Source organism: Plecotus auritus (assembly GCF_963455305.1).
Source record: "Plecotus auritus genome assembly, chromosome: 5".
NCBI classification, from domain to species: domain Eukaryota; kingdom Metazoa; phylum Chordata; class Mammalia; order Chiroptera; family Vespertilionidae; genus Plecotus; species Plecotus auritus.
In genome coordinates, this window is record NC_137776.1 from 180,879,243 (window position 1) to 181,146,625 (window position 267,383).

The following is a 267,383-nucleotide window of genomic DNA, read 5'->3' on the forward strand; positions in this document are numbered from 1 at the left end:
CTAAAAAAGTAAATGAAAAAAATATCCTTGGTTGAAGATTAACAAAAATAAGAAATTCCAGGGAGCATTTGAGATCTTGTTCTCCAACATATGTCATCAGTTTGGCTCAAATAAACAAACTCTTTTTTAAAAAAAGAAAAGAAATCCCATATCACCCATTCATTCTTACTGACCCAGCTTAAACTTCATCTTCTCTGATTGCCGCCAGTAGATGTATTTGTTCTGTTTTCTCTAGTCCTATAAAACTTTCTCTATATCCATTACAGTTTTTGACATGGACTATGTAATGTCATTCAGGACACAGGCATGTCTTTTTTTTAAAAAATATTTTATTGATTTTTACAAAGAGGAAGGGAGAGGGATAGAGAGTTAGAAATGTAGATGAGAGAGAAACATCGATCAGCTGCCTCCTGCATACTCCCCACTGGGGATGTGCCCGCAACCAAGGTACATGCCCTTGATCGGAATCGAACCTGGGACCCTTCAGTCCACAGGCCGACGCTCTATTCACTGAGCCAAACCGGTTAGGGCACACAGGCATGTCTTAATCAGCTTTGAATTTCGTATGTATGCCCCATGTAAAAAAATCTAGACACTATCGCAGCCCACAAGTCCTACAAGACCTGAGCCTCCACCAGTCTCTGAGCTCATCTCCCATCATTTATCCCATTTTACAGCCTGACCTGACTTCTCCTGATACAGGTCCTGCCTTAGGGCTTCGGCTTTCTTCTTTTTTCTGTCTAGAATGTTCTTCCCCTGATGGTCACAATGTCTTTCCCCGCTTCCTTAAGGTCTCTGCCCAAATGCCAACTTATTAGAGAGGCCTTCCCTTGTTATCTGCATTTTGTTCAAGAATCTGTAATAATAAAAGCGTAATATGCTAATTAGACCGGACAGTTAAACAACCTTCTGGACATCATTTCGGACATCCTTCTGGACAACCTTCGCAATGAAGCTGCGGCGTTGGGGGCTGAGGCAGAGGGGTGATCAGGCAGGCAGGCGAGCAGTTAGGGGCAATCAAGCAGAGTGGTTAGGGGCAAACAGGCAGGCAGGCAGGTGAGCAGTTAGGAGCCAGCAGTCCTGGATTGCGAGAGGGTGCAGGCCGGGCAGAGGGACCCGCCCCATGCATGAATTTCGTGCACTGGGCCTCTAGTTTATCATAATCATTGCTGTCTGGCATGTATTAGACAATAAATACTGAATGACTGGATGAGTAAATATGGTTCTATGTAATAGCAGATTTTCCTCTAAATATGTCCATTCCAGCCCTACCCGGTTTGGCTCAGTGGGTAGAGCATTGGCCTGCGGACTGAAGGGTCCCGGGTTCGATTCCGGTCAAGGGCATGTACCTTGGTTGCGGGCACATCCCCAGTGGGAGGTGTGCAGGAGGCAGCTGATCGATGTTTCTCTCTCATCGATGTTTCTAACTCTCTATCCCTCTCCCTTCCTCTCTGTAAAAAATCAATAAAATATATTTTTTAAATAAATAAATAAATATGTCCATTCCATTATTTCTTTTGTCAACATTATGAATTGTAGCACCAGTTCTATTAAAGAAAACATGTGATGTACAAAGTTACTTGGGTAAAATTAAACCTTATGAACCCCAGTTACTCAATGAGAGATGGCTCATGTTCCACCCACACTGACATTTGTCATCACTTTTTAAAAAAAATATACATTTTACTGATTTTTTACAGAGAGGAAGGGAGAGGGATAGAGAGTTAGAAACATCGATGAGAGAGAAACATTGATCAGCTGCCTCCTGCACACCCCCTACTGGGGATGTGCCTGCAACCAAGGTACATGCCCTTGACCGGAATCGAACCTGGGACCCTTCAGTCCGCAGGCTGATACTCTACTCACTGAGCCAAACCCGTTAGGGCTTGTCATCACTTCTTTAAAAAACAATGTTTTTATTGATTTCATTTTAGAGAGAGAGAAAGGGAGAGGGATAGAGAGATAGAGACATCCATGAGAAAGAAACATGGATCTGCTGCCTCCTGCAGGCCCCCTACTTTTGGAAAAAAGTCTAATTATATCCCTGCTTCACATCACACTCCAGATGAATTCAGATAGGTCACAACTTGTGATGTTAAAAAGGAAGATATACTGATATTAGAAGAAAACACAGGTGATTATTTACATCATCTTGGGATGAAGGAGTTCTAAGAATCACCAACAGAAAAAAGAATTCTAAAAAACAGAAAGAAAGAAAACAAAAGATCAAGGGTCTTGACTACATTAAAGAGAAAAAAAAACAACAACACCTAAGTGAGTCTCTCCAAAAATTAAAATATCACTTAAAAGACAATGAGAAACAAATAACAATCTAGGGGAAAATATTCTGCAATATAGAAGAGAGAAGGCTTATATGCTTAACATGTAAAATACACTTATAAACTGACAAAGAGCAGCATTTCCATAACAAATTGGGTAAGTTGACACAAGTGGGCAATTTACAAGAGAATAAATACCATCAGTGGAGAATCATAGAAAAAACTGTTTTATCTCCCGAGTAACCAACTCCAAGATTAAATTTTCCACCTACCAAGCGGGAAGTTTCCAGAATAAAGCTGGGTTCAGTGAAATATCACAAACACTGCAGGAGAGGGCCTGAACTATTGGGCAACATCTTCAAAAGCCCTATCACTTCACATAGTTTTTCACTCAACAATTGTAGCTGATTGTATCCTAAGAAATGTGTTCTAGGAAAATAACCACCTATGTGTGCCAAGATTTAGCTGCTAGGCTGGTCATCACAATGTTGCTTAGGTCCAAAGAGTAGGAAAACCTTAAATTGCCATTGTCGAGGTTTAGTATGAATAAATGATAACACATTTACCCAACGGAAAACAGTGCAGCAATGAAAAATGTCATGGGAGGATATCTAATAGCATGAAAAGATGTTGAAGGAAATTTGTTAATGTGAAAACTTAGACTAAAAAACCAGCTTTGTGCTATAATCCCCATTAAAAAAAAAAAATGAGAGCTGGCCGGTTTGGCTCAGTGGATAGAGCGTCGGCCTGTGGACTCAAGGGTCCCAGGTTCGATTCCAGTCAAGGGCACATGCCTGGGCTGTGGGCTCGATCCCCAGTGCAGGGGCGTGCAGGAGGCAGCCGATCAGTGATTCTCTCTCATCATTGATGTTTCTATCTCTCTCTCTCCCTCTCCCTTCCTCTCTGAAATCAATAAAAATACATTAAAAAAAAAATTAAGTGGAGGGAGAGAGAGAGAGAGAGAGAGATTTGTTGTTCCACCTCTTTATCCATTGATTGGTTGATTCTTGTGTGTTCCCTGACTGGGGATTAAATCCACAACCTTGGTGTGTGGAGATGATGCTCTGAGCTACTCAGCCAGGGCCAATCCCCATGTTCTAAATGTACACAAATACATGTTATATGACACACAGCCTATATTATGTAGGCCATGTAGTTGGATTATATTAGTAGTTACTATCTCTTGATGGTAGGATACCTGTATAACCTTGTTTGCTTTATTTTGATTTTCTAAATTATAATTAAAAATGCTATTATTATAACTTTTTAATTGCTAGAGCACAGTGTGGGGCAATGAAAAAGGAACTGAGTAACCTTCAGGATCTGATACCCAATTAAGACAATGGTTGTCTTATTCCTAGTGGCTCCTCTGTGCTGAGAGTGCGGAAGGAAATCAACCAGGAGCTGGCCAGAGATGATCTCCTGGGGTTCCGGGAGACTCCGAGAAAAGTGCTGGTTGTGTTCTGAGCTCACCTGGCAATCAGGCTCTGGGTAGCAACCCTTCTGTTTCACATTAAGACCAAAAGTGGTGCCAGGGGGTCAGAAAGACTCAGTTTCAAATCCTGAACTCTTCTGTCCTTTTTAAAAATATATATGTTTTTATTGATTTCAGAGAGGAAGCGAGAGGGAGAGGGAGAGAGAGAAACATCCATGGTGAGAGAGAATCATTGATTGGCTGCCTCCTGCACACCCCTGCACACCCCACACTAGGGATCGAGCCCGCAGCCTGGGCATGTGCCCTGACCTGGAATTGAACCACAACCTCCTGATTCACAGGTCGATGCTCAACCACTGAACCATGCTGGCCAGCTGGCTGGGCAATTGGGGGCCAGATTCTTTGAGTATGGATTCGTCATTTGGTTTGATTCTCCCAACTGTGAAATAAAGACATAGCCCTGTTCTGAAAAGGCTGATGTGAGGGTTCAAAAAGATGATGCTTAGCGAATGCCTCTCATACGGCTAATGCTCAATAAATGGGAGCTGTTATAGTTATCCAACAGGGCGCACAGATAACTAAACACTACCGTGTTTTAACTGCTTTGGAAACTTCTGGTTTCCAGAGGGAGCCTGGCCTCAGGGTGCAGGACATCCAGAGCCTGTCAATTCCCGAGTGGGGCAGCGGGGGGCCTTTTGCCTTGCCTCCACCTTGCCTGGACCAGTTCCGGAAAGGAGCAGAGTTACACAGTTGCCTAGTAACCCCTCTGGGAATCCGGGAAGTTAACATTTTGGAAGCTTTGGAGGAAAGGAAAGGAGGAGTGTGGTATTTTGGGTTTTCAGCTGACTTATGCCAAGTGGGTCTGTATGCAGGTCTAAATACCGGAACGCAGGTAATTTTTAAAATGTAGCCCTGGCCGCCAGGTAGCTCAGTTGGTCAGAGTCTTCCTGATATGTCAAAGTTGTGGCTTTAATCCCAGGTCAGGGCACAGGCATGAATCAACCAATGAATGCATCCTCTCTCTCTCTCTCTTTCCTTTCCACTCTCTTCATATCAGTCAATCAATCAATCAATAAAAATTTTTTAAGTGCAACATATTCATAAGATTCAAAATGTATAGCAGGGCAAAGAATGAGACATCTAAAAAAAGAAAAGAAAAGAAAAGAAAAGAAAAGAAAAGAAAAGAATGAACCATCTCCCTGTATCCCTGTCCTCTCCTTTCTCATCACCCAGCCCCCTCCGCAGAGATGGCAGAGTTATCACCTTCATGGGAGTCCTTCTGTTAAGCCCTTGAGTTCTAGATATACAGGGAAGTAAGTGAAGGTGTGTTTTTTTTCTATCCCCCTCTTATACAAATGGTTAACGTGCTAACTACTTGGTTTAGGACTTTATTTTTCGCTTCCCCACAGCTCCGGTTTCCTACTTGTGTTGTTTGTTGCAGAGCATTCCAGAAGCCTAAAGAAGTGAGGTTGTTCCCGATCTTTTGCTGTTATGATGTTGCAGTGAATTGCCTTGTACAGGTATCATCTCACAGTGGAGCAATGAATCTGCAGGATAAATTCCTAGAAGGGGAATTTCTGGGTCAAAGGAACGTGTTTTTCTACTTTTGATATATATTATTATAGCTACACTAGAGGTGCGGTGCACGAAATTCATGCACGGGTAAGGTCCCTAGGCCTGGCCAGCGATCAGGGCCAATCAGGGCCTTCTGTCTGCCAGCCGGGGCCTTCCTTTGTTCCGTGCCACCCCCTGGTGGTCAGCACATGTCATAGCGAGTGATCAAACTCTCCTGGTCAGACTCCTGAGGGGACACTTTGCATATTAGGCTTTTTTTTTTTTAAATATATTTTATTGATATTTTACAGAGAGGAAGGGAGAGGGATAGAGAGCCAGAAACATCGATGAGAGAGAAACATCGATCAGCTGCCTCCTGCACACTCCCCACTGGGGATGTGCCCGTAACCAAGGTACATGCCCTTGACCGGAATTGAACCCGGGACCCTTCAGTCCGCAGGCCGACGCTCTATCCACTGAGCCAAACCGGTTTCGGCTGCATATTAGGCTTTTATAGATAGAGAAGATAGATTGCCCCCAACAAGATGATATCCCTATAAAGATGCAAGAGGCAGTATCCATTTAAACTGTAGGGACCTCGCCTCACACCCTTTCCCAGGTAGTGTTTCCAAATTTCTGGACCTGATGGGTAAAAAAAAAAAGAAGAAGAAGAAGAAGGAGAAGAAGGAGGAGGAGGAGGAGGAGGAGGAGGAGGAGGAGGAGAAGAAGAAGAAGGAAGAGGAGGAGGAGGAGGAGGAGGAGGAGGAGGAGGAGGAGGAGGAGAAGAAGGAGAAGGAGAAGGAGAAGGAGAAGGAGAAGGAGAAGGAGAAGGAGAAGGAGAAGGAGAAGGAGAAGGAGAAGAAGAAGAAGAAAGAAGAAGAAGAAGAAGAAGAAGAAGAAGAAGAAGAAGAAGAAGAAGAAGAAGAAGAAGGGTATTTCGAGGTACCTCTGATTTGTATGTTTTTTGAAGCTCCTCTGGGCTCATTTAGCTCCTTTGTTTCTAGGAACTAAGCCGCCTGGTGCAGCGTCCTGTCAGAACACTCTGCTCGGCCTGGGGTTTGGGTGTGTTGCTTTGCTTCCAGGGTGTGGGTTGCTGATACTCCCAGAACGCTCTTCCTGCACACATCCTGTGCCTCCTCTCTTTTTTTGTTAATCCTCACCCGAGGATATTTTCATTGATTTTTTTTTTTTTTTTTTTTTTTTTTTAGAGAGAGTGGGAGGGATGGGGTGGTGGGGGAGAGAGAGGGGGGGGGAGAGGCATCGATTGATGTAAGAGAAACACATCAATTGGTTGCCTCCCACACATGCCCGATTGGGGCGCGGGATCAAACCTGCAACCAAGATAAGTGCCCTCGACCAGGAATCAAACCCATGACCCTTCAGTGTGAGGGCCTGTGCTCTAACCACTGAGCACAGCAGCCAGGCTCCTGTTCCTTCTCACTGGCCATCCAGTCACCTACTCATTCTGTGGTTTGGGGTTTGGCTAACGCCCAGTTTCATTAAGAGAATTTTCATTTTTGTTTTCCATACTGTTTTTGGGTAATTTCTGGGGTGAAAACAGGGAAAAGATGACCCTTTTGTCCTCAAATTGAAAATTCCAAAACAACGAGGCAGGCATTATCACCCATTTTACAGATGTGAACCCTGCGACTTCGGCTGGTCATCCCTGTGTGAAAGTGATCCCGTAGTCCTGGTTCCAGCTATAACTCAGTTATTTCCCTCATGACCTGAGGCAAATCACTTCTCTCAGGTCTCAGCTTGCCCACCTGAAAAACGAAGACACTGTGACTTTCAAAATGTCTTAGGAGGAGCCCAAAGTTCCTCTGAAGCTGACAAAGGGAGAGATGGAGGGGAGCAAGAGGTCATGGTGGAGGTCTTCCACCAGAGACCTCAGCTTTTTACCGGTATTGACATCATTGACTTATGCCTGAGATGTATTTATTTATTTATTTTAATTGATTTTTTTTTGGGGGGGGGGAGAGAGAGGAAGGGAGAGAGATAGATAGAAACATCGATGCATCAACATTGATGGGGGCTGCCTCCTGCATGCCCTGCTGGGGATCAAGCTAGAAACCCAGGCATGTGCCCTGACCGGGAATTGAACCCGGGACCTCTTGATATCTTGATCCATGGGTCAACACTCAACCCCTGAGCTACATTGCCCTGGCTGAGATTTACTTTGTTAAGAGGGTAGCTAATGGGAAGAAAAGAAAAGGGAAAATCACTGTATTATCTGAGATGTTGCAAACTCATGGCCCATAGGCTGAGCGTGGCCTGACCTGCCCGACCAGCATGGTTCAATGGCTGAACGTGGACCTATGAACCAGGAGGTTCGATTCCCAGTCAGGCACATGCCCAAGACCATCGATGATTCTCTCTCCAGCATCGATGTTTCTATTTCTCGCTCCCTCTCCCTTCCTCTCTGAAATTTAAAAAAAAAGTTTTAAGAAAGTGGGCCCTAGCCAGTTTGGCTCAGTGGATAGAGCACTGGCCTGTGGACTGAAGGTTCGATTCCGGTCAAGGGCACAGGGTTGCAGGTTCGATCCCCAGTGTGGGGTGTGCAGGAGGCAGCCGATCAATGATTCTCTCTCATCATTGATTTTTCTATCTCTCTCTCTCCATCTCTGAAATCAATAAAGATATATTTTAAAAAGTAGCCTGATCACATATTTCATTTAATTCACAAAGTATGTTTTTTCTTTTTTTTTTTTTAAATTTATTGATTGATTTGAAAGAGACTCATCGATTTATTGTTCCACTTATTTATGCATTCATTGGTTGATTCTTGTATGTGCCTTGACCAGGGATTGATTGATGTTTCTATCTCTCCCTCTCCTCTCCCTTCCTCCTTGAAATCAATAAAAATATATTTAAAAGCCCTAACTGGTTTGGCTCAGTGGATAGAGCGTCGGCCTGTGGACTCAAGGGTCCCAGGTTCGATTCCGGCCAAGGGCATGTACCTTGGTTGCAGGCACCTACCCAGTGGGGAGTGTGCAGGAGGCAGCTGATCGATGTTTCTCTCTCATCGATGTTTCTAACTCTCTATCCTTCTCCCTTCCTCTCTGTTAAAAATCAATAAAATATATTTAAAAATATATATATATTTAAAAAACAAACAAACAAACATCAATGATGAGAATCATTGATTGGCTGCCTCCTGCTTGCCCCCTACTGGGGATCGAGCCAGCAACCCAGGCATGTGCCCTTGACTGGAATCAAACCTGGGACCCTTCATTCCACAGGTTGATGCTCTATCCACTGAGCCAAACCAGTTAGGGCCTAAAATTTATTGATTTTAGAGTGTGAGAGTGAGCTCGAGAGCAACATCAATTTGTTGTTCCATTTACGTGTGCATTCATTAGTTGATTCTTGTACTGGGACCTAACCCGCGACCTTGATATATGGGGATGACATTCTAACCAACTGAGCTACCTTGCCAGGGCCAGCATAGGCCAGTTTTGCCGGGTTTTGTACTGTATACTAAGGAAACCACACTGCCTGTCCTATTTTGTGTTTTGTGTCTTTTACTCAACATTAAGTTTGCAGGCTGCATTCCCATCATGGCAAGTAGCTGTAGTTCATTCGTCTCATTGTCCTATTGTATCTTTTTTTTATTTTATTTTATTGATTTTTTACAGAGAGGAAGAGAGAGGGATAGAGAGTTAGAAACATCGATGAGAGAGAAACATCGATCAGCTGCCTCCTGCACACCTCCTACTGGGGATGTGCCTGCAACCAAGATACATGCCCTTGACCGGAATCAAACCTGGGACCTTTCAGTCCGCAAGCCGGCGCTCTATCCACTGAGCCAAACCGGTCAGGGCTGTCCTATTGTATCAATATTCATTGGACCACTGATGGACATTAGTATTTTTTCCAGATTCTGGCTTTTATGAATCTCGCCGATATGCATGTATATGCACGTTCTAGCACACACTAATCACACACACCAGGTGGGGCAACAGTCGGTTTACAGTTGTGAGTCCGGGACACAGTTTATTCTTGTGTTATTTTCCAAACGTATTATTTTTTCCTTAGGAGCAACTGTAAACCGACTCTTGCCCCACCCTGTATTGGTGCTCAGAGGTATGCATTTCTGTTGGGGGTATGGCCCGGCACGGAACTGCTGGGTGACAGAGTCAGTCAGCATCCAGGTCCGCCCAGGTGGGGCTGACAGATTCCCAGAGTCACTGTACCCACTTACCTCCACTAACTACTGGGAATTCCACTCCCGTTCCACACGCCTTCCTTACACCGAGCTATTACCCGACGGGGCCCAAAAGGCAATTGGGGTTTGGGTTTGTGACTCCAACGCCTTCCACAGCTTCTTTGAACTCCTAACCCTTCTCTCCTTTTCTGAAAAGCATGGAGAATGAATGGCTGTTCGCCAGGGTACCTGCTTTTCCCCTCTTTGTAATTCTTGGTTGGGAATCCTTAATTCAATATTCACTTATTCCTCCAGCCTGAGACCTGGAGGTTGGGCATGAGGTAGCCAGATATGGAGGGGGTGGGAGTAAGGGGGAAGGATTTAGAGAACATTCCAGGCTGAGGTGAGGCAAGGTCACATTTAAGTTTTCTGGAGGCCAAAGGGAGAAAGAAGAGGAGAAGTTGTCAGCACTGCCTACTGGGGATTTCAGAAAGGATGGGGGGGGGGGGGGTGCGGGTGTCTCAAGTCCAGACCCGGAGGGTCCTAGAGCGCACAGACGGCTTCCCAGAGGAAATACGGCCCCCGCCCCCTCCGTGCCCCGGAGGGCCCCGGAGAAGTGCTGGGAGGACTCAAAGAAGTTGATCTTGATTGGAGGGTGGGTGAAAGGGATGAGGCTGGGGGAGGGGAATGAGGTGTGTGTCCTACTGTCATGTAAATAGCTCCTGCAGGCAGGGCGGCTCCGGGGCCGATTTAAACCTCCCGCACCTGGGGCGGTCCCAGTGCTCAGCGCGCCTTCGAGCCCGGCCACTTCCCAGCGACCAGATCCTCCGACTTGCCTCACACGCAGCATGGCCCCCAAACGCCCGTCCTCGCTCCCACCTCAGACGAAGAAACCGAAACTGGCTGCAGCCCCCAAGCCGGAGAAGAAGCCGACCCCTCCGGACGTGCCGAAGGGAGGTAGGTCCCTGCACTACGCTTAGTGGGGATGGAAGGGGTTTGCAAAGTGATTTTTGACTTCTGAGTGATTTTTTTATTCCCCCTGCCTGGTCTCTTTCGGTAGTTTTGAGATGTGATCCCAGATTCCCCTTGGAGGGGTTTTTTTAAGCAGAGGGTTGAGGGGGTTAGGTTTCTGGGAAGGAAAAAACCGAAGGGGGAAGCCGGGGAGACCGGGAGCACGTGCGAGCTCGTCCCTGCCCCCACGCTAGCACCTACTCCCAGCTCGTCTCCCAGCCCCCAGGCGTCTGGGACCCCCTGTCTTGGTATCTACCACCGCCTGCCAACCTGAGCCTGGGGGAGACCCGTGTGACCCTTTCCTTTCTTCCACCCTCCGCAGCCGTGGGATCCCTAAGTCCCGGTGTCCCCACCTCCAAAACCTCGCCTATCCCTCCACCTCGCTTTCCTGCTCTGCCGCCGCCTGCCCACAATTCTGGTTTCCTTCTCCTCCTCCCTTCCAGCCGCGCAAAGCCAATCACGTGACCCCCAGGCTTAAAACCCTTCCTCTTCCTTGCCTTCCCATTGCCCCGAGGTATAGACTGAGATTTCCTGGGCCCTGCCCCTCGGGTCCCACCCCCCAGCCCCCCCCACCCCGGACCTCTCCAGGTTCTTGCCCCCCTCCAGCACCGTTTACCTCTGTTCACCTCTTGGGGCTCTGTTCCCTCACCTGGGACCCTGACACCCACTTGTTCTCTGCATGATCACTTACCTCTCCTTACCTGTGCGAGTCTCCTTGTCCAGCTCTCTGCCGAAAAGTCACTTCTTACACGCACACATTCTCCGTTGAGCTGCGGCTGCTGGGCTAGGAGTTCCCCTTTGCCCTGGCAGCTCCTGGGGTCACCCCAGCGTAGCCCTTACATCAGTACTTTGTAATTGGGGTTTCATGTCTTCCCCCTCCCCCCCATGAACCCTTAACTTGGAGGTGTGGCTGCTGCGTTTTGCAGACACACACAGCTTGGAGCCCCGCACAAAGTGGATTGTTCTGGTGATTAGGCCTCCCTGCTAGAGCCGGGATGTGGTGGGGCCTTCATGGGGGATGGGTTTGGATAGGTGGAAGGCAGGATGGCATTGTCCTAGGAAAATGTGACCGCAGGCTCAGTGGGGAAGGGGCGAGGGGTCTGTGAATCTTCCTAATTTGCAGACTTGGCTGAGGTGGAAGGAGCAAGAGTCCACACCCACGTGTTCCTAGGGATGTGCTGGGGGGCATGACAAGCTTGACTTTCCCTGGGCGAGGTCCCGTAGGATGCAAAGACCTCGCACCCAGCTGATGGCCCAGTGTGGCAAAGCTGAAGGCCCGGGTTTGAAACCTGGCTGTGGCCTTGTTGGGCAAGTGACATAACGTGTTTCTTTTCTCTTGTGTAAAATGGGCTCAACATTTACCCATTTCTTCGGCTTGTTGTGAGGTGGCTTAAATAGAAGTAAACCACTTAGGACCCTGATGGGCACATAAACTGGGCTCTTGATGGGTAAACTCCTTCCCCCACTCTTGTGAGCAGCAAAGTGTAGACAAGGGTTCCTGGTCTCCTTCCGCTTAGCTTCTGGGAGAATTCACAGGACCACGAGGTGTGCACCACAGTCCTGCGGTTCATCCAAACCCAGATGACAGCTCATGCCATTCCCTGGGCCCTGATCTGCCAGGCACTGTGCTGCGAAGCACTTCTCTACCCATCAGCCCTCACAACAGCAGCAGCGGTGGGTAGTAACCCCATTTTGGAGAACAGAAAAAGGAGGCTCAGAAACGGGTGTGTGTGTGTTGGAGGCCATCCTAGCTAAGATTTCCTCTTCATCCTGGGACACTGCTGCACTGTTGGGAACACCAACATCTCTGTTCCAATACTTAAGCCATGGGCTTCTCCTTCAAAGAACCTGGGAAGGAGAGGAGAGAGAGGAATTCTGAGTGAGGCCAAGGCGCGTGCTGGAGCTGGGAAGAGACCACAGTGAATAATGGCGCAGTGGATCAATGATCTCTTGGTGTGTCCAATGCCACTCCCTTCTTTACTGAAACTTTTGCCCTTTTGCTTTCTCTTCCACTTGATCTTGCATTCATTTAAAAACATATGTTTCCCCTTTTTATTGAATTTTGGGTGACCCTGGTTAACAAAATTATACGGTTCAGCTTTGCAAGGATCTGGAGTGCGGTGATGAGAAAGGTCAGGAGGAGGAGCAGGGAGCTCCTAAGGGCTGGGGTTGTTGAAGGCTCCGTGGAGCCTCTGCAGATGCCTGGGAAACAGGTAGATCAGCCACTGCGGGGATGCTGTGGGTCACTGGCACCTACCTTTGACCATGCTTTGTGTAGCTGCAACCCTCAGCACAGTGTTTTTCAGAATGTTTCATCCCATTTGTAGGTCATGAAATTATTTTAGTGGAGCGTATCCTAAAGAAAAGAAAATAGAAGATTAAGGGTCACATCACACTTAGTAAGGGTAAAGCATTGTTCTGTGTGCATTTGTGCACCGGGTTCTAGATGTCACATGTGCCTGGACTGCAGGTCATGCCCCAAATGGAAAGACTCTGCTGTCATAGAGCAGGCGCTTGCTGTCCACTAGCCTGAACTAGAATCTTGGCTCTGCCGCGTGCATAAAAAAATTGAGTTTATGTGTGCAATAAGGATATTGATACCGACCTTGTGTGTCATGAGGATTGAATGAGAAAATGTACGTGCGTATCACAAGCCCGTGGTCCATGCTCCATGCTCCATGCTTCAGCAATGCGCTAGAGCCTGGTATTTCTTTCCAACTCAGTAACATCACAATGGTGGCAGGAAATTGGCCATAGTGAGAGTATGTATACACCACCCAAATCAGCAAATCAGGGGTTTTGGTGGTGTTGTTTTTTCTTCTCCTCTGGGATCTGGTTGTCGAACATTTAATAATACTTCTTCCTTTACACCTGTGCAATTGGGATAGAAATGGATTGTGTTGGACTCCATTGAGATTCAGGTTTGGAGGGGAAGGATTAGATGAATTTCTGGGTTTTTGGGGAAGTCCCCAGAAGATATTTGTATTCTGTACCCATGGACTGGATGCCAATTACTTAACATTTATTGATCACTCACCACGGACTAAAGAAAGACACTGTGCTTGCTGGAAGGCAAATGATCAATCTCAAATTCTGATTACAAATGCCCAGGGAAGCTTTTTAAGGTCCATGTCTAGGGGCCCTGGAGGAAGGAGTAGAGCGAGGTGCATTTGCATTACCTAGAAAGCATTATTTTAACAGGAATGCCTTGGCCCTACTTAATGGTTCAAGACCTGGCCTCCAAAGCAGGCTTTTGTTGGCCCTATCATCTCGGACAGGGCGAAATGAATTTAACACCTTTCTACCCCATTGGTCAATTGTGTGGCCTTAATGAAGTGCACACTCCACTTGGCCAGGATGGGCCCTAGGTAGGGTTTCTTGCAATCATCAGGCACAGAGTTGGACCAAAAAGGATCCACTTCACTGCCTTCAGAGGACTTCCACTTCACTTCGGCCCTGTTTAAATGGTACCATTGACCCACGTCCCATTTGTCAGCCTTCTTTGCATTTTATCACTTTATAACAAACAGGTTGAGGAGGGAAGTGACTTGCCCAAGGGCACACAGCCTGCTGGCCAGAGCTTGCACTAAAAGCCAGGAAAAGGCCCTGTGAGTGAACTGGACAGCTTGGGGCTTTGCAAAGCCCTAGTGAGTAAGAACAGCAGTTTCCCCATCTGGAAGATAGGATGGAGGTGCTGCCTCCTCTCCCCCACGGAGGGATGCCCTAGCATTGTCCCAGGGCGCAGAACCTGGGGTGGATGTATTTCTGGGTCCCAATGCTACTACGAGGCCTGCACTTTTGGGGGGCTGCGAACTCCCCTCCGCGCTGCGGAGAAGGGAATCCGCTTCACCACCACGTGATGCGCTCATCCCGGGGGCCTGCGCGCGGCGCGGCAAGGCCCCGCCTCTGACCGCTGCGCGCCGTAGCGCGCAAATGTCCCGGGTCGGGCTGGAGAAGGGGAAAGCGGGGGAGGGGAGCACGGCGCGGGGGGCCGGCCCCGTACGTCGCCGCGTTCCTTCCTCCCGCCTCTTCGTCAGGCCCTGTGTCTCCTCGCCGAGGCTCCGCCCCCTCGTCCCGGCGCCCCAGCCAATGGCTGGGCGGCGCGAGCCACTCCGGCTGGGGGTGGGGCTTGCGCGCGGGCCTGGCGCGCCTGCGCTTTGCCGCCCGCCCCTCGCCGAGAGGAGGAGGTGGAGGAGGAGGCGACTCGGGGAGAACGAGCAGCGAGCTGGATCGCGGAGCGTGAGTGAAGGAGCCCAGCCGCTTGCCCGCCCGCCGCCGCCTCCCCTCCGTAAGCAGTAGCCCGGGCCGGGGCCCGGCACGCTGCCCCAGCCTCTCCCTCGTCGTCAGGCCGCGAGGGCAGCGCGCGCAAGGCAGGGGGAGGGAGAACGAGCGGCGCGGGAGGAGGCGGCCGGACCGAGCGAGCGCCCGCGCGCGTGTGGCGTGAGGGGAAGCCGCTGCCCGCCCCTTTCGCCTTCCCTTCTCTCCCCCTCCCCGCTCCCCCCCCAACCGCGGAGCAGCACCATGTCGGCGCCGGCGGCCAAAGTCAGTAAAAAGGAGCTCAACTCCAACCACGACGGGGCCGACGAGACCTCAGGTGAGGAGCAGGCGAGGCGGGGGCCGGCCCGCGCCGCCATCTTCGCCGCCCGCCCGGCCCGCAGGCCGCCGGTGGGGCCCGGGGGGCGCTGGGCGGACGGGCCGGCGCGCGCCTCGGCGCCCTTTTTTGTGCGCGCGGGGCCGGGGCCGGGGTGGCGCCGCGGCGGCGGCGGACGGCGCTGCGAGGCGGGGGCGCTGCGGCCTGTTCGGCGCGGGCGGAGGAGACCCCCCCCTTCCTCTCCCCCCTCCCTCGCTCTCCTCCCCCTCCCTCCCTCCCGAGAAGCCTCTCTTTATTGTGCTCCGCCATGATGCCTCGCTCCCATCAGCCGCCACCGCCGCCACATGGTGCGGCCGGACGCGGCCCCGCGCCCGGGCCTCCGCGCGGCTCCCTCTTTGCGGCCGGCCCGCCGGCGGCGGCCCCGTACCCCCACCCGGAGGCCAGCCCCCGCGCGACCCCCTGCCTCGAGCCGGGTCGGGTTGGGGGCGCGGGGAAACACGCGGCCAGCCGCCCACTGGGCCCCGGCCGCCTCGGAGGATGCTCCTGTCGCCCCGGGCACTCCCCACGTGGGGTGGCCACCCAGTCGCGGCCGCGCGCTGAGCAATCTGGCGCGGCGGGCAGGGTGTTGGAGGGTTTTTACAATGGCTCTTAGAAAGTCTCTGCCTCCTCCGTGAAGGGTTTCTCGGCAGGGGGCTGCAAAACCAGGGATGGTTACCGGAAATGAACCGCGCGCGTTCAGGACCCTTCACGCCCACTTAGTTTATAGGTTTTGCAGTCTTTGCCGGACAAAAGGGCACCTTTTCCATGGCACACCTCCTTTTCTTCTTCCTTCCGTGGCTCATAGTTTTCTGACTTCATGCTTGACTCCCTGTAAGTGTTGGGCCATCTTGAGATCAGCCCGCCTGAAATTGGGTTGGAGGGGTGAGAAAGGTCAGATACGAATCTTGGGGTTCATATTCTAAAGAGGAAAAGTCGAGTGTTTACAATGGTCCATGTCTAGGGGACCCTTCCCTGCCTTTGTAAGGTTGTCTGTTTCAGTTGTAGGTACTGAGCGATATTTTCAGCTTTCTATAGAGTGATTCTACCATTGGATGCGTGGTGTCCTGATTTTTGTTAATGTCATGGGTTGCTTTCCACAGTTTACTTAGCAGCTGGTATTAGTATATTGCAGGTATATAACGTCATAAATAATAAACACTTAAGAATTCCTGAATAAGGTTTATTCCTTGTCTTTCTTAATAGAAACTTTAACAATTAGTCTCTTTTTGTAATGTAACTCCTAAAAAGTGCTACAAGCATTTTGAATATCTAACAGATAGCAAGATTTGTGAATTGTCTTTGAATTTGTCAGCTACCTGCATGAACACGTGGAGGGCATGCCTTGCAGGCAGTTTTGTGTGTGTGTATTTTGGTTGTTTTTTTTTTTTAACAAACAGCTTTATTGATATAACTCACAGTGTTCACATCAGAAAAGCTAGATAAATGCTTCTTCTAATTAGTATTGAGTTTTATGCATCTTTTTCTTGCAGAAAAAGAACAGCAAGAAGCGATTGAACATATTGATGAAGTACAAAATGAAATAGACAGGTAAGGTTTTTCTTAATTTCTAGACGTTTTCTGAAATACATCTTACGGTATGGTGATCTTTGAAACTGGTCAGATCTCTATCCCCTGGCTAAGTGGAGATGGTTATGATAGTGGAAACATGAAGTCAGTGTTATTTTTCTGTGAAATATTGTAGGCCACAAAAAACTTTCGATGAAAGTACATTGACTTTGTAAAGATCGGATCTCCTTTCAAAGGCTACAAGTTGTCTGAATTGCAGTGCATGGACTTCTGACAGTTTAGCATTATGGCATCAGTGTTGCTCTGACTTGGTTAGCAGTCATCCCCCTTACCCCCCCTTGATTTGCCTGAGGGACACAGAATTGAAGTTAGCCTGGTAGTAAGTGAAGTAAATGTACATTGTCACCAAAATGCTGGGTTTGGGCACCTAGTTAAACAACTGCCTATTATTGAGTGCCTAACCCAGATCAAATTGCCAACTTAGTTTTGACTTTATTTTAATATGGGTACAAAAATCTAGATGATTCAGTTTATTATAAATGTGTACTTTGCCCTTTCTAAAGCTAACAAGAGTATATATTCTGTAGTCTTAGCAATTTTTGTATTTGTCATATACCATCATTGTCAACATGTATTTTCGTTTGCTTCAGACTTAATGAACAAGCCAGTGAGGAGATTTTGAAAGTAGAACAGAAATACAACAAACTCCGCCAACCATTTTTTCAAAAGAGGTCAGAATTGATCGCCAAAATCCCAAATTTTTGGGTAACAACATTTGTCAACCATCCACAAGGTAGGTTATCAGCAGAGCATTACTAAAGAGTGTAGAATGCCCACTTGTTAAGGAGTAGAGGAACCTTGGTTTGAGGACTTGGTCCAATATGTTGGTTACACGATGTTGGTTACACGTAGAAGTTGAAAACACTGAGAGGGGAGGGTTATAATTAATGTTTGTTTTTTTTAAAATATATTTCTTTATTGATTTCAGAGGAAGGGATAGGGATAGAGAGATAGAAACATCAGTGATGAGAATCATTGATCGGCTGCCTCCTTGCACGCCCCCCATTGGGGATCGAGCCCACAACCCGGGCATGTGCCCTTGGCTGGAATAGAACCTGGGACCCTTTAGTCCGCAGGCTGACACTCTATCCACTGAGCCAAACCGGCTAGGGCATTATAATGTTTTCTGTCTATTTAGAAGAGTCTGTATTCTAACTCAGGATTTGCCTTTAATTACTTGATAAAATGATGGTGCTAGCTCTGACACACTGAGCCATTTGGTTTTCAGTTAATGGATTTATGAAACCAAGATGCTCACTAAGTTAGGAAAAATTTTAAAGTGCATTAACAAGCACTTGAGTTACTTAGTGTTTGTTTAATACTCATTTGGCTTATAATTTGCTGGTCTAGTGTCTGCACTGCTTGGGGAAGAGGATGAAGAGGCGCTGCATTATTTGACAAGAGTTGAAGTGACAGAATTTGAAGATATTAAATCAGGTTACAGAATAGATTTTGTGAGTATCAGTAACTCTTGTTTGCCACTATGGATATTAACTTGGGCTTTGTTTAGAAGAGCTGATTGTATTGATTTCTAATCCTCTATTACAGTATTTTGATGAAAATCCTTACTTCGAAAATAAAGTTCTCTCCAAAGAGTTTCATCTGAATGAGAGTGGTGATCCATCTTCAAAGTCCACTGAAATCAAATGGAAATCTGGAAAGGTATTTTGAGAAATTGTTTGGAAAATATATTGTATATTTTGGTTTAGTTGAATCATTTAACAATATTTCGTGCTTTGGTAATGTGTTATGCAAATCCTTAAAATACAAGAAAAATTCCAATCTTGCCGGGGTGGTTCAGTTTGTTGAACATTGGCCTGTGCACCGAAAGGTTGCCAGTTGGATTCTCCGTCAGGGTGTATACCTGGGTTGCAGGTTCAACACCCCCAGCAGGCATGTCTGGGAGGTAACCGGTCACTGTTTCTCACACGGATAGAGATGCACTCTTTCTCTCCCCTTCTCTCCTCTTCTCTCTTTCAGCATGTCCTAGGATGAGGATTAAAAAACAAACTACAGTGTGTTAAAGTCAAATACAATAGTCTGGAGCTTTCATAACTTGTGCAGTGCAAATTTTTATTGAAATGGACTAGTTTTCGTTTGTTTCTTAATTTATGATCGAGCTCTTCCATGGCATGCCACTTCCCAAAATCCATTTATTTCCATATTTAATTAGTAAATATCTTTTAAATGACACTATGTTGGACTGTTAAAGTGGAACTAATTTTATGAAAAAGCCAAAAATTAGATGATGGTACCTTTTCAGGAAAACCTTGTCATACAGATTTGACAAAGTCTTTCTAGATCTAGAATTCTAGGACCTTTTCTCTTTATATTTTGTAATTTCTCATATACAAGAATGATAGTTTGATAATATATTGATGTAAATTTTTTGTTCTCCTGTGGGTTAAAATCTTGCTGTTTGAATTATGGGGAACTTGGTTTTTGTAGAGAGCCTGCATCAAAAGTTCTTCCATCTTTATTTAGGATTTGACGAAACGTTCAAGTCAAACACAGAATAAAGCCAGCAGGAAGAGACAGCATGAGGAACCAGAAAGCTTCTTTACCTGGTTTACTGACCATTCTGATGCAGGTGCAGATGAGTTAGGAGAAGTCATCAAAGATGACATTTGGCCAAATCCTTTACAGTACTACTTGGTGAGTTGAGTGGTCTATTATTCAAGGTTGCACTTGTCTTATTTGTTTGAAAATGAGTTCTTAACATAACTCCTGGTTTTTTAAGGTTCCTGACATGGATGATGAAGAAGGGGAAGGAGAAGAAGATGATGATGATGATGAAGAAGAGGAAGGGTTGGAAGATATTGATGAAGAAGGGGATGAGGATGAAGGTGAAGAAGATGAAGATGATGATGAGGGGGAAGAAGGAGAGGTAAGTCCAGAAAGATAATCTTTAAACCATGTTATTTTAGAGGTTATATATGTTGTAAAATGGAACTGACTCAACTAATTATGGGAGGATTTGTAGAAGAGATAAGCTATTTTGTTGTACAAGATAGGAAGGAATTTTGATGAGATTGTATCAGTGATTTTTAACTAGTTCTGCTTTTGTGGTTAGTTTTTTATGACTACACAATCCTGTCCTTCCCTAACCAGTACTTTAATAAAGTGGTATGGATAGTGCAGTGGTCGTATTTGGAGAAATCTCCCAAATAACAAATGTACATGTTTTAGATTCACTATAAAATTCTTAGACTGTGTTTGGTTTGGATTATTTGGTCTGAAAGATGTCTAGTGATTTGGTTAGTGCTGAAAAATTAATTTATCTGGAATAAAATCACTGGGTCATTCAGCTAAGATTTGAGCATAGGTTGTGATATATAGGTCCACAAAATTGGATTCTTCATAGTGTGTCATGTTCTGTGGAGTTCATCATGGTTCCTATGAATGTTGGGAAATGACTTTAGAATTAACCCTAAAGATTAATTGCCTGCTTTTTTTCCTTACAGGAAGATGAAGGAGAAGATGACTAATGAACACTGATGGATTCCAACCTTTTTTAATTTTCTCCAGTCCCTGGGAGCAAGTTGCAGTCTTTTTTTTCCTTTTTCTTTTTTTCCCCCCCTCTTGTGCTCAGTCGCCCTGTTTTTGAGGTCTCTTTTTCTCTCCTTTACACCATGGTTCTCACCTTCTTTGGGGGGGATGTACCTTGAGCAGAATACAGTGGGAAAAGAATCTTTGCCCCTTTCTGTTCCAAATTCATTTTTATCCCTTCCTGTCTCAAGAAAAACTTAATGGAATCAACACCACCGTGCTCTGTGGGAAAAAAGAAAAACCACCTGCTCCCTTGCTCTGCTGGGAGCTGGAGGTTGCTAGGCCCCTGTGTAGTAGTGCATAGAATTCTAGCTTTTTTCCTCCTTTCTCTGTATATTGGGCTCAGAGATTACACTGTGTCTCTATGTGAATATGGACAGTTAGCATTTACCAACATGTATCTGTCTACTTTCTCTTGTTTAAAAAAAGAAAAAAAAAACTTTAAAAAAAGGGGGGGTTATAGAAGGTGAGCAAAGGGTGGGTTTGAGATGTTTGGGTGGGTTAAGTGGGCATTTTGACAACATGGCTTCTCCTTTGGCATGTTTAATTGTGATGTTTAACGGACATCCTTGCAGTCTAAGATGACACTTTTAAAATAAAATTCTCTCCTAATGATGACTTGAGCCCTGCCACTCGATGGGAGAATCAGCAGAACCTGTAGGATCTTATTTGGAATTGACATTTCTCTATTGTAATTTTGTTCCTGTTTATTTTTAAATTTTCTTTTTGTTTCACTGGAAAGAAAAGATGATGCTCAGTTTTAAACATTAAAAGTGTACAAGTTGCTTTGTTACAATAAAACTAAATGTGTACACAAAGGATTTGATGCTTTTCTCTCAGAACAGATTTCAAGTTTGACTTGTATAACATATTGTCAAACTTTGTCAACTAAACTCCGTATTTTTTGATACGCACTTTGCAGGATGATCTCAGGGCTATGTGGACTGAGTAAAGGGGTTTGAATCAGTATGTTAATGTCTCCATAGCTGGAAAACATCATGAGTACAGTTTGCTGTCAGTGTCTAAAAATTCCAAATCATTTGGAATTCCAGATTGCTCAAACTTAGTTCTGAGTATGTTGTACCTTTAATTTTGTATATCAAATTGGCATTTTAAAAATGGGTCTATATATACCTGGATATAATAACAGTGCCTGCCACCACCACCAGACAGACCTGGTGCTCTAATGCCGAGTTACACACAGGGCTATTGCTGGCATGTCTTCATTGGCACTATAAAGGTGGCCCAGAAGACAGGCTTGCAGAGTAAGAAGTCCGTATTGGTGGTTAAGAAACTCAGGTTAGGAGTACTTTTGTCTCTTTAGTACCAGCTATTTAGTAGCTTACGTTCTCAAATGAGACCAGTCTGTGTGAATCTGGGTGAGATGATGGACTCTGCTCTGCTAGATGCCATTGTGCATAGAACATTTTGAGAAGCTACCTAATGCCTAAGCTTTTTAATGCTGTAAAATATAGTAGCTGAAATTAAATGCCAGTTAATTTTTTCAGAGACGAATTAATGAACAGCCTGGTCAAATTCAAAGCTATTTGATGTATAAAACTTTATAAGTGGAACTATTCCATCAATAGGCGAAGTGTAATAAAACCTATCTAGATGGATAGTATGTAATTTCTGCACAGGTCTCTGTTTAGTGAATACATCACTGTATACTGGTCAGGAATCTTGCTCCAATAAAGGAACATAAAGATTTTTTGACTGGGGTCATTCTCCTTGTTTTGTAGAGAAATGTTTCTTGCATTTGGATTTAGATAAGCAAGTTTTTGCCTTATTTGTGTTCATAGTGACAGGAAGTGGGGAAAATGTTAAATAGTTAAGCAGTAAGTATAGCACAGGTAACAGCTACATAAAAAGGTATGTATAGGACACATGGGCAAAGGACTGTTAATTTGGAATATAGCAAGTTCCTGGCGGGTGGAGTCACTTTAATGAATATAATACACATCACGGAAGCCTGTGGTTTTTTATAAAGTTACACCTTACCAAACTGGTTTTTATGTACTGGTGAGATTGTGGTATGGATAGGTTATAGGTCACATGAAATTGCATTTTATAGTATTTTATGAATTAAATAAAAGAGTCACTAAAGGTCACTTCTATCCTATTGAGATTCCCCTATGCCCGCAAATCTTGCAGCGTGTTAGGCTGTGAGAAAAAGTGGCATTAGGCTATTGGAATGGCTGCAGAGTAGCTAGCGTGTTTTGTGCCTAATTGCAAAGGGAGTTCTTGGGTTGGCCCTTACGTAAGTATATGTTGGAAAGTGCTAGATGAATGGCTCAAAGCTGCTTTGGTAAAAGGACATTTCAAAAGAGCAAATAGCTGTTTAGTTTCTCCCCAAATTGCTATGCTCAGTTTAGGAGGGGAACTTAACTAATGAATTGGGGCATAGAAGATAGTAGCTCATAATGTGTCTTTACATTAATTTGAAAACCTTGAGTATTCTATTTTAGAATAGCCCTCTAGTTGAGGTTAACATTGGTTTCTCCAATGATGCCCTGGTTTCTAAAAGGTTATTGCCTGACCTTCGTAAACAGGCCTCACTATCTCACTCAACTCTGGCTCTAAAATGTAGAGTTTAATTGGTCCACAGAGTACCTGGATGTCATGTTGAGCTGACAAATTTGCTTTACCTGGGTTAGCTGTTTGGCTGTAAGAGGTATGACCTTTTGGGCATTTAGAGAATTCCTGGACAATTGTGTTTCTGAATTAATCTGGCAGTCTCATCCTGCTTTACGGCACAAGTGGCTTCATGGTTTCTCTTGGTCCAAGAAACATTTGATTTTTCTGTCTTCCTTGTTACATTGTTCTATGATTATTTTTGGCTATCACAAGAATGGAATGGTGTTGTAAAGGGTGAAGGAAGACTCAGGATTTCCTGAAGACTGAGACAGGATCTTCAGGAGTAGTCCACAATTGTTTAAAGAGGACATCTTGCCTAGCCGGTGTTGCTCCTCGACCAGTGAACCAGGAGGTCCTGTTTAGATTCCCAGTTTTGGGCTCGATCCCCGGTGATGGGTGTGCAGGAGGCAATCAATCCATGATTCTTTCCTCATTGATGTTTCTCCCTCTTCCTCTCAGAAATCAATAAAAATACTTTTTTTTTTTTTTTAAAAAAGGAGCACATCCTTTAAAAACAAAGAGGTCATCTTATTTTGAAAAGTCTATCCTGCATCCCAGCAGTGGCCATTTCCTTTTGAATATCTGCCTGTGCTTATTGGCTTACAAGTTTACTTTTTTAACAGGTCTGAAGGGAAAGACTGAAATTTTGTGATTAGAACAAGAACAGAGAGGACTTTTCAAAGGAGGTTGTGTGCTGGCTTGATTAGCTGGTGACATTGTGTACTCAGATACTACCTGAGGGAGGCAAGTCTAAGTGATGTAGATGGATTGATGTTTGTCACACTGAGAATAGAGTATAGAAAGGGAAACATGCTTCCTTATGTACCCTGCTAGGAATTTAGGTTCCTTTCAGGTTGCTAGTTACATAGGTAACTATATGATGGATGTTGAATGTAAACTTCAATTTTGCTAAGAATGAATGTTTCATGAATTCCCATCACTGTCAGACATACAGTACAGCTAGCTGTCTGGTCAGACTCCCATCAGATTTCCCTGTAGGTTTGCCCAGCCTGGGGTTCATTAAAAAAGATGGATGGATTCTCCTATCCCTTAGTGACAAGTGAGGCAGTGGAATAGTTCAAAGAAAATTTGGAAAATAAATGCCAGTCCTTTGACATAGTTGAGCTTTCTGGCTGCAGGAGTGAATGAGTGGTCCTCAGGCTGGGAGCTAAACCACCCTCCTGAAATGAGTTGCTAGTTCAATTCATGGTTTTCCCACTAGCCTACAATCCGCAGTCAGAAGCTGAGAGTCCTGACTTCCAAATTATGGTTAATTACATTAACCTCAGGGCAGCTTCATAACAGCCCCCACTTAAAAGAGCCTATTATGGGTTAACGTCTCCCTCAATATCAGTAAGTGTCCCGACCTGCCTCTGATTATGAAAAGTAGGCTTGTCCCCCACTCAACCAAGTTGCCTTTGCAGTTGGTGATGCTTCTCGATTGATGTCCCATTGCAGGGCAATAACGCAGGATTGTCCATGGCTTGCCAATTTCACTTTTTCAGTATTTGACACGTGTGATATGGCTCCTTTGGCACAAGGTGCAGGTGAGGACAGGATCCCAGGAAGTGGCTAGACAGCCGCAGGCTAGGCAATAAGGAACCTGGATTCCCTCAGGCCAGCCACCGCCAGGGCGGCCAGTGCGGGCCGGTGAGTTACCTTCCCGAGATAGTGGCTAGTCCACAGGGTGTCTTCTCTTTGGATGGGCTTCTCAGGACAAAGGGGGGTGGGGGGGGCAATGGCTCTGGCTGAACCAGAAAGCTCCAGGTGGGCCAAGTAGTGGAGTCACGAGAGACGTTTTGATTCATTCCCCTGAGATTTGCTTGGGCATCACTTGGGTGAGACTTCACTCTGTTCAGTCTTAAAGTAACTTAGACGCGCCAAGATCTGGGGGCGACAGGTTTGGGATTAGCCCTTTTGACACCGACGACCTCTGAGAGGAAGACGTTGAGGGGCGGGGCCAGGCCGTGGCGGGGTTCTCGGGAAGAGGAGGCTGACCCGCCCGCAGTGGACCGGCCACACCGGCAGCGCCCGCGGTCAGCAGGCGGCGCTGACTGCGCTCGGACCCGCCCCTCTGAGCACGCGGCGGAGCGACCCGAGAACTCCAGCCCGGGAGATGCCCCTTCCTGCCCTCCTAGCCCGGGACGGGGGTCAGTGTCCCCGAGAGGGAACTGCGGCCTCGGAAGAGAAAGCCCACGGAACCTCGGAGCCTGGGAAGGCGCCGTGGCCTCGGGTTCGGGAGTGGAGCCCCGTGAGCCGACCTGGCGCGGCCGAGTGGCGGCGCTGAGTCGAGGTCCCGGAGGCCCGCGGACCTCGGGAGGGGGCGCCCGATCCCGCCGCTCCGGCGCCGCTTCCCGGGAAGTTTCAAGTTTTGAAAGTCTCGGCGGAGGGGCCGGGGCTTCCGGAGCCGGACCGGTGAGAAGAGAGAGGCCGCGTGGCCGGAGCGCGCCATGGAGGAGGAGGCGCTGCGGCAGGTGAACGGCTCCGGGAGAGGCCGGGGTGCGGGCGCCGGCTGAGGGGGGCGGGGGAAGCCTCCGGCGGTGTCCCCAGCTCCGCCCCGCGTCTCTTTGCTGCCCCCACCCCTTCCCCTTCGCAGGGCATAACTGCGCACGGGGGTAAATCGTTCATGCCCCCTGGAAACGTCCCCAAGTCACCCCCAGTGGACTCAGAACCTCCAGCCAGGCCAGCCTATGAGCAGATCTCAATCCTCGGTCAGAGCCCCGAGGGTGGGCCCCCAAGTGTCCTAAGATCGGTTCTTCCAGGTGGGACGCTAAGGCCCCTGGGAGTCAAAAGGGAGGTCCGTGCGGGCTCACTGGGGAGCGGCCCTGGGGGAAGAAGAATTCGTGCGCTCTGGGCAAGGGGCCCGGGAGGGGCTAGTCCCGGCGCCCTTGGGGTGGGGGGACCCTCCCAGAGCACAAGGCTTGTGCGGAGTGTGGTCTCCAGGCAGAGGGGCCCAGCCCTGTGCCTGGGCGGGAACCTTCGAGTGTATAGGGGTCCAGCCCTAAGGGGGAGGCGGCCGGGCTCCTGCCATAGCTGGCGCTAGGTGCGGTGGGCACAGGAGCCAGGCTGTGTGCACATCTGCTTTGGGGAGGATGAGGTGGTGTTCCCGTGGAGAGCCAACGGGGAGGTGTGTGTGCACGGGGCAGGCGTCCAGCCCAGAGCAGACAGGAGTCTGGGCCCCGCTCAAGAGGGGGTGGCCTCCACCCCGATGCTGAGGCAACCTCAGGGCTGCGTCTCCCCCTCCCACCTCCTTCCTGCGGAGCTCCCTCCGCCTGTTCCAGCCGCGACTTGTACACATTTTCCTATTTCCTGTGAACCTCCGCCCAGCGTGGAGCTGGGTGACTCAGGACCCCGGTGGCCGGGCCCCCAGCTCCATGGGAGCTTTGTTTGCTCAAGCCCTTGGCTCTGGCCTTGGCCTGGAGCCGGCAAAGGATTTCCTGAGCCCCACCCCTGCCCTCTGCCTGGCTGGTCCGCTAGGCCCCCGAGGCCTGGCCTGGGGGTGGGGTCCCTGAGGCTGGGGTGGCCACCCTTCCACTGGGCTCAGGAGATGGCCAGCGGAGAGGTAAGGTGGAGGCCCTGGAGGATCCCCTGGGAGGGGGTCATGGGTGACCCTGGGCTGAGGTCGGCTTTGGCACCGCTGGTTTGAAATGGCCTCTGGGAAGGTTTGCCTCTTCCTTGCTCCATCCTGGGGTGAAGCTGTGAGAAAAAGCCTTCTGCTTCCTCCCAGGAGCTTGGCCGGAGGAGGGTCCCCGGAGACCTTCCTAGCCCTTCTGCGTGCCTCTGCTTTGCCAGCTGAGGCCTCAAGGGAACAGTCCTGGCCCCCACTCAGGCCTCCCTCTGCCCTCTCACCTTGAGTAAATCCCTAGCCTCTTTTCTGGCCCAAATCTTAGCCTGAACCCCAGCTTTAGAGCAGCAGCCTGTGGAGTGTGGCTGGCAGAGAGGGGCTGGGCTGGGGCCCAGAGGTGGTGGTGTCTCCTTTGGTGTGACCTTGGGCAGGTTACTGACCCTCTCTGTGCCTCCGTTTTTTCACCTACACGATGGGGACATAACTGCACCTACCTCAGGGGTTGCCGTCAGGACTGACAAATGAACGTACGCAAAGCTCTTACAGACCCTGGCGCCCGAAGCACCACGTACACAGGAACAGTTTCCCCCTCACCCTCCTCACCGATGCAGAGGACAGGAGCGGGGGCCGCACAAATAGCCGTGGGGTTTCCACCTGGCTTAGGGCTGCTCTGCAGTCAGGGATGCTGCCCACACCCTGTGTGTGGGTCCTGGGTGCCATCCATGCCTCCCTCCCCCACTGTGTGTGGTGAGCTGAGGCTGGCGGCAGCGGGCACTCAGTGGCCTGCTCCTCTGCCATCCCACAGCCTGGGCTGGGCCAGCGGCCCCCAGAGGACGAGAAAGAGGCGATCCGCCGGGCCATCCAGAAGGAGCTAAAAATCAAGGAGGGTGTGGAGAACCTGCGGCGGGTGGCCACAGACCGCCGCCACCTGGGCCACGTGCAGCAGCTACTCCGGACCTCCAACCGCCGCCTGGAGCAGCTGCACGGGGAGCTCCAGGAGCTGCATGCCCGCATCCTGCTGCCAGGCCCCCCAGCTGGTGAGTGAAGCGTCTGCGCAGCCCCCTGGGGACAGCAGGTGCCAGCTCACTTACCCAGCTCCTCTGTCCTGACCACTCACAGACCTGCCTCAGGTCGCCCCTGCCCAGGAGGGGAGGGAGGAGAGAGCTTGGCTGTGGGTGAGGAGTTTATGGGCCCTACATGCGGTGCACACAGAACCTGTGGCCCCGGGCCCCCGGCCTCCGGCAGAGCAGCCAAGGGCCCGGCACCTGGAGGCTCTACAGAGGCAGCTGCAGGTGGAGCTGAAGGTGAAGCAGGGGGCTGAGAACATGACCCACACCTATGCCAGCGGCACACCCAAGGTAAGGCTCCTGGGCTCTGATGGGGAGAGATTTGGCTCTTGGACTATCAGGGTCAGTGCTGTTCCAGCCTCTATTCTGAAAGGGAAATGCTACCCAGCCATTATGCAATAAGGGAGACACAGCCCTAACCCTCAGTCTGATGGAGAAGGCATAGTCCCAAATCCCAGCCTGGTGGGGAAGGCATGGCTCGAACCCCTGGTCTAACAGAGAAGGCATAACACTGAAGTTCCCAGTCTAATAGGGAAGGCCCAAGCCCAGTCCCAGCCCCCAGCGTGATGTGGGAGCTCAGTCCCGATATGCTGGAGGAGGCTTGACCTCAGCCCTTATCTGGTCTGATGCGGGAGGCTCTGCCCCGGACCTCATCTAACGAGGGAGGCTTGGTTCTTTATCTGGCCTGCTGTGGGAGGCTTGGCTTCCATCCTGGTGAATGGGGGAGGCTTAGCTCCAGTCCCTGGGCTGACCAGGGAGGCTCTGGGCTAGCACATGTCACGACCCCACAGGGGAGGAAGCTCTTGGCAGCCGCTCAGCAGATGCTGCGGGACAGCCAGCTGAAGGTGGCCCTGCTGCGAATGAAGATCAGCAGCCTGGAGGCCAGTGGGTCCCCGGAGCCAGGTGAGGCCTTGAGAAGCGGGGATGGGCAGGGCAGAGCAGGGCCTGGGCCTGAGGGCTAACCCCCTCCTCCCAGGTCCTGAACTGCTGGCGGAGGAGCTGAGGCACCGGCTGCGCATTGAGGCTGCCGTGGCCGAGGGTGCCAAGAACGTGGTGAAGCTGCTGGGTAGCCGGCGAATGCAAGACCGCAAGGCGCTGGCCGAGGTCAGGCCGCCGCCCCCTCCTGTTGCCACTCCTCTCTGAGGGTCTCCTTGTTCCCATCCCCCCTCTGCAGCGATGGGAGGCATCATGGACTGGCCACGTGGGGGGCTCATTCTGTGTAGACCTCAGAGGGGGTGTCTACAGGTGGCCTGAGCCAGAGCCCCCACCCCCCTTACCCCATGGGCCGGTGTCCCCTCTGCAGGCTCAGGCCCAGCTCCAGGAGTCCTCCCAGAAACTGGACCTCCTGCGGCTGGCCTTGGAGCAGCTGCTGGAGGGACTGCCTCCTGCCCACCCTCTGCGTGGCAGAGTGGCCCGGGAGCTGCGGACTGCTGTGTCTGGGAACCCTCAGCCTTCGGGGATGCTTGTGAAGCCCATCGCCATGACAGGTAACAGGAGCCCCTCCCACTTCAGAGCTCTCTTTCCCTTCCAGAAAGGACTGAAATACAGCGGGGAAGAACCTAGCAGAAGGGTTCCGATCCTGGCTCCACCACCCCCTAGCTGCGAGGCCTTGGACAATTGCCATCCTTTCTCCAAACCGCAGTTTATCCATCTGTAAAATGGGGACGATAACAGCACCTACTTCACGGGGCTGCTGGGAAAATTCAGTGCGTTGTGTGTTGCCTGTGAAGTGCTAAGCGCTCTGTGGGCACAGTTAGCACTCTATCGGTGAGGCTCTTATTTAAATGAGTAACCATAGTAATGGTGAAAGCGCCAGTGTTAGGGAGCTCTCAGCCTCGGAGGCCTGGGTACCCAGTGCTGGGCAGCTTGGGCTATTACAAAGTTCTTCCTTATCCCAAGTTGCCTCTGTCTCCTTATAGTGGCAGCTGAATTGCAGTCGGTAAGTAAGCTCAGATGCAGACTTCGGTAGCCCTGAGCTTCCCACCTGGGAGATAGGACCAACTAGAGAGCCCAGCGCCTTTCTGCTCAGAGCTGGTTCGAGCGTACACAGGCCACATCCCGTTGTGAGCAGAGCTGAGAAGGGGCGGTACAGCGGCTGGGTGGCTCCCTCACCTGGCCTCAGAGAATCAGGAGTGGTTCCTGGAGGAGATGGTGGTGTCCGAGCTCAGCCTTCCGGGGCTTATGAGATTTGGCCAAATGGATGAGTTGGGGAAGGCAGGGGAAATGACTTGTTGAAAGGCCTAGAAGTGGGCTACTCGGGGCCACTCTAAGTCCTGTGTCCTGGCTAAACACCGTAGTTCCTACCCAGGCCACTGCCCTCTTTTAAGGTCCTTTGGAGTGTAACCCCCAGGCCTGGACTCCCTAAATGGTGCTCTTTGGCCCAGTTTATTTCCTCAAAAACTACTCGAGCCCTACTGCTTCCTCTTTGAGGGACAAAAGTTTAGTGACCCTAAAAACGAATCCACTTGGTTGGCAAAACACTCTTTGTGGCCCTCGTGGGAGGTGGGACAGAGATGAGACTCCTTTCCTCTGTACAGATGGGGAAACTGAGGCCCAGGGAGGCGGGGGGATAGGACAGGCAGCCAGGCTTTCTGCTCCCCAAGCTCTCGTCTCTGCCACGCTGAACCCCAGGCCCTGAGCCCTGGGTAGCACGCCATCGTGCACTGTGGCTCCATGTGGCTTGGCTGAGGTCTGAGGGTCACTCCTCTGCCTGTGGGTCCCTGCTGTCCCCAACACATGGACAGCGCTCAGGAGGGAGAGCTAGCTGGTCTGCCCGGAGGGTGGCAGATGGCTGCCAAGGCCTAATGTGGGCAGGCTCTGGGTTCAGCCATCTCAGTGGTCGGCAAACTGCGGCTCGCGAGCCACATGCGGCTCTTTGGCCCCTTGAGTGTGGCTCTTCCACAAAATACCACGTGCGGGCGCGCACGTACAGCGCGATTGAAACTTCGTGGCCCATGCGCAGAAGTTGGTTTTCGGCTCTCAAAAGAAATTTCAATCGTTGTACTGTGGATATTTGGCTCTGTTGACTAATGAGTTTGCCGACCACTGAGCCATCGCTATGAGAAGGTAGTGTTCCTGGGGTCCAGGGGCCCACTGGGGGCGGCAGTGGGAGGATGGCACCTGACCATGCACCTACCCCCCTACCCCCCACAGGGACACTGCAGGTCCACCTCCTGGGCTGTGAGCAGCTGCTGACAGCTGTGCCCGGCCGGTCCCCAGTGACCGCGCTGGCCAGGAGCCCCTCCCAGGGCTGGCTTCGGGGCAGAGCCAGGCAGCAGCGTGGCACAGGCGAGCTGGCCAGTGAGTAAGGGGCTTCAGGGAGCTATGGGGGGGCAGCCAAGGACCCCCACTCCTGGCCTTCCCTGAGCCCTGGTTCTGGCCCTGCAGGTGAGGTGCTGGCCGTGCTAAAGGTGGACAATCGCATCGTGGGCCAGACGGGCTGGGGACCGGTAGCCCAGCAATCCTGGGACCAGACCTTTGTCATCCCCCTGGAGCGGGTGAGGCCGGCCCTTGAGAGGCCAGGGGTGACTTTGGGCCACCGGGTGGAAGGCCAGCCCCATCTTCAACGCGGCCTTTCCGATACAGGCCCGAGAGCTGGAGATCGGGGTGCGCTGGCGGGACTGGCGACAGCTGTGCGCCGTGGCCTTCCTGCGGCTGGAGGACTTCCTGGACAATGCTTGTCACCAGCTCACGCTCAGCCTGGTGCCCCAGGGGCTGCTCTTTGCCCAGGTGCCCCCTGACCCCTGCCTTCTGATCACGTGGGTTCCTGGCCCCCTCGGAGGAGTGGACATTGAGGCCCAGTGGGAGGAGGTCTCCAAGAATAGGTTCCCAGGCCGTCTCCGAGGCCCACACGGAGTCCCGAGGCCTGTGTCCTTGTCCTGACTGCCCTGCTTCATGGGTGACTCTAGACAAGTGCCTCTCTTCTCTGGCCTCAGTTTCCCCACTGCTACCAATGAGGACGCTGATTCCGTCTCCCTGAGCCCTTCTGGCTCTTGCATCGTTGCCACTGGGGGCTCAGGCTGGGATCCTGGAGGCTGGGGAGGTGCCCATGGCAGGTGGGGAGGGAGGGGACTGAGCTTCAGGTAACCTTCTGTGACCCCGCAGGTGACCTTCTGTGACCCTGTCATTGAGAGGAGGCCCCGGCTGCAGAGGCAGAAACGCATTTTCTCTAAACGCAGGGGTATGGACAGGAGAGGGCTGTGCCTGTGGGGAGGAGGGCAGAGGCGTCAGGGGGCCCCGGGACTGAACCTCCCTTTTGCCCCAGGTCAGGACTTCCTGAGGGCTTCCCAGATGAACCTCAGCATGGCAGCCTGGGGGCGCTTGGTCATGAACCTGCTGCCCCCCTGCAGCTCCCCAAGCACGATCAGCCCTCCCAAAGGGTGCCCCCGGACACCTGCCACAGCTCGGGGGGCCACCAGCCCTGCCTCGCCCAGGTGAGAAGTCACCTCCCCCCGCAGACTCCGGGCTTCTCTGCAGCGCCTGCCTCTCCAGGTGCTGTCAGTGTCTCTGTCTGTCCCTGTTGCGCTTATGCTCTCTCCCTCTCCTTCCCCCCTCCCCCCCCCCCCTCTCTCTCTCTCTCTCTCTCTCTCTCTCTCTCTCTCTCTCTCTCTCTCTCGGCATGGCTGTGTGTCCATCCCCCAGCTGTGCTGTCTGCCTGTGCCCCACCATGTGTCTGCTCCCTCCCCACAATAGTTTCCCACCCAAGAAGACCCCCTTGGGAGAAGAGATGAGGCCCCCACCCAAACCCCCACGCCTCTACCTGCCCCGGGAGCCAACCTCCGAGGAGACACCGGTGAGGGGGGCTGGTAGCCCTGGGGGTGCTGGGCTGGGGGTGGCGGAGCTGGAGGGAGGGAGGGAGGAAGGAAGCCCTGCTCTGCCCTGAGCCCCTCTGCCCTCACAGCGCACCAAACGCCCCCACATGGAGCCCAGGACTCGACTGGGGTCACCTCCACCAGCCTCGGCGACCAGGTACCCCGTCAGGTTCACCTTCTTGTTTGAGACATTACCCACACACCTGAGTGCCTGCGTGTCCACTCAGTCATCACCCGCGGCTCCTGGGCGCGTTCACAGCTGGCTCTCAGGTTCTCACTCTGAACCAACATTATTGAGCCCCAGCTGTATGCCAGCCGCCAGGCAGCTGCGGTCCCGAGCCCCCGGCCCGCCAGCCCCATAGGTGGGGCCAGGCCAGGATTGGGCATGAAGGGTTGGTGGCGGCCCAGCCCTTGGCCAAGGGGACTTCCCGTGCCCTCTCTCTTACAGGAAACCCCCACGGCTTCAGGACTTCCGCTGCTTGGCTGTGCTGGGTCGGGGACACTTCGGGAAGGTGGGTGCCGCGGAGGGTGGGAGCCCTCAGTGCATTAGCTAGGAAGACGCTGTGATCCTGATCCCGGTACTGCCCACCTGGAGCCCAGCCTTTCTCTGGTCCCCAGGTTCTCCTGGTGCAGTTCAAGGGGACGGGGAAATACTACGCCATCAAAGCGCTGAAGAAGCAGGAGGTGCTGAGCCGGGACGAGATTGAAAGGTGTGTGGTGATGCCACGGGGCACCTGGCCCTGCAGCGGGCTCCAGATGGCTGGCCTGGGCTATTGGCACCAGAAGGCAGCCGAATGCTCCTGGGGCTTTGAAGTGGTGACTCTGGGGCCAGCCAGGCCTGGGTTCTTTTTTTTAGCACCTGTAGTTAATGATGGGCCCTTGGTCAGGTCCTCTCTTACCTCTGCACCTCTGTTTCCTCATCTGTAAAATGGGACAGTGGTGGTTGTGCAGGTTAAATGACCCATGTGAGCCCCTGGTACATAGAAACCAGCTCTACGTAGCTGCCTGGCACTTGGACTGGTGTCCTGTGGGTGGCAGGGCACAGCCAGTGGAGGTTTTCCTTCCCTCTGAAACCCACGCCCTCCCCTGCAGCCTGTACTGCGAGAAGCGGATCCTGGAGGCCGTGGGCCGCACGGGGCATCCCTTCCTGCTGTCCCTCCTTGCCTGCTTCCAGACCTCCAGCCACGCCTGCTTTGTGACCGAGTTTGCGCCGGGCGGTGACCTCATGATGCAGATCCATGAGGACGTTTTCCCTGAGCCCCAGGCCCGGTGGGTTTCCATTCCTCTTGTCTGCCTCTTCCCACAAGGCGACCCGGGTTCCCTATACCGGGCCTCCCTCACCCTGCTTCCTCCGGGCACCCATCAGCAGAGGAGCAGGGAGTCAGGGAGGCCTTGGTTCAAATCCTGGTTATCAGCTCTCACAGCATTTGTGACCTTGAGCCTCAGTTTATGTAGCTGGGAATCGGGTTAGAAATAACTGTCAGAGGCTTGCTCCACAGATGAGCATGACATTTACGAACTGCCGGTGAATAGTGACTGGCAGCTGAAGTTATTTCCTGTCCACCAGAGTGCGCCCTGAAGTCTGGGCTCATAATATCAGCTCTGCCATTAGCTGTGTGACCCTGGGCACATCACTCACCGGGGGTCTCAGATGCTCATTTGAAAAATAGGCATGCAGGCTGCCGGGAGGAGGCGGGAGAGGGAGATCTGAGACCCCTGGAAGAGCAGGCTGTGAGCTGGCAGCAACCTTGGGACAACCTTGGGCTGCTGTCTGGAAGAGCCCCACCCCCGCTTGAGGCTTGTCCCAGCCTCTTGCCCTCATCTAAGGGTCCCCAGGCCATGGCCATCCTGTGCCTCCCTGCCCCCTGCCCTCTCCCCACAGTCCTGGGCCTAAGCTTCCCCGAAACCCCCTCCAGGTTCTATCTGGCCTGTGTGGTCCTGGGACTGCAGTTCTTGCACGAGAAGAAAATCATTTACAGGTAACTTGTCCCTGAGATGCTGGGGGAGTGGCGAGGGAGCGGATGCTGTCTTTCTCCTGGGCGCCGTTCCAGGGCCCCTTTGCTCTGCCCCCCCCCTCTCCCCAGGGACCTTAAGTTGGATAATCTTCTGCTGGATGCCCAGGGTTTCCTGAAGATCGCAGACTTTGGACTATGTAAGGAAGGTGGGTGTCTCCTGTCCAGGATCCTGGGTCCTCCAGCCTTCTCACCCAGTCCAGGCCAGCAGTGGCCTCTCCCGGGAAATCTCCCCACCCCCATCCTCATTCCAGGGACCAAGTGGACACATTGGGCTTCCTGCCCAACCCTACAAGCTCTGACTTCCCTTGGCCCAGGGGAGAGCCTGTGCTCCAGAGCTGGGAGAGGGCACTGGGTTCTGCGTCCTTCGTGGCCTTGGCATGTGAGCTTGGCTGAGCCTCGCCTCCTCCGTCCGATGTCGTAAAATCCATTCCCACCTCCCAGAGTAGGGGGCAGGGCTTGGCACGGATTAGGTACAGGGGGGCATAAGGGTTGGCTGTTGGTTCTTACAACCACAAGAGGTTACTGTGGACCAGACACACTGAACCGGCACTGGTGTGGATGTTGATTTGCAGGGATTGGCTTTGGGGATCGGACCAGCACCTTCTGTGGCACCCCAGAGTTCCTGGCCCCCGAGGTGCTGACCCAGGAGGCCTACACACGGGCCGTGGACTGGTGGGGGCTGGGTGTGCTGCTGTATGAGATGCTGGTGGGTGAGGTGAGTGCCGAGCCTGGGCTGCCAGGGCCTCTAGGTCGGGGAGGGCTGGGAGAGGCCCGTGCACCCCACTGAGCCCCCGTCCCCGCAGTGCCCATTCCCAGGGGACACCGAGGAGGAGGTGTTTGACTGCATCGTCAATGCGGAAGCCCCGTATCCCCGCTTTCTGTCGGTGCAAGGACTTGAGCTCATTCAGAAGGTAACCACCCATCCTTGGGGTCCTGGGCCAGCTCCCTCGGGAGGCTTGGGGGGCAGTGCCCTTGGTGAGCACCTGCTCTTGCCCAGCTCCTCCAGAAGTGCCCGGAGAAGCGCCTGGGGGCAGGCGAGCAGGACGCTGAGGAGATCAAGACACAGCCTTTCTTCAGGGTGAGTGGCCAGGGCGCAGTGGGAGGTGAGGAGGGACCGCATGGGAGGTGAGGAGGGACCGCCATTGCCGTCACCTCAGGCACCTCTTTGTCCCCAGACCACTGACTGGCAGGCTCTGCTGGCCCGCGCTGTCCAGCCCCCCTTTGCACCCACCCTCTGCGGGCCCACAGATCTGCGCTACTTCGAGGGCGAGTTCACGGGATTGCCACCTGCCCTGACCCCGCCAGACCCCCGCGGCCCCCTCACTGCCCGCCAGCAGGCCGCCTTCCGGGACTTCGATTTCGTGTCAGAGCGATTCCTGGAGCCCTGAGGGCCTTCCCCATGTCCCTGTCTCCTGTCCCCCAGACTCTCAGAGCCTCACTTGCCCACCCGTCTGCCCAGCTATGCGCCCTGCCCTGGAGGCCCAGGCCTTGCCTGGTATTTATCAGCCCTTTGGACTCCAGGTGGTGGCTTGGCTCAGTCTCTGGCCTGGGGCTCCCCTCCCCCTCCCCTCCCCTCTCCCATCTCTCAGCCAGACGTGGACAGACAGGGTGGCACAGTGAGGAGTAATTTGGTTTGGTTTTTAATACTTGACTTGCTCTATGGATTATTAAATGTATAAAACTGTGCACTGGAGGGATTCTGGCTTGGAGGGTGGGTGGAGGTTTCGGATGTCCCGGGCACTGGAGCCCTAGCCCCGCACAGGTCCTCTTCCTCCCCTCCTTCCTTTGGAGGTCAGTCTGCTCTGAGGTTGGGAGGTGTGGGCAGGAGTGAGCAGCCCCAGGCCCTCGGGGTCCGCCCTTCGTTTTCAGGCACAAGATGGTGGCTCTGCCTCCTGCAACCCTAAACAGCCTGGCTGCTGCCCTCACCCTCTTCCTCCTCCTCCTCGGCCCAGAGGGTCTCCCAGGGGCCCGAGGGCCATCCGCAGAAGAAGTGGGCCAGGTTGCGGGTCAGGCCCCGGTCAAAGGGGTTGCCGGGGCGCTGGCGGAGGTAGGCAATGCGGTGCGAGGAGAGGAACTCCCAGGTGGTGGTGTTGCTGGCCACCAGGTAGATGTGCGAGGCCAGGAGCAGGCCGGCCACCATCGAGAAGAGGGAGAGCAGCAGGAAGGTGACGAACAGGAGCCCGCTGGACCGCAGCCACAGCCCCCAGGGCTGGAAGAAGCGGAGGCCGGACCTGTGGGGCAGCAGAGGGATGGGGGCCCAGAGCTGGGAGAAGGCAGGGGCGCCCCAGGGAGCCCAAGAGGGCAGGCCAATTGGTAAAGGGTCCGGGGCCCCTAAAGAAGGGGTCCGGCTGTGCACACCTTGTGGGCACAGGCGGCCCGTCCTCCCTCCTCCCACACACACACAGGGCAGCGGCGGGACCCACCATGCCAGGTACAGGCCCCACAGAAGCACCACAAGCTGCAGCGCCAGGTAGGCCACGAAGAGCGGGTGGTTCCGTTCCCCCACACAGTTCTCCATCCAGGGGCAGTGGTGGTCATAGCGGCGGACGCAGCGGCGGCACTCACTGCAGTGTCGGGCCCGCAGGGGTTGCTGGGCAGAGAGTCGGGCTCAACACCGGCTCCCCTCCAGATCAACAAGGAGGGCGGGGATGAGGGTGGGAGGCTGGGCCTGAACTGGGAGGCCTGGGGGGCGAGGCCAAGGCGCTGGGGCAGGAGGCGATCGGTCTCAACTTTACCCCTGACCCTTAGGAAGTCCCTGAGCCACTCACCAGCACCATGCAGTATCTGCAGCGCCGAAGGGCGATGGCCTGAGGAACCATGGCTGTCTGCTCCTCCTTGGCCTCCTCCTGAAAATGCGGGCCAGGGCATAAGATGGGGTCCCCTTGGGAGGCAGATGGCTGGCGAACACATTTCGGAGGCCATCCGTGTGTAATGCAGGTGATAGAGTGGGGCAGAGTGCCCTGGACCTAGTGAGGCTGTGTGACCTTTGCCAGTTGCTTTCCCTCTCTGGGCCTTGGCGATCTCCTCATTGTAGATGGGTTTCTAGGGCTGGCAAGAGGGTTCACTGCGATGCCCCAGAAAAGCCCTCCACGCAGAACCTGGCATGAGACTGTTTGGGGGCCTTGGGTCCCCTGTTGGTGGGAGGAGGGGTTCAGGTCCCCAGGGGCCCCCTGGTTACCTGGGGCTGGATGTTCACGTAGCCTGGGTCCATGAGTGACACGGCCAGATAGAGCAGCAGGGAGCCCAGTACGAGGAGCAGGAAGGTGAGGGGCAGGAAAAGCTCCCCCTGTTCTTCCCATTGTCGCAGTGCTGCGGAGGCCAGAGGAGAGTGAGGCCGGGCTGGGGGACAGGAGGGTGTGTGGGGGAAGGGGCATGGGGCAGGTACAGGTGGAGGTGGGGAGTGTGTCCCTGGCTGAGCAAAGGCCCGGAGATGGGGTTTGATGGGTGGTCAGGTGTGTCTCCTGCATAGGTACAGAAATTCAGGACCAGCAAAAAAAAAAAAAAAAAAAAAAAAAAGCAGTTCATCTCTACTCTCTGGAGGGTAACAGGGAACCATGGAAGGTTATAGGGCAGATCTGTTTCTGGAAACCTTCCCAGTGGGGAGAAGGTGATCAGAGGGGAAGCCGTGAGGCAGAGGGCTGTCCCGAAGGGAGAGGAAGGTGGCTGGACAAGAGCGGAGAGGAGGAGATGGACAGATAGAGGGTTAGGGAGAGAAGGGGCCAGACTTGACTGGATGTGGGGGAGAGGAAGGAGGGGTCCCTGCCTCTGGCTCCACCATGGGAGACCAGCCAGGTCTGAGATGCTCAGGAGACAGACAGGAAGGCGGGACTGGCAGGCTCAGATGCTGCAAAGGGCCAGGATGGCAGCCCAGGCCAGGAAGGGTCCAGACCAAAGAGGTGACTGAGGATTTGGGGGAGGCCGGGGCTAAGATGCGAGGGGTGTGAGATAGCCAGACAGCAGAGTGAACAACTCTGGTTGTAAAAGGGAGCGGAGAAAGGAGGGTTTCTTTCTGATGGGGAGACTGAGCAGGTTTTTAGGCTAAAGGGCGAAGACTGGCCCAGCTGGCGTGGCTCAGTGGTTGAGCATCGACCTATGAACTAGGAGGTCACGTTTCAATTCCTGATCAGGGCACATGCCCGGGTTGTGGACGCCATCAGTATGGGGTGTGCAGGGGGCGGCCGATCAACGATTCTCTGTCATCATTGATGTTTCTCTTTCTCCTCCCTTCCTCTTGGAAATCAATAAAAATATATTTTAAAAAATAAGGGCAAAGACTGTGGAGGAGACTTGAGAAGGTCTTAGGAGGAAAGTGAGAACGCCCCGCCCAGGGGCTGAGGCTGAAGCAACGGGTGGGGGGGGGGGGGAGGGAGGGTGAGAACTTGTGCTGGAGGCGGCCTGTGGGGACCTAAAGGGAGGGGTGGAAGTGGGGGTAGTCTGTGGGGTAACTGAGAGCTACCAGGGCAAGAGGCAAGGGTGGGGACATGGAGGAGGGGTCACTCCCCTGTGAGGTGCTCTCTTGCCTGAGGATGGGGAGCCTGAACTTGGGCAGCGAGTGGCCACGGGGCTGAGAGGGATGCCAGACCCTGATCTAGTTGGTCCTCAGAATCATACGGAGGGAAGGTTGGGAGTCAATTCCCGGGAAGGATCGGTGGATCCTGAGATCAGGGGAGAAGGGGGCTGGTGTTGGTCATCGGATCAGGTGGCCATCGCATGGGTCCTGGGATGGACAGGGCATCTGGCAGGGACCAGGAAGACGCTGGGATAAATTAGGGATTGACGGGGTGTTAGGCGGAAACTCTTGGAATGAGGGAAGGGGAAGGGGCCTCGGAAGCCGGCGGAGACGGGTGGTATCCCAGGGTCTCTGGGGCTTCGGCGGGGGACCCAGTAAGACCCAAATGTTTGAGGAACCACGGGGGAGCGGGTGGGTCCGGGTGGCGCGGGTCCGGCTCACCGGTATCGTGCAGGAAGAGCACCAGCGTGATTCCCCAGGTCAGCACCGTGTGCCCGGTCCGCACCAGGACGCCCGGGCTGAGGAGCGCCCAGGGCGCCATAACCTCGGCCCCCGGCCCCACCCGGAAGAAGAGCCCAGAGGGGCGGGCCCTCCGAGGGAGAGGGGGCCCAGATGCCCGGCGATTGGCGAATCCTGGAAGTGGGCGGGGTCAGATTGGGGCAGGGAGGCTGCCTATTGGGTGGCAGCTGCGGCCGAGTAGGTCCTCGAGCCAACAGGTGCCTGAAGAGGCTGAGGGCGGGGCCGGCGCGCGCGCAGCCGGTAACTCGGCCACCCCAGTCCCTACCCGGCAGGTACGTTTTCGGAATCTGGAGCAGTCCCAAGTGTCGATCCCTTCCCAACCCCACAGCCTCGCGCATGCGTGCCGCTCCCTGGGAGCTTCCAAGATCCAGGTGTGTTGAGTCCAGGTTGCAGAATTGTGCCCGGTTCAAAGACGTGATGACTGAGGTTTCAATAGAGGCAGCGCTCGCCAAAGGCTCAGTGGTGACATTCTTACCTCCTTGCTATTCATTATCAGGGATTGCAAAGGGGCCTACAGCAAAGTGGAGTTCCGTGGTGCAAGGTTCAGGCTATGAGAGGCCCAACTTGGGTCAGAGTCAGGAATACCAGCACTGCCCCTACCTATCTGTGTGAGCGTGGGCAAGTTACTGAACCACTTTGAGCTGTTTTTTGTCTGTATAATAGAGATGATAATAGTATCCCCTCCTAAAGTGGGGAGGATTAACTAATGGAAATACAGCGTCCAGCACTGTACTAAGACAACAGCTACACCCTGCCAGTCTGGCTTGCCTGACCTGAGGCTTCATCATTCACTGCCCATACTCCTTCAGCTGTGTCCCCAGGGCCTTCCTTATTCAGCTCTGCCTTTCCACCCACACCTCCCACTAATACCAATGTCCACCTTCTTTCTCCATTAGATTGGCCCCCTCCCAACTTCTACAGCAAGCCTCTTAATTTTTTTTATTTGAGAACGAGGAAGGGAGAGAAATACAGATTTGTTGTTCCACTTATTTATGCATTCATTGGTTGATTCTTGTACGTGCCCTGATGGGGATCGTACCCATAATCTTGCAGTATTGGGAGGATGCTCTAACCAAGTGACCAAGTGAGCTATCCGGCCAGGGCCCAGGGATCCTTTTCTTTCTTTCTAAGAAAAAATATTTTATTGATTTTTTTACAGAGAGGAAGAGAGAGGGATAAAGCGTTAGAAACATCGATGAGAGAGAAACATCGATGAGCTGCCTCTTGCACACCCCCTACTGGAGATGTGCCCGTAACGAAGGTACATGCCCTCGACCAGAATCAAACCTGGGACCCTTGAGTCCGCAGGCCGATGCTCTATCCACTGAGCCAAACCAGTCAGGGCTACTGACATCTGTTATTTTGGTCAGCTCAACATTCCTTTTTCTGTTGGGGAACTAACTCTTGCCCATCTCATGTGATTCTGAAGGAACTGTGTCCCTCACTCCAGAGGGTAGTGGGAAGTCATTGTGGGCATGTGACTCTAGAAAGCCAAGCACTTCCCTATCTGATTGTCTCCAGTGATTGGGCCTAGTTGGTGGGCATCTGACTTGGCCGGGCCAATTATAATCATTCCATGAGAGTAAGGCAAAGCTGCTGAGAAAGAGGCTTTCTTTTGGATCTCAAGCAGGACTAGAGTGTAAGGCAGGGGTGGGCAAACTTTTTGACTCGAGGGCCACAATGGGTTCTTAAACTGGACTGGAGGGCCGGAACAAAAGCATGGATGGAGTGTTTGTGTGAACTAATATAAATTCAAAGTAAAGGAGCGGAGGGGAGAGCAAGAGAACCCTCTGCTCTTTCGGCTCTGCAGGCCGGATAGAACAGCCGAACGGGCCGGATCTGGCCCGCGGGCCATAGTTTGCCCATGGCTGGTATAAGGGCAACTGACAGCTGTCTTTACACTCTGTGGAGAGAGACTATGGCAGGAGAGGGTGAGGCCATCTTATAAAGAGACATAGATAAGCAGGATCAAAAGGGTGTATGAAACACAGTCTTAACATTGTCTGGGCCCCTAGATCCAGCTTTGCCTGAAGCTGATATTAGCTCTAATTTCCCCAGTTTCATTAGTCAATGAATTCCCGTCCCCCACCCGCCAACCTCTGACTAATCTGGGCTGGTGTTTGAATTGGGCGTCTGTTACTTGCAACTCAGTCTTGATAACTGCAGTGGGGTGTGACTTAGCAGAGTGAGGAATTCTAGCACGTTATCCACTTAAATAACCCTGAAGCTTCCATGACTCAGTGATATACTGATGTCAAAGATCAGTATCAAGTGGTAAGGACAGATTTTAATCAGTAATATCCTCTTGTCCTAGGGAAGGGGTTCCAGCGTGAACTCATTGCCACTTCAATTTGTACAGAGGTGACCGGGCATTTTAAACCGACAAGAACAGACACTGGGGGTATGGTAGTACAGGGAAAGGGCGCCATATACACTGAGTGGCCAGATTATTATGATCTCTGAACGCATCATAATCTGGCCACTCAGTGTATATCCTATATAATAAAAGGCTAATATGCAAATTGTCCCCTTGACCAGGAGTTCGACCAGCAGGCAGGCCGGCCAACCGCCCATGTCCCCGCCCCCTGGCCAGGCTGGCCGGACCCCACCCATGCACGAATTCATGCACTGGGCCTCTAATACACACACACACACACACACACACACACACATATATATATGGATATATGGAGTGGCCAGATTATTATGCGTTCAGAGATCATAATAATCTGGCCACTCAGTGTATATGGTGACAGAAGACTATTTGATTGCGGTGGTGGGCACACAATTAAAAAAAAGGACAGACACTACCACTACATTTGATCTTAGCCAAAAGGCCAGAAGCGATTGGTGACGGGGCATTTAAAGAGAGGGAAGTGGTGGGGGCTTGGACAGACCCAGGGACGTGAACCATTACAAAGGGGTGGTTAGTAAACGCTCATTATGCCCGCTGTGTCTGCTGGCTGGCAGGAACTGGAGTTCGGCTTCCATCCTCCCACAGAAGCTGGAGACAGAGGCCCCTCCTCCCCGAGGATTAATTTCAAAGGAATGGCGTTCAGGTTCTGGAGAAAGACACTCCTCAGTTGCAGAAGATACGAATTCCTTTCGAAGGGACAGAGGAAGGAGTCACAAATATAAGCCCTTTTTGGTCAATACTCTAAGACAGCCTGGTGTGTGGGGTCGATGGTGTTTGAACAGCCTTGCGCTTTCTCAGGCTGGAGCTTTAAGGTGGGCTCGGGTCATCCTAGGAATGCAACCTGGAGCTCTTAGGAGTATTTATTGCTTGGTTTAACTCCTTAATGTAGGAGGAGGGAGGTCGACGATGTCACCAGCTTGAGAGTCTGTAGTGGTTTTTATAGGTCAGGGTTGAGGCCTAGTTGGGAAGAGGGCTGAGGAGCCTGGCTAAAATTTGGTCAAGGAGAGAATCTTTTTCTCTGGACACTGGGCGCACACCCGCCGGGCACATGTGGGAATGGCTCCCCTCGATCTGTTCTTTGTGCAATGGCTCTCCCCCATTGGGTGCAACCTGAGGCGTACCCCAGGGGCAGGGAGGGCACTGTGATAGTCACCCCGGGACAAGTGTAACCAGGACCATCCTAGGCAAAGCCAGAGTGTGGTCACCTCGTGATTTGGCCCCAGTGACTTCTGCTCGCCCCTCGTTCCTTCACTCCGCTGCAGCCCCACAGGCTGCCCGTGGTCCTCCCGGCAAGGCCCTTCCCGTGACCGGGCCCTCTGTCTCGATGCTCTTTCCTCGGGCCCTGCACAGCCCGGCCGGGCTGCCTCGTCTTTTCCCTGGATTCACCTCCCGTGTTTCCTCTCCTCCGAGAAGCTTCCCTGATGCACTAGGAACACCATGCTGTCTCGGGCCCCCACAGGGGCTCTTCCTGCTCCCCGAAGCACTGTGGCCCAGCTAACTTGTCTTCCCGACCCCCTGCACACTCCCACCAGCCCACAGGAGGTGCCTCTGGGCTCCCTTCTCTCTGTCCATCACACACTGGGTCACAACTTCGGACCTAACGTTTGTCTCTACCATCAGACCGAGCCACCTTGGGCAGGGCCATGCTGGTTGCCAGCTGTACCCGAGAACGTGGCCCCTCTCCTGACCCCACCCCTTCCACACAAAAAAAAGACACTCTGCTCTTCTCCACTTTTCACAAAAATGTATTTCTGTGACACCCCAAAGTACAGACATTTACCCCGGACCCCGGTGGTAAAGCAATGCAGTGTGAGCTCTGCCCAGGGGCTGGCTCAGGCCACCTGGGCATGGAAGGGAGGGCCAGCTGCGGGCGTCCCGTGTCCCGTCCGCGGAGCTGGGAATGCAGGGCAGCTGCCCCTTCCCGGGGCTGGGAGGGAAAGGCTCCAGGAGAAGGCGGCCAGGTGCCTCTCCCGGGGCTGCTCCTTGCAGAAGTGCTAGGAGAACCCAGAACAGGCGCCTCCAGGGAGGGAGGAGGGAAGAAAGCCACGCCCCCAGGGCTGCCCGCAGAGTCAGCCCTGCTCCAGGCCCATCTGTCCCACGAGAGAAGCAATTCGGAGTTACGTTGAGGGAGCACAAGAGATTCTGATACATTTGGGGCTCACACTTCTCTGAAACGCAGCCCCAAGTTTTCCAAGGTAAAGCCGCAGGGCAGCACAGGAGCGTCTCCACGGGGGCTGTGCCGAGTGCTGGTCCGGAGGCCTCTGCCTGCCGCTGTGTGGGGAGCGCCTGCCTGAGAGGATGGGGTCCTGTGCGCTGTGGGCAGGCAGGGGCGAATGAGGCAGGCTCAGTTCTGCTGGTGGGGTGCCTGGGCACCTTGAGTGCTGTGGGCAGATGAAGGGCCAGAGAGGGAGCGAGCCCCTGGTCCCAGAAAGTGCTGGCTCCCAGGCCTGGGGGCAGGTTCTGGGTATGTTTGGCAGAATGGGCAGTGGACCAGCCCTGGACTGGGGCCTTCAACTGCCTGGGACCTGGTGGAGACAAGCAGCCTCCGTAGCAGCTTGGCCTCAGGCAGGCCTGGCCAGAGAGCAGCAGGGCCGCTGGGAGCCCCGCTCCTCGAGGGGCCTCCGGGGCTGGGGCTGCCTGGGCCTAGGCCCAGGCCCAGCTTACTTCTTTGCCCCGGACTGCCCACAGCTGGGAGCACCAAGGCATTCAGGAGACTCCGTGGGGTTGGTTTTAATCCCTAACCTCCATCAGCTGCCCTCAGGAACCCGGACGGGGTTCTCAGGCTCTGGTGGGTGGGCCAGGCGCCGGGGTGGGTTGTTAAAAGCCTGCTGCCCCTCCTAATAGGGAGCGAGGCCAGGGTCTGAGATTACTGGGGAAGGACCGGACACTCGCAACGTGAGAGGCGTTTCGTTGGGGGGAGGGGGAGTGTGGCAGCGATGGAGGCTGAGTTAGGGCTTGAGAATGGCCAAGGAAGCTACAAGGACTCAGGGAGTATTTCTTTTGTTTTTGTACAGAAATCATATACACAAAACTTCACACTTCCTAACAACAAAAAATAATATATATATATAATATATATATCTCACTACTGTTAGGGAAAAGCGTCAGTTGTGCAAAAGTCCTCGTGTCCCTTCATCCAGGGGGATGCTCCCGGTGGGTCTGCCGGCTGGGCTGAGAGCTGCCTGCCGGCCTGTGTCCAGAGCAGTGGCGGCCGGGGGACAAGGCCTCTATCTGGACGTGTCCATGTTCTCCTCCTTAAAGTTACTGCAGTGCTCGATCACCTTTCTGGAGACAACGGGAGAGCATTGGGAGGCGGGCTTGGGTCAGTGGGCCACGTCCCTCCCCGCTGATCAGGCCGCTGAATTTGTCAGCAAATGTTAACAATGGTGCTGACTGAGGTGGTGTGTGGCTGGCAGAGTGGCCGGCCTGTGCAGAGCACCCAGGAAACGGTACCTGTGGCCATCAGTACGCTGTCTTCCCTGCCTTCCTCCCCATGCCCTGCCCCCCTCTCGGCCTCAGGGGCTCCCCTGAATCAGCTCAAACCTGACCTCCAAACCCCCGGTCCTTTCTTCAGCCTGCCTTTCTTCTTCACTTTTCCCTGCACACTCAGGCCTTTTCTTCCCCCAAGTCTACTAACGGCCCCCAGACTGCACACCAGACTCCCAGGGCCCACATCCTGCCGCACCTGGGAACAGCCATTCGTGCTCAGACCTCGAGTCCTTCACCCACTGCAGTCTGGCCCTTGGGATCTGCTGCCCCACCACTCTCAGGTGCCACCCTGGACCCGATGGCCTTCCCATGCGACACTCAGCCTCTGGTGTTGGCTGGGGGTTGGGTGGGTGGTGGTGCTGTTCAGGGCAGCCTCCAGGTGCTAAGGAGCGTCCGGAGCGTTTTAGGAAGTAAGGGATGCCCGGCGTGGACAGGAGCTGGGACGAGGCGGAGTGACTTCTCCTAAGCGCCCTTTCTGTGTCAGTCACAGCTGCTGTCACACAGCAGCTCAGATACATGCCTCAGGTCTTACCGAGATGTCCAGTGACGGGGGTAGGTTATGGGCCAGTCTTACCCAGTGCTTCTCAGACCTCCTGGGACCCCGTTGACAGCGAATGTCCCCAGGCCCACCTCCCACACCCACCGGGAGAGAACATCGAGGTTGGGGCCTGTACATTGCAAACAGTCTTTCCAGATGATTCTTTAGGGAGATTAAATGTGGGAACCACTTATTTTACTACTCTTAAACTCAGATAAATCTGTCAATTAATGTTTAAGCTGTGCCTTTTGCCAAAAAGAACTGCAGAAACAGCCAACACTCCCCAGCCCAGTCTTGTCTTGCGAGACTTGGAGCTCCAGGCCCCTCTCCTGACCCTGTACTCCGCACCGTGTTAGGAACTGGGGTAAACCTAAGCACGCCCCCTCCTAGAATGGATCCTAGAGGAAGCAAGGTCGTGATGCTGACACATGCAGCATCCACGAGGCTCTTGCATACGGGTCACTGTGAGGTCAGAACCAGTGACGTCTTAGACTCTGCAGTGAAAACCCCACAGCAGGGAAGGGCCTGACGCTCTGCAGGGACCTCGCACTCAGACACACATTCGCACTCTGCCCTGCCTCATCTCTAGCATGTACGTTACCACACTGCTTCCTCCCTTCTGTTGGAATGTTTTTAGCCAGAAATAATGAAAGACTCTGATTTGACTTGTTGCTGGCCACACTGTGGCTGAAATGACACTCAGGGAGGCCCCAGCTGGACATCAATATGCTGTCCACCTCCACACTCAACTCACCTCCTGACCGCCTGCAGGGTCCCTCAGCCCCCCAAATCAAGGCTCCAGCAGAAACCCAGCCTGTCTCTTACCGGGCCATCTCCTTGGTTTCCTGCCGCGCCGTGGCCATCTTTATCATGTCCTTCAGAAGGGGCATCCCACCTTCTTTGATCAGCAGGGGGCAGTACTTATCCGCTGTGGGTAGGTAGGGGCAGACAGCAGGGGATCAGGGTGGGTCTTTGCTCAGCTTTGTGGCCCAGAAACCCCTCCCTGGCTGTGAGGCCTGCCCTCTCAGAGGGGTGGGACGAAGGCGCAGGCCGGGCGAGGGCCCTGCTCTAATCTGGGAAAAGCCATGTCTGCCCAGCCCGAGTCGACCTGGGGGGAGCAAGGGGTGAATCCTTGGAAAAGCTCCTCCCAACTCTGGTACACAGCAGCATCCCCCCCTCTCCCCGCTCCCTGCCCCAGCTCACTCTGGAAAATATCCCCTAAACTGGTGGCTTCTGTTCCCTGGGAAGTTTTATAAAAATAGATTCCTAAGCTTTGCCCTTGGGTATTCTGATTCAACTGATCCAGGAACCTGTATTTGTTTATAACAGAAGACCACCAGGTGACTCCGGTGGTCAGCAGGCTGGAACACCAGGCCTTTCCATTGGTGGGGGGGGGGTTCTGGTTCACTCCAACCAAGAGCATTCTAGTGCCTGGATCCAGGGATTACATTCCAATGGGCCTGGAGCAGCTCTATGTGGCAGGAGCTATCTTTATTGTCTCCATTTTACAGGGGAAAGAACTGGGGTTCAGAGAGATGAAGTAATTCACCCACAGTCACTCCAGAGCTGTCCGAGGGAGTCCCAGTTCAGGGCTCTTTCCTCTGGTACCTGTCTCTTTGAGGTAAGGTGCTACTTTTTAGTAAGACTAACCTCAACTGATAATAAAAGAGGCTACTGTTTATTTTGGTATGTTCTAAGCGCTTTAACATGTCTTTTTCCACAGCAAGTGCTATTATTCATCCCATCTTAAAGATGAGACAGTTAAGGCACAGAGAGGTCGAGAAACCTGCTTAGAGTAACACAGCAAGTGGAAGAGCCAGTTTTCAAACCCAGGTTGTCTGCCCCGCCCCCAGCCGGAATGCCTATCCGTGCCGCAGGTTAACCGGACAGCAGTGTGCAGGCCCCGGGCTCGGCACTTTGTTGGTTCTGTTCTCAGATCCATCTTATGAGGTAGGTGACATCATTATCCCCATTTCACAGCGGAGGTTAAAGAACCCACATCAGGTCACATAACCAGTAAGGGAGGGAACTCGGGGTCACACCTGGTCTGCCATCACAGTCTTAGAGCGGCACCCTCCTTCTCATGTCCCCCAAAGTCGCCGAGCCGAGGAGAGCTCAGGCTCTTCTACGGGAGGGAGGCTGGGGCTCTTTGAGGAAGCACGTTAGAGCTGTTTTAAGGTTTTTTCTGGTTTTCTCGGATTCTTTGTTTGGGTGGGTCTCACGCTGCCTTACTGAGGGCATGGAGATGTTTGACCATTCATATGGAAGCAGGAGACATTAAGAGAGCTGTCTGGGAACTCTGGGGGGCCATCCCAGGCTGTTCTGGTGATAGGGCCGGGCCAGCCACTATGCTGTGCACCCTACAAATTCCGGAGAGCGAGGGCTGTGCTCCGAGGCACAGACACTGATGTTAGCTCTCCATTAGTGCTCCGGAGGGCAAGGCTGGGCTATAAGCCTCCGGAGGGCAAGGCTGGGCTATAAGCCTCCGGAGGGCAAGGCTGGGCTATAAGCCTCCTTAGGGCAAGGCTGGGCTATAAGCCTCCTTAGGGCAAGGCTGGGCTATAAGCCTCCGGAGGGCAAGGCTGGGCTATAAGCCTCCTGAGGGCAAGGCTGGGCTATAAGCTTCCGGAGGGCAAGGCTGCCCTCAGCCGGGGGGTCCCTGGGTCTGACCAAGGCCAGTGGGTACTCACGGTAGACAGACACAAGGTTGTACAGGGCCCAGGTGGCCCAATGCTGGCTGACGGGGGAAATGCCCTGGGGAAGGAGGCGAAGAATTGGCTCAAACGACCTGTAGGAAGACAAATCAAGGTCACTCTGGTGCTGGGGCTGGGGGAGTGCATCTTGAAATTTCTCTTCCCTGAGGGGTCCTGTAGACAAACTGTGAGCAGGCCAGCAGGGCGCAGCGGACGCGGGCATCTGGCCCTCAACCCACTTCAGGCTCCGCGAGGCCTCTCCCTGGTGCGAGAGGTCAAGGGCCCGGACACCTAAGGGAGGGAGGGACACAGACGAGGTGGTGCAGAAATGGGGGCCTCAGCAAGGAGTGGCCCAGCCTGGGGCGGGGAGGGAGAGGGGGTGTGCCCTGGGAGGCTGAAGGTGTGACCGCACTTCTGACAACGACCTTCCCTGGGCCATCAGCACGCATGTCCAAAAGCCCCCAAAATGTATTTGCAAACCCCCTGGGGCAGTGATCCCACTTCCTCTCTCCCAGGAACACCACAGCATGAGCCCCTTCCTCCCAATGTGGGCTTTCAACTTCAGTGCCAATCAGATAGGCCACCGCCCGCCACCACCCCTCCCCCCCCCAAAGTGACCCAGTCATCCCCCACCAAGGAAAAGGAAGGAAGGAGGGAAGGAAGGAAGGAGGGAGGGAGGGAGGGAGCGAGGGGAGGGAGGGAGGGACCCAGTCATAACACGATAAGGGAGACCCTGACCTGTGGCTGGAAACTGAGCCACAGACAGTGCGCCTTGAGCCAGCTGCACTGAAAGGAGTGAAATCTGCATGGAACGGCTGCGGGAAGGGAGACTGGGACACAGCTGCAGAGCTGGGCACGTGCCTTTCTGCTCTCTGCTGCTGGGGACTCTGCCCCAGTAAGGAAGACCCGACAGAGGACTAGAAGAAAGGCCAGAGGCTCCGACCAGGTGCAGGGAAAGAGCGTCCTGTCCCAGCACGGGGCACCCTCCTCCCCTCCGCACCTGTAATTGATATTTCTCCGGGAGTTGATGTCCCAGCTCTGGATGGCTGCCCACATGCGCTCCTCCACCTCCTCCCGCTGGGGTTCGCAGATGCCCCAGGCCTCGGGCCCATCAAACATGATGTGGGACAGGACGCCGCAGGCATTGTAGGAAACCTCAATCCCATCGGCCTTGCTCTCCAGCAGATTGCTGCCAAGAAGGGAGAGAAATGGAGTCCAATTCCCCCCGAGTCCCTCTTCAGATACCAGCTGCTGGACGCCAACTTACAAACCACATGCCAGAGGCACTAATTCTTTTGTCACTTATTGTCCATACCCAGAGGACTTCTAAAAGGGATCTGAGGGCGCTAATGTAAGACATAGCCACGAGAGGACCATTTTTGGAGGCTGAAAGAATAAGAAACCATACTATAGAGCAGTGGTTCTCAACATTCCTAATGCCGCGACCCTTTAATTCAGGTCCCCATGTTGTGGTGACCCCCAACCATAAAATTATTTTCGTTGCTACTTCATAACTGTCATTTTGCCACTGTTATGAATCGTAATGTAAATATCTGTGTTTTCCGACCGTCTTAGGCTCTACAGCAGCGGCTCTCAACCTGTGGGTCGTGACCGCTAGCAGGGTTGCCTAAGACCGTTGGAAAACACAGATATTTACATTACGATTCATAACAGTGGCAAAATGACAGTTATGAAGTAGCAACGAAAATAATTTTATGGTTGGGGGTCACCACACCATGGGGAACTGAATTAAAGGGTCGCGGCATTAGGAAGGTTGAGAACCCCTGCTCTAGAGGGAAGGTAATACTTATAACACCTCGGCTAAGAGCAACTGCTGCTACTAAGCACAGACTAGAACTCAGCACCTGGCAGCCAAGGCAGAAAGGCAAAGGAGAGAAGTACCCACCTGAAGACACTGATGAACTGGGAAGTCATTAGCTGGGGCCGCAGCTCCCTCACCTCGGCCACGTTGCCCAAGAGCCCCAGCATGTTCCGATGTAGTTCCTGCTTCTCGGGGAATTCCTGGCCAAATGAGAGCCATCGGGGCCACATCGATTACTACTTAATTAGTTTGGTATTCTTAACCTAGACCAGTGGTCGGCAGACTCATTAGTCAACAGAGCCGGCTCACAAGCCGCATGTGGCTCGCGAGCCGCGGTTTGCCGACCACTGACCTAGACGCTTTATGAGCGTCTGCCTGGCCACTCCGACTAGACAAAGAGGGGGTGCAGTATGCTGCCCTCCTACCTTCTCGTGCTCCCAGGGCAGTGCTGGGCGCACACTATGAGGGGTTAACATGGTGGGGGCTCCTTGCCACCAAAATCGAAGGCTGAGTGGAGATGGGACCTAAAATTGTGAATGGGACAAACTTGGTTCCGTTTACCAAAGCTCAAAATACGAGTTTAGTTCTGGCCAGTGTTGCTCAATGGTTAGAGTGTTGGCCTGCGCACCGAAGGGTCTCCGATTCGATTCCCAGTCAAGGGCACGTACCTGGGTTGCAGTTTACTCCCCACCCCTTGTCGGGGCACGGGCAGGAGGCAACCAGTTGACGTGTCTCTCTCACATTGATGCTTTTCTCTCTCCCCCTTCCTTCCACTCTCTCTGAAAAAACAATGGGAAAAAATTATCCTCATGTGGATTAACAAAAAGTAACAATTAAAAAGATACTAGTTTAATGGAATCCCCTTAGAAACTAGAGTAAGAAAACAAAGGATGTGTTTCAGGATGAACAGACCATTCTACTGGACAGAATTCTGTCCAGCTGATGTCCCGATGGACCCCGGCCAGACGGCCTGAGGCGGCGCGGTGAAGGGCGGGCGGTTCCCATGGAGGGGGGGCTGGAAGGGGGGGCCCAGCCAGGCTGCTGGGTCAGGGAAGGCCTCTGGAGCTTCTGTTGGCAGCACACCCTGGGCCGGTGGGCCTGTGAGTGGCCCCTGCTGGCCCCCGGTGGGGACCCCAGAGGGCAGGGTGTGACGGCTTTGGTGGGCGGGGAGCCTGGGGACCAGAGTGGCGCGTGGAGGGTCCGGAGGCTGCGGCGGAGACCCTACCTTCAGGCAGTCCAGGAAGAGCCTCATGCCGTTGAAGTTGAGAAACATCTCGCAGTTGTCGGGCGTCTCGTCCGTGATGTTCCAGAGCGCGCTCCAGGAGAACTCCATGACCTGGTCACACTGCGGGCGGGCGGGCGGCAGGGGTGCTCAGCACAGCTCGCCCGTCGGGCAGCTCCTGGCACCCAGGGAGGGCTCCCCTGATAAAACATGCGCACCCCCGGGGCAAACCAGTCCCATGAGGGGCTCCAGGGAGACTCCACTTACTATCTTGTCTAGCAGCTTCTTCTGAATGAGCTTCAGCATGGTCTGTGGGCAGAGAGGAGAACTTGCAGGGGCCAGGCCTCAAGAGCACCCATGTCCCCGGTCACCCCCAGGAATGACAGCCATTCTATTCCTGGCTAATACAGCCTGACAGGACCAAACCTGCCCCTCTGTTGGCAGGCTGTTGGAAGAAGTGCAACCCGCAGACTCGGTACTTGGCATCGGGAGGCTTGGGTGCTAGTCCTGGCTCAACCCTGACTCCCTGAGTGGCTTTGGGCACGGCCCCCTTCTCTGGGGAATTCAGCCTCCCGGGTGAGAGTATGAAGGGGACTGGATGTTCCTTCCCCATTCTCTCCTTCCTCTCATCAGCAAATAGTTATTCTCTCCCTGCTGTGCCCTGGGCCTTATGCTGGAAAGTGCTGGGACGTAGCGATGGAAGGAGCGAGCACGGCGGTTTTCCCCACGGAGCTCACTTGCAGTCGGGAAGGCACATCCAGGCACCTGGTCTGAGGGGGCAGGAGTGACTTGTACAGTGTGACCGATGGGGGAAGGGAGGGGCTAAGGGGGATGACAGAATGTTCTAGGTGGAGGACATCTATGGGAATCGTAAACAACACGCTCTGGTAGGAAATCCTTCCTTTGCCAGCCGTGGGCAAACTACGGCCCGCGGGCCGCATCCGGCTGTTCTAGCCGGTTCTCTTGCTCTCCCCTCCGCTCCTTTACTTTGAATTTATATTAGTTCACACACACACTCCATCCATGCTTTTGTTCCGGCCCTCCGGTCCAGTTTAAGAACCCATTGTGGCCCTCGAGTCAAAAAGTTTGCCCACCCCTGGTCTAGCCTGACTCCTTCGTGCGGCAGTGGGGCTCCGTATGGAGGAGGGAGGGGGTGGGGAGCCCGCCTGCACGCACCACGACGAAGCCCATCTTGCCCACGGCCTCCTTGTGGTCGTTGTCCACCTGGCAGACCAGGGCGTTGCACAGGTGCACAGCGATGCGCTGGATCGACTCGTCCTGCCGAGTGGGGTTGAGGATGCTGAGCAGGAGCTCGTTGACCCGGCGGTACTGGAACTCCAGCTCCTCAGGGATGCTGAAGTTGCAGAGGGTCAGGCAGCAGTTCCGCTGGACCTGGGCCGGGCAGAGACAAGGGGGGCACAGTCAGGGGCAGACTCTCGAGCTGACCTGGAAGGCTCTCTAGAGGTGAGGGATCGTCCGGAGTTGTGGTGGTCCAGGAAGGCTTTCTGGAAGAGGAGACTACAAGGCTTCCTTAAAACACGTTTAAAAATTGTAAAATACAATATTCATAGAGAAGCCTGTATACAAGAACAAACGTAGTTTTACAAATGATCATAAAGCAGACAAGCATTTCAGCAACAATGTAGCCACCTCCTGGGTCAAGAAATAGAACATTGCCAGCACCCAGAAGCCTCCGTATGTCCCTTTCAGATCATAAGCTCCTCTCCCCACTAGAGATGCCCACAACCCCTGCTTTATTTGAAAGATTTCCTAGCATCTTGCTTCTTTTAGTTCAGCCATAGGTTTGCAAGATCAAGCATGTTGTTTTAAGTAGCTGAAATGCATTCCTTTTTCATTGCAGCATAGTATTCCAATTTACTGATCCACTCTACTGCTGGTGGACTTCAATGTTTTGACTACTTCAAACAGTATCTTGTACATGCATCCGGGTGTCCATGCACATGGGCCCCACTAGGGCACACACGTGTGGGGTGATGCTTCTGGGTCACAAGGTGTGTGTGTCAACTTTACCGGGTCACACCAGACTGCTTTCCAAGTGGCTGTACCAGTTCACACTCCCGCCAGCAGCGCAGGAGAGCTCTAGAGGCTCCACATCCTCATTTCTCTTCGCGTTGTCTGCAGGCTTTATCTTTAGTGTTCTCAGCGCATTCTCCTTGTAATTTAATTTCCTTAATCTTCTCTCATTAGATACTGGAAGTTCACCATACTTTATTATGTAAATGAAAAGACATCACCCGTGGTTAACTCTTGGCCTCCCCCCCCACAATATACATATATTTTTTAATTTGAGAAAAAATGTATTTTAAGTTATAAAAGCATTATTTACTGAAAAAAGTTCAAATAATGCTATCTGAGCAGAAAGTTAGTCCCCCACTTCACCTCCCAGAGCAATCACTGCTAAAAGCTGGGTGCACAGGCCTTCCTCTTTCTGCCATGTGGGAGCCCGGGGGCCTCTGGGGGACAGGACTGTAAAACGACACCTTTGTCTGGCAGGCTGTGGTCCAAGGCCATTTTTGCTGGCTCTACGCGGGGTCTCTGGACCAAGAGGGAGCACACAGTTCTTAAAATTGAAGGTGTTTAGCCCAGCCGGTGGCTCAGTGGTTGAGCATCGACCTATGAACCAGGAGGTCACAGTTTGATTCCCAGTCAGGGCACATGCCCAGGTTGCAGGCTTGATCCCCAGTGTGGGGCGTGCAGGAGGCAGCTGATCAATGATTCTCTCTCATCACGGATGTTTCTATCTCTCTCTCACCCTTCCTCTCTGAAATCAATAAAAATATATTAAGAAAAAAAGTTTGGTGTACATTCTTCTAGATTTTTTTTCTACTGTATAGATACAAATATATACCTGGGGGAGCAGAGAGGCAAGAAAAGACATTATACATATTGGCCCCAAACTTCTCCTCACTCACCCATCTGCAGGGGGCACCTTCCATGTTGGGATATGCAGAGTTATCCTACTATCCCACTGGGGGGATGGGTCGTGCGCCACTTCTCCAGACCCCTATCACTAAAACATTTTACTTCCACTGACCTCTGCTTAACCAAAAAGTGTGGATGTAGGCTCTGGCCGGGTAGCTCAGTTGGTTAGAGCATCATCCCGATATACCAAGGTTGTGGGTTTGATTCCTGGTCAGGGCACATACAAGAAGCAACCAATGAGTGCATAAATAGGTGGAAAAACAAATTGATGTTTCTCTCTCAAAAAAAAAAAAAAAAAAAAATGGTGGCTGTATGCATATCCTTCCCTCCAAGATTTCTAACTGTGGGCCACCGAGGCCGACAGGTAAGTGCACGTCTAGTTCTGGCAGGTCCGCCAGTCGCCCTCTACAGAGCTGTTCCACTCATAGCTCACCCGTGGAGAGTGCGAGTGCTCGTCCCCTCCCCGTTGTCAATGCCGGGTGTCAACAACGTTGAGATGAATGTGATATCTTGTTATTTTAATTTCCATTTCTTTGATAGAGTTTATTAATTCGTTTGAGAGTCTTCAAGTAGCATTATTTTTCATTAAAAAAAGATGCGCCTTTTGCTTGATTGTAAAATTGGCCTCCATGTGGAAACAACAGTTGCCCTGGAGTTGGCAGGCTGTGGGAAAGCGGGCCTTCCCATCCCTGCAGGGGCCGAATCCCCCCCACAGCCTTTCTGGAGGGCGATTCGAGAACACACACCCGATGCTTTCAAAACGCACATCCCACTGCCCCACAATTCTACTTTAGACACGCAGCACACGGGCAATCAGTTACGCACAGTCAGCAGAGCCTCACTGAAGAGCAATAAAACAGCAACCTAAATGTTCCGCCACGGAGGCTGAGCCCACAACCGCAGCCCAGGCACTCAGGGGCGCCCCCTCTGGTCCCTCGGGGGATGGGGCAGGCCACTGCCTCTGAGCAGTCAGCCAGCACCAGAGCGGCCTCTCCCCGCTGAGGACGCTGACACTAGGCCGACACCAACGAGTGAAACGCACCGTTAGAACCAGCTGTCTGGGGAGGAGAGCTGGGGTTGTGAACAATTTTTACTTTCTAGTCACTACACTTCCTTTTTACTTGAATTTGTTTTCTGAGCATTCAGTGTCTTGCTTTTGTAATCAGAAAACAAACATTATTTTAAAAACTTTGTTGCAAAACGTTTGTTGGTAGGGGAGAGGTCCACATCCACGAGACTGCTGAAACAGAAATCACGTTACAGCAGCGTTATGCAGAGGGAGCCCGTCACCCAATAAAGACCCACAGGCTGAAACCCAGAGCGGCCGCGGCAGTGCTAACGGGCTAGCTCTGGGCGGTGGGTTTTCCTTTATGTCCATAGTTATAATTTCCTATAATAAAAATCTTTATTACTTTTATAAGGAAAGCAGTTACTGAACAAACAGCCCCCAGCAGAAAGTTACTGGGCAGAGGGCAGAGGAGTCAGTATGAGCAGAGGCCCAGGGGCAGGAGAGCAGGGTCCTGGGTGGAGGGTGGCAGTGGCGTGGAGAGGGTTAGTGGGCCTTGGATGCCAGGTCCCAGATTCTGGGGGTGATGCTGTAGGGAAGGGGTGTGGGGACAAGGGCAGTGCAGAGCCAGGCGAGAAAGGGTGGGAGCAAGCAGAGCATCGAGGGACCTCCGAGCAGGCTGGGAGCTGGGCCACAGGGGGAGCAGGAGAGGGGGCTGGGTCAGAGCATGCAGGACCGCGGCAGGGGGCTCACCGTCACCTCCTGGTAGGATTCCATGCCATTGAGCACCACCTGGATGACCTGGCGGCGCAGCTTGACGCTCTGCTCGGAGCGGTACTCGGAATTCGTCAGGTAGAAGAGGGCGGCGCTGCCTGTCACCTGAATATTCTTGTCATACTTGTGGCACTTGAGGGCTGTGATGACCAGCTATATGAAGACAGGGTATGGGGCCCAGGTTGGCAAGTCCTGTGAAAGTTGTGCAGGGACAGGCCTAGGGCTCTTCGAGGGGGCCCGCACAGGTCCAAGGTTGGGGAGCAGAAGGCAGGGCAGGGCCACGGTCCTGGGACAAGGCGAGTGCTGGGGCAAGTGAGGCACTGCAGGGTGGGCTGGGGGTAGGACTGCTGGTGTCCTGGGGATCAGGTGATGTAGAGGAGGGACAGGGGCCCTGGGCCCACGGCTGAGGCCAGGACCCTCCAGGTGGGGACGGTGGGAGCCCAAGGCCCCACTGCTTCTGGGGCGGGGCTGACCTTCAGAGCCCGCAGGAGCTGGTTGCAACGCTCGATGCGCGCGATGTCAAAAAGCAAGTTGATGGCCCGTGAGGTGATCTCGGGCCTATGCTCCGTGTAGGCCTCGATGGCATTCAGCACCTGCTCCTCATTCTTGTCACCACTCACCTGGGGAGGAACACGCTCAGACCGCCGGGAAGAGGCCACCTGGGGGAGCCTCAGATCTTGGCTCTGCCTCTAGCCCAGGTCAGACACGGTGGGGCCCCCAGCCCACCCCTCCCTTCTTCCAGGGCTCCCTGCCCCTCCCTCCCCCACTCCCCACCTTGTAGGCCGGAATGTGCGTGAGGCGGCACAGGGAGGTCTCGAAGAGCCCGAGGAACTGCAGCGGCCTCTTCAGAGCCCGGAAAGGCATGATGCTGCTCTTGGAAGGCTCGGTGCTGGGGAAGGGGTGCCGGGGTCAGGGGCCTGGGGCCTGGGGCCGCCCCAGGTTCAGCAGGAAGGTGGGCCGCTCCCTGGGGGGCTTGGGGATTTACTAGGGACCCTCTTCTAGCCTCCAGCTCAGCTTTTTTCTTTTTTAGGGCAGGGGACATAGACCCTACCTCTTGATGGAAGGGCAGCAAGGTCATACTGCAGAGCATGTGGGATGGGAGGGATGGTTGTAGTCATCTTTGGAAAAGACTATCTGCCATTCTAGTGAGGACATGTCACCTTTAGGTTCCACCAACCATCATGAAGGGACCTGCCCAACAAGCAAACCCGCTAAAGTGCGGCTGGGGACAGATAGGGCCTGTGGCCAATGACAGCTGGGTGCGTTTGAATCAGATCTCTCAACCCACCAACCCAGGAACCAGCCTATCTGCTGCGGCACCTACCACATGGCCGATACCGCCAGCCTCGCCTTAACACCGCGGCACTGTCCCTGGCCAGTCTGAGCGTCACCATTTCCCAGTCACTCCTGGCGCTTGCACCTTCTAGCCTCCGCACATGCTGTTCCCTCTGCTAGGACGCCCTGCCTCTGAACTCGGAATGAACTTTCAAGACAGCTTGGATGCCATTCCTCCTCGTCCCTCTCTCCTGGTCCTCGGGGGAAGCCCGTGCCGCCCTTACCAGTCCTGATAATGGCTTGTCACACAGACTGGAGAGGGCAGGGCCTCATTCACTTCTTTATCTCCAGCACCCAGAACAGCCCTTGGCAGAGGGCGTTGGGGAAATGCTTGTTGAGTGGTACCCGCGGCAACCGTGGCGGTGGGCCCCACCTGGTCTGCCCTGCTTCCTCATCCATCTTGGAGATGCTGCAGTTCTCCAGGATCATGTGTCCAGAGATGTCCAGGGACATGAGGTTCCCCAGCTTCTGCACAAAGAGGCTCAGCACCTTGCGAGTCAGCTTGAACTTGTAGTAGCTGGAGAGGCGGTCTCGGGAGATGTCCAAGTGTCTGGAGATGGGGGGGGGAGGGGCACAGATCAGGAGCTGGACACAGGTTGGGGCTGTCTCGTAGACCCTGCTGCTTCAGCCCATGGCAGGGGAGGGCCCATCCCTACCACACTGCTGCAGGGCATTCTGGGAAAAATACTACTGGGACCCAGGTGGCCTGAACAGCCCTGATCCAGCTGCCACCTGGGGTTAAAGGAATGGGACGTCTCTTCCATGCCCACCTTCTGCCTAGCCAGGGCTCATGACCCCTGTGGGACTGACATGAACCTCCCCCACCCCCACCCCAGAGAGCTGTGGGTGGGCTGCTCACCGCAGCTTATGCAGCTGGACGATGACACGAATGTGGTCGTCCGACAGGTCCATGTTGTAGAGCACAAGGGACACCAGGCTATCTTTCCACTGGGTCAGGAAGGCCGCGTCGCTGGTCTGAATGCCTGAGAGGTCCAAGGCAGCCAGCGCACTGAGCGGCCGCAGCAGGGACTCCACGGGGACCCCATCAATCATGCGGCCCAAGTTGAGGAAGCGAAGGCGGCTAAAGCCCTCGAAGGTGAAGTCCTTAACCAGCACCTGGCAGGTGGGGTTGACGAGGCACTCGTCCTCACAGCCCCCTGGGTTCTCCTCCTCGTAGAAGATGTTGGCACAGCCGAAGAGGCTCAAGGACACCAGGGTGTGGCTAAAGCTCCGCAGTGTCTGCAGGCTCTTGGCCGACAGCTTCTCGCAGTTGGTCAGGTACAGCTCCACCAGGTCCTGGGGGAGGGACGGCTCCGTCATCACCCTGCCAGCCGCTGCCCTAGGCCTGGCCCTGGGCTAAGGGGGGCCGTGGAGGGGTCTGCACAATGGGGAAGAGCGCTGGACGGGCCTTGGGGTTCTTGTCCTGCAGGTGATCGGCCCCGCCCCGCCGCACTGTCTGTCTCGGGCGCCTCCCATGCCCATCTCGTGCCCGACCAGGCAGGTCTTACCTGCTTGCGAATGGCTTCCAGGTCCTGGTCTTGCACCAGGTCCTCGCGGAGGTGGATGCGGGTGAGGCGGGTGCTACGAGGATCTGAGAAGAGGCTGAAGAAGCTCTCGTGTGGCTCAAAGTTGCAGGCAGCATTGACCAGCTCCACGTACCTGGGAGGGAGAAAGCCTGGCTCAGGGGAGGGGCACCCTCCCCCGACAAGGCCCAGCATAAGCCCCCTCCTCCCTGAAGCCTTCTCTGACCACCCCAGCAGCAAACTCTGTCTCCTCCTCCTCCTCCTCCTCTTCTTCATAGTATCTGGTTGGGTCCTGACTACCCTACAGGTGAGATTAAGCCCCGACCCCTTCCAGGAACCAGGAGTCCAAAGGCAGACTTCCTGGTGAGGAAGCGGCCTCTTATCAATAGCAAATCCCAAGCTCTCCCCCCAAAACCATAGGCACTTCTCTAACAAACATACTGTCCACACACCTGTTCTCTAAGCCAGCCCCTCCCAGGGCCCTTCCCCACAGGAGTTCAGTCTAGGGGTATGGAGTTCCCAGGTGGGTACAGGCAAGCACTTAGTAAACCCTGCGAGATACCAGCTTATGCAAGAATCCTGGTCTTGGTGGGAAAGGCTGTGTAGTCAAACACTCTGGAATGTAAATCCTGCTTGGCTACTCACTACCCAGACAACTTCATGCAAGTAACTGAACTTCTCCCGGCTTCGGTTTCTTCATCTGTAAAACGGCCTTAACTCTGGTCTACAAAGTGATCAACCCAGAGCTGCCTGGCGCACATTAAGTGCTCAGAACATTGCTACAAGTGGGGTTCTGTCCTCAGCTCACACATAGGTTCCCACTTTATATGCACTGTCTGGTCTAGCAAGTTCCCTTCTGGGCATCTCGACATCCCAGGGGTCACTGAACACAGGTCATGCTCCTAGGAGCCTCTACTAGCGGGGAGTCCTCTGGAGGGGCCACGTAAAGCTTTTCTGAACGATTCGAGCCCTGGTCATGGATCCATTTGGGCACTCGTGTGTGAACCTGTATGTCCACACACAGTCACATATTCACAGGCTCCGGTGCGCGCGCACACACACAGGGCAGCAAACAACTTCATTTATGTGCAGGCTTCTATACCCTCTCCTAGGTGTAATGCAAATCTGCAGTTTCACACTCAAACATTCCCTGTGCTACAGAAGCCCATGTGTACACTGACCCATTCCTTCACGTGCACACACCTTCATAACACACACACATATAACCAACACACACACACATAACTGTACAGTTAGAGATACACCAGTATTCTACACCCATGTGCGTGCACACACACCCTCACACACACATATCCATGGTCACACTACCACATGGTGCACACATGCTTGTCCTAATCTCTCCACACATGCTCATCCGAAGACTTGTGCCCCTGCCCCAGCTCCAGGCCTGCTCACTCATTGACGAGCCGGTCACAGATCTCGCTGGGCAGGAAGATGTCTGGATGTAGCCTCAGAGACTCCTTGTCCAGCAGGTAGCCCAAGGTGCCATCCAGGTTGCGCAGGCAGAAGTCGGTGCAGAGGGCCATCAGGGACTCGGGAGTGTCCGACGCCATGCTGGGGGCAGGAAGGTGGGCCGCTCCAGGACAGGGGCCTCCAGGGACAACAGTCACTCCTCAACACTCACAGGGTCATTGGCAGAGCCACAGCCTAGAGAATGGGAAAGAAGCTAAGTGAGCCGAGGGCCAGAACCACCAGCTGTCCTATGTCTACTCTCTGAGTAGGGAAACTGAGGCTCCAGATGCCACACTCAAACTGGCAGCTTAGCAGACCAGGCCCTGGGATTCCTGACTTCCTCTTTGCCCCTCTCTGCTGATTTGTATGATCTGACCTGCAAAGAGCAGGGGGCCTTCTCCAAGTGTTTATATGCCTTCACAAATGTCTGTGGACAGGCGTGTGCGTTGGGAACCCAATGCTTGGGTGGGGATAATAGGGGCTTTCTTTGTTGTTAATCCTCACCAGAGGATATTTTTTCCATTGCTTTTCAGAGATAGTGGAAGGGAGGGAGGGAGTGGGGGAGAGAGAGAAACATCAATTCTTAGCTCCGCCCATTTATGCATTCATTGGTTGATTCTTGTAAGTGCCCTGAGCAGGGATTGAACCAGCATCCTTGGCACATGGGGATGATGCTCCAACCAACTGAGCTACCCGGCCAGGGCCCCTGCTGTGTAATCTAACTTGTATATAGCTGTCACTGTTTGAACACTTAGTGTGTGCCAGGGCTTTATAGACATGTTACCACTGAATCTCATTCTATATGATTAAGAATCAGGCTCCTCCTAATTGAAATGAAAATATACGTCCACATAAAAAGCTGTACGTTAAAATTCATAGTAGTATTATTCATCATAGCCCCAAATGGAAACACAATGTCCATCCACTGATGAGTGGACAGACAAAGATGGTCTAGCCATACAATGGACTATAATTCAGCCGTAAAAGGGATGAAGTACAGACACATACAACACTGGGCCTTGAAAACATTATACTAAGGAAAGAAACCAGTCACAAGAGGCACCATGCACACGTATGATTCTGTGATTCCATTTATGTAAAACGTCTAGCCAGAACAGGGAAACCTACAGAAACGGGAGTAGGTTAGTGGTTGCCTAGGGTCGGGAGGTTGGGGGAAATGTGCAGTGACTGTGAATGGGTTTGTGGTTTTCTTTTTTGGGGTGATGAAAATGTTCTAAAATTGATTGTGGTGAAGATTGCACAATTCTGTGAATCTTCTAAAAACCACTGACTTATCTACTTGAAATAGGTGAATTGTACGATACAGAAATATGGCTCCAGAAAACAGTTATGTAAAAAATGAAGTCTCGGCCCTAACCGGTTTGGCTCAGTGGATAGAGCATCGGCCTGCGGACTGAAGGGTCCCAGGTTCGATTCCGGTCAAGGGCATGTACCTTGGTTGTGGGCACATCCCCAGTAGGGGGCGTGCAGGAGGCAGCTGATTGATGTTTCTCTCTCGTCGATGTTAACTCTCTATCCCTCTCCCTTCCTCTCTGTAAAAAATCAATAAAATATATTTTTAAAGAAATGAAGTCTCCTACTATCTTCATGACACTGAGGTAGGTAAAGGTTTCTTAAACAGGACTCAGAAGGGGAAAATGGTAAGCCGGACTGCACTGAAGAAGCTTCTGTTCGTACATACACAATCGTTAATATGAGGCGGACCTTAGACCTACATGTAAGATTTCTAGAAGAAAACACAGGAGCGTATCTTATGGCTTTAGGGTAGCTCCGTTGGTTAGAGCGTTGTCCCGATACACCAAGGCTGCGGGCTTGATCTCAGGTCAGAGCACGTACAAGAAGCAACCAATGAGGCATAAGTAAGAGGAACAACAAAATCAAGGTTTCTCTCTCTCAAATCAATCAATCAATTTTTTCCTTAGAAAAGGGAGAGGGTTCTAGCTGGTGTTGCTCAGTGGATAGAGCGTCGGCCTATGGACCAAAGGGTCCTGGGTTTGATTCCAGTCAAGGGCACATGCCCAGGTTGTGGGTTCGGTCCCCACTGGGGGGCATGCAGGAGGCAGCCGATCAATGATTCTCTCTCATCATTGATGTTTCTATCTCTCTCTCCCTCTCCCTTCCTCTCTGAAATCAATAAAAATATTTTTTTAAAAAGGAAGAGCAAGGGCAAGCCATGGAGTAGAAGGAATTTCCAATAATATATACACAGTTGGTAGAACAGGGGGATAAAACCCCCACTTCACAGGGCTCCTGGAGTAAACGAGACGCCGGGAAAATGCTTAGTCTCAGGTTTCACACGACTACATGTATCACAGAAGGTGGTTATGATGTCACTTACAGATGAGAGAACGCAAGCTCACGTCCTTTACTTATTCACTCGGTAACCATCTAGCGAGCACCGTGCATCCAATGGCGAACGAAACCACACGAGGGCTTTATCCTGGTGAAGCACAGTAGCTCCGAAGGGGGCCAGCCAGCCACCCAGGAGGCACCCCAACCCGCCCCACATAACTGGAACCAGTGTTCCGCAGGGGAGGGAGGTACCTGGGGCTCTCTGTGTCTATGCCAGGGACCTGCCTTGGAAGTGACATTGCAGCTGCAACCCAAAAGATGAGTCACAGCTAACTCTGGTGGCGGGCAGAGAAGGGAAGGGCGTTCCAGAAAGCAAGCAAAGCCGTACACAGGCTGAAGAGACAGACGGCGTGGGGCGCTGGCACCACAGCCCAACTCCACGGGCCTGACACACAGGAGGGTGTCAGCATCTGCCTGCAGGAGGGCCAGGGTTTGCAGGCTGGACGCTGGGAGGCTAGGCACGCTCTCGTATCCTCCCCGCCCACCTGCCCAGGACAGTGCTAGGCCCCCAGTGGCCACAGAGGAACCTCGTGGCTGTAACGGAGCTCTGACTCTTCGGCAGGGCCGTGCCCAGTCACCCAGGGAGCTGCCCTGCCCTAACGCTGCCCCTCAGGAGGAAGAAGCACCGCCTTGTCAGCCGCCAAAGCCACCAAAAGACAAACCAGGCAAAGGGCACCATTTGCTAACTGCCTTTGGCAGCGCCGACCATGCCCCTTGGGGCTGGCTGGGCTGGAGGAGGAAGGAGCCGTCCTCAAGTTGGCACCGAGGCCGAGAGCCTGGGCGCTGGAGTGCCCGGCCACTTGTGTGGCATCCAGCTGCAGGCCTGGCACCCACCAGAGGCCGCTACCTCGCCCCGCCCCGGCTCCTCATTCCTCAGCACCGGCCACCAGGGGTTCGGGCCCTGGGGTGACAGAGCAGCACCTGGTGAGAACTCTCCATCCCTGCTCTTGCAGGTTCTCTAAAACTGGATCCATCATGAGCCTATGACATCCTACGGGGGGAGGGAGGGGGCACAGCAGGGAGAGGAGAGAGCAGCAGCAGCCGCCACCTCCACACACTGGTGACTTGCAGACGTGGCGCTGTGCTTATTTCATACGGTCTCCTATTTAACCAACAAACAGCATTCCTTAGGACGCTGTACTCGTGGCTAATTCATCACTTGTGTAACAATTTGTCTAATGACCCCTCCCCTGGCCCCACGCTCCTGGATCCACAGGGTCCGGCCCGTGCCTGGCACGAACAGAATAAAGGTTTGCTTTTGCCAGAGTTACCATTTTTTTTTTTTTTTAGTTACCATTTTCTGATGAAGACACTGAGGCTTGCTTGAAGTGACTGGCAAGAATGGGACGCAACCCTCAACCAAGCCTGTGCTTCTCACCAAGCCATTCAGTCTTCCATCCACCAAGCAGAGGGAAGAGAAAGTGAGGTTCAGAGGAGGGAGCATGGGACCCCGCCAGCGCTGACACCCAGCCGACAGGGACTGGGGGGCCAGAAGCTCTGAGCCTTGGAGCAGCGCCCACCTGTGAAATATTCACCCAGGAGCGGAGGGGGGACCCCCAACAAATGCCCTATTTAGAGGCTGGAAGCTTTCCAGGAGGGAAGGGATCACAGGGAAGATTTGGGGGTAGGAGGCTGCTGTGAGGGAGTCAGGGCAAGTGTCAGGGGGCTCTGGGGAGCAGGTGAGCATCAGAGGGCTGACCTGCAGAGTCTAAGTCTGTAGGGTGGGTCATGTTAGGAAGATATGGAAATGCAGTGAAGGAGGAGTGTCATCCCCGCTCGCTGGTGCTCCCTGGAGGCAGAGGGGCCTTGGGGGTTACCTGGGTTCTAATGAGGTAACCCCCATCACACCCATACTGACCACCATATTCCAAGAACTCTGCGGATTCAACAGCCACACGAGGCAGCTGAGGCTGAAGTCATTTGCCATGGACTATGCAGATGTACATACCAATATGTATACACACACTCATTAGTTCAAGACTCAGTGGTTTGAGCTTGCCATGCATCTTCTCATTGGAGCCATACATAACTTGAGGGACGTATAATAATTTTTTTTTCTAAATGAAAAAACTATGGTTCAAAGAAGTACAATGACTTTTGCCTACGGTCCCCCAGTCAGTGCCTGGCTCTCTCCACCATCATGCTATGGGCACGAACGGGTTCTCCAACCCGCAGCTCTCCCTTATGTGGCGTGAGCCTTCACTGCCTCCTTACAACTCTGGGAATCCTTGGGCATTGAGTACAGATGGTCGGACATCGCTGGGAACCATCCCGTGGACATATACTGTTTGTTTGCCAAGGACTGGAAGCTTCCTGAGGCAGGGACCCTGTGTGATCCTTGAGATCTCCATGACAACAGTGAGGGTGTGGTTGGTTGTGGGGGAGGAGACACAGTTCCATAAGGTGCCCAGGCAATATTACACCCTCAATATTCATCAGGGTCCTTACCTGTCGGTGTGTTGCAAATGTACCTACCTCATGGGGTTGGTGAGGACATGGCATGAAATGATGGGAAGAAGGTGGCAACTGCCTGGCTGCTGTGGCTCAGTGGTTGAGCGTCGACCCATGAACCAAGAGGTCCCTGGTTCGATTCCCGGACAAGGCACATGCCCGGGTTGTGAACATGAGCCCCAGTAGGAGGGGTGCAGGAGGCACCCAATCGATGTTTCTCTCTCTCTCCCTCTCCCTTCCTCTCTATCTAAAAGCAATAAAAACACTATGTGTAATAATAAAAGACTTCAATCTAAAAAAAAAAAAAGCAATAAAAACATATTTTAAAAAAATGTTTTTTAAAGTAGGTAGTAACCCATAATATGGAGCAATTTCCAAAGAATGATGTTTGGAGAGACCTTTCTGCTCATTTTTGAAGCTGGGAAATCTGCTCATTTCTGAAGCTTCGTGATCCCAAAATAGATGACCGAGGGGGAGACTCTGAACTTGCATTTCAGGAATCGAGACCAGCTCAGTTACTGAAGCTGCAGAATCTTGGTGACGCTAACAAGAATGGCCCTTTACCTTTGTAGAGGGCTTTAAAGTGCAACAAATTCTTTCAGAACCTCGTTTCATTTCATCCTCCCGGTAGCCGTCAGAATTAGCGTACAGACAGGAAAACTGAGGTCCAGACAGGATGTAACTGCCCAAGCTCACACAGCAAGCCAGAAGCACAGCAGGGGCTTGAACCCTGACCTAGATCGCTAGTCCGACGATCCAGCTCCAACATGCTGGCTTTCAGCATCTATGTGCTCTGACTTTTCATTTTCAAGTCCTCTCCCCCAAATGCCCCACTCCACCTATCAGACTCAGGTCTACACTTGGGGGGTGGGAAGGAGATGAACCTGCAAAATCTCAGCCTCTGCTGGGAACCTCTGGGATGGACAATCTCCATCATCAGGTCAGCCACACATGCTTTGACCATACATCTAAGGCCAACGTATACTGCCCTCACCAACCTGTCTTCATATTTATTTCAACACCGTATTTTGCCTGTTTTATGTAGCAGAATGGGGTTTTGCTAAGCTCTTTTTAAAAAGTCCCCATCACCTCCCACTGTCATCAAAAAGCCAGGACCAAGCCCTGGCTGGTTTGGCTCAGTGGATGGCGCTGTCAGCCTGCGGACTGAAGAGTCCCAAGTTTGATTCAAGTCAAGAGCACATGTCCGGGTTGGGGGCTCAATCCCCAGTGTGGGGCGTGCAAGAGGCAGTCAATCAATGATTCTCTCTCATCATTGATGTTTTTATCTCTCACTCCCTCTCCCTTCCTCTCTGAAATCAATATATATATACACACACATATGTGTGTGTGTGTGTGTGTGTGTGTATATACACACACACACACACACACATATATAATTTTAAAAAGCCAGGACCAAGCTACCATCTTCCCTGTACAGATGAGGAAACAGCGGTGAAAAAGGTCCCCTGCCCAAGTTCTCACAACCAGGAAGCAATGGCATGACCTGATTTAACCACAGTGCTCTATGGCTGCCCTTTTTGTATTTATCCCATCAATGATCATTACAGAGATGGAAGAAGGGTACTTACAACTCAAGGCCAGAGCACAATGGCCATTTGTCGTCTAAAACAAATCTGTATTTTCTCCAAGCACCAGACATTTCAAGTTAGCACAGTTCTGAAATGGTGCCCCATTAGACACCCCATGACCTGGCATCACACAGACAGTCCCTGATATCCTCCCCAACGCTAGCTGGCCCCCACTCTTCTCTGAGTTCATCAGCCACCCCTCTCCTCCTCCTTTCTCCTCCAGCCCTATTGTCCTCATCCGGTAGGACCTTTGTACTTGCTATTGAGTGCTCTACCTTCAGAGAGCTGTATGGCTCCCTTCAGGTCTCTGGCCAGATATCGACTAATTAGACACGGTCTCTGACCACCTTCTAGAAAAAGGTGCCTGTGCGCTCTGGCTCTTTCCATGGCTCTTTCTTCTTTTTCTCCAGGGCCACCTTACACATGATGCGTATTCTTTGCTGAATAAAGCAATGAACCAAAACAGAGAAGGCCCCTCTCTCCTAGCTACCACCTCCTACTCTAAAGGAAGCCTGTCTTCAATGCTCATTCAAACTCGTTTGAGCCCTGAAGAGAAAAATCAGATGGGGTGATTTTTTCCCAAGGAAGCATCAGGCATCCCTCTCCACTAGAAAACCAAACGTGCTGGCAGGCACCGGCAAAGACTGGAGATCCTGGACACCGTGGGCCAAAGAGCAGCCAAGTCAAATTCCACCCACAGAGCTACCGTGGCCAGCACAGTTTCAGTTTCAACTCACCTACCCGGCTCCTCGCTCCTCAGGTTTGCAACCCCACCCCATCGCTTTCCCATCCTGCTGGGTTGTTGGGTTTCCCTGCGCCTTGTCATCCATTTTAGGAGCTGATCCAAAATCCAAACCGTCGCTGAGCTTTGAAGCACGGCTTTGGGGGAACTTAAGCTCATCCAACAGGTAGGAGGGGCAGTCCTACATGATCCCCCATTTTGTAGGGGCATTCAACAGGGAGTCATTTTCTCTCCGGAGGAAGGGAGCCCAGTTTTAAGGGCACATTTCTCAGACCTGGCAGCAGGGGTAGAGGAGGAAGAAGCCCTCCCACCATTGGCTGAGATGGACCTGTGCAAGTGGTTGCAGCTGCGATGCTGAAGCGACGCTGGAGGGAAGGAGGCAGGAGGGGAAGGGGTAGGACGCAGAAACATCCCCGGGCTCTGCGATCGACCGGGATGCTTCCTCGCCCGGCCGCGGAGGAGCGGAGGATGCGGCCCGGGCCGGCAGGGGATGTCGTCAGGCTAAGGGACGGGGTCTGAGGGAGACGGGGGTCGACAAGGCGGAACTTGGGTTCCCGGGGGCGGGAGTCCCCGGCGGGAGGGGGTCGCTCCCGGGGGACCCCGTGGCCGTTACCTTGCCCTTAGGGCTGCAGGCCGCCGGGTGCTGGCTCCGGGGCCCGGCCCCTCCCCCGATCCGGCTCCTACGGCTGGGAGCCTGCAGCCGCCGCCGCCTCCGCTGTCAACAAACCCCAGGCGCGTCACTTCCGGGGCCGCCCCTTAGCAACAGCGGACCTGTGTCCGCGAAGGGTCCCGCGGCGAACGCGGGCGGCGGCGGCAGAAGGTTCCGGGGGTTCCCCTCCGGGATCCCGGACCCGTGTGCCGGGGCAGGAGGGAACAGATGAGCGTCCCCACCCCGGTGATGAGCACGTGCCTCAGGGGCAGTCTGGGGGGCCCGCTCAGGTGATCCGGGTTCGGTCCCGCGCTGTCCTGCGGCTCAGCCAGCAGAGCCCAGGCAGTGGTTCAGGGCGGGACTGACTCCTCCTTCCCCGTCTGCGCCGGCGTCCCTAGGAGCGCCAGCCCCTACCTACACGCAGCGCCCTATTGAGCATCTCTGGTTCCACAGGTAGCACACCCACTTGTCCAAACGCTGTCATCATCTTCCTCCCAAACGCCCTGCTACCTCCCCAGCTAGTTAATGGGCCACCAGGGAACTCGGCTGTCACGTGGGAAGTCGGGAGTTTTCCTCAGCTCCTGGTCCAGTCGCCAAGTCCTAAGGGTCTCTCAAACCCAGTCCCTTCTCTCCTAACCCAGCAGTGCCGGACTTTGTCCACCATCATTTCTTCTCTGGGTTCCTGCAACAGGCTCTTCAGGAAACTCCCTGCCCCTTCTGCTCGGTCTCTCCCCAGTCCCAGAATGACTTTTCCAAAATTTAAATCTGATCAGGGTGCTCCCTTGCTTACAACCCTTTTTGTAGATGACAAGGACATCTGTCCCCTGTCTCCCTCCAGCCTCTTGTTCCCTCCTCTTATTTGCCCCCTTCCATTCTTTAATCCAGAGAGTTTAAAGCATTATTATTATTATTTTAAATTAACCCCTTCTCTCGCATAGGTGCAAACAATATCTCCCCAACTAAACACTTTTCTTGCTCCCATCTATGGCCAGCATACTCCTCCACCTTCTGGTCTCAGTTTAGATGCTGCTTGCTCAAGGAATCCTATCTCTTTAAAATATATCTATAATAATAAAAGCATAATGTGCTAATTAGACCAGACAGCCAAACAACGTTCCCGACGTCCTTCCAGATGACGAGGGCTGAGCCCCTTGCACGAATTTCGTGCATTGGGCCTCTAGTGTGTGTGTGTGTGTGTGTGTGTGTGTGTGTGTGTGTATATATATATATATATATATTTTTTTTTAATTGATTTCAGAGAGGGAGAGGGAGAGAGAGAAAAACATCAATGATGAGAGAGAATCATTGATTGGCTGCCTCCTGCACACCTCCCACTGGGGATGTGCCCGCAACCAAGGTACGTGCCCTTGACCGGAATCGAACCTGGGACCTTTCAGTCCGCAGGCCGACGCTCTATCTACTGAGCCAAACCGGTTTTGGCAATAAAATATTTTTAAAAAAGTTAAACATAGAGTTAGTTACCATAGGACCTAGAAATTCTACTAAGTGTATACCCAGGAGAAAATGTTCATAGCAGCATTATTCATAGTACTCAAGAAGGGAAGTAACCCTAATGTTCGTCAACTGCTGAATGGACACTAATATGGAAATAAATAAACTTTGATCCATATCTCATGCCATTTACAAAAATTAAGACAAAATGACTTGTAAACTTTAAAACATGGATCATAGACCTAAATGTAGCACCTAAAATTATAAAGCCTGTAGGAGGAAGCACAGGAGGAAAATCTTTGTGATGCTGGTTATGCAAAAGTTTGTTGGATATGACATAAAGGAACTGCAGACTTTAGTATGAAAATTAAGAACTTCTACTCAAACATTGGTAAGTGACTATAAAGGCAAGCCACAGACTAGGAAAAAACATCTACAATTCACCTATCTTAATTAAAAAGACTTGTACCACCTCATACCCACTAGGGTGGCTATGACCATAAAAACAGAAAACAACAAAACAGAAAATAACAAGTGTTGGTGAGATGTGGAAAATTGGAACCGTGTGCACTGTTGATGAAAATGCGAATGGCTGTAGCCATCATGGAAAACAGTATATGGCAGTTCCTCTAAAAATTAAAAATAGAATGACCGCCGAGGCCGGTTTGGCTCAGTGGATAGAGCGTCGGCCTTCGGACTGAAGGGTCCCAGGTTCGATTCCGGTCAAGGGCATGTACCTTGGTTGCGGGCACGTCCCCGGTGGGGGGTGTGCAGGAGGCAGCTGATCGATGTTTCTAACTCTCTATTCCTCTCCCTTCCTCTCTGTAAAAAATCAATAAAATATATTAAAAAAGAAAAAAAAAAGGCATTAAAAATAGAATGACCAGTGGCCCAGCAATTCACCTTCTGGGCTCCTACCCAAAAGCATTGGAAACAGGGTCTCTAAGAGGTATTTGCACTCACGTGCAGAACAACATGGTTCACAATAGCCAGAAAGTGGAAGCAACCTATGTCCATTGATGGATGAATGGATAAATACAACATGAAATACTATTCAGCCTTAGGAAGGAAGCTAAGACTTGGAAACAGCCCAAGTGCCCATGGAAAGATGAGTGAATAGCCCTAACTGGTTTGGCTCAGTGGCTAGAGCGTCAGCCTGCGGACTCGAGGGTCCCAGGTTCGATTCCAATCAAGGGCATGTACCTTGGTTACGGGCACATCCCAGGTGGGAGGTGTGCAGGAGGCAGCTGATCAATGTTTCTCTCTCATCGATGTTTCTAACTCTCTATCCCTCTTCCTTCCTCTCTGTAAAAAATAAATAAAATATATTAAAAAAAAAAGATGAGTGAATAAAAAAGCTCTGGTACATTTACACAATGGAATACTATGCAGCTGTAAAAAAGGAAGGATTTCTTAACCTTTGTGACAGCATGGATGGACCGACCTGGAGAGTATTATACTGAGTGAAATAATCCAGTCAGAGAAAGACAAGTATCACATGATCTCATTTATAAGTGGAATCTAATACATAATAAACTGAGGAATAGGTTCAGAGGCATGGAATAGACTGACATATCTCAGAGAGGAGGCGAGAAGAGATTAACCAAAGAACGTGTATACATACTAGAGGCACAGTGCATGATTCGTGCCCTGGCAGGGAGGGGGACCCTCAGCCTGGCCTGCACCCTCTCGCAGTCCAGGGGATGTCTGACTGCTGGCTTAGGCTCAATCCCCGGGGATTGGGCCTAAGCCGGCAGTCAGACATCCCTCTTGCAGTCTGGGGCTCTTGCAGTCCAGGACCCCTTGCTCCTTACTTCCCACCTGCAGCGGAGGCAGGAGAGGCTCCTGCCACTGCCACTGCACTCGCCAGCCGTGAGCCTGGCTTCTGGCTGAGCAGTGCTCCCTCTGTGGGAACACACTGACCACCAGGGAGCAGCTCCTGCATCGAGCATCTGCCCCCTGGTGGTCAGTGTGCATCATAGTGACCAGTTGTTCCACTATTCAGTCAATTTGCATATTAGGGTTTTATTATATAGGACTAGAGGCCCTGTGCACGAAATTCATGCACCTGTCGGGCCCAGCACCCCAATATTCATGTATTTACGTATATGTGTGTATGTATGCATTTTTTTTTATTATTAATCCTCACCTGAGGACATTTTTCATTTAATTTTAGAGTAGAAGGGAAGGTGAGAGGCAGAGAGAGAAACATGGATGTGAGAAAGACACATCAATTGGTTGCCTCCTGCACATGCCCCTACTGGATCTGGTAGAAACAGTGCTGCCGACAGGGCTGACTGCTGGCATTGAGTGTATGGCCAATTTCTGTTTCTGCTTCCACTTCTGGTAGAGGTCCTCTTTGTAGGAGCTGCAGATGTAGCAACCACTTTCTGTCTTGATCTTCTTCTTGTCCTCCTGTCCTGACTGTCCCACAGACTGCTTCTTCGGTCCCACTTGAGCAGCTGCTGGTCCCTGGTCAGGTTCTGGTCCTCGTCCCCCATCAGGTCCAGAACTGCCAGCCACCTGCTGCTCAAAGACGCCCCTATCCCCACCAATGCTCAAGCCCCATTCACTGTCTAAGTCCTTGGGCCAATAGGGGACATAGAAATCCTGGTCCAGCGGCCAGGCCTCCTCCTCCCGCTTCTTGGCTCCTCACTCAGGTCCTGGCTGCTGCCGTTTCCAGCCCAAGACTTCTGTGAAGACTCTCTTCCCTGCCTCCTCCTCGTCCTCCTCTCTCCCAGGCTGCTCTGCCTGCCATGCTGGGCACCTTGGGGCTGGGCCAGCCAGGCCCTCCTGCCGCCCCTGCTGGCCCTGCTGGAAGCTGGCGATGGCCTTGCAGTCCTTCTGCCGCTTGGCCCGTGTCACCTGGCTGCTCAGGTCCCGGCTGGAGGTGTTGATCTCAAAGATGGTCACCCGCGAGCAGTACTGCTTGATGCTGTCCACCTGCATCAGATGCTGCAGCTCCTCCTCCTCGAAGCTCGAGCTGAAGAGGGGGAGCAGGCCCAGCCCCTCCAGGTCCAGCTCCTTGGCCCGCTTAATGGACTCGGGCCAGGACGCGGGCCGCGAGCACACAGACTGCTGCTGGGTGTTGTTGGTCACGCGGCCCACGCCCTGCAGCTCCAGCCACATCTCCAGGGTGTCCCGCAGGCTGCAGTCCTCGTCGTCCACCACGCTCTGTGGCACCCGCCCAGCACGCCATCCACGCCAACCGCACCTGAGGGCTCCTTGTGGGGGCAGGCGAGGGTGAGGGCCCGGCCCAGGAACCGGTGCAGGTCCAGCAGGCAGGGGACCTCATCCGGGGCCACCAAGGAGGAGGCTGTGCCACTGTGGCCAGCCCGGGCCACACGACCCACGCAGTGCAGGAAGGGCTTGCCCTTGGCCGGGAAGCTGAAGTTGATGATGTTGTCCAGCAACGGGATGTCTAGGCCCTGGGCCGCCAGGTCAGTCACGGTGAGGGTGGAGCACTTGCCGTGGGTGAACTTGGCCAGGTTGATCCTGGGGGTTGTCTGGTCCAGAGCGCTGTAGATGTGGGCGCAGCTCACCTGCTGGAGTGGCCTCCGCCCTTCGAGACCAGGAGATGGGGTGGGGGGGCAGACGCTCAAGGATGGGGAGGGGGACAGTCAGGGGGAGGGGGAGGGGGAGGGGAGGGGATGGGCCGCCGGCGGTTGGGGGGGGGGCTCTGACTGGGGCCCAATGGGGCCGGTTGGCCACCGCAGTGTGCCTCATAGTGTAGTTCCGCTATTCGGTGGATTTGCATATTAGCTTTTTATTATATAGGAGGATATGCATAATCAGTGGACACAGACAATAGTGTGGTGAAGGACTGGGATGGGGCAGGGACTGGGAGGAGGGGAGTAAAGGGGGGAAAATCTCTAATACTGTCAACAATTAAATTACATTTAAAAAAAGATATTATATGAGCTCTTGCTGGTTTGGCTCAGTGGATAGAGCATCAGCCTGTGGACTAAAGGGTCCTGGATTCGATTCCGGTCAAGGGCCCATGCCCGGGTTGCATGCTTGATCCCCAGTGGGGGGTTTGCAGGAGGCAGCCGATCAATGATTCTCTCTCATCACTGATGTTTCTATCTCTCTCTCCCTCTCCCTTCCTCTCTGAAATCAATAAAATTTTTTTTTAAAAAAGCTACTATATGGCCCTAACCAGTTTGGCGCAGTGGATAGAGCATCAGCCTGAAGACTGAAGGGTCCCAGGTTCGATTATGGTCAAGGGCATGTACCTTGGTTGCAGGCACATCCCCAGTAGGGGGTGTGCAGGAGGCTACTGATCGATGTTTCTCTTTCATCGATGTTTCTAACTCTCTATCCCTCTCCCTTTCTCTCTGTAAAAAATCAATAAAATATATTTTTTAAAAAATAAAAAAAATTAAAAAATAAAAAGCTACTATATGATTCCACTTACATAAGGTACCTAGAGTAGTCAAATTCATAGAGACAGAAAGTAGAATGATGGTTGCCAGAGGCTGGGGAAGGGAGAATGGGGAGTTGTTGTTTAGTGTATTTAGAGGTTCAATTTTGCTGGATGAAAAGAATTCTGGAGTCCTGGCCAGTGTTACTCAGTGCCTAGAGCATTGGCCTTCACACTGAAGGGTCTCGGGTTGAATTCCCAGTCAAGGGCACGTGCTGTGGTTGCAGGTTCGATCCCTAGCCCTGGTCAGAACAAGTTCGGGAGGCAACCAATGGATGTGTTTTCTCTTACATTGATGCTTTTCTCTCTCTCCCTCTCTCACCTCTCCCCCCTCCCTTCCACTCTCTAAACATCAATGGAAAAAGTATCCTCTGATGACAGCCGTGGGCAAACTACGGCCCGCAGGCCAGATCCGACCCGTTCGGCTGTTCTATCCGGCCCGCGGAGCCGAAAGAGCGGAGGGTTCTCTTGCTCTCCCCTCCGCTCCTTTACTTTGAATTTATATTAGTTCACACAAACACTCCATCCATGCTTTTGTTCCGGCCCTCCGGTCCAGTTTAAGAACCCATGGTGGCCCTTGAGTCAAAAAGTTTGCCCACCCCTGCTCCGATGAGGATTACCAGTAACAGCAACAACAACAAAAGAGCTCTGGAGATTACAGTACAGTGTAAATATACTCAACACTGCTGAACTGTACACTTAAAAGGACTAAGACGGTAACTTTACCAAAATTAAAAATAAAGATAAAAAAGGCGTGTATCTAGAAAATATAAAAAATTCTCAAAAGTATATTTCAGTGAGAAAACAAGCAATTCAATTAAGATAGGGAAATAGTTTTGAACAGGTAACTTCCCCGAAGAAGATATATAGATGGCAAACACATGAAAACACACTCAACGTCAATGGTCTTTGGGGAAATGCATATTAGAACAATGATAAGATACCACTACTAGGATGTCTAAAATTAAAAAGACTGACCGTACTAAGTGTTGATGAAGATATGTTACAACAGAAACTCTCATACACTCTGTTATGGGTCTAAAGTGATAGAAGCATTTTAGAAAATGGTTCAGATATTTTTCAAAAATTTTGAATACATCCAGCCATTCCACTCCAAGAGAAATGAAAGCATGTGTCCATGTAAAGACTTGTGCACAAATATTCATAGCGGCTTTATTGTAATAGCCCCAAACTGGAAACAATCCAAGTGTGCAAAGGATAAACTATGGTCCCTCCAGACGATGGGATCTGCACAGCAATAAAAAGGAATGATGCGTTACAACACGCACTGATCTCAAAATAATTATGCTGAGTGAGAGGAGACAGATAAAAGCAAGTACACAGTGTGCGTTTCCCTTTATGTACAATTAATTATTTATTTTAAAATTCCATTGTATCCAGGTTGGTAAGATTTCATATTTATTTATTTTTAATATATATATATTTATTGATTTCAGAGAGGAAGGGAGAGGGGGAGAGAGTTAGAAACATCAGTGATGAGAATCATTGATTGGCTGCCTCCTGCACGCCCTCTACTGGGGATCGAGCCCGCAACCTGGGCACGTGCCCTTGACCTGAATCGAACGGGGGATCCTCAGGATGATGCTCTACCCACTGAGCAAAACCGGCTAGGGCTCTATGGTTCTTTTATAGTACATTTTATGTTCATGAAATCCAAAAGTCACAGAAGCACGGAATTGTAGTCCTGTTTTCCATCCAATATTTCTTTTTTTTTTAAACTTTTATTTTTTTTAAAAATATATTTTTTATTGATATTTTACAGAGAGGAAGGGAGAGGGATAGAGAGCTAGAAACATCGATCAGCTGCCTCCTGCACACCTCCCACTGGGGATGTGCCCGCAACCAAGGTACATGCCCTTGACCGGAATCGAACCCGGGACCCTTCAGTCCGCAGGCCGACGCTCTATCCACTGAGCCAAACCGGTTTCGGCCATCCAATATTTCTTGAACCATCTGCTCCGTGCGATCGATTACTGCTATAGGGGTCGAAGATTTGGCAGTGAAAATACCCGTGTAGTTTAGCGGGGAGAGTACATTCCTGAAACAATGACACAACAGCTAATTGCGGCTGAGGAACGTGTAAGGAAGGAGGCGGTGACAGGTATATTTCGTAGATGAAACGGAGGCCCAGGGAAGCGCCGGGAAGAACCTTAGGGCACACGGTCCGCGCCCTCAAACTTGGACTCGGGATCCGCGGGCTAGACAGGGGTGGGGCGTGGCCTAGGGAAAGGGGGCGTGGCCACTGGGAAAGGGGGCGGCACGTGAGTGGGGGGCGGAGCGGCACGGAGCACGCACGCGGGCGGGTGCGTTTCCGGTCGGAGGCCTATGCTGAGCGCCCCGCGTCCCGGGGGGCGGCGGAGGCGGCTGGGGGGATCCGGAAGTCAACACCATGTCGAGTCTGCACAAGAGCCGGTAAGGAACCGCGGGGCCCACCCGGCCAGGCCACTCCTGGCCAGGCCGCCACTCCTGCCTCGGGGAGGGCGCGTGGATGCGGCCAGGCACCCGCAGTCTCGGGCAGAGGGGCTCGGGCGCCCACTTCCCAGCCTCATTGCCTGTGGGCCTGAGAGGGCACGGAGTGGAGACACTTCTCCTCTACCCCCGGGGTGTCACCGCTTCTCTCTCTCTCTCTCTCTCTCTCTCTCTCTCTTTCTCTCGCCCTGGGTTCCCTCTTCCCCTGGTGCCTTCCTCATTCAGGGCCTCAATGCCCAGTTCCTCAGGCCTCCCCCCCGCCCCCCTTTTTCCTTGTTACCCTTGTTAACCCTCAGTACCCTCCTCTCCAAATACTTCCCATCCCCCGTGCTCATTTCTTACTAGAAATGCTAGGAAACCTGAATTTTCCCGTCTGCCCCCTCTCCCAGGCCAAATCCTGCAGCATTGGCTAAATCTTGCTCAGTCTTCAGTTTTCCTCCAGGATTTGTTGTTTTAAACCTTTTGCCCTTGCCTGCAGGCAGGCCCAGAGGCCTTCTCATGATTATATTTTTGAGCCTGGAGAGCTGCCTGCAGGTTACACAGGTCCGCTGTCTATGGATCAAATTACTCCTGGTTCCTGGGGTTCATTGAGTTCAGAGAGTGGAGCTGTGGGCTGGACCCGGCCGGCAGGAAGTGCCCAATAAATGCCAGCTCACTACATATTAGAACGTGTCTGACTTCATGATGCTTGTTTGAGAACCTCTGGACAGGAATATCTCCAAGTTTCTGAGCTTAGAGGAAGACGTGACCTGTAGTTCTGTAGCTCCCCAAAGCTGACTTTGATTCGGACCTTCATGAGCTTTGCCATCTGAAGGGGAGGGAGGAGCAGGTTGGAGATGGGTGGTCTGAGGGAGCCGTGGGCTTCGGGGGTGGTCACTAAGCCTGTCATCTTCGGTTTGGGTGTATCTCATCTGCCTCCCCCTCCCGCCTTCCAGGATTGCGGATTTCCAGGATGTCCTGAAGGAGCCCACCATCGCCTTGGAAAAGCTTCGGGAACTCAGTTTTAGTGGTAAGAGGCAATGCTCCATTTTCAGAGTTTTCCTAGAGCAGCATTGTGGCGAGGATGGAGGGGAGGGTGCCCCAGGCCATACCTGCTCGGTTCTGGGGGCCAGCCTGCCTCTTGGGGCTTCTCCAGATCCTGTGGAGCTGACCAACCAGGGACTCCCCTGAGCCACAGTTAGTGGCCACAGTTAGCTTGCCTGTGGGCCTTAGGGTGCTTAATTGGTGTCTGAAGGATGCTTTATTACCTCCTTGGAGTAACTGGAGAGGACAGAAGATGGCAGGAAGAGAGTGGGGAGGAGACTTCTCGAGCTGAGGCCCGTCTTCCCTCATTCCAGCAAGCTTCCTGTGTTGCAGAATTTGGTTAGCTGCAGAGTAGTTCCTGGTTCTCTCCCTGGCTGGGGATCAAAGCCTACAGAGGCGATAGTGACCTTTGGTTAACGGTGAGAAAATTTCCAGCCTTGAGACAACTGGCTGATGGAGCTGTTCCTCAGCAGTGTTTGACTTTGCCCTTGCTGGCTTGGTTAACCTTCATCTTTTAAAACCCCCAGGGTGTTCTGTGTAGCTTCTTGTCACTGCTCAGCCTTTGTACTTTTGTCAGCGAGGCATTCTTAAGAATCTGCTGCCCCTCGCAGGTTCTGAGAGGGGGGCATTAGCTCCTGTTCCAGGTAGGCAGGGACATCGGAGCAGCAGCTGCACTAGCAAGGTTTCTGACAGTGCTGCAGGAGAAGGTTGCCTTCCTGTCGGGAGTGGTAATTAGGCCCTGCAGCTCTTGAGGGGCCTGAGAACTGCGCTGGGCTGAGGAATCTGCCAGGCCTCGGTGGGGGCAGTCCGCGGTAGTGGTGAAAGTTTGACCTCAGGAGTCAGACTGACCTGTGTCTTGAGTCCTCGATGGCTTTCCTTATCTGTAAGGTGAGGACAGTGATGCTGATCTTCCCTACTTACTAGGGCTATAATGAGGATGAAGTGCAGTCAGGTCGTAAAGCACAAAGACTTAGCATTTGTAGCTTAGCAGGGGTGGGCAAACTTTTTGACTCGAGGGCCACAGTGGGTTCTTAAACTGGACCGGAGGGCCGGAACAAAAGCATGGATGGAGTGTTTGTGTGAACTAATATAAATTCAAAGTAAAGGAGCGGAGGGGAGAGCAAGAGAACCGGATAGAACAGCCGGATCCGGCCCGCGGGGCCGTAGTTTGCCCACGGCTGGTTTACAGTCTCCTGTGTGCTGTGCCCTTTGCTAGGTGCTGGAAATGTAAGTCAGATGTGGTTCTTGTCCTGCTGGGGCTTACCCATAGTAAGAGTTAAAACGTTAAATAAGTACACAAATTACGGTCTGCAATCCGAGCTGTGAGGGATGCTGGGAAGTCACGGAGCCATTATTTATAATGGGCGATCTGCCTGATTGGGAAGAGATGGTGGTTGGTACAGGTTGCTCCGAGGAAGAAATATGCAGGATGAGGAGGTGTAATCCTCAAAAGAATATTCCAGAAAGAGGGAGCTCTGGGCTGGGGACAGGGGTCAGGGGTCATGGAGAGAAAGTACACACAGGATTAGCATCTAGTCTAGTAACTTTTGTGGCAGAAAATGATTGTTGAAGAAGCACTTCTTGCTCACTCTACTCCCTGCCGACTGGCTCCGAGGTGGAGGGCTGGGGGTCCGGGGGCTCTGGCCTAGGGTGTGACCTTTGCCTGCTGTGTCCACAGGCATCCCCTGTGAGAGCGGACTTCGGTGCCTCTGCTGGAAGGTGGGTGTGCCTGGGGTGGGCTTCTGCTCCGCTGAGCGTCCCTGGCTTCCTGCATGGGCTGCCCCCACCCCAGCCCCTTCTTTCTGTTCTGTGCCTTTCCTTGCTTTGTCTGGGGAAGCTTTCTGGGAAGTCCTGGGTTTTCGGTTCCTCTTGGCGTCCCCTGCAGGATCCCTTTGGGGATGGAACGCTTTGTAAGGCCAGTGAAGCCCTGTGGGTCCTGGGTCAGACAGAGCAGTGGCAGCGATGCATATTGGGACGAAAAAGGCTGTGCTTTGTCCCAAACGATTAAGTGCTGTGGCTGTGGAAGCCCAGTCTCCTGGTTTCCAGCCCCTTTGAGCACAAGGTCTTACTATCATTTGGAAGAGTCTGAGTGAGGAGAAGAAGAGGAAAGGCCTGGTTTGGGATAAAGGAGGAGGGAGGCAGTGGGGAGGAAGGGGAGGCTCCCCCAGCCCGTGCCCACACTCCTGGGCTTCAGCCCATCATGTCTTCTCCGGGCATTATCAGAGGTTTCGCTTGAGGCCTGTCAGCCTCTACCTACTGTCCAGGGTTGGGCTGGGGAGTCACCAGAGCTTTGCTCCTCTCGCTCTGTGCAGATTCTCTTAAACTACCTCCCGTTGGAGAGAGCCTCATGGACTGCCATCCTGGCCAAGCAGAGGTAGGTGAGACCCGGAGAAAGGAGGATGGCGGGAGGGTCTTTGTATCAGACAGAACAGGTGGTGCCGAGCCTGACCTGCCTCCTGTTCCGGGCTCCCTGGGCAAGGCCTTTGGGAATTGCCCCTCCCTGTTCTTCTCTCCTGCAGGGAGCTATATTCCCAGTTCCTGAGGGAAATGATTATCCAACCCGGCATTGCCAAGGCTAACATGGGTGTGTCCAGAGAGGATGTGACCTTTGAGGACCATGTGAGTAGGGGTCAGCAGCGGGGACTGGGGCTACAGGGTGGAGAGGGGTGTGGGCTTTGAGTGGGCAAAGTCCCCCCACCCCAGAGGATGGTGCAGCTGGTCTCGGTCGCCTCTGGCCCTTCCAGGACCTCCTTTCTTCATTTGGCTGCTCTGCCCCTGAAGGCCGTTGTCTCTCCACTTCCCCAGGCCCAGGCAGGAATCTAAGTGATAGCGGGGGCTCAGGGAGTGCTGTGAGCAGCATTGAGCCCGGTCTCTGCCTGCATTGTCTCCTTTCCTCCTCACCCTGTTCCTTGACGTAGGTTCTGTGATTTGGTAGTTGAAGAAAGCCAGAGCGGGTGGGAGTGAGGTGGACTGCCTTTCTGTGGCCTGGACGAAGCCCCTTCATTCTCCAGTACTGAGCTTCACCTGTGTGCCTCGCAGTGTGAGACGTGGAGGTGGATCACATCCAGGCCCATCCTCCAAGGGTTGCAGTTAGTGACTCAGAGCATTGATTTGATGAGTTAGACTTCATCCATCCATTCATTCAGTCGACAAGCATTTGGTGAGAACCCGTCCTGGGCAGCATTCTAGAGCCAGAGCAGGAGACAGAAGGAATGGAGTCCTCCAGGCAGCCGTGTTCTCAGAGCAGGCAGCAAGGCTTGGCTGATAGCTGTGGAGTTGAACGGGGAGCCACAGCTGGGCCTGTGATGGGATGGGTGGTGTGAGGCCACTGCTCAGGCCTCAAAAGGTAATACCTCTGGAGCTCTCGCTAGGCCTAGGATAGCAGCTTATTTTCTCCCCACAGCCACTCAACCCCAACCCCGACAGCCGGTGGAACACATACTTCAAGGATAACGAGGTGCTGTTGCAGATAGACAAAGATGTCCGGTAAGCGGGGGCTGGGGCTGGGAGTGGGTCCATGGGACTCCTGGGTGGTCCCAGTTCTGTCCTTTCCTTTCTAGCCCGGCCTACAGGGTCCAGTGGGGGTGTGAGGAGCTGTGGGTGGTGGTCTGGGCAGTCAATGATGTGGGGCCTGAGAATGGGCCGGCAAGTGCTGTGCATGTGTGTGTGGGTCACTGTGCTTGCCGGCGCCCAGCTTTCTCTTCTCCCTGCCTTGGTCTCAGTTGTCCTGGGCATGTATGGGTTCACCTGATCATTCCTGCAACAGATGGATATTGAGCCCCTGCTATATGGCAATCCTAGTGCCGAGCTCAGGATTGAGCACTGAATAGACCAGGGGTGGGCAAACTTTTTGACTCGAGGGCCACAATGGGTTCTTAAACTGGACCGGAGGGCCGGAACAAAAGCATGGATGGAGTGTTTGTGTGAACTAATATAAATTCAAAGTAAAGGAGCGGAGAGGAGAGCAAGAGAACCCTCCGCTCTTTCGGCTCCGCGGGCCGGATAGAACAGCGAACAGGCCGGATCCGGCCCGCGGGCCGTAGTTTGCCCACAGCTGGAATAGACAGACATGTCCCTCTCCCAAAGGAGCCTAGAACCTTGGGGGCAGGGGAGATGGGAAGACAGGTGTTCAACAAATTCGTGTAATTAGCGTTTATGGTAAATGCTCTGAAGGAAGAGTTCAGGTGTTTCAAGGTGTTCAGGACGCCTTGCCTGAGGGAGCAGTGTTCCGGCTGAGCTCTGGGGAGTCAGGTGCCTGGGGAAGAGGGAGGGAAAGGCCGTGGTGGGTGGGATCTGCCTGTGCGAGGCCCCAAGAGCCCATGGAGCTGGGCTGTTTAAAAGAGTGTGTGGTTGAAGCCACATGGAGGGAGACAGGGGTTGGACCTTGGACTTGCTTTTCCTCTCACTTTGTCTGGGACCTTTATTTCCCATGTCAGCTGTATAATATTCTACTGCACAAAGTGCAGTGTAACCATCCTAAACCACACTACAGGTAACACTCTTGTACATATTAGCTGTTTTTGATATGGAAAGATGTTTGTGATTTAAGGGATGAGTTGGGTCATAAGATTAATAAGAACACTTTAAAAAGTATATATATAGACGAGAAACCAAGATGGTGGCATAGGTAAACACCTGAACTGCTGCCTCGCACAACAGTTTCAAAACTACAACTAAAAGACAGAATGGACATCATCCAGGACCACAGGAATGCTGGCTGAGTGGAAATTGTACAACTAGAAGGAAAGAGAAAAGCACACTGAGACTCACAGGAGCTGCGGAAGGCAGAGGTACGGAGGCATGTGCGCGGAGAGGGCTGGCAACTGAGTACGCGGCTGGCTTTCTCAATCGGGAGGGAGACAAAAGCTCCCAACTGCTCTGAACTCCAGTTCCGGGCGAGACTGTGGGGACCCAGACTCATACGGGGAGAAACTGGACTGTCTGGCAGCAGGTGAAACTCGAGGGCGGCTTTCTCTCAGAGGTGCTTGCAGCAATTACCCCGAGACACTGAGACCCAGGGGCCTCTTAAGGCAGGACTTACGGGAAGCCATTGCTATTTGCTCCGCCCTGAGATTCCGCCCCATCCAAGCTGAGCGCAGAGGCTTTTGCATATGAATGGCCTGGTCCTTTGAATTCTAAACTTACCTAACAAACTGCAGCTGAGTCAGTGAGACCCAGAACATCCAAAAGAAGGCCCAAGGCCCCACAGCAGCTTGCATTGCTTCATAGCTGGGCCTCATCTGGGCACCTCCAAAACCCAAACCAAGAAGAGGAATCTGCAGATCTCTCTGTAGCTCCTGCTGGGTGGCCTCAGGCAGAGGCTAAACTAGCACCTCCTTGGAGATCCAAGAGCCAGTGTACCCAGGGACCACCCAGAGTGGGACCACCCAGATTACAACTCCTCAGATCCATAAGGGACACACTCAGGGGCAGACTCAGTACACACCAAAGCCCCACTGAAGCAAGTCTTGTCTCATAAGGGTGTCTCCAGCACAGAAGTTCTCCCAGCATAGACACAGCTGATCCTCACAGCCAATTGGCCTGGAGGTCAATTCCTCCCCAGTGATACCAACAACAATCAAGGCTTAACTGCAACAAGACTGTGCACACAGCCCACAAAGGGGTGCACCAAGAGTGTCCACCTCAGGTAAGTGGGGAGGCTGAGCTACTGGGTCCTATAGGACACCTAGCACACAAAGCCACTTTATCAACTCAGGGAAGCAGCCAAAATGTGGAGACAAAGAAACAGGTCACAAATGAGAGAAATGGAGGAAAGCAAACGACTGGATATAGAGTTCAAAACCACGGTTATAAAGTTTTGCAAGAATTTTCTAGAAAAGGTCGATAAATTTAGTGAGACCCTTGAGGATATGAAAAAGGACCAACTAGAAATTAAGCATAAGTCAAATAAAAAATAATATACAGAGATCCAGCAGCAGACTAGAGGATCGCAAGAATCAAGTCAAAGATTTGAAATACAAAGAAGCAAAAAACACCCAACCGGAAAAGCAAAAAGAAAAAAGAATCCAAAAATATGAAGATAGTGTAAGGAGCCTCTGGGACAACTTCAAGCATACCAACATCCGAATTATGGGGGTGCCAGAAAAAGAGAGAGAGCAAGATACTAAAAACCTATTTGAAGAAATAATGACCGAAAACTTCCCCCACCTGGTGAAAGAAATAGACTTAAAAGTCCAGGAAGTGCACAGAACCCCAAACAAAAGGAATCCAAAGAGGACCACACCAAGACACATCATAATTAAAATGCCAAGAGCAAAAGACAAAGAGAGAATATTAAAAGCAGCAAGAGGAAAACAGTTAGTTACCTACAAGGGAGCACCCATACGATTGTCAACTGATTTCTCAACAGAAACTATGCAGGCCAGATGGTAGTGGCAAGAAATTCTCAAAGTGATGAACAGCAAGAACCTACAACCAAGATTATTCTACCCAGCAAAGCTATCATTCAGAATTGAAGGTCAGATAAAGAGCTTCACAGATAAGAAAAAGCTAAAGGAGTTTATCATCGCCAAACCAATATTATATGAAATGCTGAAAGGTATTCTTTAAGAAGAGGAAGAAGAAGAAAAAGGTGAAGATAAAAATTATGAACAACGAATACATATCTATCAACAAGTGAATCTAAAAATCAATTGAATAAAAAATCTGACGAAGAGAATAAACTGGTGAATATAATAGAATCGGGCATAGAAAGGGAGTGGACTGACAATTGGGGGGAAAGGGGTGTGGGGGGTGCAGGAAGAGACTGGACAAAAATTGTACACCTATGGATGAGGAGAGTGTGGGGGGGGGTAAGGGCAGAGGGTGGGGTGGGAACCAGGTGGAGGAAAGCTATGGGGGGGAAAAAGGAACAATTGTAATAATCTGAACAATAAAGATTTATTTAAAAAAAAGTATACATATATGTGCGTGTATCTATCTGCAAATACACATAAGAATATATATAATGTTATTAATTTTATAAAAAATGTCTTTTGGGAGTGGGAATGTCTGACTCCTCCGCCCTGAGTAACAGTACTCTCCCCTGTTCCCTCTTGACAGGAGGTTGTGCCCAGACATATCCTTCTTCCAGAGGGCCACCGAGTACCCGTGCCTCCTCATCCTGGACCCCCAGAATGAGTTTGAGACCCTTCGTAAGCGGGTGGAACAGACGACACTGAAATCTCAGACAGTGGCCCGGAACCGGAGCGGGGTCACAAATGTGAGAGGCAGCCTGGGGGCCCCAGGGCTCCCCATGACAGCCTTTTCCTTCCTGCTTCTCTTTGGCTACTGGCCCCAGGACCATCTGTCCTGACAGTTACTCAAGACAAGTTCAGTCCTGCCAGGGCTCTTTCTGGAAAGTCCGGGATCAAGATCAAGGCTGGATGTAATGGCTACTGGGGGAGGTCCCTGCTGTGTAGTGAAGGAGCCAGGCTGCTATTGTAGTGGAGATGGCTCTTTAAAAAGTAATTCCAGGTGTGATGGGAGCATTGATGGGTGGGGAGCTGACCTGGTCTGGATATCAGGGAAGACTTCCCTGAGAAAGTGACATTTAAGCTTATGCTCGAAGAGCTAGGAGGAAAGAGCATTCCGGAAGGGAGGAGGGCATATGTGGCAGTCTTTGGGCACGAGGTAGTGTGGTGTGTTCAGGGAATGGAGGTGTCCACTGTGGCTAGGAGCAGAGGGCAAGGGAGAGGTCGGTGGTGGTGTGGCCACACGGGGCCTTTATCCTGAGGGCTGGGGAGCCCTGGTGGCATTCTGAGCAGGACCGTGATGTGATCCGGGTCTGCTCTTGTAAAAGATCGCTGTTGGCGCTGTGGGGGTGTTGACCTGAAGGGGTAGGAACAGCGGTGGAGGGGGGTCTGGGAAGTGGCGGCATTGTTCAGGCAGGAGCGGGTGGGAGTTGGGGCTGGGGTGGAGCCAGGACAGATCTGAGGGACTTGGGAGGTAGAATTGACAGGACTTGTACTGCCCAGGCCATGCTGAGTGTTTGAACCCCAGTCTTTTACAGGCTCCTGTAACTATAGCCAAATGAGTGTATAAGCTTATTTCCTACTTTCTACCTACTGGTTTGGTACCTGGAGCTCAGGACTCACTGCCTCCAACACAGGAAAAACTTTTCTCTGTAACCTTCCAAAAGCTAGAGGCAGATGCTGCTGCGGAAGCTTTTCCCTCCAAGTGGAATGACTGGTCAAGGCTCTGTGTCTGTAGGAGAGAAGCCACTTCCCGCTGCAGGGGTGATGGGCAGTTACAGCTGGTCCCGGGGGCCGCGTGCCTGCGACAGCTGGGTGTGCTGGAGGTGCAGAATGCTGGCTGAGTGACAGCAGGGCTGGCTGTGTATCCTGGCTCAGTCACTCGTTTTACTAGTCACTGAGGGCTGAGAGCTGAGCTCTTACCCATTTTGGGTTTGGACCTTGTCCTGGGGGCCGAGCAGCTGACCAGAACTTCATTCCTAGACTCTGGATCCATGGCGGGGCCACTTGAGTTAAAACTGACCATCTGTTTAACTCTGGGCGAGTCACACTGGGCTTACCTTCCTCGGCTTCCATCTCCTCTTCTGTGGACTGGGCATAACCCTTTCTGCCCTGCCTGGCTTTTGAATTGCCAAGATGAAATGAGGTCATGGCCGTGCAGGTTCCTGGAAAGCTGGAAAGCACTGGGCATGCTCAGAGGCCTGGACCTCAGGTTCTGGAGTCAGCAAGCCTGGGATCGAATCCTAATGCCACCACTGAATGCAAGACATGATGAGGGACCTAACTTTTCTGAGCCTGTTTCCTTATCTTGAAAGTGAATGTTGAGAGAATATTCTAGGTTGTTCAGAGCATGACATTGAGGCATGCTTGTGGAGCACTGTCTTGCACAGAGAGAGCTCTCAGGAGACGTAGGCATGTATGTGTGTCTGCCCATGTACATGCGTGTATACGCATGCACGTGTACGTACAGTGGGAAGGGGAGTTGAAACGCCCCAGGGCCCCGCACTTCCAGGACAGTTTCCTACACTGTCCCTGCCTGGCTTGCCTGTGGCTCTCATACAGGTGACCCCAGGCACCCGAGTCTTTGCCAAGCTCCCGAGGACCTGATGGGCAGCCGGTGTTGGGGACCTCGGCTCCATTTCATGAGTTTTAAGTAGGGATTATCATCTCCAATTTCTTCTTAGGAAAATTTCAAAACATTCAGAAAAATTGAAAAAGAGAGCACAATGCATACTTATATACCTATGTCCTTCCCAGCTAAATTTGTCCATTGTTAACATTTGCCCATATTTGTTTTGTGTTCCAGAGCGTAAGTTGCAGGTGTCCTAGACCCCCCCGAGTACTTCAGCAGGCATCTCCTGGGAGCCAGGCCATCCTCCTTAGCGCTAACACATCTAGGAGGAGAACAGCATTTGCATAATAACTCCTGACGTCCAGTCCGTGACTGCGTGTCCTCAGTTGCGCTGAGAATACTTTTGTGCGTTTTCACTCCCAAACCAGGCCCCAGTCCGGGTTCCTGGGCCGCCTGGGGATGCTGTTTCTTTACTCTCTTGGTCTGGGGCAGCCTTCCCTTTCCCGCAGCCCCCACAGCATTTTACTTTTTTTTTTTTTTTTAAATATATTTTTATTGATATTTCACAGAGAGGAAGGGAGAGGGGTAGAGAGCTAGAAACATCGATGAGAGAGAAACATCGATCAGCCGCCTCCTGCACACCCCCCACTGAGGATGTGCCCGCAACCAAGGTACATGCCCCTGACCGGAATCGAACCTGGGACCCTTCAGTCCGCAGGCCGACGCTCTATCCACTGAGCCAAACCGGTTTTGGCAGCATTTTACTTTTTGAAGACTCTTAGCCAATTCTCTATTTCTGACATATTTGAAGTTTTGTTTTCTAAATTGAAGTATAACTCAACATGCAGTAAAATGCACACATCTTAGGTATACACTGGATGAGTTTTTCCTTATGTATATGTCTGTGTGACTGCCAGCCAGAACAAGACACAGAATGGTTCTATTATGCAGAAAAGGCCCCTTCCCAGTCAGTACCGCTCTCCACAAAGGGAAGCAGTGTGTTAGGCTTTTATCACGGTAATTTTTTTTTAATCCTCACCGAGGATATTTTTCCCATTGGTCTTTAGAGAGAGAGTGGAAAGGAGGAAAGAGCGAAACATTGATGTGAGGGAGACACATCAACTGGTTGCCTCCCACACTCGCCCCAACAGGGGCTGGGGGGGATCAAACCTGCAACTGAGGTTTGTCTCCTTGACTGGGAATTGAACCCGATACCCTTCGGTCCTCGGGCCAATTCTCTAACCACTGAGCCAAGCCGGCCAGGGCTTACCACTGTAGGTGAGATTTTGGTCCAGCTGTCTTGTAGAATATCCCACCTTCTGGCTTTGTCTGCTTTTCCTCCTGGCACGTTCCTCTATGCCAGGGGTGGGCAAACTTTTTGACTCGAGGGCCACAATGGGTTCTTAAACTGGCCCGGAGGGCCGGAACAAAAGCATGGATGGAGTGTTTGTGTGAACTAATATAAATTCAAAGTAAAGGAGCGGAGGGGAGAGCAAGAGAACCGGATAGAACAGCCGGATCCGGCCCGCGGGCCGTCGTTTGCCCGAGGCTGCTCTATGCCCTGTATTCCCCATTAGCTGGAGGTTAAGTTTAAACTTAACGGTAGACATGGCTGATGAGAACATACTGTCCATAATGCCACCCGTCGTCTTAATGGGCTCCTCTTCTCCCCCAGATGAGCTCCCCACACAAGCACTCAACGCCATCATCCCTGAATGAGTACGAGGTGCTGCCCAATGGCTGTGAGGCCCACTGGGAGGTGGTGGAGCGGATCCTGTTCATCTATGCCAAGCTCAACCCTGGCATCGCTTACGTGCAGGGCATGAATGAGATCGTGGGGCCCCTCTACTACACCTTTGCCACCGACCCCAACAACGAGTGGAAAGGTAAAAGGGCTCTTGGCTGCCCAAATCCCTTGTTGCCGGCTCCTTAGAAAATGAACCAAAGCAAGCCAGGCCCGTGGGCTTTATCAGACTGCAGCTCACAGCCTCTCTCTGGGCCTCCCTTCTCCCTCTGTCCGATACGGGGCTGGCCTGGATCCTCTCAGATCCATCCCAGCTCAGACTTGCTAGAATGTTGGAAGTGTACTAAGCTCTTGATATTTGTAATTGAATATCTGATAGCGGACGTGAGATGTTATGCAGGAAATGGAATGATAGGATTTAAATAAATAGTGATTTGAAAAATGCCTTCAGAAGAGAATGTAGTCAATTGCTAAGCGAGTGTACAGTGTTTCCAGAAGATGTGAGGAAAGAGGTGATGTCCTTAGCATTGGGATGGAGAGTGGTCAAGGACAGAGAAGGCGCTGAGCCTGACCGTGGGGGTGCAGTGACTTGGTGAGACTCAGAGGTGAAGGGAGGATGTCATAGGTGAGACTGGGGGTGGGACTCAGGAGGGCACCAGCTCCCTTTGGGCTGCCTTCACCCTGCCCATCTCGCCCAGAGCACGCCGAGGCAGACACCTTCTTCTGCTTCACCAACCTCATGGCCGAGATACGGGACAACTTCATCAAGAGCCTGGACGACTCACAGTGTGGCATCACCTACAAGATGGAAAAGGTGTACTCCACCTTGAAGGATAAGGATGTGGAGCTCTACCTGAAATTGGTGAGGACCCCCAGGCCCACCCGGGCTAGGCTAGGGCAGACAGATGGGAAGGGACAGACTTCCTGAGCATCCTAGGTCCAGGGCGAGCTCTGGCTTCAGTCTGGGGATTGAAAGTGGCTGCTGTTGCTAGGGAACGGTGACCCATTGCCGAGAGACCAGGCGGCACATGCTGGGAGTCCGGGCAGGCTGGCAGGGAAGGGGAGTTGATAGGGTGCCCGTTGTGTGCCAGGCACAATGGGAGGCATTTACCAGGCACTTAATTAGTTCAGCCTTGTTGTCCCCTGAGAAAAGAAGGGTGAATTTCATTTTTAAAAGTTCAGAAAATTTTTTAAAAACAGTAGTGTATTTTATGTTTATTTCAGAAAACATTTCAGTAAAGAAGTTATATATAAACAGTTTGGGGAATAAGAAAATTTATATGAAGATATTTTTAAACAAATATAGAATTATTTTTTTGCTGTTTTATTTTTTAATTTTAATTTTTATTGATTTGAGAGAGGAAGGGAGAGAGAGAGAAACATCGATTTGTTCTATTTACTTATGCATTCATTGGTTCATGGTTGTGTGTGGCCTGACCAGAGATTGAACCTGAAACCTTGGCGTATCGGGATTGCAGTTTTTCAGTTAATAATATTCACTGTGGCTGACCAGAGTGCTCATCTCTGCTGGGAATAATTTGCTTGTAGGGTTGTCCTATGGAGTAAATAAGTGAGGTAATATATTTAACATGCTAAACACAAGACTGACTTATAGTAAGTGCCTGGTTAATGGTCTCTCTCTAATTTGTACAGTGTTTTATTTCTTTAATGTTTTTATTGATTTTTAGAGAGAGAGGAAGGAAGAGCGAGAGAGAGAGAGAGAGAGAGAGAGAGAGAGAGAGAGAAACATTGATGTGAGAGCAGAACATCGATTGGCTGCCTCCTGCACTCCCCCTACTGGGGATGGAGCCTGCCTGCTGGGCATGTGTCCTGACCAGGAATTGAACCAGCAATCTCTTGGTGCATGGGATGTGCCCAACCGAGCCACAGAGGCCAGGGCTGTGTTTTAGAATAATCTGAGCTGTCATTTATAAATCCAGAGAGCTTATATAAGTTTGGGTTTATGGCTTCTCTTTAAAAATATCAGAAGATGTGACAACATGGGTTGTCAGCAAGCAGCAGCTACCCCTTTAACTGAACGAGGCTGTCTAGGCGGCACTCAGCCCTGGCCTGCTGCCTCCTCGGTTAGGTCCCGGGCCTTGCTATTTATCTGATTTACATTTAAAGGCTGCATGATGTCACATGGCAACCAGCCAACACGGATTCTTGTACCTACTGCGCGCCTCTGTCTCCCCAGCAAGAGCAGAACATCAAGCCCCAGTTCTTCGCCTTCCGCTGGCTGACGCTGCTGCTGTCCCAGGAGTTCTTGCTGCCTGACGTCATCCGTATCTGGGACTCCCTCTTCGCTGATGACAGCCGCTTTGACTTCCTCCTCCTGGTCTGCTGCGCCATGCTCATGTGAGTGTGGCCTGGAGCAGAGGGGCGGGCGGGGCTGCTCTCAGCAGGCTGGAGGGAGCCACTGGGAACCTTGGGCCAGTGTCCAACCAAACTCCCTGGGGATGGTGAGCGGGAAGGGGCCAGGCGGAGCCTGCACTCAGAGCAGCCGAGGGTCCCAGCGCTTTGCTGCTTGTTTTCCTTCCTTAGATTGATCCGGGAGCAGTTGCTGGAAGGGGATTTCACTGTAAACATGCGGCTCCTTCAGGTAATGGTGTTCAGAGGCAGACACTTACCCAGCGCCCACCCCATGCCAGCTGCTGGGACAGGCGGGGTCAGAACAGTAGAGTGTAGCAAGGCTTAGGAGTCTGGACCCCTGATGCAGATCTGGGTTTGGATGGGTGTGAATCCCGGCCTTGGCACTGACCTGGGGTGTAGTGTGGCCTTGAGGGAATGACTTGGCCTCTGAACAAAATGCTCTACCTGTTCATTGTACCTGGGACACAGCGGTGCCCAGTATGTGGTGGTGCTCGGAGGCAGTCATGCCCAGACCTGGAGCGGGAAAGTGTGGGGCTCAGTGGTTAAGAACATGGGCTCAATGGTCAGACAGTGTTAGGTTCACATCTTTGTTCTGCTCTGCTAGCCATGTGACCTGAGGCAAGTAATAAGCTCTCTAGGCCTCAGTTTCTTCACCAACACCTGGCCTGGGGTTCGTTTGCAATAACTTTACTGAGTAGATCGGTAAACAGGCATAAGCACCCCCTGATTTGGCTTCTGAGGTGCCCCTGTGAGCTGATGTATGGACAGAGTCCAGCCCAGTGCCAGGTGGGGAGAGAGGAGCAGAATGGTCCTGGTCTAGGGAAGGGCTGCCGGACCTGTGGGTGGAGCTGGTTGGCTTGGTTACATTAGTGCTGCAGTGAGTGCCATGGTAGCTACATGTGGGGGTGATAACCTGTGGCCCCTGCCTCTGGGGCCCAAGATGCAGCATGGTGACAGGTCTCAGTGGGAAGGGCACGGGTGTGGCGGAGGTGGAGCTGACTTCAGAGGCATCTTGTTGGCTTCTCCCGTGCCCAGGATTACCCCATCACAGATGTCTGCCAGATCCTACAGAAAGCCAAGGAACTCCAAGACTCAAAGTAGCCTGGCAGCAGAGGCCCAGGGAGAGAAGCCACCACCGGTCCCTGTGTCCTGGCTTCTGGAACACACAGAAGCCTGTGGGATCACAGCCCGAGGGGAAGCTCCGTCCCCCTAGGCCACTCCCACTGGGGGCACACTATGCCACGCTCCTTCCTGACCACCAAGCCCCGGCTCCCTCTCTGCCCTCAACCCTGGGACCCTTCCCCCAGGCAGCTGAGCAAGGCTGGAGCTCCTGAGGTTGTTTCCTGGGACTGGGCAGATTGGGGGCGCTGGGGCTGGCAGAGGTCCCTCCCTGCCCCTGCTCTGCTGCTCCTTCCTGCTCTGGTCGGGGGAGGTGCTTAGCAGATGAGCCAGAAACCACCTCTGGGGTTGGTGCTTAGGCTTCTCCGTGGGCACAGTGACACTGTGAGGGAGCTAAGAAGCTGCCAGGCCCAGGCCATGCCCTCTGCCCCTCTCTCACTGAGCGTGTGTGTCTGTGGGTCAGTCTCCCCTGTGTCTGTCAGTGTGGGTGTGAGAGGGGAGGGTCTTTGAATCCCTCTCGGTCTCTGCTTCTCCTTCTGTCTCTCTGCCTGTCTCCTCCTCCCTCCACCTCTTTCACAGAGGCTTTGCTCCTCAACATTGCTCTCCCTCTGCCCTCCTCTCTTGGGGTGCCTTATCCCCACCCTCCTCCGCTCCATGCCTGTGAAACCCAGAGATAGAGTTAGGAGTCTGGCTTAGCAAAGCCCCTGGAAGTCACCCTTGGTCTTTGCACCCTGTTCCCACCCCCAGCCCTAGGCTCCCAGGTCCTTCAGACTGGGAGGGAGTCTGCAGTGCCTCACTAGAGGGCCCTGAACGCTTCCTCCCCTCCCCCAAATCTTGGAAACCAAAAGCTGCTGAGAAATGATGGCCCATGAGGCTTTGAGCCTCCTACGACCTCCTTTCTGCCCAGGGATGGAGGAGGGAGAGCTGAGTCTTCCAGAGGTTTCCCCAAAGGAAAAGGACAGTAAGGCAGCGCTGTGCCGGGGTTTGGGACCCAAATGCTTCGGAAGAGTAGTCATTTCCGAGGCTTTCAGGGCCCATCCAGGGAGGGTGAGTCCCATGATTGGCCAGCGGGGCCAAAGGGAGCCTCCCTGGGCCGGCAGAGCTGAGCTCAGAGGCCCTGGATCCTGTCAGGGCCAGGGGAGCGGAGCAAGCAGAAGGGGGTGCTGGTCACCCACGTGGGCTGGTCCCAGGATTTGGGGCGGGCGCACTTAGAGCAGGAGCTATTGGCTACTCCCACTGCTGGGCAGTGGGAAGAAAGAGCTTATTCTGATCAAGTCTCTTCCCTCCTCTTGTAAGGAGGCAGGTGGTTTGGGTCTGGACAGCTGGGTAATGGAGCAAGGGTCTTCATCCTCTCCTCAGACTGGCGGGCAGGTACCCTGGTGCCCCCAAAGCCTTCCTGAGTCTGGCAGCCAGGACTTCCGCTGCCCGCGTAAGCCAGGCTGTGGGCCAGGTACAGCTTCCCCCAGGCAGCTCCTGATGCCTTGGATGCTGCTGGGACTTTTTGCACTTGCCTGTTTGGCACCTCCTCTCATAACACACAGTTTTTGGGAGATTTTTACTATTTATTCAAACTCCTGGATATTTATTGCAGATTGGCAAGTGCTTGGTTTGGGGGTGTGGGTGGAGCTGGGAAGGCAGAAAAGGAGTTAGAAGCATGTTCTTTGGGCTTTCTGAGGTCAGACTCGGCATCCTCTCCCCCTACCTCTGGAACCTTCCTGGTTCCCCAGCACGTCCTGCTGGGAGTGCTCTGAGCTTCTGTACTGGAACTGAGTGTCAGGAAGACTCCAAGACCCTGCACCGGACAGACACACTGCTTCCCACCAGCCTGGCCCACTTTCCCAGAACTTGTTGGCTTGTTCAGTTCCAACTTTGACTCCTTCAGAGCCTGAGATGTGGGCCACCGCCTGGGACCCAGCAGACACTGCCCAGGGCACCTGATGTGTTCCCTCTCGCCTGTCCCCTTGCCTTCCCTTCTGGGGCCACACTACTTGAATCACTGCATCTAATTTGCCTCAGTGGCAGGCCTGAGGCCAGTGCCCTCTCCTTGACTTTGGGATGAAGGTCAAGAGCACAGGGACCATGTCCAGGTTTGGCTGAGGAAAGAACCTACCCTTGGTGATTGCCCTTTCTCTAAATTCTCAAGGGAGGTTCCCAGACAGCCCGAGTGCCCAGCTTCCTGCTTGTGAAGCTGCCCCCGGGAATTTGGACACGACAGGTTGGGCTGTATGGATTCAGCAGGGCTCAATCACTCCAGAGGGTCAGAAAGTTAGTCTGCTTTTGTTTCTTGTGTGTTTTTTTGTTTTTTTTTTTTAAAGGAAATCAGTTTTGTTTCTTGAATCAATGCTGTTGATGACAAGTTGTCTTTAATAAATCATGTGTTCTTTGCAAAGGGCATTGGTGCTGTAATGGGCTGAAACCTTTGAGACCTCAGAGCAAGAAAGAAAAGTTTGAGCAGGGGTGGAGTCGGGAGGCTCTTCAAGTTGTCTGCGGAAAAGGCCAGGAGAGTTGTAGGTAGAGCCTGTTTAGCTCATTCAGACATGCAGTTTGCAGCTGGGAGGAGGAGGGAGCATGGACAGGGGAAAAAGGTAATTCATCATGGTTTCAGAGCAAGTTTGTTTGTTTCTTTAGATTGAAAAACTATGAAAACTCAAGTAAATAAAACAAGTCATTCATATCCCACAATCTGGAGGAAATCCCTGACAATATGTTAGTCTTTTCTTCGCAGATGTAATTTTTAAAAAAATATATTTTATTGATTTTTTACGGAGAGGAAGGGAGAGGGATAGAGAGAAACATCGATCGGCTGCCTCCTGCACGCCCCCCACTGGGGATGTGCCCGCAACCAAGGTACATGCCCTTGACTGGAATCGAATTTGGGACCCTTGAGTCCGCAGGCCGACGCTCTATCCACTGAGCCAAACCAGCTAGGGCCGCAGATGTAATTTTTATTGCATAATTGTCTTTCTTTTTCCAAGCAAATGAATTATTAACATGGTAAATTTTTAAATGCATGATAGGGTTTTGACCTCAAATACTTGTCAGGTCTGCTATTCAAATGAACTTAGAGCGGGACAATTTATGAACCTGGAACATACCTAGTCCCTGTCCATTTTAGGGTCCAATGAATACAATCCTTGCTTTCCTTCCCTTGCCCCTCAAGGGCCCTTGCAAGTATCTCTTTTTATGCCCAGAATCCCCTGAAATGCATAATTGTCTTGATATATAGTTTTGTGTATTGCCAGCCCCCACATGGTAGGTGTTGAGCAAGTTGCTGTATGACTTAATTTTTTATAGGCTATATACTATTCTTTCTAATATACTAACAATGTTGGAAATCCAGTCTCTATTTCTGAATATTATAACACTGCGAGGAAGTTTCGTTGAAATCCTTGCGTTTCCGATTTATTTTCCCAGCTCAGTCCTCTAACTGGGTTTAAAGGTAAACACTTTTTTTAAAAAATATATTTTATTGATATTTCACAGAGAGGAAGGGAGAGGGATAGAGAGCCAGAAACATTGATGAGAGAGAAACACCGATCAGCTGCCTCCTGCACAACCCCCACTGAGGATGTGCCCGCAACCAAGGCACACGCTCTTGACCGGAATCGAACCCGGGACCCCTCAGCCCGCAGGCCGACGCTCTATCCACTGAGCCAAACCGGTCTCGGCAAAAGGTAAACACTTTTTAAGGCTTTTCATATATACTGCCAAGCTGCTTTCTGGAATTGTACCAGTTTCTATTCCAGACAGCAGTTAGGATGGGCCGCCTGCATCCTTATTCTCTGGGTGATAAGAAAATCTTGGCCTTAGAACTTTTGGTTTGTGGTGCAATTCTTAGGACGGACTCCGCTGTCTGGTCCTTGTTCTGCCACTAGGAGCTCTTCTCTAGACTCTTCTGAGGATTAAATGTAGTGATGGAAGCCCTTTGGACTACAACTGACTCCAGGCTCACAAAGTAGGAGCTCTCTGCGCAGGCGCAGAGGAGGGGGTCCTCGCTGGAGACCCGTGAGGAGGCGGAGCGGCGTGGAGCCGGCCCTAGCGGTGGCCAATCATAAACAAAAACGCCGGTGCCGCGCCCCTCGGGGCAAGGAACCATGACTGCGCCGCATCTTAAAGGGCAAGGAACCATGACTTCCAATCACGAGTGGTCTCCCTTCGTTAGTCTTACTCCCTTCGTTAGAGTCCTAAGTTCTTCCGAGCCTTAGAGAGTGGAAGGGAAGGACATGGCGCCCACTCAAGCCCCCACCCGGCCCCATCCCCGCGGTGGGCCCACAGGCCGGCGCGGCCCCTTTAAGAGTCTCGCTGGTCCCAACGCCTCGAGGTCGCGGCGTTCCCCGGCGCCTCGGGCCGCCCTCCATTAGCACTGCGGACGCGTTCCCGGCCATGCGGGCGCTGCGGGCTGCTCTGACCCTGGCGCTGGGCGCCGGCCTGGGCGCGGCGGCCGAGAGCTGGTGGCGGCAGCGGGCAGATGCACGGCCGGCGCCGGGGCTGCTGGGCCGGCTGCCAGTGCTGCCCGTGGCGGCGGCGGCCGAGCTGCCCGTCGTGCCCGCTGGACCCGGGGCCTTGGCGGGCAGCGGACCCGGCGAGCTGGCCAAGTACGGGCTGCCCGGGCTGGCGCAGCTCAAGAGCCGCGAGTCGTACGTGCTGTGCTACGACCCGCGCACCCGCTGCGCGCTCTGGGTGGTGGAGCAGCTGCGGCCCGAGCGGCTCCGCGGCGACGGCGACCGCCGCTCGTGCGACTTCCGCGAGGACGAGTCGGTGCACGCGTACCACCGCGCCACCAACGCCGACTACCGCGGCAGCGGCTTCGACCGCGGCCACCTGGCCGCCGCCGCCAACCACCGCTGGAGCCAGAAAGCCATGGACGACACCTTCTACCTGAGCAACATCGCGCCCCAGGTAGCGCCCGCGCCCCGACCTGCCGACGGAAGGCGAGGCCAGCCCTGGGCTCTCGGAGCCTCGGTTACTGTGAAGCCGGGGAAGCCGAGTGCGCGAGCTAGGTCAGGGCTCACTAAGCCGAAGGGACCGAGCCCTGCGCGCCCAGCACCCGCTCTGCAGTCTGACCCTGAGGCCCCGGGCTTCGTTTCCTCGTCTGTAAAATGGGGCAATGAATTACTGTCATTTACCTGCGTTTTGCAGTAGGAGGACTATAGACCTGGTGCATATAAAAGTATTGCGCACACTTCCTGGCCCATGGCAAACATTCAGTAAATATTAGTTATGATGAGGGAACTGAGGCCCAGAGAGGCCAAGTGACTGCCCAGTGTCACATCGGAAGGAACCCATGCAATCTGTAGGACCCTGAGCTTTCAGCCATTGTCATACTCCGCCTGCCTCCGGGGAGTAAAAGGAGATACCTGCTGGCAGTCAGCTCTTGGTAGCTAGCAGTCACTGTGTACCCCGAGCAAGCCCCCCTCCATCAGCGGCCTGGCACCCACTGGATGAAGACCAGTGTGGGGGTCCGACCTCTGCTCTCCCAGTGGCACAGTCCCCTACCCATTTGACTAGACATTGTACTGAGGACTGGAGCGCTCAAGTGATGGAATTGGGAGCAGGTCAAGACGGCCCCAGCTGGGTTCTGCCTGTGGTTCAAAGTGGGAAAAGGAGATTGGGAGAACTGGCCTTCCCATGAGCCCCTGGGGAGCACCCTCCTGAGCTCGGTCCAGGCCCCACCCTCATGGCCAAGTGGCCTAAAGGAGTGACTTTCATTCCTTGAACCAGTTTTCTCTACAAGCTTGTCTCCACCCTGCAGGCGTCTCGGGCTTGGTGGCCGTGCCTACTCCTCAGGGTTCAGGGTAGGGCCTCTGACAGAGGAAAGGTCCCAGCCAGTCTCTGAGCTCCCTCTCTCCTACCAGGTGCCCCACCTCAACCAGAATGCCTGGAACAACCTGGAGAAGTACAGCCGGAGCTTGACCCGCACCTACCAAAATGTCTATGTCTGCACAGGGCCGCTCTTCCTGCCCAAGTAAGGCTAGACTGGGCGAGTGGGTGGGGGTGGGAGTACCAGGGTCTCCCTCTCACCCCTTCCAGGCACATCCCAGGCTCTGGGTCAACACTGCCAGATCACTAGTCATCTGGCTTATTAGTGAGCCTCTCCATTACCTGCCTGGCTCCTGAATTCACTTATACAGTCAGAGACCTTGTCTCTTCTGCCCATGGGCACCAGGCCCTGCATCTGCCCTTGTTCCTCTTACATCACCTCTTGCCACATCCAACCCCCAACCTTGTGTTCTGCCCAAAACTCCTTGTACCAGCCTCCGGCCCTCAGTCTCCCCTCTGTTCGGAGCAACCCTTCTGTTCCCCGAGATTTCCCTCTTGTCCCTCTGCGGGCCTGCCTCCCAGGGAGAAGGGCCTGAGCATCCCCTGGGCATGCTCAGTGATTTTCCCGGCCCACTGAAGACTGGGTGAGTGATGCCATAGGATGGGATGGGATCCAGGCCCTAACAGGTGGATGTCACCATAGGGCTCAGCATGGGCTGGCCGGGGCACTGATAAACTTTAATGAGCAAGTGCCTCCTGAGGCCTGTTATAGTGGAGTAGACTCTGCTGAGGGTTAGTGTGGAAGTCACCCCACAGCGCAGTGTTCTGGGTACCTGCTGTATACCCACCCCTGTGCTGTTGCTGGGAATCCAGCTGTCACTGCCTGGCCCACTTGGTGTTCGCCCTGCACAGGAAGACAGGCAGCCATCGAGTGTCTGCATGGATGAATGCGGATGCGTAGGAGGCTGGATTCTTTCAGTAGCGTTTATTGCCACCATCTGCCTGACCCGGCAGACAACAGGATAAGAGTCTACCTTGCAGGAAGCTCCCAGTCTGTTAGGGAAGCCAAGGAGAGCACAGAAGCTTCATGAGCGGTTGTTCCAACAGCATGACACAACTTGGGGGTCAAGTCAAGGAATGCTTCCTGGAGGCAGCAGCTTGGGTCTAACCAGACTCCCTGGGAGCCTGAAAGGCCATGTGTGCCTGGGTTTGCTTGCAGGACAGAGGCTGATGGGAAATCCTATGTGAAGTACCAGGTAATCGGCAAGAACCACGTGGCAGTGCCCACCCACTTCTTCAAGGTGCTGATCCTGGAGGCAGCAGGCGGGCAAATTGAACTTCGCTCCTATGTGATGCCCAATGCGCCTGTGGATGAGGCAATCCCGCTGGAGCGCTTCCTGGTGCCCATCGAGAGCATTGAGCGGGCCTCGGGGCTGCTCTTTGTGCCAAATATCCTGGCAAGGGCCGGCAGCCTCAAGGCCATCACTGCAGGTAGCAAGTGAGGGCAGCAGCCCAGCCAGACTGAGGGTGCGTGGGCTGGGTCGCATTAAAGATGGTTATTTTTGGAGAAAGTCTTGGCTGTGTTTGTCCCAGGTGACACCTCAAGAACCTCTGGCTTCGCCACGGCTGCTTTACTCCCTAGTGCCTGACAGACCTTCAGCTGTGCACCTGCCTTGGTGAGGCCCGGCTGCAGGGCAGCCAGGGAGATGAGGATGGCCTCCTGGAAGAGAAGTGCGGCAATGGGCTGGGGCCTGGGAGGCTGGCAGGTGCCCTGGCTCCCATTTTGTCTTCCGTGCCTGACTGCCCAGGACCCAGACCCTTGGCGTCTGCTGCCTCCAGCAGGGCCCTGAGGTTAAGGTCAGGCCCAGTGTCATCCTGCCAGTCTGCCACTGGAGCAGCAGAGCAGCCCCAGCCAAGAGTCCGCAGGTCCGGCATCCTGTGCCGAGTTTAGAAGTGGGGCCACAGGTCCTGTGGACGCCCAGGACTAAGCTCTCAGGAGAGGGCCCTGTCCGCTGCGGTCACACTCGAGGGCGTGGAACACTGAGCATACAGTGAAGGAAGTGGAGGCCCAGAGCAGGGGTGGGTGGGTCTTCTGGGTCACCCAGCTTGGGAGCAGCTGGACAGGCACCAGCGCCCAGGAGTCTGAACTCCCAGCTCACTCATATCCAGTCCCTGCTACAAGTCTGCAGCGGTGAGAGGCCGAGCGGGGAGGAGGCCATCTCCAGAGAAGGCCGGCTCAGGGCAGCCTTGGGCAGGGTATGCAGTAGGGAGAGCTGCAACCGCCTTAGACCCCAAGGCCCTGGCCGGCGGCTGAACCTTCAGAACAGCCTGGGGCTGGGAGCAGGGGAGGTAGGCAGGCTCACCTCTGTGCGGATGGTGCGGCTGCCCTGATGGGGGCAGGTGTTCACATACAGGTCGAAGAGGACACTGGGCTCAGTCACCTCCAGGTTGGGATCAGCACTCACTCCAGCTTCTAGGCCCTGGAGGCCCCCGAACACCACAAGAGCGTGCCTGGCACCCACAGTAGCGGGAATCACTGACTGCTCGTCAAGGCCACGTTGAAAGCTGCCCCACAGCGCTCAGCCCCCGTTCACAGTAGGGGCCCAGTCTATAGTTTTGCCCCCACCAGACTGGTCCTCGGCTCCATTCCTCCTTCCCCAGCCCCTGCCCCAAGCTGAACCCACCTGAAGCTGGGAAGCTGGGCAGAAGCCACATCCGAGCCTCGCTCTGACGTCCCGATGGTTAGGTCATACCCGTCCTGGAAGGGGGCCTCAGCAAACACAGCACCTGGGGGTGAGGCCAGCTCAGTAGGGGTCCTGCTTTCCACAAGCCACAGCTGCCTGGCTGTGTGTGTGTGTACTGGGTGGGGTGTGGAGAAGGGGACCCAGGTAAGGGAGTCATCCAGGCCCTCCCCTGTTCCTGGGAGGTCAGGGACTGATCAGGGAGAGGCCACTCCTGTGCTAGCCTGCAGAAGCAAAGCAGAGGGTGGCTAGGAAGGACTTTGAGAACACGTACCGCACCTCTGACTTCTCTGGTCTTTTTGCCCCCATTCCCAACCCCATAGAGACATTACTAATCGACCATGATACTATCCCTCTGAGGTCTTGAACAGCATCCAGGTAAAGCAATCAGGGAGACCAAGGCCCAGAGCAGGAAAGGCAGCTGCCCGAGGACACAGAGCACGTTGGCAGGACAAGGACTCTGGTCTGACTTTTAGGGTCAAGCAAGGCTCTGTGGCCTGCCACGCAGAGAGGAAGGAGATTCATAAAAGGGAGCTCTGTCCTTACTCAGGCAGGACGCCAGCCGGACCGTGTAGCCCCAGTAGAGACCAGCTTTGGTACGAGGGTCCTGAGACGACACGACTTTGCCACGGTAGGTCTTACTCTCTGGAGGGAAAGCGGAGGGGCTGTGAAGACGGGGTGAGGGACAAGAGGTGGAAGCAGGAGGGTCTGAGCCCTCAGGGTGGCCAGGATGAGGAAGCTTTCAGATACCCGGGAGCTGCTGCTGGCTCAGGCGCACGGTCACACGAAGCCCAGGTTCCAAATTCTTGTCAATCTTCACCTCCTAGGGGGAAGCCAGACATGGGTGTGGTTTCCCACAGGACCAGCAGGGGTCACCACTCGCCCAGGTGTGGGAGAATCTGGCTGGCAAGGGACCTCAAGGGTCCACGTCAACCTTAGCCCTCACACCTGAGCCGGACCTGCTTACAAGACACCATTCCTGCAAAATGACTTTCACAAGACACTGGTCAAAAATGAATGCTCTGGGCCCAGCTGGTGTGGCTCAGTGATTGAGCACTGACCTATGAACCAAGAGGTCACCAATCTGATTCCTGGTCAGGGCACATGCCTGGGTTGCAGGTTTGATCCCCAGAGGGATGCATGCAAGATGCAGCCAATTGATGTTTCTCTCTCATTAATGTTTCTATCTCTCTCTTCCCGCTCCCTTCCTCTCTGTCTTAAAAAGTCAACAAAAAACATTCTTTTTCAAACGAATGCTCTGGGCCGGCAGAGTAGGAAGTAAATATTTTGTGAGTAGATGAAATCTCAGCTTCCTCATTTTGGTGGCACAGCCACTTACTAGCCATAGGAGTTTGAGTGGATCACTTAACCTCTGAGCCTGTTTCCTCACCCACCAAACAGAAGGCATTCCACAAACAACGGCTACTGTTAGCTGCACAGGGCCTGGCATGAAGTAAACGCTCACTACAAGGGCACTGTGATGAATAACAGATGTTTGTTTTGTGCCAATTCTGAGTTCTGGATAAGGCGCTCTCTCTTTTGAAGGTTCTTATGCTTTTCTCCATTCATCTGTATAGCCAGTTATTTCTGTTCTTTTTTTTTTTTTAAATAAATCTTTATTGTTGAAAGTATTACGTATGTCCCCTTTTTCCCTCCATTGACCCAGCTGGTCTGTTCGAGGGGAGGGCACCCGACACATTGACATGTCTCTGCCTCTGACCCTACGAGACTTGAGAGTCAATAGGTGGCAAAGGAATCATTCCAATCCCCAGCGTGGCCTGGAGCAGCCCCAGAGGGACTTCGAACTTGTTTTTGTAGGGTTTTGCTTTGTTTTTAAAAGCACAAGGACCGCCCTGACCGGTTTGGCTCAGTGGATAGAGCCTCGGTCTGCAGACTGGAAGGTCCCAGGTTCGATTCCGGTCAAGGGCATGTACCTTGGTTGCGGGCACATCCCCAGTAGGGGGTGTGCAGGAGGCAGCTGATCGATGTTTCTCTCTCATTGATGGTTCTAACTCTCTATCCCTCTCCCTTCCTCTCTGTAAAAAAATCAATAAAATATATAAAAAAATAAAATAAAAAATAAAAGCACAAGGACCATTTTCTGTTGATTTGCTTTTAAAAAACAATAAATTCACTCCTGGCTTTATCTATTGAGCCCTGATTTAATCACTTCTCTGGTTCAAACCAGCATCAGTGGGGAACTGGTGGGTAGAGATGCCTGGGTCCAAGGCTCCCCACCCACACACCCGACCTGCTCTCCATCGCCAGGGTATATCTGGGAAGTGTGGGTTCATCCACACTCCAATTCCTACCTTCTTCATGCCACAGTTCACAAAGGAGCCCTGGCCTGGCCGGGTGGGCCGGTCCACCACGACACCCTCTCGGAACTCAGATTCCTCATCCTGACGCATGTGGTGAGGGCTGTCCAAGGGGTTCAGGAGCCCTGTGGGTGTGGAGGGGTCAGGGGTCAGAGGTATGGCAGGGAACCCTGGTCCAAGGTCCAGCTCTGTCATAGACTGCCTCTTGCCACCAGACATAGGCCTGCTCTGCCTGGGCCTGTTTTCCCAGCTGTCTAGCAATTTCTCAGGATCTGGGAATGATCCATGGGAAATGGGGGTCAGACCCCCCCAAGCCTTACCTGCAAACTGTAGATCCTGGTGCTTGGGAAAGAATGCCTTTCTTAGGTACCTAGTAAAGGACACAGATCTCAGGAAGTTCCCAGGGAGGCCACCTCTGCCTGACCTATACCTCGACCCTCCCTCCCCCCTGCTCAGGAAGTCTGCCCTTCACCCCCTTACTGTGGACACTCCAGGTACTGCAGAATCCGGGCCAGCTGTACACATGCCTGCCCCTTCTTGCCGACTCCCTTGAATTCCCCTTCCACAGTCCTGGAGAGAAAGAGACAGGGCTCATGTTCCCTTCAAGAGCTCGTCCACCCACCCTGACCTCTGCAGCACCCTGGTTTGCAGCTCTACCCACCAGGATTACAATGGGGGCATTTCAGGCACGGTTCTCACTTCAGGCAAGCCCAAGCCAATTCTAGAAGCTCCCCCTTCTCCCTGAGCTTGGTACCCTGCAGAATGGCCCCTCACTTGGCTTCTTGGCCGTCTTCATCGAACACCACAATCTCATCCACACAGAAGATGGTACAGGCTCTGGCAATCTGGCCAGCCAGGTAGGTGCGAAGCTCGGGCGACTGGGCATTGTCAAGAATGGAACCAGGCAAGGCCACGCTCAGGGTGTAGGGCCTCCCTGTGGGCAAGGGAGGGGTGTTCGTGGTCAGCCTAAGGTCCCTTCCAGATATGACATTCTCCGCCCTGCCCAGGACACAGTCCGCTCACCCTGGTCCTCTCTCTGTGCAGCTGCCTCTTCCTCCTGCTGGCGCTTTGTCTGTTCCTCCTGCACCCGCTGCCGCTCCAGTTTTTTCATCAGCTTAAGATCCTTCCACTTCTTTTTCTCCTCTTTCTCTGGATAAGAAGACACCCCACATAGGTGGAGAGAAGAGGGATTTTGGAGGGAGGAGATGATGACCTTTTAGTGCAGTCGGGGTTCCCACTCAGGTCAGGCCAGCCTAGGTGCTCAAGTGAGCTGGGTGAGCAGCTAGGGGAGCCTCCCGGGGCTTCTGACCCTTTCCTCCCATCTTGGGTGCTGTGGGACCCACAGGGGACACCCCTGGTGGCTTTTCCCAAAGTCTGGATGTGCACTACTGGAATGGCCTGGGGAAGGGTCAGCACAGACACTCACCCTCACCCCCAGCCCTTACTTACTCTGCTGCTTCCATTTTCGCCACTCAACCCGTTGGCCATGTTCACCCTGGAAGAATGGGAAGAAGTATAGGAGTGAGGCTAAATGGTCACTTTGGGAGGGGGTCCCACTTGTTGTACCCCAGGGCCTGGGACCCGGCCTGGCACAGAGTAAGCACTTAATAAATTGCTGAACGAGGACCGAGTAGCTCAATTGGTGAGAGCCTTGTCGGGATACACCAAGGTTGTAGGTTCGATCAGGGTATACAAACAAGAGTCAGCCAATGCATGCATCCATCTCTCGCTCTCGCTCTTTAAAATCCATCAATAACATTTTTAAAAAATTGTTGAATGAGTTCCCACTGGAGAGAAGAGGAAACAGGTTCAGGGAAACAGGTCCTGGGAGTCAGAAGAGATAGGCCACAAAAGGGCTCGGGATGGCACGCAGGGTGCCACCTCCTGAATCCGGCCCGGCCAGAGTAGCCTCTCGGGGCCTCGGCAATGGGTGACCTGACGCTGTCCCGCTGTGGCTCAGACCCCGGCTCCCACCTCCCGCACGCGCTCGGCCACCAGCATGCGACACCTCGGGGCTTCTGGCCTCAGATCAGCGACAAGGAGGGAGCGGGAGGCACAGCCCGGCCCCGCCACGGGGCCCCACGCGGCTCGTTCTCACGCCCCCAGCCCCGGTCCTGCCCCGGAGCCCTGCCTCTCGCCACCTACCGGGCCGCAGGGCCGCTTCCTCCCATGCTCCGCCATGGCCGACGCGCACCTTGGGCCACGTCCTGCCAATCAGACTCACCTCCTCCGAGCCGCCCAATTAGAGAGGCGATGGCGTGCGGGGGCGTGGCCTGGGCCTGAAGCCGCGGGAGAGCGTGGGCTGGGCTGTTCTCGCGGCTGGGAGCGCCTGCGCAGTGGTTGGCGCGGCTCGAGGCAAGTCAGTGTGCGGGACCTTCGAGCCGCCCGCCGGCTCCGGTGGAGCGCGACACTCAAATCTCAGCTTGGCGTTACACATGGGGACCCTGAGGCCCCAAACTGGAGTGTGATTCAGAGCTGGAAATGACCTTGCAGATCACTTAATCCAATTCTTAAAAGGTTCGTTCATTTCCTCTCTCTTTTAATTGAGACGTTATGTATGTATGTGTGTATTTGTTAATCCTCACCTGAGGCTATTTTCCCATTGGTTTTTAGAGACAGCGGAAGGCAGGGGGAGAGCCAGAGAAAAATATCCATGTGCCAGAATCGAACCTGGGACCTTTCAGTGGATAGACATGCGCTCTATCCACTGAGCCAAACCAGCTAGGGCTAGACTTTATTTATTTTCAAAATATTTTTATTGGTTTCAGAGAGGAAGGGAGAGGGAGAGAGAGAAACATCAATGATGAGGGAGAATCATTGATTGGTTGCCTCCTGCACACCCCACATGGGGGATTGAGCCCACAACCCAGGCATGTGTCCTGACTGGGAATCAAACCATGAGCCACGCGGGCCAGGCAAGAAGCCTGAACTCTGTATTTTCTTAAGATGGATTTGAGGAACTGCTAGGGCATCTTCCCAATTGGCACCTTCGGTCAATAAGCCTTTCCTCCCTCCAGACTCTGATGCTTGGAGTTTTTGCATTTTGGAGCGTTGGGCACATAGACTTGGACGGGTAGCACAGAGTAAGGTCTTGGGGGCTGGGTACAAAGCTTCCATGTCTCTCTGGATGCGCCCACCTCCCAGCACACGGATGTGTTCACCAACCCAGAGGCTCCTTATGACTCATGGATTCTGGGTTTTTATATGGGACTTTATACAGATGCATGATCAATTAAATCATTGGCCATGTGACTGGACTCAATGTCCAGTTCCTTTCTTTGGTGCTGGAAGTTCTGACCTCTAATCACATGATCAGGTGGACTTGTTATGAATAACGGAAGACACTCCTATCACTCGGGAAATTCCAAAGGTTTTAGCTCTGTGCCAGGAACCAGTGACGAAGACCCAATATGTTTTACTATATGTGCCCATCAGCTCCCCCAGTTAACTGTATAAGCAAAACCCATGGGCTTGCTCTGCAAATCCAACTTCAAGATAAGTCTCTGGCACCTCCTTCCAAATGAACCCAGGAGCTGTCATTGTTTCCCATTCGGGTGCCCACCCCCAGGGTCTAATCCCACTCTCCCTTTGCCAGCTGGATGGCCTTGGGCGGGTCACCTCACCTCCAGAGTGGTTTCCTCACTTGGAGAATGGAGAAGTAATTCCTGTCTCAGGGAGTTGCTTCATGAAATGATGGGCACCCAAGTGGCTGGCACGCGAGGGCACACGATAAACACTAGCTACTTCCCTCTCCTCTGTCTGACTGTATGCCCTGGCCCTCCTGTCCTGCACTCTGAACCCTCTGACCCCTGGGGGATGGGACTGTCTGGGTCTTCCCTGTCAGACACTCAAATGAGGCTCCCATCTCCTAAACACTCACCCACTCCCAGCACCAGGAACACATCCCAGCTGAGCCCTGGCTTCTAGGCCTGGTTTTACCATTAATTAACTGTGTGACTTCATACAAGTCCCACGTCCCCGCTCTGCTCCGGAACTCAGTTTTACTCCACAAAATACATCTGTACAGAGAAGTGTAGGATCTGAGGTTCACTGAGGTGCCTTCCACTCTGACCAAGTCCCCATCAGCGATCAGCACCAGAGTGAAGCAGAGTAAAGCCAATTAAGGTTTGAATAACTTAAAATTTTATTCTGAGAAAAAGTACTGTAAAGACCATTTCCCAAGGTCAAGTTTAGATAAGGAAAGGGAGGGCTGCCTGAGCTTTCGCTGGCGTCAGAGCTGGGACTCAAGGCCCGTCCACTGTCGGACTCTGCCCATGGAGTCCCAGCCAAGTCTCATGAGGCCAGAAGGGACTCAAGATCCAGGCCTCCCCTCCCTCTGCGACAGGACTGTAGGCACCATGGGGAGTTGCTACCACCTCCACCAAGACTAAGAAGGAGGGCTCTTCCCTGAGTCACAGAAAAGGGGTTCCCCAGTACCACCTATCCCAGCATGGGGATGATCAACTCCTGGACAAAGCCCTGCAGAGCACGCAGGGACCAAGCCGGTGAGGCAGGGCCGAGGGGCGCTGTCAGGCCCCGAGCTCATCCTTCCACTCCCGCAGCTTCTTGTCCATGGCCTGGAGCGTGGATTCACCCTACGCCAACACAGAGTGGTCCTCCTCTTCTCCCCAGACCCCCAGCGGGCCGTGGGGAGCGTGGGGGGCCTTCCCTCCCACAGCCCCGCCTTTTACCTTCATAAAGCAGAAGCGGATGTAGTGGTCAAAGTGCTTCTGCTGGGGTACGCTGTAGAAGATGGACACGGGGATGGCCACCAAGCCCTGCGGGGGGAGGAAGCCCTTGTCTCAACAGGGCCTCCCAGCCCATGCCCCGGCTCTCCGGAGGCAGAGAGGTTTCATGGCGTGGGGGAAGAGAGTTCGCACCAGTGCGCACCTCCACTGCTATGTCAAGGTCACAGGGGAAGAATCCCAGAACATCCCACGTCCCTCCTGTGTGTAGAGAGGACATGGAGGCCAAGAGAGGGGTTAGGGCAGAGCCAGAGAGGAAATCAGCCTGAGAATCATAGCTTTGGGCTGGATGACCACAGAGTTACTGGGCCAACTCCTCACTGTACAGATGGCAAGACTGAGGCCCTGGGAGGCCAGGAATTCGTTCTGCCAACCCACATGCCACCTTTGTACAAATTAAACAGGCTCGCCTTCCTGGACATGGATACAGTCCTGTACCAGGGCTCATGCAGAGGCGGGGCTGGAGTGTGGCCCCTTAGCTTCTTGGTCAGCCCCGGAGCAGTGCACCGCCTGTAAAACCATACACGGGCCCGGTGGAGGCCCCGCCCACCTTGTTCTTGATCATCCACTTGACGAAGCGTCTGTCATAGGGCTCATCCGCAGCCCCAGGCAGGTCAGGCATCTTGCTCTCTGGGGGACAGAGGCCATGCTGAGCCCTGGGTGGCCTCCAGCCCCCCACACCCTGCCCAGCCCGGCCACTCCTCACTGAAGTCCGAGATGTCCGCAACGAAGAAGTAGCTGCCCTGGGGGATCACGGGCCTCAGGCCCACAGATTGCACACTTCGCATCATGTGGTCACGGCTGCGCTGCATGGCCCGCGGCAGCTGCACAAAGTAGCTACTGGGCTGGCCGAAGTGCAGCTGCTCCGACTCCAGGCTCTCAGCCACTGCGGCCTGCGGGGAGGTGGGGGGCGAGGGGCGGAGGATGCACAAGCCGGTCAGGCTGACCTGGCCCGGAGCCAGCCCGGGCCCTCCGGGCCCTCCCGCCCCCGGGGTGTGATCCCCTGGCCTCCTCACCTGGGCCTGCGTGGGACAGTGGTAGATCGAGTTCTGATGCACCGTGAACAGGTGCTTCATGAGACTCTCGGGGCCCAGGACCCAGCCCACCTAGACCGCAAACACAAGTGGGTGTCCTGACTTCCCAGGCCACCTTTCCTGCCAGGGGCCACAGCGGGTAGGGGTAACCCCTAACCTTGTCGACTCACCTTCCAGCCGGTGGCGCTGAAGGTCTTGCCAGCGCTGCCAATGGTCAGAGTGCGTTCCCACATGCCAGGGAGGCTGGCTGCCCAAGGCCAAAGAGAACAGCTGCTGAGATGGGGCCGGGGGCCGGGAAGGGGTAGTGGCTGGACCCCAGGGGGCCCTCAGGCTCTCCACTCTCAGAGCTCCGATCGTGCTATTTACAGGACTTATTCCAGGGTATCCTCATGACAAGCCTGGGGTGGGTGCCATGGCATGCCCCTGTTCTCAAGAGGGGGTAAGTCGCTGCCCCTGGTCATATGACCTGTGTGCCTCCAGACCCTTAGGTCCTAATCATCAGCCCTCTGCTGACTCCCAGATTGGGCTCACTGCCCTGGCACAAATAGCCAGGGGAATGGGGGCACCCTGGCCAACGGGCTCACCAATGCTGATGTGCTGGTTCCCATCGAAGACCAGCCACTGGTAGACCTCGTCCGTGATGCACAACACGTCATGCTGCTGGCACAGGCGGGCTATCAGCTCCAGCTCTGCCTTGGAGAACACCTGTGGGCCGTGCCCAAACACAGAGGCCTGCTCAGAGAAGTGAAGGGTACATCCAAACCCAGAGCCTTTCGGCCCCATCCTACTGAATCCCCGCAGCACTGATCCTGTTAGATAACAGGGAAATAAAGCCCTAGCCGGTTTGGCTCAGTGGATAGAGCGTCAGCCTGGGGACTGAAGGGTCCCAGGTTCAATTCCGGTCAAGGGCACGTGCCTGGGTTGCAGGCTCAGTCCCCAGTAGAGAGAATGCAGGAGGCAACCAATCCATGATGCTCTCTCATCATGGATGTTTCTATCTCTATCCCTCTCCCTTCCTCTCTGAAATCAATAAAAAAATATATTTAAAAATATATATATATATTTTGGTCTCTGCTCCTGGTTCCTGGCACAGAGCTCCTGAAACCCTTGTAAATGCCTACGTGACAAGAGTGCTGGGATCACCCTTTGTTCTAATGAGGCAACTCTGAGTGGGGTCCTGGGCAGGGCTGGTCCTAGACCAAGCCGGAATTAGAAGCCTGGACTTTTCAGCCCCACTTTTCTAGAGAGGGGAGAGGGGCTGGAAATGGAGTTAGTTACTCACTGGTTATGCCCACGTGATGAAGTCTCCATAAAACCCAATCATGTGGGCTCAGAGAGCTTCCAGGTTGGTCACCCGAGAGGGTAATGCCCCCCTACTCCCTGGGGACAGAAGCTCCTGTGCTTGAGGCCCTCCCAGACCTCGCCGTATCTCTCTCTTCACCTGGCCGTTCACCTGCGTCCTCTACCACATTCTTTAACACGCCGGTAACCCTGTTTCCCTGAGTTCTGGGGGCTGCTCTAGCAAGTTCATTGAACCCAAGGAGGGGGTCATGGGGAGCTGACTCATAGCTGCTTGGTCAGAAGCACAGGTGACAACTTGGACTTGGGGACTGGCACCTGAAGTGGCGTGGCGCGTCTCGTGGGGCTAAGCCAGGGGTGGGCAAACTTTTTGACTCGAGGGCCACAATGGGTTCTTAAACTGGACCGGAGGGCCGGAACAAGAGCATGGATGGAGTGTTTGTGTGAACTAATATAAATTCAAAGTAAAGGAGCGGAGGGGAGAGCAAGAGAACCCTCCGCTCTTTCGGCTCCGCGGGCCGTAGTTTGCCCACGGCTGGCTAAGCCCTTAGCCTGTGGGATGGATGTTCACTCCAGGAAGGCAGGGTCAGAACTGAACTGAGTTAAATCGTAGGACACCAAGCAGGTGCCGCAGAATTGCTGGGTGTGGGCAAACCCACACATCTGGTCTCAGAAGTGTGAGTGCGCGAGTGTGGGAGACACCCAGGAGGAAGACTGGGTCTTCCTTCCCATTGGTTGGGTCATGTTCCCATTTTGCAGATGAGAAAACACTCCGAGAGGTGAGGCCACTGTCTGGGGGCCACGGGGAAGGAGGTGTGGAGGCACGAGCCCGCTCCACCATCGGCCCTCAGACTTGCCCGGGGCCTGCGGGAGCCTCATCCTCACAGCTCCCACGGCAGCCCCCCCGCTCCCCCCACGCCAGAGGAAGAACCCGAGGCCCAAGCGGCAAAGCAGTGAGAGTGTGGGCTTGAACCCAGTGCAGAGGGGTCCCCAGAAGGCGGTCTCAGTACCTTTCCCAGGGGGTTGTTGGGTGTGTTGAGGACCAGGGCTTTGGTGCGAGATGTGAACTTGCTGGCCAGCTCTGTGGGGTCCAGCTGCCAGTTGCTGCTGGAATCCAATTCCCCATCCCGGGTGGGGGTCTGCAAGAGGGCGGGCAACACTTACTTCCCTGACAGTCAATGCTAAGGACCTGACCCTCTTGCCCCCTGCCACCGTCCCCACCCTCTCCCCATCCTGGAGAAACGGCTTCCTCCCTTCCTTCCTCCTTTCCTCCCTTCTCTTCCTTCCCTCCCTTCCTCCCTCCCTCCCTCCCTTCCTTCCCACCTCCTAGGGTCCAACACAGCACACTCCTTGGACCCCTCTGCCCACCCTCACCCCAACCAGCATTCTCACCGGCTTCAGGGACACAAACACAGGGCAACCCCCTGCCATCAATGTCATGGGCTCGTAACAGTCAAAAAAAGGCTCGATGATGATGACCTGGTACAAGGGTCAGATTAGCTGAGGTCAGTATCGCCCTGACCCCTCGCCCCCACCAGGCCCCAGCCCCGCCCCGCTCACCTCATCTCCTTCGTCCACCAGGGCCTGGAAGGCTGTGAACAGGGCCCCGTAGGCACCCACAGTCACCAGCACGTTCTTTAGAGGGTCTATCTCCTGTCCCAGCAGCTTCCCAAAGAAACTTGCCAAGATCTTCGTCAGTGGTGGGTAACCCTGCCAGGACAGAGGGGTCAGCCGCCTGGCTCAGCCTCGGCCCGCCCACCAGTTCAGCTGCATCCCGGCAATTCGAGCATCTTCTAGGGGCAGGCCTGGGGCAAAGTCAGCTCCTGAGGGGTGAGTCCTTTAATCTCCCCCGTAACACCTGCCATAAGACCTGTTCTGTGCCAGCCCAGTGCCAGGCTGGGATATGGTGGGGAACCAGACAGAGCACGTGCCTTCATGGAGCACAGCCCAATACAGCCGCCAAAGCAGCGGCAGCTCTACACCTAAAACACCTCCTTTTAAGTTTAAGGCGCACATTCGTGCCATCTGATCCTCCCAGCAACCTTGCAGGAAAGGTATTTTTTATTGATGTCAGAGAGGAAGGAATGGAGAGATAGAAATGTCAGTGATGAGAGAGAATCATTGATCGGCTGCCTCCTGCACGCCCCCTGCTGGGAATCGAGCCTGCAACCCGGGCATGTGCCCTTGACTGGAATCGAACCCGGGACCCTTCAGTCTACAGGCCGACGCTCTATCCACTGAGCCAAACTGGCTAGGGCAAGAAAGGCATTAGTTGATTCCCACCATCTGGCAGGCGGAAAAACAGAGACCCCGAAGAAGGAAAGGACTTGTCCACGGTCCCCGCAGACGAAGTGCAGGAATAGGGTTTTGTGCCGCAGCTCTGGGAGGATCCCACTGGGAGAGGAGGACTGGGTAGTACACCTGTTTGCTGAGGACACTTACAAACCCTCAAGGCTGAGCCAAGTGAGGCGAGTGACTGAAACTAAAGACGGAGCATTTAACTAAGTAACCCACAAAACCAGGTCTGACCGCCTAAAAATGGAAAGTTATATACGGCAAACTACACCAGGAGCACACGTGGAAGACAAAGAGAAAAAACAATGCAACGTAAGAAAATCCGGAAAGATATTGAATATACAAAGAGCTCTTACAAAGCAACAAGACAAAGATATCCACCCAAATGAAAAAACAAGGTAGGTCACAAAAGAAAAAGGACGGATGCCCGATGTGCATGTGAAAGAATAATGACTGAAGAAAAGCAAGTGAAAGTAACGTTGAAATGGGGCTATATTATAAGAATATAATGTCCCCATTAGCAGGCATTTAAAAGATTGATAATGCCCGTGGTTGGCCAGAGTGAGACAAAGGGTTCCTCTTTCACCCAAATAATAAACTTTCCTGCCAGCTCTGAGACCAGCCTGTTGGTGGGAATGTGAGTAAATCTCCCTGTCGGGCAATCTGACCATATCTACCATGAGCTTAAATGCTTACGCCCTTTAGTTCTCTCGTTTTGCTTCAAGGGATTTATCTGAGAGAAACACTCACACACCTGCACAAAGATACACACACACAGCTATTTACTGTGACACTGTTCATAACAGTAAGATATCCAAGCCAGCCCGGCAGTGCAGAGCTGGGTAAGCAAATCATGGCACATCTAGGCAACGGAATACTATGCAGCCATGAAAAAGGACGAGGCTCTTTGGACATGGCAAGTTGTCATGCTGTTTACGGAAATAAGTCACAGAATGTTCGTTATAGTATGAGTCCATTTGTGTTACACACAAGTCTCACAAATAGGTATATAAGCATGTGAGTGTATTTTTTTTTTTTATGGAAGCATTTTTAAAGGTTAAAAGTCTGAACACTCTAACCAAAGTGGCACATGGTTGGCAGTGGTGCCCCTGGATGGTGGAAGGGGAGGGAACATCTCTCCTGACAGTTCTGAAGCACACCAACGTTGAAGAGCCATTGGTCTACCCCCCGGGTGGCAAATAGCTACTCCGGGGCCCTTCACAGAAAGAGTTTGAATTTAGAGTCAAATCGATTAGTAGTTTGTCTTTCAGGGCTCAGCTTACATGTCACCTCCTCCAGGGAGCTTTCTCCGACCCCCCTTCTTCCTGCCCCATTTTCCTCCATCACTGCATATCAACTGCCTTTGTTTTCTGGTACGTGTGTGTGTGTGTGTGTGTGTGTGTGTGTGTGTGTGTGTTTTTCTTGTTTCCTGTCTGCCTTTTCCCAGACCATGAGCTGTCCCAGCCAGAGGCTGAAACAGGAAATACTCAGTGAACACTGAACTATGGCTGGACTGAGTATCCTGGGCTCTTTCCCCTCCTTCCCCAGGGCCTCATCAGAAGCCTGTGTCCAGGGCCCCGGGAGGGACTGGGAGACTCACAAATGCCCTCGTATATTGGTTGAGCATGAAGTCCCCGCTGACGGCGTGCTGAAAGGCTTCCACGGCAAAGTCTGGAGGCGGGAAGTCAGGGAAGCCTTGTCCCAAGTTCACAGCGTCACACTCACTGGCCAATTTGGTGAACTCCACCCTGGGCAACAAATCGAGAGTCGGCACCAGCCCATCCCTCCACCCCGACCTGGACTTCCACCTGTTTCCAAGGCAGGGTGAGCAAGGCACTGGGCTCGTTGTAGAGAAACTGGACAGCGAGCGTCCACCCTGGAGATCAGTGCCAGGCTCATGGCTGGTAACATGCTCTTCCTTTAGGTGGGCCGGGCACTGTGCCCATCCATGCCTCAGCCCAGGGGCTTGCAAGCTTTCAGACCGTGATCCATAGTGAGAAGTCATGTTTATATCACAAACCCTCTTGGAGTCACATTCTCCTTCTGGTGTGATCTAGCTCCTAGCCTGGCCTAGCCTCACCTCACCTACTCAATTCTTTAGAAACACTTCTTGTCCAGCCCCTCCCAAGTGGATTTGATTACCCATTTGTGCACTTGTCAACACCAGTGTGAAATGCTTGCTCCTGTAGCCTCCCCGATGTGCACGAGGCCCGTCCTATTCCTGGGTCACAGTGGGGATGGAGAAGCTGAAGTTTGGAGGGACCTGCCTGAGTGTCCAAGGCACAGCCAGGGTGACCCCACATCTGTCTGGAGCGAAGCTGATGCTCTCGATCCTTACCCTGGGCACACGGGCGACCCACCAACCCACCATCTGCCCTCAACAACCTTTCTTCTGGGCCTGCCTGGTGGCCACCTCTTCATGGAGATGGGGAGAGAGGCGGAGAGGCTGGAGGAGGAGGCTGGCATGGGGTTCCAGGCTGGCTGGGGGCAGAGTAGTCAGACTTGGCCGAGTTAAATTTGAATAACGATAACTATCATTGTGTCTTGTGTGGGGAAGCACAGGACTTGGTTGGAAAGTTTGTAAGGAGGACATTCTGAAAAAATGAGTGGGCTGAAGGTGGCCCACCCTGTTTATCAGAATTCTAATTAGGGGAGTGCGGAAGGCCGCGCCCCTAATTATTCTTTGGTCTTTCCAAACAAGTCTGTGCATGTTCAGCTCCCCGCCCCCCCCCCCCCGGATGTTTACTGGAATCCTTATGCTTAATCTTTAGGTGTCCTTGCTTAAAGGACACTGCAGACACGTGTGTCCCCCCAAGATTACTTACCCTATTGATTGTATCTAAAAGATAAACTTTATCTCAAACTGCTGTTACAATAAAAGCCTGAAGAGGCAGGCAATTGAGGCTGTCTGGTTCCTTTAGCCAGGCAGTCCCTTAGTCCTCTCTTTCACAGCAATCGTGTGTCAGAGTGTTCATTCATCTGTCGCTCAGGGGCTGCTGGTCAGCCCCGGCGGTCTAGAGTCAGTCATTTTCTCCCCAGAGTTCCACGATGCCCCCGAAGACACATGGAGCTGCTGAGGCTCAGAGAGGCCAGTGACCTGCCCAGAGTCACACAGCAGCTAATGGCAGTGCTCAGGTGGTGGATGTTCCACGGTAATTAGGACAAGGGAGCCAGGCTCAAACACTCTACAGAGACTGGCTGCCCTCGGGCCACCACCCTGGGGTCAGCAGGAACCCGGAGCCCTTTGTTACCCTGACTCTCACGGCCTTGATCCCTAACACTCCCCTCCTGTCCCGTGCATTCTTGCCAGGACCACTCCTGCTCTCCCCTGCCTTTGCATGAGACTTAGCCTCTCCTGGCCTCAGTCTCCCCTTCTGTACAATGGGAGTGATTGTCTCCAGAGTCTACCAGGTTGGGAGTCAGGAAGGAGTCTTGTCTCCTCTCCCAGCCTGCCTCCTCATATTCCCTGTTCTGAGTTGCACTTTACCTTATCTGCAAAATGGGCCGCCAGGCTGCCTAGCCTGCTGCACAGAGAGGACGGAGGGGGCAGTCTGAGGATCAGCCAGACTCTACAGGGAATTCGGGCCTGGCTCTCTCATCCCAAACACCATGGAGCATCGAAGGAGGAAGATCTTGGCAAAACACAAAGTTCTGTACACGGTGGCAGTTTGATAGGAATAATATTCCTGTGTTGTGTAAAAACAGCCAACCATCTTCTTAAAGTACAGAGGGATCTCTAGGTTCCAGGCCCAGGCCGGGTGTGGGCCGGAAGATAGGAACTCTTCCTCACACGTCTTCCCACTGCATCCATCCATCACCAATAACAATGGGCACGGGTTCTCCCAGATTTAGAACAAGTGGGTGAAGAAAGGAGCTTAATCTCAGCTTATGGCCAGTGAAGAGCGCCTGAATCTTACCTTCCTAGCGTGACTCACTCCGTACTAAGTGTGAAATAAAACAGTCCCTAAAAGGCCCCTAGCCTGTGCCTGGGTAGCCTATTGCTAGCATACAGTATTTTGTCTTAACCTCCCAAGGCCATTCGAGGGAAATAAAATTATCTCCCTTTTGCAGCCGGGGAGCTGGGGGTCCGGGCAGGTGGCACGGGCCCCGTGCCAGTGCCAAGCGGGGTGCAGCTGAGTTTGGAACCCAAGCCTCTGCTTCAGGTCTCGCCTCTCGTGAGCTGTGGCTGCAGATCTGACTGTCCTGGGCACCACTGAGTTTGTGCAGACCTAGGGACCGGGACCTCCAGCCCTGTCTTGCCCCCACGGACCGAGGGACACCCAGGCACCTCCCCAGCGCCTGCGCACTCACCACGGGTTGTGGTCGATCCCATCCAGCCTTCGTGCATGCAGCCTTTTGGCCATGGTGAGCTGGAAACAGAGCAGATGGAAGGTCAGAGTGAGGAGGTACTGCAGCCTGAGCCTCCAGGAGGACAGGAAGCTGTGCCCCGCACCCCCACCTTCAACACAGCCCCGCCCACCCACTCCCAAGGAGGAGGCGGAGATCAGCACTCCCAGCCGGGCTCCAGCTGCCTCCCCACCTGTGCCCTCCCGACTCTTGGCGGCTGGCTCCTCCCCATGTCACCGGGCTCAGCCGGCTGGACTTGCCCCCCCTGCCAGGCTGGCCCCACAGCCTGGATGCCATCGGGTTAAAGTTTGACTGAGAACAGGCTGGGGGCTGAGGAGGAGGAGCAGGAGGCGGCGGGGGGGAGGGGGGGGGGTGAGAGCTGGGGAAGGATCCTGGCAGCAGTGACAGTAGCGGCTCTGTGTACAGGGGACTGGCTGCGCTCTCCACGCACTTCTCAGAACAATCTGGCTGGGCCCGTGTTAGAGATGAGAAAGTAGGGTGGGGAGTGAGGTGTTCAAGGTCACACAACAGACACACTCAGACTCAGGCCTGTTTGAGATGAGGCCATGTTCTGACTCAGGTGAACTTGCTCAGTTCTGGGGGGCTCAGCGGCCCTTCTCCAGCCACCCCTCCTTCCCCTGTATTCCCTCCAGGGCAGCTTCCTCCTCATCCACAGGTGCCCAGACACCAGCCAGGCCCCAGGGCTGCCTTGGCTGAGTGCCACGGGCCAGGTGACTTAGCGCCTCCTGGCCTCAGTCTCCCCATCGGCATAATGGGAGCGCGGGCTTCGTGGTCCCTCAGCAGGTTTGTGAGGTTTGTGAGTCTCCGGGCTGGCAGGGAGCGGAGCCAGGTCTCTCGTGTCCTCCTCAGCCACCTGCTGTGCTAAGAGGGAGCCCTTCCCGTTTCTCCTGGTCTTGCGCTGTCCCCACAGCGGCCCTATCAGAGGTGCCATGATAACCTCCATCTGAAGATGAAGACGTGGGGCTCAGAGAGGTTCCGGGACCTGCCCAAGGTCAGAGGAGGAGCCGGACAGGACCCTGGCCGGGGTAGCAGCCACAGCAGGGTTACTAGCACCAGACCCCTGACCCGGGACCATCTGTGTATGGGGCAGGTTTTCCCATAGCCCAAGAGTCCTGCCAATGTGAGAGCCCAGCATAAGGATGGCACCTAGTGGGTGCTTTGCTGACATTGGTACCGTCCCTTCACTGAATCCCTCATACCCATCACCAGGCCTGGCGCCCAGTACATGTCAAAATAGTTTAAATTTTTTATGTATTGATTGATTTTAGAGAGAGAGAGAGGAAGGGGGGGGGAGAGAGAGAGAGAGATATCGATCAATTTGTTGTTCCACTTATTTATGCATTCATTGGTTGATTCTTTTTTTAAAATATATTTTTATTGACTTCAGAGAGGAAGGAAGAGGGAGAAAGATATAGAAACATCAATGATGAGAGAGAACCATTGATCAGCTGCCTTCTGCACGCCCCCTACTGGGGATCGAGCCTGCAACCCAGGCACGTGCCCTGACCGGGAATCGAACCCTGACCTCCTGGTTCATAGGTTGACGCTCAACCACTGAGCCACGCCGGCCGGGCATTGGTTGATTCTTACGTGTGCCTTTCACTGGGGGTCGAACCCGCAACCTTGCATGTTGGGATAATGCTCTAACCAACTGAACTACCCAGGGTAGCCAGGGCCACATTTTCTAAAATAAATTTTCCTTTTTATGACTAAAAAATGTGGAAGAAAATTACACTTTAGGAGAATATTTATCAATGTGACATGCTGATGTCAGTAAAACACGCTACAAAATAACATGATGTTTTATAAAAAACATACTCTAGCATATATTTGTACATACATACATTTTTTTCTATGACCCTATAGGAGTGGCAAAAAGTTTTGAAGGAAATATATCAAAATGTTAACAAAGGTTCTATACGAGTGGCAACATCATAGGTGATTTCATTTCTGCCTCCACGTTTTTCATAAGAAGATGACACCTTATTCAGTGGGTTCCGATGTGTGCATTGTTTTGCATTGCGCTTTCTCTGAATTTGGATGTCTGACAATCTATATCAGGGGTCCTCAAACTTTTTAAACAGGGGGCCAGTTCACTGTCCCTCAGACCGTTGGAGGGCCGGACTATAGTTTAAAAAAAAAACTATGAACAAATTCCCATGCGCACTGCGGGCCCGGGACGCGTCGGCCTCTAAGCAGGACAGGCAGTGGCACCCGGCGGGCCGGATAAATGTCCTCAGCGGGCCGCATGCGGCCCACGGGCCGTAGTTTGAGGACCCCTGATCTATATCATGAGTCTGAATGGCATGTTCCCCCTTCATTCATCCAAAAAATAACAGTGCACCTCACCATTGATGGCATCCTAGATACACAGATACAACAAATTACTTTTGAATTAGGGATGCATCATATTTATTAAAAAAAAAAAAAAAGCAAAGATGAGTCAGGAGCAGTGTGGGGAGAGGGGCCTAGAAGTTGGAGTGGGGAAAGTTTGAGGAGGGTTGGGGTGGGAAAGAATAGAGGGGTGCAGGGGCACAGAGAGAGAAAAAGGAGGTGAACGCATTTAGGAAGGAGATAAAAATAACGGGGGACTGCAGAAACTCGGGGTGCTCAAAGGAGTGACCTTCAAGTATGTCACACAGCACTTGGACAGTGAGGCAGCAGTGCCTGTTCTCAGGCTTACACATAACGTATTCATGCAGCGAGCGTTTCCCGAGCACCGACTGTGTACCCAACATGGGCTGGGCAAGGCGGGTGATGGGGAGGCAGCAGCACCAAGCAACCATTCAGATGCAGAGCTACAAGTTCTAGATGGGAAGCAAAGGCAAGGGAGGGACCCGCATCCAGGGTGCCGTCAGGGAAGGCTTCCTGGAAGAGGAGGGTCATGCGTGGGTTTGAAGCCAGGACCAAGCCGGATCCCAGGGGCCCTGGCTTACGCAGGCAGCAGAGAGCACTTACAGTCTGGTGCAAGCACCGGCTGAGTGAAGCTCCAGCCTTCCTTCTCTGGAGGGACCCCACCAGGTGCAAAGAGATGGCTGCCGAATTCCTGAACATGCCTCCCAGAGCCACGGGCACTGATGACTTCTCCTCCAGGGGCAGAGGAGAAGGGAGTGGAGCACTCTGGCCCGGGGCTTGGGTCTCACACACACAGCTCTAATAACAATAACAACAAGGGCCAGTGTTTATTGAGCGGCCACTGTGCAGCAGGCATAGCAATTCGTGTTCTGTTGTAGGGTTGTCCCTCAGCCCTCAAAACCACCAGTGACACCCCCACACCCCAGCAACCAGGGTGACCCTTTAAAATTGTAAATCACCTCTAATGGGGGGAAAAAAAAGGATCCAGGTGAAGATCATGAATAGCTCCTCACATCACAGCGTCAACTCTATGTTCTGACTCTGGAATCACACACCACCTGCATGGTATCTTTGTGCTAAAATCAAATCTACATCAAATAAGGCCTCTGGGTCACTAACATACAAGGGTCAGAAGAACATGTTAAACGACACAGCAGAGATGCAATCAGGGAATGAGGAATGTCTGATAATGGCTCCAGGGTATCTTTTCGGCCTGATGAAAATGTTCTAAAATAAAATGTTCCAGCAGATTCAGACTGATGGAACTGCCATAAAACAAATGACCCCTGCCCTAACCGGTTTGGCTCAGTGGATAGAGCATCGGCCTGCGGACTGAAGGGTCCCAGGTTCGATTCCGGTCAAGGGCATGTACCTTGATTGCAGGCACATCCCCAGTAGGGGGTGTGCAGGAGGCAGCTGATCGATGTTTCTCTCTCATCGATGTTTCTAACTCTCTATCCCTCTCCCTTCCTCTCTGTAAAAAATCAATAAAATACATTTTTTAAAAAAAAGAGAGACTTAGCAGACACCTATTTAAAAGGTCAATGCCTCTAAAAAAAAGAGAGAGAAAAAAACATTGGAAGATTCACTGCACATCATTTGCTAAAAAATAGCTATAGGAACTAAGAAAGTATGGTACTGGCACAAGGATAGACATATACATCAATGGAGTGGCACTGAGAGTCCAGAAATAAACTCTCACATTCACGGTCAATTGCTTTTTGGCAAGAGTGGCAAGAAAATTCAGTAAGAAAAGAATCACCTTTTCAGCAAATTGTGTGGGGACGACTGAATGTCCACATGCCAAAGTATAAATCTGGAACCCCACCTCACGTCATATACAAAAAGTAACTCCAAGTGGATCACAGACCGACATGTAAAAGCTAAAAGTATACAACTCCTGGAAGAAAACAAGAGTACATCTTTGTGGCCTTGCGTTAGAAGGTGTTCTCTCGTGTACAACACCAAAAGTACAAGCCACAGAAGGAAAAAACCAGATAAGTTGGACTTCATTGACATGAAAACCTTCTGTGCCACAGAGGATATCACCAAGAAAGTGAAAAGACAACCCACGGTGTGGGAGAAAGTATTGGAAATCATAACACATAAACGACTAATAAGCACATGGAAATACCAGTATGCTCAACAGCATTGGTCATTAGGGAAATGTCGCATTAAGATGCCACTGCAGCCCTGACTGGTTTGGCTCAGTGGATAGAGCGTCAGCCCCCGGACTGAAGGGTCCTGGGTTTGATTCCAGTCAAGGGCATGTACCTTGGTTGCGGGCTTGATCCCCAGTAGGGGGCGTGCAGGAGGCAGCTGATCGATGTTTCTTTTCTTTCTTTTTTTTTTTTTTAATATATATATTTTTATTGATTTTTTACAGACAGGAAGGTAGAGGGATAGAGAGTTAGAAACATCAGCTGCCTCCTGCACACCCCCCACTGGGGATGTGCCTGCAACCAAGGTATATGCCCTTGACTGGAATCGAACCCGGGACCCTTGAGTCCACAGGCCGACGCTCTATCCACTGAGCCAGACCAGTTAGGGCTGATCGATGTTTCTCTCTCATCGATGTTTCTAACGCTCTATCCCTTTCCCTTCTTCTCTGTAAAATCAATAAAATATATTTTAAAAAATAATTTTAAAAAGAAAAGAAAAATAAGTAAAAAAATTCTCACTCGAGGGTATGTAAAAAAAAAAAAAAAAAAAAAAAAGATGCCACTGCACACCCAGTAGGATGGCTGCTATAACAAAGAAGATGGATAATTGTGTTTGAAGATGTTGAGATATTGGAACCCTTGAAATGGACAACACCCTAGAAGTTCCTCAAAATGGTAAAATATAGGGTTCCCCGTAGACCCAGCAATTCCAACCCTACGTTTACCCGAGAGAAATGAAAACATGTCCACACAAAAACTTGGACATGAATGTTCATAAGCAGCATTATTCGTAACTGCCAAAAAGCGGAAACAACCTAAATGCCCATCGATTGACGAACAAAATGTGGTAAATCCATGACTCAATATCAGTGACAGTAAGAGGAAAAGGAGTACACGCTGAACGTGGGCGGACCTTGAAACTGTGCTAAGTGAGGGAAGCCGGTCACAAAAGGCTACAAATTATGTGATTCCATTAATACGGAACAGGCAAATCTATAGACAGAGAGTAGATCCGTGATTGCCTTGGTCTGGGTGTGGAGTGGGGCGTGGGAATAAGGAATGCCTGACAATGGGTCCGGCGTATCATTTTGGCCGATGAAAATGTTCTAAAATTAGTTTGTGGTCATGACTGCACCAATGTGAATATACTGAGAACCACCGAATAGCACGCTTTATATGGCTGAATTACATGGTGCATGCATTATTATATCTCAATAAAGCAGTTTTTAAAAAATTGCCACGGTTGAAAAACAAAAGGCAGTGCTCTTGCGGTGGCCATGGGAATGAGTCTCTCTGATGTGACTGAGGGGACAGCTGTGCCCTTAGCATCGAGGCCAAGCCTCCAGGGCTGCTCCCGGGCAGTGCCTGGACAGCGAGACCAGTGTAGCTGGCAGACACGCACTCTCCAGGGCTCCCATTGGCTTTGCTGGGACTTTCTGAGAACTGCCCCGCGGTCTGAGACTCTTCCTTCCTTTCCTCGGAGGGGGTCAGGCCCAGCCCTGAAAAAGGAGTGGGTGCTTAGGGTCAGGGGGCTGCTCTAGAGGGCGCTGTGGGCACCTGCCCAGTCCTGTGGGAGCTAGGGAGGGCTCCCAGGAGAATGTGGCCTCCACGCTGAGTCCAAGTCCGGGAGGGAAAGCTTGTCCGCAGAGAGAGTGGTGCAAAGGCCCCGGAGCAGCGGAAGGGAGCCGGGAGGTTCCAGGAGCAGAGCGAAGTCCGGCCAGAGTTCACCCGCTCATTTCTCAGAATTGAGTCAGTTCCCGGGGACATCCTGCAGGAAGCACTGCCTGGCCCCTGTGGCTAAGCACCAGAGCTGGGAGCAAGAAAGGGCAGTGTGATGATTATCTGGGGAGGGACATTCCACGGTGTGTCACCCCAGGAGATGGCATCCGCATGCTTTGGCCTCCCTCAGCCAGGGGGCTCGAGGCCAAGGCCAGGTCTGAGCCAGTGCAGGGCGGTCGGTGCCCTGTGCCTGCTGCGTGTTCTAGGGGACCAACTGGCCCGCCTGCCCGGAATTGAGGGTTTTCTCAGGACGTGGGATTGGCAGTGCTAAAACGGGGACCCTCCTGGGCAAAGGGGATGGCTGGTCCCCTTCGGCTGGGAGAATGGAGGTCGCTGCTCCTGTCCTGGGCCTGATGTCCTGCTGACTCGTCCAGTACTCAATCCTGCAGGGACCCTCCGCCGCCGCCTCCTAACCACCTGGTTCAAATCTGGGGGTGCCGCTGGCTGATCCTCTCTCTGACCCTCGCCCACATCGCTCCACGTCTATCAATTCCGTCCTTTCTCCTAAAGCGACTACACCTCCTCTGCCCTAAATCATGCCTTTCTCATTCACCGGGTTGCGGTGGCGGGGATAAGAGGAATACACTCAGCTCTCACTCTGCGCCAGGCGCTGCGGCAAGGACTGAACATATGTCATTGGACCTTTCAGCCCTGGAAACAGGTGCTGGCCTCGCCCGCATTTCTAGGCAAGGACGTGGTAACAATGACAAAATAACAACGAATACTAATACTGAACTCCAGAGGTTGGAGGCGGGCCTGCACCACCCGCGGCCCAGGCACGGCAGGCATACTAACACTGGACAAGATCCCCTCGTGGCCCTGCCCACTTCCCTGCCACAGCCTCAGCCCTTCCCCCTCGCTGGGCACTGCTGACTCTTGGGGCTGGAGGTACCCTGGGCCACCTGGCTCCATCGTCCAGGCTCACTGCCCCGCGGCTGGGCATGGACACTAGGGTGGGGCTTTTGCTGCAGCAGACTGCCAGGGCAGGGGGTGGTGTGTGCGCCCACGAGAGTCTGTGGGCAAGGGAGTGAGTGAGCATCACTGAACCCTTGGTGCCCACCCAGGCCCAGGTCCTTGGGAGATGATTAGAACACGGGCTTTGGCGTCATGAGGCAAGTCACTTCACGTCTCCACAGGTCCATTTCCCTGTCTGTTAAGGAAATAAAATACGGTAATTCACGGAAAGCCGATCACTTAGTGCCTGGTCAGGAAATGGCTGATGTTAATAACAGCTCGGGAACTTTATGAATATTCATTGAGTTAATATAATATGGCACGAGGGGCTAGATGTGTGTGAACTCGCTCGTATTTGCTGGCAGGGCTGACTTCTCCATCAGACCGTCTCAGAAGGCATAGTGCCAAGGGCCCGCCACACTTTGAGGGGCCCATGAAAATGTTTTAATCTTAATTTATTTTAAAATAAGAAGAAAAGACTATAACAATAATGAATGTATAATAATGAATTCAGCCTGGATGATATTCATTCTTTATATAGCAACACAGTTGTAAAATATAAGTTTTATTTTTTTCTAATGGAGAAAGGAGTCCATGAAAGTCTTCATGTGACCTTGAACGTAGGTAAACCCATGTGTGGTTGTGACTTCATGTGCAAATAGGAGCGTTTCACTTGAGCATGTGCACACATCTGTCTGTGTTTGTGAGCATGTGGATGTAGTGGGGGCAGTTTCCAGGAATCCAAAGAGGAGGGAGAAACCACTGGGGTCCCAGCTAAGGGCAGGAAGGGCATAGGTGGCCACTTGGGCTGCCCTCACGGAGCAACACCACTGGGTCTTTGACATCCCCCATTAACAGGCAAGGATTTGTTATGGGCTTGCTGTTCTTGAAGCTGCCAGCAGGGGGCACGCAGCGCCAGCCGTGTCAAGACTGGGCTCGCTGGCCCGCTGCTCCACACACGTGGGCACAGGGAGACTCTTACTGCATAGAGGAGGCCCACGGTCTATCCACCTTGAGGCCGGCCTGCTGGCCTCCCAGCCCAGCGTTCTCCACTCACTGGGGCTGACCCAGGGGCCTCCAGTGGGACCTCATTCACTGGCACTCATTCAGCCTTTCCCAGGCCATACCTACCTCCAACTCCCTGTGCCTCCTCCCTCCTCCTCCAGGAAGCAGGTCTTCCCTGGCCAGCCCCTTTCTAGCCCTGAGGTCTGTCCTAAGGGTAATGACAATGGCCTTTTTTTTTTTTTTTTTTCATATATTTTATTGATTTTTTACAGAGAGGAAGGGAGAGGGATAGAGAGTTAGAAACATCGATGAGAGAGAAGCATCCATCAGCTGCCTCCTGCACACCCCCTACTGGGGATGTGCCCGCAACCAAGGTACATGCCCTTGACCGGAATCGAACCTGGGACCCTTCAGTCCGCAGGCCGACGCTCTATCCACTGAGCCAAACCGGTTTTGGCGACAATGGCCTACTGTACACTTTTTCTGTGCCAGGCAGCCTGCCGTGCACCTTATAGACAGGTTTCATCACTTCTTTAAAAATATTTTTTAATTGATTTCAGAGAGGAAAGGAGAGGGAGAGAGAGATAAAAACATTGATGATGAGAGAGAATCATTGATTGGCTGCCTCCTGCACGCCCCCTATTGGGGATCAAGCCCACAACCCAGGCGTTTGCTCTGAGCAGAATCAAACCGGGGACCCTTCAGTCCGCAGTCCGACACTCTGTCCACGGAACCAAACCAGCGAGGGCATGGCCAACTGATTTTTGAACAAGGGTGCCAAGATCATTCCATGGGGGGAAAATAATCTCTTATTCAACAAATGGAGCCAGGACAACTGGATAGCCACATACAAAAGAATGAAGTTAGACCTCTACCTCAATCCACCTACAAAAATGAATTCAAAATGAATCAATGGTCTTGGTCCCATTCTTGATAATGTCCTTTGACACACATGTTTTTAATGTTTATAAAGTCCAAATACAAACTTTACCTATGACCTAGTGATTCCACTCGTAGGCATACAATGAAAAGAAATGAAGACATACATTCACACAGAAACTTGTATATGAATGTTAATAGCAGCATTATTCATAGTAATGAAAAGGTGCAAACAACCCGAAAGTCCTACAATAGATACATGGGTCAATTGTAGCATAGCCATACAATGGAATGTTATTCAGCCGTAAAAAAGAACATGCTACATCCCTGCTACACCTTAGATGAACCTCAAAAACAGTATACTGCCCTAACCGGTTTGGCTCAGTGGATAGAGCGTCAGCCTGCGGACTGAAGGGTCCCGGGTTTGATTCTAGTCAAGGGCATGTACCTTGGTTGCGGGCTTGATCCCCAGTGGGGGGTGTGCAGGAGGCAGCTGATCAATGTTTCTGACTCTCTATCCCTCTCCCTTCCTCTCTATAAAAATCAATAATATACATATATATATATATATATATATATATATATATTAATATATTTTTTGTTGATTTTTTACAGAGAGGAAGGGGAGGGATAGAGAGTTAGAAACATCAATGAGAGAGAAACATCAATCAGCTGCCTCCTGCACACCCCCTACTGGGGATATGCCCGCAACCAAGGTACATGCCCTTGACCAGAATCGAACCTGGGACCCTTGAGTCCGCAGGCTGATGCTTTATCCACTGAGCCAAACCGGTTAGGGCTATATATATATATTTTTAAAAACCACAGTATACTAAGAGAAAGAAGCCAGACCCAAAGGTCACGTATTATATGATGACCTTCATAGGTTATATCCAGACTAGGGAAATCCAGAGCCAGAAGTAGATCAGTGGCTGCCAGGGGGTGGAGGGAGGAATGTGGAATGTTTATTTAGTGAAGATGGGTTGTTTTTCTGGGGAAATGAAAAAGTTTTGAAACTAGACAGAGGCAGTGGTTGCACAACATTGTGAATACACTTAATGCCACTGATGTGTAGACTTTATCCTTTTCGCCAGAAGCGTTTTCAACATTTATGTCAATAAATTTGCCTTCACCAAGTTCCTCTGGCTACATATCTTGAGTTTATATCTCCAGTTTCTGGAACAGTGAATAGTTGAAGTGTCCACATTCCTACGGTCAGCTATTTATTTAATCGCTGCTTCTACTTTTGATTCAAAATTTTTAAAAAATGGATTTGAGAGAGAGACAGAGAGACATCGATTTGTTGTTACACTTATTTCTGTTACACTCATTGGTTGATACTTCTATGTGCCCTGACTGGGGAATCAAACCTGCAACCTTGATGTATGGGGATGACGCTCTAACCAATTGAACTACCCAGCCAGGGCTTGATTCAAATTCATTCTCAGGGTTATCACTCTGCCTTTCTTTACTGCACTTGCATCTTTGTTGGCCAATCCCCTCTTCTGATGATCTGCTTTTGTAAAATGTCACCTGGGTTTATCTCTGGGAGACAGGCAGCAGCACAGCTACATGCTTTGCTGTCTGGAGGTGAACTGAAAGAAGTGATGTGATTGGTCACTGACCATTATGCACACCTGTGGACTGAAGAGCTAGCAGCAAAATCCACCTTTTACGCAATTACTCATAGTTAATATAACACAGCAGCTGGAATTCAAACCGTGTTGAGGAACTGGTGTCCCTTGATGCAAAAAAAAATAGTTAATTTTTTAACTAAAAATTAACTAAAGTTAAAATTTATTTGAAGTGGTACCTGGAACTCGTCCATATCAGAACGGTGCAAAGCAAGAACTGCTTAATTGCGTGTATGTTTGTGCATACGGTTGTTTTCAGGGACACCGCTAAATTATTACCATGGCATTCTTTGGGGTTGGGGTCATATAAACCACTATACAGCTTGATTCAAAAAAGAGAGACTGTGAAACTGTGAAGCTCTGAAATCAGACAGAACTCGGCTGAAGCTGTTGACTAGCTGTGACTTAGGCAAATTATTAAACCTTTCTGGGAATACTTTCTGAAATGAGAACAAAGATAGTGCCTGCCTCATAGGGCTGTAGAGAGACGTCAATGAGATAACACATGAAATCACTTAGCGTGGTGCCCGCAGTCAACGTTCAACAATGTCATCACTATTATTATTATTATTATTATTATTATTATTATTAAACACCAGTCAAAAAAAACACACAAAAAAACACACCAGTCCATGGTGAAGTGCAGCCATGCAGGCAGCTGGGGGAGGGGTGGGGGAAAGCACTCAGGAGGCCAAACCCGCCTGGACGGCACCAGATGCCACTTAGGACCCTTCTACTGCAGCTGCCCAGGCCTCCAAGAGCCCAGGCTTCCTGGCTGCCAGGCCAGGGGCTGGTGGCCAGCGGTCAGTGTCCTCCCACAACACATGCCTCCATCAGCCTGAGCAGCTACTGGCCACCTTCTTGGCCAGAAGCCACCATGACTGGTGACCCTCAGGTGCATGATCCCTAGGGAAATGCCTCAGTGACCAGTACTGTGACGTGAGCCACACCTCCTGTTGGACCGGCCTTGCCAAGCAGCCTGCGTTGATGCCAGATAAAGTCTAACGCCTCCTCAGCCTGGACGTTGCAGCAGGCCTGAATCCAGACTCTGCAGTTTCTATGTTCTCTCCTCTTCCGAACATATAAGTCCTTTGCCTCTGACTAGACATCACCCACCTTTGCTCAAACGGTGCCCCTGCTTGGCGTGCCCTCTGATCCAATCACCCTGGCAGGGCCCAGCCCCAGCTCTCCCTCCTCTCTGAAACTTTGTGTGTCCACCTGGGCCCTTCTCTGAACTCAGACAGCACCTACTATGCGCCAGACCTCAGTGCTAAATTCCCTGATCTTCACCGCAGTCTGCTAGGCAGGCATTATTATCCCTATTAGCCCCCAGGAGGAGAATGAACAAAGCTCACTCAGCTGTGAGAGCTTGAGCTAGAATTCCAATCCTGGTCCACCTGTCTCCAAAGTCCAAACTCTTTTCCAAAAATCCCTCTTTCCGGAGGTGGGTGCAGCTGCCTCTATCTGCTCCCCTGCCTGCAGGAGACCATCGGCCGGCCCTCGGGGACAGGAGCCACACCATGTCCAGCTTCCTTCCTGCATGGCAGCTTGCAAGGGACAGGCGGGTGATTTTGGCTTTGCAGGCTGCCTCACATCACCAAGCAACCCTGTGCAATAAGGACATTTGGTTTAAGTATTTCACACTGGGTATCTGGAGTCAGTTCTGTACTGGGCCCGTCTATTCAGTGCCTAGAAGGCTGTATAGTGTTCCTGGGCTCAAAATGCCAGCCGCTTCCCAGTTACTGAGAAAACGCCAAGCATGGCTCCCCTGGGGAGAGGGTACCATGCCCCATGCCCAGGCAGGCCAGTCTGTTACCTGAACAATCACAGAAGGTGAACGCTTGGACTCTGACGTGGGTAAAATGATCCCAGCTCCTCTCTAAACTTGCTCCAAGGCCTCGGTCCTCCCTAGGCTCAGCTTCCGCATCTGTGCAATGGGCACAATTATCCACAGGAAGCATTTAGCACCGTCCTGGCCCACAGCAACCTGCAACACCCAGACACTGCTACTATTTAAAGCTAAGGCTTTCCATAAAGTTAGTTAACCAAGCAGGTTAACCAAGTGTCTTGTCAGACAATGAATCCTGTTTTGGGGGGAGGTGGGGGATCTAAAAACACAGAGTCCCTATAAGACAAAGGTTTTGTGAAAAACTGTCCCGAGGGAGTGTGACAGCCTGTTTGGGGAGCTCTGACAAGCACACTGACTTATATAAAGGTCCTCCTGGGTTTGGAATTAGCAAAGGAGAAATGATTTCTGGAGCCCAGACTGCAGGTTCTTGGGCCTACAGAGGGGTGGGTGGGTGGGGACCCTGAGTGAGACACACAGCAGGTACCCCACTCCTTATTCCTCCTGAAATATCACTCATTAGGGCAGTTTTACACATGAGGGGGAAATATGTGTATATATATTTAGTATCTGGAACATTAGAGAGAGTCACATCAGTTTTACAGGAGAAACTGAGGCTCAAAGCAGGGAAATGACTTATGCAAAGTCACAGCCCTAGAAAAGCACAGAAGGACCCCAATGGTCAATTCAGAGCTCAAACCACTGTCCCGGGATGAGGAAGGAAGATGAGCATTTGGGGACTTTTCCAGGGAGCTGGCGGTGCCCACATCTTGTTAGGGCAGAGTGACTCCTCGCCCACTGCAGCTGGAGTGACTCGGGCCTGCTGGCTATGGAAGGGAGGAGCCGTGCCCGGCCACATGTCCGGGCACATTGGCAACCTGAGAACCCAGGTGACAGCCAGGAGCCTCCTGCGCTGACACTTTTGTTTACATGGGCAGAGTGTCAGCAAGTCGACTGCCACTCTGGGGGCCGAGTCAAGGCGGGTGGGGGTCTTCAGTGTGAAGGACTTTATCATTGCTCTGGACTCTCCCGTGTTTCTTTGTCACCCCCACCTGAATATAAAACCAGGGGGTCCTCCTCCCCGGAGTTATGGGAGGGAAGTGTGGCGTGGAGGGTGGGAAGCCACAGGTGTCGCCATGTGAAGTAGTTGTCCAGGAGGAAAGCGTGATTCACACCGAAGCCAGACTGAATGTTTCTAAGCTGCATCATCCATCATGTCAGTTACCTGCAGGTATGAGAGTCTCTGCTTGAGCCTTTAGTCCAGGGGTGGGGAACGTCCGGCCCAAATAAAGCAAGGGAGGGAAGGAGGAGGCGGGGAGAGAAACATCGATGTGAGAGAGCCACATCGCCTGATTGCCTCGGGCACACACCCCAACTGGGGGCGGGGAGGGGACCTGCAACCCAGGCGCATACCCTTGACCTTGATGGGAATCAAACCCTTGACCATTCAGTGTGCAGGCCGGCACTCTAACCACTGAGCACGCCAGCCAGGGCTGTTGTCATTTTTTTATTTCACAATCTAAGGTAAGAGGTCAGTACCCGACTAAATAGTCAGGTATCGCATGTTTTTAAAATGCTTGCGCCACACGGGTTGAAAATCACCGCTCCAGCCTCGTAATTTCACCTTCCAGACATCTATGCATCTTTCAGTCACAGATCAAAAGTGCCCTCCTCCGAGAAGCCCTCTTTGACTCCCCCAAGGGTTGAGCCAGGGGCTCCCTCCTGCGTGCTCCCGAGGCCCGAGCCACCGCAGCACCCATCACAGATGCTAACTGCTGGGTTTCTGTCACTACACTAGTGAGGCCTTGTGGGGACTCTTTGGGGGCAACGTCCTCTGCTCTTCCTGATCTGTGAAATGGGGCTAATCTGCACGTAAAGCACAAAGCAGGGCAGGTGGGGGCACTCAGCGTCAGCCACCGCGGCCATGGTTTTCATTTTTATAGGTGGGGACGTGGGGGTCAGGTCCACTGTGTCAAGGCTGGAAAGGGGCAAGCCTTGGACTCCAGTCTGGAATCTGGCCTCCAATGTTTGCCTCTCTTCATCCTGTTCGTTCCACTGGTTCAGTCAGTAAGCAGCTGGTAAACAGTTAGTGGACACCTGCTGTGTGCGGGGCCCCAGGCCTGCGTTGTATGGTTGATAACAAAAAGGCTTCTTGTAGGGAGTGGATAGGCCAGAAATGTGAGCATTGTTAAGTCTGATCAAATAATTGAATCGACACCCCTCCCCTGGGAACTGGCTTTTCAGGTCATTTCACTATGGGCATCCCCTTTGCAGAGACCACATTTCACTTTGGGGACCACATTCCATTGTCTCCCCTCCGGGTATGCATAAAGAAGTCTCCGCCCAGAAAGAGCCCACCAACAGTCTCTAAAAGCCGCTGACTCCCGTCACTGGGTGCTGGAGCCATCCAGGCTCAGCCACCTGGTGTGTGTTAGAGAGTAGAAATTTTTGAGCATGCTTCCTCCTAGTCGACTGAGCCTTGAATCCCAGCTGCACCTCACAAAATAGCCTTGCAAGATAGAACACTGTGAGCTTTCTGAAGAACAGGATGACCCTGTACATAATAACATGGTCATCAATAACATGACCCTGACATTAAAACCTGTTTTGTCTTAAATTGCTTGCTCTGCAAAAACAAGATGTGGTAAATGTGCTTAAAAGCGGTCCCGCACAAAGGGTCAGGGCTGCTCTCTGTACTCCCTGCATGGAGAAAGGCAGAGCAGTCGCGGGCCGGCTAATAAAGGTTCCCTACATTTTAATTTGGTCTGGACTCCAGTGGTCGTTCACTGGCCTTCGCTCCACAACAGTGTGCATTCCTAATTCTCGCCATTCTGGCCTCCTGCGTTCCTCCTTCGGGACCTAACAGGTATTAGTGTAAAATCCTCCAGGGCTCACATTCCAGCTCCTCCACTCGCTGGCTCTGAGATATTGTGAAGATCCAACCTCTCCCAGACTGTTTCCGCCCCTAATAACAGGGAACCCAGGGAACCGTAAGTCCTCCCAGCAGGAGGGCTGAAACCAGGCGCTGGCTCAGCGGCCGATAGAGGAGAGCTGTCACCATCTTCACCATCCTCTTGTTTAAACCAACCTGTGTACATGCTAGTAACTTCTTCCCCCCTTGCCCGGGTACCCAGGGTCCCAGTTCTGCCCGGGGCCACCACAGCTCACTTCTTGTGCATCTTAGCAGAGGAGTGATGGCAGACACCTACCCCCACACACGCTCCTTAAACGGCAGCGCCGATCAACGCTGTTCTTTTTGTTCCTTTCTTTTCATCTAAGGTATCTTGGAAGTCGTCCTGTCTTCGTGCGTAATGAACATTTTTCATTTTAGTAGTTGCACAGTACGCCACCGTATGGATTACTGTTTAACGTGGCCACCGTTACTCTTACTAGGCTGGGGACTGCGAGGACTCGCGATCCAGAGTTGCAGAGCTGGAGTCCGGACCCAGTTCCAGTACCGGCTCTACTCGACATTCCCCACCCGTACTACCCCGGGATGGGGAGGGGACGTGGGTGCAGGCAGGACCAGAGAGCGGGTCAGCGAGAAGCGCGCGCAATTCATTCCCGCCGGTGGCTCCCAGCTGGGGGAGCCTTTCGGCAGCCGACCTGCTATTACAGCAGCACCAAATGCTGCGAGCACTTCGGCACAATCCAGCTCGGCACCGGTTACCAGACCCTCCGGCCTCGGTCGGGGCAGCAATGCTCAGCAGTATCAGCTACTCACCTCTGCGCCCGCCGCTTCACCCAGTCACCAAGGACTCCGCGAAGGTTAGAACCGTCCCTGTCCCTTTAAAGGGGCCAAGCCCCGGCTCCGCTACTTCCGCCCCCAAACAACATGGCGTCAGCGGGGAGAGGAGGGGGTTGAGGGCGCGGACACGGCAGCCCTTAAAAAGATGGCGACGCCCTGGCCGCCGCGTTCGCAACTTGGGGTGACGTCACTTCCTGGGCGGAGGAGACTGAGTGGTGCAGTGAGGGACAAACAAAAGGAGGCGCCGGAGGGGCCCGGAGACCGGTGGCCGGACTGAGCGGCGGGGGCCCAGGGGCTGCCTGCTGGGCGGCCGGGCGCGGCGGGCCCAGGTGAGTGGGTGGGGTGGGGGAAGGGCCGCGAGCTGTCACCTCTCAAAACCCACTCCTACCCGCCCGCCGCTAGCTGCCCGGCTCCAGGCATCCGGGCAGCTCCAGCGCTCCCACTGGGGCCGGCTCCCTGGGGCCTCCCGCGGCTGGTCTTTCTGTCTACGTCCTGCGTCCGGCTTCCCCATTCCTGGGGTCTCTGCGGCCGCACCCTCTCCCCGGTGCCGCGGCGCGCGAGCCCCCTCCCAGGCACCCCGTGCCTCCCTGCGCTCTACATACTGGGAGTTTCCGCCTCGGCTCCCCCAGGTCCCCTTGTCATCCCCTGGGTTCCCCCAAATCCTCACCCCTCCACACGCACACTCCCCGCTCCGTAGAGGTTCCACCTCTGGGCTCTCCCCTTGCCAGCTCTTTTTCATGTTCAAAGGTTCCCCCTGCTCTCTTCTCCTGGGCTCCCGACCCCTCCTTTCCCCTTGGGCCCCTCCTCCTCTTGATCCGGCGGGAACAGTTCCCCGACTTGGGGACAGGGTCCCCGGCTAGGCTCTGGGGCCTGTCTGGGCTGGGGTTCCCGAGAAGACGGGTCCTGGTTCTGAGGCCCTGGAGTCTGCTCATGTCCCGTGCATCCAGATGGGCCTTGGGGGCAGATCTGATTAGGTCCGGCTGGTCCGCTATGGGGGAGCTGGAGATCCCGCAGAGTTGGCTCCCAGGCTGGAGGCACATCGCCCAGGGTCCTAGTGGTTCATGATGATTCTGCTCCTTTTGTTGACGGCTTCTTCCCCTTGATCTGGACTGGGATGAACCAAGATTGGGCTGGTCCCAGCTGATGCAACTGCTGCCTTTTTTGGAAAGGAAGAGGATGGTTGGGGGTGTCTGGCAGCCTCCCCCTGGTAGGGACTTGGCTGAAAGGGTGGGGCCGCCCCTTGGTGACCACAGTCCCCTGACCTACCTCTTCCCTGCCCTGCCCAGGGAGCCTTTTGAGGATGAGGAGGGAGGGAGCTTGGTGAGGGAAAGGGAATTTGGGCCTAAATTGGGGAGGAAGGATTTGGAGGAGCTGAAAGCCTCCCAGGGGCCTCTCTCACCTTTCCAATTAGGACCCCCTAGAATCCCTGCCACACTGACTCCTGCCCTCTGAGCAGACAGACTGGCAGACAGACAGACCTGAGGCAGACAGGGGAGGTCTGTTGTTCATGACACTTCCTGTGTAGGAGATGGAGGAGTGGGAGTTTGTTCAGATCCGGGACGGGGCAGTGCCCATAGCTCACTCACATTGGCGTTGCCTGTGTGAAGGTCAAGTCTTCCTCTGGCTCACCAGGGGAGGCGAGGGCAGATGACTTGTGCCGGAGGCTGGCTTTTCGGGAGATGCTGAGCATGAACGACATGATGTCTGCCTCCCTGTGTTCCCAGCTTTAGAGATTCTTTGGGGTTGGGTCTAGTGCCCCTCTGCCTTGAGGGGCTGTGGGACACAGAGCAGGGGCTGAAGAAATCTTCGTGACTCCCCCTGGAAGGCACCCAGACTGCTTTTGTTTTCCATCCCTTTGGCACACCCAGGAGGAAGCGGTGTCCTCTGCAGACTTGGAGTGGCCTTGCTGGACAGTGGGGCTCCTGAGGTTTAACCCTGATAGGTCAGAACTCGGCGATGTGGCTGGGCATGGGGTTGCCGCCTGGACCTCGCTGGTTGGTAGGAGTTGGAGAGAAGGAATCAGTCTGATTCCCGACTCCTCCTGAGAGTGGAGGGGACACTGAGTGGGGAAACCGAGGCATAGGCAAATGGTCTAAGACCTCCTGAGGAGTCCGGTGGGATGGACGTGGCACCCGAGAGCCAGCACACCCTCTCCATCCCCGGCTCATGGATTCACTCTCGCAGTCATCCTTTAGGAAGTGCCTGGCCTGGCCCAGGAGCGGTGTGAGGAGAACACAGTTCCTGGCCTGGTCTGAGTTGCAGTCTCGGAAGAGAGGCAGACAGGAAAACATTGCTGCAGCTTAATAATAGAAATATGACGGAGCAGCCCAGAGGAAAGAGGCATTAGCGAATATGTAGGGGGTGGTCACTGTGTTTCCCAAAAGAGGAAGGAGTGGAAGAATCAGTTACAGGGAGTCCAGAGGCTGGGCTTCTAGTCCTGAGATGCCACAGACAAGTGCCTGGGCTGCGTAGTATGTACCCCATCCTTGCCAAGGAGGGCAGGGCGGGGGGAGAGGCTGGCTTAGATGGCCTCTGGCTTCTGCCTAGCCCAGTGGTCGGCAAACTCCTTAGTCATCAGAGCCAAATATCAACAGTACAACGATTGACATTTCTTTTGAGAGCCAAATTTTTTAAACTTAAACTACTTCTAATGCCACTTCTTCAAAATAGACTCGCCCAGGCCGTGGTATTTTGTGGAAGAGCCACACTCAAGGGGCCAAAGAGCCGCATGTGGCTTGCGAGCCGCGGTTTGCCGACCACTGTCCTAGAGCTTCTCTAGGGGCTTTCCTGCCTGGTTGCCATCGCCAGATGTGGGTTTACTGACTTACTGTCTCCCCGTGGGGCTGGAGAGACCACCCTCTGCTGCTTTCCTCCCAGCTCAGTGCCTAGCACCGAGTAGGTGACAAATGCTCCAGGGCACAAATGGTTGAGAGGCGCCACAGTCCCTCCTGGCACCCTTCAGGTTACTTTGTCGGCACTGCCCCCGCCTCCTTCCTGCTGACTCCTGCTTATCCTCTGGCTTTCCCCGATGGCTGGGCCGCACTCCCAGCGCCTGGCTGATGTAGATGCTCCCCTACCCCTGTTGTTGTCGGAGTACACTCTGTCCCCACCCTGCTCACTTGTCTTGTTCATTCTTGTGGACATTTCTGAGCAGAGTGCTGGCATGTAGTAGATGCTCACTTAAATGCTTCTTGACTAATAGATAATGGTTGAGCCTTGTGTTTTGAGTTGAAATCATGTGTCTGGGCTGAGGATTTGTCTTTACCTGGGTCTGGCTCACCCCATAATAGCTCATCTCTCTCCACATCCCACTTCCAGCCCTGGGTCTAGCCAGGTTGACCCACTCAGCATTCTCTAGATGCCATGCTCTTTCCCCTCTGGGCAAACAGAGGGGAAAGTGCTGTTCCTTCCGCCTGGAATGTTCCTTCTCCAACTCCTACTCTTCCTCAGCAGTCAACTCAGACAACACCTTTTCCAGGGAGCCTTCCCTGACCCCGTCAGTGCGGGTCTCGGCTTCCCTCCATGCTCCCATGGCTTCCTGTGGAGGAGATGGAGGAGTGGAAGTTTGTTCAGAGGCTCTGGGTTCCCCGCAGCAGGGCCCTGGGCTCTCAAGAGCCACTTGTAACTGTCGACTTGGCATCTCCCCAGTAGACTGTCTGATTCCCTCTTGTCACCCCAGAGCCCAGCTGAGGGCCTGGCACCAAGCAGGCACTCAGAAAATGTTGGCAGCACAGCAGGTAACCCTGAGAGTCACACACATCCCTGCTGACAGTAGCTCTTGCTTCCTCGTAGGGAGGCAGCTTCCATGGAGCGAAAGAAATGCCAGGACCCTGCCCAGACAGAAGTGGGCCAGCCTCAGCACCGACAGCCAGCACGCAGATAGCAGAGCCGTCCCCGGGGTAAGGACTGGGCCCCTCTCCTGCAGGCCGGCACGGCCTCCGCTCAGGTGCCTTCCCCAGCCTGGGGAGCAAAGGGCAGTATCTCCTCCGTCTCTGCAGTCCTTTGCTCTTCTCACTGTCAGTCCCGGGCGTCTAGGGCAGAGGTGACAGAGGACAGAATTCTTCCTGCTCCTCCCAGCTCAGCGGCCTGCTGAGTAGTATGTGGTTGCTGTACGCTTCGAACGCCAATGTTAAGTTTTGTTCCAACCTCTGGTTTTTCTCCTTCAGCCCCGATCTTGTCAGTCTGGCTTGTTGGGGATACTGTCTCATGAGCACGTTTCCCAAGGTGGGTTCCACGGAACGCCAGTTTCTTTGGTCACAGTGGAAAACAACAACTTGTCCTTGCTACGGGACTTCTCAGAGCCTTGAGTGCATTGAAGTGAGCACGATGAGTCTCTGGGAAGGAGCGAGCCAGTCGTGTTTCCCCACACTTACTTGATCGTGTGGGTGGACCTCTTTGGGGACTAGCGTTCCTTGGCCTGTGCTTTGGAAAACAGTTCCTAAAGGTAGGGGAATGCACTGGTCAGGACCAACACCTTGTAGTCAGACCTGGGTTTGCGTTCCAGCTGTCCCCATAAGTGACTGGGGACCGCTGTGAGCCTCGGTTTCCTCGTGGATAAAAAGGGGGTAATGTCAGCACCTCACCTCCCTTTAGGAGAGTTTGAAGATTAAATATGCTCATACAGGGAGAGGCACTTAGCTGAGTGTGTGTCCCAGAGCTCGCTCCCTCATCGTAGCGGTGTGTGTATAGACTGCTCTATAATTTGGAAAACACACCTTCACCAATGATCTCCTCTGATCATTTGAGGGAGCTCAGACAGTGGCTTTCATCCCCATTTTACAGACATGGAAGCTGAGGCTGAGAGGGAAGAAGCAGTTTACCCAAACTCATCAGGAAAGAAGGTAGGGACATGGGGCTTGAACCTGATCCTGGAATCCGGGGCCAGGCTCCTTTGCTCTGAGCCCCAGGCCTCCCTGATCCACCTCCCACCTCGGCTTTCTGTTAAGGAAAGCCTGGCCCTCCCTAACCCGGACTTTAAAAGAAATAATAATCTTGTTGTTACTATTTCGTAATTACCAACATAGTTGCATGTTCCTTATGTTTTTACAATGTTTTGGTTTTAATGTCACATGGAAAGTGAAAGTCTCCCGAGGTCCCCTCTCCAGAAGTGTGAATGGGGAGGGGTATATTCTTCCACATGTATTACTACTATTTGCTTATTGACCCAAAAGCCCGTCCTGTTACAGCTGCTGTTCACCGCTTGCTCTTGCTTCATTAATGGTTACCCCTGGGCCTTGCTCCCAGGCAAGGGGAGGTCTGAGAGCGTGTGTCCTGTCTGAAGGTCCCGACACTGGTTCTCGAACCCACGCCCCTTCCTCCCTTCCCTCTCCATGTGGAGGTTCTGAGGTGTGTTGGCGCATTGCAGCCGCAGAGGTGGGTGGGAAATGCCTGGTGTGTGATTTTGTTGCCTCTCCTGTTTATTGGGACAAGGTCAGCAGTTCAGGGCCCTGCCCTGTAGGAGTTTCCTGTTGGTTTTGAGGAACTCTGTCCTGCAGAGAGGGAGGCCTGAGCTGAAGTCTCTGGCCAGCGATGAGCAGGAAGCAGCAGGTCCTACTTATCTGAGATCAGAATTCCTCCTCCGTGCCAGGGACGGCGTGGAGAGAATGGCATGGGCCGGCCTGAGATGTCTGGCCTTTAGGTTTTGGTCTCCCTGACTGCCTCAGGCTGGGGGGAGGGGGGGTAGTTGGGAGGTTGAGGGGATACGCACGAGTTGCTGCGTTTGCCTGAGTCTGGCCCTGACTCAGTTTACCCTGGCAGCTCCTGGCAGAAACCCTGGTCTTGGAGCTGTTGCAATGCTGCTTTCAGGTCTGAGCCCTGAGGGTGGGCAGATGAGAAGATGGAGGGGCCGCGCTGTGACTTGGGTCTAAAGATGCTCTGCTGGGGCACGTGGCAGAGTTCTCAGGCGTGTGGCCTGGAGTTGGCCTCTGCCTCCACCTCCCTCCTTCCAGCAGCAGGGCCTTCTGGCCCCGTGGTCGTCCTCCGTGGCCGCGATCTGAGCCCTGGGCACCGTGCTGGGTCATGACATACATTTGCACCTTCCCTCCACAGCCACCGGTGGAGGTGGTGTCATCGTTTTACAGGCCAGGGACAGGGCTGGCAGGGACAAGGGCTCTTACCCAAAGTTGCCTTAACGGCAAAGCCAGGACCCAAACCTGCTTCTGTTTGCCCCGGCAGCCTGTGCTTTTCCCCACCTCCCGCTTTTCTTTTTCTCCGGTTCTCAGGCGTGGGGCGGGGGTACTTCCGAGTCTCCTGGGAGCTTGTTGAGAATGCTGGTTCCCCTGACCCCAGCGCCCCGGGGACCTGCAGGCAGAGCCTGGGAGCTGGACCAGGAATCTGTGCTTGGAAGAAGCTCCCAGGCTGTCGCGAGGCCGGTGGTCACTGACCAGGGCGACTCTTTCAGCCCTGGCCCCACCTCTGGTGACAGAGTCCCTCTGCCCCAGAGCCGACGCCCTGGGTTTGAAGCCGGCTGAGCTCCCCTCAGGACCGGGGTGTTAGTGACCTCCCGGTATGTGTGTGTCGGGTGGGGACGTTTAACCTTCCCTCCTCAAGGATGTGTGGGGCTGCCGTTCCCAGAATAACTTTCACTGCCAGCCACAGACATCCCCGCTGACTCTCCTGATGCGTTTCTGCTGCATCTCGTAGCAAGTTCCACATTCAAACATCTCTCGAGGGCTGAAAACCTCAAAATTAAATAGACAGCTACCATATAGCCTCTGCCTGGAGTGACGTTCCACGGGAGTCAAAGTGGCTGTAAAATTCCACAGCCCTCACGTGCCAACTGGACATCTCAGAGGCGCTGCCAAACTCACGCCCTCTAACAGTCGGGGTGTCGGCAGGTGCACTGACCGGGGGTGGGGCGACCTGGCAATCCCATCCTTCCAATCTCCCAGCTGGTGCCCTGGTCAGCATCCCAGGGAGCAGCCCCCTTGGCCCCAGTCCCCGGGGTCTCAGCAGAAGCTGCATCGGCACCTTGGCGGCTCCTGCCCACGTGCTGTAACCTGTCCAGAGGCAGTGCTGTGTTTTCTGTCCTCACCCAAGGACATTGTAAAAATTGACTTTAGAGAGAGGAAGGGAGGGGGAGAGGGAGAGAGATTGATCAGTTATTTCCTGTACGTGCCTCGACTGGGGGGGTCAAAACTGCAACCTGGGAATGTGCCCTGACTGAGAATCGAACCCACAATCTTTCTGGCGTACAGAGAGAGACCTGGGCTCCATGCCTCCCTCAGAAAAAGGGATCTTGTTCCAGGAAGCATCTCCGGGCCTGGGTGCCTGGCAGGCCCAGGAGACCAGCCTTTGAGGCGGATTGACACAATGGAAAGTCAGATCTGGGGGGGTCTTTCCCACACCCAGTTTTGTGTCCTTGAACAGGTCACTTAACCTCCCTGAGCCTCAGACTTCAGATCCTTAAAGGCCCTGATGAAACTTACCATAGCAGCCCTGACCGGTTTGGCTCAGTGGATAGAGCGTCAGCCTGCGGACTCAAGGGTCCCAGGTTCGATTCCGGTCAAGGGCATGTACCTTGGTTGCGGGTACATCCTCAGTAGGGGGTGTGCAGGAGGCAGCTGATCGATGTTTCTCTCTCATCGATGTTTCTAACTCTCTATATTTAAAAAAAATACTTACCGTAATAATAACAGCAGAAGTTTCTGTGGATTGCCTGCTTTAGTCCTCATCACCACCCTATAAGGAATGGACTCATCAGCCCATTTTACAGATGAGGAAACCAGAGTCCTGGCAGGCAAAGTGGCTTTCCAAAGGTCGCACACTGGAGCCACCTATTGGTTTGGGTGGAGCTTGGGAGCTGAGGCACAGGAAGTGCTGGGTGCCGTGTCAGTAACCAGCCGCTCTAATGCCAGCCTGGAGGGTTGGGGGGAAGCCCTCACCTCCCGCTTGGCCTCCTGCTCCCGGTGGGGGAAGTCCAAGGTGGGTGTCCCTCACCTGCACCCTTTATCCCTAAGGCAGGCCCCGCCCTTGCAAGTTTGCAGGAGGACAAGCCTGTTTGGGAGGCCCAGCCCAAATGTGAGAGCAGTTTGGAACTGAAACTTGTTCCCCTCCCCCCTCTGGCCCAGAATGTCTCCCCTTTTCCCTTCCCGGGGAAGTGAGGGTGTGCCCTTCTCCGCAGGGAGAGTGCCAAGCCAGGCAGCGCCCCCAGCCCACAGCTGCTGACTCACTCCAGCTGGGTGTGGGGGCCTAGAGGGCAGTGCCTTGCGCTTGGGCGGGTGTGGGCTGTGTGCACCATATGACAAGGTCACCTCCTCTCTCTGGCTCTGGGACCAGAGGAGGCTGGGGGCGCTGGCCAAGGGGCAGATTCACAGGCTCAGAGCCCTCCTGGGACAAGGCCAGTGACCCATTGTCTTCCTGGGGCCTCTTGGAAATGGCCCTGCCCCCTCCCTGGGAGAGTGTTGGAGAGACAGCCTCCCCCCTAGCCTCTTGCCTGGGAAGTCTTCCCAGCCTCTGAGCTTCAACAAAAGGCTCTCTGTGCCCTGTTTACCCGCTGTCCTGCCTGCTGCCACCGCTCAGGTGTGGAACCCAAATCTCTGAAGGCTGCAGAGGGGCTGGAGCTTGCTGGGTGGTCTTACTCCGGGCCTGAGGGGGCAGCGTGCCATTTCTTTGACTCCTGTTCTGTCCATACGAAGCTGAAGGAGGAAATCAACATCGGGGCCCAGGCTTGATACCCAAGGGGTGGTCCTGGGGGCCTCTAGGTATCTGGTCTGGCCTGTAGGTATTTGTGTTTGCAGCTCAGCCCTCACCTGGGTGTCCCCCCACCCCCACCCCCTTGAATTCTGGGAGGTTTTCTGCCCTGGCAGCTGGGTGTGGTAACTATAGCGTGCCTTCCTGTGTCAGACATTGGGTTCACACGATAAGCATCATTTTACCTGTAATCCTCACAATAAGCCTCTGAGGTAGCGACCATAATAGTCCCTTTTTTACCGTTGAGGAAACTGAGGCTCAGAGGGGAAAAGCTGTGGGTCTGAGCTCACCCACCCTGAGACTCGCTTCCCCCGGTGAGGACTGTGCCCTGGTGCGTGCCTGCTCCCCGGGAAGGGCAGGCAGGAGCGACTGGCCTTTTTCTAACGCAGGATGGCAGGTACTTCTCGTAAACTTTTACGATCCTCAGAAACCACACAGTGAGGAAGGCCTTTGGCTTTTTCCTCCTTATAAAAGTACCAAATTTGCCTGGCCCAAATGGTGTGGCTCCATGGTTGAGCATTGACCTATGAACCAGGAAGTCGCGGTTTGATTCCTGGTCAGGGCACATGCCTGGGCTGTGGGCTCCATCCCCAGTGGGGGTTATACAGGAGGCAGCTGATCAGTGATTCTCGTCATGGATATTTCTCTCTCTCCCTCTCCCTTCCTCTCTGAAATCGATAAAAATATATTTTTAAAAATAAAATAAGTAATTTGCCTGGGGTCATGGAATTGTTTCATGGCAGAGCTGGATTTGAACCGGTGTCTCCCCAACTCCAAAGCTCTTGTTCTTTGCACTCCTGAGATCAGCCTGCCGCCCCGGGGAGGGTGGGGCCCCTGGGTTGCTTATCTGACTCGCAGAAGCAGGGATGCTGCAGCCCTGCTGCAGGGACCGGAGCCCACTTCTCCCTGCCTTGTAGGCACCGTGGGAAGGGTCTGGCTGCACCCTACCCACTTCCACTTCTCCTTGGGGGCAGGGCAGGATCAGGAGGGCAATGCGGAACCAGCTGGATCCTCGAGGCCACAGGTGCTGCTGCACCAGTGAGCAGCAGGCCAGTTGGAAGGAGGAGCTGAATGTGCCCTGGCACCCAGTCCAGTTGCCACTGCCTCCAGCTGAGCCTGGCAGGTGTGAGGGCCAGAGAGGGCCAACCGGGATGATTGTTTTGGTAAATTTTGTATGAAATAGTTTAAGCACACAGGTATAAAACTAAAACACATGTTTTTATATCCAAGACTTAATTTTTGCAATAATTGCTTCCGATCTCTTTCTCAAATTATTTCAGGCACAATTAAAGTATCTTTTCCAACGCCATTTTCTCCCCACCAAGTGAAATTATTACCTTGATTTTGGGGCCCACCATGCATGTTTTTATGCCTTCACTACACATGGCATACACATGATAGAAAACCTTACGTAATGTGTGTATCGGTCTATAGCTTATTTTTAGTTCGTTGTTTTTGAGGTCTGTCTACCCAGGCAGCGTTTTCTTTGCTTTCCTATTCAGTTGTATGATTACAGCAGTTTATCCTTCCCCCCCTTGATGATATTTAGCGTGTTGCTGACCTTTTGCTGTTAGGAACAGCAAACTCTTCCGTGAGCATCCCTGTGCGTGGCTTCACATGTATGTGTAAAGCAGTTCTCCGAGAGCTGCAGCTCGGAGCAATTGCTGGACTGTGGGACCTGTGTGCCCAATGGTCCTCTAGGAATTCAACATTGCTGCCAGGCAAGGGAGTGAAACGGCATCTGGTTGTTAATTTGCATTCCCTGATTAGTAGTGAGATTAATAGTTACTTCATACATTAATTTTCACTTGCATTTTTTTCTTTAACTTGTCTATTCATATATTTGGTCATTTTTTTTCTCCAATTGATTGTCTTTTTTTGTTTTTAATCCTCACCTGAGGGTTTTTAAAAAAATTGATTTTAGAGAAAGAAAGGGAGGGAGGGAGGGAGAGACAGACAGACAGACATTGATGCGAGAGAGAAACATTGATCTGTTGCCTCCCATAGGTGCCTCAGCCGGGGATCGAGCCCGAAAGCTGGGCACGAGCCCTGACCGGGAACGGAACTCGCCACCTTTCGGTGTGGGGGACAGCGCTCCAACCAACTGAGCCCACCGTCCCGGGCTCGGTTGCCTTTTTCTAATGGCGCTCGGCGTTCTGTGTTTGATTTGTGATCACACACCCCTTGGTACCTTGACCACCTTTTACAAAATATGGGTACATCTGTGACAGAGTCTCTGCTCCCTTCCAGACAGGGAAACTGAGGCCCTGGCAGAGAAGCCGTTTCCACACCTCTGCTAGGAAGCACTGCTGGCTCTGGAGGGCTAAGCGAGGGAGGAGGTGGGAGGCACTGCTGGCTCTGGAGGGCTAAGCGATTGGCCAAGTTTGGGAAACACTAGCTTAGAAGCCACATTCCCCTGACTCTGCCCCCTTTCCTTCCATGCTCTCCTGACCACACCCGGTGTGTCCCAGGGGCAGCTGTCAGGTGAGGTCTGCTCCATCTGAAGGGCCTCCTGGAGGAGATCTGATGTGAGGGTGCCCTCTGTAACTTACAGGCAAATCACTTCTATCCCTGAGCCTCAGTTTCCCTACCTGTAAAATGGGCATGAGGAATATTATCCAGCCCAAAAAGGAAGGAAATTTTGATACATGCTGCAGCATGGGTGAACCTGAGGACATTATGTGAAGTGAAATAAGCCAGTCACAAACGGACAAGTAGTGTGTGAGTCTACTGATAGGAGGGCCCCAGGGTTGGCAGATGGATGGAAAGGGGAATGGTGGTTGCCAGCGGTTAGGGGGTAGGAGAGCTTGGGGAGTTAGTGTTTAATGGGGACAGAGTTTATGTGACTGCACTTAATGCCACTGAACTGTACACCTAAAAATGGTTAAAGTGGTAAATTCTATGTTGTATGTATTTTACTACAAGAAAGAAGTTTGAGGAGGAAAATGGCACCAAAACAATGTGCACCCCCTGGGCTTGGGAAGCCTCTGGGCGTGGCCCTCAGTCCGTCTGGGGGCGGGGAGCTGCTCTAACTGGGTGTTTGGGTGTTTAGTCACCTTGAGTCACCGGCTCCTGGGGCGGGTCGGCTCCTCGCCTGTGGGGATCCATCGCTTCCCCAGGGGCCTTGGGGTTGGGCTGCTTCCTCCCTCTGCCCTTGCAGCCCAGGTCTGCAACCGAGGCTGCCTCTCCTCCCTGCCACCCCCTGCGGCCCACCCCCTTCGCTATACCTACTCTGGCCCTGTGCCCCTCTCAGGGCGCTCTTGAGACCCTCTGAATTTATTGAGCACCTACTGTGTGCTGAAGACTCCTGACCCCAGTGAGCATCTGGTCCTCTCGCACGTGGTGAAGAGCTTGAGGAGAGTTGTGCACCAGCCAGAGCTGACTGCCCGCCCCACTCTGCACTAAGCTCTGCAAAGCACCAAGGTGCATGGACTCCTCCCGGCAGCCCTGGGAGGTGCCCTGCCCTTGTGTTTGTGCAGAACCTAAAGCTGCCAGCCAGTGCAGAGCTTGCCCAAGGCCCACTCCCTGAAGCCTCCTCAGCGCCAGGTTGGCATCCGTCTCCTCTGCTGTGGCCACAGGTGCCCCCCCCTGCACATGGGGTCCAGTTATTCGGGCACTCCTCTGCCTCTCCCACCCCGTCTCCACACTCACACTGGACCTAGAGGCCCCTGCAGTGGGGGACACACCTTGGTCACTTTTATTGCTCCACAGGATAAGCCAAGGGCTAAGCAGAGTTCAGGATGTGCTTGGAGACCAGGTGTTTTGGGGGGGCGGGGGGAGTAAGAGCCAAGCATGCTGGGACAGAACAGACAGGACTGTTTCTGCCCTTCTGAGCCTCAAGCTCCCTCACCTGGAACCAGAGCTGTGAACAGTTCCCGCCTCAGAACCAGGAGTCGGGAAGGCAGCATGTGCAAAGCTCAGGATAGCAGGGGCCCAGAGGCCTCCTCACTGTGAGGCTGGGCGTTCTCGGTCCTGACACACCCACTCCCCTCTGAAACCACATCCTGCCTGGTCATAAACTGCCTCCACCACCCACGCCTGACATCCTGCATGGCCCACTCATTCTGGATTCTCCAGGGCAGGCTGCCGCAGGCCCTCAGGCCCTCTCCTCCTGGTCCCTCTTCTCTTCCGGTCCCCCGTCATTGGGTGTCCCCCTGGAGGAGGACTCGGGGAGCCAGGAGGGCGGGTCGAACGTCTGGGTGTCTCGGCTGGAGGCTGGCTACTTGATTCAGCAGGCCCTCCCCTGGAGTGCCACTTTCCCAGGAGTGTGGGTGGTGCGGAGCCAGCTGGTCATTAGAGGGCCTGGGCCTTCCTGTGGCTCGGCACTCTCCTGGCCCGTGCCTCTTGGCCTCACCAGGAGGCTGACCCTGGGATGGAGCCACCAGGCCAGGGCGGAGCTGGTGTCTGCTGGCCCTGCAGTGACCTGAGCTCTGGGGGGTGGGGAAGCTGCACTCCTGTGCTCTGTCTCTTGGGACCGCTGCTGTGTGGGGCCTCGGGGCAGGTGGAGAGAAGGACAGACTTTGGAAAGGACCCGAGCAGGGAGGTAGACGGATATTCGGGGGCATGGTCTCGGCTCTCCCCACAGTTGGTAAGAGTGACGTTGGGCGGGTGACTCAACCGCTCTGGGCTTTAGTTCTCCCATCTGTGGAATGGGGCTGAGATAGGCCCTCCATCCTGGCATCTAAGGGGTTCCACGAGAGGACCCCATGGTGAGGGCTAGCTCGGTGCCTGCACACGTCCGTCTCAGTGCCTCAGTTTTTCCACAGGGTCCTGTTTTGCTTTCCTTCTGTCCTCCCCACGCATCCCAGCATGCTCTAGAAGGCCAGGATGGGAAGTTTGCAGGGAAGCCCTGTTTCAGGAAGCATTTATTACTGTTGTCATTATTTATATTATGAGTAATCAAAATAAGGTGGCCCAGTCCCATAACCTGGGCTCCCTGTTCCTCTCCCAAGAGAAACAGATCCATTTGTCAAAACACAGGCTCTAACCTTCGTTTAAAGTCTAGATTACAAAGTAGGGTGTAAAGTAAAGTCACCATTTTATTTTAAAAAATATACACAGAAAGGACTAGAAGGTTATTACTCATTGAAAAGTTAACAGTGCTAACCCTGGGGGTGTTTTCACAGGGGATTTCAGTTTCAGCCTCACGCTTTTTGTATTATCCCAGGCCTTCTCCCGCCAGCATCCCGTACCTTTCTCATCCCATTCATCTGACACTGCTCGTTACAAGAGCACTGTGCCGTGGCAGAGCGACCACGGAGGAGAGTCCTCGCACACGTTTATCCTGTGGCCCACCTCCTGTACGCCGCTGGCTGGAGTTCCTGAATGTGGCTTCTAAGCTAGTGTTTCCCAAACTTGGCCAATCATTAGTGTCACCGAAGTCACATATTAAAAAGTCACCCCCTGCCCTAACCAGTTTGGCTCAGTGGATAGAGCGTCGGCCTGCGGACTGAAGGGTCCCAGGTTTGATTCCGGTCAAGGGCATGTACCTTGGTTGCAGGCACATCCCCAGTAGGAGGCGTGCAGGAGGCAGCTGATCGATGTTTCTCTCTCATCGATGTTTCTAACTCTCTATCCCTCTCCCTTCCTCTCTGTAAAAAAAAAATCAATAAAATACATATTAAAAAAATAAAAATAAAAAGTCACCCCCTGCCCCACCCCCAAAAATCAAATTCCTGGCTTTTCCCGAGATCCGCGGAACTGGACTCTTCTGGGAGAGACCCTGCTGCTACTGCTTTTAATTTCTTTATACACATACGTGGACAGACAGCCAGAGATCGTTTTCCATAGTGCATAGTCATGATCTTGTCCTGCTTCAGGCCGAGAACGTCTCGTTCTCTTGTCCCCTCACCCAGGAGCTCCTCCGTACACCTACGGTGTGTGTCCTCCGGTGCCCCCAGGGCTCCCAGATCCTGTATGGACATAACTGTACGCACACACTTAGGCGAGCTCAGACTTCCCTGTTTGGTTTACAAAAGTGAGCCCCTTCTTCTGCATTTGGCTTTTCTCAGACTCTGCAGAAATCTCTTCAGGTCACTGGCGCAGCTTCCCGGCAGCTGGTTCTGAGTGAACTGGTGGTTTCAACAAGGCCCCTCCAGTCGGTCTGATCAGTAAGAGCAAGCATGTCAAACTCAAAGGCTAACACGGGCCAAATAGACGAGGCATACGGCCCACGGGCCACTAGTTTTACATGCTTGAGTAAGAGAATAGGGTCTAGCCAATATCCCGAATGCTCCTGTGAGCCTGAATTAGCCATCTGTCAGTGTGGGTCCTCATCTCAGTGCTCAGTCTTCCTGTCTGTGAAATGGGGAGGCTGCTTGCCGTCCCCCGCAGTGGTTTCCGGAGAAAGGCTGATCCGGGGGTCGCCCCGCGAGTGGCAAGGCTGTGACTCCCAGCTAGACTCGAGGTGGAATTTGGGGCAACGAGTCCATTGTTTCCTTCCCTTGACCCCTGGGTCCCAGAAAGCCAGGCTACCCTGCAGTAACCCCCTCATCTGGGTGCCTTTCAGGTTGAACCATGATTCCAGTGACAGAGCTCCGCTACTTTGCGGACACACAGCCAGCGTACCGGATCCTGAAGCCGTGGTGGGACGTGTTCACCGACTACATCTCCATCGTCATGCTGATGATCGCAGTCTTTGGGGGCACACTGCAGGTCACCCAGGACAAGATGATCTGCCTGCCTTGTAAGTGGGTCACCAAGGACTCCTGCAACGACTCTTTCCGGAGCTGGGCAGCCCCCGTCCCAGAGCCCATCTACCCCAACTCCACTGTCCTGCCGATCCCTGACACCGGCCCCACGGGCATCAAGTACGACCTGGACCGGCACCAGTACAACTACGTGGACGCCGTGTGCTATGAGAACCGCCTGCACTGGTTCGCCAAGTACTTCCCCTACCTGGTGCTTCTGCACACGCTCATCTTCCTGGCCTGCAGCAACTTCTGGTTCAAGTTCCCGCGCACCAGTTCGAAGCTGGAGCACTTCGTGTCTATCCTGCTCAAGTGCTTCGACTCGCCGTGGACCACGCGGGCCCTGTCGGAGACGGTGGTAGAGGAGAGCGACCCGAAGCCGGCCTTTAGCAAGATGAACGGCTCCATGGACAAGAAGTCCTCGACTGTCAGCGAGGACGTGGAGGCCACGGTGCCCATGCTGCAGCGGACCAAGTCTCGGATCGAGCAGGGCATCGTGGACCGCTCGGAGACGGGCGTGCTGGACAAGAAGGAGGGGGAGCAGGCCAAGGCGCTGTTTGAGAAGGTGAAGAAGTTCCGGACCCACGTGGAGGAGGGGGACATCGTGTACCGCCTCTACATGCGGCAGACCATCATCAAGGTGATCAAGTTCATCCTCATCATCTGCTACACCGTCTACTACGTGCACAACATCAAGTTCGACGTGGACTGCACCGTGGACATCGAGAGCCTGACGGGCTACCGCACCTACCGGTGTGCCCACCCCCTGGCCACGCTCTTCAAGATCCTGGCGTCCTTCTACATCAGCCTGGTCATCTTCTACGGCCTCATCTGCATGTACACGCTGTGGTGGATGCTGCGCCGCTCCCTCAAGAAGTACTCCTTCGAGTCGATCCGCGAAGAGAGCAGCTACAGCGACATCCCCGACGTCAAGAATGACTTCGCCTTCATGCTCCACCTCATCGACCAGTACGACCCGCTGTACTCCAAGCGCTTCGCCGTCTTCCTGTCCGAGGTGAGCGAGAACAAGCTGCGGCAGCTGAACCTCAACAACGAGTGGACGCTGGACAAGCTGCGGCAGCGGCTCACCAAGAACGCGCAGGACAAGCTGGAGTTGCACCTGTTCATGCTCAGCGGCATCCCCGACACCGTGTTTGACCTGGTGGAGCTGGAGGTGCTGAAGCTGGAGCTGATCCCGGACGTGACCATCCCTCCCAGCATCGCCCAGCTCACGGGCCTCAAGGAGCTGTGGCTGTACCACACGGCGGCCAAGATCGAGGCGCCGGCCCTGGCCTTCCTGCGCGAGAACCTGCGGGCGCTGCACATCAAGTTCACGGACATTAAGGAGATCCCGCTGTGGATCTATAGCCTGAAGACGCTGGAGGAGCTGCACCTGACGGGCAACCTGAGCGCCGAGAACAACCGCTACATTGTCATCGATGGGCTGCGCGAGCTCAAGCGCCTCAAGGTGCTGCGGCTGAAGAGCAACCTGAGCAAGCTGCCGCAGGTGGTCACGGACGTGGGCGTGCACCTGCAGAAGCTGTCCATCAACAACGAGGGCACCAAGCTCATCGTCCTCAACAGCCTCAAGAAGATGGTGAACCTGACAGAGCTGGAACTGATCCGCTGTGACCTGGAGCGCATCCCCCACTCCATCTTCAGCCTCCACAACCTGCAGGAGATCGACCTCAAGGACAACAACCTCAAGACCATCGAGGAGATCATCAGCTTCCAGCACCTGCACCGCCTCACCTGCCTTAAGCTATGGTACAACCACATCGCCTACATCCCCATCCAGATCGGCAACCTCACCAACCTCGAGCGCCTCTACCTGAACCGCAACAAGATCGAGAAGATCCCCCCCCAGCTCTTCTACTGCCGCAAGCTGCGCTACCTGGACCTCAGCCACAATAACCTGACCTTCCTCCCCGCCGACATTGGCCTCCTGCAGAACCTCCAGAATCTGGCCATCACAGCCAACCGGGTGAGTGGCCCGGCCCTGGCTCCGCATGCGGGGGGCTGCCGTGGCCCGTGGTGGGGGTGCTCAGGAGGCCCAGTGTCTTGGGACCTCACCTGTGGTTCCCAGAACTGCCTTCAGGAGCTTCTGAAAATACAGACTTCCCGGCCCCACTCCAGACCCGCCAAATCAGGACCTCAGTTTGGGAGCCTGTCTCTGCCACAGAATGCTGCAGTTCTGCCGGGAGGGATGTGTGGTCACGTGGGGTCTGTCCCCAAGGTGCCCTGTGCAGGTTCCTCATAGGCAGGGATGTGCAGCGGCAGGAGGTCCAAGGCCTGTGGTTCTTTCTCTGTCCATCTCAGGGTTGGGGTGTGGGAGGTGGGACTTAGCCTGGATCTAGCGGTATTTCCTCAGCTTGTCCCAGACCAGATTTGGAGCTGAAGGGTCAGTCTGGGTCCAGCAGGAACCGGAAGTGTGGTGGCTGCTATGTGCCGAGGGGAAGCGAAGCCGCCTCCACAGCTCCTAGTGCGCTGCTCTCCCCTCTCCCCCGGCATTGGGGTGGTGGAGGGCAGAGTGGGGCTTGATTGGGGCTGACTTGTCACCACCTGCTCTCTGGAGAGGATATTGTGCAAACCGTTTGGGAGGCCACGCCCTGGAGACGGTTGCCATGCCTGTGCGGTGGCCCCTCGCCTGGCTTGGGAAGCCCCCCACCCAAGGCCCCTCCATAGAGGCAGGTGGGTGGGGTTCAGGGCAGGGTGCTCCTGCGGTTTTGTGGTCTGGCCTCTGCAGTAGAGCAAAGCACAGCCACCGAGGAGACCTCCCCGCTACCCCTCCTAGGCCCTGCAGGGAGGCTGACAGTGGAAAGAACAGGTTGTCTGAGTCCCTGCTCGCAAGATGGAGACTCTCCGGAGTTCCGTGGCCAGGGGCTGGGACGCCCAGGACGGGGCCGATTCAGACACCACTCCTGCGCCTCATCGAACGCAGTGGCATAGAGCAGCCCCGTTGGTTAGAGCCTTGCTGTGTGTCAGCCCTGTGCAGGGCAGTGTCCCTGCATCCCCCATGTCCCAGCAGCCCCTGAAATGCCCCTGCCCAGGAAAGGACACGCCTCTCAGTGTCACTCAGACTGGGGAGTCCAGGTGTGCCATTTAGAAGCGCCCCCTCTTCCCTAAGCCTCTCTGACTGCAAACAGCCTGTCTCCATATATCAGAGATGGTGGCACATCCTGGTCCCCTCCCCCACGTTAGGACTGTGAGAATACCTGAGAATGAACAAGGGAGAAGGTCAGATCCCAGGTGGCTTCACCTTGAGAATCTGCCCCTAGAGCCGGGCCAGGTGGTTGCCCCAGCCCAGGGCTTGATGGGCCCTCCTATCAGGCTCCCCATCCTGTCCCCTACCCCAGCTGCTCACCCCAAGTGTGCCTGTTAGGTCATGTCTGCTGGCCGAGGTCACCCTCAGGAAAGGAGCTGGTGGCAGGCAGGCATGCTGTCCTCAGGAAGGAGACCCTCTGACACCCTGTTCAGTGCATTGCTTAATCACATCCTGTCCCCGCCCCCTGGAATGCCGGGGGGCCTTACAGGGAAAGAGCTCACTTCGCCAGTCCTGGTCAGGCTCCTCCTTTTAAGCTGGAGCCCCTCTCCGTCCTCAGGAGCCTGATGGTTCCTTGTGGGCCACCGGGCCTGCAGGTAGAAAAGCAGGGGTGGGGGTGGCCCCGCTCAGGCCCTTGACTAGCGTTTTCCCAGGGGTAAACTGGTGCTAAGGAGAACCTTGACAAAGCAGGCATTCATTTGTCCACTCACTCACTCATTCACTTGTTCATGGACTTGGCAGATGTTTTTGAGCACTCTTAGTGTGAGTGAGGTGCTGGGGACACGGGCATGAACAAGGCCCACGGTCAGCCCATCCTGAGCTCACTGTCTGGTGGGAAAGACACTTGGCGCAACGTGGCAAAAGCACAGAGTAGCCTCAACCCACACTAACCCAGGGCTGTGGGCCTCTGGGAGGAAGAAGGTTCCACCTGGCCCTGCAGGATGAGGAGGAGTCAGCCAGGTGAGAAGGGGAGGGTCTAGTAGGTCCTGTCCCTGGAGTAACTGAAAGCCGAAGGGGAGGAGGGGAAGGAACGCGAGCAAGGGAAGTCCAGAGGAATTTGGACTTTCCCTGAGGGCAGGCCCAGGCTGTCCACCAGGGCTGGGAGGAGCATCCTGTTCCTCCCACTTCCCTTTCAGTGAGCGAATCTTTTTTTTTTTTTTTTAATATATTTTATTGATTTTTTTACAGAGAGGAAGGAGAGGGATAGAGAGTTAGAAACATCGATGAGAGAGAAACATCGATCAGCTGCCTCCTGCACACCCCCTACTGGGGATGTGCCCGCAACCAAGGTACATGCCCTTGACCGGAATCGAACCTGGGACCCTTGAGTCCGCAGGCTGATGCTCTATCCACTGAGCCAAACAGGTTAGGGCAAGTGAGCGAATCTTTATTTCATTCCCATTCCTCTTACCAGGCCAGACTCAGGACAGGACCTGGGCTCTTTCTGTTCAATGCAGATGTTCGCTGAATTCTTGCTGATGAAGTGAATAGAGGAGCAGGCTGACTTGCAGTTTAGAGCTTGCTCTTGCTGCCCCAGGAGGGGCGGGTTGGAGGGGGCCAGGTGAGCAGAACCGTGCTGATAGAAACCCGTGTGGCCGCAGAGAAGGGGGGCACGCCTGCACTGGCAGAGGCTGCAGGGATGGGGAGAGACAGGATTTCCAGACTTTGGGGTAGAACCCACAGAATGTGGGCTGGTTTGGTGACTTGAGGTTTCTCACCTGGCTGCCTGGGTAGATAGGTGGAGGGTCATTGAGACAGGACACAGGAGGCGGCGCAGGTTTTCAGAGAGGAGATTGTATGTCCAGTGCTGGGTGTCTGGGGCCCTGGGACGTCCAAGAGGCCATGATGAGTCAGCCTAACGCTCAGGTGTCATCGCCCAGGGCTGGGGGAAGGAAGGAAGTCTGGCTGGAGCTTCCGGTTGATGGCAGAAGAGCAAGGCCAGGCAGGGGTGTGGGCTCGTGGCACGTGAGGGGGTCAGGGAAAAGGGGAGCGGGTTTCAAGGGTGGATGGGGAGGAAGCTGGTCACAGCGGGCTGAGGAGAGATGGCAACTTTCCAGATAATTGTTGGGGCAGTTGGAGAATGATGGAGCAGCCCCAGAGGCTTCTGGGAGGTTGTCTTTTTCAAAGATCAGGTAGATTGGAGGCCACTTCAGTGCTGGTGGGGGAGCCACTGAGGTCCCTGAGGAGGTGGGACAGAGCAGGACTGGGGACGAACAATACCTCAGGAAGGAGGACGGGAGCCGCTGCAGCCCCCCTCTTGTATCTGGAGAGAGTTCATGGCTGGGCAGGGAGTGTTCTGGGAGAGGGTTTTCAGGGAGGCAGCTCTGCATGTGAACCCCGGCTCTGCCACTCACCTCCGGAGCCTTTCCCGGGCTCTGACCACTGCCTGTGCCATCAGAGGGTGCCACTGTGGGGGCAGTGGGGTGTCTGGGAAGCTCTGGCCCCTCAGTATGGCTGGAGCCTGTGTCCCAGCTGCCCTCTCACCTTCAGGTCCCTGAACTGGCCCATTCCTGACCACTGGGCACAGCGGGGCCATTTTGGAAGCCCACGCCAGGAGTCTCCTTTAACATAGCCGGTGTCCCTCCTAGCGTGGCCTCCGCCCAGCCACAGCCACACCAGTTTCCTGCTGGAAGGACAAGTTCATCACCTGGAATGAGTGTCCTCTCCCAAAGATGGCCGAGAGAGCAAGAGCCTCTGAGGTGGAGGCCCAAGTCGGCCCCGAGGCCCCGCACAGATCCCGGCCGAGAGGCATTCTCAGGTCAGCCTTTCCATCCCGCAGCCGGGACACAGAGGCCCAGGCAGGGAAAGGCTTTGCCAGGCCCGCCGAGTGCCGCGTTTGGCAGAATGGAGCTGTGGCGGGGCTCTGAGTCAGCGGAGGCAAGGCTGACCCTTCCTGGCTCTGCACGTGGCATTTCACTTCCCCAGCCTTGGCCTCCTCGGCAGGACAATGGGGACAGGGGCAGAGCAGCCTTAGCGCTGGTAGGATTCCTCCTGTGCGTTACATCTGAAGGAGGTCATTTTAGGACAGACTGGCTCAGTAAGAACGCGTGTTGCGAGCTGACACTCGGAGAAGGGCAAGCGAGAAGCTGGCCTTCCCTGTGTGCCCGCAGGCGGCGCGTCCCCGCTCGGCCCCGTGTTTGCTCCTTGTTCCACCAGCAGTGCAGACACTCAGCAGAGTGTGTGCTGTTGAACCAGGTTCAAATGTTGACGCCCCCTTCCAGGTGCGAACCGCCGGGCAAGTTAGCTTCTCTGGGGCCTCAGTTACCCCATCTGTAAAATGGGAAGAGTGTTTACAGAATGTTTATAGGTCCTTCTAGGGTTAAAAGAGTTAAACCTGACTGAGTACTAAGCTAATGCGTGTTGCCCATTATTCTGCTTTGCAAAATCAGAAAGAAGGGACTCTGACTTGCCACTGGGCTCCGTGCACTGGTGAACAGCTTGTGACTTGACAGGAGAGAACTGAGGCCCAGGAAGGGGGAGTGGCACAGCTGGGATTCTCCGCCTGTTGGCGAGCTCTCCCGGTTCTCAGTCAGGTGCTGCTCTGCTCTCATAAACTGCGCTTCACTGGACAGGCCCGCCACAGCCTGGCTCCTGGTGAGCCCTGGCTGGTGGAGAGGGGGTGTTGATAGTAGCTGGCTAGCGGCATCTGCTTCTTAGGGTGCCAGGTGCTGGAGACAGCGGGGAACAAGGTGGACCCAGTCCTGCCCTCTCAGAGCTCAGAGTCCTGGGGTGGCAGGTGACCAAGCAGTTGCACCATGGGGAGAGCAGTACTGCGGGGCACATGGGTGCCAGAGATTACTCAGGAGGCCACGGAAGGCTCCTGGAGGATGTGGCCACAGAGCTGAGACCTTAAGTGCAGGTGGAAGTGAGCCAGCCCTTGGCCCAGATGGTGCTGGTGCCGGGGCCCCAGGGAGCTGGACGGGCCTCAGAGAAGGTGCCGGGGCCCAGGGGAAAGGGGGAGGGAGGGAAGCCTTGGACCCAGAGGCCCTCAGGTCTGAGTCATGCCCACCTCACCTTCCCCCTCCTTTCCCTCTAGATCGAGGCACTGCCCCCGGAGCTCTTCCAGTGCCGGAAGCTGCGGGCCCTGCACCTGGGCAACAACGTGCTGCAGTCGCTGCCCTCGCGGGTGGGCGAGCTGACCAACCTGACCCAGATCGAGCTGCGGGGCAACCGGCTGGAGTGCCTGCCCGTGGAGCTGGGCGAGTGCCCGCTGCTCAAGCGCAGCGGCCTGGTGGTGGAGGAGGACCTGTTCAACACGCTGCCACCCGAGGTGAAGGAGCGGCTCTGGAGGGCCGACAAGGAGCAGGCCTGAACCGTGGCGGATCAGCGAGCACAGGGCTGGCCCGCAGTGGCCAGCAGTGGGACCACCGGGGCTTCCTCCGGCCCAGGAACCCAGAAACTCTAGGACAACTGGCCCAGCCGCTCGGCCAGGCAGGAGCCTGGGGTTGGACGCGAGCTGGGCCAGGGCGCCTGGGCAGTACCCGAGGGGCTGGCCCCTTTTCTCCCTCTGAGACTCGCGCCCCTGCAGGCGCCTGTTGGGGAGATAGAGACCTGTAATCCGTCTCAGAGCGCAGTGTTTGGACAATCAGGGCCTCCTCCCTGGAGGCCATCTCTGCCCCAGAGGCTGAGCCCATGCCAGAGGTCCAGGGACATCGACTTAGCTCTTGGTATTTATTTTTCTCCACCTCCCGCTCCCTCCTCCAGATAACTTACACATTCCCAAGAGAACAGCTCACATGGGGGTGCTGGAGGAAGAGGGGGCTCTTTTGCTTTTCCTTCTGTGGCGCCGCCAGCATTTAGTGCCCACCCGGACTTGAGCAGAGTGGCCAGGGCGAGCCAGCTGTGGACGGTCACCCTGTGGGGCCAGGCTGGGCTCGGGGGCCCAGCCCGTGGAGAGCAGGCCACCAGGTGGGAAGGCCAGGCCTGGGGCTTGCCTCACCCGCGTTGGATTTTTTTTTTTTTTTAAGTAAAACATTTTTTAAGCTTTGAACATGGAGGGTTTGGGTATTAAAAAGAAAAAACTTAAAAAAAAAAAAAAAAAGACACTAAAGGCCAGTGAGCTGGAGTCTCAGGGTGGGCGCAGTGTCCCGCGGAGCGGAGCGGAGCGGCAGGACTGAGTGTGTTTCCTTCCCCCGGGGTATCTTCCGAATCTGGTGACCTTGGTCCAGAGTTCTCTTTGTTCCTCTCCTCCCCTGGGGGCGGGGGGGGGGGGACTTTTCTGTTTTGTTTTCGGTGTCTTGTTTTCCTTCTCCCCCATGTGTCTTGGCAGGCGCTCACTTCTGTGGCCGCTGGCCAGAGGGAATGTTCTGGAGCTGCCAAGACGGGAGGAGACTCGGGCTGGCTAATCCCCGGGCGAACGGTGCTCCATCCTCCCTGCCCCTCGTCACAGTGTTACGGAGCCAAGAGGGGCTGCCTCGCGGACTCTGCTCTCCCACCTCGTGTGTCATGAGTGTGCCCAGTGCCACCACTCGCCCCAGCTGCTTCTGGCAGCACAGACTGTGGGAGGAGGCGGGGCGGCGGGTGGGGAGGTCGCCCCGGGAAGAGCAGGCTCCCCAGGCTTGGGTTCCAGTTTCTGTCCCAGGCGCCTGGCGCACGTGGCCCACTCAGCGCCTGGTGGTGAGAAGCCACCTCACTTTAGATCAGTCAGCGGGGTCCCGCCTTAGATCAATCACTTGGACACTAAGGCACGTTTTAGCGTCTCTTGTCTTAACGATTACGTCTCTCTGTCCATTTGTGTGTTCTGCGTCGCGTCATTGAATGTTACCCTCAGAAATAACGCACACTAGCCTCTGACAACCACGAAGCAATCCGTTACCTGTGGGTCTGAACTGTAGACTCGTTCAAATATCAAATAAATCTGTAACAGAAAGTGATCTTTGGAGGGCTCCATGTGGTGGGGAGACCTCCCCTCAGCTCCGAGTCACCGTTTATTGGGCCCCTACAAGATAACTAACTGCTGTTCTCACCGCCCGTGGACGGGAGCCGGACAGAGCACCTGCTGGTGTTGGGCGTGGGCCCGGCCATGGGTTCCACAGTCAGCACACGCGCTGTCGGCCGGGTGCCTGTGGTTGGGCCCTCATGAGCTTTGCTGCAGGGTGGAGGGGGGGGGGAGCGGGGAGGGCACCGAATGGGAGCCACTTGTCTCGGGCTGTGTCCCAGTGCCGTCGCCTGCAGGAAGCTGGGCAGATGCTTTCCTCCCGTGGCCTCCTCACCCTCATCTGTACAACGGGAACTTCCTCCCTGCGCTCTCCTAGGTTCCTGTCATCCCAACAGCCAGTCCCCAGGGCTCGGCAGAGGCAGGGCTGAAGTGACCCTGGGCCCTCAGTGACCTCGGGAGCCTGCCGAAGGTGCTGGGGTCAAGGGCAGAGGCTTAGGGCTGCCCTCAGATCTTAGCGCTGCTATTCTGCTGTGAGGCCTCCGTTTCCTTATCTGTGAAAGGGTGGGGTTGCAGGATTGTCTGAGGCTGACTCATGATAATGATGCAGGTGGGGGGGGGGGGCGGGGGGGGTTGGTTCACAGAGGGCCTTGCAGCTGGAACCCAGTAAAGGACCTTTTCCTCTGGACCAGTGAGGCTTGTGCTGGGCGGACATGGGGGCCCGGGGGCAGGGGTCTTTTAGTGAAGAAGAAAGGGCGTTGTGTCTGACCTTGGCCTTAGTGATGAGGCCTTGGGCACCTCCCCTAGCACAAGCCAGAGTCTGTCCTTGCTCCAAGGGCTATAACCTGCCCTCCCCACCCCAGGTAACCTCAGGACAAAGGAGCCAGGGCTTTGCTTCCTCTCTGTCCCTGACATGGGCTGTCTGACTGGGAGGCTGAGCAGCTGGGCCTGGGCCCCTCTAGGGCCCCACCTGAGTCTCTACTCCATTGTGAGTGGAGGGCTTCCCCTCACTCTGGTCTGGCCACTCCCTACCCTTCCATGCCTGCTCCCACCCCAGCGTTGGGGCCGCCCAGTGTCCAGAGCAGAGTGTGATCTGGAGCTGGTTAGCTTTTGGAGAAAACAAACACCACCCACCCACTGCTCAAAACCTGAGAAGGCCCCAGCCGGTTTTGCTCAGTGGATAGAGCGTTGGCCTGTGGACTAAAGGGTCCCAGGTTTGATTCCGGTCAAGGGCACATGCCTGGGTTGCAGGCTCGATCCCCAGTGGGGGGCATGCAGGAGGCAGCTGACCGGTGATTCTCTCTCATCATTGATGTTTCTGTCTCTCTCTCCTTTTTCCTTCCTCTATGAAATTAATAAAAATATATTTTAAAAAAAATTTTAAGTAAAACAAAACAAAACACCTGAGCAGAATAAATGAACAAATCTCAGGAGATCCAGTTCCTCCCCCTCCCCCCTCCGCCAGGATTCTCCACTTAAAACCCAGTGGTTGTCTTTTCTCTGATTGCAAGAGCAGTTTGGAACATTTTGGGGGAATTCAAAAAATAAAAATGCTCCACATCCTACCCAGAACAGCCCCGCTAACCTTTGGTGAGTAGTTGGTAGGCATTTACTAAGTGCCAGGCCTGTGCCAAGCTCTATTAGCGGTAAAGTATTCGTCTTCCTCCTTACAAGAGAGGGACTTCCGTTATCCCCAAATTATAGGTGGGGAAAGTAAGGCTGGGCATGGATGGAGCCCAGGCTGCCTCTGAGGTTCCCAGGGGAGCTGTTAGGCCCTCACGATGGCCCTCACAGTGGCCCTCACTGCACTCCTGCACGTGTCCATCCGCTGGGTGGCTGCATCGAAGGGGCCAGGCTAGCGAGTGAGCCGAGTATCTCCCATATGGTTCTGCCACCTCCCCTCCCCTCCCAGCCTAACCCTGCAAACAAACCTCTTGTCCCTCCAGCCCCCGGAGCTCCTAGGGAGGCTGGGGCCAAGCAGCTGCTCCCACTGCGGTGGCCCAGGAAACAAAATTTGACTCTGGGCCAGGGCTCCTGAGGGCCAAGCTGTGTCCCTGCACTCACTCCCGAGACACTCTGTCCCTTGGCCATTCAGAAAGCATCATTTCAGGGAAGGCCAGTGGCCGGTTTTTCAGGAGCTGCAGCCAGAACGGCCCTGTGTGGGGCTGAGCAGGGCTGGCTAGAAGGGTGGGTGTGCATGCTGTTACGACCCCTGGCTGCCCCTGTGCCAGCCCAGCTTGAGACACCAAGCTCCTTGGGCCTGGAGGTGGGGAACAGGAACCGTGGCTCTCCCTCATTCTGAAGACCCAGGCCCCCACTCTCTAGCCTCTTCCTCCTTTAAAAAAATTGTTTTTATTGATTTCAGAGAGGAAGGGAGAGAGAAATAGAACCATCAATGATGAGAGAGTCATGAATCAGCTGCCTCCTGCACCCCCGCGCCCTTCCCACACACACACACGCTGGGGATCAAGCCCGCAACCCAGGCATGTGCTCTGACCGGGAATTGGGGAATCGAACCATGACCTCCTGGTTCGTAAGTCTACACTCAACCACTGAGGCATGCCAGCCAGCTGGGCTACCTCTTCCTCCTCCTCAGATTCCCCCTAATCTTTTACCTTCCTGTTAGCTGCAGACTGATCTACACACTCCCTTCCATAAACCTCCCAGGACCTGGAGTCTCAAGCTGGGCGGGACCCAGACAATCCCCTGAAGAGACCTCTTCCACCTTCCACCTTGGGATGCGAAGCCAGCCAGGGCCAGTCTGGTGTGCCCGTCCCCCAGGCCTCCACCCTCCCTCCCCAGGCCTCCGCCCTCCCTCCCCAGATGATGCTGGTGGTCCTGGGGACTTGGGTCACAATTAGTGCTGGCACCTGGGCTGGCCCTCAGGTGTCCTCTTGTCTGCCCAACTTTTTTGCCCAGATACCTCTTGAATTCAACTTCTGGGCACCTGTAAGCAGCCAGCCCCGGGGGGGGGGGGGGGGGGGAGGGGGGCAGTAAAAACCTTGAAGGAGATCAGAAAGGGTTAATCCTGGATTAGCTGGGAAGATGGACCCAGGATGTGGGGCTGCCACAGAGGCAAGGACCCCTCTAGGCACAGAAGTCAGAGGAAGCCTGAAAAAACTGGGGTTTAGGCCCAGGCTGGTCTGGGGTGGGGGTGGGGCAAGGATTGAGTTTTCTCTGGGCAGGGAATGGTTAAGTCCTCTGGGCCTCCCAGGCTCTATCCACTCTCCCCTCCTGACCTTTTTCCTCTCCAGCCTTGGGCACAGCAGCAGCGCTGAGAGCCACCACCACTCAGCCTCGTCCTCATGGCCTGCCTGAACCCCGCGCAGCTCCGGAAGGTAGGGGCCTGCAGGGTGGGGGCAGGGAGGATTGTGTAAGAGTGGGAAGACCCTCTGGACTGGACGGAAAGTACCCCCAGTCCCGAGAACAACCCCGTCCCCTGCCAATTTTCAACAGGAAACTGAAGGCAGGGTGGTCGATTCCCCCCATGATCTCCAACTTCTGAACACAAAGCCTGGGCATCCAGACCACAGACCCAGGGTGGGATGGGAATGTGTGCATATGTGACCGAAACCCATAATAAGGCGCCGGGATCCGCCGGTCCCGGGCTGCCCAGATCTGGGCCTGTGATTCGGGGGCGGGGCTGGCCCGAGGTGATTCTCTCAGAGCCATGCTTGGGTGCCAGGGTCCAATGTACTTTAAACACAAAAGCCTAGCTCATGGGAATTAGAGAGACACAGTCTTTTAAATAACACCACCCTTGTCGTTTGTTCCTGATAAGAGAAAAGTGCAGAAAGATACAGAAGGGCTCAAAAGAAAATTTAAAACCACGCCATCAGTTCTTACGCGGACACAATATTTTGGTATACAGCCGTAGTATCTTTGTAAGGTCCATGGTGATAGCTAGGAATTATTGCTTATTGAGCCCTTGCCATATGCCCAAGTTCTCACAGTGGCTAGGATACTCATTTGCATTTGGCTTTTTTTTTTTTTCCATCAGGAACATATTTCCATGTCAGTAAATATTTTTCTACCACATGATGTTTTTCAGATGTTGTGTTCCAGGCAGACCGACCGTACTTGGTTGAACAAATCCCTTTGTGCTGAGCATTTAGGTTATTTCTGATTCATTGCTGTCACTAAACAAGCCTCGGTGAACACCCCCACACATTCATCTTTGCTCCCCTGTTTGATAATCCTCCGACTTCTTTTTATTTATTTATTTTAAATTCGCACTCAAGAATATGTTTAGAGAGAGGAAAGGAGAGAGAGAGAGAGAAATATCAGTTGGTTACCTCCCAAACTCGCCCTGACCAGGGATCGAACCTGCAACCGAGGTATGTGCCCTGACTGGGAATCGAACCCACAACCTCTTGGTGTACTTTGCTCCAACCAACTGAACCTCCCAGCCAGGGCCCTCCAACGTCTTATCTCAAGAATGCTAGCACTGTGTCTGCCGGATCACGGGTCTGCACCATTAGCTGCGGATGACCCAGTTCCCAGGGGGGTAGTTTTCGGCTTGATTCTGAGATGAGGATTAAGTTTCCATCGTGCAGAGCTGCCCAGAGACTGAAGGGCCCATGGTGGGTGCGCACAAATGTCCCAACACCCTGTTGTGCATGGAAGGCAGAACTGAGCATCCGTGGAGGAGGGAATGGGGGTCAGTAATTGGAAATCGGACATGTCACGGGGGTTCAGGAGGTGACTTCCAATGCCCCTATTCAGGCGACGACTTCATATCTGCAAGCAAATGTGCAGATACTCTTTCCTATCTCAATAGCCTCAGAATGAGAGGACGGGGGGCAAATCAGAGCAAGTCAAGGGTTTTAATGCCCAACTGCACTCATGCCAAAGCCCAGCGCCTTGCGTGGCCTGGCCCCTGCCATCCTCCCACCGGCCTTCCAACCCTCCCCCACTCTGCCCCATCGGGTCCCCATTCCTCACGTTTCTGTGTTTCTCTCTGCTCAGGGTTTCACACATCCTGCTCCCTTCCCTGGAGTGCTCCTCCCTGTCCCTCCCGCTCCCATTGTCCTGCTGGTCCCTTTATTTTATTTTTTTAAATATATTTTATTGATTTTTTACAGAGAGGAAGAGAGAGGGATAGGAAGCTAGAAACATCGATGAGAGAGAGACATCGATCAGCTGCCTCCTGCACGCCCCCCACTGGGGATGTGCCCGCAACCCAGGTACATGCCCTTGACTGGAATCAAACCCGGGACCCCTCAGTTCGCAGGCCGACGCTCCATCCACTGAGCCAAACCAGTCAGGGCCTGCTGGTCCCTTTAAATGTCACTTCCTCAGGGCTGCTGCCCTGAGACCTCCCGTCCTCCCCATCTGGTTTCCATTAGACCCTCCTTCCTTCAGTTCCAGAACTGCCCTCTTCCTCCTTGCACTCAGCAGTTTGCTCCCGTGTGTGGCCTGTTCCCATCAGCCTCCTTGGCTTGACTGGAAGCTCCGGGAAGGCAGGCATCCTGGCTGGTTTCTTGTTACTGAATCTCCAGCTACTAACACCGTGTTTGGTACACAGTATGTGCTCAATCAATGATAACACAAATGAGGTTATATTCCCCTGTGATCCAAGCTGACTGGACCACTGGACGGGGAAGGGGGACACCTTGCCTTTCCCTTCCTCCTTCCGTCATTCCAGAGAGAGGAGGGGAGAGGGAAAGGGAGAGAGAAACATCGACCAGCTGCCTCCTGCGTGCCCCCCACTGGGGATTGAGCCTGCAACCCGGGCATGTGCCCTGACTGAAAATTGAACCCGTGACCTTTTGGTTCATGGGTCAACACTCAACAGCTGAGGTACACTGGCTGGGCCATTCCAGCCAATATGGATTGCTCCTCACTGGGGGCCGAGCACTGTGGCCAGGGTGGGGACAGAGCAATGGACAGGACACTTGGTCCTGCCTTCACATAGTTTGGGGGAGAGGTCCAATCAGTTCTCGTAAAGAATGTCTGAGGGCGGGGAAGCCTGAGCCCCTTCCTGCCTGTAGTTCCAGGAGGATGGATTCCTGGTGCTGGAAGGATTCTTGTCTGCAGACGAGTGTGTGGCCATGCAGCAGAGGATCGGTGAGATAGTGGCCGAGATGGATGTCCCGCTCCACTGCCGCACAGAATTTTCCACCCAGGAGGAGGAGCAGCTGCGAGCGCAGGTAGGTGCCTGGGGCAGGTGAAGATGCCCTCTGGTCTTGGATGCGGGCTCAGTCCCCAGCCAGAGCAGCAGCCTGGAGGCCCTCGGCTCATTCTGAAAACAAGCCAGGCCCCAGCCTTCCATGTGCCAGGCTCCAGGCTAAGTGTCCTATATGCATAGTTCCTCCATTCCTCAGCGTGAATGTACAAGGCCAGTAATATTGTCCCCATTTGACAGGTGGGGAAAATGGGGCTTGGCCCAAACCATGGGATTCTAACCCAGGTCTGTCTGGTACCAAATCCATGCAGTTCACTGCTCTGCCCTTTTCCTCAGTAGCTCTCCAGTCTCAAAGGGCCTCCTGGTGGCCAGGGACCCAAAATGAGCCAAGTGATTCTAATGTGCCCACCTGTGTAGGGCTTATTCCCCCCGTGAGTCTTGGAACTCTGCCCGTTTCCCTCCAGTGACCTAATACCACTCAGTCCAGTTTGAGATGGGTAAGTTGAGACTTGGGGATTCGTCCACGGTTCTCTACCCAGCCTCCCAGCCAACGCTGTCTGTGGTCCAGGCCCCCTAATGGGCCTCACTCACCCTCACGCTGAGGAGCTGCTGCCACCTGGTGGGCACAAAGGGAATCACAATGGCCGGAGCCATGCTATCGACGGGACAGGGACTTGAGGAGGAAAAGGGTTACAGGATGCTAATTTCCTCTAAAAGGTTAGTTTCATCTGTCAGCACTCCAGCCTTCTACTTGGGGAAAGCAGAGACGGGGTTCCTGTGTCCAGTGTCACATAAAGGCTCCCAGGAGTGAGGGGGGCTAAATCCTGTGCTCTCCAAGCTGCCTTCTGAGAATGCTAGGACGGGAGAAGCAAGTGCATATACTAGTATCTTGGCTTATAACGCTCGGACGCTTGCGAATAGGTCGGCACGGCACCTGGCACTCAGTAACCCCCCAGTATTCACTACAGATCTTGTGAATGACTTTGAAATTAAAAAAAAAGATGAGCCCGGCCGGTGAGCTCAGTTGGCTGAACATCATCTGTGCACCAGGAGGCCGCTGGCTCCATTCCCAGTCAGAGCACACGCCAGGGGCTGTGGGCTTGATCCCCAGTAGGAGGTGTACAGGAGGCAGCCGATCAGTGTTTCTCTCTCATGGATGTCTCTCTCTCTCTCCTTCTCTCTCCCTTCCTCTCTCTGAAATCAATAAAAACATTAAAATTAAAAAAAGTTGAGGGGGTGTCCTGTCCGGTTCTCCCAGCTTACCTCCTCCACTTCCCATTGTCTTTGAGTTATGTTACAACTCTAAGTTGTACAGAACTGGTAACGATGCACATAAGATAATTGTCTATAGAAATGGATATGAACTGGATCTAGCAGAACGCAGTTATTATTCAGTGCCTGAACTGATTACAGTTATGCAGAATGCACTTATTGCCCTGACCGGTTTGGCTCAGTGGATAGAGTGTTGGCCTGTGGACTGAAGGGTCCCAGGTTCGATTCCGGTCAAGGGCTTGTACCTTGGTTGTGGGCACATCCCCAGTAGGGGGTGTGCAGGAGGTAGCTGATCGATGTTTCTCTGTCATCGATGTTTCTAACTCTCTATCCCTCTCCCTTCCTCCCTGTAAAAAACCCAATAAAATATATATATATTTTAAAAAGAATGCACTTATTGCCCTGTAGATAGGTCAGTTTTGCATGCATCTATAAATTCGTTTCAGCATTTGTTATTGTCCACATGTGCGCGGTTCAGGGAACGCTCATGGATTACTGAGTTAAGTAAAAATCTTTCACACATTTAGCATCATTACCTTCAATATCATTAATATCAATTATGCTTCCCTGACTTGTTTCCCTCCTCCTGATCCTGGTGTAGAGGAGCTAAGAATGTTAAAAACAACAACAAAAACAACAACAAACCTTTTACTTTTCAGTGAGAAAGGCTTTGAAGGGGCCATGTAGACACATGGAAAGCAGGGGCAAGAACCCACGTGTGGGGGTTGGTGCCACCCCACTCCACTCATTTGCCGTGCAGAAAGGTAGGGAGATGGCGGCCAAGGGTGGCTAAAGCCACAGGAAAACATGGGACATCTTTCTGGAACATCATTTTCGTATGATGCTAAGAAATTGGAAACATGATATTAAAATTAACAGGGAGAGGTTCTTAAGAACATAGGAAAAGAATAGTGATCGCTCATATTTATCAAGCATGTAGCCATGCCCTGGCGGAGTGTTCTCTATCTAGCAGCAGTAACTATAACAAAAGCAGATACATGTCACTTAACGGCACACCAAGGACTGTCCTAGTGCTTTGTATATACCTGCTCATGATCCTTACAGCCCCCCAGGAGATAGGCGCCGTAATAGCAACTGTATCTTACGAGGAAATGAAGCCCACAGAGGCTCAGCAACGTGGTTATAGTCACACAGCCAGTCAGCGGCAGAGCTGGGATTTAAACCCAAGTATTCTAGCTCCAGGGCCTGTGCTCTCCCCTGCTAGAAGATTCAGCCTCTACCTAAAGCCTCCAACAATCCCTGGAGGTCAGTTCTGTTATTACTCCCCTTTGCAGAGGAGGAAACGGATGCTCTGAGAGGTACCACAAGCGGCCCCAGCCTATCTGGGCACCAGGCCTGTTGGATTCTAGCGCCTGTTCGGAATCACACCGTATCGCGGTTGAGTCATGTGACTTATTAAGAGGTTTCCAAGAAATGTCATGCTTGTAGATCCCAGCTGTGCTCCCAGGCCCTTGGGGTTGCCATTCACTTCTGCCTCGGTGGGCAGGTTTGGGGAGCACCGGGGGGTCGCTAGCCCTGTGGGCGGGAAGCATGTGAGCCCTCTTCCTTCCTCGCCAGGCCCCCCTCTAACCCCGCGATGCGATGCTCTCTCAGTCCCTCTGATGTCCCCCCTCCGCAGGGCAGCACAGACTATTTCTTGAGCAGTGGCGACAAGATTCGATTCTTCTTTGAGAAAGGCGTTTTTGACAAGAAAGGTTCGGAGCTGGGGCCCTAGGGGTGGGGGTACTCTGGACTCGGGTATCTGCCCCCAGGGTGGGGGGGATGCTACCCAGGGGAGGCTGGACTCTAGCTTTTCAGCCTGTACCCGTTCCTTGTGCCGCAGGAAATTTCCTGGTCCCCCCAGAGAAAGCCATCAACAAAATTGGTCACGGTAAGCAGGCTCCTTGGGGAAAGGACCTGAATAAACTGAGGCCTGGGGGTTTAGGGGCGTTACCCGAAGCTTGCAGTAGGCAGTGGCCCAGCAAGTGGCATTTCTGACGGCAGCGCCCCCTGCTCCTCTGCACCTTGTGATGCTAATCACATGGCACTGGGAAGGGGGGTTCACAGAGGCGCCCCCCCCCCAGTTGGGCATAGGCACACCCCTCGGCTCCCCTGGCCTGGGGATGATCCAGGCCCTGGGCATGGGGCTCCTGGGTCCCACTGCTTCCTGGAGTCTCCTTAAGGAGCACCTAACCTGCTGACACGGTCCCCGTTCTGAGACCCCAAACCAAGCTGGGAAACGGGTGTTTCGGTTTTGGCTTGGTTTTCAGTATGCGGCATTATCGTTTATTTTGTAGACTGCTTATTACTGTTCTATTTTCCTCCTCACTGAGAAGATGTTTTTGTTGATTTTTAGAGAGAGAGGAAGGGGGAGAGGGAGAGAAACACTGATGTGAGAGAAACATCAATCCGTTGCCTGCCATACGTGCCCTGACCTGGAATCGAACCCCCAACCTTTTGGTGTATGAAACGCTCCAACCAACTTAGTCACCTGACCAGGGCTATATTGCTTATTTTTAAACTTGAAGTTATATCATCGTAGTTTTGTAAAAAATTGTCATAAGCCCTAACCGGTTTGGCTCAGTGGACAGAGCGTCGGACTGCGGACTGAAGAGTCCCAGGTTCGATTCCGGTCAAGGGCATGTACCTTGGTTGCGGGCACATCCCCAGCAGGAGGTGTGCAGGAGGCAGCTGATTGGTGTTTCTTTCTCATCAATGTTTCTAACTCTCTATCCTTCTCCCTTCCTCTCTGTAAAAAATCAATAAAATATATTTTTAAAAAATTGTCATAAAATACATAAACTTTACCATTGTAACAGTTTTGAGTGGCATTAAGTACATTCATCCCTCACTTTTTAAAAATTGAGGTATAGCCCTAACTGGTTTGGCTCAGTGGATAGAGCGTCAGCCTGCGGACTGAAAGGCCCCAGGTTCGATTCCGGTCAAGGTTGCGGGCACATCCCCAGTAGGAGGTGTGCAGGAGGCAGCTGATCGATGTTTCTCTCTCATCGATGTTTCTATCTCTCTATGCCTCTCCCTTCCTCTCTGTAAAAAAATCAATAAAATATATTTAAAAAATAAAAATAAAAATTGAGGTATAATTGACATATAACATTTCACACACACACACACACAGACAGACACACACACACACACACACACACACACACACACACACACCCTGATTTTTTGTAACAACATAGCCCGTAATGAGAGGAGTGACTGAGTGCAGGCCCTGGGCTGTGGTTGCATGAGTTAGCCCTGCGAGTCCTAGGCAGCATGGGGGCAGGGCGGGCCTTCTGGTCCCATTGTGCAGAGGAGGACACTGAGGCTTACAGGAGAGAAGCCACATAGAGTGGTGGCAATACTGTCACCACGTGATGGGCCCCTGGGAGCCCTTTGTCCTCGGAGGAGTGGGGAGTCAGGGCTGGAGTGATTCTCAGATGTCTAGAAGGTCAAGAATAAGGTCATGGGTGGAATGGGACCTATGATGGGGTGAGGTTGTCTGTGGGGCCCACTCCCTGGTTATAAACAAGCAGAAAGCTTAATGCACACAGAATCGGTGAGAATGAGGCCTGGGTCTGGATGGCCAGGGCTAGGCGTGGGGGTGTGTGTCGGGGCTGGGGATTGGCCCATCAGCCGACCTCTGTCCTGCAGCTCTGCATGCCCATGACCCTGTCTTCAAGTGTGTCACACACTCCCCCAAGATGCAGGTGAGCAGAGGTGGGGGCGAGGGTGGGTGGATAGGCCAGAAGTGTGTGTGGCTAGGCTGGCAGTGTGACCTCTGCCCCCTTCCAGGCCTTGGCCAGAAGTCTGGGCCTCCAGATGCCTGTGGTGGTGCAGAGCATGTACATCTTTAAGGTGAGCTCCCCGGCTTCCCCAGGCCTCAGTTTACCCTCTGTAAAATGGGCAGAATGCTCATACCAAGCCCCTCCTTTTTTGGGGGAGTCAAAAACGGCTTCCCAAGTTATTGTTCAGTTGGGGGAAGAACATGTAAAATCGGTCTTCTCTGGCTAAGGCACCTGGCATTTAGTTGGTGCTCAGTTAAAATGTGGTGGTAGGAGGGACGGGGATCCCTAGGACTACCTCCTCCCTTTGGCTATTGAAATGCTCTGCTCCCAGCTTTCAAGACCCCACTCAGTACCACCTCCTCCAAGAAGCCTTCCAGCTCCCTTGGGAAGAGGGACTGGCCTGGGTCCCGGCCTCTATGGCTGCCCCTCACCTCTGCCTCATGTCCCGTTAGCATGTGCATGGGCAGCCTGGGAGTGCCCTGTAGGGCAGGGTGGTTTTCCTCTTTGCAGCCCTCCAGGGCCTGGCACACTGTAGGTGCTCGATAGGTGGGTGCTGATGGGAAATCCTTGGAGGTAAACGCCTGCGCCAGGGAAGAGCTTCCCACAAACTCAGAGCGGCCTCTTCCCCCCTGCCCTCCTCTGGTCTCACCTGGCCCTTCCTCTCTCTTGCAGCAACCTCACTTTGGCGGCGAAGGTGAGCCCAGAGCGGGCTGTATGCCCAGCAAAGGCCATGGCGGGAGGTCTGGGATGTTGCTGGTTGCTGGGTCTTCAGAGGGAGGGAAGGCACTTGCCGCGATGTCCGTGGGCCAGGGAAGAGAAGCCGCCTCCCGGTCCTTCCTGGAACAGTGGATGGGGGGCATCCTGGAGCCCCGAACCTGAACGCACTCCTCGCTGGTTAAAACACAGATTCCCGGGCCCCTTCCCCTGAGATCATGAGTCAGTAGGGCTGCCAGGGCCTGGAGTACCGACTCAGCATAGAAACGGATTAATTCCACCCCCCTACAGCCCCCCTCGTGGGCCGTCATCCACTTCTGCTCAAACACCTCCCGTGACGGGGGGCCCACCCCCTCACAGGCAGCCCATTCCTTTCTTTTTCTTTTTCTTTTTTTTAATATATTTTATTGATTTTTTACAGAGAGGAAGGGAGAGGGATAGAGAGTCAGAAACATCGATGAGAGAGAAACATCGATCAGCTGCCTCCTGCACACCCCCTACTGGGGATGTGCCCGCAACCAAGGTACATGCCCTTGACCGGAATCGAACCTTGAACCCTTGAGTCCGCAGGCTGACGCTCTATCCACTGAACAAAACCGGCTAGGGCTGCCCATTCCTTTCTTACATGAGCCCAAGCTGGCCTCCTGTGACCACCTCCTCCATTTGGTCAGAGGACTGTCCGTGACGATGGCCATCCCCTCCCCAAGTCCGGCACCCCGTTTCCTTCAGCCGTTCCTCTCCCAATGTTTTGGGAAGCCCCCCTGAGGACACCTTAACTTGCATTGTCTGAATTGTCCACGTGCCCCTTACAGTTTGGTGCTCGGAAAACACAGTTCCCCAGGAAGGAAGAGGAGAGGCTAGGACTGCTTCACTTGGTTGTTACCAAGACAACGGCCCTTGGGTCAGTGGTCCCCATCCTGACTGGGCCCCAGCACCGGGGAGCGGTACTTATGGACGCTGTTAGTTGCCCCCCCCCCACCCCAACACACACACTTTGTGCTCAGCTCCCCAGACTTACACCACTGGGTGGAGTTAAATAGCAGCTACTTTTTATTTTTTTGTCAATCCTCACCCGAGGATATTTTTCCATTGATTTTTAGAGAGTGGAAGAGAGGGGGAGAGACAGAGAGAGAAACATTGATGTGAGAAAGACACTAACTGGTTGCCTCCCACAGAACCCTGACCAGGCATTAAGCCTGCAACCGAGGTATGTGTCTTTGACTGCAATCAAACCCGGGGTCCTTCAGTTTGCAGGCCAACGCTCTATCTACTGAACAAAACCAGCTGGGGCCGTGGTCGGCAAACCGCGGCTCGCGAGCCACATGCGGCTCTTTGGCCCCTTGAGTGTGGCTCTTCCACAAAATACCATGGCCTGGGCGAGTCTATTTTGAGGAAGTGGCATTAGAAGAAGTTTAAAAAATTTGGCTCTCAAAAGAAATTTCAATCGTTGTACTGTTGATATTTGGCTCTGTTGACTAATGAGTTTGCCGACCACTGAGCTAGGGCAATAGCAGCTGCTTTTTATTTGTGTTTCCATCACCATTTATCCCCTCTATGTCCTCTTCCACCTCCAATTAGCAGCTACCTTTTAGCAAGTAATTACAAGTGGTATCGGCACCTCTCACACATCATGAAATCCTCCAGCAATCCCATGAGGTGCGTTAGCGTTGGGAACACTTTACAGTTTAGGAAATTGAAGCTTTGAGAGGTGAAATCTCTTGTTCTGAGTCTCCAGGCCAGGAGGTGGCAAAATTCTAACTGATCCTGGGAAGGCTGGGCCTGGAGGGCTCGCCGAGGATTGGGGTCTGGGGCAAAAAGCCCAAGGGGAGTGGGGCCCGCTCCTCACGCCCCGGCGGGCCTGCTGCAGTCTCCTCTCACCAGGACGCCTCCTTCCTGTACACGGAGCCCCTGGGCCGGGTGCTGGGCATGTGGATCGCGCTGGAGGACGCCACGCTGGAGAACGGCTGCCTGTGGTTCATCCCTGGCTCGCACACCAGTGAGGACGCCTGTCTCCCTGCCCACGCATACCCCACCCGCCGTGGGAGAGGGACCTGGGAAAAAAGAAAGACCAAAGGCTCCATCTTGGTCTGCAGGTGGAGTGGCGAGAAGGATGGTCCGGGCCCCTGCTGGCTCGGTGCCTGGCACCAGCTTCCTGGGGTCGGAGCCAGCCCGGGATAACAGCCTCTTTGTGCCTACACCAGTGCAGAGAGGTAGGCGGGACGCAGAGGGCGGGAAGGCAGGGCCCTGTGGCCCTGCCCGTGGGTCTCTGCTGGCCCTGAGCCCCCACTCACCGAGTGCTGTGAACTCACTGGACACTGGGCAACCGGGAAGCAGTGGATTAACACCAAGTCTCCCAATCAGACTAGACCCCGGATTCTGCTATTTCTGGGCGCTTTGGGCAAATGACTGAATCTCCCAGAGCCGGTTTCTCCAGATGGAAAGTGGGGAAGCTGGTGAGATGTCACACAGAACCTGTGTGGTACACAGCAAGTGCCCCAGATGCCAGCTCCTAGTGCCCCCCCTCCTTTTGGAAAAGGGGAAACTGAGGTCCAGCTCAGCCCTCACTGGCCAGATCCCAGCTGACCAGCCCAGCTCTGCCTGGTTCTGCAGACACCACAGAAGGATGCCCTTGCAAAAGCTGGCCAAGGGCACAGGCCCCCCAGAAGGGACTGGATCCCCGGGAACCCACGTCCCACAGCACAGCCACAGACCCCGGGCAGGCTGCAGGCCCTCATGATGAGAATGGATGGGGAGGTGAACAGGCCACAAAACTGCTTGAGCCTTACGGGGCCCGTGTCCCTTCTTGACCTGCTGCGTCCCTGCCAGGGGCTCTTGTCCTGATCCACGGAGAAGTGGTGCACAAGAGCGAGCCGAACCTCTCTGACCGCTCGCGCCAGGCCTACACTTTCCACCTCATGGAGGCCTCTGGCACCATCTGGAGCCCCGAGAACTGGTAGGTGGTAGGGAGGGTGTGTCCCAGTCCCCTAAAGAGGCCCTGGAGCTGGGGGGAGCGGTGATTCTGACATCTCGAGGTCATCTCCTGTCTCCTGCAGGCTCCAGCCAACAGCTGAGCTGCCCTTTCCCCCACTGTACACCTAAAGGCTCCTGCAGGCCTGGGCACGGGCCCCTCCCGGGAAGCTGTGGCTGCAAACACCAGCACCTGCCGACCGCCCAGCTGCAGCGGGAAGTCACCTCTCTCCTCCTGAGCTTTCCTTCTGCCAGTGTCTGTGCCCCTTGGCCCTGCAGACAGGCGGGCAAGAGGAGGTGGCAGCCGGGCAGCGGGAACCCTCCCCGCTGCCCCAACACAAACTCCCTCTAGAGGCGGCCTCTCGGCTACAAAAGGGTTCTGGCCACTCCTCTGCCAGCTTCCTCCTCTTCTCTCCCCTCAGACAGAACACTTACAGCGCAAGGCATTGAATAAAAAGGACTTCCGAAGGCAGCTTCTCAATTCTTCTTTCCCAAGCAGACAGGTTGCCAAAACGAGGGCCCTGCTGAAAACCACCCCACGTATCCCAGCCCTGCCTGGTGAGGTCTGTGGTTTTCCTAACAAGTCACGTTTATTGGGCACTCGCTCACTGTGCCAAGAGCTTCACCTGCTGTGTCTCACTGAGTCCTCACCCCGATGGACCTTTGAGGTAGGAGCTCTTACCATCCACGTTCACAGGATAAGTGACCCGTGCAGGTCACACAGCTGTTGAGTTGTTCAGGAGCTCAGCCTGCGCTCACCTTGCGGAGGGGGAAGACTATCAGGGCTGGGAATCTAGTCCCAGATCCTGGTCCTGGCTCTGTGACCAAACACCTTCCTCACCTCAGGCCACGCCCTTCCTCTCTCTGGCCCTGACCGAGGGCCTCCAGGGGTCCCTCCTGCTTGGGATTGGCTGGCAGGCAGCCAGACCTTTTGCAGGAACAACTACCAAATCCAGACCCTGTTTAGCGGGGGTCTGGCCTGGAGACTGCAAATCAGGGGCTGCAGACCACAGATGTGCTTTGTCTGGGCCTTGGAATTTTTATTATTTAAAAAATATTTTTATTTATTTCAGAGAGGAAGGGAGAGGGAGAGATAGAAACATCAGTGATGAGAGGGACTCATTGATCGGCTGCCTCCTGCACGCCCCCTACTGGGGATCGAGCCTGAAACCCGGGCATGTGCCTTTGACCGGAATTGAACCTGGGGCCCTTCAGTCCCCTGGCTGATGCTCTATCCACTGAGTCAAACCAGGTAGGGCTCCTTGATATTTTTATAAAAATTTCTTAAAATTGAGCGATTTCACAAAACAATAAGATTTCTAAGCTTCCTTGAAAGAACAGGTCAACAGCACTGGGCCAGTGGTCTAGCATGCCGACAACTGGCTGGAGCCGACCCCTTGGAGACGCGTGCGCTCTCTGCATCCCACTTCCCCTGTCCTCCGTCACTGCATCACCTGCCTGGCCTCGGTGGCCGTAGGAGTTTGTGCCCTTGTTTCCAGCCCCCGCTGTATGCATGGACACGCCAAGGCACAAAGGACAGAGCCCTTTCCCAGGACCACAAGGAGGCGAGGCAAAGTCGCTGCCCTTCCCTGATATTTTGCCACCTCCTGCAGCCAGCAGAAGGGAGTCTGAGAGAAGGGAAGGGTTTGTCAGGCCTTTGAGCCCCAAAAGAATGTCTCAATACTTTTCTGAGGGAAAGGACATGGCAGTAATCCCACAAGCTCCCCAGAGCTTCAATCTGGCGTCTGGCCTTAGTGGGCCCAAGTTCTCATCTCTTCCTGCTGGCCCCTCCCTGCCGGACTGGGTGAAAGTGGGGAGAAGTTGCTTCTCTTCCCCCAGCCCTTCCTCACATGCAACAAGCTCTTCCTAGCCCACATGGGAGAGACCACATGCATTTGGCTATTTTCCTTTGGGTTCGTCTCCAAATAAAGCCAAGGTCACTCTGGTCTCCAAGCATAACCAATAGAAGTACAACCACTGGCTTGCTGGGAGGACTGGCCTTGGGTAATGATGCACTTTCCCTTACTGATTGCTTATGATGTGTGGGCCCCGGGCTGGATACTAGACACACCTCACCTCATCAGATCCTCACAACACTCTGAGGTGCAGGCTCTTATTCCCATCTTGCAGAGAATTGAGGCCCAGAATGGTGAAGCCAGTCACACAGTTAAGAAGTGGTACACAGTTAAGAAGCTGCCTTGACCAGTTTGGCTCAGTGGATAGAGCGTCGGCCTGCAGACTGAAGGGTCCCAGGTTCGATTCCCGGTCAGGGCACATGCCTGGGTTGCAGGCTCAAAACCCAGTAGGGGGTGTGCTGGAGGCAGCTGATCAATGGTTCTCTCTCTCTCTCCCTTCCTCTCTGAAATCAATAAAAAAAAATATATATTTTTAAAGAGAAGTGGCACAGCCAAGGACTGACCAGTTTAGTTTGACACAGAGCCTGAAGTATTAACCATTATGCAATATGGCCTCCAGTGTCCACTCCGGCCCCCTCTGAGGATTGCAAGATGAGAGGCAGGGCCCCATCGCACACACAAGTCGAGTTGTTGCACCATCCTTTAAGCACTTTTTAAAAAATATATATTTTGATTTCAAGAGGGAGAGGCAGAGGGATAGAAACAGCAACAATGAGAACCATTGATCAGCTGCCTCCTGCACAACCCCCCACTGGGGATCAAGTCCACAACCTGGGCATGTGCCCTGACCGGGATTCAAACTGTGACCTCCTGGTTCATACGTCGACGCTCAACCACTGAACCACACCAGCTGGGCTGTCTTTTTGCTTTTTAATATCAGCAAAACTAAAAACAGGAGAGCTTTAATTTTTATTTTGAACCTGAATCAACTGAAGAATCAAATCTGCTTCTCAGCCCTTGCCTCTTTATGCCCAAGTGGCTGGCTGCTGTGGGGACCATTTGTTCTCTCCATGTCCCCGTTCCCATCATCGCTGATGCACGATAGCTAGGCCATCAGCAATATCAGGAGATAGAGAGGCAAAAGGAGATTGTCTATCTGCATAGTGTATGCTTCTAGAAGGGACACTGTGCTGATGGACCCCAAAATCCAAGCGTAACTGTGATTTATGTCCACTTGATTGTCAAAGATTAAGATGAGAGCTACAGAAATGATCTGGGCAAATATAGATGTCATGGTCCCCTCGAACGTCTTTTTGGTTCCGGGCCAGCGGATTTCCCCCATGGTGCTGCCAAAGATGGAGGCCATGGTGTCACCCACACCCACAGCCAGGACGCCGGCATAGGGGACTAGGGCTCTCGCTCCTCCCAGGCTACCGTTCTCTGTACAGGGTCTGGGGATCAGCCAAATGGGAAGAGACATGCCCAGGAGTAGGTAGATGTGTGTCAGGATGAGCGGTCCGCTGTCTCGTTCATCCAGGAAGAGGGAGAGGAGGCTGCGCAGAGTGTGGCCCAGGGGCTTAATGCGGAAATAGCGCACATACTCTAGAAAGATGAAGACTGCCAGGCACACAGTGGCGGCCACGTAGAGCAGGTGTCGGTCAAAGATGATACCTGGGATGTAGGTGGCTACCACAATGAAGTGGAAATATTTCCGGGTAATGGTGGAGGCCTGGTGCTTCTTGGATTCAGAAGATGACCGCTTGGCATTCTGGTACAGTACCACCAGGCAGGCAAAGGTGGCCAGCAAAGACCAGTAGGCTAGGAGGTAGATGCGGGTTTCCGTCTGGAAGAGGAATTGCAAAAGCCAGAACAAGGGGTTCCTGCGGATGAGCCGATAAAGCCAGGGCAGGGCCACGCCAAGGCCCAGCACACAGGTCATAAGGTGGAAGAAGATGGAGGAGACCCAGGTACCTGAGTCCATGAAGACAAAGAGGGAGCTGAAGATGATGCCCATGAGGACCATCCCTACCACTGCCACCAGCAGGAAGAAGTCCACTGGGTCTCCCTGGCTTTCCACCACAGTAAGAGAGCGCTTGATGAGCTGGTTGAGCATGAAGCTGATGCCGCCCAACACCAGCAGTGCCTCCCCAGGAGTGAAGCAGCGGGGAAGCAGGTACAGCAGAATCATGTTGAGGTAGACGAAGATCAACAGGACCTCCAGGACCTCGATGACCTCGCCCACCCTCAGTGAGTGCTTCATGATATACGTGATGACACATCCAGCCAAGCCCGAGATGACACAAGTGTTGGTGGGCAGGGGGCGAGTGATGCCCAGTGCTAACACCGATGAGAAGAGGGACACTGCCATGCCAGTGGCTGCCACCACAATTCCAAAGCGCTCGAAGTATGGGTTCCCAGCAGCCTGGCAGCGTTCCTTCATGACCAGTCCGAGCAGAGGCATGACCATCGAAGCGGGCAGCAGACCGCTGTTGGCGGACATTCTGAACTGAAAGACAGCGCTTCCCTGCTGTAGCAGCCGGTCCCACTTGTATTGGACGTAGAAGGCCTGCACCGCGAGGGCCACGGCGCACCACGAGTATCGGTCCATCACCACTGCGTGAATGCTCAGCACCACGGCGAACACCACTGCCGCCTCGCCCAGCACCGACCCGCTCAGCGGAGCTCCAGTCTCTGGGGCCCGGGGCGCGCGCTGTCGGGTCATGTCTCTAGACCTGGGACCCGGACAAAACGGGGTGACTAAGGACGCCTTGGACTTTGAGCCCCTCAAGCCCTGTCAGGCAGAGAGCCGCAGCTTCACGCGGCCAGCACCTTCTCTCTTCGTTCTCCAGCTGCGAGGACGCAAGCTCCACTGTAGGGCACTCTCTGACGCCTGGCAGCTGGTGCCCGGTCACCCTCCACCATCTCCCACCTACTGCGCAGAAGTTGCCACTCCGCTGTCTTCATCACAGCCTCGGTTGCCTTAGCCGCGGGATCTTAACCTCTCTCGGAGGTCGCCATCTTGGCTCCGCCCCGCCGTCACGTGACGCAAAGCCCCGTCCACGCGCCCGTTTGGAGGCGAGCGATCACGTGGGCACGGCGCTTGGGGGCGGGGCGGGAGCGCGCGCGGGCGCGCGAAGATGGCGGCTGCCGCCGGCGAGCTGTGTGTGAGGTGCGGAGCGGGCCGAGACGGCTGGGGTGGCTGTGAGGCGTGGGCTCGAGGCTGAGTGGAAACGGGGCGGGAGTAGGGAGCGAGATGTGGCGGCGGTAGCGGAGCGAAGCCCGGCTAGGTGAACGGGCGCCGAGACGGGAGGCGGTTACGTCCAAACGGTCCCCGCGCTCGGGGATCTGAGGCGACTTCTCCAAGAAGGGGGCCGGTGCCTCCAGCCCTTCTCTCGGCGCCGGCCTCCGATCAGGATCCTCACCCAGTCTCTTTCCCTTCCTTCCCTCTCCCCAAGGGCGCGTCCCTCGGTCCCCCACCACCTCTCCACCGCGCTTCCTCGTCTGGCGTGACGCTCCTTCGAGGCGCGACGGGGCGCTTCGCGGTCGCCCGGGGGAGCCCCCATTCGCGACCCTGGCGACGCTCCCCGGTTCCCCAGCGCTTCGTGTGGCGCCGCGCCACCACCTGCAGTTACTGCCCTCTTTCCCCGCGCAGCCTTTCATTCATCCATCTATTCATGTTCTCAGGCGACGATTCCGTCAGCCGACCAGCCCAACTCCTGCAAGAGGTGCCAGGCACCGCACGGGGCTCCGGGGACCAGAAGATGAAATATTAAAAAGAAACCGCCCTTGTAGCGCTCTGACTAGCGCAGACACTGGGGAGGCGCGTTCCGTGCGCCGCGTTCCCCCCCTCACCACGCCGCGAGGCGCTAATTTACAGCTGACTCACAGCCCAGCTCGGGACTAGGCGAGGGGGAGACGCGGGGGTTCCCACCGGAGCCGACGCGCAGCGTTCCTCTCCGTCTCCGCGGTGCAGCTGGAAGGCTCCCATGCGCCCTACCACCCTCCTCAGAGCACACACCCCTGGCCAGCCGTGTCCCCCGCTGTTTCCTGGCCCGCTGTGGCCTTAACCCCCAGGAGAGCAGGTGGCAGGCTCTCGGCACCGATTACTGACGGACCATCTTCTCTGACCCCCCCCCCCCACCACCTGCCAGCTGCTTGGACTGCTTTGGGGCTTGTGAGGACCAGTTTGCTTTTTCCTCCTCTGCTGCTTCCCGTCAGCTCTTAGCGACAGGCAGCGTTGTGGTCACTGCGACCTCCTTTTCGTAATCATTGTGGAGCTTGGGTGAAGTTTAGCTCCTGCAGGGTGAGGCGTGTTCTTAAATGAGAGAGAACAAGGGAAGAGAAGCGCGGGTTTGCATGAAAAAAAAAAAAGTGCTTTGATCATCCTGGGAACCCTACCGAACTCGTACTTGAAGACAGAAGAAATGACTCAAGGACTTGAGACGCAGCTCTGCTCAGAGCCTGTGTCAGGAGAACATCCTTCCTAAATAATAAAAGCCTGATACTGCTAAGTGGCCCGGCCACCGGCTGCTCAATCAAAGCGTGCTATGCCAATAATATGCTAAGGCCCCTCAACTGCTCGCTATGAGACGGGCACTGACCACCAGGGGGCAGACGCTCCCACCGGTACGTTAGTTTGCTGCTGGGGTCCAGCAGATCAGGACGGGGAGACAGGCCAGACACGCCCTGGAGCCCTCCCACGGTGTACCCCCACCCTCCATCTCCAACGTTTCTCCCCGGCCCGTGCACTGGTGGGGTCCCTCGGCCTGGCCTGCACCCTCGCAATCCAAGACCCCTCCGGGGATGTTGGAGAGCCGGTTTCGGCCGATCCTGCAGGCCAGGCTGAGGAACCCCACTGGTGCACGAATTCGTCCAGCTTCCATCTGTTTGAAATGCCTAAAGATCTGGACTGAGAACACTTTAATTTTCTATTCCTGGTGCCTGCTGATATGCACGTGACTTCAGACAGGCCACCTTGCCAACCTGGTTGGTTTCTCCAGATGTGAATCCTTTTTAGAGCAGTACTGAGGTGGCTCTGAAGCATGAGGAAAGCCATGTGAGTTGGCAGAAGTCAAACATGGAGCACTCTTAGATCAGTCAGGCTTTGAGGAGGTCAGCCAGGGTTTGGCACAAACTGCGTTTGAATATTGGCATTTTGGGGTATCATGTTTTTCAGTTAATGTGTTTCTAGATGTCGGAATGGTGTACCTGTACTAAAAAAAATGGTGTGAAAAGCTTTCTGCTGTGCTTAAATCACGCAAGAGAGATGAGTCTCATCTGTGGAGTCAGAGTATCCGTGGGCAGTGACCACTTTCTTTTTTGTTGTTAATCCTCACCTGAGGAGATATATATATATATATTTAGAGAGTGGAAGGGAGGGGGGGATTGCTTGGTTGCCCCCTGCATGCGCCCCGACTGCCCCGATCAGGGCCGGGGGTCGAACCTGCACGCCAGGTACATACCCTTGACCAGGAATCGAATCCTGGACCCTTTGGTGCCCCGGCCAGTGCTCTAACCACTGAGAAATGCAGGCCAAGGCAAGCAGTGACCACTTTTGTTTATTATCTTCATGTGGAATATAACTTTCTCAAAAGAACTACTCAGTAGTAGTAGGTTGGCTGTGTCTCAGCTTTCTACCTAAAGGACGCAGTTGTGGAGACTATTATTCCTAGCCTCCCAGAAGTGTTCACCCAACGTTTTCCAGTGACGTGGATCTCTCTAAGGAAGATAATTTCCAGTTTCCATGGACTCCAGCTCATTTAGGAATGGAGTTCCATGTTGTCTGCTAGAACATTGGCCTGGAAGCCAATAAAAGTTAACTTTACCCTTCAGGCTAGTTATTTGATTTCTGTTCCTTAGTTTCTCCTACAAATACTTAGCGCAGATATATTTATGTAAATAAATGAGACATGATAGCACATATTTTGTTTATGAAAATATATATAGAAGATGCTTCCCTGAGTCTTTGTCTTGGACGTCACAGTTCCAGCCAGGTCTTGTGTCCTGAGAATCACCTGCTTTAACCTTCAAGTCCCTCTTTGAGGTGAAGTCTTTCATTAGTCCGTGGATCACTTCCCAGGGATCTCTCTCTTCTCTGACTCTCTTTTTGTCTTAGAAGATCATATTCCTTTGGAGTGTTTGTTAGGACTAAGCTCTTCATTACTTTCTACGTTTTTGCTGTTTGTGTAATGTGTGCTTAACATCCTTTGTCAATCCCAATACCAAGTGTATGAGCATCATGAAGTTCTAGATTTATTTGTATTCCCATTATTTCTAGACCAGTAAATGTGTAGGAATTGAGGAACCAGTAACATTCATTTCCACAAGGATTCCCTTCCTATTAAATTACCATTTTCTCTTTTATTCTGCCTTCTCTTGGCACTTCTGCAGAGACTTGTTTTTTCTAACTTTTCTCTTCCAATTAGATTACAGGTCTAAAAGGGACTTACCCTCCTTCTTTGATAGTCATTCATCAGCATGTATTTTTGAGCCTCTCCTATGTGCCAGCCACTGTATTATGGGTATGGTATGCCCTTGTAGGACAGAAAGCTCCACCTCAGTCTTTGCTTGTAGGATGAATTCTTTGGTGCACCTTGAAGCAGCGTAATGTAATGATTAAACTCTGGAGTTGTGCAAACCTGGGTTCCAGCTCTGGCTCCATTATATATTGGCTTTGTGATGTTAGGCAACTTAACCACCCTTAAACCTTAGTTTTCAGAGGAAATACTGGGGATGATAACAGTATCTGCCTCATAAGTTTTCATATTCAATAAGTCAAGGTGTTCAGTGCCTGACAATTACAACTGCTTAATGTTGATTCTTGTTATGATCAAATACTAACTTTCTTTCTTTCTTTTTTTTTTTTTTAAATATATTTTATTGATATTTCACAGAGAGGAAGGGAGAAGGATAGAGTGTTAGAAACATCGATGAGAGAGAAACATCAACCAGCTGCCTCCTGCACACCCCCCACTGGGGATGTGCCCACAACCAAGGCACATGCCCCCGACCGGAATCGAACCCGGGACCCTTGAGTCCCCAGGCCGACGCTCTATCCACGGAGCCAAACCGGTCTCGGCTAACTTTCTTTCTTTTTTAAAAAATATTTGTATTGATTTCAGAGAGGAAGGGAGGAGAGAGAGATAGAGACATCAATGATGATAGAGAATCATTGATCAGCTGCCTCTTGCACCCCCCTACTGGGGATCAAGCCCGCAAACAGGGCATGTGCCCTTGACCGGAATCCAACCTGGGACCCTTCAGTCTGCAGGCCGACGCTCTATCCGCTGAGCCAAATCAACTAGGGCTATATTTTAGTTTTTTAATTTTTATTTTGAACATCAAACTTTTAAGAATATAATAGGGTTACTGTCCAAAATTTTAACGAATTGTTTTGTACATTGAGCTTTTTGCTTTAGAGAATAGATAAAATAGCTGTGAGATAACTTAGTCCAGTCTGCTTTCTGTCATTTTTCAGGAGCAGTAGAGAACTGTGGACAATTCTGCTTGGAAGGTCCGCTCTGAGAGAACTGGTAAGTGGTGGTGTTCTTGAGTGGATTCTATGGATCTTTGTGCAGTTTGTATTGTGTTTTTTTAAAAGTGCCTTCTCTTTGAAGTAGGAAGTAAACACATTTTTTAAATTCTAAAACTTTATATATTTCTTTTCTCTGCTGAAATGTAGTGTGTCTATTTATAGTCTCGCTGCTAAAAGTTTTCTAAATCTCTGCCTTTCTTTGTTCCTTAGTGATTCCTTTTCTGAAAAGATAACAGTGCTGCTTGATTGGCTACTGAGGGTCAGGGTACAAATACTGTTCTGCTACCTCAGGCTAAAAAGATTCTCAGGCCTTTTCTATCTCATACTTTGCCTTTTCTCCCTTTTCCATTTAGATAGCTCCTTAGGTCAGAGAGGCTGTGGTTTCTAGGACATAATAATTTTCAAGTATATAATCTATAAAGGACAGTTCTTCATATTGATCCTCTAGTGTTCTGACCCTGTGAGGGTAAAATGTTAAGATGACATTCAATTATTACTATTGTTGTTGTTATTGTAATTAATAAAAGGAATGTTACATCTTTTTTAGAGCCTTAACATTTTTTTTAAAATACATTTTATTGATTTTTTACAGAGAGGAAGGGAGAGGGATAGAGTTAGAAACATCAATCAACTGCCTCCTGCACACTCCCTACTGGGGATGTGCTGGCAACCAAGGTACATGCCCTTGACCGGAATCGAACCTGCGACCCTTCAGTCTGCAGGCTGACGCTCTATCCACTGAGCCAAACCGGTTAGGGCGAGCCTTAACATTTTTTGATATGCCTTCATCTGATAATTCCACTTCTAGGACTGCATCATTTTTATTTATTTTTTGTTATCCTCACATGAGGATATTTTTTCCCTTGCTTTTCAGAGAGAGTGGAAGGGAGGGAGGGAGTGGGGAGAGAGAGACAGAGAGAAGCACTGATGTGAGAGAAACACATTGACTGGTTGCCTCCTGCATGCACCCCGACTAGGGGCAGGGAGCAAACCTGCAACCCAGGTGTGTGCTGTTGACGGGGAATTGAACCCACGACCCTTTGGTGCATAGTCTGATGCTCCAACCACTGACCACACCGGCTAGGGCAAGGACTGTATCTCTTAAAAGAAAAGAATCCTGAAAAGCTTTTGTGCACAAAGCTCTTAACCATAGCATTATTTATATTAATAAGGAATTACAGTCAGCTTAAGTGTATCTAACATTATAAGAATGGTAAATAAATTAAGATTTAGCCCAGTGGTCGGCAAACCACGGCTCGCAAGCCACATGTGGCTCTTTGGCCCCATGAGTGTGGCCCTTCCACAAAATACCACGGCCTGGGTGAGTCTATTTTGAAGAAGTGGCGTTAGAAGAAGTTTAAGCTTAAAAAATTTGGCTCTCAAAAGAAATTTCAATCATTGTACTGTTGATATTTGGCTCTGTTGACTAATGAGTTTGCTGACCACTGATCTAGCCACTTGATAAAATATGCAATCACTTAAGAATGTTTATCAAGATTTTCATAATAAGGTGGAATCATTATGTTAGAATGTTAAGCAAAGAAAAAGCTACAGAATTCTCTATTGAAAATGGTTTCAACTGTGGGGAAGAACACTTTTTTTTTTTTTTTTCAAAATAATTTTTTAATGTGTTTTTATTGATTTCAGAGGAAGGGAGAGGGAGAGAGAGACAGAAACACCATTGATGAAAGAGAATCATCAATTGGCTGCTTTCTGCACGCCCCCTACTGGGGATGGAACCTGCAACCCCCGCATGTACCCTGAACAGGAATCCATCCATGACAGCCTGGTTCATAGGTCGATGCTCAACCACTGAGCCACACCAGCTGGGCAAGAATGCATATTAAAAAAACTGAAAGGAATATATAATCATCACTGTGATCGTGAAGTCGATTAAAATTGCATTTGTATTATTTCCTTGTTCTTTTCCAGAATCAGATTGAAGCAGAACTGAATAAACATTGGCAGCGGCTATTAGAAGGACTTTCATACTATAAACCTCCCAGGTATGGCTATCATATGCATCTGCTTAGAGTAATTCTCCTGAAGAAGCTGGTATAGATGAAACCATTTTCATGAATGGTATTGCTGGGTTAGGTAGATCAGAGAGAATATAGTTTGGTTACCAGTAGAAACCAAATTGTCTTTTTAAAGGAAACCAGTGGAAACCTGACCTTTTAAAGGAAGGGAAATTCCTTCTAAAAATAGAGTATTGTTGAATCCAATTATATAACTGTAGTGTCTGGGGATGAGCGTTTATTAAATATTCAATTAAGTATTCAAATATATATTTTGGTTCAAATTGTGTGAGGCACTGTCAGCACCAAATACTGGAACATAGCAGTGAACAATTTTTATTTTGGAGGTGAATGTAAGTTTTTTGTTTTCGTTTTTTTTACTGGGCAGTGGAAAAATAAAGTAGTTACAAAAAAAAGAAAAGACTATACCTGTAGGAAGGACTTAATTCCTAGTCCAGATCTCACTGTGTTATGCATTGTAGTTCCAAGCCACCCCCATTTCCCTTCTGCTTCTGAACATCTGTTGATTTTATTCCATCTTCATTCTCTTAGGTTAGTGAAGAACTTTTTTTTTGTTCATCTGTTAACCCTTCCCCCATAATTATTTTGAAGTAACTCACAGACATCATTACAGTTATTTTATCTGTAAATACTTTACTATGTATCTAAAATATATGAACTTAAAAAAAAAGATAATCACTATATTATCACATTTAGGTACTTTTATTATTGTTTCCATTTTACAGATGGGGAAACTGAGGCACAAAGAGGTTAAGTAACTTGCCCAAGGTCACACAGCTAGTAAGTGGTAGAACCAGGATTCAAACCTGGCAGTCTTACTCCAGTGTCTGTGTTCTTAACCATCATTCTGTGTTGCCTCTTTCAGAACTTATTGTTTAACCTTATACTAGCCTTTGTGTTGTGGATTTTCTGTGAAATGTGAGTCTCTATACAAATCCAACAACAATATGCTTTAGTTCACAGACTAGACATTTAGGGCATTAGTTTCTTTTTTTAAAGACAAAACTTTCCTTTTTGGTAGCATGGGATTTGAAGTCTTAACAGACTTTTTTTTTTTTTAACTGTAGGCTTTATTTGAATTTAACACCCCCCCAAATTTTTTCTTTAATGTCTTCTTTCTGTTGTAGGATCAATGCAGGGTACCATATTGCATTTAGCTGTCATGTCTCCTTAGCTCTTAGTTTGATGGTATCTCAGTCTTTCCTTGATTTTCATGACCTTGAATAGTTTTGAGGAGGACCGATCAAATATTTTATAAAACACCCTCAATTTGGATTTGTTTGATGTTTTTCTTATTATTCGATTGGGTTGTGGGTTTTGGAGAAGAATTCAGAAAGGTAAAGTATCATTCTTATCACATCATAACAGAGAATACGCATTGAAAGAGTTATCCATATGAAATCACTGGTGATGTTAACTTTGCTACCTTGACTAAGGTAGCATTTGCCAAGTTTCTCCTCTGTAAAGTCACTTTTTTTCTCTTTCCGTCCTCTGTTTTTTGGAAGCGAGTCACTAAATATAGCCACTCTCAAGGTGGGGGTATAGTGGAATTAAACTTCACCTTCTAAAGGGGGTAGTACCTATGTATATTATTTGGACTTTTTCTGTAAGGAAGATTTCCCTTATTTATTTATTTGTTTGTTTGTCTGTTTATTCATTTATATCACTAGGAACTCGTGTATATTTAGTTTATACTTGTTTATACCTGTTCCAGCTTTGGCCAATGGGAGTTTTTTAGGTTGGCTTCTGTGACCTTTTGACATGTGCCCTCCTTTTGTTTCTTGAGTATTTTCTTTACTTTCTGGCATTACAAGATGCTCCAGGTTCATCTAGTATTTTCTCCACCCCAGCTCTAGATCAACCATTTCACCAAGGATTGTCCTGGTACCTTTTATTAGAGAATGGTATTAGAAACCAAGATCTGGATGCTGGGTGTGCTTGCTGCTGCAATGGGCATGGGGTGGGGTGTCATAGCTTCTAGGCCTCAGTGGACAGAGCTAGGTAATATATGTATATATACTAACACCTGGTCTTAAATTTCACCTCAACTTTTTATTAGCTGTGGGATTTTTGGTAAGTTGTTTTCTGAGTGTTAATAATTCCATTTGTAAAATGGGGATAGTAATATTTACCTTTCAGAGTAGTAAGGATAAAAAATAATTAATGTAACTCATTTATAAATAATATTGTTATAGCTATCATTTGTAACAGACCTAAACTATATTTATTACCTAGGCATAAATAGTTTGTGTTATAAAGTCTGTAGCAATGAACTTGTGTGTGTGTGTGTGTATTTTGTAGTCACCTAAAGGGCGAAAATAGGTCTAGTAAAAATATCTTTAAGTATTTTTATTTTAACCCCCAGAAGGTCACTGAGAATGAGGAAATGATTCATTGTTCTTTTCATAGTCCAAATTCAGCTGAAAAAGTGAAAGCTAATAAAGATGTACCTTCACCACTGAAGGAACTGGGTTTACGAATCAGCAAGTTTTTGGTAAGTAAAAGTTAGCATTGGCTCAATTTATTACCTGGAGTATGGATGTGTATGGTTTTATTGTTAGTGATTATTAGTGGAAATGGAGTTTACTTTAGTTTTGGAGATTAAATTGAATACTGTGTTTTAAAAATATCTACATTGCAACTCTTCTGGCAATGAGCCACAAATCCAGTTGCCTGACCCATATACTATATATCATAGTGTTTTCTTCAGCATACACGTGATGTTCTTTAAATTGACTAGACTGTATTCAAACATGTAGCTGTTTCCTTTTAATTTTGGAAACCCAGAGAATGTCTGCTGCTGTATTAATGTGCTTGGTGAATGAGCACAGTTGTTTCTGGCATGTACATTTGTCACATAAATTACGTGCCAGGGATTTGCTCCTCTTTTCTCCTATTTCGGTTAAAATTGTTAGGTTGTATGAAATCTTTAAAAGGGTTTTTGTTTATTCAAGTTCTGTGTTCATTCCAGAGGACAAATCGTTAGAATGCTTTGCATCCGATACATGATTTCTGAGCTGAGGTGACTGTTCCCCACTTATAACCTCTGTGTTTCAGGGTCTTGACGAAGAACAGAGTGTGCAGTTACTCCAGTGTTACCTTCAAGAGGATTACAGAGGTACTCGGGACTTACTAAAGGTTTGTGGTTATGTTCAGCTCCATTCTCTTGCCTTTATCCTTTTCCTTGTTAGTTTTAGATAAGTTAAGGTTTTGGTACCAGTTCCTTGCAACAGAGATAGGTAATCAGATAAAGCCACTTTCAGGAATACTTTTTGAAGACCTAAAAAAAACATGCTTAAGCTGAGGCGGTGCTCAGACTTGAAGGTGGGGAGAGGTAAAATACTGACATGTTCATCAGAGTCTCAGGATATCAGAGCTGAAATGGACCTAGAACAACATTTAGCCTGTCTGGTTTCTCATTTTATATATAGGAAACTAAGGCCAGAGGTTTCTCATTTTACATATAGGAAACTAAGGCCAGAGGAGGGGGCAGGGATTTGAGCACAGACTTGAATATATAGTTGGGTAAAATGTTTGCAGAAATGAATGGGCAATTATAATCTTGAAGGGTGAGGTGAAGATGTTTACCTCTTTTTTTTGTGTGAATTTAGCATTGCTACTAAGGTGGCTTCCTGACTTTTCTCTTTTCCTTCAGATGGTACTGCAAGATGAGAGGCAGAGCCAGGCCTTAATCCTGAAGGTCAGTAGTAGTCACCATTTCTGTTCTTTGATGTAAATGGGGTGCCGGTTTCTTGACCTTGTTTTCCTGAGCATTAAAGCATTGAGGTCCTAATGAGGAAGCTTATTAACTTGTTTTGTGAAACAAGAGGTTTTTAATCCACTGGAACCAGCCGAGTTCTTTTTCCAAAGGAGATTCTTCAGTCATTGGGGGTGAGAACTGGTTAATGGATATTTTTCCTCTAGATCTAAATGCAACAGGATTAATTTGTATTTCTTTAACTCCCCCTACCTTCCAAAGCAACCTTCTCACCCAGGATCTGATTTTAAAATGGAATTTGATCATGACTTCTGAAGTAGTTTCCTATTTGGTATTTAGTGAGAACTAAGTACATTAGTTATAAGGAATTAGGGCATGCACCAGTGGTGTTTTTATATTTGCTTTCGCATATTTGGCTGTCAGTTTATAGTATTGTGTATTACTTGAATGCTGTAACTGCCAGAAAAATTTGTTTATATTATTAAACTAGAGACCCGGTGCGTGCACGGGGGGGGGGGCGGGGGGGGTGTCTCTCAGTTTAGCCTGCACCCTCTCCAATCTGGGACCCCTCAAGGGATGCCCCTAAACGGGCAGTTGGACATCCCTCTCACAATCCAGGACTGCTGGCTCCCACCACTCGCCTGCCTGATTGCCCCTAACTGCTTCTGCCTCCCAGCCTGATCACCCCCTAACTACTCCCCTGCCAGCCTGATCGACGCCTAACTGCTCCCCTGCTAACCCGATTGCCCCTAACTGCCCTCCCCTGCAGGCCTGGTCCCCCCCAACTGTCCTCTCTTGCAGGCCTGGGTCCCCCCCAACTGCCCTCCCCTGTAGGCCTGGTTCCCCCCAACTGCTCTCCCCTGCAGGCCTGGGTCCCCCCCAACTTCCCTCCCCTGCAGGCCTGGTCCTCCCCAACTGCCCTCCTCTGCCAGCCTGGTCACCTCTAACTGCCCTCCCCTGCCGGCCATCTTGTGGCAGCCATCTTGCGTCCACATGGGGGTGGCCATCTTGTGTGTTGGAGTGGCAGTCAATTTGCATATTATCTCTTTATTATATAGGATAATTGCTTTTATCTTGCATGACTTTACCTGTATCCCAGTTCATGAAGGTCTTTTGCTTTCTTTTGGCCTAATACTGTTTCCATTTCTGTGATTCGTTTTATTTTTTAAAAAATATGTTTTTATTGATTTTAGAGAGAGTAAGGGAGAGGGAGAAAAATCATTGAGAAAGAAACATTGATTGGCTGCCTCCTGTATGCACCCTACTTGGGGATCAAGCCTGCAACCTGGGCATGTACCCTGACCAGGAATCAAACTGGCGACCCCTTGGTGCATGGAATGACATTCAACTAACTGAGCCATACCGGCCAGGGCTGTGATTGATTATAAATTGAACTTTTTATCCACATCTTTAAGTGATCTCTTTATCAGTAAATTTACAATTGAGTATCCTGTGCAATGGTGAGTAACTGATTTTGAATATTTTTCCCAGATTGCAGATTATTACTATGAAGAAAGAATGTGTATTCTTCGTTGTGTCTTACACCTTCTCACTTATTTCCAAGATGAAAGACATCCCTATAGGGTAAGCCCATTTTGTCTTCTTGGTTCTCTTTACCCTGTAAAATTCAACTCTTTTAAATAAGTTTATATTATTCACAATCATATTCATTTGACTATTTAACTTTTACTCTAGGTATAAGTTACCCTGTTTTGGACTTTTTTTAAAGGTTGAATATGCAGACTGTGTTGATAAACTGGAGAAGGAGCTAGTTACAAAATATAGACAACAGTTTGAAGAGCTTTATAGAACTGAAGCACCAACATGGGAGACACATGGAAACCTCATGGTATGTGGTTATTGGACCCTCTTATAATTCTTAGAAGAATTATATACTCTTTCTCATAGAGCTCCAAGTTAAATTATTTATTCATTTGTTAACTTAAAATATTTATAAGTTATCAGTCTTCAGAAAAATTTAAATATGTCATATGGATAAAACATTTACTTTCTCTCTTACCTAAAATATTCTCTTAATGATTAATGGAACTCTAAACTGAAGATTTTGTCTTCTTTATTATCATTATTTAGTGTGTGACTATAGTGTGATTATTTTATTCTAGATCTAAAGCCAATCTGCATTTATAGATTAATAATGTTATTATTATAATCTTTTGCTTTGAAAATGATATGTGTTTATTAAAACAATTTAACCAAAACACAATAGATATTTTAAATATTTAATAGAAGAAATGGGCCCATTTACAATAGCAACAAAAGCATAAATTTCTCAGGAAAAAAACAGTATATATAGGGTTCATTACCATCCACAGTTTCAAGCATCCACTGAGGGTCTTGGAATGTATCCCCTGTGGGTAAGGGGGACTACTATACATGTATTACCTAGTAAAAATAACTTTACAAATTTAAATATGTTTGTAAATCTGACTTTGATTCCCTCCCATTTTTTTCTTCATTGGTTGTGCAGACTGAGCGTCAGGTGTCTCGCTGGTTTGTCCAATGCCTTCGGGAACAGTCCATGCTGCTAGAAATTATCTTCCTTTATTATGCATACTTTGAGATGGCACCTAGTGACCTATTGGTGTTAACCAAGCTGTTTAAAGAGCAAGGATTTGGTAGTAGGCAGACCAACAGGCACCTGGTGGATGAGACCATGGATCCTTTTGTGGATCGGATTGGGTAAGGCTGAATTAATTGAGGTCATAGAACTTGTACAATGTTACATTGATATTATAGTGATTCTGTGAATGGGTGAGGGGAGAAGTACTTTTCACTTAGTGGGTGGGGAAATAGATGGGTGCTATCAAGTTCCAGGTCATATACGGAGTAAAGACTGGGATTGAGAGGACATGGTCTCTCAAAGTAAATGTTGCATTCTATTAGTTTACTTACTGTCTTCATTGAAGAGGTTCATTCAACAAAATATTTGTTGAGCACCTATTGCAGGCCAGACACTGTGCAAACTCTGAGACCATGAAAAATAAGGCAGATTTGTTTCCTGCCCTCTTTGAGATCCGTTTATGGACTTTGAATTTTATGGCCATGGATATATTTACATTGAGAGGTCGGTTCCCTCTGTGAACAAAGATACACACTTGAGCAGTCAGATAGTTTATCAAGGTCAGATGTAATTGGTGACTGTAGAAGCCTCCAGGACTTGATCTGTGCTTTGGTAGGTATAAGGCATGTATGACTGTTGAGCATTTAAAATGTGGCTGGTCAAATTGAGATGTGTTGGGAGTGTAAAATACATACTGGATTTACAAGACTTAGTGTGAGAAAGAATGTAACATAACAATCATAATTTCTTTGATACTGAAGTGCCTTAAGATTTCACCTATTTTCCCGTGAGGTTAGAGTAGCATTCGTGACACCATGATACTGTTTTCCTTTCTAGCTACTTCAGTGCCCTCATCCTGGTGGAAGGCATGGATATTGAGTCGTTGCTCAAGTGTGCTTTGGATGACAGAAGAGAACTGCACCAGTTTGCCCAGGACGGGCTTATTTGCCAGGTGAACTTTGAGCCGCCTCTTGCCTTTTTTCAGATCTTTCACAGTAGCATGTTTTTGACCACTCAACTATACTGCTACATAACATTTTTCTTGTTGTGGAATTTGAGGTCTGCATTGTTAAGTTGATTGGATTTGTCAGTTATCTGCACAGAGGTGATAGTGGAATCTGTGAGGATGAGTAGAGTCACTCAGGGAGAAGATATAAGGACAAAGGACGCCCAAGGATAGGACCTTTGGGAGGTGGTCTGAATCTGTGGAGCCTGTGCAAGAAGAGGAAAGGGGAAGAACTTTTGGAGATGGGATGGTTAGAAAGATAGGAAATGAGGAGAAAGCAGAGAAAGTTCAAGAAGGATCAGGGGAGCCCTGTCCAGTTTGGCTCAGTGGATAGAGTGTCGGCCTGCAGACTCAAGGGTCCCAGGTTCGATTCCGGTCAAGGGCATGTACCTTGGTTGCGGGCACATCCCCAGTGGGAGGTGTGCAGGTGGCAGCTGGTTGATGTTTCTCTCTCATCGATATTTCTGACTCTCTATCCCTCTCCCTTCCTCGCTGTGAAAAATCAATAAAATATATTTTTTTTTAAAAAAAAAGAAGGATCAGGGGAAATTTGCAGAGTCTCTATTTGAGCATGTATTTTATAATCTTAGATTAAGAATGCTAAAAATCAGAAGGAAAAAAAAAGTATGGGTAAAGCGAAGAGTGCTTGAGGGGTTGATTAGTGAGGTGGCTGGGGGTTTGGGAAGAGTAAAATACCAGAATGGGAGAGGGGCCTCTGTGGATGAATAGAAGGCTGTAATTATGCATAATGAAGGATCCTGTGGAGGGGTCCTGATTCTTTCTGTTTATTGACACAGATGTTTTCCTTTTTCATTAGGAGATGGACCGTTTGATGTTGACCTTTGGGGACATTTCACATCATGCCCCAGTGCTTTTGGCCTGGGCTCTCCTCCGCCACACCCTGAATCCAGAAGAGACAAGCAGTGTTGTCCGAAAGATAGGTGGCACAGCCATCCAACTGAATGTATTTCAGTACTTGACCCGACTACTTCGCTCTCTGTCCAGTGGGGGAAATGATGTGAGACTCAGGCTGTTGGTGTTTGAACTTGGGAATGGGCAAAGAGCAGGGTGGGAGCTCATTAGTGAATCATGATAATAGTAATAGTAACTGTAGTAGCGATGTGGATGATGATGATGATGTTATAACTGACCTCTATAGACACTGTGCTCATCACTTTCTGGTACATTATCTTATTTCATCTTTGTATCACTTCTTTGCACTATGGATTAGCTTTCTGGGTTTTTTTGGCATTAGGAAATTGACATTCAGGGAGTTAAAATTTGCCCACAGGAATGATAATTGCCACTTAGGGGCGGATGCAGTTTGAACCCACTATGTCTGACTTTTTGCCAGTATAGTTTCTCTCCTAGATCAGTGGTCGGCAAACCGTGGCTTGTGAGCCACATGCGGCTCTTTGACCCCTTGAGTGTGGCTCTTCCACAAAATACCATGGCCTGGGCGAGTCTATTTTGAAGAAGTGGTGTTAGAAGAAGTTTAAGTTTAAAAAATTCGGCTCTCAAAAGAAATTTCAATCGTTGTACTGTTGATATTTGGCTGTTGACTAATGAGTTTGCCGACCACTAATCTAGATGATAGTTTTGGCCATATTGACAGGAGAAACCTTTTTGGGAGCTTACTCATTCAGCTATAACAGGATGAACTAGAAATTCTCTTGAGTCTTGTGTTGGGGCTTAATTTGAATGATACTGTTTAGTCAGCTTGTTTTGACATGCTGAAATGAAACCTCAGCCAATGGGCCCCACTTGTTGGCACTGTTTGATTTATCTTGGTGACAGTTCAGGCAGCTGCAGAGTTCATATTAGCACATACAGACTATCCTTTCTGTAGGCCGGATATGATTTTCTTCCCCATGGAAACTGATTATTTTGAAAATGATTTCCTTTTGATTTTTTTAATAATATTTTTTAGAAATACGTTTTTTATTGATTTTAGAAAGAGAGGAAGGGAGAAGAATAGAGAGATAGACACATCGATGAGAGAACCATCAGTTGGCTGCCTCCTGCACACCCCCTACTGGGATCGAGCCCGAAATCCAGGCATATACCCTGACCGGGAATGGAACTAGCGCCCTCTTGGTTCATGGGTCAATCAATGTTCAACCACTAAGCCACACCAGCTGGGCTCTTACAATATTTTTGGTAATCAGTTTTGTTGCTGCTTTGTATGACTTTCTGCAGCAGTTTTTTTTTTTTATTTAATAAATCTTTATTGTTCAGATTATTACAATTGTTCTTTTTTCCCCCATAGCTCCCCTCCACTCAGTTCCCACCACACCCTCTGCTTTTACTGCCCCCCCTACTGTCCTCATCCATTGGTGTACGCTTTCTGTCCAGTCTCTTCCCACACCTCCCACACCCCTTTCCCCCCAAGAATTGTCAGTCCACTCCCTTTCTATGCCCCTGATTCTATTATATTCACCAGTTTATTCTGTTCATCAGATTTTTTTATTCACTTGATTTTTAGATTCACTTGTTGATAGGCATGTATTTGTTGTTCATAATTTTTATCTTTACCTTTTTCTTCTTCTTCCTCTTCTTAAAGAATACCTTTCAGCATTTCATATAATACTGGTTTGGTGGTGATGAACTCCTTTAGCTTTTTCTTATCTGTGAAGCTCTTTATCTGCCCTTCAATTCTGAATGATAGCTTTGCTGGGTAGAGTAATCTTGGTTGTAGGTTCTTGCTATTCATCACTTTGAATATTTCTTGCCACTCCCGTCTGGCCTGCATAGTTTCTGTTGAGAAATCCGCTGCCAGTCGTATGGGTGCTCCCTTGTAGGTAACTAACTGTTTTTCTCTTTCTGCTTTTAAGATTCTCTCTCTGTCTTTTGCTCTTGGCATTTTAATTATGATGTGTCTTGGTGTGGTCCTCTTTGGATTCCTTTTGTTTGGGGTTCTGTGCACTTCCTGGACTTGTAAGTCTATTTCTTTCACCAGGTGGGGGAAGTTTTCTGTCATTATTTCTTCAAATAGGTTTTTAGTATCTTGCTCTCTCTCTTCTTCTGGCACCCCCATAATTCGGATGTTGGTATGCTTGAAGTCCCAGAGGCTCCTTACACTATCTTCATATTTTTGGATTCTTTTTTCTTTTTGCTTTTCCGGTTGGGTGTTTTTTGCTTCTTTGTATTTCAAATCTTTGACTTGATTCTTGCGATCCTCTAGTCTGCTGTTAGATCTCTGTATAATATTTTTTATTTCAGTCAGTGTATGCTTAATTTCTACTTGGTCCTTTTTCATATCCTCGAGGGTCTTGCTAAATTTATCGGCCTTTTCTAGAAAATGCTTGAAAAACCTTATAACCGTGGTTTTGAACTCTATATCCAGTCGTTTGCTTTCCTCCATTTCTTTCATTTGTGATCTGTTTCTTTATCTCTGCATTTTCGCTGCTTCCCTGAGTTGATAGAGTGGCTTTGTGTGCTAGGTGTCCTATAGGGCCCAGTGGCTCAGCCTCCCCAGTTACCTGAGGTGGACACTCTTGGTGCACTCCTTTGTGGGCTATGTGCACAGTCTTGTTGTAGTTAAGCCTTGATTGTTGTTGGTATCACTGGGAAGAATTGACCTCCAGGCCATTTGGCTGTGAGGATCAGCTGTTTCTACGCTGGGAGAACTTCTGTGCTGGAGACACCCTTATGGGACAAGACTTGCAAAAGCCTCTGTGCTCAGCTTGGATGGGGCGGAGTCTCAGGGCGGAGCAGACAGCATTGGTTTCCCGTCAGCCCTGCCCTAATAGGCCCCTGTGTCTCAGTGTCCCGTGGTAATCGCTGCAAGCACCTCTGAGAAAAAGCCGCCCTCGAGTTCCGCCCGCTGCCAGACAGTCCACTTTCTCCCCAAAGGAGTCTGGGTCCCCAGAGTCTCGCCCATATATGGAGTTCAGTGCAGTCAGAAGCCTTTGTCTCCCTCCCACTTGAGAAAGCCAGCCGCGCACTCAGTTGCCAGCCCTCTCTGCGCATGCACCTCGGTACCTCTGCCTCCTGCAGCTCCTCTGAGTCTCAGTGTGCTTTTCTCTTTCCTTCTAGTTGTAGAATTTCCACTCAGCCAGCCTTCCTGTGGTTCTGGGTGATAGACGTTTTGTCTTTTAGTTGTAGTTTTGAAATAGTTGTGCGAGGCAGCAGTTTAGGTGTTTACCTATGCCGCCATCTTGGTTTCTCTCTATAATATTTTTGGTTCCTGCTTTCTCTTCCTTTGTCTTCCTGATCTTGGGACTAAATTAGGAAAATTATGAAGCCTCAGTTTCCCTTCCCATTTGTCTGCAGGGACTATATTGATGTGACAGGATTATGCTGACTATGAGGAAGAGTAGTGTTATTCAGAATTATTCACTGACTCCTTTGCCATTACAGTGCACCACCAGCACCGCATGCATGTGTGTCTATGGACTCCTTTCTTTCGTGCTGACCTCGCTGGAGCTACACACGCTGGGCAATCAGCAGGTCAGTGTCTGGCTTTTGTGAGGCTGTCTGCACTGCCCAGCTTTGCAGTCATATCCCCAAGATACCACTTTGGAGCTGATCAAACACACACCCGTATATCTCAGGTGTATTGCTATTTGTTTTTGCTCATTGTATTATACACATGATACATAATGATACAAAAATCAGAAGGTGCCGATAAAAAGAAAAAAGTGTAATCCTACCACACAGGATAACGTATTAACATTTTATTGGGTTTCCCTTCAAAATATTTTCTGCATACATATGTAAAAGCAGAATAATTCTTCTCTAGAAATGAAATCACAATGTATATACTGTTTTTGTAATCTCATTTTTTTTTTCTAGTGCATCTGTCCTAAACATCTGTGGGTGCTAATAAATACTATTTTGTGGTATTTTTTATTTTTTTTATTTTTTTTTTATTTTTTAATGTATTTTATTGATTTTTTATAGAGAGGAACAGAGAGGTATAGAGAGTTAGAAACATCGATGAGAGAGAGACATCGATCAGCTGCCTCCTGCACGCCCCCTACTGGGGATGTGCCCGCAACCCAGGTACATGCCCTTGGCCGGAATCGAACCTGGGACCCTTCAGTCCGCAGGCCGACGCTCTATCCACTGAGCCAAACCGGTTAGGGCTGTGGTATTTTTTAAAAAAAGAAACAGCCGAAACCGGTTTGGCTCAGTGGATAGAGCGTCGGCCTGAGGACTGAAGGGTCCCGGGTTCGATTCCGGTCAAGGGCATGTACCTTGGTTGTGGGCACATCCCCAGTGGGAGGTGTGCAGGAGGCAGCTGATCGATGTTTCTCTCTCATCGATGTTTCTAGCTCTCTATCCCTCTCCCTTCCTCTCTGTAAAATATCAATAAAATATATTTTTAAAAAAAAATAAAAAAAGAAACATTTCATACTTATACTAAAGTAGAAAAAAATTGTATAATGAACCCTGCTGATCCCATCACCAGCTTCACAGCTGATATATTCATTTTTGCCCCTGCCCTTCTTGATTATTTTGAAGCAAATTCCAGTCATCATTTCATTTCATGAATATTTTAGTAAACCTTCACAATTATTATTATATCTAAAAACACAATATCTGTATATATCAAATCAGGAATCAAATTTCTAATTATCTTATAAATCTCATAAATTTGTCATAAGCTTGTTTGGAAAAGAATCTAAATAAAAAGATCTACACATTATTAGTTGATAAATCTGTCAAATTTCTTTTAGTCTGTAATTGTGCTGTCCACTATGGTAACCACAAGCCACAACACTGTCTAGTTCCATTAATTCCCTAGGGCAGTGGTCGGCAAACTCATTAGTCAACAGAGCCCAATATCAACAGTACAACGATTGAAATTTCTTTTGAGAGCCAAATTTTTTAAACTTAAACTTCTCACGCCACTTCTTCAAAATAGACTCGCCCAGGCCATGGTATTTTGTGGAAGAGCCACACTCAAGGGGCCAAAGAGCCGCATGTGGCTTGCGAGCCGCAGTTTGTCGACCACGGCCCTAGGGTTTACAAAACGGCACTGCCCTAATTCTATTTTTCCTCTTCTGTTTAGTGGTTGGAACATTGCTATAGAAAGGAAATTTGTTTCACAGTGTATGGAAATAGTGAATTATTATGTACATCTGAAACTAATGTAATGTATGTCAGTTATACCTCCGTTTAAAAAAATTTTTTTGCTCTCTTTAACTATTTGATACTCTGTTTTTCCTATATTTCCTTTTCCCCTAGCATTCTCCAAAGGTGGCCAGTGAGGGTTTTAAATTTTTTACGTATCAGTGTGAACTCATGATAAACACATTAGCTTTGTTTTAATTAATCCATTGGAGTTATTATTCTTATGCTCAGATTGGCCCACCTTTGGTCAGTAAAAACTTTTTCAGATTAGCTGCTGGGTCTGTTTCACATATTTTAATAGCTCTGTTGCTTTCTGACCTGACAACTGTTGCAGGATTATCTTACATGATTCCTGCCCCACACCTGGAATCTGCCATTTCTCCAAGGAGTCTTGAAATAGTTTTTTTATGAAGAAGTCATTGTATTCATTTTTAATAATTAGGGACTTGTTATGGAAATTAAAGAAATTGATAAATTGGATGAAAATGTTTTATCATTGGAAAGAAAAAGATTTGATGTTAATTGAAAGAATCAATTTCCAAAGCTCTAGAGGTTTAAAACAAGTTTTGCATCTTTTGCCAAAATTCTGGTCACATTTGGGTTCTGTTATACCCCTGGAGGATTGGCATTAACATACTGGGATTGCAAGAGACCTAGTACTTGGATTTTTAAAAAAATTATTTTATTGATTTTTTTTTTTTAAGAGAAGGAAAGCGGGGAGGGAGAGAGACATCGATTTGTTCCACTTATGTATTCATTGGTTGATTCTTAATATGTGCTCTGGCTGGAGATTGAACCTACAACCTTAGCATATCAGGATGACGCTCTAACCAATTGAGTTACCCAGTCAGTGCAAAAAAAAAATAATTTTGTAGGACTTGATTAGATTCCCAGTGTGTGCCAAACCCTGTGCTAGGTGCTAAGAATAAAAAAAAATAAAAAATTAATACCCTAGCCAGTTTGGCTAAGGGTTAGAGCATCGGCCCTCAGACTGAAGGGTCCTGGGTTTGATTCCAGTCAAGGGCACATACGTTGGTTGCAGGCTCCATATTCGCCCTGGTTGTGGTGCATGCAGGAGGCAACCACGCGATGCGTCTCTGACATCGATGTTTCTCTCTCTGTCTCTCTCCATCCCTTCCACTCTGTCTAAAAACCAATGGAAAAATACCCTTGGGTGAGGATAAACAAACAAAATTTAAAGGCATTATTCTTGTTCTCTAGAACAGTTTAGCTGATCCTAGTTATAGCTCACGTTTACATGGCACTTGAAAATTTACAGTTCACTTCCCTGTACATTCTCATTTAATCCTTACAACAATACTGTGAAGTAGAGAATATTGTCACCATTTTACAGATAAAGAATTTGAAGTTCAGAGAATTTGCCTAACAGCATACAACAGATATAATACTAGTATATACCCAAGATGGGCCGTAATCTTACTTTTTAAACCCAGAGTTCTTTTTGACATGCTAAATGAGGTATTATTGGTGTGTGTGTGTATATATATATATTTAAATCCTAACCTGAGGATATTTTTTCATTGATTTTAGAGAGAGGGAAAGACAGAAATATTGATGTGAGAGAAACACATCGATTGGTTGCCTCCTGCATGTGCCCTGACCAGGGCCCAGGCCAGGGAGGAGCCTGCAATCTAGGTACGTGCCCTTGACTGGAATTGAACATGGGACCCTTTGGTCCACAAGTGATGATCTGTCCACTGAGCAAAACTGGCTAGGGCTAAAATATGTTTTTATTGATTTTGGAGAGGAAGGGAGAGGGAGAGAGAGACAGAAACATCAATGATGAGAGAGAACCATTGATCGGCTGCCTCCTGCACGTCTCCCACTGGGGATCAAGCCCACAACCCGGGTATGTGCCCTCAATGGGAATCGAACTATAACCTCCTATTCATAGGTGATGCTCAACCACTGAGCCATGCCAGTCAGGCTCATTGGTATTTTTATTTCAACAGAATATAGTAAAAAAAAGATAGACTGGTTCACCTAGGGAAAATAAGCCATTTTCTTTCCCTTCCCCAACAGGATATAATTGACACAGCATGTGAAGTCTTGGCAGACCCTTCTCTTCCAGAACTGTTCTGGGGAACAGTAAGTATGCCATTGGGAGTCATGCTATGATACTCTCTGTAACAAAAGAATTTATTAAGCACTTTGTGAAGGGTGTTATACTAAGCATTTATGTCCCATTTCTTATTTAATCTTTATAAAAACCTGTGAAGTAGATAGTAGTATTATCTTCATTTTGCATATGAGGACAGGTAATGCTCAGGGATGTGAGGTGACTTGTCTAAGGTCAACCAGTTAGACTTCCAGGATGGGATCAAGTTCTGTCTGACTTGAGTCTGTAGTCTACATTATTAACCAGTGGGTTATCTATCCTACCTACTAAGTCTTTTTTCACATTGGGAGTCGCAGGCACCAGTATTGCTGTAACTTTTTTTTTTGAGAATTGTGAGTTTATTTGAGTCAAACTGAAGACATGCCAAGGAGCAAGATCTCAAATGCTCTCATTGCTGTAACTCTTTTTTTCTTTTTTAAGGATATTTTATTAATTTTTAGAGAGAGCGAGAGAGAGAGAGAGAGAGAAACATCGATGTGAGAAAAACATCAATTGCCTGCACATCCCTTACTGGGGATTGAGCCTAGAACCTGGGCTTGTGCCCTGACCAAGACTCAAACTGTGACCTCCTGGTTCGTAAGTCAACACTCAGCCACTGAGCCACACAGGCTGGGTACCAGTACTTAGTCTTAGCATTGGCAACAGCCTCAAGTCTCAAGGTCCAGCTGATGAATAAATTTGTACTTATTTTTTGGCCTGACTAGTCTGCTTGTATATTTTGTTCTTTTTTCCCTGATATGCCATTTAAGTCTTACAGAATTACAGTGTTCCTGGGAGAAATAATATTTAAATTGAGGCTCTGTTGCATGTATATGGTGGCTAAATGCTGACATGTAGTTAGGTGTTTTTCACTTTAGTGGAAACATGTCATGCAAAGGTGAACAATGATGTCTTTCTCTAGAGAAGATGGCCGGAAGAGGTCACTGGAGGCAGTAGTAGTCTCTTTTCAGGTCCTAACCGAATCGGTTGTTGATAGCCTTTTTCAGTGGAAATATGGAAGTTTTTAATTATTAGAGAGAGGGGTTAATGTATAGATAATGTGAAGGTCAGTGATTTCTTCCCTTTCACCATAGGAGCCAACCTCTGGTCTTGGAATCATTCTGGATAGTGTCTGTGGAATGTTTCCCCATCTCCTCTCCCCACTCCTACAGTTGCTGCGGGCCCTCGTATCAGGGAAGTCTACTGCCAAAAAGGTAGGCTGTTCAGTTAGATGCCTAACGAGAGTGGGAGATGGTTTTTAGGAATCCTTTCTGCTTTCCACATCGAAATCCCATTGCCATGGCAAGAATTAGTCTGTAGTTGAATGAAAATACCTAAGATAGTGCCTCAGTTCTATAAAAATGTTTTCATTAAGTACCTTACTATAGGTACTGTAGGAATAAGACAATATGTAAAGTTCCTTAATATCAATTGGAAGAGAAAAATAGAATAAGAAATAAATAGCTAATAAAGCCAGGTGATGTATAGTAAATGTCATTTGAGTAGTACAGACCATACTGTTCAGGTGAGGCAACTATCTGTGGAGTGGGTGGAGCGGGGAGGGGACCTTGAGTTGAAGATTAAAGAATGGTGAAGACTTGGCAAGGAGTGCAGAGGCAGTTCCAGGAGAGTTATAGTGGTACGTTTGTAAGACGTTTGAGAGTCTACACATACACAGTCTGGCTGAAAGAGCACAAAGGCAGATGTGGAACCCCGTACATGTCCCCTAGCTAAATGTGTGGCTGTTTGTTTATTTTTTTTTCTGCATGTTGGCAGGTATATAGTTTCTTGGATAAAATGTCTTTCTACAATGAGCTTTATAAGCATAAGCCCCATGATGTGATCTCCCATGAAGATGGAACTCTCTGGCGGAGGCAAACACCCAAACTCCTTTACCCACTTGGTAAGATAAAGAGACCTTGGTTTAGTAACCTCTTTTTCTTCCCTTTTTTTTTGAAAAAAAAAAATTTACTAATTTTTAGAGAGAAAAATGCACCTTGACTGCAATATGCATTAAAAAATAATGCAGCCCTAATCGGTTTGGCTCAGTGGATAGAGCGTCGGCCTGTGGACTCAAGGGTCCCAGGTTCGATTCCGGTCGGGGGCATGTGCCTTGGATGTGGGCACATCCCTAGTGGGGGGTGTGCAGGAGGCAGCTGATGGATGTTTCTCTCTCATCGATGTTTCTGACTCTCTGTCCCCCTCCCTTCACTCTGTAAAAAATCAATAAAATATATTTAAAAAAAAAATAAATAATGCATGCATAAAAAATAATGATGTTTATTGTAACAAGGTAAAAAAGATGCAGAGATACATTTTAAAAAGTTTCTTTCTCTCCAGAACTTCCTCCGTTAGAGAATCAATGTTAAGAGTTTACCGTGTCCTCTTACATGTTTCTGTATACTCACAAATTCATTCTGCAAGCTGATCTTATTACAGATGGATCTGACTTTTTTTCAGTAACTACATAATTATTTTTGATGTTCCATAATTTTTTATTTTTCTCCTTCTAAAGGACATTTAGATTGTGTCACATTTTTGCCACCAAAAACAATGCTGCATTTGGCACATAAACCTTTATAAACTGGTGCTTTTATTTTTAGTACATAGAATACATTGGGATTGTTGGATAAAAGGGTATACATAGTAAAGATCTAAGTCCACCAACATATGAAATGGATAAAAAAATGTGTATCTGTGTGTATACATATGTATATATGTGTATGTACACACACACTGGGATATTATTCAGCCTTAAAAAGGAAGGGAATTCTGATACATGCTGTAACATGGGTGAGCCTAGAAGACATGCAAACTGAATAAGACAGTCACAAAAGGGCAAATATACGATTCAACTCATATGAGATACTTAGAGTAGTGAAATTCATTCAGACAGAAAATAGAATGATGGGTGATGGGTTGAGGGATGGAGGGATAGGGAATTATTAGTTAATGGGGACAGAGTTTCAGTTTTGTTTTGTTTTTTAAATATATATATATATATATATATATATATATTTTTAATATATTTTATTGATTTTTTACAGAGAGGAAGGAAGAGGGATAGAGAGTTAGAAACATCGATGAGAGAGAAACATCGATCAGCTGCCTCCTGCACACCTTCCACTGGAGATGTGCCCGCAACCAAGGTACATGCCCTTGACCAGAATCGAACCCGGGACCCTTCAGTCCGCAGGCCGACACTCTATTCACTGAGCCAAACTGGTTTCGGCCAGAGTTTCAGTTTTGCAAGATGAAAAAAGTTTTGGAGATGAATTGTGGCAATGGTTGCACAACAGTGTGAATGTACTTAATGCCACTGGACTGTACACTTCAAATGCTTAAAATGGTAAATTTTATATATATATATATATATATATATATATATATATATATATATATTTTTTTTTTTTTTTTTTTTTTAACCACAATTTAAAAAATAATTTAGCCCTAACTGGTTTGGCTCAGTGGAGAGAGCATGAGCCTGCAGACTGAAAGGTCCTAGGTTCGATTCCGGTCGAGGGTATGTACCTTGGTTGCGGGCACATCCCCAGTAGGAGGTGTGCAGGAGGCAGCTGATCGATGTTTCTCTCTCATCGATGTTTCTCTCTATCCCTCTCCCTTGCTCTCTGTAAAAAATCAATAAAATATATTTAAAAATAATTTAAAAGTTTTGAATACATAGTAAGAAAAGGTTGTAGCAATTTATTTTCCTACTGGCAGTGCGTAAGAGTGACCAGTTAAAACTTGTAAGCTTATGTGTATTTCAGGTGCTCAAAGGAGCAAAATATAGAAGGAACAGCCTTGCTCTTCTAATCCTGGCACCACCACCAACTTAGCCAGTGACCTACGGTCCCATAAGGTGGTCTTCCCACAGTCATGTGAGTGTGATACCATTCTGTGCACTCAGCTGTTTTAGGCGCATGCAAAGACTCGCTTCCCCAAATGAAAAGAGGCTTTTTTCTTATTAATGGAAAAATGTGTAGCAATGTTAGGTACTAGGAAGAGAGCCTGTGTGATGAAATATTGGTGTCTGGTATAGGAGGTACCCTTTCGTGTTGTGTCCTCAGATATTAGACTAATTTCTCTTCCTTCCTTAGGGGGTCAGACCAACCTTCGCATACCTCAAGGCACCGTGGGCCAAGTAATGCTGGACGATAGGGCTTACCTGGTACGCTGGGAATACTCATATAGCAGCTGGACCCTCTTTACCTGTGAGATTGAAATGCTGCTTCATGTTGTTTCCACTGCAGGTGAGGGCACTCTGGGAGACACTGCTATAGGGAAGAAAAATGGACATGCCTGGAGGATTTGGAGGATAGGCAGAGAATTTCAAAACAAAGTTCAGAATCATCCAGGTTATGACTGGTGTAATTTGTTTATCTGGGTCTCAGAGATGATTCAGTGATCTTAAAGGAATTGTTTTCCATAAGGTCACAGGCTTCCTTTTTCCTCAGATGTGATTCAGCACTGCCAGCGGGTCAAACCCATCATTGATCTGGTCCATAAGGTCATCAGTACAGATCTGTCGATAGCAGACTGTCTCCTGCCCATCACCTCCCGCATCTACATGCTGCTGCAGCGGTGAGTGTCTGCTCACACCCGCGGGGGTCCACACACATTTGTCTGGGAAGCTCTGGTATGTTCCCAGCTGAGTGCTGTTCTCTTTCAACATCCTTGCTGAGAGGAGGGCCTTGGGAAGAGAGAACTGGAAAATATTTGTGGTGGAGCAGGGTTTATTACTCATTTTACTGAGTATAGTGTACTGTTCTCCAGGTTAACGACAGTCATCTCCCCCCCTGTGGATGTCATTGCTTCTTGTGTCAATTGTTTGACCGTTTTGGCTGCCCGGAACCCCGCAAAGGTATGATACCAACTCTTCAGAGCAGTCCCAAAATGTTGCACTTGGAACCTGAGAACACAGGGTCATTGACTCTTCTTTTTCCTTCTCAGGTCTGGACTGATCTTCGTCACACAGGCTTTTTACCATTCATGGCCCACCAGGTCTCCAACATGAGTCAGATGATTAGGTGAGCCAGGTCTTAGGGTGGGCAGAGTGTATTCCCTGGGAGCACCATGGACATACCAGAAGCTTTTAAAGAAGCTTCTCTGTGCCTGTTTACTTTGCTCCTTGGCTATTCAGCCCTCTGGAAATAGGAGGGATGAATAAGGACAAGGCATCGGAGACCGTGGGACTTGGGGCTCAGAGGCTCCTCTTCTCTGAGGCAGCACTGATGGTCCTACAGTCTTTAAAGCCAGAGAGAGAGAGATTTCTCATTCAGCAGCAGCCACCTTAGTTCATGGGAATTAACTTTACAACCTAGAGAATCCAGGGGTATCTGGATCCAGAGACTTGGCTTCCCTTTCTTAAGCCCAAGTCATTCTGTACTCTTCTTGTTTCGTGGATATTCCAGCTCTCCTATAGACCAGTTATTAACGCACAGATCCATCTTACTACCTGAGCATTCTCTCCTTGCTCTCTTGCTTACAAGACAATCATGTTTTCCTGATGTGTATTTGATTTTTCACTTTAAACCTCTTAAGGTTGTATATCAATAAAATATGCTCTGAATGTTTATCCTGGGTATAAAATTGCCTAAACTTGATTAATTCCTTTGCGGAGCTTTCCTATTTTATGCCCGAGCTATATAACAATAATAAGAATGTTCTGTGATTACAGTGTCTTGCAATCTTGAAATCTCCCCATCATTATTTCCCTCTGCCTCTCTGTCTTTCGCCAGTGCGGAGGGGATGAGTGCTGGAGGGTACGGAAACCTCTTGATGAATAGTGAACAGCCCCAGGGCGAGTATGGGGTCACTATTGCCTTTCTCCGGTTGATCACCACTCTTGTCAAGGTAAAATCTGGTCAGATGGAATCATCTGGAATAATTTCCCTGGCCCTGCTACTTTTCTGCAGGCAGAACAGTTGGCTTGAAGTTACGGTGATAGTAGTTTGTGTGTACTGAGGATTTACTGTGTGCCAGATTTTGTAGTAGGTGCTTTATCTAAATTATTTATTCCTCGGAGCAGTTTGGTGTAATACACTGAGTGTCAAGCTATTTTGACTGTAGCCCAAGGTACTACGTATATATATATTTTTAAATATATTTTATTGATATTCTACAGAGAGGAAGGGAGAGGGATAGAGAGTTAGAAACGTCGATGAGAGAGAAACATCGATCAGCTGCCTCCTGCACACCTCCTACTGGGGATGTGCCCGCAACCAAAGTACGTGCCCTTGACCGGAATCGAACCTGGGACCTTTCAGTCTGCAGGCTGACGCTCTATCAACTGAGCCAAACCGGTTTCGGCTACTACGTATATTTTATATCACGTTCCAATAAATCCATGTGTATATACACTGAGTGGCCAGATTATTATGATCTCTGAGCGCATAATAATCTGGCCACTCATTGTATATCCTATATAATAAAAGGCTAATATGCAAATTGTCCCCTCGACCAGGAGTTCGAATTCATGCACCGGGCCTCTAATATATATATGTATATGTATATGTATATGTATATGTATATGTGTGTATATATGTATATGTATATATGTATATGTATGCACACACACACACACACTGAGTGGCCAGATTATTATACGTTCAGAGATCATAATAATCTGGCCACTCAGTATATATATATACTCTTAAAACAAGTTTCACAATATGACACTGCTCTTTATTTTTTAATATCTTTTTATTATTTCAGAGAGGAAGGAAGAAGGGAGAGAGAGAAAGAAACATCAATGATGAGAGAGAAAATGAATGATCGGCTGCCTCCTGCACGTCCCCCACTAGGGATTGAACCCACAACCTAGGCATGTGCCCTGACTGGGAATTGAACCTCGATCTCTTGGTTCATAGGTTGACGCTCGGTCACACCAGCCGCACTCACCATATGACACTACTCTTACTACACAAGACTCACTTTGATATTTTCTAAGAAGGTAATCTCACCATCCACTAATGCAGTGATTTTCAACTGGTGTGCTACGTATGACACACCAGTGGGCCGCAAGAATTTTAAAACATGTATTATCTTTTTAGTTGGGGGCACTGACCTCTTTTTCCTTAAATTGTCAAGTTAATGACAATAGCCAACACAATAGTAGCCATCCAGTATGAATCGATCAAAATTATATTGGACTCATTGCACTATACTGTAGTGTTCTGATGTTTCTCCCCCCCCCCCCTTTTTTTTTTGCCAGAATGGCAAAACATTATTTTTTGATGTGCTGCAGAATTTTGGTAATTTGTGTGTGCCATGAAATGAAGAAGGTTCAAAACACTGCACTAATGGATGACAACTCAGTTTGAAAAATACTGGTGTAGCATGGATTTTGGAGTCAGAGAGAGTTAGGTTTACATGTTAGGTTGAGCACTTACTAGCTGCATAACCTGGGGCAAGTATAGAATTTCTCAGTTTTTGTGAAATAGGAATGATCAGTGATCTCCACCTCATGGAGTTGTTGAGAGGGCCATATGTAAAAAGCACTTGGCACATTTCCTGCCTGTAGGAATCAACCAATGAATGCTTCAAAAGATAGCAACAGTCCTTTATAGATAAAGATAGGGATGTAAACATAGATGTTTATATATAAAGAATCCCCATTTTAATTCATTTTTTATTTATATGTTTTTAATCTTTATTGTTGAAAGTATTAAAGATGTCCCCCAAATCCCCATTTTAAAAGTAAGGTAGCTGATGTTAACAAGTAATATTAGGACAAAGAATATTGAGTATCAGACCTCCTCTCTGGTATTCCAGTGATGGAGTGAGATAGAGGTTGGGGGGATGGCTGGTGACAACCATAGTGAAATGAGCATTCTCCATTATCGACAGTCCTATAGCCTTTATGTTTAAGGTACGTCCTTTCTGACCAGATTTAGCCTTTATTGCTCTCCTACATGCAGGTGCCTTTTGTGACAGTGTCACATTGTCTTTTTAGTCCTTTTCTCTGTTCTAGAGAATCCTACAGCTTGGACTCATTGCACTAGAGTGTTCTGATTTTTTTTTCCCCACTAATGACTCAGGTTTACCCAGATTTCCTTTGGACCTATGGTTTTGAAGTTAAATCTCCATAATTAAGTTATTTTCCTTAAATAGCATAAGCCCTCTCACTACGGTTTCTTGTAGGGACAGCTTGGTAGTACCCAGAGCCAAGGACTGGTGCCCTGCATCATGTTCGTGCTGAAGGAGATGCTTCCCAGCTACCACAAGTGGCGCTACAACTCCCACGGAGTGAGAGAGCAGATTGGTAAGGACAGTGTGCGCAGGGAAGGTCTGAGGAGTTTCTGGCTCCCTGGAGATCTTTCTCTTTGGGGGATAAGGGTCATCACACAAGGCCACATCATTCCTCTGTCTTCCCGGAGTCTAGGTTGCCTGATCCTGGAGCTGATCCACGCGATACTGAACCTGTGCCATGAGACAGACCACAGCGGGTATGAAGGGTGATTGCTAGAGCGTGGTGGTCTTGGATGCGGCCAGTCACCAGGGGAAGCATGGGCTTCTGCTGTGCAGAGCCGTCTCAGCCTTCCACAGGTTGAGCCAGAACCATCTCTTGAGGTTCTGATTTGTTTTTCGCTGGACTGTTCACTCTTCCTGTTGAGAGAGAAGAACAAATGAATTGGGAACAAGATTGTTCCTAATGATATTGTTATATACACACTTATATCAATCACTTTTTTTTCTTTTTAAATATTTATTGTTGAAAGTATTACATATGCCCCATTTTCCCCACATTGCTCATATCACTTTTTATTATCTTTCCAGAAGTTATTATGCATATTCATTGGAAAATATTCAGTTAGTGCAAAGTGCCCTTCCCAAACCTGTTTTCCAGAGATGACTATTACCTTCTAGTGTGTATTCTTCTAGGTTTCTTCCTCTGCTTATTCTAACTGGTCTGTAACTTTATTTCCATGCCACTACATATAGATCTGTCTTATTTTAATGGTTCCATGCATTCCAGTGTGTGAATTAATCATTATTCATTTCAGTAAACATATCCAGTAATTGATGGACATTTAGTAGATTGATTCTCGGGGTGATCTTTAAGATCAAGTCTCTTTAGAGAAAGTGATCAGAGTGCCTTCGTCTGGCCAAGAGCTGATCTGTATCACTGATGTCCAGTTGTTTAGGTTTGGACAATTGCTTTTTCTTCCCGTAATAAACGTGGTGGCTCCCTAGTAACTCAGAATGTGTCTGTCTTCCAGCCACACCCCCAGCCTGCAGTCCCTCTGCATCTGTAGCCTGGCCTATACAGAAGCAGGACAGACAGTTGTCAATATCATGGGCATCGGCGTGGACACCATCGACATGGTGATGGCTGCTCAGCCCCGCAGGTAGGGCTCCCTCCCCACCTTCCTCCATTTACCTTTTTGTGCCTGCATGTTCTAAGAACTCCAGCTTAAGTTAGCGCGCAGTAGCTTTTTAATTAATTAATTTTTTAATATTTTATTGATTTCAGAGAGGAAGGAGAGGGAGAGAGAGACAGAAACATCAATGATGTGAGAGAATTATTGATTGGCTGTCTCCTGCACACCCCCGACTGGGGATCGAGCCCGCAACCCGGGCATGTGCCATTGACCGGAATCAAACACTGGACCCTTTAGTCCACAAGCTGACGCTCTACCTACTGAGCCAGACCTGTTAGGGCATGTAGTAGCTTTTTAAAGATAACCTTATTTCTCCTAGGACATGGCCTGTATATAACCTAGTGGTGCTGTATAGACTGGCACGTAGCAAAGGGAGTTGATTGCCCCTCCTGTCTCCTAGTTTGGCCTGGGGCCTCTAGCAGAAGCTATTTGAACTCTGGGATTATGGTTGGTATGGTTGGAATCTAATTCATGAGAACACATATGTTGTGAATGAAGTCATGTTGCCTGAATCAACTTTGGTTTCCATTTGGCACCCTAGTGATGGGGCAGAGGGCCAGGGGCAGGGCCAGCTGCTGATCAAGACAGTGAAACTGGCATTCTCCGTCACCAACAATGTGATTCGGCTGAAACCTCCTTCTAATGTGGTGTCCCCTCTGGAACAGGCTCTCACACAACATGGTATGTGTTTCTCTTCCAATCAGCAATGTTTCCGCCCATAAGTACGTACTTTTTAGGCTGTGTTTTTAGAGGTCAACAGTATTTTCTGATTAATTCCTTGAAATTTGGGAATGATCACCAGCTCCCATCCCGGACTTAGAAATAAGAGGACTGGATCATATTTCATTTCTCCCTCCTCCTGATGGCGGAATAATTAGAACGCATGTTCAGTCAGGCTGCCTTGGTTCAAATTGTGGCTCCAAACTACTGTGGGACCCTGGGCACATTATTACACATCTCTGCCTTAGGTTTCTTGTCTATGAAAGAGGGATAATAGTAGTGTCTGCCTTATAAGATTATAATGAAAGACATGGAAATTCCTGTTAAAATATTGACTGTTATTACTCTTTGACTTTAAATACTCATTTAATTCTTTAGGACCCAGTTTGCTCATTTTCAAGTAGGTATTGGGATAATGTCTCAGACCTATTCTACCTGTATCATATTGGCATTAATATTTTTGCATGTCAGTGCAGTGCTTCAGTGCGATGTCTTTTTCTAGCCTATTTGATCAAAGACTACCTATTTTCTTGAAAATGTATTTCTTCCTACTCTTAATAAATTGCATTGAGCTGTTTGTCCCCAAATCCTGCCTTAGCTACTGCAAAAAAAGAGAATGATAGGGCCACTGGATTCGCTCTGGCCCTCCAAGTACTTGAGAGTAAATTCCCTCACATATGAATGAGCCTTATGAATAGCACCCTCTCTTAAAAGCTTGAATCAGGCACAGTTGGTGTTTAAAATATTTCCTGTGCTTCTTCAGGTGCCCATGGGAACAATCTCATTGCTGTTCTTGCCAAATACATCTACCACAAACATGACCCAGCTTTGCCACGTCTGGCCATCCAGCTGCTGAAACGTCTGGCCACGGTAGGATCCCACTTAACCAACCAAAGCCCCAGAAAACTGACTTTGTGTTTGTGACCACTCTTGCCTTCTCCCAAGAGAAGCAGCTAACTTGGACTTCTCTGACTTAAAGTGAAGTAGCCACACACACACAAATTGTGTTTTATGAGGGTATTTTTGTTTTATTACAACAGTCTTATATGCTTATTTTTAAATATTTATTTAAACGATACAGATAAATGTAACAGAAAGTTAAGGTACCTCTGACCCCTCGTTCCAGATCCCCTATGAGCAGGTGGGTATGCACTGCCCCGGAGCTGTCTGTGCTTGTATGGTAAAGGGTGTGTTGGGTGTGTGCTTCTGCTCTTTTCAGAAGTGGAATTCCCCTACACACCCTGTTTGTAACTGGCTTTCTTCACTTAACACCATGTCTTGCAGTCTTCCATGCAGGCACATTTGAAGCTACTTCATTCTCCCTAATGCTTGCCTGGTATGCTGTAGAGTGGATGCATCCTAATTCATTTGGGCTAGTTTCTGTCATTCACTGCTATAAACAGTGCTGCAGTAAACATTATCCACAGAACTGTGTAAACTTTTTTTACAGTTTCTAAAACTTAGATGGATGTCAGTGAATATTTAAATATTTTTAGTCATTTCCGAATAGTCCTCCAAAAAGGATTGTAACAGTTTATACTCCTAACACGAAGTCTTGTATCTTTGCCATATGCTTTCATGTGTGTTTTTTTAATCCTTGCTAGTGGGCAAATCAATATTATCTTACTTTTTACTTTGCATTTATTTAATCATGAGAGAGGTTGTGCATCTTTATATGTTGATTACTATTTTTCCTGTGACTTGATGGGCATCTTGTGCTGTAGTTTGGCGTGATGTCCCTTTTAACCCAGAGCTGTATATGCCTGGATATTCTCAGCACCCTTCTGCAGGAGCCTGTTGGTTTTTCTGGAAGTAGAGCTCTGAGCCTGTGTGTCCCGGTCTCCACCAGGTGGCCCCGATGTCAGTGTATGCCTGCTTGGGCAATGATGCGGCTGCCATTCGCGACGCTTTCCTGACACGATTGCAGAGCAAGATTGAGGACATGCGCATCAAAGTCATGATCCTGGAATTCCTCACGGTTGCAGTAGAGACTCAGCCAGGCCTCATTGAACTGTTTCTGAATCTGGAGGTGAAGGATGGCAGTGATGGCTCCAAGGTGAGCCTGCACCTTGGGCGAAGCTGGGGGACGGCTCCCTGGGAGGTGGGTGCCGGGCTCTGTGTGTGCAGTTAGTGGTAGTGGCTGTGGCCCTGAACTCTCCCCCCTCCCCCCCCCCCTTGCAGGAGTTCAGCCTTGGGGTGTGGAGCTGTCTCCATGCGGTCCTGGAGCTGATTGACTCCCAGCAGCAGGATCGCTACTGGTGCCCGCCCCTGCTGCACCGTGCAGCCATCGCCTTTCTGCATGCCCTGTGGCAGGACCGGCGGGACAGTGCCATGCTGGTTCTCAGGACCAAGTAGGTCTGACTCTTCCAGAGCTCTGGTCCTTGTCTGTGAGATGGGGCAACAATAGCTTCTATCTTAGCAATTTATTGTGAAGGATCTTTGAGCATATCAGTGCCTGGGTCTCTGAATGGGAGTGTCACTTTTAGCTGTTCTTTTTAACGCTGCCACCAGCAGGCGTCGTGTTTGCTCTAAGGTAAAGATGTGTTAACGTTAGTTCCTGCCTTCTGCCAACCCCCAAACCCTTTGTTCTTGAGAAACAGTAGATTCAGATGAGTGTGGCTTGCTTGAGCAGTGAACGGAATGACACATCTTATGTCTTGGACCCCGTTTGCACAAAGGAAAGGGAGTTTAAAATGGCTAAACGTGGGAGTCTGTGTCCTGCTTGCCCTCCTCGCTCGCTTCTTTGTGGGGCTGTCAGAAATGGACAGTGGAGTGAACCCTGAGAGTTCTTACTGGTCAACTCTGTAATGTACACTTGTGTTTCTGAAGAGGAAAACCTACAGAAAATCACACTCTATCTGTGGAGCCCTTTACATTTCGGTAGGAGCAGTGACCTTTGAGACACGTTGTTAGAACTGGGCCTGGAAAAACAGGAAGTAACCACTAAAGGGAGGTGGGGGACGGGGAAAGGTCTACGTGGGAGAAAGTGTGATTTACAACGTGTATTTTCTTTTCAGACCCAAGTTTTGGGAGAATTTGACAAGTCCACTGTTCGGAACCCTTTCTCCTCCCTCAGAAACATCTGAGGTAAGCTGTGGGGAAGGTGGGCAGTGACTGAGTTCCTGGGAGGAAAGGCTGGGCTGTGGAGACTGAGCTTAGAAAGGGATACCTCCCTTGAGTAAACAACCAGCGTGCTTTCTTCACTAGAAACTTCTTTCTCAGAGAAGTGCTTGCTTCCTCTCCCTTTGATGTCTTGCTTTGGGAAGGAAAGTGGCATGCCCTGCTCGGTGTTGATGGCTCCGTGGTCTTCTCCACGTACTTGGAGACGCTGTGGACCTGAGGCTTCTGCTCCTGCAAGTCAGATGCCCATTCACATGCAATAGGGAATAGGTTCCTTTGTGGGGGGCACCAGGGAAGAGGATCGATCGCCTTGTGATTGGTGTCTGCTCTGCTCTTCCCCTCCACAGCCCAGCATCCTGGAAACCTGTGCCCTAATCATGAAGATAATATGCTTGGAGATATACTATGTAGTTAAGTGAGTCCTTTCCCCTTTTGAGAGTTTAATTACAGGTTTGGGAGGGGGATCACGGTGGCCTACCACTGGGTGCATGGCTGTACAAGCCGAGTCAGGAGAGAACTGGTTTGGGGCCATTTATGAGCTGTGTCCCTGGCCAGTCCATTGATGGCATTTATGATTATCAGAAAGAGTTCTTGTGAAGCAGACTCCATGAGCTCGGGATTTTATGGAGGAGCAATCCTGGAAAAGGCCTCAGCCTAACCCATTTTGTTAAGCAAGAAGCATGAGCCCCACACATTGGAGGGATCCGGAGCCGTCTGCCTTAGCCCATGTGAGGTTGCTTTCTCTGCCTCATCAAGGGTCTGTGCCCATCACATTCCCATCTCCTTTCTAAACCTCATGGTAGGTTTTGTGTTTTCTTGACACTCCAGGGGCTCACTAGACCGCTCACTAAAAGATACACTCAAGAAGTTTTCCAGTGAGCAACGCTTTGCCTACTGGTCAGGGTATGTCAAGTCCTTGGCGGGTCACACAGCCGACACGGAGGGCAGCAGCTGCACCTCCTGGGTCGAGTATCAGATGCTGGTCTCCGCCTGGAGGATGCTTCTCATCATTGCCACCAGTCACGTAAGAACCTCTTGGGGCGAGTTTTCACTGGGTTTCCTAGCAACCATGTGCCAGGGTGCCTAGTAGTTAACAGCCCCTTGGGATGAAGAGTGAGTCAGGGTATTTCCCTGAGAGCTAAAATGTAACAGGTTCTGTGTAAAAAAATGGGGGCTAATATGGGGTATCTGATGATATTAGAAAAGAAGCCCTTACGAAAAGTGCAGAGAAGTAATTTGAAATCCCTTCAGTCATTTCATCAAGATTCCTGCAGCTGACTTTGCAGCCTTGCGTGGGTCTTAGGGGTTCCCTTCATCTGCCTCCCATGCACACGCATTGTCTCGTGCTGTGTGCCCTGTGGACAGTAGATAAATGTCTGTTCACTAGTGAGGTCGCTGTCACAGCTGCAGCAGCAGCCTCTCTAGAGAGCTGTTTGTTTTCACTGGTCCTAGAACTGCATTTCCTGGTCTTAGAAAAAGAACAGAGGCATTGTCTCTGTACAGTGTGTCTGCTGAGACTTGGTTTTTAGAGAGAGAGTTAACATTTGAGAAGAGGTTGCATTTTTTCTTGGTATTTTTTAGTTGCTTGACACCCTCATGCTATGTAGTAAGGACTGGATGTTGAACTGTTCTTCCTGGGGAACCCAGATTAATTCCTTGACTTCATTAATTGCTTCAGCTTGATAAGTGCCCCTTGTTTCAGGCATACTCTGAACATCTGTGACTTGTTTACTTAGTGCCACGCTGCCCATGACCTTGGGCCTTTGCTGTGGCACAGTGGTTGTGGAGCCCTGAGACGGCAGACCCACCAAAAGCTCAGCCATCTTGGGGGAGTAATTGATTTGCTCCTGGATATAACCTCTGTGTCACCTGCCTTTTAGACCCTAGCTAGGCAGTAGTTCTTTAATTATTCTTGGAAAATCCCTCCATTCTTTTCCCCTCCTAGGAAACCTATCTGGTTAAGTCCAGGATATTGATGATTCGCTCATTCACTGAGTGGATGTTATTGGGATGCCTGCCCATGTGCCAGGCATCAGGGCTACAGCACTGAACAAGGCAGATAAAGTCTTTGATCTCATGGAGAGGGTCCTGAGAGGGAGGCAAATTGTCAACAAACTCATGAAGAAAGTTTCAGATTGTGATAATTCACTGCGAGGGAAATTATCAGGAGACTATGGTAGTGAAGCCAGAGTAGGATAGGCATAGTCAGGCGATGTCCAGTTTGAGACCTGAAGGTGCGAAGGACTCTTCCGGGTGGAGAGCTTGTGGAAGAGAGCCGTCTAGGCAGATGGACACACGCGCCAGGGTCCAGAAGAGGGAAAGAGCGTGTGTGTTCACAGAGAAGGAAGGAGGCCATTGGGGCTGGAATAGAGGGAACACAGGTGGGTGTGATGCAGAAGCATTGGCGCAGGTCCCCTGGGGCCTGCCAAGCCTTGTTGAGGAGTTGGTCTTTCCAGTGCACCGGGCAGCCCCAAAGGGTCTGAGCCAGGCGTCCTCAAACTACGGCTTGCGGGCCACATGCGGCCCGCCGAGGACATTTATCCGGCCCGCCCGCCGGGTGCCGCTGCCTGTCCTGCTTAGCAGCTGACTCGTCCTGGGCCCGCAGTGCGCATAGGAATTTGTTCATAGTTTTTATTTTGAACTATAGTCCAGCCCTCCAACCGTCTGAGGGACAGTGAACTGGCCCCCTGTTTAAAAAGTTTGAGGACCCCTGGTGAGCAAAGGAAGGATGTCATCAGGAGGAGGGGTGCGGCTGGGCTGGATTCTGACCTTATCTAAGGGCAGACAAAGAAATGGCAGGGCCTTTAGCCCCACTTCAATCAGGGAGACACTGACTTCTCAGTGACAATTGCCTGACAGAGGACCCCACATTTCTTGGCTTCTAAAGTCGGGGAAATTTTCCCAACTGACATGTTTTTCTGTCCTTTGCAGGCAGAGATACTGCACCTGACCGACTCTGCAGTGCGTCGCCAGCTCTTTCTTGATGTGCTTGATGGGACCAAAGCGTTGGTAAGTGTGTCTGGGAGATTTCATGTTCCTTCCCGAGACAAGGTCTCCGAGGTCAAATAGGAGCTCACGCGTCAGCAGTCGCCCAAGTGGTCAGGTCAAAGGGCTCAGTTGGCCTGGGAGGCCTGAGGCTGCGGTGGGGAGGCCAAGCTCTGCTGTGCTGAGCCAGCCCCTAGCCTCTCCCCATGTCCCAGCCCCTGTAGCTCACTGCTGGGAAAGAAAAGCATGAGTCCAAAAGGTACCCTGTGGACAGAGCTGGAATCTTCTGGCTGGACCAGCCCCTAGGAAGCCTGGCTTCCACCTGTCTGCTGTCTTTCCTCAGCTCCTGGTCCCAGCCTCAGTGAACTGCCTCCGCCTCGGCTCCATGATGTGCACGCTGCTGCTGATCCTCCTGCGGCAGTGGAAGAGGTGAGGGCTGTTGGGAGAGGCGGCCTGCGGGCAGGGCTGCCTCATCGGGGCCTGCTCGATCCTCTTTACTGACCCTTTGCCTTCCTGAAGGGAGAAAATGGGTATGAAATGGGCTAGCTTTCCTCATGCAACGGGACCGACAGCCGACTGCCCAGTGGGCATCCCGAGTTGGAGCAAAGGCAGTTGTGGCCTTTCTGTGAGCTGTGTTTTCCTCTCCCTCTCGACCCCATATTATTTCTAGAGAGTTAAGTCCTGGGGATGAGATTCTTGCACCCTTGACAGAGATCCTGGAGGGAGTGCTGCATGCAGACCGGCAGCTCATGGAGAAGACCAAGGCCAAGGTGTTCTCAGCATTCATCACTGTGCTGCAGATGAAGGAGATGAGAGGTGAGGGGCAGAGGCGGTGGCAGTAGCGGTCTCCCATCCCTGCTGGCAGCCAGGCCACTCTCGCATAGAGCCAGATGTTCCTCCTGTGGGGGTTGAATTTTCAGTCTTGGAACTCTGGTCTTTGGGGAAATTATTTTTCTTCTCCACCTGTTTCTCCTTCCCTCTCTTGGGACAGATAACTCTCCCTCTTGCACCGTACTCTATTCCCAGCTATCTGCCTGGGAAGAAAGCTTTGGTGTTCAGTGAGAGGTGAATGGTGAATGTGACAGTGTTCTTCCCTGTCGCTTTGCAGTGAGTGACATCCCCCAGTACTCTCAGCTAGTGCTTAACGTCTGTGAAACCCTCCAAGAAGAGGTGATTGCGCTCTTTGACCAGACCCGCCACAGTCTGGCATCGGGCAGCGCCATGGAGGACAAGGACAGCATGGAGACTGATGACTGCTCTCGGCCCCGGCACAAGGACCAGCGTGATGGGGTGAGGGCGTGATGGGAAGCTGTCTATCCTTTCCACATGCACCCAACAAATATGAACTGCTAGGCCCTACATGTGATTAGTGAACAAGACAGTCGCTGCACTTACAGAGTTCAGTCTGGTGAGAAAGTTAATAAATTTCAGACTATGCAAAGAAATGTTAGAATTCCATGTGGCAAGTCCAGCAGGGGAACAATACAGGGAGAATGTACAGCGTGTGGTTCTCACCAATCTAGAGACTCGGCGAGAAAGCACCGTTTCAGCAGTGACCTAAAGCAGGCTGTTGTGAGCAGAGATGAAGTAAGGCCTGCAGAGTTGGGGGCTAGATGACTGGAAGCGTCACGGTTTTTATTCTGGGTCCTCGGTGGAATAAGAACCAGTTTAACAGGCTTGTAAAGCAAGGGTGAGAAGTGATGAGATTTTTATCTAAGAAAGATCACTATGGATGCAGTAGCAAACTGTTTTTCAAGCTGTGGGTCATGACCTATTGCTGGGTCTTGAAATGAGCTCATTTAGTAAAGACCAGCATTTTTTTTTTTTTTAATGATGTAAAAGAAAATATTAGCGTGCTTTACAGAATATAAGGTCAGAATACTGTTAAATGGAAATATATAAGTATGTGTATACCAGGGCACAGTCTAAAGGTATTTATTACTGCAGTCATGGTAAAAAATGTTTGAAAAAACTCTGGTGGAAGAATTGTTTTGGGAGGGTCCAGAGAGGAGGAAGCAGGACCACTTAGGGGGTAATTGCAGTAGTGCAGAGAGGGGAGGTCACTTTGACTTATCACAGTTGGATGGAGTGGGCAGATGTGGGACAGGAAGTAGCACCAGCACAGCTGAGGCAGTTTGGGTGATGGGGGAAGAAGTCATGGGTAGTTCTGTCAGTCTAGGGATGGCTTATTAGTGTGGGTGGGGTTGCCGGTCCCTGAGAGGTGGGTGTGGGAGCAGAGCAGGGTTGGGAGAAATAGTGAATTGTGTTCCAGTCCAGCTTGCTTAAAAGGTGTATGGGCAGGTGCAGGCTGGCTGTCCTCTCCTCCTCCTCCTCTTCCTTCCCCTGCACTGCTCCTTCTCTTCTATTCATCTTTACCTCTGGGCCCCAGCAGGTGTGTGTCCTGGGCCTGCACCTGGCCAAGGAGCTGTGTGAGGTAGATGAGGATGGTGACTCATGGCTGCAGGTGACCCGCAGGCTTCCCATCCTGCCAACGCTCTTTACCACCCTGGAGGTGAGCCTTCGCCTGAAGCAGAACCTGCATTTCACCGAGGCAGCTTTGCACCTGCTCCTCACCCTGGCTCGCACCCAGCAGGTAGGCGGCAAGCACGAGGCAGGACGGAGCCTCCTTGTTGGTGCTGAGTGGGTTCTGGCGCTGTCTCATTCTCCCAGAAGCTCTGGTCTACTCGGAGAGCTCCCCTGGTCCCTGGGGGGTTGGCTGCAGGGACAGGTCCCATCTCATTCCATGTCATTCTCTCCCAGGGAGCCGCAGCAGTGGCTGGAGCTGGCATCACCCAGAGCATCTGTTTGCCCCTCCTGAGTGTGTACCAGCTCAGCACCAACGGGACAGTGCAGGTGAGTCCCAGTGGCCTGCCAGGCCACTGCCAGACTGCACTTCCAGGGGAAAAGCACGCCCGCAGCCCCCTTCACTTGCCCCAGAAGTTGCTCTCTCCAGTGGTTTATGTACTTACTGTACTGATGGACTGGAACCCTCCCCACCCCACTCTTACTGCCTGCAAGAGCAGCTCACACAGCTGGTTAGTGGCAGACCCGAGTCTAGAACTAAGTATTCTTGCATTTCTGCCTAGTGCTCTTTGTCACTGCTGGCCTCAGACTCTCTGTGGTCCTGCTGGTCGCCAGGCAGTGACCATGCCCATTCCAGAGGTTTCCTTTTCTAAGCAACCAGACTGCCTTAGTATCTATGCTGCATTGAGGCCCTGCTGTACCTGTCAGCCAGATTCATTGGCGCCACGTCCTGATTGTGTCTTTCATTTGTGTCTTAGACACCCAGCACCTCTCGGAAATCCCTCGATGCCCCCTCTTGGCCAGGGGTCTATCGCCTATCCATGTCTTTGATGGAACGGCTCCTCAAAACCCTGCGCTACAACTTCTTGACCGAGGCTCTGGACTTCGTGGGTGTTCACCAGGAGCGGACCTTACAAGTGAGGAGCTGCCAGGCATGGGGTTTGGGGCTTACAGGGGTCTGGGCTATTCAGGGCTTGAGGCTTGGTAATTAAGGGGTGTCATTTCCCCATTTCTTTAAAAAAAATTTTTTTTTATTGACTTTTATTAGAAAGAGGAAGGGAGAGGGATAGAAACATCAAGGAGAGATAAACATTGATCGGCTGCCTCCCGTATGTTGCCCCACTGGGAATGGAGCATGTGCCCTGTCCAGGAATGAACCATCACCTCCTGGTTCATAGGTCAGTACTCAACCACTGAGCCACCTGGGCTGGGCCATTGCCCCCATTTCTGAGCTCTAAGGACTGCTGGCTAATTGGCCAACTCATGTAGCTGCTCTGCCAAGTGAAGCAAACAGTTTGGGATCAGCTCAGATGGAACCTCTTGTCGGAACACCAAACCACCTGTTGTACTGCCATTTCAGTTTGTGTGCCCAGAACCTGTCCTCCCCACAGGAGGGCAGGACAGGTGTGTCAGGTCCCTGGCTCACCCCATCCTTCTTTTCTCTCCCCTCCCAGTGCCTCAACGCGGTGAGGACGGTGCAGAGTCTGGCGTGCTTGGAGGAGGCAGACCACACGGTGGGCTTCATTCTGCAGCTCTCCAGCTTCATGAAGGAGTGGCATTTCCACCTGCCTCAGCTCCTGCGAGATGTGCAGGTGGGGCTCAGGCCCGGGTTCTTGGAGGGACCTGGGGAAATGCCAGGGTGTGATGGGCATTCTCTGGGGCGCCTGCAGGGAATTTGGCTTAGGGAGCACAAGATTTGGTTTCATGCTGCTTTCTCTGGAGTTAAATGTTTCCCTCCTGGCATATGGCAGCCTTGTAGGTTAAAAGCCTGGGCTTTATCGGTCAGACCCTTTAGAAACAGGCCTGAAGCTGGGACGCAGCCAGAGAGCACGGCAGGGAAAGAACAGACTCTGGAGTCCGACAGGCAGGCGTCTGTCTTTGGTTGTGACCTTGGCCAACTCCCTTCACCTCTCTCTCAGCCTTTTTCTGCTTCTGTAAAAGGGGAAGTAATCCCCACCTTATTTCCTGACTGAGGACTGATACTGGGCCAGGTCTTTAGTTAGGTCCCTGGGAAACCATCCCGGCGAGAGTGGTCCCAGAGGGCAGGTGCTCAGTGAGTCGGGAGCACAGTGGTCTGTAGAGACCTGTGTGGTTGATCTAGTCCCTTGGCTGGGGCTGCTGCCAGGAGAAGCCCCTCAGCCTCCCATGTTTGCCACAGGTCAACCTGGGTTACCTGTGCCAGGCCTGCACCTCCCTCCTGCACAGCCGGAAGATGCTGCAGCACTACCTGCAGGTACCTCCCCCGCCCCCCTGGCTGCCTGGAGTGCCTCACCCCAGCTTCTGTGCTCCACCTCCACTTCTGTCTCTTCCAGAACAAAAATGGGGATGGTGTCCCCTCAGCTGTTGCTCCCCGAGTTCAGCGGCCACCCACAGCTGCCCCTGCTGTCCCCTCCTCCTCCTCCAAGCAGCCCACTGCTGACACAGAGGCTTCGGAGCAGCGAGCCTTACACGTGGTCCAGTATGGCCTCCTCAAGATCCTCAGCAGGACCTTGGCGGCCCTGCGCCACTTCACCCCGGACGTCTGCCAGATCCTGTTGGATCAGGTACCAGCACCATCTGTGCTGCACCAGCAGCCTCCCCCAGTGATCTGAAAGCTTGGCTGTGCCCTGCTCTCTTGAGAGCTGTCTGGGGTCCTAGCTGGGCCCTAGAATGCTCTGGTCTTGCCTTGTAGTCCCTGGACCTTGCTGAATACAACTTCCTGTTTGCCCTGAGCTTCACCACTCCCACCTTTGACTCTGAAGTGGCCCCCTCTTTTGGAACCCTTCTGGCCACAGTGAATGTGGCCCTAAACATGCTCGGAGAGGTGAGTTTGGTGCTGTCTGGCCCCTTCACCCACATCTTCCTCCCAGTTTACCACTTCCTACCCTTGACTTGGGCACGTTTACCTAGCCTTCCCCTTCCAAGCTAGTTCCTCATCATGAAAGGAGTATGATGGAACCTAACTCTGTTGAGAATTATCGTGAGGTTTAAATGATTAACTGGTAAGATTGCAGGACCTGCCAAATAGGAAGCTCCCAGAGTTGAAGCTGTCACTGTTCCCTGTGTTTTTTTTTTAACTCTTGTTTCTCTTCCTCCAGCTGGATAAGAAAAAGGAGCCCCTCACTCAGGCTGTGGGGCTCAGCACACAGGCAGAAGGGACCAGAACACTGAAGTAAGAAAGCCCTTCTAGAATTTGGTCTGGGGTTGGGGCAGACATGGGCTGGCTATTCTCTTAGCTCAGAAACCACCTAGCACCTGCCAGCTTATCCCTCTACACAGTGCCAACCCTGCCCTGTCCCAGGTCCCTCCTGATGTTTACCATGGAGAACTGCTTCTACCTGCTCATCTCCCAGGCGATGCGTTACCTTAGGGACCCAGCTGTGCACTCCCGGGACAAACAGCGGATGAAACAGGAGCTCAGCTCAGAGTTGGTAAGAAGGGATCGAGGGTCCGAACTGGAGGGGGCGGAGCTGGTGGGGAAAATCCAGCCCAAGGGTGGGCGTTGCTGGGCCTCATCAGGCTCCTTTTTCTCTCGTAGAGCACGCTGCTCTCCAGCCTCTCGCGCTACTTCCGCAGGGGAGCCCCCAGCTCCCCAGCTGCTGGCATCCTCCTCTCGCCTCAGGGCAAGTCCACCTCTCTCTCCAAGGCCAGCCCCGAGAGTCAGGAGCCTCTGATCCAGCTAGTGCAGGCCTTTGTCCGGCACGTGCAAAGATAGGGCCGTGGCATGCCGCCCGCCTGCCATTCTCCGCCAGCCTGCACAGCAGCCTGACGGGCCGTCTGGGACTGAGCTGCTCCTGTCACCCTCTCTCCAGAGTAGCCACAACTCCAACCACCCGCACACTGGCATTATTTTTATAATAGATGGAGAGGTCAGCAGCAGGGGTAGGGAGCCACAGTCTGCTGTGCTCACCCCTCACCTTCCAAGTGCCCCAGAGGTGTATTCCTTTCCTTCAAGCATTCCCCAGAGCACTTGACCCCAGCCCAGGGGAGAGACAGGAGCCAATGTCATGTGTGGCCAGGAAAGGCTGTCTGCACGGGTTTTAAAATGTTTTCCATGCTCTGTTGTTGCAGTTTTTGGTAATACTGTGGTCTATTTATACAAATATTAAAATACTGTTTATAGACAGCTGTGTAATGTGTGCCTTCAAAGCCCAGGATGAATGGCTAGCCAGCTCTCAGTGCATGGAACGGGGGCCCAGGAGTGGAGTGGAGGCTTGGGGAAGGCGAGGTGATTAGTGGTTGACTCACTAACATCCCTCCATTAATGTTCCAGGGGGAGGGGTGCAGTGTGGACACTTAGATTTTCCCTTCCTTGGCCTGCCTGGTCTTGTCCCCGCACCCCTGCCACACACACTTCCAGTTACCAGCTGGCTGAGCTTATCACTGGGTGTAGCCTTTCTTGAAGCTCTGCTCCTTCCTATTTATAGCTGGGCCCCTGCCTTCGTCTCCCGAGGCCTCCTCAGGGCCTAATCATGGGCTGGCCTGGCTAAGGGCCTTAATCTAAAACCTGGCTTGTAGCCCAAACCCACCATTTGAAGTTTCTAGAATCAGACTTTCCTGGGCGAGTCCCTTTGTGACTACTTGCCAGTTATGGAACCTTGAGGAGGTGACCGTCTTTCTGACCTGCTCTCATCTATGAGGACCAGGATACATGTGAACATGCTTGGCTCCGTGCCTGGCCCGCACGAAACACTGACAGCTATCCATTACTGGAGCTTAAACCATCCACGGCTACAGTCCATTCCACTCTGCCCAAATTTAGGAAATTCTTGGGAATAAAATGTCTGTCTTGCAGCTTCATATCTGAGAGCACAGGCCCTGTGGGGGAAGGGAGTGCTGTGAATGGTGCTTTGAAGAACTTTCCCTCTGCCCTAGTACTTCCAGGAGGAGGGCCAACGGCATTTTGTACCTCACTCCCCGCCAGGAGGAGGAATGGGGCAAATGTGAAGTCTTCCCTTCCCCACTCTCAGGGCCAGCCCTGGGAGCTCCACGACCCCGGACAGGAGCCCCGTCAACGTGCACACGAAGAATGGTTTATTATTCACCGCGGGCTAGAGAGCAAAGCAGACAGGCAGAGTAAAAAGATCAGTTAAAAAGTGGAGAGGTGCAGGCTGCAGCCACCATACTTGGCTTGAGCTCTAGGGTAAGGGGGGGAGGGTAGCACCGGGGAGATGCTGCTCCATGGCCCAGCCCTGCCTCTCGGCCAGGCTCCCCTCTGCTTGTTCATCCAGAGGGGACAACGCCCAATCCCTGGGGCCTGCCACATCCCGCCTGCCCTTCTCCCCTCGCTGCTTTTGGCAACTAAAAGGTGCTCTTTTGCCAAAGGTGAACCCCAGGGGCTTCCTCAAGCCCTCTATGCTGACCCCCCACAGGCTGAGGAGCTGAGCGAGGTGGCTGCAGCCAGCCCCTCCCTCCTTAGAGGAGCCAGGAGGCTGGGGTGCTCAGGGGACACAGGCAGGTGGGGGCTCCAGAAGCAGGGCTGGGGGAGGGGCCGGGAACATTCAGCCTCTGGGGCCCCTCAGCTGATGACCAGGGGCAGGGACAGGAAGGGGTTAGTCTAATCCCCACCCTGAGCAGCGAGGTCACCAACAGACGAGACAAAAGGCAGGGCTGCACCATCCTCCTGCCCAGGCCAGGACAAGCAGGGGCCCGGGAGGGGCCTGCTTAGCTGAGCAGTTCCAGGTAGGTGACAGGGACCTTGCCCTTCTTGTTGCCTCTCTCGCCAATGAGCCAGTCAGGGTCCATGCCAGGCAGGCTGTAGACAGTGATGAGCTGAAGAGGGAGGGAGGGCGACAGAGAGGGAAGGTCACAGCCTGGGTGGCTAGGGCCCAACTGGCCCAGGACTAAATGGGGACAGCGCTGTGATACCCCCACCCCCCTCCCCCGCCACCGTGATACATGGCACCTACGCCTCCAGAGGTGGCGGTCACCTCCCCTGCTTCCTCAGGCTGGAGTTGGCCAGAGGATCCCCTGGTCTTAGCCCCCAGGCCCTCAGAGGAAGACGGTGGTGTAGGGTCTGCAGGCCCAGTGCTCCCAGTTCCAGTTCCCGGGCGCGCCTAAGCCAGCCCTTGCTCGCCATCCTGTGGCACCGACCCACCTCATCAGCCAGCAGGGCCAGCTCGCTGCTGTCCGCTGCCTCGTAGTCGTAGAGAACCCGGGCCTTGCGGGTTCCGCTGGCGGGTGGAGCCACCTCCTCCAGGCAGAGCGCAGCCTCCCCCGGAGGGGCTTGGCCGGCCACGGAGGGCTCCATGGGCATGGTGGCCGCAGTGGTGGTGGGCGAGGTGCTGCTGAGGGGCGGGGAGGCGGGCTCTGTGGTGCCCACGAAGGTGCCTGGAAATCTGGAGAGGAGAGGGGGGCACATCTCAGTAGCTGAGAGCCATATCCAGTCCCATGTGCCCCCAGGACACTAGCTGGGCCCACTGCAGAGGTAAGGAGACCCCGGCTACTTACATGGCTCCCTGGGAGCTGGCAGCATGAAGGGAAAAGCAAGGGAAAAGTGAGACGCTCCGGGCCGTCCCTGCCACCTCCCACCTGCCACCCGCACTCAGGAACCCACTCAGTCCCAAGACCAGCGCCCTCACTGTCATCGGAGAGCGAGCATGATGGCCCACCAGAGGGCTCCGGGCAGGGCCCCCGTCGGCAGCCCTCCACCCGCCGTGTCCCGTGGGGTTTCCTGAGCTGGGGAGAAGGTTCTCGCCCAGCAAGGTCGGGCTGCTCACTGCGCCGGGGAGCCGGGGGACCCCAGCGGGCACCTGCCCAGCTGTTTCTGTAAGTCCAGCATGTGGCGGTAGCACTGCGCATAGTAAGTTGTCTGAGACTCGACGAACTCGTGGAGGCAGCGAAGGTGGTTCACCTGTCGGGGAGAGGCCAGTGGTGAGGCGACGGGAGGTGTCTCGGGATGGAGCATTCCACACCCACCCGTCTTCCCACAGGCCCTGGCCCAGCATTCCAGTGGCTTCTGCCCCAACCTCTCCTGCGGGGAGGAGAGATCGCACCCTTTGGGATTAGCTCTCGGAAGGCGAAACTGCCCCTTTAAGGACCACACGCCCAAGCACCCTCCCCACCTGCTTTGAGACCCAGGTTCGTTCATGCCTCGTTACGTTTAGTGGGGACATGCGGGTGACAAGACAGTGGGTGATGAAGGAAGTGGGAACACTCACGTGGGTGCTACTGATTCCCTCCAGCAGGAGACGGGTTACCTCTGCCTGCCGGTCAAACTCTGTCTGGGCCACTCGGAGCTCCTGCTCAGACTGGGAAGAGTGGGATGAGAATGTGAGAGTAACGGTCGTCCCCAGCTCCCCTCCCATCACCTTCTCCTGTGCTAGTGTCCTCCCAGGAGCGGCCTCCTCCCCTCCCCGGCAGACGTCACTTCCCCCTGGGGATGCAAACAAACATCCGAGTGGCAGGGGTGCACTTTCCTCCCGACTTCAGGCCTGGAGCCCTGCCCCCGGGGGGAGCTTCAGCCCTGCCTCGACCCCGGGGTCCAGTTCCCTGAGAGCAGTCACAGACATCGCCACCCATCAGGGGAAAACCCCACTCAGTCACCTCCGGGGGGCCCACGGAGGAGGTGGTCTCCCCACAAGGGGAGGTGACAACCCCCACAGCAGCCCAGCGGGACCTGGGGCTGACCCAGCAGCTGTGCCTGGACTCCCGCCCTCTACCGCCTTAAGCCCCTTCCCCGAGCCCCTGCAGCCCCACTCACCTTGTCCACCTCATCATTCCAGAGCTGCGGAGACCACAACAGGGCCGGTCAGCAGGGGAGGGAGGGGTACCGGTCAGCAGGGGACAGCAGGCAGGGGAGGACAGCTGAACCCCAGAGCCAGTGCCCTGCCCCAGCTCCTTGAGACCCCAACGTCGCCCCACCCATTCACTCCCAACTCCCTCGCCCAACCCAACCCGGAGCTGAGGCTGGGCTGAGGCCTGGTGAGAGGAGCATGTCACTCACAGTCCAGTCCAACATGCCGCATGCAGGGAGGGGACAGCCAGCTGGAAAGTCCTGCTTGGGTTTCTCCTACCGTGTAAGCCCCCAGGCACTGACTGGGGTCCCAAGGGAACCGAGCGTCACCACCCCACCCTGACACTGGGCCAAGGCCGCTGGGGCCCCGGGTCAGTCACGGAACCTTTCTGTCCCTTCAGCAGAGGAAGGCAGCCTCGGCCCGAGTCACACGGGTTCAGCAGCAAAGGAAAAACGGCAGCCCCCACCCTCCAGGACAGTTCTCCTTCCTCTCGGCCCAGGAAGGAGGCAGGGAGTGCGATCGAGAGCCTAGAGAAGGACCCCTCCTCCCACCACGACTTGGGAGCCCCATTTCTCCTCCGCACTGCGGGAAAGCTACCCTGAGACCATGACCTGAGACACGCAAGTAAAACAGGGCCAGCCCTGTGGCAGAGAGGTCCCACCAGTGCTGGTTGGGGAGCCGCCTCACGGGGAGCCGCCTCCATGTGTGCAGACGTGGGCGCCCATCAGCAGGGCCCTGCAGGCTAAACTGCGGTTGACGCCCCCGAGGGACGATGGCCCAGCCACTGAATGACTGCACAAGTACACACGGAAACATGCTTGTGACAGGGGAGGAAGAGCAGAGGTCTGTGCGGGAGGACGTCACCCGTGGGGACGACGGAAGGACAGAGAAGAGGCAGAAGGCACAGCATGGTTGTGACAGGCAGGATGGGATACGTGTGACTGGCCTATTTCCCAGACTAAACAGTAAATGCCAAATCTCCCAATAACGCTGGAGAGAAAAAACACACGGAGACAGTCAAAGTCTTCGGACCCCGCCCCACCCCGCCCCCCCACGCCCAGCTTCAGTCCTTCTCAGGACACACCCTGTTCCCAACCCTCTGGGCTGCTCCTTCCACTCGCCCTGCTCATTCTCAAGGCCTCCTCACCCCAGGACACCTAGCAGCTGTGCCGTAAGGCAGCTGGACCACCAGCGCCATCCTTGTCACCTGTCTTTAGGAGTCTGTGAATTCATGGCAGGCCAGACCCAGGCCTCGTCTCTCCTCGGGACCGAGTAGGGACAGGGATGGTGAGTGGGGTGGGGGGCAGTGCCTGCTTTGGGGGGTCAAGGTTGTGTCTGGGGGCAGGCAGACTTTCAGGTCCACTGGGGATGGGACAGCTGCTGTCCTCAGTTCACCACCCTGTTCAGTGCAGCTGGTCCGGTCTCCACCTTCAGCATTTCCCAGGGAGAAGCGAGGCCAGCCACATGGTCACAGGGCACAGGGACAGCCAGGTGGACAGAGCTTCAGGGACTGGTCCAACCGGTGCCCCTGCCTTGCCCTCTGTCTCCTGTCTACTGTGCAGCAGACCCCGAGGTGTGGGAGGGACCGGGGAGGACAGGGGTGGGTGGGGTGGGAGCGCTTACCGCGGAGGCGCTGGCGGAGAGAATGTAATTACGAGGTCTAGTCTCCTGAAAGTCAGGCACCGTCTAGTGGGAACAGAGTTCATGGGGGGAGGGGGTCACAGTGAGCCGGGGCTGGGCTGGGGCCAGGAGGCCACCCTGGAGTGTCCCACAGAGCCGCACCAGGAGCCCCTGGCCCCAGGGACGGGAGGCTACAGACAAACACAACACTGACCCTCTTCCCACACCCACCGCCTGGAGAGGAGGCGGGCTTGAGACCTGGAGAGTGAAGACAGAGACCAAGTGGGTGGACACGCTGGGGAGGCCAGGAAAGCAGATGTGACAAGGAGACAGCCTGTGGCTGTTGTCACAGCCTTTGCCTCTGGGCAAGCCAGACTTTCCAGCCCCTGGCCCAGGGGTCAAGGCCCTCTGCTCCCTGGACCGCCAGTCTTCCAAACAAACCCCGCCCCACCGCTTCCTCCATCCCAGAATCGCTGCACACATCTCTCGCTCCTGCAGCAAGGGCCAGGCCCCTCCCCCACAACCAAGGTGGACAGATGGATGCATGGATGGACAGAGTGATGGGCTTTCAACATTTGCAAAAAGCTGACTCCGAGGCTCCAATGCCTGGCGTCCCCCCAAAACAGAGGCTACTCATGGTAGAGGCTCTGATGAGGAGACCAGCTGCTTGCAAAAGGCCCAGAGGATGTGCCCTGGGCCGGCCATGGCACCGCGGGCGCCAGGCCAGATGGGCAAACCAGAAGCAGCACAGCACGTGGGACAGGTATACTCACATCTCCCTCACACTGAGCCAAGTTACCCAAAGCAGAACGGAAAGGAACAAAAACAAAAGAGTTAGTGAATCCACAGCACAGGCGGGAGCAGGCCCCCCGGCCCCAGCGGGAGGGACGCGAGGCGGACAGGCAGATGGACACACGCAACCCGCCCTCCGGAAGTGTCTTGGTCTGTGTGTGTGAGCGGTTAGAAGGGTGGGGATGAGGGAGCTGCTGGGCGCGGGTCCTCTGGGAATCAAGCTGGGCTGCCCAGGTCCTAGCTCTGGAGAGGGTGGCCTGGACTAACCCAGAGGCTTGAGGCTGTCCGGGCCAACCAACCGGAGAGGAGGTGGTGCCACTCCAGTGACTAAGGAAGGGCTCCCCTGGCCTGGCTGATGGAGGAAAAGCTTGTTTGGGCCAAGTTATTCTTGAGAGGTTGTCCATCCCTGAGTGACAGGGAGACTGTCCTGTCCAGGTGACTCAGTAAGGTCATCCCAATAGCCCTCGTCACCCTACCCAACCCGAACAAGACTCCAGTGGCTGAGCCCCTGCCTCCCATCTGGACCCCACACACCCAGATGAGCTAGGACCCTGTCCATGGCTCTTGCCAGAGGCAGTGCAGGCCCCAGGTGGCCACACTGTGAGGGGCACGCATGGAGGGTTCAGGGCCAGAACTCTCAGGAGCAGCTGTGGGGAGCCTGGGCTGGGTCCGGCCTTCACGGCTGAGAGCATGGGTTTCCCCGGCATGGCCTGGACCTGGGGATTCCCTCCCCAAGGAGAAGTGGCCTTTAGGCCCCTACACCCCCCACCCCCAGCAGCCTGGCATCCCAAGAGTGTGCTCACCCTCGGACCCAGTTCTTCCCAGCCTGGCCTAGCCCTGATCCAACTGTCCCCGCTGCACGCCATTGGCCCACCCAGGCTAAGCAGGCCTCAGGGAGCAGAGAGAAGGGGAGCCGCCGGCCTAGCCAGTCACTTGGGGCTGCCTGAAAGGGCCCCTCAGACATGCTCCTGTGCAAGCGGGCAGTCTAGCTCCAGGGCTCTCCACACCATCGCAGGGGGCCTGGGACCAGCGCTGGAGCAGTGGGTGTGGGATTAGTAAGGCGGAGCCATGCCCTGGCAGAGCTGGGACAGAGCTGAGCATCCGGGAAGGGTGGGCAAGGGCATGCGGGAAACTCCAACTGTGTCTGTCTGGGGAGGCTGTAGGGTGCCCGGAGCCCAGGGTGGGTGGGGCATTGCTGGCCAGCCCACCCCGTAAATGTTGACCCTGGGACCCTAAGCTCTGGGCTGTCAGGATTCCCCTGGGGGCAGGGGCATAGAGGTGTGACTTGAAGTGACCAGTCCAGACCAGCACCCCCAGCCAGGCCTCTCCAGGCAAGGACAGGGGAGAGAGGTCATGCCAAACCAGGTCCCTTCAAGCACCCCTCCTTGGCTCCACCCAGAGCCGGGGGCGGGAGGCCAGCGGGGGCACCTACCGCGGCTTTGGCCTCCGCGGCCTTGGCCTTCTTCAGTCGTGCTTTGCAGACATCCAAGTCTAGACGCCGGTTTTGGAGGAGCCGTCTCTCCTTCTGCGGGTGGAACAGGAACAGTGAGGCGCTGGGCCGCCCTGGGAGACCCCGGGCCATGGCAGGACTGGCCTAGGGGGCCATCTGGCCAAGACAAGGAAACTGAGGCCCGAAGAAGGAAAGTCATCCACTCTGAGTAACGGTCCACAGGCGCCTGGTCTGGGGAGGCCCCAGAGGTCCGGGTTCCCACCAAGGGAGGAGAGCCTTGCTCGGTGGCTCGGGAAAGGGCTGCCATGGTGACGAGGAGGCGGAGTGGTGCACCCCAGGCTCCTCACCGAGATCGTCTTCCAGTCCCCCTCCAGGAAGTTGCGCAGGGGCGTGAGGAAGTTGATGGAGGCTGTGTGGATAAAATCCCGCTCGGCGGCTCCCAGGCGCTTTTCAGCTTCCGACACCTTGATCAGGGTCTTCCCTGAGAACACGGAGTCGAAGGTGAGAAGGAGGGTCAGGCTGAGGCTGTTCTGACCCCAGGAAGTAGCAGGGAGCTCGGGAAGAGACTCGTCAGAGAGGCAGCCACAAGGATGCTAAGTTCGGAATGCCTGGCCTGGAAACACGTGGACGCGATCTACACATCCATCAATCGGGGACTGACAAATAAATAGTGAGATAATAAAAAAAGAGGGACATTACACTGCCATTAAAGAGATGGGGCGGGGGGGGGGGCACTTCTGGAATGACAGAGAAAGGAGCGCAACAAATCCTCTCCCCAAAGAGCGATAATGACACTGGACAGAGCTGTCAAAAACAACCATTTCCGGACTCCAGAGATGGACAAAAGGCAAAGGACAAATTGAAAAGCATTTATCCTAGAACTACTGCGCCTTCGTAAGGACAATGGGAGCCTGTGCCTGTGTGTCCTGGGGTGCACCCACCTCCTCCAGCTCGGTGCTGCTGCGGCTCTACCACGAGGGACAAGCCCTGCAGCCAGTGACTGTGCTGATGGAGCACAGAGAAGCCCTGGAGGCTGGCGTTTGCCCTGGCCGGGTGGCTCAGTAGGTTGGGGCGTCGTCCTGTACACCGCGAGGCTATGGGTTCAATCCCCGATCGGGTCGGGGCACGTAGGGGAGGCAACCAATGGACCCCTCCCTAAAATCAAAGGATTAAAGAAGGGAAAACAAGCAAACAAAAAAACCCCCCAGTGATCTCAGTGGGAAATAATCAGGAAAGGCCAACATCATGGCTATGCTGAAGCTGGAATCATGTTTCAAAACAGGCAACAGACCTGTCAGAAGTTGAACAGGAGCTCATTTACCGGGATGACTGTACTTGGAATAAAAGGAAATAGTCAGGTTTTCAGGGAATACTGGACACTGTTTCTAAATTTACGCTAACTCCTAGAGACCCCAAATGTCTGTCTGTCTGTCTGTCTGTCATGAAAATAGGAGCTTATGGTAAACAATGGAGTGTTTGCTCAGGCCCATCTAACAGTGGCCCCAATGAGTCCCCGAATCAATCCCGAGGAACAAAAACAGGAGATCTGAGAAACAAGGTGGCCATGGTGGGCCCTGGGAAACTGCCAGCCTCCTCTGTTGGCCTGGGCGATGCCTGTTAGCACACTCGGTGGGGGCTGGAGAGGACCCGCTGTCCAGCCATCCTGGGCTGAGCAGGACGCTTTGCGCACCCACAAAGGGGACGCTGGGCAGACTTGTGAACGGTTCGAATGTGTTCCCCGGCCGCTCGCAAATGCGTCAGCAAAGCCTTCATGGTGCGCTATTGAGCACGAGCTCTGACCAATCACTGGTTGGCCACGAACAGCTGCCCCAGGAGCAACCCCGGGAAGCTGGGCTTACAAAGGAAACGAGTAATTTCTTTTAAAAAGGCAGAGACATCGGTAGCTGCATAGTGCAGGGGACACAGACTCTAAACAATGAACTCAGGCAAGTCTCTCAACAAACTAACAGCAATCACGACCCCGGGGGGCGGGGGGGGCAGAGGCGGGGGGACAGAATCCAGAGCTGCTGCGTTATGTAAAATGTCCAGATTCAACAAAATATTGTGAAACATGCAAGGAAACAGGTAATAGGAAATAGGAAAATAAGTAATCAACAGTCACTGTCTCCAAGGAGGCCCAGATGGTAGACTTAGCAGAGACTTCTAAGCAGCTATTACAAATATGTTTGAAGAATTAAAAGCAAATATGACAAATGACTCATCAAATAAAGAATACCAATAAAGAGATAAAATTATAAAAAAAAAGTTACTAGGCACAAAGAGCAGTGTTACAAAACTGAGTCAATTCATCAGGAAAATACTCAACATAAACATACAGACCCGACAATAGAGCTCCAACATACAGGAAGCAAACACTGACAGTTAAGACAGAAGCAGACAACGAGACAAAATCGGCAAGGATCCAGGAGACTTGAACACTATCAACCAATCTGTCCTCGCTGACATCTACCCAACCACAACATAGTATGCGATCTTCTCAAGGGAAGATGGAACAGTCTCCAGGAGAGGCCATATTCTAGGCCAGTGGTCGGCAAACTCATTAGTCCACAGAGCCAAATATCAACAGTACAACGATTGAAATTTCTTTTGAGAGCCAAATTTTTTAAACTTAAACTTCTTCTAACGCCACTTCTTCAAAATAGACTCGCCCAGGCCGTGGTATTTTGTGGAAAGCCACACTCAAGGGGCCAAAGAGCCGCATGTGGCTCGCGAGCCGCAGTTTGCCGACCACTGTTCTAGGCCATAAACAAGTCTTAGTAAGTTTAAAAGCATTAAAATCATACAAAGTACGTTCTCTGACCAATGTGCAATTAAATCAGAAATCAACAACAGAAGGACACTTAGAAAATCCACAAATGTCTAAAAGTCAAACATCACACTGCTGGTGGGAATGTAAGATCACACAGCCACTCTGGGAAAGAGTTTGGTGATTTGTTGAAAAGTTAAACATTAAGTGTACCATATGACCCAGCAATTTCACTTCTGGGTCTATACCCAGGAGAAGTGAAACCATCTGTCCTCACAAAGGTTGGTATGAAAGTGTTTATACGGAAACAACCCAGATGTCTATCGAACGGTGAATGGATAAAGAAAATGTGGCGGCGGATCCACATAATGAAATACCGGTCAGCAATAAAAAGGAACGAAATCCTAAAACACACGATTAACAGGGATGAACCTCAAAGACGTTATAATAAGCGAAGAAGCCAGATATAAAAAACAATATACTGCATGGTTCCATTTATATGAAACTAGAGGCCCGATGCACAAAAATTCGTGCAAGAGTAGGCCTTCCTTCCCCCGGCTGCCAGCACCGGCTTCCCTCTGGCACCTGGGATCCCGGCTGCTTCCCTCTGACCACCGGCAGGCACCCGGGACCCGGGCTTCACTCCAGCCCTGGCTTCGTCTGGAAGGACTTCCGGAACGATGCCCGGAAGGACATCCAGTCTAATTAGCATACTACCCTTTTATTATTATAGATGTTTAGACCAAGCAAATTAATAGAACCACAAAGCACATTAGTGGTTGGCTGGGGGTGGACAGTGAAGACTGACTATAAGCAGACATAAAGGATTTTGTTTGCAGATGATAGAAATGTTCTTTAAATCAAACTCAAAATTTACTAAAAATCACTGGGTTACATACTTAAGACAGGTGCATTTTATGGTATATAAATTAGACCTCAGTAAAACTTTCCACAAAGTAGAAAAATAAAGACTGAGGTGGCTCTATAGGAGCTACTGTGCACAGATATCTAGAGTGAATTACCAAGTTTAAAAACCAGGTTGAGCCCTGACCGGTTTGGCTCAGTGGATAGAGCGTCGGCCTGCGGACTGAAGGGTCCCAGGTTCGATTCCGGTCAAGGGCATGTACCTTGGTTGCGGGCACATCCCCAGTGGGAGGTGTGCAAGAGGCAGCTGATCGATGTTTCTCTCTCATTGATGTTTCTAACTATCCCACGCCCTTCCTCTCTGTAAAAAAAAAATCAATAAAATATATTAAAAAAAAAAAAAAAAAGCAAGATGTTGAGGGATAGTGTCTTAAAAAAAAAATAAAAACCAGGTTGAAGAACAGCCCTAGCCGGTTTGGCCCAGGGGATAGAGTGTCGGCCTGGGGACTGAAGGGTCCCAGGTTGGATTCCAGTCAAGGGCACATGCCCGGGTTGCGGGCTCAGTCCCCAGTGGGGGCGTGCAGGAGGCAGCCGATCCATGATTCTCTCTCATCACGGCTGTTTCTATCTCTCTCTCCATCTCCCTTCCTCTCTGAAACCAATAAAAATACATTTTAAAAATAAATGAATAAAACAGAAACCAGGTTGAAGAACGGGCACGCGGTGTGATCCCATTACACACCACACACAAACCAGACTGATGGAGAGGGACCTCATTTTTCCTCTATTTTCATCACGAGTGTTGAGCGGGGAGGGAGGAGAATCAGAGAGGGAGAGACCACGGCGCCCACCCGGCCGAGGGGCCCGGCTCACCGTAGGGAGTGGTGGGCCCCAGCTCGCTGGCCGCCTCTGCCATGTACTGAGCCAGCAGCTCCCCATTGGTGACCCGCGAGGGCACTTTCCTATCCAGCTTCTCATACAGGAACTCCTCCACTCGGGCACCTGCGGGGAGACACACGCCGAGTCACAGGGCTCTTTGGTCCAACCCAAGGATGAAAGCCCTGGTGACAGAAACAGGCCCAGAGCAGGGCCTGCCCCCAGCAGCCCGGGGACTTCCAGACGATTCCCTGGCAGACGCCCACTCCTGTGAGACTGGCCTTCGACCCTGTGGAGGAAGCCACGGCTCAGACACGAAATGCCTGCCCCAGGGCCCGAGTCAAGGCCCGCCACGTCTCCTCGTCACGGTATGCATTTGCAGAACGTGGTTCACATATGAGCCACCTGGGCCTGCACGTAGCGGACTTGCAGGCAGACCAGCAATTCCACCCCGCACCCATGCACCCCAGGCTCTCCCGAGCTTGCTTCCGCTTGCTCCGTGCTGCGGGGTGCCTGGGCAAGCCCTCTGCCAGCGCTGGGCCTCGCCGCCGTCTCTCAGACGACCCTGCTGCTGCTTCTCCTGCCTCTTCTCCCAAGGGTTTCAGTTCCCAGGCAGTCCCAGGCCTCGGTGCTAAACCCGGCATCTCCGCGGCCCCCAAGAGCACACCTCAGAGCCCAGCACCCACTCCGCTGTTGCCTTTCCCTTCCCCGGGACACCGCCTTAAGCCCCGAAAGTCTAAATCAGATCTCTCCCACCGGCCAGTCCCACCTCCCGCCTCGGCCACCGGCCTCCTGCCCTCGCCCCAGGACCAGCCCCGCCCCAGGACCAGCCCCGTGCACTCACTGGGGTTCGGCTGCAAGAGCACCTCCGTCTGCCGCAGGATCTTCTCGGTCCAGTTCTTGGTGCTGTCCGCCCGGGCCAGAAGGTTCTCAAAGCTGGCATCGAGCTCGGTCTTCTCGGCCTGGCCGAATTTCTCCTCTGTGAACTGTGGGCGGAGGAGGGCCCAGGGATGAGGGAGGGCTCAAAGGGAGGGAGGGAGGGCTGCCCCTGCCCCCCCCACACTACGCCTCCCCACTAGCTGGAACCCAGGCCCCCAGGTCAAGAAACTTGCTCTGCCTCAACCTGCTCTGCAATTCTGATCAAGTTAGGACCCTGCCCTGGGCCTCAGTTTGCCCCGCTGTGAAATGAGGCAGTTGGACCAGAGTTTGGGGATCATGGCCTCTTTGGGAAAGCCAATGAACGCTATAGCATCCCCACCCCCAAAAGCACATTTGTGTAAAAACGGGCACACAACTTAGAGGGGTAAGAAACCCCTGGGAACCCATCACAAAGGGTCCTCCGGGCCTGACTCCGCGGGAAGGAATTTGGTAGAAAGTGCTCGTGGGATACACAGGGCTCAAAGCAAGTTCTGGGGTTATCAGGAGGCTCAGTGGGGGGCTGGGAGCACCTGGGGAGGGGGTGCCAGGGCAGTCGGTGGTTGCAGAACCACAGGGACCTGACTCAAGTCTCAGTTCCACTACTGATGTGCTGTGTGACCCTGGGCAAGTGGCTTTGCCTCTCTACGCATCAGTCTCCTGGGAAAAATGAGGGTAAGTAACAACACTCCCTCCGGAGGCTGTGAGAACCATCCCTTCTACAGCCCACGCCCACCCCCCCTGGCTGTGAGCACGAAAGAAGGGAGATGTGGGTAGGACACGCAGGCCAGAGTCTGGCGGGAGTCCGTGTTCAACGCAAGGTGCTACCGCTGCTAAGGGCTGATGGGAGGAGAGCCGGCTGGGAAGGAAGGGCTGCGTGGGAGGAGGCCCACATGGCTGGCCTCTGGTCATCTGGTGTGGTGGACGGGGACACCGCCAGCCCATCAGAGCCAACTCTGAGCACACCCAGGGCCCAGAGAGCTTGGCAGCCGCACACCAGGGCCAGGCAGGGGCCAGGATGTCACACCATTCCGCCCGTTAGAGCTGTCAGAAGCCAGGTGGGCCACCTAGCAACACCCAGAAACCAGCCCAAGTCCTGGCCCCTCTGCTCCAGCAGGGCCCTTGGACATATGTCCCCGTTTTCCAAACAGGGGCGCGAAGGCCTTCTCCAGCCAGAGGAAAGAGCGCCCACTCAAGGTCACAGCTAATCAGCAAAAGAATGAACATTGCAGGAATGTGATTGGTAATAACAACAGCTCCTGGTGGCCCTCTCTGTGGCCAGACCCTGTGCCAAGGGCTTTATCCTGATGACCCATCCACAACTCTAATGGCCCTTCAAAGGCAGGTCGGGTCAAGTTTCCCATTTCACAGATGATTTCACTGAGGCTGAGCAAGGAGCAGGCTGTGCTGGAAGCGAGGTCACGTGGCCTGGGGGTCTGGAGGCCCTCTGCAGACTATTTGGCGTGATAAATGATCCAGAGACCAGGACAGCTCCAGCTGCCGGGAGCGGAGGCAGCCACTGAGCGTCAGGCTGCCCCGCAGCCATCTATTATGCAACAGGGCTTGGGTTTCTTTCTCCCTGCAGGGCCCAGCGGCCAGGGTTATAGCCTGCAGCTCCCCACCTGAGACCAGCTGCTCCTGGCCTCCTCAGACCTCCCCCAACGCAGGCCTCCCAGAGCCAGGCCCTGAATCTACCACACCCAGCCCTTGGAGGCTGTGTCATTAGCCCCATTTTCCTGAGGGGGAAACCCAGGCTCAGAGAGGCAGTCGCCTTTCCGGGCCTCAGTTTCCGGCCTGGAGAATGGGGATGACAGGACTTATCTCAGAATATTTGCAAACTGCTTAGCGCTGGGGCCGGCACACAGTACAGGTCTGATGAATGTTAGCTGGTGACATACACCCGCCTTACCAAGGTTCACAGCAACCCTCCCCACCCTGCTTGTGGCCACCTGTCCCTCACACCCCATGTTCACCAGGTTCAAAGTCCTACCAGGCTCTCCCCACTTCTTGGGCATCCATCCCGTGTCCACGGCTGCCTGCTTGGATCATGACGATGCTACCATCTCCCTGGCTTTTATCATTATTACTCCTAACGCTGCTAGTACTGTTACTATAATTACCACTGATAGTATTAGCACTACACCTCTACAGCCCACCCCCGCCCCCATGGCACCCTACCCAGATGTGCCTCAGGTTTTCCTGCCTCAGTGCCCTTACTGGGCCCCTCCCAACACCTGGACGCACGTCACAAACCCCTCCTGACGTTCAAGGCACAGTTCAACAGTTCAGGGCAGCCGTGGGCAAACTACGGCCTGCGGGCCGAATCCGGCCCGTTCGGCTGTTCTATCCGGCCCGCGGAGCCGAAAGAGCGGAGGGTTCTCTTGCTCTCCCCTCCGCTCCTTTACTTTGAATTTATATTAGTTCACACAAACACTCCATCCATGCTTTTGTTCCGGCCCTCCGGTCCAGTTTAAGAACCCATTGTGGCCCTCGAGTCAAAAAGTTTGCCCACCCCTGGTTCAGGGACTAGGAAGCCACCCCAGGATCACCCATGCCAAAGGGGTCCTGCCCTCCAGATTCTCCCCCCCCGCCCCCCTTCAGCCCAGGCCCGGTTCCCTAACAGATGCCGTGGAGTGAAGCCCTGATACATGGAAGGCTGAGCGCTTCCCCAGCATGTCCCGGGACCTACACAGAGGAGCTGCCGGTACATTGTTACTCAAACACCCCTCCCATCTCTCCTGGCTGACTCCTCCCCCAGGGCAGGTCCCGGGTGTCCTCTCCTGTTCAGTTCACAATTCAGGCCCTCCCTCCTCTGGCCTGCCACCCTGCCCCGACCCTGCGAAGGGGAAGGGCCCGGTGCTTCAGAAGCTGCAGCCTGCAGTCCAAGGCTACTCCCTGCAAGATGGCAGCAGCAGGGGGTGGGCGTGCAAAGCCAGAGAAAGCCTCTATTTATAAAGTTCCCGGCTCCCTCCTCCACCCAGGAGGCTGGGCCTGGGCGCTGCCTCCCACTCTGGTGTGGGTCCCCCAGGGGGCCTGCCCCCACCCGGTGAAGGAAGGCCGCAGGCCCCAAGCCTCTCCGTGCCCAGGCTCCGCGGGTCCTGGCCAGGTCAGGTGCAGGGCCCTATGGCAGCAGGAAACCAGATCAGGTTCTTCCCAGATGTGAGAGATAACATGACTGCCATACCAGCGCTGGGAGGATTCCCCACCTTCCAGAGAGACGGGGCTGTCCCAGGGGCTCCGGGGTCCCGGCATCCCCACCGGGCGGGAGTCACCTGCAGGGGGCTCGGAACACCCAGCCTCAACGGGCAAGCCGTCCACGGGCCACTGTGCTTTCTAGTAAACATGGCCACATGGCTTCCCAGAGACTGACTGGGGCTGGGCTCCTCCAGAGAACAAACAACACGACAAGGACAAACACCAGACCTGCTCCCCGAGCGCTGGGAGGGCCGCACGCCCCAGCGCAGACCAGTTCCGCCAGGTCCAGCTCCACGGAAGGGGACTGGAGGCCTCGGGAGTGACTCGCCAGGGTCACATGCTGCACAGGTGCAACATCACCATCGACAGGGAGCTTGCCTGTGGTGGGCACCCACCTGCCAAGCTTTGCCAGGAGCCCTACCAGCCATGCTCCTGGGAGGGAGGGAGGGAGGGAGGGCGATTCCCATTTTTCAGATTGAGAAACTGACGCCCAGAGAGATGAAGCCCCTTCCCCAGGGTCACAGAGAGAGCATCCACACCCAGAGCTGACTCCAGCTGCCTCCCAGTGGATACGAGTTCCAATCCCAGCATCACTGGCCCGGACAGACAGCTTCCCAAGGTACCCAGCCAGACCCCAATCCTCTCCCCATCCCCCAAGTCTGGGGAAATAAGAGGAAACAGGCCTCCCAGGGAGCGGAAAGGAAATTACCCCAGCCCTTGGCTTCCGGACTGCCTATCCAAGCGTGTGAAAGGGACCTGTGGGAATCACAGCAGCACTAGCCCATTGCACAGGGGCGGAGACTGAGGCTCGGAGATGGGATCTTAGGGGATGCATGAATCCCGGCCTCCAAAGGCCTGCCGGGAGCCAGAGTCACTGCTGGACAAGGGCAGGGAGGCAGGCGCCGCTTGGTGCCTCTCCCCTCTTCAGCGGAGCCCCCACCGGGCCCTGGGCAGGGGGGCCAGGGCAGCGGGGTAACCGGCCGAGCACTGATACCTCCCCCGCAGCCAACAGGGCCGAGGCCCGGCTCAGTTCTCGGCCCGGGCCACGTCGAGGGTGCGGCCAGTGTGGCCGGCCGCCTGAGGCTTTCTCTCTCCTGGGCAGCGCAGGGGTGGGGATGTGGGAGGCCAGGGTGTCTGCGCAGGGGAAGGGGCGCAGCCTCAAGGGGCTTCTGCGCGTCCCGGGCTCTGCTGCAGGGGTGCTCTTGGCGCGCCCCACATCCGGGCCCCGGGAATCGGCCCCGCGGGCCCAGGGCTCCGGCCTCACCTGCACCGCCCGAGTGAAGAAGATGCCCGCGTCCGATGCCAGCTTCTTCATGTTGAAGTCCATGGCGCACCACGGAGGGCCGCGCCGGCCCCAGCGCAGCCTGGCGCCCCCCGCCCGCCGCCGCCTGCCCGCACCCCGCCCACCTGCTGCCGGTGCGCCCGCCCTCGCCCTCGGGGAGCCCTCTCGCCCGCAGCCACCGCCGCCGAGCCAGCCTGAGCGCGCAGGGCGGGGCGCGGGGTGCACGGGTGGAGCCTCCGGACCGGTGGGGCGGGGCGGGGCGGCCGGGCTGGGCTGCGGGCTGCTGTCCCCGCGGCCTTCTCACGCCGCCTGGCGGGCCTCTCGGGCTTCCTCATCTCCTGGCCCCTCTCCCATTTGTGTCTCTTCATCTCGCTCTGTCCATTCGCATCCCCCTCGTCTGCTAGGCCCTCTGTCCCCTTTGCCTCGAGTCTCTGCGCCGCTCACTACCACCACCATCACCACTACCTTGACCTCTCCAGCACCCTCCTCTTCTGCCCTTGACCTTGTTGACACTAAGGACAACTGAGCCAGGGGACAGGCCGGCTGGGCTCTCGTTCTTCCACCACTGGAAACGGCTGATTGCGTTCCCCCACCCCCACATGCTCTCTAGGTCTCTGAAGTTGGGGGAGGCTGTGCGGAGGGGTTACAGGAAGGAAGGGAAGAGAGGAGGGGAGAACCGACATGTGCTGACCTAGAACTTAGCTCCTCACAGCCCCAGACAGGCAGGGGGATGGCCTGCTGGTACATCCCTCTCCCATGAGGCTTGGGATGGGGCTTCTTACCCGTCTTCACCTCTCGTTGCCCTAAAACTTCCAGGCTTCATCTTTTAACCTAGTGGAGAGCTGGGTGCCCAGACTGGTCCCTCTCCTCCCTGATTCTGCCCCCTGCATGCCTGGCTTTGTTTATTTCCCATCACCCACCCCAGCCTATCTGTGAGGAAGCTGAGGTTTAGAGAAGTTAAGTGACTTGTCCAAGGTCACAGGGAAAAAGTGGAGGATTTTAGCCCAGAACCCAGGCAGTCCAGCGGTGGAGCCTGCTCTCCTTTGCTCTAGCTCCCTCTTCCTTGATTCATCGGCTGCCACCTTGAATCAAAGATGCCAGGTTCTCTGCCCTGGCTGGTATGGCTCAATTGGTTGAGTGCCGTCCCGTGCACCCAAAGATCACACCAAGAGGTAGCCGTTCAATTCTGGGTCAGGGCACATGCCCAGGTTTCAGTACGGTCCCAGGTCAAGGTGCCCCAGGTGTGTACTTGCATATGGGGAAGGAAACCTATCTATTTTCTCTCTCCCATCAATGTTTGTTCTCTCTCTCTCTCTCTCTCTCTCTCTCTCTCTCTCTCTCCCCCTTCTCTCTAAAACCAATAAAAACATATTAAAAAAAAAAAAGATGCCAGGTTCTCTCTTGCCTCTGTGTCACAGCCCAGGCTGTTTGTGGAACTCCTTCCCCCCCTCTCTGTCCAGCTAATTCCTGCTTATTCTCTAGGTCTCCCCTCGCTGTCCCTTTCTTTTGGAAGTCTCTCACCTCCGCATCAAAGGCCAGCTATCCCTTGGCATTGCCCATGTGGGCAAAAAGGGGCCACACGCTAACCTGACAAGCTCTGGGAAGGCCTGCGTGGTGGCCTTGCAAACTCAGAGACCTAAAGTTACCACAAAGGATGGTCTGAAATGAAAACGTTTTTATGTTATTTTTAAAAAATATATTTTATTGATTTTTTACAGAGAGGAAGAGAGAGGGATAGAGTTAGAAACATCAATGAGAGAGAAACATCAATCAGCTGCCTCCTGCACACCCCCTACTGGGGAAGTGCCTGCAACCAAGGTACATGCCCTTGACCGGAATCGAACCTGGGACCCTTGAGTCCACAGGCCAACGCTCTATCCACTGAGCCAAACCCATTAGGGCTTAAAATGTTTTTAAATTAAAAAGCAGTCTATGGCCCTGGCCGGTTTCGTTCAGTGGATAGAGTGTTGGCCTGCAGACTGAAGGGTCCCGGGTTTGATTCCAGTCAAGGGCACATACCTGGGTTGTATGCTTGATCCCCAGCCCTGGTCAGGGTCATGCATGAGGTAACCAATCGATGTATCTCTCTCACATCAATATTTCTCTCTCTCTGTCTCTCCCTCTCCCTTCCACTCTCCTAAAAAAAAATTAATGGAAAAATAACCTCAGGTGAGGATTAACAACAACAACAAAAAGTATGGTGGTGGGCAGTCAAGTCCTAGGCCAGTATCTTCCCTGACAAAGATCAACTTTGACCTTAGCTGAGCCTATTATATTTTTCCATCTATGATAACATACCTTTGGAATGTCAGAGTAACTTCCCTTCTTATCCCCGCCCCCCTCACTCTTCTGGGCACAGCCAATGCACCAGAGCAGAGACCACAAATTCCCTCACTGGTAGTGTTATCACCTTAATTGTTGACTGTTAACTATCCTGTACCCACCTGTGTAAAAAAACACGTGTCTATCATTTCACTTTATATCCAATCCCAGATGTCCCCTCCCCTTTGCTTTCTCCCACCTCCCTAATCTATCACGAATGGATTTCATGTAACACATTTACTTCTCTTTTGATCGTAATGTATAAAACAAGTTGAAAAACTGCCATTCTCAAGCGGATGAGATTCTGCTTCCTGGCAATTATCGACAGTTTGGCTCAAATAAACTCACAAAAATTCTTTACAGGTTTGAATATTTCTTAACACCTTAACACCCACATTCCTGAGTTTCCTCCATTAAAGCAATATCAGACAAGATTGTATTTAAGTATCTTAATTACATGTATCTTTTTAAAAAAATACATATATATATATTTTTTTTTTACAGAGAGGAAGGGAGAGGGATAGAGAGTTAGAAACATCGATCAGCCGCCTCCTGCACACTCCCCACTGGGGATGTGCCTGCAACCAAGGTACATGCCCTCGACCGGAATAGAACTGGGGACCCTTCAGTCCGCAGGCCAACGCTCTATCCACTGAGCCAAACCGGTTAGGGTTTAGTTACATGTATCTTGTCCACCACTCTGGCAAAGGGCTGGCAACCAGAAATAGTTGTTGAATGAATGAAAGAATGTGACCTTACAGAAACTCATTTTTAAAAAAACTTAATTGTACCCAGCTCTTCACACTGTTTTCTCCCAAGCCCCCCCAAGCCCCTGAGGCAGGAATTGCATCCCCATTTTTACGGAGGGGTAAACTGAATAAACTCCAGGGAACTGAAGTGGTAGAACTGATTCCAAACCCAGTGTTTATTACAAGGCACAACTGCACGGTCAGAACTGAATCACTTGACTCCAACTCTAAGGGAGACTCTGGTAGGGGACAGCACTTGCGCAAAGAACTCCAGAAGAAGGTGGCAAGTGGGAAGTCAGAGGCGGTGACATCTGAAAATGGACGCTTGAAGGGCAGGAAGGACTTGTCTGTGGGGGACCCAAAGGGGAACCGGAGCCAAACCCGTGGGCTCGCACGGCCACAGCTTCCTTCAATAAAGCCCCTTCCAGACCTGATTGCTTTTCCTTAGTCCCTTTAAGAGCTGCTCCGCCTCACTCAACCAGTCTCCGTGTCAATCTACGTAAGCCCTCTGGCCAATCAAAGGCTAGAAAAGATCACTTTCCTGCCTCAACCGCACTTAGAGGGCGGGGCAGAGGGAGACACACCCCATTGACCAGAAGCCCGAGCGGCGCGGAATGGTTCGGAGACGCTCATTGGCCAGAGAGGGGCCTTGGCCCTGCGTAAGGCCACGCCCCCCAGCGGCTGAGAGGTTGGTTGCGCGGACGCCGGGGAAGGAGACGCTGCCCTTTCGCAGCTATGGGATCCCGGGTGAGTGGCGACCGGGGCTGAGCCCGCCGGGCGGACGGGCAGCGCCGCAGGGCCCGGGACTGAGGCTTGCAGCAGGCGGGAGCCGGGCCTGCGCGGCGCCCTGGGGAGGGGCGCAGGTGTCCGGGTTCAGCCGGACTAGAAGGGCCCGGGTTGGAATGAGCAGGTACCTGGCCGTGGGCGGCGCGAGAGATGGAACGGAAGGTACCCGGTCAGTGAGGAGATGCTCGGGCCTGGAACGTGGTGGAGGTCGGAGCAGGGCCGGGAAAGTACCCGGGATGGAAGGAGCGGTGCGCAGGCCGTGGCGGCGACTGTGGGCACCTGGCGGATCCTCAGAGATATCCCGAGGTTCGGGGCAAGAGGGGCGGGGCCTGACTAGGGCTGCTCTAGGAGGTGGCGGGGATGGAATGAGCGGATTCTGAAGGCGGGGATATTGCTGAGGTCCAGTGTGGTATTGCCCAGTTCCCTGCCCGGTCGGACTGGTGAGGTATCCAGGGTGGAATGAACTGAGTGAGTGAGACTGGGCAGAGGGTGGTTCAAGGGAGCGCCTGGGTCAGGGTCATTGCTGAGATCAAGGCCGAAAGGGAAACTGCTAAGGCCAGAGTCATTCATGGGAGCGGCCAGGGCGAGGGGGTGGAAAGTGTGGGCATCCAGGCTGAGGGTGTTGTAAGTGCTGTGGGGAGGATGGAATGAGCAGGTTCCCGCCTGAGGTTAGAGGGCGGGAGAGGGGACTGCCCAGGGGGGGATGGCATTAGAAGTGTCCGTGGGGTTGGGGCATGGCCATGGGCTTATCATCATGGAGGCTTTTCCCTGGGTGGAGCCGGGGGCTGGAGAGCACGGTTGGGCTGTATCTGGATCCACCCTTGGAGTGAAGCAGGCTCAGGGGCTGCTCTTGACTTCCCTGCAGACACATGCCAGGCTTCTCAGACCTGTCTCCCTCCTGGAGCGTGTGGCCGGGCTCATCCTTATTACTGCATATGGGCTTCTTTCCTGGGGACCCAGAAGTCCTTCAGATGTGGCATGGAGAGGTGGCAGTTGTAGCAGGCAGCTCAGGGGAGACGCCTTAGCCTTGGATCCCCCAGAGCTGAGGTCACATCCCTGGTTGGCCATTGACTCGGGGCCTTCAGTCAGGCCACTTACTTCTCAGAGCCTCAGTTTCCCCGTCGTATGCAGTGGTCCTGAGAGTTCTGTGAGTGACGAGACCCAGGCCCTCCGTGGAGAGCCTGTCCCGAGCCTGGCCTGTAGTAAGTGCTTGGGAAATAGCTGCTGAAGGGGGTGAGAGAGGCGGCTTATGATATGAACCCCGGCCCTGACCACTGGCAATCACGTAGCTGCATTTGCAGCCTCCTGGCAGGAGGGCTCCTATCCTCGGCATGACGGTTACCTCGGCCCCAGAATGTTTCCCGTCCAGCCACCCCCCTCACACAGCCCAGCCCTAGAGCTGGGCTGATAGCACTGTCCTTCCTTCCCACTCACTGGGGATAAGCCGTTTCTTGTGCTGGTCCAGTGACTTTGGCCACCTTCCCAAGGAGACAGGGTCTGTGCTGGCCTGCACATTCCTTCTGCTTGAGCTCCCAGGAGACCTTGAAGGCATCCTGGGCCTCGGGGGTGGTGTGTGAGGAACACCCTGCAGGGTCTTGGGGACCGGGCTCTCTGTGGCTAAGCCACTTATTCGCTGTCTTGGAATGGGCAGTGGGGCACCCTGGGAGGGTCTCAGAGGACCCCAGGGGCAAGTTGCTCTTGTAGTCTGTTGTCTTCTGGGGCTTGCCACTTCCTGCTTCACGTCAAATTTAGCACAGTCTGAAGTCCGAGAGAGACCTTGGTCCGAGTTCTGCCTCTGCCTCACACCAGCTCTGTGTAACTTGGGACTCCTGGCAGCCTCTGTGAGCCTCAGTTTCCTCATTGGAAGTTGGCATGGTTAGGGGCACAGGTAGAGAGCATCTGTTTACAGAATTGTCATCATTCAGTGAAATAATATAGATGAAGAACTCAGCACAAAATATACACAGATGTGTGAAGGCTATCATTATTATGATTGGAGGAAATAGCCTGCTGTTTTCATACTAGAGTCCGCAGGAAGTAAAACATTCTTCGCTTTGTGGGAGCTGAAAACGTAATGATTCTCAGGGGACTGACCCTTTAGAGGCCTGAGGTTTTTGTTCAGCAAAAAAGGCCATGACGTTTGAGAGTGACCTCTCCATCTCCCGTCCCTGGGTCTGCTCGTGGGCCAGCATGCCAGAGACACCGCCTTCTGCCCCTGAGGCTCATGGTGGGCAGAGGGTCTGTGGGGCACTTGGCTGCCTTCCTGCCCCGGCCTGGCATTCCGGGTGGAGGCTTTGCTCCTGCCTCATCCCCCAGGGCACTCTTGTGCATTTCTCTGTGCTCCTGCGCTCATGTCCTTGTGTCTGACTTGGTGGTCTGTCTCTCAGCTCTGTGGAGGGACCCTCTGGTGTGCACATTCCTGTCTTTCCGGGCCGTGCGTGGCTCCTGGGACCCAGCCAGCAACCAGTTGAAGACATTCTCCTTGGAAACACTCCACCCCAGGGGCTCTTGCCTGGGGTGTTGGTCCTGCCATGGCGTTCCGGAGGACTGAGGGCATGTCCATGATCCAGGCCCTGGCCATGACGGTGGCCGAGATCCCTGTGTTCCTGTACACGACGTTTGGACAGGTAAAGATTGGGTGGCTCGTGGTCCTGCCCTTTAACCACCCTGGCCCCCGAAGCACTGAGCATCAGGAAAGCCGGGCCCTCATTATTGCTATTCAAGCGTCCAGTGTCTCCTGTTTGAGCAGAGCAAGAGGGACTGGGTTAGGAGTCTAGGGCCCCTCGCCTGGCCTTTACCTGCCTGCCTCAGATGTCTGTGGGTCTTTTTTTTTTTAATATATTTTATTGATTTTTTTTACAGAGAGGAAGGGAGAGGGATAGAGAGCTAGAAACATCGATGAGAGAGAAACATCCATCAGCTGCCTCCTGCACACCCCCTACCGGGGATGTGCCTGCAACCAAGGTACATGCCCTTGACCAGAATCAAACCTGGGACCCCCCAGTCCGCAGGCCGACGCTCTATCCACTGAGCCAAACCGATCAGGGCTGAGCATGGGTCTTAACAACCAGAGTGAGCCTCAGATTCTTCACCAGGAGGAGGACAGGCATTCAGACAGGAAACGCTGGTGAAGTCCTAGTGCCTACGACGTCAGGCACTCAGTCACTGCAGCTGTTAGTCATGACCTGCTGGGCCCCAGGTGGATCTCCTTGGCATCGTCATTTTGCCACCCCAGCCCTCTCTTTACACCTCTGTGGTCCACATTTCAGAGCGGCTGGCCAGGTCCCCTCTCTTGAGGTGGCTGTCTCCCTGGTCAACAAATATCCCCAGGGCCCGGTACGTTCCTGTTCCTTTGTGCTCCCTGTTCCCCAGGACAGCTCTCCAGGGGAGATGGAACAGCTGTCTCCCTCTTTTCCTGCAGTCTGCATTCTCGCAGCTGCGGCTGACTCCAGGCCTGCGGAAGGTCCTGTTTGCCACAGCCCTGGGGACCGTGGCCTTGGCCCTGGCTGCCCACCAGCTGAAGAGGCGAAGGCGGAGGAAGAAGCAGGTTGGCCCTGAGATGGGAGGTGAGCATCTGGGCACGGTGCCCCTCCCCATCCTTATGGCCAAGAAGACCCCATCGGTGAAGAAAGGTAGGTGTGAGGTGGGGGGAAGGGCCTGACCTGAATCAGCTGGGCCCCTGTTAACTGTGGGATCCTGGGCTAGTGACATCCTGTCTACAAGCTCCTCTCACCTGGGAAGCGGGGTTGACAGTGGAACCCCCTTTCCCGAGACATGGAAGGATGTGGTGGGTGATGGGGCCTGACCCGTGTCCAGGAGGTAGCGGTTGTTCTCATTATCTGGGGACCCTTTGGGAAAATCTGGGTCCTTGTGTGAAAATGAATTTTCATTGTGAATTATCATTGCAAAAGGAAAGTTTTATCTTTACAGTGGAAAAGGGAGTTGTTAGATTTGTTTAGAACAGACCTGAGAAATGCTGATTCGCTGGGTTTCTGTTTTGCATTGGCCCCTGGGAAACTGGGAACCACTTCGGCACCAACCTCTGTCTTTGGTGTATCTTCAAAAGTTGTTACCTTGAATCCTTTTTGGAAGGAGGAGAATTCCAAATCAGCCACTCACCCAGCAGCACTGGGCAGAGGAAGAAGGAGGCGGGGAAGTAGCGGGGCCTCAGGCGCTGTGCTGGTGACAGGGATACAGTAGCGACTGGCATGGGCCCAGCACTCTTCTGCCAGATGCACAGCTCGGGGTGCTCTGCCGTCACCCTGAGTTAGAAGGTCAGGATAGACTCCAGATGAGGAGGGGAGGCGGTCTGGGGTGGGGAACGACTCGTCCAAAGGCTGATTGGAAGCCTGCGTGACCCCTTCTTTCCTGTTCCTCACAGGCTACTCCAGCCGGAGGGTACAGAGCCCCAGTAGCAAGAGCAACGACACCCTGAGTGGCATCTCCTCCATTGAGCCCAGCAAGCGCTCGGGCTCCTCCCACAGCTTGGCCTCGGTGAGGACAGGAGGGTGCCAGGGTGCCTGCCACAGCCTCAGGCTCAGTCCCTAGCTACTGAGTCAGGTTCAGTCTCTGCCCTCAGGGGGCTATGGAGTGGTAGGGAGATGGGAGTAGAGATTTCATTTAGTCATTCATTCATTCATTCATTCATGCATGCATGCATGCATGCATTTGTTCTCTCATCTTCCATCCATGCAGGCTATTAGAGATGGTCATTGATCACTCACTGAGTGCCAGGTATCGGTGAGAAAAACATGGATAGGTGCAGAAGAGAAGCTGATGGCCTCTTGAGGAAGATACTTATCTATGAAAGTTCATTCATTCATTCATTAGATATTGAGTGAACATCTGCTTTGTGCCAGGAACTCTTCTCGGTGCTGAGGATACAGAAATAAATAAGACAGAGGTTATATTCACTTGGGAAATGACGTTGGCTCATTCACTCATCTAGCTATTAATTCAGTCAGTCAGGACTGAGCCCCAGCTCTGAACTGGGCCTGCCCTGGGGACCAAGGGGTGAGCAAGAGATAGCGCTTGTCCCGGAGGAACCCAAAGCCTGTCACGGGAGGTGGCTGCTCGTGTGGGAGTCAGTGGGCTCTGGCTGGCCCGGATGTGCTGGGTGCTCCCTCAGTCTTCCCTGTCTGACTGGTAGCGGAGCCCCAGAGCAGGGAAAGGGCCCAGGGCGGGTATCGTAGGAGGCTGCTGAGTCCTGGGTTGGGTGTTGGCCTCGATATTTCCTCCCACCCTGGCAGTTTCTGTGAGGTGTCGTCAGTGCTTGGAGATGATGGACCAGGTTGTACTGAGGGCTTGGCCTCTGCCCTCAGGGGCTGGCCGCAGGGATGGCATCTGGAGAGAGTGTGTGTGGCACATGGTCAGGCACTGGGGGCGGCTGGGGTCCTGCAGAGGGTCTGGAAAGGCCTCACCCCTTGCCCTTGGGTCTTTGCGCTGCTTGGCGCCCAGATGGTGGCGGTGAATGCATCCAGCCCCACAGCTGCGTGCTCGGGACCATGGGATGCCAGAGGGATGGAGGAGTCTGTGACTACCAGTGATGGCAATGCCGAGAGCCTCTACATGCAAGGTACAGGCCAGGAGGTGGCCTCGAGCTTCCCTGGGGTGGGGCAGGACAGCGGGGAACGGCCCAGGCCAGGCCAGGACACTTCTCCAGGAGCTGCTTTGCAACCCACTTCCCTGTCCCTGCCCCCAAACCCTCACTCCCTGGTTTCCAGCCACTTCGGGGCAGGGGACAGTGTCCAGGAACAAATCTGATCTAAATGAAGGCCTATAAACTCAGCATCTTTAAAAAGTGATCAGGACCCGGCCCACACGGCCCTGCTCGTTCTTGTCCCTTGGGGCCCTCTTGAGTGACACTGTGCAGGGCCCGGCTGCTCTCCCTCTGCTGGGGCCTGACTCTCCCTTCTCTCCGGCCCGTGCTCAGGCATGGAGTTATTCGAGGAGGCTCTGCAAAAATGGGAGCAGGCGCTGAGCGTGGGGCAGAGGGGAGAGAGCGGCAGCACCCCCACACCAGGGGACAGCCTCCGGAACCCTGAGACTGCTTCCGAAGTACTTTCTGAGGTAGGTGGCCCCACCCCCTGACCATGGAGAGGCTGGTGGGAGCCAGACTTTGGGAGGCAGCCTGGCAGCCCCGCCTCCTGTCAACCAGACACTCATCCCCTTGGACGGAGTTTTCCCCTCGATCAGGTTGTCATTCCAACCAATAATGTGCCGAGCACATGCCTGGCGCTTGGTAATTATGCAGCAAACCACAGAGATGCTCACACCCTGATCCCGGCCACGCGTTCCTGCGGGACTGGTGGGAAATAGCCTCCGTTCCTAGTTGAGCGGATCACATGGCCTTTGTCTTTGTACTTTTGGGGGGCATTGTCTAAGTTTTCTACAATGAACCTTTATTTCAGTATCAGGAAAGAGAAATACAGTGAAGAAGCTAAAATAAAACATTTGTGTGAAGACCACACCAAATGTATGTCCTAGGGTGGAAGTTCACTGAAGCATTATTTTGTAATAGTTGAAAAACTGGAAACTATCTAATTGCCCATCAGTAGGGTCTGTGATACTATGCAGCTGTTACAAGGCCAAAGGATGGCTGACCAGCGTGGCAGTGGTTGAGCATCGACCTATGAATCCGGAGGTCATGGTTCGATTCCCGGTCAGGGCACTTGCCCGGGTTTCAGGCTCGATCCCCAGTAGGGGATATGCAGGAGGCAGCCGATCAGTGATTCTCTGTCATCATTGATGCGTCTATCTCTCTCTCCCTTTCCCTTCCTCTCTGAAATGAATAAAAACATATTTTAAAAAAACAAAAACCTGAAAAAAGGCTGAGGGAAGTTATGTGGGCAGATAGGCTGCTATCTCCACGATATAGCAAGTGGAAAAAGCAAGATGTAGAATGTGTACAGAATGACCCAGGTGTGCATTTTTAAAAGCTACATCCGTGTATCTGTGCGCCTCCTGGTAGCTGCTGGTACATGCGTGCAGTTTTCCTTTCCCGTGACAGGTACACGACCCGGGACATGGTTAGCAGTGATCTATGAGGAGAGGGCCTGCAGGGAAAGGTGGAAAGGCTTTTATTGTACTTCCCTGTACTTTGCAGTACCTTCCTGTACTGTTGGACTTTTCTCATGTTGAGCATATGCCTATGGGTGGGGTTTGAATACATGGTGAGGTTGTGGGCCATTTCTGTTTTATTCTTTTATTTTTTAAAATATATTTTTATTTTAATTCATAGAGGAAAGGAGAGGGAGAAAGAGATAGAAACATCAATGATGAGAGAATCATTGATCGGCTGCCTCCTGCACACCCCCTACTGGGGACCGAGCCCACAACCTGGGCATGTGCCTTTGACCAGAATCAAACCTGGGACCTTTCAGTCTACAGGCCGACACTATCCCAGCCATGGGCAAACTACGGCCCGCGGGCTGGATCCGGCTCGTTCGGCTGTTCTATCCGGCCCGCGGAGCCGAAAGAGCGGAGGGTTCTCTTGCTCTCCCCTCCGCTCCTTTACTTTGAATTTATATTAGTTCACACAAACACTCCATCCATGCTTTTGTTCCGGCCCTCTGGTCCAATTTAAGAACGCATTGTGGCCCTCGAGTCAAAAAGTTTGCCCACCCCTGCCGAAACCGGTTTGGCAGCTGATCGATGTTCCACTCTCATCGATGTTTCTAACTCTCTATCCCTCTCCCTTCCTTTCTGTAAAAAATCAATAAAATATATAAAAAAAGAAAAGAAAAGAAATAATCTCCTTTTTAAAAAAAAAAAAAGTTTGCCCACCCCTGCCCCTGAGCCAATCTGGCTAGGGCTGTTTTATTCTTTACACTTTTCTGTATTAAAAACGAAGTCTTTATGAGCTCCTGTGCTCTGCTGGAGCGAGGTCACACGGGGAGGGGCATATCTTGGGGAGCAGTCTGACATATCTGTCGAGTCAGTCGGGTGTTAGCCAGGAAATGGGAACAACTTCAGTTGTTGAAACAGGAGGGCGGTTAATCCTCCTGGGGATTGGTTGCACAGGTGAGGGAGGAGCTGAGCTGTCCCAGTGCTAGAGGGGTGTGCCCAGAGCTCAGGTGCCAAGGTCGTGCCCTGGAAGCTAGCACCCGTCATGCAGGGGCTGACCAGCAGGGGTTGTCCCCACTTTGGTAGGGTGGGGCAGGGGTATGGTGAGAGGCAGGAGGAGGAGGGAAGAGTTTCTTTGCCTTCCTCCCCGCCCCCTTCTTTCCTCCACCTGTGCCTCTGTTGGCCGGGAGTCTGGGAATCAGAGTTTGTAGCAACAGGATGGGGACATGCCTGGTACAGCCTGTAACAAGTTGGTGATGGGCCCTCCGCCCCAGCTGGGGGCATTCTCTCAGAGGCCTGTCACACAGGCATGACCACCTGGTTGTGGACACAAAGGTTGGGAAATGCCTGTGGCGCAAGCAAGCCTTCGGTGCCCTAGGATGCAGCTGCTTTGGGTCACCTCTGCGTGTGGGCAGACCGTGGGGTGTGCTAGGGCAGGGAGGTGGAGGGAGGAGCTTAATGTCCCAAATTGTACTTATTGCTAATGCTACATTGTAACATTATAGAACTTTCATTGTTCTTCTAATCGTGAAAGCAATGAAATACTCCTTACAAAATAGTGAAAACTACAGAAATAGAAAAGAGTGGGAAAATAAGAGCTCAGACTCTGATCTTGGACAAAGGCCCTTGCCCTCCCTGGTGCCTTTGGTGGGACACCAGTGCCACCCATGTGATCCTGGCCCATAGTAGGTGCTCAGTAAGTGATCTTAATGATCTTTGTCATCGGTGTTACTGATGCCCGGAACCCTTCATCCAAACAGAACCACTTGGTGTCCTTCTGGGTATTTTTCTATGCTAAACATTTTTTAACAAGTTTCTTGAAACATAATTCTCACACCATAAAATTCACCAATTTAAATTGTAGACTTCGCCCTGACTGGTTTGGCTCAGTGGATAGAGCATCGGCCTGCGGACTCAAGGGTCCCAGGTTCGATTCTGGTCAAGGGCATGTACCCTGGTTGCGGGCACATCCCCAGTGGGGGGTGTGCAAGAGGCAACTGATCGATATTTCTCTCTCATGATGTTTCTGGCTCTCTGTCCCTCTCCCTTCCTCTCTGTAAAAAAAAAAAAAAAAAATCAATAAAATATATTTTAAAAAAAATTGTAGACTTCAATGGCTTTTAGTATATTCACAGAGTTGTATGAATATATCACACAATCACAATTTCAGAACATTTTCATCACCCCAAAAAGAAATCCCATATTCTTAGCAGTCACACCTCCCCTCCTATGCCTCGGGCCCCACCCCCATCCCTCCCTAGGCAACCACTGATCTACTTACTGTCTCAGTAGATTTGCCTATTTTGGATATTTCTCATATGTGGCTTTTTGTGACTTGCTCCTTTCACATAACAGTGTCTTCAAGGCGCATCCTTGTTGCGACATGGATTGCTGCTTCGTTTCTGTTTCCTGCTGAATAATGTTCTGTTGTGTGGATGCTCCACATTCTGGTCATCTGTTCACCATTTGATTGACGTTTGTGTTGTTTCCACTTTGTGGCCTTAGGAATGACACTGCTGTGGATATTTGTGTGTAAGTCTTTGAGTAGACCTGTCTTCTGAATCCTCATGGCTGAGTACTCAGGGGTGGAAGGCTGTGTCCTCTGGTAACTCTGTCTGACATTTTGAGGAGCTGCCGGGCTGTTTTCCACAGCAGGTGTGCCGTTTCAGTTCCCCACCAGCAGGGTACGAGGCTCCGACTCCCACATCCGCAACCGAGCTGTTATCCCGACTTTTCCATCCCGCCACCTTAGTGGGTGTGCAGTGGTGTCTCATTGTTCCTTTGGTTTGCATTGCCCTGATGGCTAATGATGTTGAGCATCTTTTCTTGTGCTTATTGGCTGTTTGCATATTTTATTTGAAGAAATCTCTATTTGGATCCTTTGATTTACTTTTATGTTGGTTACTTGTCTTTTCATTCATGAGTTGTAAAGGTTCTTTAGATAATCTAAACAGCCTGTTATCAGAGATACGATTTGCAAATATCTTCTCCCATTTGTTGGGTTGTCTTTTCACTTATTTATTTTTATTATTGGTTTTAGAGGGAGGAAGGGGGAGAGAGAGAGAGAGACATCGATGGGAGAGAATCAACATTGATCGACTGCCTCCTGCACGCCCCCCCACTGGGGATCGAACCCACAACCCAGCATGTGCCCTGAGTGGGAATCAAACCAGAGACCTCCTGGTGCATGGGTCAGTGCTCAACCACTGAGCCACATCAGCTGGGCCAAAAGTTTTTAATATTGATGAAATTCAGTATCTTTATTTTTTCTTTTGTCATTGGTGCTTTTGGTGTCATGGCTAAGAAACGGTTTCCTAACCAGGATCACTTCACAGAGACAGAGCTGGTAGATCTCGGCCAAAGCTACAAGTCTCTGCGGGCCACGGGGAGCAGGGTCTTACCCTGTGGGAGAACTGAGCAAAGTGTCCAGTGGGCCTGGGTCCCATGACCTGGGGTCGAATCCCAGCTCTTCCAGGCTCGAGGCGGTGGGCTGGGCCACTTAACCTCCTTGAGTTTTCTCTGTGAAATGGGGTCATAATAATACCTGCCTTGAGGCACCCCGGGAGGGTGAATTGTGAGGTGCCAGGTCCAGGGCAAGTGCTCAGTGAAAGGCAGCCATTTCCACCATTACTGCCCCCTCTGAGCTCTTCCGGCTTTTTCTCCCCAGGGGCCTCAGGCCCGAGTCGGCCCCCGTCTCTTCCCCGGGGTTTGGTTACGTGCAAGTGCAGGATCTGGCAGCCTCTGTGGAAACAGATTTGGGCCTGCCCATGCCTGGCCCCTTGGACAACATGAGCCTGGGGTTGAAGGAGCAGTGCCCCCTGCTCCCCTGTGCCCTGGCCTGGAGGCCGAGGGCAGCGAGGGTCACTGAGCCACAGGCTGCTGCGTGTTGGGTACAGTGCCTTCCCATGCACACAGCTCCTCCTGGGCTCCTGACTGCTCTCTGTCCCGCGATAACAGGGACTGGTCTAGTGCGATAAGTATCACAGCAGTAACGCTGCCTCGTTGGCCCGGTGGGCCAGTGCCGTGCAGACCGCACGTTGTTCACGTTTCCCCCGGGATCCTGGGGGGCAGGCGCTCTTGTCCCAGTTTGCAGATGGGGAGACTGAGGAGACTGAGGCTCAGAATGAGAACTGTTTTGCTCCCGATCACACAGTTTGGAACTGGTGGGGCTGCTGTCCGAACCCCGGTCCGCTTGGGCCTGCAGCAGTGCTGCCAGTCGGAAGCCATTTACCTTGTTTAAAAGTTCCTAGAGACCACATTAAAAAGTAAAAGGGAAACGGATGAATTAACTTTAACCATATATTTTATATAAGCTAGTGTATCCCAAATGTTACCATTTCAACGTGTGATGGGACAATCACCGAGGTTAGTTATTTATTTGCTTGGTACTAAGTCTTTGAAACCCAGTGTGTATTTATACTTTGGGCACATCTCAGTGGGGACTGGCCACTTCAGGGGCTCTCTGGCCACATGTGGCTAGTGGCTCCTGGATCGGGCAGCTCAGATCTAGATGTGTGCTCTCACTGTGGGGTCCCAGAGCCTGCTCCTCTCCCCAGAGGCCGGGCGCCCACTGTCGGTGAGGGAAGGGGCTGTTGGCATGGGAGCTTGGAGGGCCGGGGTTGATGGTCGCTGTTTTAACCGCAGCCAGAGTCACAGCGAAGGGAGTTTGCAGAGAAGCTGGAGTCCCTGCTACACCGGGCCTACCACCTGCAGGAGGAGTTTGGGTCCACCTTCCCATCCGACAGCCTGCTGCTGGACCTGGGTGAGCTGGGCCCCTCACAGGCTGCGGTGGGGTGGGGCAGGGTGGAGGCGGGGAGGCAGTGAGAGAGCTGGGGTGTGATCCCCTCAGTGCATCAGGCAAACCAGAATCCCCAGGGCCCTCAGACCTCCTCCAGTCTATTGCACAGATGGGGAAACTGAGGCTGCCGGAGGGGCAGAGGCGTTCCCTGATACGTGGTAGGCAGGAGCAGAGCTGGGATGAGACCCTGAGTGCCCGTGGCCCCGTCCCTTTGGGAGCAAGCCGTGGGCTTATGTCAGCATCTCCCCGTGGCTGTTTAGGCCTTTGGTTTGGTCTTTTCCTGTGGACACTGGGTTGATGCGGGGATGGCTCACAAGATTAGCCCAGAGCAGACCAAAGGTCTAGGACAGGGGTGGGCAAACTTTTTGACTCGAGGGCCACAATGGGTTCTTAAACTGGACCGGAGGGCCGGAACAAAAGCATGGATGGAGTGTTTGTGTGAACTAATATAAATTCAAAGTAAAGGAGCGGAGGGGAGAGCAAGAGAACTGGATAGAACAGCTGGATCCGGCCCGCGGGCCGTAGTTTGCCCAAGGCTGGTCTAGGAACACAAGTCTTGCTGTTACCCTGCCCCTCTGGGGTAGAGGGCCGTGACATCACTGAGGGAGTGAAGTTATGCAGCCAATGGTTAATGTTGTCCGAGTGGCTGCTGGTGCAGAGCCGTGCAGTGACTCTGAGGACCCCGGGCTCTCCTGTGTGCTGTCAGCCCCAGGTAGGGAGCGGGGCGGGGCGGGGGGGCAGTGGACTCCTGAGTGTCCAGCTCCCTCCCCAGCTCAACCAGTGGTGACACAGGCCCAGCAAGGGCTGGCCAGGGTGACACGCTTTCCCACACCTCTCCCTGAGCAGCTTTGCCTGTCACAGGGTCCTGTATCCTCGGCCTCCGGTGTGACAGAGGAGGCGGTGGGGCTTTTGGGGTTATGGGCTCTGAGAATTTGCCTCACAGTCCTTTCCCAGGTGCTTTTGGAGGTCCAGACCCGCTCAGCCTTTAGGCGGGTGCGGATGGGAACACCGAGTAGGGGGCCCGTGGACGCCCTCAAGCCCTTTGGTGTCTATCATTGGCTGAGTTTCAGCCTGTCAGAGGGGAGGCGACTTCCCCTGAAGATCTCGGGGCCACCAGGTCTCGGGGCCCAGCTGTGTGGCTGTGGGCAGGTTCCTTCAGCAGCCTCGTTTCCACACCTAACTGTGCCCACCTCCACGGATGTCTTAGGATTGAAGGAGGCCATTCATTTGAGGCACTGAGCCCGGGTCTTCACGTACAAGTGCTCAGTAAATAGGAACTTTGTGCTCGTCAGCCTCATCCGCCCAGAGTCAGGTGTTCTAGGCTCTGAATCTGCGCATCCCGCTCCGTGCTCCGGGAGTCTCCGCTCAGCCCTTCCTTCCTGCTCTCCCCAGAGCGGACCCTCATGCTGCCCCTGACGGAGGGCTCGCTGCGTCTACGGGCAGACGATGAGGACAGCCTGATCTCGGACGATTCCTTCTTCTCTGCTACAGAGGTGAGCGGGACGGTGGGTGGACACAGAGGGTGGGGGAGGGAGGCCGGGCCTCTGTGCGACCCTGGGTGAGCACGGTCATGGGAAAGTGCAGCCGTTTCCTCCTCCAGGAGCAGAATTTGGCAGCCACCACGTGCTGCTCCCCGGGGACGCGTGCAGTGGCTGGGGATGGGGAGGCCTGAGAAGCCAGGGTCCCAAGTCCTAGGGGTGAGGGCAGGGTCTCTGCCCACTGGCTCCAGCCCACGCTGACCTCTCCCTTCTCTATGCCGCATGCCCATTGCTTGGCATGAGTCTGCTGCCATGGCCGTGTGTGTCAGGCCAGCTGTCCTGGCCTGGGTGGGAGGACATGGGCTCAAGCTCAGTGTATGGTCCCTTGGGGAAGAACCCCTGGAGATGGGGACACTGAGGACCCCCAGTTCACTGAGGGCTTGAACCCGGGCTTCTGCCTCCTTCTGACATCTCCTCTGAGAGGTCACCCCTGGGGTGTCCCCTGGGCATGGGCCCTCACCCTCTGGGCCGCTGTTGACACAGGCTTTGACGTGACTGTCCTCTTCCTCTGCACCCTCCCCAGCTCTTTGAGTCCCTGCAGGTGGAAGATTACCTGATCCCACTCTCCAGGCCGGCTGCCGCCTACGAGGAGGCGCTGCAGCTGGTGAAGGAGGGGAAGGTGCTCTGCCGGACCCTCAGGTGAGCATGGGAGGCAGGAGGCCAGGAGCAGGGGGCGGGTGGGCAGGCCCTGTCCCCCTTGGAGGAGGCCGGAGAAGCCAGCGGGCTTCGGTGAGGACTCAGCTGGGCCAGACTCACTGAGGGCTACGACGGGCTGGCAACAGCTCCTGCCCCATCAAGGCGGGCCTGGGATGGTTCCAAGTACCATGCGTGACCTAAGCTCTCGGAGGGGTCCAGCCACAGAAACACGGGGGGCCTGATTGTCGGTATCTTACTCCTTTTACATGAATTTTCCTCAGAACTTGTCTTTTGGTCATGACTCCACATTTAAGTTATGCTTCAAGGTCACTGACTAAACTGGTTGAAAGCGAAGTTGAAGTCCTGGTGACTGGGACAAAGGGTGGGCAGACCTGGTGGGCAGCAGCCCCCGGCCTGGCGTCCTGCCACCTGGGAGCAGTTGGCCATTTCCGTCCTTTGCTCATTGGGGCCTGAAGGAGGCCAAGGTCAGCCCAACCCCCAGTGACCAGACCTGCCAGGGTTGTTGAGGCCGACGTCCTCAGAGAGCATCCAGTCAGCCTCGTCCTTTGGTTTGGGGAGACTGAGGCCTGGAGGGGGGCAGACGCCTGCCCCAGGTTACGCTGTCAAGCCAAGGCAGGGCCCCCCGGGGCTCCACTCGGAGCCACACGGAGGCATCGCTAGGTGGGGCCCAGGTTGGCTGACAGTTTGTGCTTCCCCCCAGGACAGAGCTGCTGGGCTGCTACAGTGACCACGACTTTCTGGCCAAGCTGCATTGTGTGCGGCAGGCGTTCGAGGTGGGTTGTGATGCAGGCACCTGCAGAGGTGCCATCGGGACGGGGGCAGTCGGGCAGGCCTCCTGCGGGGCTTGCTCCCCCACGGGCCCCTCTGTGCACACGGTCACTTGCTTATCACAGTGTACTGCCCTCCTCGTGGCTGCGGGGGACTGCCAGCTGGCAGCTCACCCCGCCCCTTCCTTAGGGCCTCCTGGAGGACCAGAATCACCAGCTCTTCTTCGGGGAGGTTGGCCGGCAGATGGTGACAGGCCTGATGACCAAGGCTGAGAAGGTACTGGGGTGGGGGGCGGAGGGGACTCTTCTTTCAGGTTTTCTTCCCCCCTCACCGTGTTTTATTCTGATTTTTAAATTTTATTTATTTTAATTATGACACTTTTTTAAAATTGATTTCAGAGAGGGAGAGAGAGAAACATCAGTGATGAGAGAGAACCATTGGTCAGCTGCCTCCTGCATCGCTCCACATCCTGCTTGTAGGTTGCCTTGTGCTGTCATTACTCAGTTCACGTTTTAGCGAACATTGGTCCAGTGCCTCCTCTGCACATGGTTCTGTATAAATGGCATCAACCTGTCCATGCTGTTCTGTGTCAGCTCCATCCTGCCTGGCTCTTGGGCATGTCATTGAGCTCACAAAACCTCAGTATTCTTAACTGCGAAGTGGGACTAATACCAGAATGTCCGTCATAGGACCCTAGGAGTTAGATGAGTTGATCTGTATTAGATCAGTACCTGGCACATACTAGCTTTCCACGTCCGTAATGCGCATCCACACCTGCAGGCTGTGCCCAGCTAAACCCGTAGTCCGGGCGAGTGAGGAATTTGTCCTGAGTGCTGGCAGCCTTGGTACTGGCGGCGGCCGTCTTATGCACTATTTATTGCTGAGGTCCAGGCACGGGGCTGATTGTGTTACGTGCGTGGCTCGTTGACCACCCCCCCCCCCGCCCCAGAAAAGGCCCGTGAGTGTGGTGCTGTAGCTTCTCCCATTTCACCAGTGAGGCTCAAGGTCATAGAGATTTGGATCTTTGGCTGCCTGACTCAACCTCATGACCTCACCCATCCTTCCCAAGTGAGCGCCTACTGTGGCATGCGGCATCTCCTGAGAGGCAGTGGGTGCTCAGGAATGCGCTGGTCTGAGACGCTGCCGGGCGCTGGTGTTGGGTCTGACCTGCAAACGCCCTGTTCTCCGCAGAGGCACATCGAGGTGGGCAGGGGGCCCTTCTTGCCTCATTTTCTCCGTAGCTGCTGCTCAGGGATCGGCCCTGGCCCTGCCCTGGCATGTCCCCATCTATGGGCCAGCCTGTCCCTGTGGATCTACTCCAGCTGGGTCCTGGGGCTTCTCCCATGACCCGAACGGACTGTGCTTCTCCCCAGAGCCCCAAAGGCTTCCTGGAGAGCTACGAGGAGATGCTGAACTATGCTCTGCGGCCGGAGACCTGGGCTACCACACGGCTGGAGCTGGAGGGTCGTGGGGTGAGTTGGTTTGTGCTAAGTCCCTGAGACCCTGAGCAGGGAGGGGGTACCTGTGCCGAGCTCCGCCTTGATTCTGAGGGTCTGAGATGGCTCCATCAGTGCTACAAGCCCCCAGTGTCTGCTCTGTCCTAGGCCCAGGCCAGGAGAGGGATGGCCCCAGCTGTACCCCATTGTAGAGCAGGGAGGGGTCTGCTCAGCCATGTGGCCCACACCTGCCCTTGCCCCTCCGGCCTCCATCTTCCCATCTGGACCTACCCTCAGCGCAGCCTGCCTCTCGCAGGTGGTGTGCATGAGCTTCTATGACATCGTGCTGGACTTCATCCTCATGGACGCCTTCGAGGACCTGGAGAACCCCCCGTCCTCTGTGCTCGCCGTCCTGAGGAACCGCTGGCTGTCCGACAGCTTCAAGGAGACGGTGGGTGGCTGCCTGCACTCCAGCACATTCACATGACCCTACACGACGGCCTGGACCCCGACTCCCTCCATCCCTGGCTTTGGGCACCAAGGCTGGGCTTCCCACCCATCAGGCAGCAGTCACCCCCCTGGGCAGGCTCCCCTCCCCTCGGCCCTGGGGAAGCTTCCCAGGGACCCATTGCTGTCCTGGCAGCACTGCAAAACTAGTGTCCTGTGCCTTTCCTTCCGCACAGCGCGTGCACTTAAGTCTGCTCGTTCTGTGCTGCGTTACTGCTGTCGATTTTAATGCATCCTGTTAATGAAGTTCAGCTGTGGAGAAGGAGGGGCACTAACTGCAGGAGAGCACTGAGCTTAGGGCCCCTGCAGGGCACTCAGGAAGCCCTGACAGTGGCAGGAGAGGGAGAGGGCTGGGTGGTCTTCGCAGGCAGTGTCCGGGTGGTCACCATGGACCCCACACCACTGGATGAGATGGGGTGCCGGCTTATGGCCATGCTGCAGATCAGGAATCAGGGGCCCAGAGATATTCAGTGGCTATTCCAGGGCCCCCCAGGGGTCAGCGTTAGGGGCACGATCAGATTTTGGTGTATCTGATTCCTAACTGGGGAGGAAACAGCAGAGCTCGGGCACCAGGCCCTGGCTTCCTGTGTGGGGTCTGGGCTGGGGGATGGGCAGGGGCTGCCCCCTGGCCTATTACTCAGCTCCCATTGGTCTGTCTCTGCTGTAGGCCCTGGCCACTGCTTGCTGGTCAGTCCTCAAAGCCAAGAGGAGGCTGCTGATGGTGAGTGACCTAAAGGGGCCCCTGGCAAGTGCTGTGGGGGGCTCTGGGTGTGGCGCTCAGCTGACCCCCTAATCAGGGTGTGCTGGTCCCTGGTTGTGGCAGGACAGGGTAGGGTGTGAGAAGGATGGGGCTGGTGCAGGGAGGCCTTGCCGAGCTCCCAGGCCTGGCTGCACCCTTTGGCCTCTGTCATAGCACTGGCCACCTGTCCTGCCAGCTCCTCTCCCTTGACCAGAAGCACCTTCATCTCACCCTGCAGGGCCCAGCAGAATAGGGCGTTGGGAAATGCTGAAGGCATCAGAAGAGGGGAGGGAGCATCCTTGGGGGAGGGAGGACACAGGCAAGGCGTGGCAGCTGGCTCAGAGGAGGCGCCTGGGTGGGGGCAGGATGCCCAAGGGCAGGCAGAGCGGCCACTCCACCACGGGGCTGCTGTTATCTGCCCTCCCAGGCGGCGGCTGGCTGCACTATCGGGGCTGCAATCCATTGTTCCTCTTCGCCAGCTAGGCTCTGCTGCCCAGCTGATACCAGCTGCTGCCATTACAGACTCCGGGCACTTCTGTGCTGACCCCAGGCCCCTCCTTATGCAGCCCTCACAGCAGCCCCGAGGTTACCCCCATTCTGCACAGGTGAAAACGCGGCCTTCCTTAGTCACTTGCCCAGGGTCACCCAGCAAGGATGTGAACGAGCCAGGCCTCCCTCTAAGACCCAGATCTCAAGATGACACCAGGGTCCCAGGCTCAACCTTGCTCCCCGCACAGGTGCCTGACGGCTTCATCTCCCATTTCTACTCCGTATCGGAGCATGTTAGCCCCGTCTTGGCCTTTGGCTTCCTTGGACCCAAGCCCCAGCTCGCCGAAGTCTGTGCTTTCTTCAAGGTGAGCAGAGTGCTGAGGCCCCTGGGATTGAGCCCCGGAAGGTGCTAGGAGTGCAGAGAGGGCTGGGCCTGCTCCTCAAGAAAGCCAGTGGGTACCGGAGAGAGCGTGCTGCCCCTTCCACTGGGAGCCTGGCCCAGCGGGCCTGAGGAAGTCCTGGGACCAGAACCCGAGGACACGAGACTCGGTCGGGGTCCCAGAGGTCAAGGGGAGGGCTTTGGGGGGTCTGGAGGCCATCAGCGGTGGGCAGGGGCCTCGGCCCAGGTCTCATGATAGCCCTGTACCCCAGCACCAGATCGTGCAGTACCTGAGGGACATGTTTGACCTGGACAACGTGCGTTACACCTCGGTGCCGGCGCTGGCGGATGACATCTTGCAGCTGTCCCGGCGCCGCAGCGAGATCCTGCTCGGCTACCTGGGGGCCCCGGCGGCCAGCAGTGTTGGCCTGAACGGCGTGCTGCCCCGAGACAACGGTCCCCCGGAGGAGCTGTAGCTGTGGCGGGCGCTGGCTGGGGAGGGGTGGCTGCTGGGCCTCGTCCACGTGGGTGATGGCAGAGACAAGGTGCCACCTCCCTCCTTTGGGTTGACAACCAAGGGCCGGGCATCTGTGCCATCAGCAGCACAGAGCCCAGGCTGTGATAGCCAAGGGCAGTTGCCCCTGACCTTGCCCCACCCCCAGTCATCTGGGGAGCCCCTAGGGGCCCGTCTGACTGCCCTCAGCTGTCCCTGGGGAAGTGGAGGCTGGACCAGTGGCCACTGGGGCCTGAGGGAGAAGACGGTAGTAAGAGAGAGGAAGTTGTTGTGAAGAGAATTGGGGCAGGCAGAGCTGGGGTGCCCTGGGTGTGGGACCCCAAAAGCTCCCACCACTCTAGGCTGCTGACGAGGGGCTGGGAGGGTGGAGGTGAAAGGTGGGGGTGACAGGGCTCTGTGGTGAAGGTCATCTGTGTCCTGAGCTGGAAGGAACCTGGGCTGAGAGGTCTCAGACTCCAGGCCCACGGCTGGCCAGTCCCGACGACCCCCACCACCACCCTAGAGAGTTTGCAACTCAGAGAGTGAGGCTGGGGCCTCCGAGGGGCAGTGAGCACCATGGTGGCAGCAGGCGTGGGCCGTCAGGAGTGGGGACGCAGGAGGGACTCTCCTTGTGCTCACATCTGGGCAGGGACTGGGCTCTGGACAGACCCAAGCACCACACCAGGACATTGTCCCCCCTGCCAAAGCCTGTCATCTCCTCCCGCTTCTGCCACCACCAAAGACAGGTGGGGCTGGTCCTGCCGCCCCACCCACCTCCCTCTGGGTGGTGCCAGGTGCTGAGCTGGAGGCTCTGACCGCGAGTCGTCTCAGGCCTATCACCTGTGCTGCCATTGCTGGTGGCCCCAGGAGCGAGGGGCCCAGGGACCACACGGGGGAGGTCAGGAGGTGGACGGCGGGTCCAGCCCCCCAGCCCTCACTAGGACAAGAACCGGCCCAGCACTTGGAAGCACACATGCTCTGGAGTCCGCGCAGGGCCCGCCGCCCCACTGGTCCTGCAGATGGAGGCAGTCCCACTGTCCCACGCCATTTGTCCCCGTCGCAGGCTCTCTGTCAGCCCTGCAGACTCACTTCTCTCACGGTGTTTTCACCTGAGCTGGGATGTTTTATTTATTGCCTTAACACTTTATTTTGAGGTTCTGCCCGTCCAGGTTGGGAGGCCTGTGAGAGAAATAACACTTCTCCCGGCTCTCCATTCCCTGGATTTGGGGACTGGCTCCTCAGGCCGGATCCCTCTCCCTGAATGGCAGAGGGGTCCCAGGGGTGGGGTGATCTTGCCTATTTGGGTGGGGAGAGAGGGAAGATGGGCAAGGGAGATGTGAGCCCACTTTCCTCCTGGAATCCCATCCCTCTGCATCCCCCTCCCCACCTTCCCATGCTTCCCCGGACTGGAGGAGGGCTGTGCACTAACCCGGGTTCTGGCTCCAAACCCCCCTGCAGCCTCCTGGGAGGTAAGGACCCAGGGTGGCCCTCTTCCATCCCAACATTCCGTTCATTTACACTTAACCTGCGCTGTGAATGTAATCTCGGGCCTGGGCCCCAGCCCGTACTGATTTACCCCTACATCATACACAAGTGGCATTTTCATTTTGTCTTTGTTTACACATCCATGCACTGCCCCTGGCACCTGATCTGTCGCAGCTTCTAACTTCTGTGTGGTAGAGCTCTGTGCACCGACTTCGAGTCAAATAAATGATCTAAAGGATTTCCTTCCAAGTTGCCATGCTGCTGGGTACATAGGTGTGGCCAGCTACTTCCTGGACCACAGTTGGGGACCCCCTCTTGGGGTGTAGTGGAGGTTTCAGAAGGGCAAGGACAGCCTGGTAGGGGCTGTGAGTCTACTTAGCCTGGCAGGGTCCATGTGGCCCTAGGCAGGGAGGCCCCTGGGGGGGGGAGTGGCCAGTGAAATGCTCGAGGGCACAGGTGTGGGTGGGCGGCCTGGGTGTGGATCAGCTCAGGCAGCTTCTAGGTGAGGCTTCTGTCTGAGCCTCTGTCCACATCATCTGCAAGATGCAGGTGTTGGATGAGGCCAGGAGTGTAGGGTCAGGCTCAGTCACTAAGCCTGCGCTGGTGAGAGCCAGGGTGAGGGGCTGGGACAGGTGGGAGTAGAGCGGATCTGAGCTTGCTGGATATTCGGATGTATTCATGGGCAGTTGGGCATTGCAAGGTTTAGGCGAAGGATATTTTAAAAACAAAGTCACTTTGAAAAGTTTCAGATGTACCAAAGAGTTAAAAAGAAAACCATAATAAAGACTACCCATATAACCAACACCTCAAGGCAGTAATAACATCTTGCCATTTCTTTAAAAAAATTTTTTAGAGTAAGTTCCAGACATGTGCTTCATCCCTAAACACCTGACCAGGCAGGTCTTAAAAATAAGGTGGTAGTTCTCTGGCATGACCAAGATACCGTAATCACACCTGCAAAGCGTATCGCTGATTCTCGACTATCTGCTGGGATGCTGAAAAGCGTTTTTCCCAGTCAGCTGGAGATGGACTTCAGTTCCGCCCAAAAAGGAAAATGCCTGCCTCTCCCTTTACGGGTTTTAGAGACGCGAGCCGATCTGGTCACCTCTGAGGCTAGCAAATCGTTTTGTTGGATTGAAACAGTTTTATTGAGGTATAACGTGTGTGCCATAAAATTCATCTGCTCTGATGATTTTTAGTAAATTTACAGAGCGTGCAGCTGCTCCCACTGCGTGTTTTTAGAACATTCCCATCGCCACAAAGACCCCTTGTGTCCTTTTGCCGTAATCCCCCGGCCGCTACCAATCTGCTTTTTCTCTCTTGATTTGCCTTTCCTGGACATTTCTGTAAACGGAATCCTACAGTCTGATATCTTTTGTGCTTGGTTTCTAATGATGTTTCTGAGATTCGTCCATTTGATGGCATGTACCAGTAACTTATTTCTGTTGCTGACCAGCTTTCAACAAATACGTTTTTCTGTTTTTTGAATACCACTATGAACTCATGGGTTTTTATTTGATATGTACAGTTACAAGCATTCTTCTGATGCTCGCATTGGCCAGCGAGAGCCCCTTTGAGCTGGTTCCTGGGTCCGTTTGCCCGCACACCCCTCCCCGTCCCCATCAGTCTCTGAGCACTTCATTTCTACGTGACACGATGTCCCCAGAACCCCAGAGACCAGGGCTGGGAGAGCCCGGCGGGAGCCCTGGCCCACTTCTGTGGCGGACAGTGGATTGCCTGGGGATTCAAGTACAGGAGTTCCTGGGTGAGTAAGTAAACCTCTGACTTAGAGGCCAGCAGCTGACACTTTGTGGGGGAACAGGCCCAGAGAGCGAAAGAGTTTGCGCATAAACCGGTGTTCGACTTTGTGCCTCTAATTTCAGGGCTGCCCTGTCAACTCCTGCCAGGGAGAGGCCAGAGTGCAAGGCCAGCCATACTTGGGATAACGGGGCGCTATGGAAAAGCCTCGGTCTCGGGCTTGTACGAGGATACCTAGGGCAGTGGGAGGGGACAGCCAGCAGTTTGGCTCACGGGATGTAGGATGGTTCAGAACCTGGGACTGCCCATCAGGCAGACCTGGGTTCTAATCCTGCCTCTGCCATGTATGAGCCAGGTGACCCGGCAAGTGGTAGGACACTCTGAGCCTTACGTCCGCAGCTATAAAATGGGATCGTTAAGAGCTGCCTTGCAGGCTGTTGGGAGGATAACACAAGTGACTAAGGCTGGAGCACTCCCAGGATGCTCAGCAATACCAGGGGCATCACTAACCTAACTCTCAGCTCAGGGAGGAGGCAGGTGACTTGCAGCCTCCCATGGGCCTCCTTGTAGCCTTCACACCTGCACTGCCTAGCCCTCTGTCCACACGCTGGGTCTGACCTGTCATCTCTGCCACCTCCTGGGACCCTATAGTGGCTCCTAGGCACATCTCCCTCAGAAATGCATCCATAAGTACAGCAAAGGTATGCACAAGGATGTTCCTAGCAATGCTGTTTGTAACACCCCAAACCTGGAAACACCCCAAATACCCATTAAGAGTCAAATGGGGGAAAAAAAGTCAAATGGGCCCTAACCAGGTTGGCTCAGTGGATAGAGCATCGGCCTGCGGACTCAAGGGTCCCAGGTTCGATTCTGGTCAAGGACATGTACCTTGGTTGCTGGCACATACCCAGTAGGGAGTGTGCAGGAGGTGGCTGATCAATGTTTCTCTCTCATCGATGTTTCTAACTCTCTATCCCTCTCCCTTCCTCTCTGTAAAAAAAAATCAATAAAATATATTTTTACAAAAAGTCAAATGGAGGGGGTGGGAGTGGGAAGGAGGGTGTCATCTGTTAGACTTTCAACAATAAAGAGAAAAAATTTTAAAAGAGTCAAATGGAAAATAAACGGTGTGTTTGCACTATAGAACACTATATGGCAATGAGAGTGAACAAATGACAACTAGAGGCCACAGCATGGATAAATCTCACAAACACAATGCTCGTGAAAGAAACCACACACAGAAAGTACACATGGATGGGGCAAAAGTAGGTTTACAGTAGTTCCTCTGGAAAATAATCTCTATATATAAAAACCTAAGCAACTGGCCGACTGGCCGGTAGCTATGACATGCACTGACCACCAGGGGGCAGAGGCTCAATGAAGGAGCGGAAACCACAGGCATGGAAACTGATGAATCTCAGAGGGAGGAGGGGAGGGCAGGAAGAGATTAACCAAAGATCTCACATGCATACTAGATGCCTGGTGCATGGATTCGTGCACCAGTGGGGTCCCTTGGCCTGGCCTGTGGGGATCGGGCTGAAACTGGCTCTCTGACATCCCCCAAGGGGTCCCGGATTGCGAAAGGGCGCAGACCAAGACGAGGAACCCCACCAGTGCATGAATCCGTGCACCGGGCCTCTAGTACAATAAATAATAATACAAGTGTAAACCTACCTTTGCCCCACTCTATACTGTAGGATGCTGTTTATAGAAAGTACAAACTCAGACCAATCTAATGTATAGTGTTAGATGTAGGGATGGTGGTCATCCTGGGATGAATAGATGGGTGTCAGGGGCTTCTGGAGCCCTGATTCCTTTTTAAAAAAATATATAGTTTATTGATTTTTTTACAGACAGGAAGGGAGAAGGATAGAGAGTTAGGAACATCGATCAGCTGCCTCCTGCACACCCCCTTGACCAGAATCGAACCTGGGACCCTTCAGTCCGCAGGCTGATGCTCTATCCACTGAGCTAAACTGGTTAGGGCTGGGCCCTGATTCTTTTTTTTTTTTAATTGATTTCAGAGAGGAAGGGAGAGGGATAGATAGAAACATCAATGATGAGAGAGAATCATTGATTGGCTGCCTCCTGCACGTCCCCAACTGGGAATGGAGCCCGCAACCTGGGCATGTGCCCTTGACTGGAATCCAACCTGG

The 267,383-nt window shown here is 52.6% G+C and overlaps 14 protein-coding genes across 44 annotated transcripts; 8 read left to right on the forward strand and 6 right to left on the reverse strand.

Moving 5' to 3' along the window:
- The first annotated feature begins 10,248 nt into the window (after positions 1 to 10,248).
- Positions 10,249 to 21,905, forward strand: SET (SET nuclear proto-oncogene). Of its 2 annotated transcripts, none has more exons than XM_080669876.1 (8): positions 10,249 to 10,372; positions 16,547 to 16,604; positions 17,234 to 17,376; positions 17,994 to 18,097; positions 18,192 to 18,305; positions 19,128 to 19,298; positions 19,384 to 19,530; positions 20,108 to 21,905. In XM_080669876.1, the coding sequence occupies exons 1-8, from the start codon at positions 10,264 to 10,266 to the stop codon at positions 20,129 to 20,131; spliced, it is 870 nt and encodes a 289-aa protein (XP_080526002.1). In that variant the 5' UTR covers positions 10,249 to 10,263; the 3' UTR covers positions 20,132 to 21,905. The 2 variants fall into 2 exon arrangements, with proteins under 2 accessions (XP_080526002.1, XP_080526001.1); XM_080669875.1 differs by lacking the exon at positions 10,249 to 10,372 and adding an exon at positions 14,545 to 15,020.
- Positions 21,906 to 25,249: 3,344 nt separating this feature from the next.
- Positions 25,250 to 35,973, forward strand: PKN3 (protein kinase N3). The gene is made up of 22 exons (XM_080668664.1): positions 25,250 to 25,303; positions 27,200 to 27,431; positions 27,607 to 27,752; positions 28,253 to 28,364; positions 28,438 to 28,565; positions 28,765 to 28,948; positions 30,615 to 30,761; positions 30,849 to 30,958; positions 31,047 to 31,190; positions 31,566 to 31,641; positions 31,726 to 31,894; positions 32,154 to 32,253; positions 32,362 to 32,429; positions 32,721 to 32,784; positions 32,891 to 32,982; positions 33,365 to 33,541; positions 34,189 to 34,251; positions 34,357 to 34,433; positions 34,860 to 35,002; positions 35,091 to 35,198; positions 35,285 to 35,365; positions 35,463 to 35,973. The coding sequence occupies exons 1-22, from the start codon at positions 25,280 to 25,282 to the stop codon at positions 35,673 to 35,675; spliced, it is 2,658 nt and encodes an 885-aa protein (XP_080524790.1). The 5' UTR covers positions 25,250 to 25,279; the 3' UTR covers positions 35,676 to 35,973.
- Positions 35,911 to 39,367, reverse strand: ZDHHC12 (zDHHC palmitoyltransferase 12). 3 transcript variants are annotated; one of them, XM_080668661.1, is made up of 5 exons: positions 39,239 to 39,367; positions 37,466 to 37,596; positions 37,056 to 37,133; positions 36,711 to 36,877; positions 35,911 to 36,518 (listed from the first exon to the last, which is right to left on the reverse strand). In XM_080668661.1, the coding sequence occupies exons 1-5, from the start codon at positions 39,336 to 39,338 to the stop codon at positions 36,188 to 36,190; spliced, it is 807 nt and encodes a 268-aa protein (XP_080524787.1). In that variant the 5' UTR covers positions 39,339 to 39,367; the 3' UTR covers positions 35,911 to 36,187. The 3 variants fall into 3 exon arrangements, with proteins under 3 accessions (XP_080524787.1, XP_080524788.1, XP_080524786.1); XM_080668662.1 differs by having other exon boundaries at positions 35,936 to 36,496; XM_080668660.1 differs by having other exon boundaries at positions 35,936 to 36,877.
- Positions 39,368 to 43,466: 4,099 nt separating this feature from the next.
- On the reverse strand, positions 43,467 to 68,452 carry ZER1 (zyg-11 related cell cycle regulator). Of its 2 annotated transcripts, none has more exons than XM_080667790.1 (16): positions 68,319 to 68,452; positions 60,494 to 60,745; positions 59,063 to 59,213; positions 58,414 to 58,850; positions 57,928 to 58,104; positions 56,994 to 57,108; positions 56,693 to 56,839; positions 56,205 to 56,372; positions 52,673 to 52,888; positions 51,764 to 51,805; positions 51,500 to 51,619; positions 50,359 to 50,474; positions 49,453 to 49,641; positions 48,450 to 48,547; positions 46,585 to 46,687; positions 43,467 to 45,017 (listed from the first exon to the last, which is right to left on the reverse strand). In XM_080667790.1, the coding sequence occupies exons 2-16, from the start codon at positions 60,649 to 60,651 to the stop codon at positions 44,960 to 44,962; spliced, it is 2,295 nt and encodes a 764-aa protein (XP_080523916.1). In that variant the 5' UTR covers positions 60,652 to 60,745; positions 68,319 to 68,452; the 3' UTR covers positions 43,467 to 44,959. The 2 variants fall into 2 exon arrangements, with proteins under 2 accessions (XP_080523916.1, XP_080523915.1); XM_080667789.1 differs by having other exon boundaries at positions 56,199 to 56,372.
- An 8,087-nt stretch (positions 68,453 to 76,539) lies between these two features.
- On the forward strand, positions 76,540 to 94,416 carry TBC1D13 (TBC1 domain family member 13). Of its 2 annotated transcripts, none has more exons than XM_080667866.1 (12): positions 76,540 to 76,662; positions 77,655 to 77,728; positions 79,421 to 79,461; positions 80,055 to 80,116; positions 80,262 to 80,361; positions 81,146 to 81,228; positions 84,805 to 84,964; positions 88,463 to 88,673; positions 89,230 to 89,393; positions 90,729 to 90,889; positions 91,076 to 91,133; positions 91,940 to 94,416. In XM_080667866.1, the coding sequence occupies exons 1-12, from the start codon at positions 76,640 to 76,642 to the stop codon at positions 92,003 to 92,005; spliced, it is 1,203 nt and encodes a 400-aa protein (XP_080523992.1). In that variant the 5' UTR covers positions 76,540 to 76,639; the 3' UTR covers positions 92,006 to 94,416. The 2 variants fall into 2 exon arrangements, with proteins under 2 accessions (XP_080523992.1, XP_080523993.1); XM_080667867.1 differs by having other exon boundaries at positions 76,549 to 76,662; positions 88,607 to 88,673.
- A 1,726-nt stretch (positions 94,417 to 96,142) lies between these two features.
- On the forward strand, positions 96,143 to 99,354 carry ENDOG (endonuclease G). Its single transcript, XM_080667870.1, has 3 exons — positions 96,143 to 96,922; positions 97,879 to 97,988; positions 99,003 to 99,354. The coding sequence occupies exons 1-3, from the start codon at positions 96,407 to 96,409 to the stop codon at positions 99,283 to 99,285; spliced, it is 909 nt and encodes a 302-aa protein (XP_080523996.1). The 5' UTR covers positions 96,143 to 96,406; the 3' UTR covers positions 99,286 to 99,354.
- Positions 98,754 to 105,434, reverse strand: SPOUT1 (SPOUT domain containing methyltransferase 1). Of its 4 annotated transcripts, none has more exons than XM_080667865.1 (12): positions 105,067 to 105,434; positions 104,292 to 104,337; positions 103,866 to 103,991; positions 103,617 to 103,776; positions 103,323 to 103,412; positions 103,163 to 103,212; positions 102,837 to 102,967; positions 101,275 to 101,347; positions 101,071 to 101,169; positions 100,468 to 100,570; positions 100,147 to 100,294; positions 98,754 to 99,503 (listed from the first exon to the last, which is right to left on the reverse strand). In XM_080667865.1, exons 3-12 carry the CDS (start codon positions 103,951 to 103,953, stop codon positions 99,330 to 99,332), a joined length of 1,116 nt encoding a protein of 371 aa, XP_080523991.1. In that variant the 5' UTR covers positions 103,954 to 103,991; positions 104,292 to 104,337; positions 105,067 to 105,434; the 3' UTR covers positions 98,754 to 99,329. The 4 variants fall into 4 exon arrangements, with proteins under 4 accessions (XP_080523991.1, XP_080523988.1, XP_080523989.1 ...); XM_080667862.1 differs by having other exon boundaries at positions 104,988 to 105,072; XM_080667863.1 differs by lacking the exon at positions 105,067 to 105,434 and adding an exon at positions 104,817 to 104,995.
- A 1,528-nt stretch (positions 105,435 to 106,962) lies between these two features.
- Positions 106,963 to 133,128, reverse strand: KYAT1 (kynurenine aminotransferase 1). Of its 7 annotated transcripts, none has more exons than XM_080667857.1 (16): positions 132,922 to 132,961; positions 120,701 to 120,838; positions 119,898 to 119,979; positions 119,542 to 119,736; positions 116,527 to 116,585; positions 113,816 to 113,963; positions 111,481 to 111,630; positions 111,313 to 111,399; positions 110,931 to 111,059; positions 109,206 to 109,326; positions 108,792 to 108,868; positions 108,604 to 108,693; positions 108,294 to 108,480; positions 108,138 to 108,217; positions 107,534 to 107,620; positions 106,963 to 107,437 (listed from the first exon to the last, which is right to left on the reverse strand). In XM_080667857.1, the coding sequence occupies exons 4-16, from the start codon at positions 119,635 to 119,637 to the stop codon at positions 107,372 to 107,374; spliced, it is 1,377 nt and encodes a 458-aa protein (XP_080523983.1). In that variant the 5' UTR covers positions 119,638 to 119,736; positions 119,898 to 119,979; positions 120,701 to 120,838; positions 132,922 to 132,961; the 3' UTR covers positions 106,963 to 107,371. The 7 variants fall into 7 exon arrangements, with proteins under 7 accessions (XP_080523983.1, XP_080523985.1, XP_080523982.1 ...); XM_080667859.1 differs by lacking the exon at positions 120,701 to 120,838 and adding an exon at positions 129,168 to 129,278; XM_080667856.1 differs by lacking the exon at positions 120,701 to 120,838 and having other exon boundaries at positions 132,922 to 133,103.
- Positions 133,129 to 133,147: 19 nt separating this feature from the next.
- LRRC8A (leucine rich repeat containing 8 VRAC subunit A) lies at positions 133,148 to 157,241 on the forward strand. Of its 4 annotated transcripts, XM_080667852.1 has the most exons (5): positions 133,148 to 133,274; positions 136,738 to 136,844; positions 137,728 to 137,786; positions 148,145 to 150,309; positions 155,405 to 157,241. In XM_080667852.1, the coding sequence occupies exons 4-5, from the start codon at positions 148,153 to 148,155 to the stop codon at positions 155,678 to 155,680; spliced, it is 2,433 nt and encodes an 810-aa protein (XP_080523978.1). In that variant the 5' UTR covers positions 133,148 to 133,274; positions 136,738 to 136,844; positions 137,728 to 137,786; positions 148,145 to 148,152; the 3' UTR covers positions 155,681 to 157,241. The 4 variants fall into 4 exon arrangements, with proteins under 4 accessions (XP_080523978.1, XP_080523977.1, XP_080523979.1 ...); XM_080667851.1 differs by lacking the exon at positions 137,728 to 137,786; XM_080667854.1 differs by lacking the exons at positions 133,148 to 133,274; positions 136,738 to 136,844 and adding an exon at positions 137,151 to 137,169.
- PHYHD1 (phytanoyl-CoA dioxygenase domain containing 1) lies at positions 155,405 to 172,593 on the forward strand. 3 transcript variants are annotated; one of them, XM_080667871.1, is made up of 12 exons: positions 155,405 to 156,035; positions 160,498 to 160,581; positions 163,237 to 163,395; positions 166,282 to 166,357; positions 166,486 to 166,533; positions 168,300 to 168,355; positions 168,441 to 168,503; positions 169,106 to 169,127; positions 171,015 to 171,143; positions 171,241 to 171,357; positions 171,974 to 172,100; positions 172,201 to 172,593. In XM_080667871.1, exons 2-12 carry the CDS (start codon positions 160,549 to 160,551, stop codon positions 172,244 to 172,246), a joined length of 876 nt encoding a protein of 291 aa, XP_080523997.1. In that variant the 5' UTR covers positions 155,405 to 156,035; positions 160,498 to 160,548; the 3' UTR covers positions 172,247 to 172,593. The 3 variants fall into 3 exon arrangements, with proteins under 3 accessions (XP_080523997.1, XP_080523998.1, XP_080523999.1); XM_080667872.1 differs by lacking the exons at positions 155,405 to 156,035; positions 171,015 to 171,143 and adding an exon at positions 159,390 to 159,430 and having other exon boundaries at positions 172,201 to 172,585; XM_080667873.1 differs by lacking the exons at positions 155,405 to 156,035; positions 168,300 to 168,355; positions 168,441 to 168,503; positions 169,106 to 169,127 and adding an exon at positions 159,390 to 159,430 and having other exon boundaries at positions 172,201 to 172,585.
- Positions 172,594 to 174,691: 2,098 nt separating this feature from the next.
- Positions 174,692 to 177,009, reverse strand: DOLK (dolichol kinase). Its single transcript, XM_080668685.1, has one exon. The coding sequence runs from the start codon at positions 176,690 to 176,692 to the stop codon at positions 175,076 to 175,078; it is 1,617 nt and encodes a 538-aa protein (XP_080524811.1). The 5' UTR covers positions 176,693 to 177,009; the 3' UTR covers positions 174,692 to 175,075.
- A 60-nt stretch (positions 177,010 to 177,069) lies between these two features.
- On the forward strand, positions 177,070 to 221,886 carry NUP188 (nucleoporin 188). Of its 2 annotated transcripts, XM_080669619.1 has the most exons (45): positions 177,086 to 177,139; positions 181,448 to 181,502; positions 183,437 to 183,510; positions 184,269 to 184,323; positions 185,953 to 186,037; positions 186,601 to 186,681; positions 187,199 to 187,243; positions 188,753 to 188,845; positions 188,991 to 189,110; positions 189,750 to 189,961; positions 190,680 to 190,794; positions 191,666 to 191,866; positions 195,211 to 195,300; positions 198,973 to 199,038; positions 200,143 to 200,262; positions 200,825 to 200,951; positions 203,149 to 203,301; positions 203,506 to 203,632; positions 203,825 to 203,912; positions 204,002 to 204,078; positions 204,790 to 204,904; positions 207,194 to 207,314; positions 207,435 to 207,498; positions 208,273 to 208,401; positions 208,976 to 209,115; positions 209,918 to 210,024; positions 211,004 to 211,210; positions 211,336 to 211,505; positions 212,172 to 212,241; positions 212,622 to 212,689; positions 213,103 to 213,298; positions 215,206 to 215,283; positions 215,603 to 215,688; positions 215,930 to 216,075; positions 216,368 to 216,549; positions 217,652 to 217,852; positions 218,020 to 218,112; positions 218,541 to 218,699; positions 219,237 to 219,374; positions 219,941 to 220,015; positions 220,095 to 220,325; positions 220,454 to 220,585; positions 220,860 to 220,933; positions 221,063 to 221,192; positions 221,300 to 221,886. In XM_080669619.1, exons 7-45 carry the CDS (start codon positions 187,199 to 187,201, stop codon positions 221,474 to 221,476), a joined length of 4,923 nt encoding a protein of 1,640 aa, XP_080525745.1. In that variant the 5' UTR covers positions 177,086 to 177,139; positions 181,448 to 181,502; positions 183,437 to 183,510; positions 184,269 to 184,323; positions 185,953 to 186,037; positions 186,601 to 186,681; the 3' UTR covers positions 221,477 to 221,886. The 2 variants fall into 2 exon arrangements, with proteins under 2 accessions (XP_080525744.1, XP_080525745.1); XM_080669618.1 differs by lacking the exon at positions 184,269 to 184,323 and having other exon boundaries at positions 177,070 to 177,139.
- Positions 221,887 to 222,772: 886 nt separating this feature from the next.
- Positions 222,773 to 239,432, reverse strand: SH3GLB2 (SH3 domain containing GRB2 like, endophilin B2). Of its 11 annotated transcripts, XM_080670363.1 has the most exons (14): positions 239,241 to 239,429; positions 234,711 to 234,852; positions 233,864 to 233,992; positions 229,707 to 229,840; positions 229,342 to 229,434; positions 227,891 to 227,902; positions 227,121 to 227,183; positions 226,362 to 226,487; positions 225,464 to 225,487; positions 224,922 to 225,011; positions 224,514 to 224,614; positions 224,212 to 224,226; positions 223,859 to 224,099; positions 222,773 to 223,533 (listed from the first exon to the last, which is right to left on the reverse strand). In XM_080670363.1, exons 1-14 carry the CDS (start codon positions 239,301 to 239,303, stop codon positions 223,426 to 223,428), a joined length of 1,341 nt encoding a protein of 446 aa, XP_080526489.1. In that variant the 5' UTR covers positions 239,304 to 239,429; the 3' UTR covers positions 222,773 to 223,425. The 11 variants fall into 11 exon arrangements, with proteins under 11 accessions (XP_080526489.1, XP_080526493.1, XP_080526492.1 ...); XM_080670367.1 differs by lacking the exon at positions 224,212 to 224,226 and having other exon boundaries at positions 239,241 to 239,432; XM_080670366.1 differs by lacking the exon at positions 227,891 to 227,902.
- A 3,504-nt stretch (positions 239,433 to 242,936) lies between these two features.
- MIGA2 (mitoguardin 2) lies at positions 242,937 to 263,707 on the forward strand. Its single transcript, XM_080669902.1, has 16 exons — positions 242,937 to 243,076; positions 245,503 to 245,742; positions 246,537 to 246,747; positions 247,497 to 247,609; positions 248,573 to 248,690; positions 249,048 to 249,184; positions 254,825 to 254,942; positions 256,371 to 256,471; positions 257,040 to 257,155; positions 257,874 to 257,946; positions 258,131 to 258,217; positions 259,315 to 259,413; positions 259,694 to 259,828; positions 260,552 to 260,605; positions 261,361 to 261,477; positions 261,764 to 263,707. The coding sequence occupies exons 2-16, from the start codon at positions 245,647 to 245,649 to the stop codon at positions 261,965 to 261,967; spliced, it is 1,779 nt and encodes a 592-aa protein (XP_080526028.1). The 5' UTR covers positions 242,937 to 243,076; positions 245,503 to 245,646; the 3' UTR covers positions 261,968 to 263,707.
- The last annotated feature ends 3,676 nt before the right edge of the window (positions 263,708 to 267,383 follow it).

Bases quoted from the DNA above. Each gene is read 5' to 3' on its own strand.
- SET (XM_080669876.1), top strand. From the start codon at position 10,264: ATGGCCCCCAAACGCCCGTCCTCGCTCCCACCTCAGACGAAGAAACCG. The intron at 10,373-16,546 runs GTAGGTCCCTGC...TTTTTCTTGCAG, and splicing joins TCCGGACGTGCCGAAGGGAG to AAAAAGAACAGCAAGAAGCG. The intron at 19,531-20,107 runs GTAAGTCCAGAA...TTTTCCTTACAG, and splicing joins ATGAGGGGGAAGAAGGAGAG to GAAGATGAAGGAGAAGATGA.
- PKN3 (XM_080668664.1), top strand. From the start codon at position 25,280: ATGGAGGAGGAGGCGCTGCGGCAG. The intron at 31,895-32,153 runs GTGAGAAGTCAC...TCCCCACAATAG, and splicing joins ACCAGCCCTGCCTCGCCCAG to TTTCCCACCCAAGAAGACCC. The intron at 33,542-34,188 runs GTGGGTTTCCAT...AACCCCCTCCAG, and splicing joins TTCCCTGAGCCCCAGGCCCG to GTTCTATCTGGCCTGTGTGG.
- ZDHHC12 (XM_080668660.1), bottom strand. From the start codon at position 39,338: ATGGCGCCCTGGGCGCTCCTCAGCCCGGGCGTCCTGGTGCGGACCGGG. The intron at 37,597-39,238 runs GTGAGCCGGACC...TGGCCTCCGCAG, and splicing joins GCTCTTCCTGCACGATACCG to CACTGCGACAATGGGAAGAA. The intron at 37,134-37,465 runs GTAACCAGGGGG...CCGCATTTTCAG, and splicing joins ACGTGAACATCCAGCCCCAG to GAGGAGGCCAAGGAGGAGCA.
- ZER1 (XM_080667789.1), bottom strand. From the start codon at position 60,651: ATGGCGTCGGACACTCCCGAGTCCCTGATGGCCCTCTGCACCGACTTC. The intron at 58,105-58,413 runs GTGAGCAGCCCA...CCCCATCTCCAG, and splicing joins GTCCAGCTGCATAAGCTGCG to ACACTTGGACATCTCCCGAG. The intron at 56,373-56,692 runs GTCAGCCCCGCC...GTCTTCATATAG, and splicing joins AGCTCCTGCGGGCTCTGAAG to CTGGTCATCACAGCCCTCAA.
- TBC1D13 (XM_080667866.1), top strand. From the start codon at position 76,640: ATGTCGAGTCTGCACAAGAGCCG. The intron at 80,117-80,261 runs GTAGGTGAGACC...TCTCTCCTGCAG, and splicing joins GCCATCCTGGCCAAGCAGAG to GGAGCTATATTCCCAGTTCC. The intron at 91,134-91,939 runs GTAATGGTGTTC...TCCCGTGCCCAG, and splicing joins TAAACATGCGGCTCCTTCAG to GATTACCCCATCACAGATGT.
- ENDOG (XM_080667870.1), top strand. From the start codon at position 96,407: ATGCGGGCGCTGCGGGCTGCTCTGACCCTGGCGCTGGGCGCCGGCCTG. The intron at 96,923-97,878 runs GTAGCGCCCGCG...CTCTCCTACCAG, and splicing joins TGAGCAACATCGCGCCCCAG to GTGCCCCACCTCAACCAGAA. The intron at 97,989-99,002 runs GTAAGGCTAGAC...GTTTGCTTGCAG, and splicing joins GGGCCGCTCTTCCTGCCCAA to GACAGAGGCTGATGGGAAAT.
- SPOUT1 (XM_080667862.1), bottom strand. From the start codon at position 105,023: ATGGCGGAGCATGGGAGGAAGCGGCCCTGCGGCCCG. The intron at 103,413-103,616 runs GTGAGGGGCCAT...CTTTCTCTCCAG, and splicing joins GAAGACGGCCAAGAAGCCAA to GACTGTGGAAGGGGAATTCA. The intron at 103,213-103,322 runs GTAAGGGGGTGA...GTCCTTTACTAG, and splicing joins CAGTACCTGGAGTGTCCACA to GTACCTAAGAAAGGCATTCT.
- KYAT1 (XM_080667856.1), bottom strand. From the start codon at position 119,637: ATGTTCAGGAATTCGGCAGCCATCTCTTTGCACCTGGTGGGGTCCCTC. The intron at 111,400-111,480 runs GTGAGCGGGGCG...CCCTTGTACCAG, and splicing joins TGGTGGACGAAGGAGATGAG to GTCATCATCATCGAGCCTTT. The intron at 108,694-108,791 runs GTGAGTCGACAA...TTTGCGGTCTAG, and splicing joins TCAGCGCCACCGGCTGGAAG to GTGGGCTGGGTCCTGGGCCC.
- LRRC8A (XM_080667852.1), top strand. From the start codon at position 148,153: ATGATTCCAGTGACAGAGCTCCGCTACTTTGCGGACACACAGCCAGCG. The intron at 150,310-155,404 runs GTGAGTGGCCCG...CTTTCCCTCTAG, and splicing joins TGGCCATCACAGCCAACCGG to ATCGAGGCACTGCCCCCGGA.
- PHYHD1 (XM_080667871.1), top strand. From the start codon at position 160,549: ATGGCCTGCCTGAACCCCGCGCAGCTCCGGAAG. The intron at 168,356-168,440 runs GTGAGCAGAGGT...GCCCCCTTCCAG, and splicing joins CACACTCCCCCAAGATGCAG to GCCTTGGCCAGAAGTCTGGG. The intron at 171,144-171,240 runs GTGAGGACGCCT...CTTGGTCTGCAG, and splicing joins CATCCCTGGCTCGCACACCA to GTGGAGTGGCGAGAAGGATG.
- DOLK (XM_080668685.1), bottom strand. From the start codon at position 176,692: ATGACCCGACAGCGCGCGCCCCGGGCCCCAGAGACTGGAGCTCCGCTG.
- NUP188 (XM_080669618.1), top strand. From the start codon at position 177,108: ATGGCGGCTGCCGCCGGCGAGCTGTGTGTGAG. The intron at 187,244-188,752 runs GTCAGTAGTAGT...TATTTTTCCCAG, and splicing joins GCCAGGCCTTAATCCTGAAG to ATTGCAGATTATTACTATGA. The intron at 195,301-198,972 runs GTCAGTGTCTGG...CTTCCCCAACAG, and splicing joins ACACGCTGGGCAATCAGCAG to GATATAATTGACACAGCATG.
- SH3GLB2 (XM_080670363.1), bottom strand. From the start codon at position 239,303: ATGGACTTCAACATGAAGAAGCTGGCATCGGACGCGGGCATCTTCTTC. The intron at 233,993-234,710 runs GTGAGTGCACGG...GTCTCCCCGCAG, and splicing joins GCTCTTGCAGCCGAACCCCA to GTGCCCGAGTGGAGGAGTTC. The intron at 225,012-225,463 runs GTGAGTGGGGCT...CACTCTTCCCAG, and splicing joins GGAATGATGAGGTGGACAAG to TCTGAGCAGGAGCTCCGAGT.
- MIGA2 (XM_080669902.1), top strand. From the start codon at position 245,647: ATGGCGTTCCGGAGGACTGAGGGCATGTCCATGATCCAGGCCCTGGCC. The intron at 256,472-257,039 runs GTGAGCGGGACG...CACCCTCCCCAG, and splicing joins CCTTCTTCTCTGCTACAGAG to CTCTTTGAGTCCCTGCAGGT. The intron at 257,947-258,130 runs GTGGGTTGTGAT...CCCCTTCCTTAG, and splicing joins GTGTGCGGCAGGCGTTCGAG to GGCCTCCTGGAGGACCAGAA.